Below are 274,353 nucleotides of genomic sequence, written 5' to 3'. Positions count from 1 at the left end.
GAGCTTCCTTTTATGTGGGTATTCCTGATTTTTGTGTGGCTGCTGGTGCTGGGCTGAGGTTTTTTTGTTTTACCCTTGTGGTATAATATTCACCCAGAGAGGGGAAACATCTTGCATGCAGGACGTTGTGTTTCATGGGTGTTGAGCGCAATGTGCTTTCACGTTTACCTTTGCTAATAAGCCTGGTAATGACTGCCCCTTAAGAACCTCTTTCCTCTGTCCACATTGCTCACATTGCTACTGCTTGTGAGCTTGAATTGCAAGAGCACTCAAAGGCCACAGTGACTTCCAATTCTGTTGAACTAATGTGCTGCTTGCACCTGTGATAAAACTGCAAAGGCTTTGCAGTCGGAATGGCAGGGTGAGCAACTTGTGACTGGGATGCAAAGTAGTAGTGCTGCATGCTTACTGAGGTGATGACAGCTGCCCAGTTATTATCCTTCAGGCTTGTCCCACTTAAAATGAAGGAGCACATGTAAAGGATAATGAGATTACACACCTTAAGGTTTGTAAACTGAGTCTTCTCTACATTTTCTCCTCTGTTGCTTAAAAAAAGGTAGGCTGTAGGCATGGGTTGGCTGACACCCTGAATAAGGGCAGGCAGAAGAGGTACTGCTGTCTGAGAGGAGAAAATTAGAAGGACCTGAAGAAGCCAGGGCTTGAATCGAGCACTTTTTCATGGCAGGGACAACAGGGAGAGATTTTCTGTTGCAAAGAAGAAAGGCCTAACATCTGGATGTGTTCTAGCACATGGTTTGAAGGAGGAGGTAAAGTCAAAGTTAAGAGTGAGTTTGGGCAGTGAGTAATCTCTCTTTATGAGAGACAATATGAGAGCTATTTGTGTAGTTGTGCTGAGATCCATCTGACACCTGAGCATATGTGCGGACATGTGAGGTCAAGTCGCTAGCTTAAAGAGGAATAAAACACAAACCGAAATACAGATTTGACAGTCATCAGAATAAAGTGTTTGTTAATGTTATCACACTGTAGTGCCTAAAATACCGGTTTCTTAATCAGATAGAGTGGAGAATAGCTATGCCAGTGAGTTTTGTGTTTCATTGGCAGACACTAACTTTTACTTTGTATGACCTGTATTCAGTTCTGAATTCTAGAAACATTGTAGAGCTTTCAGATATATTTCTCTCTTTCTAAGTAGTGATTTTACTAAATAGATCACTTTCTTTATTCCCCTTCTGCTTTTGTTTTCAGAGCAAGGCATTTCAGAGAGAGCATCAAATTTATCCATGAGTGCCGGCTCACAGGTGAAGGCTGCTTAGTTCATTGGTATGTACAAGCTTCCTACAAAAAATTTTAAGGGTTTCTCTACCTTGATTTGGATGCTCATAATTTTAATAAGTTAGTGAAATGCTCCCTTTATTCAAAGAGCCTCAGAAGATTTGCAAATGCTATTAAAACCTCATGCTAGGACTTTTGAGTCTCTGGAGTGGGCACCTGCCTAGAAAGAAAAGGAACCCAAGAAATTTTTTTTGACCTTCTCTTATCAAACATTTTTGTAGGATTAATTTGACTAGGAGTGTGTTGACTAGAGGCATATTATTTATTTTCCATCATTTTAATTGCTGTATTTCTAAATGTTATTTCCATAATCCTAATCATTTGATTAGTTTCTCTAACAGCTATTTTGGAAACTTCAGAATTGTTAAAAAAATTTCGTCTGAAGAGAAATTGAATTTTTTTCCTCTTTTTTTTTTTTTTTGTCTTTAAACTGCTGAAGCATTCAAATGTTGCATTTGTTAATAGCAAGTATCTGATTGGAGATATGCTCCCAGGACTGTAGAGAATAGAAAAGGAAATCCCACCCTGGTTTTTTTTTTTTACTCTCTGCTATTGGTTGTAGTCTTTGTGCTGTATGTCCAAGTGACATATCTGAGTCTATATCTGGAATCAGAGACATCTTGTGATTTGAACACTGGACTTATACACAGGCCTTGAGCATAAATCCTCACTTTACTATTAGCTTATGATAGGGCATGAGCCATTTGGTCAGTCTTGGTGTATGGGAAGTAGGAATAAGTAGTCTGAATTCTGATGGAGTTTTGAAAAACATATATTTAAAATTGTGAAGATTTCAGAAACATAAAATGTTTTTGAAATGCCAAGTGAAAGAGTCTGGTAACTCTTTTTACTCTGGTAAATGTAACATTTTTTATACTCACAGTAGTAAAAGTTCTGAGTTTGTCCAGTGCTGTCCAACCAAGCATAATGAACGATTCTTACTCTATCCCAGCATTTCATATGGAGAAACTGGAGTCCTGAGAGTTGAAGGTGCACAGTTGCAATGGATAGCAGAAAGAGGAACTCAAGCAACCAGACACATGTACTTTTTAACGGTTCAGTTAAAGTTCATTTTGGCCCCATGAAATTCAAGCCTTTATTCATGATGGAGAAGGAACAGTATTATTTCACTGCTCTGATCTGTATAAGCAGAAGAAAGAAAGTGGGTGACTTATTTCTGCCTTATTAGAAACCAAATCTAACTTAAAATGTGTGCACTGTCCCCTGCTTTTGTGAAGACTTTGTGTTTATTTCTTCCTTTTCAGTCTCTCATGAATTACCACTCAGAATCCACTTTCTCAATCATGTTGTAGATTCGTTCTGCTACATTTGAAAAAGCAGTGCCAAAACTATATAACTCAAACATTTAAATATTTCTTCCTTGTGGCAAGCAACACAGCACTCTGCTGTGATGTTTAGAAATGATGCTTTTAACTGTGACAGATGAAGTATAGTACTGCTTCAGTGTATTGCACCTCATTTTTCATGCAGCCTTGCAGGTGTCTCCAGGAGTGTAACACTGGTGGTTGCCTACATCATGACCATCACAGACTTTGGTTGGGAAGATGCACTGTCTGTTGTCCGTGCAGCGAGATCCTGTGCCAATCCAAACATGGGCTTCCAGAGACAGCTACAGGAGTTTGAAAAACATGATGTTGATCAGGTAAATGAACTACAAACAAGAGTTGTGAAACACAGCTCCAAGTCAGATCATGGGCTACTTTTCATTAGTTTGTGGTCTCTGTGGTTTATCTGACCCTGTTTTTGCTCTGAGGGAGTGGCTTCTTAGCCCAGCCTGCTCCACTGAGGAGGTACAGATAGAACTGAGGGTATCAAGGAATGCTAGATGGGAGAAGGGATGAAGCACAGCACCTAAACACCTCCTGCCTGACTGTGCTCTCAATCTAGTGATTGCTTCATATGTGCTAAGACACAGTACAAAACTGATGCCTTTAGAGGGGTAAAAACTAAAGAGTGAGTTGCTCAGAACACAGCAGGAAGACCAACCTATAAGTACCAGTTGCATAAAATAGCTGTTTTCCCCACAACACATTAATTTGGAATAGTAAGCAGGAAAGAAATCATAATCAGAAGTCTCTGCTATCCAGGAGTTAAACTAGGTTCTCATTATGACTTACATGTTGTGTCCCACTCATGTTCTGTTGCTAAGACAATAAATTTTCTGGTGTATAGGGCAGTCTTAAATCTGACCCTTTTTTTTCTTATTAGCCTTTGAAGGCTTTGTATGACTAGGAGAATTAAGGGAAGAGTAGGACTGCCAAGTGGTTTTCATAAGACAAAAATTAGTTTCTTACTCCGAAAAAGAACCGTCCCACGCAGAAGACCTGCTCCCTGTGGGTAATTGGTGACTTCCACTTATGTTAACAACCTAGTCTGGCTGCCCCCTTCATTTTCCATTGCTCAGCATGTTGCTGTTCTCTGGGCTTTTGTGCTTATGGTGCTTATTAAAAATCAACAACAACAACAGAGGCAAACCAAAATTGGAAAGCAAAATACATAAGGCAAAGGATGTAGTTTTTTTTATTCCATCCCTGTCATTCTACTGCAGAAAGCTCAGACTTTAGAAATTACCATTTGTTTTGTATGATGCAGTTTGCAACTGTAAATATTTGTGTTTTTTTAATATTTAACTGAATGTTTCCTGGATCGTTTGGAACTGGTGTAAATGGTAGAAGAACTGATTTTTAAGAGACAAAAGTCAGAGAGGGACTTTCCAGACTTGTCTCCTTCCTCCCTTACAGTCATTTCTACTCTAATTGGTTTGGTCTAACAGCAATGACAATTAGGGCTGTATGCAAATAGCCTGATAAAGACAGTAACGTCTCTCTTTTTTCATCCACCATGGACGTTGCATTCTGTCTTTTTTCACTGAGGGGGAGGCAGTAGGTTGCAAAAAGAAGTATCCACCTGTATTCACTGGCTAGGCTGGAGTTTCTTACTGTCTCTTAACAGCAACCACATCCTTAGCAGGTGTCTGTTTACACACCTGATTTCAGTGGAATAATGCCATCTGCCAAGGGTGTGAACTTTTTTCATATTTCAGCAGCATGGGTGTTTTGCTGTGGCACTACAGGGTGATGGTATCCTCTAGGCTCTCTGGAACGGTGTCCTTCAGATCTTGGTCTTACAGGGTGGGGTTTAGTCACTAGGGTCACAATGTGGTTTGTACCTGTTCCAAACCTCCGCTTGGTAGCCTGAGCCTTCAGATTTGACTCAGGACCTTACGATCTTTTACGAATGAGAGGGAGGAACTATGCTGAGGTCTTGTCTCCCAATGTCCTAGCAAATGGTCTTTATGGATCAAGCTGTTCATGAGCCCCAAACAGAACAAAGCTATGAAGGCTAAGGTTTGAAAAATTAATATTTTCCCCTTTGGGACACAACAGTTGGGGGCTGTGTTTACTAACTGCTTCTGCAGAGAAGTGCAACAAAATTGTCAGGGGTTGGACAGTTCCTCAATTGGAATTGTCCTCAGTTGGACTCAAATTCTCCAACTGGCAAAGATGTGACAGAGAAGGATGTAAATGTGATTAAGGTCTATAAAACTGAGTGGACAGAGAAAGTGAACATGTGAAACTTCCGCTCCTTCCTTTGAGATGGGATTATCAGTTGGCAGGTCCAAATCAAGGAAAAGGAGGGGGGGAGTGTTATACAATATGCACTTATGGAGCTTGTTGACATACAGATATCTTGTGAGAAAAAATTGTGGGTTTAAGAATGTGATCTCATGACAGAAAAATTAATTTGTTGTTATCAAACACAAAGATACTGCCTCAGACTCTGAAAGCACCTGAACTGAAAATTGCTGCGGGCTGAGGAAATAGCTAGGGAAAAGGTCCCAGCATTACTAGGACCTTTGCTTGATTCTTGCCTTGGCATTTACATCTGGCTGCTCTCATACCAGGATACAGGGCTGGATTGTCCTTCAGCTGGACCTGGTACTTCTGTTACCGTGTACCATATTCAGTCATTCATGTCAGTAACATATACGGTCCTATGCTATAGCTTGTAAAGCTCTTGAACTTTTTCTTCCTAGAAGATATCTTCTGGGATATCTGCAGTACATTTTTTACTACTGGTGTTTGTGAGCTTGGCATCTGTATGAGTAGCTAATTTCTGATCTGCAAGCTTCTTGCAGCCTGTTGTGACTTGGGCAAGTTGGCTGATCATATTAGCTTCCACACTAGTTCATCTTATTGTTTATGTATGCAGCAGGAACGGGGAGATTTTAAGTCCAGGATTTCCTTGCCCAGCAGGTGTTCCTTATTCCATATTACTCCAGTCAGCCATGCTGTTCCACAAATGTGTCATTTTAGGAGATGTAAGGGATCTCAGTGATTTCAAATATGTTTCCCTGTGCCTATGTATTCTGTGTTGCTATTGAAGGGCATGCAATATTTGGAGTGGTTTTTTGCTTACAATCTTAAAGACTCTGGAAATTCTCTAGGACAGGAAGAAGTATTACTTCTCCATCAGTCTTGTGTTATTGTTTCATCATAACTGCGTATCTATGTTCAATTTCTGCAGTTCAGGCAGTGGCTGAAAGAAGAATACGGGGAAAACTCTTCTCAGGATCTGCAAGAAGCCAAAAATCTTCTGAGCAAATATAAAGAGCAGGCAGAGTTGCATCAGACTACCGGAGGAAGACAGTGGAATAACAACTTCTCAACTGTGCCATCTCTCTCATACAGCAACTACACAACAGAGACCTAATCGTAGGAGGTCGATTTTCTTCTTGCTACCTTTGCAAAACATCTTGCCATGTTTTCCATCCCATCTTCAAGACTTTCAGCAGTAAACCATGCAAAGAGTTGATTTATAGAAAGCTTCTTGATGACATTATGTGTGTGTGTGTGTATGAGTGTATTGTGTGTTTCACACAGTTTTATAATTCTGGCAGGATCAAGCTCTGTTTATGCCCAGAGACAGGATCCAGTTACTGTGGCTGAGGCAGCTTGTCCGCCAGCTACAGCTGTTATCCCCTTATGGCCACGTTGCCTGGCATTTGCTGTGAGGTTAGCTCAACTCCTCTTGTTGTAGGCTAGCAAAGGGCTTGAAGAAATGAAGTCTGGTGATTCAAGCTGTGGCAGTTTGTTATCTCTGCACTATTAGTGTGGGAAAGATGTTATTGCACCTGAAAAAGGGAACTTAAGTCTGTGTCTCTGCTGCTCTTGTTCACAGTCCATTGGCAAGTAATTCTGTGGAGGTGGGTTTGAACTTGAATGCTAGGCTGCAAGCTGGAGCGGGTGAGATGTGAGTGTACGTACCTTTCTACAAGCACTAGCATGTAGGAGAGAAGTGGGACAGACAGCTCTGAGTAATAACACCTTCAACTGCCACAGTCGTACTTGCTTCAGTGCACGTGAGACGGGGCTGTCGGTAGAACTGCCACAGAGCAAGAGCACCGAGCCTGTTACCACAGCTCAGCTGATGTGCAGTGATTTAAGCCATGGTCCCTTGACTGTGCATCTGGTCTCCCAACATAAGCTTCTCTGGAGAACAGCTTATCAGGTCTCCAGTGCCACTGAACTTCATTCCCCATGGAGCACGTGCCTCTTCAACACACACCCCTGCGCACATGTCTCCAGAATGGGCTCAGTGTGAGTGCGAGCACCTGTTTCTTTGCTTGTGCTGTGGTTTGCTCTTTGACTTCAGCTACCTCAAAAACGCTGTTCTTGTCATTGTGGTTGTAAATGCAACCTTGATAATTGCCTTGTGTAATCTTAATCTGACACTGAGTGAAGTAAGTGGGTGCGTGAGTGTTAGTGTGCGTGCGCATGTATATTTCACAAATGTCTGTATTTGAGAAGTTTATTGTTTTCTTTTAAAATTGCCCATATTTCTCACTGGTTTAAAGATTAAGTTGTTGGAATTCAACTTTCTTGCCATTTAAACACCATTGTGTATTTTGCTGTGATCAAATTGGTAGGAACGCATTTGTAAAATATTTTAAACTAGGTTAAAACTAGGGGCCATACTCTGCTCTTGGTAATGTTGTGTGTTTCTGGAATGGAGCCATTACCTGACTCAAGTGGATTGTTAGAGTGTGACTTCAAACATGTCAGTAGGAATGCTGTGCAGCATATTGATTTCTGATGGCGTAATGGGGGGTGACACTGATGCCAAGATAATGATTTCTTGTCTTTGACTTGGAGGATGGAAGACCTGCTCTTCTTGAAGATTCCAGAAAATAAAAAATACCTCCCAAACAGCCAAGATAGAAAACCAAAAACAACCCCCTCATTTGTTCAAATGTGGTGTGTATATCATGCAAAAAGCTGAGCACTGGGTGAGAAGCATTAAGCATACTAGATAGACTGTTGTCTCTTTCAGTTTCTCCAATACTCTGACCTCCCATTCTTCACAAGATTCCTCTACATGTGATTTTCTGCTTGCTTTGGGTGGCAGTGAATTCTTTGGAGGAGAGCAAGTCTTTTGGGTCAAGTAAGCTCTGGCTGTTAAATATCTGTTGTTAAGTATCTTAAAAAAATATGTTATGGCTTGTGAAATACGGGTCGTGCATATCAATAATTGCTTAAAAGGAAAAAAGGGAATGGGGTGAAACTGGCCTGACCATTTCATCTGAGTTCAAGCCTGCATCAGGGTTCTCGTTGCACTAACTGCTTTAAGTGTACTCAGCATGATGAGAGCAGGATAATCATATCTGTGTTGCAGTAAGGGAAGTTGGAGTTAGGAAAAGTGCTGGAATTGACCTTGTTTTCAAGCTTGCAGCTAAACGAACCACTGCCAAAATATGGATATACTGTATATTTGGTATATCCAGCAATTGCCGCTCTATGTTTGTCTGGTAAGAGAGGTATTTAGCTGCCCTTGAATACGTTGATCTGCAAATAATTGGCTAAGAATTCCAGCCCAGCAGTGTCCACATTGGCAGTCCCTTCCATGCTCTGAGAGCAGATGTGGTAATTGGAAAATGTTTTCCTCGGTAACAGGGTCTGACACATGATCAGGATGTGGGTCCATTTGTTCAACCCTCTACTCACAATAGGATATGTAGGGCAACTTCTGCCCATCCCCAAAGGGCAGCTTTGTCAGAAGCATTCTGCCTGTGGTCTTGCAGCCAGTCTATCCTTTAGCTGGCTGACGACACTGTATCCCATAATGCTCCTGGCACTCTAGTCTTTGCAGTAGTAATCCTGTGAGTGCTGGTAAGTTGGCAGTTGTTTTTGCTGTTCTGGCAAATATAAGGCAGAATGGGAGAGATCTATTAATATTCTTGTGTCCAAGATTTAATCTGTACTGGGTTTTTTAAAATAGTTTGGTTATCCCCAAAGAGTCAGTCTCACAAACAGGATTTTTTTTAGAACTTAATTTGGCTTTAGGGCCACATAGCCACATCAACGTGCATTATGCTGCAGCTCGAAAGCAGATACAGGGTAAAGTTGAAGACAGAGGGAATGCCATATTGTCAGCAAGTGAAAATGCTTCTCTCTTTTTAAAAGACGGAAGAGGTGTTTTCTGTAGTCTCTTGCTTCAACATCTTGTTAAGTGGTCTGTATGAACTGTATACTGCATGTAGGAGCAGTATAAGAGCAACAGCAGTCCAAGAAAACTTGAATGTGGTTTGTCCATGTAGAGAGCAGAATGACAGTTTACTCCCTAATTACCACAGGTACAGGAAGAGAGAGTAACTACAGTTCTCACCTTTTAGAGAGGGAGAGGAGCTAACACAGACTGAGAACATGACATGATTTGTCTTCCAACAAGCCTTTCAGTGGCAATTTGTAGGACTTTTCAGCTATCTGGAACATGACTAGACCCAATCCACCTCTCAGCAGCTGGCCTTTGTAGTGTAGACGATGCATTCAGTTATTTTGTTTCTGTACTTCAAAACACTGTCCTCATTTTGATGTTCACTGGAAAATGTGTAAAGTTTATAACACCTTACTGGATATCCAGATTTGAAATGTATAATCGATTTTATTTTTTTTTTTTTTGCGGGGGGTTAAACTTAATATCCATGTGTGATTATAAGCAAATGTCTAGTGTTATAGAATGTAGGTAATGGGTAAATGCATTATTAGTATTTATTACTCTGGTTTTTTAACCTGGAAAAAGTTGCTTCCTTACATTTTGTGGTTGAGTGGGAAGATATGGCAAATCATATCTCTGTTTTTTAAAAAGGACAATAATAACATTGTTTGCTACTACTGGCCACCACTTGTAGAGATGTCAGTGAAAAATTATAGCAATTACTTCCACTAATTTAAAAACTCTAAATCTGATAAACTTCTTGATTCTGTCTTCCTCTTCATGGGCATCTTAGCGAAGCCTTGATTGCTTTTTCCAAATGTTTGTATTTAATACGTTCTACAATTTTTTTATAAATAAAATTAAATGTTAACACCTGATCTGCGTTTGTATTTCTTGAAATCAATAATAATGTCCAGAAGGCTTCTTCTCACTGTTTGTATCCCTGCAGGTACAATAAGAGTACAAGACTAACTCATTTTGGTATTTAGATTACTTTTTTCTTCTCCACACGGACTTCTTGAAACTTCCCCTCTCTTCACCAAGTTTTTCCAGGTGAGTTCAAGAATCTTCACAAGAATCTCTTGATAGTCTCTCAAGAGGATGTTGGATGTTGCTGTCTTACTTATTGTTGCCAGCTCATCTTTGCAACAGGGTATGTGGTGAATCCAGTTTTATTATTATTTTGAAATACCTTCTTTTGTATAGCACACTGATTTAGGGCTTGATCAACTGTAAAACTTACCTGGTTTTCAGACTGCCGGTGCTCAAGACTCTCAGGAGTGCTCTGTCAGAGGAAGCTGATGTAAGCAGCAGGTGATGATTCTCAGGGGAAAAATATTTAAAAACAGTTCAAGGGGGGAAATGCCCCATTGAAATTCCCACAGAAATTCCCACAGATAACACACTGAATTTCTGGTTTGACACTACCTCTGCTAAGAGGATAATTCTGACATTTGGGCAATCAAAAAAAAACGCCAAACAAACCAAAATGCCCACCAATCTGAAAGTATGATCAGTCATGCCTAAGTATCTCATGGCCAAATCTCATGTCCACTTTAGTCGTTGGTGAAGGCTGAATTGTTCTTGCAGTGGGACTCCCTCATCATGAAGGCAAAGTTAGATGCTCGGGCACAGTGAGTTTTGAGTCTTTTCTTTTTGCCCTTTCCTTCCTCTCCCAGCACTTGTTAGTTTATATACTGGGAATGTGTGGCTGGTGTTTCCTAAGGGATCTTGGGAACTGAACTAATTAGTTGTAACCTCCACTAGAATAAAGTAAATGTGTCTGTGGATAGCTTTGAAAGTGATGGATGCGCCTTGTTCATAATACATTTCAGTTCATCTTGAGTGTAAATGGGATTTTATTAATGTTTCAGTCCTCTTCCTGTCTTTCTGTGAAAAGGCTTTAAAATTCAATGCAACCTGCTATGTGACACTTGAATTAGTAGTGCAATTACCTCCTTTCTCCCACCTGTTTTCCATAGCAATGTTTTAGATACATATGCTATAGCAATGATGAGACAGAAAACATGCCTAAAGTATAATCCCTTGTGATCTAGGAAAACCTTGTAAGTTTTAGAGGAGGCTTTCCCTTACCCCTAAAGGAAAATAGCAGTTTCCAAATGAAAAATGCACTGCTGCTTTGTCTTTGTTTTAACCACTTAGTACTTTTCAAGGGTAATTTTTACCCAAATCACATGCAAAAATTGTCCTGCAGCCATGGTGCCATATTACTGTTCCCAACTCTGTGTCTAGTTCCCTCCAATGTTACACGTCACTGTTGTGAGTTCCGGAAAGTGGCAGTTCTGATCTGATTCCTGTAGTCCTGTCCCACCTTGCAGTCAACTGAGGGAACTAGAGGGCAAACCTGCATGTCCTTACATGTGCTCATAACCTGATGAAGAGTTATGGCTTTGCCAGCACATTATGAGAGTCCTTCCATCTCCTCGAAGATTTTATTGGCAGAGGGAAAATGGTGATGATCTTTAGAAAATATTAGACAGCATGAGGAAGATGATGTTGCACTGTGCACTGTTTCTGTAGATCCCCCTGGGGACACAAAGCATGCCACAGGAATGGCTATTTTCACACTTTGTTCTCAGCAGAGCTTTTAAACGTGGGTCTTGTTTTCCATGGGCCCCAACTCCTGTGCTTAACTAGTTCATTGCTGCTGTCCAGTATTATTATTCTGCCCTCAGCCAGGGCACAAATTTTTCATTATACATGTTTGAATGTGTGCTTTGCTCTAGTGAGTTACGCCAAGTGCAGTTTAACAAAAGTGAGTAGCTTGTGAGTGGCAAGGTGACTTCCTGTAGTCTCTGTGTAGTTTCTAGTGTAAATATTAGGAGTAGGCAGCTAATGAAGTGTGAGCAGAAGGTGCCTTTTTGCCACTGAGCAGCTGCATAGCTCAGTCCTTGTAGGAAACTCAGTTCTGCTTGTGTGAGCCAAACACATCTGCAGTAAACTGGGAGTAAAACTCATTTTCAAACCGTCTCAAAAAATGGGATTTTTCAGGCAGGCCTGGACCCAGTTTCCATTTAAGTTGAGACAATTATGAATGTGCAGGTTTGTGGCCCCCATTATTTATTGAACAATGAATGGAGAGATTAGAACCAAGACATCAAAGCTACTTGAAGTGCACAGTGTTTTTAGGTTGTTTGCTTGATGGGTTGTTATTCACACAGGCATTGGCAAAGCAGTGTTAGGGGTGGGCAATGGATTTACAGATAGGCCCTTTGAAAGTCTGAGTTCCAATTCTCCCTCTTCCCTTACTTCCCTTCTTTCTCTGAAAGCAAGTGAGTTTTTATTTAATTTTTTGGATACAGGGGATGAGATTTTTGTTACAATTTATTGAATTTCTTCCCTTCCTCCCATCCTTTTACTTTTTTTTTTCCTGTGTGTATGCAGGTTTTTTGTTTTGTTTTGTTTTAATAACTGGTATTTATCCCAGAACTCTTGAGTCAGGGTGAGTGCCACAGTGTGGCTTGCAAATGATTTGTTTTCTGTAAATGTGTATTTATATTTCAAACATGGTCATGTTGCTGATTTTATAATTGTGTTAATAACTATGCTTCTGGTGTTTGTGTATCTGTTCTGTTATGGTTGTGATGGTTGTTTGCCAAGCCTGACATGACTTCTCTTGGATGTTGTCATCTTCTATGGCAGTCTGGCTCCTGTACAACACTGCGTGCTTTGGATAAGTAACACTGATCCATGACAGTGTTGAACCTGACAGTAAAATAATTAGAAAGGGATATTTAACTTTTATTTGTGTGCCAAAAAGCCATGTTTCATTGGTGGACCAGCACCCTATGCAGGTTGCTGATTTCAAATATTTTTCTTCATTCTCTCAATTCCTTTTATTTTAAGGCAATATGGGACTTTGTGGAAAGTTTCTAAATAGGGAAAAACTCTGCCCTGTGCTTAGAGGAAATATGTTGAAGGTGTCAGAATTATGGCTGTGTGCATGCATGCTCACTGCATATTTTTCCAAGAGCTCCATTTTGGAAGTCTTTGCAAGTTAAGTCTGCAACATGTAGCTTTCCCAGAAAAAAAACACTTATGAAATCCTCAGTGTCTCAAAAGAAGAAAAGAGAAAAACAGACAAAAATTTGCATTTCTGCATATCTTGGAGGCTGTGCAATTATAACTCTGCTGTTTCTCAGCTGGGTAAGGCCATATTACTCTCAGGTTAACCATCCATAATGGCTTTAGGGGAGAAAAGGGAAAAAGTATACTTATGTATATTTATGTAATATAGTAATTCATTGCAAGTGCACTCTGGGCTTTGCTGTCACTGAAAGGAGCTTAAATATTCCTTCTCCTCCTTAACTGTATTTTCGTTTCTTGTAGATTTGACCTTAATTTCCCTGGGTTGGTCACCTTACATCAGTGTTTGCCTTGGTAGATCTCACATATTTCTAGGTTGCCTTTTCTCCCTTAGAATTATACCTCCCTGATAATGAACATAAATTTTAAAAATAGCATAGAAAGGGTTACAAGAACACCCCTGATGCAATAAGACAGGCTAGGAATTTCCATAGTCCTTTTTGAAGAAAAGAACTTGTGGTTTTGACTGGTCAAGAAGGCATACTGAGTCAGTCACCTTTGTCCAATCCATAAAATACTGGACTGAGAAGCATTTGGGATTCTGATACTAAATCTCCTGCAACTTGCTGTATGACTTAGCAAGTTGTTTCAGTCTGGTTTGCTTCGTTTTTCTAATAAAATCAGGAAGCAGTGTTATGACTTCTCCTGGTACAGCTCTGAGAAGCCCCTGATGAAAAGCACTGCATCAGTGTTGGTTGTGTATTGTTAAATGAAGTATCTGCCCTCTGTCTGAGAGATGTTAAAATATGTTTGTAACAGATTCTGAAGCAGGGCAAGAAGCTGTGATGGCTTCTTGCTTTTTGTCAATATCTTCATCCCACCTGCATATGAAGTTCTGTGCTGCACAGGATGGTAGTTGGATGTTGATGGGAGTAGGGAAAATTTGAGGTCTTATTCCCCCAGAACGGTAGGGATATGTAGTATGCCTGTGATTTCAAGAACGATGGGGAGGTGGTGGGCGGCAAGCAGAGGAGGAATAGCATATGGTAAAAAATTAAAGCATTGGAATACCTAAGGGTAACGTCGTTAAAGCTGCTGATGCATGTGCTAAGATACATTCTGTGCACTCCAGGAAAAAGTCTGCAGGAAAAAAAAAATGGGGCGGGGGGTAATTCTCCAATGTTTCCTATACTTTGGATATATGGTTAGGATGATAGGAAAAAAAAGTGTTTCCCTGATTTTGCTCTAGGCTTTTTCCAGAAAAAAAGTGCATATGGTGAATACTGTGATGAATACATCTAATAAAAGCTGTTATGGCAGATGAGAACTGGAGGACAAACAAAAATTAGTGCCTCCTTCGCCAAGCTGCTGCTGCTACTTTTGGACTTTTGTTTCATGGAAGACATGAATTTGATTCATTTCCAAAGACAGCTTGGAAACTCCAGGCAGCAGATCAAGGGACTCTCCCTTGACTTAGCTGTTTTTCTCTGAATGCATTGCACTTGTGTGAAATGCAGTCAGTGCTGCTTCTCAGGTCATTTCTGAGGGAAGGTCAGTGCATGGGGACTGACCCTCCAATCCTCAGTTTGAGTGATCTGGGAGTCTCGGTGCCTTGCAACATTGAACTCCATGCAGTGTTGGGGAACTTGCAGCACCTGCTGTGGGCACCGTGATTAAAAAGGAAAACCTCTAATTTCGAGCCAGAGTAGATGCAAATGGTGTATTGGAGAAGCCTCTGTGTTTCTACTGATGGCCAAAGTCTCCTTGATGTTGCCTCCAGTGCTAAGCTGGGTGATTAGGGTTCCTTTAATCCCTCCACGCTTTCCTCCCTCCCTTCAAGACTGAATGGAGACAGTTGCTGGACTCTGTGCTGATCATTTGTTCAACACAGTTGAACAGTTTAATCCATTTTTAATTTGAAGCATGTATATTAGGGTGGTTAGAAACCAATAGATTATTTACCTACTGGAAATAACTTGTGTGGGGACCAGGCTGGGGAAATAGTAGAGGTAAGAGTAGGGAGAGCATGGTTTGGTGAGTGCTCTGAGAGTGATTTGCCAGCTCTGATGGGAAGCAATAAAGGGGTGGAAGAGACAGTAATCAGTGAATCAATCCGCACGGCTCATTTTAAAATACCTCCTTTTTTGTGGCTTTGGTTACAAGAATGCTTTGTGGGCTGCAGAAGAAAGGCATTGGTAGCTGTTTTAAACAAGCCATATTCTAATATATTTCATGAAGTCCTGTGAACCTCTGAGCAAGAGAATTTCCACCTGTGTGCTTGTCGGGGGAAAGGGAGGGCAAATGGCCAGTGGATATTTTAAACAGGAGGTTGCAATTAAAGTAAGCAGGAGCCTTCTCTAATTAGTGTTAGGTTGCAGTTAAGGAGCACTCTTTTTGAGAAGGGATGGAATGAGACTCTAGAAATGCTATTTCAATACAAGACACCAAAGATGATGCCAGAAGGAAATCTTGAAATGGCCATATTCTCCTGGAAAATGGTAATAAATATGGTTGTGTCTCCATCACCTAGAGTAAAACCTGCACAGTGATGAGGATTGCCTGCCTTTGCATGCCAGCTGGCTCTATGCTTTGACATGGCATGCCCTGGCTTCCCAGAGATGAGCTTGGACACAGCCGTGTCTGAATGCACAGAGACAGGCTAGGCCTAAGGTAACAACCCTGCCCAGCTCAGGCTGCACTGAGTACAGACCCATGCCATGGTTTCCTGGCAAACTGGATGAGCTGTACCCCAGGCAACTGGGAGCTAACTGTGCATGGGTAATATTGAATTGGTTCTGTTTGGGAGAGGATTAGCCTGAAGACCTGGAGGGGAAGCTTTAAACATTGAGTGCAATTCTAAGATAAGCCTTTAATGCACATATTCAGAAGTCAACGATGCTTTTGGCAGTTTTGTTTTCTGGCCATCCTTCAAAGGAAGGTGATCAATATTCTTGGTCTGTTGAATGTTGTTGCAGCTTTATTAAACAGCAGCTTCACATTTCAGGGATGATTTTTGTCAGGCCCTGCAGATGCAAAGTTGGTCCTAGAGTAATAGCAGTCAGGAAAAGGAAGACCCCTGTTAGGGTATTCCTTCCCTTCCACCTGTAAATAATTAGATGTGAGAAGATTTTATTAAGATCCCCTCTATAGAGATGTAATTTTTTTATTTAAATAAGGCTACTGATGTAATATATCCCAATCTTAAGGTTTCAAAAGATCTTCCAGCAAGGTGGTGTGTTTAAAGTCCTGGCATCTGATTACAGGAACAAGAAAAATGGGAGTTGTTTGACTTATGCAGATATGTGCTGTGATTGTCTTTAAAAGTAACACATAACCTTTAATAGAAAAGAAAAGCTTGTAGTTATTGTATGATTTTGGCTTGTCATGAAATTTGTTTTTCCTGCAGTCTTCTGGAGCTTTGCATCAGTGACTCCCAGTTTCTAACACTGTTAGTGTGTTGGACAGCCATGGTGAATGCTTGTTAAATCCCTGGAGGTGAACAGTCATAACAGATAAGCTGATCTTAATGGGGTTTGTAGTGGTACAGCTCAGTGAAGAGAAAAGCATAATGATGTTTTTAGAGAAAAGCCAAGAAAGGCTTTGATTTTGTTCTGTTGGTTTACTGCTGCTTTATCACAAGGGAAAAGCTCTGTAAGCAAATAGCAGCACTTGTGGGAGTTGGAAGGAAAAGCTGGAGAAACTTTCAGGAACTGTGTAATTTTCCTGAGAAAGATACAGCGAGGTAAAATTTTTGTTCTGGATTTTCTGAAAGAGTGGAAAAGATGGCTATTATTATATGCAATCAGAAAGGTGAAAGGAAAAGGACACTTCTTTGAGAATTTCATTGACTGTTGTATCTCCATGCACCAAAAATATCCCCAAACCCAATAATGAAAACATGAAACTGATGGTTTTAGCCTACAGTGTATGCACAAACTGGCTGTCAGTAAACTGCACTTGAAAATACAACAGTTACAGCACTGTTCCAATATTTCTTGTGAGGAGTAGGAATATGAGGAGAGAGCATGAATGCATTGGTGAAGAATACTGGGCCCAACACTGTTCAATACCCTCATAAGTGCTCTGGATGATGGGATCAGGGATACCCTGATGAAATTTGCTGATGATACTAAATTGAGAGAGGAAGTGGACACTTGGAAGGGAGAGCCACCCTGCAGGAAGAGCTGGATAGACTGGAAGAGCAGGTGAACAAGGACCTATGAAGTTTAACAGGAACAAGTGTAAGGTCTTGCACCTGGGAAAACATAATCCAAGCATCTGTCATGGGCTGGGATCTACCTGGCTGGGAAAAGGACCTGGGGGTCTGGTGGACAAGAAGCTCAAGATGAGTGAGCAGTGTGCTGCTGTGGCAAAGAAAGCCAATGGGATGCTGGGCTGCATCAACAAGGGCATCACCATCAAAGATAGAGAAGTCATTATCCCACAGTAATCAGTGCTTGTCAGGCTGCACCTGGAATACCCTGCTTAGTTTTGGTCCCCACAGCTGTGGACAGTCTGTAAAGGGTCCAGAGAAGGGCCACAAAGATGATCAAAGGCCTGGGCAGCCTTACATATAAGGAAAGTTTGAGACAACTGGGTTTGTTCAGCCTTGAGGAAAAAAGGATTAGGGGAGACCATTGACCAACACTGAGATTTGCGCATTGTTGCGTGGTTGTGGGTTTGATCCCTGTATGAGCCATTCATTTAAGAGTTAGGCTTGATGATCCTTGTGGGTCCCTTCCAACTCAGGTATATATTCTGTGAACAACCAGTATGCCTCTCGTAGTGAGCCATTCTGTGAACAACCATGCCCCAGTATTTAAAGGGTGGCTTCAATGAAGATGGAGACTCCCTTTTAACAAGGAGTCACATGGCAAAGGTAAGGGGTAGTGTGTACAAGTTACTCCTAGGGAAACTCTAATTGGCACAAGAGGGAAATTTTTCACAATGAGAAGAATCAACCATTGGAATAATCTCCCCAGGGAAGCGGTGAATTCCCCAGTTGTTGGACACTTTAAAGATTCAGCTGAACAGGGTGCTGGGCCATCTTGTCTAAACTGTGTTTTTTCCAAGAAAGGTTGGACCAGATGAGACTTGAGGTCCCTTCCAACCTGGTATTCTGTGATTCCATGGTAAGATTTTGGACTTGCAGACTTGGCTACATGAGCCCATTCTGACTTCTGATGTTCTGCTGAGCAGTGGGAAGCTAGGCCCAGCTTCCACTCTTGGTATTGGCATTTCCTATTTCAAACTCCTGCCTATGTGGAGAAGTGAAAGGAACCAAAAAATGCAGCTGGAAGATGATGTTGCAGGTGGACAACCTCTGCTCCCTTAAGCTCTGAGGAGTTCCACTGAGATGAACAGTTTTTCTCAGTTTTGCAGATATAACATCAGATCCTTTGCTTTGTGCGGTTTAGGGGCACCAACAATTGTCCTCATCCCAAGGCACTGGGAGGCATCTACACTAGTTATCAATCCTCTGTGCTGTAGCTGCTTTGTGTATACATGAATTGAAGACGGAGGTGACTCTCTGCTTCTTCTGTGCCACTCTGGATCATTTTTCCATGTTGTAACATCTTGCTATGCCTTATGAACCTTCATTGGATGGCCTCTGTGCTCTGGAAACGTGAGTTAATATTTTAAAGTGTAAATTTATAGATTGAGAGTTGCAAAAAGGATCCATTTTGATCTCTGACAAGCATCAAAATCAAGGGGACCTTTGAGGCAAGAGGAAAGAATTGGTCCCAAGCAGAGCCCTTGTAGTATGGATTCCAAATGAGCCTTGGGCAGCAATAATGATGTTTTTGAGTACTCTGTCAGATACTTTTTTTTTTCCTAATGAGGACAGCCTGCTTCTCCAACAGTATATGATGTGTTCCTCATTTGCCTTATAAAAAATAAGCATCAGTCCTTGGAGGTCCCCCAGGCTCTATTTAAGAGGACTGCCTGATGTGGAAGCGCACACCTATCCCAGACATAGGACAACTGGGCTACCTAGGCACTGCTCTCTATCATACTGAGATATATCACACATTAAATGGTTATTGGTCTAGGTTTCAGGCTGGAGTTTAGATGGATAGGGAACATCACTGAAGCTGTGTCCTGGGACTGCTGTTAGTAATATGATGCTACCAGTGCTGTGGAGACTTGGAAGTAACTGTGCCAGTAAAGTCCTCACCCCAGAGATGCCTCAGAAGCCCAATACATATGCCATTTTATGTGGAACATTTACTATTACTCAAGAAGCACTGTGACAGCAGGGAATTTTGTTTGCATCCCCTTAAATGCTGCTGTCTGTCCTTTTCAGAAAGTCTTTCAAAAAGTCATTGCCTTGCAGCTGGGGAGGGAAACCTCATAATTCACAGCTGCTAGGGCAGTGTAGCAGCAGGCAGCCCCTTGCACTGGCAGGACTGGAACTGTCTGTCCCTGTGCAACAGGCAGCTCCTGGCCTGGACACTTTGTTCCCAGTGAAGCCAGTGGGGAAACTCCTCTCCAATTCATTGACAGCAGGATCTGGCATTCGATACTTTGAGTAGCAATTTAAGGCCACCAAATGGTCATTTCTTTCTTTCTTTCCACCCCCCACCCCCCCAGTCCAGTTGCAGCTCCAGCATGGGGGAAAGGCTAATGCAGCAACAGAGATGTAACAGGATTTTGCCTTACATAGAGATGCAATGGGATTTCATCTTACTTCTCATATCACACATAAGTTCTCCCATCTGCAAGGACCGTATGTCTGTGAAAGAAAACTTTAAAGCAACCTAGCACATTTGACAATATGCTCCTTACAGCAACCAGCGGCAGTGACTTGTGTCCTTTCTTGGCAATAAGAGCTGGGGAGCACTGCAAGGGGATTTCAAAGGCCTCTGTAAGTCCGGTAGGTCTGAATATCCAGAGGTGATAATGAAGGATAAACTGTCCCACGATGGGCCTGAGGTGCTGCAGTAAAACCAATGGCAAGTTATCCATGCCATCTTGCTCGGACCAGTAGCCCGTGGTGCCTTCCCGCTCAGTCACAGCCAGAATTACATTTGCTATGAAGAAACACAACAGACAGTTGTTGTTTGGTTATTTTTAAGGGTCATGTATTTATTGACCCAATCTGCAGCAAAAGGAAAAAAAATATGTAACAAAATGAGTAATGCTAAGTGGGTGAGGGAATTTCTTGGTGTTTTCTAGCATGCAGCACCTTCAGCAGAAGAGTATGTGGCTAAGCTTGCATCACTGACAATGTGAAAAAATTTATTTTGCTTCAAAAGGGAAGCATTCTCCCATGCTAGTCACCCTTCAGAGCATCCTTCCTGTTCATGCTAACCAGGGGTAGCCATGCATGCAGAGATCTCTTCTTTTTTTCACCATTAGAAAAGAGCAACCTGGTATAAAAGTTATTGGAAGAGGCCATCCAGGCTGCATCAGCTGCCAACAGTTGCTGCAACTGTTTACTCCTCAGAAGGCCCAGTGGGCCAGCATCAACTGTCAGGTGAAATCAAGAGAATATTCAGGATTTTCCTGAGATAAAGTGAAATAAGGCCATGTGGGCAACATGTCTAAAAAGGGGAGTATTTTCACTAGAAGGAAAGCAGCACTTCACTGCCATGGAAAATTTCCCCCTCTACCCTTTGAAATCTGCCTTTGGTGGTCCCAAATGCTACTCTCCTGATGAGACAGCTCTACACTTGCTGTGATCTGAAGTGGAGAAAAGTGAGAGGAGATGTAATAATGTATTGTTACTATAATTTCACATATTCATTGTTCAGGGAGAGATTTCCAAAAGCAGCCAAGTCTCTTCTTCTGAAGTGGCCACAACGTTACGATGTTGTGAAGTTTCCTCCAGTCTTCTGGCAGTGTTTCAGCTCTTGTGTATTATCCCTCACATTCCATAGTTTTATCCTCCATCACCCAGTGTTTACTTGCTCTTTGCAGACTTTGGTATGCTCTCAGCAACTTTGGAAATAAGGTTCTATGAGCACTGTGCTGATGGGCTCTCCAAGGAAGGAGAAGCATTCCTGAGCCTCCCTTTACCAGCCATGGGGGAGAAGCACACCAGGCAGCCAGCAGAGAAGCAGTGCAGCCATTGGTCCCAGCCACAGCCTGATGTTTGGGCAGCACCTGTGCCTCTACATTCCACCCCTTCCCTGGCAGGTTTCCATGCAGCCAGCTCCTGCATGGGGTGCAGTGCAAGGTGATGAGCCCTGAGGAGTTCTGCCACAACCTTCTTGTTCCACCTGACCCCATGCCTGGGAGAATCAAGCATCAGTGAGGAGGAGAAGCCTGATTATGCTGCTCCTTCCACTCTATTCCATGGTACAGAAAACACATGTTTAGCTGTCTTAGGCCAAGAGACACTGACATTCCAGGAGAGACAGGTTACTTTGAGCTTGTCAAGTGCTCTCCACACTCTCATTCCCTCTCATTTATAAAGGTACCTGGCAAGGAGGACTGTAACACAAATGTCCCAATTGTCACCGGACTGCAGAAGGATGAATTCTCCCTGCAAGATCTTGCACCAAACCCTCTGCCCAGGACACCTTACCTGTGTAGTGCTTTGTGGGGCCTCCTGATCCAAGAGCTGGAGCTGAAACCTCTGAGTAGTTCATCTAGTGCTGTGCTGATGTTTGGTTGCATTTGGTGTTACAGCTAATGAAGGTGTTACATGTTTTTTAAAACTTTTAGGAGGTATTCACCAGTTTATGTACATGCTAGACTGATCATTGATAGCAGGAGAAATTCTGACTGGATGTACTTGCTATCCCCCATTCTCACCCTCCACCGAAATTCTTGCTTCCAAAGACCTGTTTCCTTTTAGATCATTCTTCTGCACATCTAGTAGGGCTGACATGCTTTTTTTCAAAGTGAAATACCACTGTACATTCATTTAGGGCTCGCTCACTCCCTCCCTCTAGATTACAGCCAAACTCATGCTGTGCCCCTGTGAATGATGAGCCAGGTCTCTCCTCAACAGAAAAACACAAGCAGGTTATTTTTGTGCTGCCTAAGGAAGAGCAATTGATAAGGGAATTTTTCTTTAAATACTTTAGATTATAGCCTCCCTTGCTCACTAATTATTTTTCCTTTGGGGCTTTGAGTTCCTCTTTTGTCTATCAAAAAGAAGAAAGTAACACAAACTGCCAGACCATCACCACCTCCTTCTCACAGCTATCTGCATCTCCTCACCATCTGCTCAGGAAGTCCAGGTTGAGGATTTACCCCTCACTAATCAACATAGGATGAAAATGGATGTTTGAAATTCTACAGCTCCTTCCGAAGGGTTGTATGTGCCACAAGTGTGCCACTGGAGACCTTCCCAGTTTCTTTAAAGCAGAGAAATCTTAGTGGAAGCCACCTCTATGACTTTTGTGAAACTTCCCAAAGCTCCCTCCCACCTGAGTTCCTTTCCCTATCATTTAAATTCTTGCTTTGCATTGCTTTTCAGAAAGATGCTCCAATTTAAAGTGACAGAAGAGTCAGTATTATATTTAATAGAGAATTGTAGTAGGTAGTAGGAGCAGAATGGATGATACATATGCAGTATATCTCTTGTGGATTTTTTTAATGTTCAGTGTTTAGTTTTCAGTGATTTTTCTTGTACCACCCTAATCCCTTCCCTAAGTCATTTTCTGATTCAACTGAGCTCCTTGCAGCTCAGTTTCTTTGAAGTGGAACCTCAGCCTGAAGATATACAAAACCAAGTTGATCTTTTGAACCCAGGAAATTATGTGGGTTTGAACTTAGATACAAAGGAATCCAAGCACACTCCTTACATTTGCTGGTATGAAAGCTGGCAACTATTGGCCCGGGCATGGGCCTCTCACAACATGCTGGGGTGTCCAACACTTGGAGTGTCATTCAGCCACAGACTCTTGACAAACTCAAAATGTGCCAGGAATCAAACAATGTGCCAGCCAGTGCTCAGTGCTCTCCAAATCCCAGGAAAGTCACTTTTTCCTTGCTGGAAGAATGGACTCAAGAGAGTGATCCTGGAAGTGTCTTAGCCCAGGCACTCAAGTGGTAGTGCCCCTGTCACCAGCTGTATCTTTGTCCCATTTCGACAACAGTCCCCCTGGCCCTCTCCCTGTGTGTCCCACAGTTTGGAAATGGACTCCAAAAAGGGAGTGTTTCCAAGGGCATGAATTCAGCTGTTACCTTGTTCTTTGCTGTAATAAATCATGTTCAGATCAGGTACCCCCTCTGGAGCAGTCCCACTTCTCTTCTATGGTGAGAGCTTGGTTTAACTTCTTTGGTGATCAAGATGCAATAAGTGGTTTTTTGTCAGTGCTAGTCACATTTGGGATGTCTTTGAGTGCAGTTTGTAAACTACATTTTTGGTGAACACTCTGAGGACACAACATAGCTGGAGAAATTTGGTCAGGTGGGCTGACGGTCTGAAATCTAACCCCCCCTGTGCGCCCCATCATTTTATTGCAAATAAAGGAGGTTGGATATGGAAAAAAAAAATTAAAATTCCTATAATTTGGATTTACCTCATTCACTGGATGAAGGGTAACGCTTGTCATGTGGCAGTGAGCTGGACCTCTTACTCCAGAGAATAAGGGACACGTGGCCATGTGGTGCTTCACATCACTGGCAAAGGACCATGGTTCCCTTACCTTGTCCCGGGCCGTTCTTGATAGCTGCCATGCAGAGATGGAAGTCTGAAACTATTTAAGAGAAAGGCTGCTGTCAACATCCCTTGGCCAGCACCAGAGCTGGCTGATTTGTATACTGAAGGTCATTATAAACTAAATCTTTTTTGCACTTAAAAGCAAACCAACCAGAAAGCACAAAAATAAAGGTTGATAAAATATTCTGTCTATGATAAGCAAAAAAAAATGTAAATTTTAAAACCTTCAAAAGAGAGTTCTAACAGGGTTTTTTTTCTATTTTGTCAAATATCAAGTACATTAGGTTTTGAGTTTTCATATGAAAATGGAACAACTTTAAACCAAAGTTTTTCTAAAAGAGTTCTCTATTATTCTTTAAAAATAGCCTGGTAAAAGATTTTTTTTCCTGATCTGCTTCCATGATAGAGGTTTTATGTGTTGTAAATTTTAAATTCCTGCAGCAATACATCATGTTTAGCTTTAAAAGCTAAAACTTGCCCCAGACAGATCCTGGTCTTTTAAAAAACAGGGATTGTTATTGGTACTTACTATCATTTAGTACAACACATTTTAAAGAATGAAAATGGGGGCTGGTAAAAAATTGAGTTTTTAAAAAAATTGAGTGTTTCTCCTTTTAACAAAACTGGAAGCTTACAGTTTCTTCAATCAAATGCAAAGAAACAAGAAAAAGCAAAATAGATAAGAGCAAAGATTTCCTTTCAGCATCAAGTGAATGAGCATGACCCTTGTGATGCTTATCTCCCCAAGAAGATAGCTCCTTCCCTTGCCTGAACTCATTGGGTAGAACTGGGAGAGAGCTGAAGGTCACCGACATGTCAGCTGCTCAGGCAGAGACTGTGAATAATGACTATGTAATGACTACATGTAAATTAAATCGTTATTTCAAGACAAAACAAATATAGTCTTCATAAATACATTTTTATGTTCAGAAATTTTCAGAAATTCACTGTGTTAAATGATGGCAACTATGCTTTCCTTATTTCTTTATTTGAAATTGATTACAATTTTTTTCTTTTCCCATAATTTTTCTTTTTTCTTTAGATTTATGGCTGCTGCTTGCTGTTGAAAGTAGTTGGACTAGCGCAGATTAAACTGCTTTAATCTGTGGGGAGGTGGGGAGGCTGCTCAATCAGGAGGTTAGAAACCTCCTTTCCTGAGGAGTGGTAAGTCCATAAAAATTTGGCTGTTGGTTTGTGGATGTGAAGGTGTTAACCCAGGGTTTCCAAGTTCCTGGAGACATGGCATCAGGGAAGGGTGCTTTGCTGCTTGTGTGCCACATTGGTTGGATGTGCATGCCAACCTTTTCCCTTCAAAGGAAAGCCACACATTTTATGTGATGTTAATTTGCAGATGTTTCTAAAAAAATAGATTTTTCAGTTAATGTATTGTCTTATGTTGTGGTGGACTTGGCAGTGCTAGGTTTCCAGTTGCACTTGATGATTTTAAAGGTCTTTTCCAACCTAATTGAATCCATGATTCTATGATATCTCAAAGTTAGGACATGTGGTGAAGGGCTCTTTCAGTCCCGCACACAGGCTGATGTACGGAGGCACGAAAGCAACCTAATGAAAATTGGCTTGAAATATTCTTGGCTAGGAAGCAGAGGAAAATACAGGAAAAGAAAACATACACCAGATCCACCCAAAATAATTATCAACTGGGCTGTGAGATTTTCTGCTTAAAAGACATAGCTATGCTTGCCAGTTTAGTTTATTTCTAATAGCTTAAAATGTCTCTGCAATTAGTATTATGGAAAATATATGACAGACTAATACTGGCTTAGGGGTCACTATTTTAAATGGAGGAACTGTAAATACCCTTCCAAAATGGGAAGGGAGCTCTTATGACACCAGAAGTTGAAGTTACCACAGGAGAAGATGCTTAAAATTGCCTGTTGTGGCTCTTGTTAGACTGCTTATAGAGCAGGTGCTTTGCTGGAACAAATCAAAGTAATTGGGAATCTGCTCTGAATTTCCACAGTGTCTCTGAATTCATTCAATTACATCCACAGAGGTCTTTCTGATGTATAAATGACTTTTGAACTCAACCCTATGCCTCAGAGCTGTTGACTGAGCTGTGGTGCTGGGAGGCTTTACTAGTGTCCCTGTTTGGGGTCCAAGTTTGGTTGCTGCTTTGGGCAGCAGAGGACATAATTCCACAGGGACTTGCAACCAGGGATTGGCAAGGACTTCTGAGGGAAGAAGACCCCCTGGTAGAAACCTGTGCCAACAGCAAGGTGTTGAGTCCTTGAAATACCTCCATCTCAGGAAAGGGGTTTTGGGACAGCTAAAGATGTAGACACATAGCTGCGTGCTTTCCAAAACTGCTTTTAGGGGTTTAATTCACTTTCGAAAATGCATTTACCCATGTCATTGGTCAAGAGCTTCAGCACAAGCTTTGCTGAGTTCCTGAAGAGCCCTGGTCAGGGTCTTCACTCAAGAGGAGAGCTGAACCACTGGGGAAGGAGCTCACTTGCTGCTGTGGTCCTGCTCACTGGTGGATCTGCTCTGGGCTGCAACAGGAGTGCAGGAGGCCAGACTCACTGGGACCCGCTGCCACAAGCACACTCATACCAGAGCCACGGGCAGATGGATGGCCAGTGTAACCAGTGCAGCTCCCCTACTCCAGGGAGCAGCATGAGGGAGTGAGCACCCCTCACCCCACTCAGCAGGTTCCTCTTCCGCACCAAGGAACTCCCCCTGTGATGGTGCCCAAGGGGATTTCATGGTCTCTGGTGCAGACAGAGCTCCTCAATGAGCCACAGTCCTCAAAAAGCCTCCAATGCCAGACATATTGCCTTTGGCATATTTCTAACAGGTCCCCCTGGCTTAGAGTCTGCGTTAACCCAGTGGTATTTCAGGAAGGCAGAAGAGCCTTTGTACCCAGAGAGGAAGGGCAACCTTTCTGAAGGAAAGAAGGAGTAAACACATTCCTGGGTGCAAGAGCATTTAACATTTGTGCCCTTTGGCTCAGCACTGCCCCTTTCCGTAGGGACTCATTTCAGAGAGTCCCTGGCAGCTGCTCTGAGCTGACATCTCTCTTTGCTTTTCTGCCTTGGGTGCAATTCCCAGGTGAGTCAGCTGGGACTTCAGAGGGGTTTGGTGAAAGCAGAAGCCATCTTTCTATGTGCTGAGGGCTTGTGAGCGACAGTTGAGAAGAAACAGTCACTTTTCCTGGTATGCCTTTAGTCAGTGTGACCTTAAGAGTGTGAAAAACGGGGCCCAGTGGTGACTGCCGTGGTTAAACAGCAGCAAGAGCATTTTCACAAGGGGACTTCAATTCAGTCATTAACTAAGAAAACTTCCATGAAGGCAGCAGGGCTTTTGGATAAGGTTTGAAGAGTCAAGCACTGAGAATGTTGTGGAAAACACTAGAAAAGGATGAACAGGTGGTGAGGTATTAGCAAGGCCGGTTAGGGAGGAATTGTCTCAGTATATGCAAAAAGCACCCAACAGAAGTTTACTGGTGCATTGCTGCAGTGGAGATACTGCAGTTGTGTTAATGATCAGAGTTTTCTACTGGTAGTCCTACATACTTTTGCCATCTTAAATGGAAATGGTTGATGTCCAGAAACCCCAAATAACAAAGTCAGCAAAGCTAATGAGATTAGCATATCTTGTTCATGGGCAGACTAATTTGCAAAGGCCGAGTGTACATATAGGGGTCTGGCTTTAATCACCTTCTCTAACATTTAGGCAACTGGAGATAGTTTAGTAATAGAGTTCTTGCTGCACAAAGACAGCAACCAAACAGCCAGCCAGGTAATTTTCTACATATGTTCTCTCTGGAGTTTTTATGATTTAGAAAGAAATTCTTTACAGAGAGGGTTATCAGGCATTGGAACGGCCTACCCAGAGAGGTGGTGGATTCACCATCCCTGGAGGTTTTTAAAAAGAGATTGGACGTGGCCCTTAGTGCCATGATATAGTAATTGGAGTTGGATCAGGGGTTGGACTTGATGATCTTAGAGGTCTCTTCCAACCCTACCTATTCTATGATTCTATGATTCTATGACTTTATATTCTTTTAATGTGCAACTCATCTACTTTGCTATCTATGCATGGATTTCTTTGGACAAGAGCAACTATTTTTTTTAAATGTTCTCCTGCATTTAAGAAAGAAAGTTTTTATTTTTCTCATGAAGGGCTTGACCTAATGTGGATCCAATCTGCATGTTTCACACTGGCTCAGAATTTGTTAGTTTAAAAACTGCAAAATAGAAGACTTTAGAAGTGTTCCTTTTACAGTGATATATTTCAAGATGGTTTTATACTTAGTGAAATTACAGCTGGCGCCCTGAGTAATACCACACAATCTTACCCCTAGGAATTGAAATTGGATTTTTAGAAAGTCTTTCAGATGCCTTTTGGTAAAGCTGTGGTTGCTCATCTTGATTTATGGTGGCAGTCACCTCCAATCTCAAAGATGTATTTTAATGTTTCAAAGGTGCCTTAACTCAGGACTGAAAAGATTTCAGATGGGCACTGCCAATTCTTTTTTTTAGAGGATGTATGGTGTGGTTATAAACCCAATATCTAAAAATGCCTGCACTTCTCACTTCTCACTTCTCCCTCAAAACGTGGCGATAATTACATTTAAATTTCAGAAGATGGCGTTGAAGATTTGCAATTAATATCCTAAACTCTGCGTGTACCCTCCACTCCGGCAGCCTGCCAGCATAGCACACGATGACTGGTTTTTTGATCTGATACGTTACAGCAGAAAGGATGTGGATGTGTGTTGGAGACGTTAGAACAGAACAACAACAAGAAAGTGTCGTGGCATGAAACACGTGTTTGAAACCTGAAGGGCGGTAAGAGAGACTTTTATGCAAGCCCGGACCTCGCTCCTTCATCCCCCAGCTCCCACCACGTTAGGGCAGGGGGCTTTGAAGGCAGGCCAGCGAGTGGGTTTGGGTCCTGGTGCCTTGAGATGAGCTTTCCTGAGACACATGCCCTGGGCTCAGGAGGGCGGGAGCCGCCCCGGCTGCTGCACCCGCTCTGGCTTCTGCCGCCCCGTCGGGGTTCGCTGCCTGCGGGGCTCGGCGCCGCTGCTCTTGCCCACCTTGCCCCCCATTTCACACCTTAGGGAATGCAAAACACGGTATAGGCTGGACGGGGAGAGCCCGAGCCCCGGGGTAACGGGGAGCGGGTGCGTGCCTCATCCCCCTCCACGATCCCAGCTCTGTGGCCCAGGCAAAGTCGGCTCGGGTCGCAGAGGGTGCCGGCAGAGGGTAGCGACCCCGGGCACGGCCTTGGTGGGTGGGCGGATGCCCCCGCCGTCTCCTTGAGCATCCCGGGGGCCCGTCCGGCGCCGTCTAGGACGTTTCTGGTGGGTGTAGCGAGCTGGGTCTTTACAGTAAAAGCCGCCCGGCTCTCACAGGTAGGAGTTTCCCCGGACTATTTATGTATGTGTGTCTGTCTGTATAGATTTAAAAAACCCAACCCAGCGGGGACGCAGAGAGGGCGCCGGGCTATACGCCCTCCCGCCCGCAGCGCGTGTTTACCAGCAATGGGTATGTGTCACTGCCTCAGATGTTTTCCAGCTCGCCAAGTCCCCGCTCCCCTCTGCCGGCTCCACCTCCGGGCCCGGGCCCGCCTCCCCCAGTCCGGGCACGACGCCCTCCATCATATAAAGAAACTTCCCGGTGCCGCTGGCCCAGTCGCCGTGCGCCCCGTCTCAGCGGCCACCGCGGCAGCCGGCGGCCCCTGCCTGCTCCCAGTGCCGCGACAGAGGTAAGGGTGGCGGAGCCCCCCGGGCCCCCGAGTCCCCCGCCCGCCGCTAGGACACGGCGGACCCGCCGCGGGATCCGGCGGGACGGGGAGGGAGGTGGGGTGGGCGGTGCGGGCGCCTTGGCTTCCCCCCGTCGGGGCTGCTCATGTGGCTGTGGGCACCTGAGCGAGCCCTTCGGCCTTTTTTTCCGAGTTTTTTTTCCTTTTTTTTCCTTTTAATTTTTATTCTATTTTACCCTAATTTAAAACAAAAAACTAATGCTCGCCGTTATATGCTCCCGAGGTTAAGGCGCGCACCCGGTCCCCGGCCCTGCCTTCGGGAGGGTCGCGGGAACGTGTGGGAGGGATCCGCTTCATGCTCAGTCAAAGAGGGAAAAATTACTTTTTTGGACTCTTCACACGGGCTCCGGCGGGCCCCGCGCGGGGAAGCCGCGGCCCCGGACGCCCCCCCCCAGACGCACCATGTGCAAGGGAGATGCGGAGGGACCGAGTTTGGTGTCCGGGGGGATGCTGCCCCTGCCGAGGGGTGGAAGGGATGTGGCGCGGAGCTGCCCATCTGCCCACAGTGGTGTGCACCTGTCTAGCAAGGGGCTCCGAAAGGCTCCTCGTGTGTAGAGGCAAAGATTCCTGGGTGAGGAATCCCTTTTTTAGATGTAATAGGCGGGGGAAGGTGGGGGGGAGGACCCACAAAACTAAGCTCTTGGGCATTCAAGCACTTTTTCAGATCGATGGGACAAACTTGATGCCAGGTCCCCATCACTGGTGTCGATGTCCTGTCGTTAGCACCTTTCCAGCAGGTGCCTGTCACTGCAGAGCCGCACTGCTCCCTGTGCGTGTGTGCACCTCTGCGTCGTGGGCTGCAAGCTCCCACGTCGCTGGGGACAGTGCCCTTATGCCAGGCTCCGTGGGTTGCCATCTTTCCAATTTTAGGTATATGTGATGTATAGATTTGAATGTTGCTATGTATGAGTGCTGGGAGCAGTTGGAGGGGTAGATATGTATAGGACATCATGTGTTCAAATGTGTCTTGCTTAAGGGAGCTTGTGAAAACTACTTTGATGTTATAGATAGATGCCGTATAAATCATAACTGCATGTGGAGCCCCCCAAATTGTGTGCGTGTGTCTAATGTCACATATGTGCACTGTCATTTGCAAATAAATTTTTATGAAATATTTTCCTCTTTTGGTCGGAAAGTAACCCCCCAGTTGAACTGTGATCAGGACAAGGGGTTTGTGCCTTAAGTCCCTTGCAATGAAAATTTCAACAACCGATGTATATTCATGCAAAACAGTGTCGGGACAGGGGGAAGTCTGTAAAAGTCTGCGGCGGGAGCAGTGCCTGGGGAGAGCTGTGGGGGGCTGTGCCCAGTTTCCTGAGGCTCTGTACCGTGTTTCCCTGGCCCCCCAGGCCCCCCCTGCATGTCTCAGGGCCCGTCTGCATGCTGTAGCTGCTGTTTGGTGTGGTATGTGTGACATCAGGGACTAGGGACTCTGCTGGTGAGGACTTTGCACAGCACTTGACCTGTGGGATTTCCTCTCTCCCATCCTGCCCATTTCTTCCCTCTTCACAGCCCCCCAGAGAGCCAGTGCTTGGACATCTGTGGAGAGGTCAGCTTGGTGGGGCACCCCAAAAACTCCCACCCAACCTTGACACAAGTGGCATGAACTTGGAGCCGGGTGAGTGCGGGATGAACTCAGTGAGCTGTGGCAACGGGAAACTCCGCCAGTGGCTGATCGACCAGATAGACAGTGGCAAGTACCCTGGACTGGTGTGGGAGAACGATGAGAAGAGCATCTTCCGCATCCCCTGGAAGCATGCTGGCAAGCAGGACTACAACCGTGAGGAGGATGCTGCCCTCTTTAAGGTAAGGCTCAGCCTGGGGTTGGGACTGTGGAACATAGGCAGGGCAAGAGGGATGCCTGGAGGCTCTGTGATGCCCCTTACCATCCTGTCCTTGCCACGCGTTTCTGCAGGCTGGTTCTGCTGATTGGCTGCTGCTGCCAGCTGCCTGGCTGGTGGCCCTGGCTGTGCCCTGTGTTTGCGGGACAGATCCCCCTTTTGCACTTCTCTGTGTGGAGTTAAATGCTGGTGGGACTGCAGCACATCTGTTTCCACATTCATCTTGGATTGTTTTCTTCCCTTTCTTTTGCCTGCTAAATTGTTTTTCCTACCTTACCATGCTGGGGTTTTTTTAGCCTAAAGCTATAGGGAGTAAATTCACGCACATATAAGCACACACATATAGGCTGTTTCAAGAATTGTACTTTGTAGTTGATTTTCTTTTTTTTCTTTCTTTCTTTCTTTTTTTTTTTCTTTTTCTTGCTCTTTTGATTATCTGAAATGTTTCCAGGCTTGGGCTCTTTTTAAAGGAAAGTTCAGAGAGGGCATTGATAAACCAGATCCCCCTACCTGGAAGACAAGATTAAGGTGTGCTTTGAACAAGAGCAATGACTTTGAAGAATTGGTGGAGAGAAGCCAGCTGGACATCTCAGATCCCTATAAAGTGTACAGAATAGTGCCAGAAGGAGCTAAAAAAGGTAAAGCATCTCAAATTCCCTGTGTAACTGAGTGTGAATGTCTCATTGCAAGCATATGAGGACTGAAGTGTGCTTTTCTGGAATGACCCTGCAGTCTTTTTAAGTCTTTTAGGGAGCCAGAATGAGGGCTTAAGTGCAGCTTGTTCTGATGACTTTAGAACCTGTGTCTACGGGAGGAGTGCTGGCATTTGAGTCAGAGCACTGAAAGGGAGCCCTTGCAAGAAGATGCAGACAAGCGCCCTGCACATCACTGGAGGAATTGCTCTTTTAGCTGGAGCCTCCCTGCTGGTTCTGTGTACTGAGAGCCAAGCAGGCAGCTCAAGGGACAGGCAAAAAAAAAATAAAAATTGCATGTAGGATCTAGGTTCTGAATACAGGGAAGAGTGTTTTGAGGCAGACAGTCAGTAACTAGTGCAAGGAGAAGAGCTGGGAGAGAGGGATGCCCAGCCTGCAGCCTCCAGGGCAGAGGCAGGGGCACTGTCTTGGTGCCAAAGTCCTTGGTGCCAGGCAGGGCTTGTAGGATGCAAAGGCTTGGCATCATTGTGCACTAGGTATGGCTGGGCAGCACTGTTCCGTGGGGCACTGGAGAACCCAATGGGACAGACTGCCTGCAAGAGGGCGCTGGGAAGCTGGTCCCAGAGGCATTTTGGTCTTTTGTTTGTTCAATGGCAGGTTGTATGGATTTGTCTTCAATGTGCTGATTTCAGGTTTCTTCAGATGTGGTTGACATAATTTATTCTCATCCCTCTGGTGAACATAGGTGCAAAGCAGATCAGTATGGAGGAGCAGCCATTAATGATGAACCATCCCTTTCCGATAACGTCTCCTTACACTGCACTACCATCCCAGGTATGGCATTAGTTAAGTGTTTTGCTTGGTGCTTCTGCATTGAGCAACGTAATTTCTGTGCTATGTGCTATGTCTGTCCTTGCTGGTGGGGATCTCTAGTTCTCTCTGTGAAGAAACTTTATTATGGAAACTGAGAAATTGAGAAGAAACTTTTCTAATGTCAGATGAGGCCACAGGGCAATTGGTTTCCCTTGGTGTTGTTTATCCCAGAGTAATGGCTCTTTTCTGTTGGACGATAGATACTAGTGCACTGTCATTCTGCTGATGCCAGAATGTAAGCACCCAACGAAGCCTTGCTCTTTCAAGCAGACATTTACCAGCAGTGCTTTGACTGCCTTTTGTTATTCCACTCCGCTTATTATTTACACCAGTGGTGGGAAACTCATTTGAAAGCCTCATTGGTGGTGGTGGCGAAGTGCCATTCGTGTAGCCTGGGCAAAGCTTAGACCTCCATGAACTTTGGCAGAGAAAATCAAGGAGCTTAGATATGAAAGCTGATGCAAAGCACAGCATTAGTTTTGACAGCTGCCTACTAAAAAAAATATCTCGTTAAATTGAATAGGTACCGAACTACATGGTACCCCATGAACGGAACTGGAGGGAGTTTGCCCCGGAGCAGCCACATCCTGACATTCCCTACCAGTGCGCTAGCGTCCCTTTCCCAGCTCGCAGTCATCACTGGCAAGGGCCCGGCTGTGAAAATGGTAAGACACTCCTGTTTAGGGCTACTTGCTGAGGTTGGTCACCTAGAGGAACCTCAGTTTTCAGGTTTATTCCTTGTGGCTTTGATTGGAATTCACAGAAGCGGACAGAGAGGAGTGCTGGGTTCCCTTAAGAGAGCCACAGGTCCGTGGCAAGAGCCTTTGTCTGGGCTCTTGCATTTCCTGCCATCATATATGTAATGTGTGGGCTATGCAGTCCTCTGAATTGCTAGAAGTCAGCCCCCAAAGTCTGCTGTCTTAAAAGCCTTGAGCAATAAAGAAGGCAACCAACTCCCACAAAAGAACCCAAATGGGAACATATGTTCTTTTGGTTTTCTTTCTGATTTTGGACTTTTTGAGGCACATGTCACTGAGGTTTTCCCTCCAGCCTTGTTGGTTAGATTGGCATTATTCTACTGAGAAGAAAGCTGGAATTATTACTTTATTTTAATGCTGCAGCAGTGGGACAACTTGTCATAGATTGATACTCTCTTGGGGCTGGCACAGCAGAAGCAGAATAAAGGAACATTCACTTCCCTGAAGATCTCACAGTACCAGAGCCTAACATAATCATGGCTTTCCAAGCTCTGCATCCTTAAGAAAAAGCCTGAATTGTGAAAATTGACAATGCTGAAGCCTGCAGGGAATAAAACATAAGAGAAGGGGAACCATGTGCTGTAGACCCCTCTAGGATAACTCACCTGAGAATGTAGGCATTTGCTTTGTGAGGAGAAGCAGCTGGTTCAGAAGGGCAGGAAAGAATGGAAAGCAAAAAAGGACTTCTTAGAGTAGGTGCTACATTTTCAGAGGACAGCTCTCTAGAGGTTTTGGTGCAGAGAAAATTTTGGGTCTGCTAAAAAGTAAATTCTCAGTGCACTGCAACTTTTGCTGGCAGTATATTGGAATTATTAGGCAGAATCCTTTGCTTTTAGTTGAGCTCTTTGCTAATAAAGAAATCAATGTAGCAAGCAGAATGAACTCTGCCCTGAAGTACATCCTCTGCAGCAGTTAAACGTGTTTGGATGCTTTGCTGAATTTGGAGGCAGTTGGTAGTGGTTCGTATTGGGTTTCTCACTGGGCTCTAAAACATGTTAGGAGATGTGGGTGTTTCTTATCCACATCGCTTCAGCTCCTGATTGTGCCGGGTTCTGCCACTGGGAAAGGCAGCGGGCGCTTGTCTGCAATTCACTTGCATCATGCTCCAGAGACTTTTATTGACATAACAAAACAAGGAAAAACATCACTTGCCCATGTTATAATGCACTTACAGAAAGGCATCTATTGGAACATCTAATGGGAGTCCTGGTAGAAAAACCCCAATAATCTTCTGCTGCACATTTTTCTTTACCTACATTTAAACAGCGTTAATCCCAGCTTTATTGTTATACCTATCACTAGTAAAATTCCTTATACAAAATGGATTGTTTTATGCAGGTGACTTTTAAGAGCACTGTAGTCTAGTTAACAATATAAATTATTTCTCTAATAGAATGACATGTTAGGTAAGGAAAAGGACTAGAGGTAATACTGAAATGCTAAGGGAATATTTCGTGCAGACCCAAATACAAACACAGTCCAAGTAACATCTGGAGTGATTGGTAGAGTTGGCATACCTGGAAAAATTGGGAAATAGGACTTTTCTCAGAAGAAGGGGAAAGAGAGAGAGTTCCTATTGGGGCCCAGAAAAACTCACTTTTGCATTGCTGTGATCTCTGCCCTAGCTTTTCTTTTAGGATTTAGGCTGCTGTCACTGACTTTTGTTTGTGAAAACAGGTTGTCAGGTGACAGGAACCTTTTATGCTTGTGCTCCTCCTGAGTCCCAGACTCCTGGCATCCCGATTGAGCCAAGCATAAGGTCTGGTGAAGCCCTCGCCCTGTCAGGTAAGGTCTGTGACCCCCAGGCTTCCTGGGGAACCTAACAAGAGACTTTCAGCTTGACTTGTCTAGGAACCATCTCTCCTTTCTGATGAAAGGAAAAAAGAAGGAAAAAAAGGAAAAGAAACTTCTTTAATCAATGAATTTGGTGTATGGCATTAAGCCTGTTTTCCAGGATACTTTTTGGTGTACGGTGTTAAGCCTCTGTTTTCCAGGATACTTAAGCACCTCTAGCCCCAACTCCAAGGGGTGGAGGTTGTTAAAATTAATGGAAGCGCTTCACTGGCTCCCATTATTAATGCTGGGTTGCTTTGGTGAGACACCAAATCAGGCCTTCCCAGGGGTGTTTGGAAATTTTGAGGGGTCAGTGACTTAAGGCTCAGTTTTTCATCTGAGAGGAGCCCCCACAAAAATTGGTGTTACAAAAATGGGTGCTTGGTTGTGCTCCCGTGCTGTTGCCATCTGGCTTTGTTCTGCTTCATTATTGCAGGTGAAAAAAAATATATTCGAGAAATAAAAGGGAAGAATTTTAAGCCAGATTTGCAGATGTCCATATGCTGGGGAACTGGGATAATAACTGTGGGAAAAAGGTGTGGGAATAATGGATAAACCTGTAATGTGACACTTGGCAGGTTTCTTGAGCGGGATTGTTCACCTGAATAAGGGTCAGTATGTATGTATATATGTGTGTGTTTGTGTGTATATAAAAAATACATTGTACACACACACGTGTGTATGTATATATATATATATATATATATATATATATATTCAGTGCTATGTGAATTCTTAGGAGTCAGCCAAGTTGACCAAATGGCCATTTGAAAGTAAGGCTGGGGATTTTGGGTACAGCCCTGTTGGAGCTGGAGCCAGCAGTCTCTTCAGGCAGCTGAGTGCAAGTTTGCAGGTCCCCTATGCAGAAACCTCTTTTATGCAAAATCTGGGAGGAAATATAACTACTTCCTTATTAAATCTGAGGAAGTGTACTGAGCCGGTGGGTTTAATTGTGATGTGAACTTGGAAAATGTGACAAACATCAACTTTTTGTGTGCAGATTTTTCCTTTTAAACGGAAATGTGAAGTTTGTGGGATTTTAGTTCCTACCAAATTCCCACACATCAGTAGCCCTTTTAATACAATGAGAGAGCATTAATGCTACCATGCCCAACAAGTTTCAGTATTTATATTCTTTATTTTTTTTTTTTGTTAATGTGAACTTCTGGGTGGTGCTGACCACCATGCTCAGAAATCTCATGCGAACTTGTCTCTTGGCCTTAGTACAGATCTGAAACATAAAACATCCATCCTAATGTACCTTAGTGATTCTTGTTTGTTTGTTTGTTTGTTTGTTTGTTTCTCCTTGTAGACTGCCGACTCCACATCTGCTTATATTACCGTGAAATACTGGTAAAGGAGGTGACAACTTCTAGTCCTGAAGGTTGTAGGATATCCCATGGCCAAAGTTATGAGGTCAGCAGCCTGGACCAAGTTATCTTCCCTTATCCAGAGGATAATGGCCAGAGGAAGAACATAGAAAAACTACTGAACCACCTGGAACGAGGAGTAATACTGTGGATGGCACCTGATGGCCTCTATGCTAAGAGACTTTGCCAAAGCAGGATCTACTGGGACGGGCCTCTGGCACTCTGCAGTGACCGACCCAACAAGCTGGAGCGGGACCAAACATGCAAGCTCTTTGATACTCAGCAGTTTTTAGCAGGTAATTCCCACTATGGCTTTGATATTGTTTCTGGAGATGTCACCTGGTCGCCGTTCACATCAGCTTTACAGGAGTGCTCTTTTCATGCTACCTTATGAATTATCCCTTAATTCTTCTGGGCAAGTGCAGTTAAGGGGTGGTTGAATTCTGAATAGTCTTGTTAATTTCTGCACTGTGTGCACGTTCAATGCCCCTGCACAGACCAGCAGGAGTGAACTGATGCTCAGCTGGTGACACCCAATTCCCCACATTTCTATAAGAAGCATAAGGAGGAATCTAACAAAACAGTCTTTCCTCAGATTGAGTGACATAGACAAGTGGATACTGATCTTGGATCTGCTAGTCTAAGTCCTGGATAGGTCTGTAATCTGCGCTTGCACTGCTCTCAACTTGACCCAGAGCGAGGTCTTGCTCAGGGCATACAAATTTCAGTAGAAAGTATTCTTTTCAGTCTGTGCCAGTGTTTAAAGATATCTTGGAGGTAAAAAGAATTTCACAAGCTCTGAAATTTCAGGATTGCCTAATATGCTGAGCAAGGAGGTGCATTACCTTGCCAGAGCTCCGTGGAAATGTCTGGTTTTGCACAGGGCAGTACAGAGGGGGGAAGAGCATGCTTTAGGACAGTGCCTTTTTCTTCCCCTCCATGAAGGGAAGGGGCAAAGCCTCAACTCTGCTTCCCAGCACACCTGAGCAGTTAAAGAGGAGAGCAGTCCACCCAGAGAAACTGGTGGGAGATGGTAATTGTCCCAGAGGACAGCTTAGGCAGCAGAAATACACATTGGCCCTTTTTTGACATTTCTGGCATCACTTAGAGGGGAATTGTGTGCCCGTGATTTGGTGTGTTTTCTCACTAGAACAGAGCATCAGCACTGGCATGACACTCTAAGGGGAATAATGCCTTGCAAAATTAAAAAAAACCCCACAACAAACTAAACCTAAACCAGCAAATTTAGCATACTTTATATTCCAGAGTTGACGCACGGTCCTAGAAAAACCATCAAGAGAAAATGCATTTAAAGAGAGAAATCTTATATGAATGTGAGAATTGACAGTTAGAAAGGGGAATTTGAGGTCAGGGTATTGGCTTGGGCTTCAATCACATGCTAATTTAAAGATGTATAATTCTGCCCCGATGATGGTTTTGGAAATCCCTTTCCCTTTTCGTCAGGTGGTTTTTTAGATGTACTCTGGGTTCTTCCAAACGGTTGACAGGACATCTCTTTTTAGACACTTAACCCCAGAGAGAAGCTCAAACAATAGTTATTTTTCACCCCTCCTAAATTACTTATGCACCAGTGCCTGTGCAAACCCAAGTGTGTGGTTGAAGTTACAGTCTGTGGTGTGTGCAAAGTGAGTTTTTGCATGTGATGATGCTCGGATGGGTTTGTAAGTGACTTGCCATGGATGTATCACATCTGCATGTTAATTGAATGTGCTGAGGTCCCAGACTGCAAGCAAGCTTAGGGATTCCCCCACCTTAGGAAGCTGGATTTCCCTTGAGAAGAGAGGCAGGAGATCTCTGCCAGAAGAGAGAATCTTGAACAGCAGAGAAAGGGAAGATGCAGAACTGCTATGGACCACAGCTGTTAGGAAACCATTGAGGAGCTGAACCCTGCGATGCAAACTGCACTGGAGCTGGGTTGAGAAGCCTCTACTGCTGAGAAAGCTAAAATGACAATAAATGAGAAACCAGGGGAATGGTCTCTGGGGAGAGAGATAAATGTATCATAAATGCAGAAATTGGGCTGCTTGGAGAGTAGGAGGACAGAGAAAGAGAACTTGGAGTGTGAGGGTGGCAGCCAGAGAAGGGTTGGTTTGGCAGAAGGAGAGGCGGATGGAGCTGGAATATCAGGAGATGGGAAAGGTCTGGGGAGTCACATGTGGAGCCCTTTGGTGTTGGAGGATGCACTTGGGCCTGGAAAGGGAGACAGAGTGGAGAGTTTTAGAGAAGTGTAGGGCTGACTTCAAGCCGTGATTATCCTGGTGGTGGGAAAGAAAGGGCTTTCTTCTCCAGGTCCATGCTGTGGTCACTCCCACAGGTATTCAGGATTTGGAGAGTTGCTGAGGCCAAGTAAAACGGGAAAGAGGAAGGTGAAAGAAGTTCCCCATTAGCAGTGTGGTTGGACTGGCCTTGGGTGGATCTTCCTTCCCTGTCCTGTGGCAGCACAGGGGGAAGCAGGGTTCCAGGGAAAATAGCTCTTCTCTCTTGGCATACCCCCAGAAAGTTCATAGCACTTTTCAGGGATTTTGGGGAGACTTTGGGGAAAACTATGCTTTATGCTATGTTTCAAGTGAGCTGCCCATTGTTTTACTTGTATAACTGACCCTACTAATAACACCAGTAGTCCAAGCCAGGATTGGGGTGCTATTATGGTAGCCACTGAATTCACACCCTTGACCTGAAAAGCTCACAGTTAGAGTAGAAATGGCAGGGGTGTATTTTGGGAAAAGATGTGTTTGTCATGTTAAGTTCAAAGACTCTCCCTTCTCTCTGTAGCAGGGAGGGTGCTTCTTTATAATACATTGGGTTTAATATTAATTTCAACTTTTTCCATAAAGCATGATGAGGGTTATAAATTAAAATGAAATCTTTACCAGTCAGCTATCTAGAAGTACAGCACTTAACACAGAGTTTAGCAAGGACGTTGCTTTAGATGGAATTTTCTCTTTACTGGATGGAAATGCAGCGTCTAACACACAGTGTTTGATTCACAACATTGGTGATTTTCTTCTGAGTGCAAGTACCTTATAAAGGCATCCCCCACTGTCTTTCATAAGGGACACTGACTATTGGAATAATAATATAATTTGACCGTTTCGCTTTGCACAAGGTTATGAGTTAGTGAAGAGAGTGCAGGAGCACAGAAGACACAGACTCTTTTGCTGGCTTGGTACGTGGCTTAAATACAATTGTTACCTTTTGTTACCTCCATGTCCTCCAGTAGACACAGTGGTGGCAGTGGCTCCATGACTGTCTAACTGTGCCTGAATTTGATGCCTGGCAGTACTTTGAGTCTCTGGCTCTACTAAGCCATTGGTTTCAGTCATGCTGTTGAGTGTCTACTTGAATGGTTCCCAGCTACTGCTCCAGGGGTTCTGCTGTCGAGGTCCAATAGAAGTACTAATTGGAAGATGTCTCGGTTTGTGGATATGAAATTAATTGTGAGACAAAACAAACAGAAAAATTACAGTGTTGTAACTAGCTCCCCCTGATCTGTGGGAAAGTCTCCAAACTCAGTCTTCTTTTTACTTCTTGTTGTTTTCCTGAACTCTCTTGTCCTCCCCTGAAGTTACATTATCTTTTCCCATTGTGTTCCAAGGGTCATCCACAAAGCCTGTCTTACCAGCTTATACTGGTTTTGGGTGGAATAGAGTTAATTTTCTTTGTAGAGGTCCATGTGGTGCTATGGGTTGGATTTGTGACCAAAACAGTGCTGATAGCACAGGGATGTTGTAGCTAGTGTTGAACAGCGCAAGTGCAATGTCAAGGTTTTCTCTATTTCTCACTCTGCTCTCATAGCACGCAGTCTGGGGTGGACAAGAGTCTGGGAAGGGACACAGCGAGACAGCTGACCCAAGTTGAGGGATATTCCATACCATATGACCTTGTTTTCTGCAGTAAAACAGGGCATGGGGGAATTTGCCAGAGGTTGTTGTTGCTTGGGGAATGGCTGAGCATTGGTCTGCTGGTTGTGAGCAACTGCTTTTTCCATCACCCATTTTTCTTTGTTTTGTCTTTTTTTCTTATTCTTCTTTTTACCCATTAAACTGTCTTTATCTCAAGGCACAATTTTTTTTACTTTTGCCATTCTGTTTTTCTCCCCCATGCTAGGGGCAGGAGTGAACGAGCAGCTGAATGGTGCTTGCCTGCCTGCCATGATTATTCCACAACACAGTACTTTCTCTCTTTCCAGAGCTACAAGCCTTTGCTCACCATGGACGTCCACTGCCGAGATACCAGGTCGCTCTTTGCTTTGGGGAGGAATTTCCAGATCCACAGAGGCAGAGGAAACTAATTACAGCCCACGTAAGTAGGATTTCTGCCTTACCTAAAAGAAACACACTTCTTTGAAGATATGATTCTGCCAGTCAGGCTTTTGAACCTCATGTAGGTTTTGAGAGAGGTAATAAATTCTTGAAAATCTGGCACCATCCAGAGCAAGGTTTAATCCCCAGATCTGCCAAGGACTGACCAGTAGCCCTCAGTAGGGCAGAGCACCTGATTTTCCCTTTCTGTAGAGTGTGTCATTTGTGATCGGTTGAAAATCCCATCAATACCTAAAGCTGAAATGCACCCTGGAACTGATGGGCTGTGTTGTTATCACCAGACCAGTTGCGCAGCTCAGTGCACTGCCTGGCCAGTGCAGGACGTGGTGCTTTTTCATCCACTGCACCTGAAGGTGCTCCAGAATCCCAGCCTGCATCTCAGGGACCTGAGCCCTTAATGAGATGCAGGGACTGCCTGTGCAGCTTCAAGGTTCAGGTAGCTGGCAAGCTCATGGGCTGACTGACCACAGTTCACACACACTCAAAGCTAGTGTTTCGGGATGCTCTCTGAGAGAGGGTGATGACAGAGACTGAGAGCAGGTACTTTCTGAATTGGCTGTATCGGCCCATAAAACCACAAGAGAGGTGATAATGCACACAGTAGTGGCAAGGCTTAGCTTATTGCATCCTTGGGAAGAAAACTGGTGTCTCTCTTAATTTTTCGAAAGCCCTTTCAATAGCAGCAGAAGGGGGACAGTGTAGTAGCCCCTTCAGTAGTCAGGCTTTTATCATAAGCTGTGGCCTTCCCTTAGCTGCATAGTTTTCATGGTGCCACACTGCTGCCTAGCAATTCTCTGGGGTGGAAGTTGGGAAGCTCACAAATTCCATCCTGACCTGTGCAATGGCTGGTTAGAGATAGCTGCTCATCCCTGATTCTCCCTAAACTCTTTTCCATTCCTATTTTGGCTTTCCAGCTTTCCATCCCTCCTTCCTCTCACCAGCCCTCTTATCCATTTCCGGTCCTGGCATCTTCTCTATGAGCCTGTATCTCCTGCTCTTTCTAGAGATTTGCTTCCCCCTTACCAATTGCTCAGTCTGCTCAACCTCTTAGTCTGTCCTGGCCCATGGGCTCATGGGGCTTCACCATCCCAACAAACATGTCATGGGAGCTGTCTGGCTCACCTGCCCTGCTGACTTCCCATCTCACCTATGGCATAGTTTTCCTTCCAAATGGTGCGCATTCTTAATGTGGAAGGACTGGCTGACCAGCAGGAGAGGGTTGTGGAGAAGTGTCATCCAGCTTGTCTGCCCCCTGAGAGTAAGGAGAGCTTCAGGTGTTTGTTCTCAGTGTACAGCTTAAGTATTTGCAGTCAGAGCCCAAAGCCTTGAGGGGGAATGGTGGTTTCTGAAGAGACACAAGTGAAGGCAGTATTAAATCATACAAATCCCACTTGGTTGTTGAACAGATTCCTCATGAGAGCTTGAATGAAGAGAAACAAGAGAAATCTTGGTGTTAGGTTGAAGTCTAATTTCAAACACAGTCATTTGGCCATGTATCTCAGTCTACCTGAGGGCTCCAGCATTTCAAGTTAAGTCCTCAAAGTACTTTCCAATGCAGACAAGACTTTTGACATATTGCATATGTATTTAAACACCTCGGGGGGCCATGCACATGTGTGTCTTGTGGACACCACTCACACCCTGGGGCTGGCTAAGGGACTGCAATTTTTTATACATCATTTGTGTCACTGGTACATGCCCATCTAAATGAAGGCTGTGGAGGTAAGGAAGTGTGCGCAGGTAGTAAGGCACTTGGCAGCAGAGCTGGGCTAAGCTAGGCAAGACCTATCTTAAAATAGAGATTAGTGAGACCACTGAAATAGTTTTCCCATTCTGGTAAGCAGAACTGTTTTGTCCTGCCTTGTTTTCAACTTAAAACCACCATAAATAATCAAGATGAGGAGCATGGGTTTTGTCACATGTCTGATTAACATTTTGTCTGTTCTTAAGGTTGAACCAATGTTTGCCAGGCAGCTGTATTACTTTGCTCAACAAAACAGTGGACATCTGCTGAGAGGCTATGATTTACCAGAACTTGTGACTAGTCCAGAGGATTATCACAGATCTATTCGCCATTCCTCTATTCAAGAATAAGATCCTCAGAAAGAGTGTCTTTAAAGGCACTGTAAAGATTGTGCAGAGTGGAGGAGCAGATCTGGGTCACGATTTGGAGACCCACATCACAGCTGGATATGTTCAGGGGTTCCATGATAGGAAAGTGAACTAGGACAACTATATTGTACAATAAAAATGACGTGTCTTCGACATTTGGATGCTATGTCTCACATAGAGTTCCACTGTTGCTGAGAATAACTCAAAACTGACAAAATGATTGCTATGTTTACGTTTGTTTAATGTTCTTCTTGGGTTTTGTGGATTGATACTTACTGAAGATTTCAATCCAGAGTTTACACTGTTACCTTTGCAGGGCTATTTATTTTGGATTACTGATCTCAGGGAAAGTACATAAATTTGTGGTGTTCCCAGTTTGAAACTGTAGCTACTGTAGGTGGGTAGTAAACATAGATGTTTATTGAGAATAGCTAATACATGTTAGTGGTTATAAATTTAGATTCGTAAGTGTGATGCCTATATTCTTGTATAGAATATTTCAGTGTATTTTTTGAAAACAATGCAATTCTTCAGAGACATATTTTTTTAATGCCTGACTGACATTTGTCCTGACAATGAATTTTGTTGCTGCCATTTGTTTTCTTGGATTGACCTCCATGATAACAATTTCTGAGGTGATGCATTTATGGTACTGTGTTAAGAAAAGTGACTGTTTAACTCATATTACCTGTGAATTTAGTGGATTAACCACTAAAATTCTAGAGTCCCAAAGAGCAGGTTTAAGAAAAAATTACATTTTTCTTATAATTGAAAGCTACTATGCATTATACATATATATATTTATGTATATATGCATTAGAATGAAGTTGGCAGACTTTGCAAATAGCACAGAAATGGTCCAGCTACCCCTTTTTTGATGTCACATGCATGAGCCAGGTTAAAATAACCACTGCCTCTGACTTACACAGAGCCACCTCTGCTCTTTGTGTGCACTTGCAGCTTTTTTCCAGTGGTACTGAAATGACTGTGAAGGGAGAGCTCAAGGAGAGCAGCATTTGGCCTCCTGTATTAAGACAGTCAGGGAAACACTTACTTCAGCATTTGTAGAATTTGATGCAATTTTCAACTTTTATTGATAGGATGCCATTATAAAGACAAAGAGAAGAGATCTGTTGGGTATGTGTGTCAATGACATTTCCTCGTTGGCGAGCAGACCGTGTAATCTTTGCAGCTTTAATTCCAGAATATGATCCCCCTATACTTAACACACATACTTCACTTGACTTCCCAAATGAGGAGGAAAAAATGGTACTTGATCTGGCAGCAGACTTGTGTTCTAGGGACATTGTATTTATACATCTTAAAGATGCATACTCTTCTGGGATATATTATCCCCCTCCTTCTCCACAGTGCCAAGCAGAATCAACAGATCATTTCAACTTTGTTACTTGAAGGTTTTTTTCCTGGCTTAAGGATTTCCATAGGGGAGACCTCTTGATTAGACATCAAAAGCAATGCTCTAGGAGACCTTCAGAGCTTCACAAATGCTTTTGTCCTGTGCATACATTTTACAGAAAGGGACTTTTGTGTTCAAACTTAACTGGTACAATACAAATATTGATGTGTTTTTTTCAATTTTTTTCTAGTGGTCATTGCTTCATATGCTCATTGCTTCAGCTCATGTCTTAGAATAAAGTTCTATTTCCCCACCAACTCGATTCGTATGTGTTGTTTTCAGTAGTGGGACAGATATAACGTGCGTTCTTCTGCACTGTGAACCTGGGCAGTGCTGCTGGCTGTCTATGGGGAACTCTGTTCTAAGCCAAAAGTGCAGAGAAAGGTCAAAAGGTAAGTATTTTTGCTTACAGAAATGTCTGCGATATTAGCCACAGGTAGTAGAAAAGGGGGAAATAGGCAGGTTACCCTTCGGCTGTTGGTTTCTAGGCCCATGGACAATGCAGCAGAGCCCTCTAGCCAGGGATCTGGTGCTGCCACGTACCTGAATGTTCTACCCCTGCCCCTCCAGGACCTCTGGGGCTGGGGACCAAACTGGTGCCTCCCTGCCCAGCCCAGCATGTGGGGACCTCTGACTGCCATTTGCTTGGCTGGCAGCTGGAGGTGGTTGTTGCTGGTTGCTATAATTCCCGGAGCACTTTCAAGTGAGTAAAGCTAGGAAAGGGTGAAAAGGAGGATGATACAGTGAACTAAAATAGTAACGTTTTGAATAGGAGTGAATTCACCAGGAAGCCCCTCTTTACTGGAAATCAGGGTCCTGAGAGGGGTCCTTGGGTGCAGGAACTTACAGAGCAAGCAAGGTGTGAAATACAGTTACGAGATTTGTGAAGTGTGTGAAAATGGAGGGTTGGGGGCCATTTTCTCTTTTCGTGGAGACCCCTATTGACTATCAAGGTGCATTATTATTTTTTGCTTTGGAATGAGCTTTTAACTAATTTCCTTGAAGTAGCATAATTTAAAGCCAGTAGCTGTGAAGAGGAAAGGAAAAGAGCACCATCTAAGTTCTGGCCAAACACAACTTGCATAGTTTGAATGCAGAGAGATGCAGGTGAAAGGCTTATTTTAACTGAGCAAAGAGGTTGAGATATTTCTCTTGGAGGGATGGTGCAGAGAGAGGGAAGAGTGGAAGGAAAATCAAGCTGTTGATTTGTACCATAAATTATTTTGCACATGAGGACTTTAAAGCTGCATTTACTTTTGTGACCATTTCTTACTGTTCAAAATAACTACAGATACCTAAAGTGGGGAGGAAAGAAAAAGCAAACAAGAAGAAAACCTGGAAACATTTTCTCTGTTTAGTATCTTTTTTACAGTCACTATGTGAAAGCATTTGAAGTACTTCCTACCTCTGTTAAATTCTGTTTATAGTTTCTGAGGTCTACTTCCTTCCTGTTATGATTTCGGTGGCATTGTAAATGACATGTTTTACTCCTGTCAGCACCAAAGGCATAACAGTTTGGTTTTTTTTTTCAAACGATATTTGTGTCAGTATTGGTTTTTCTGATTTTAATACGGCCACAGTTACAACTGTTTGTTGAAAGGGTTTTGTATGCCAGAGAAGCACCTATATTCAAAATTTGGTTCTGCTGAGTAGTTCTTCCTACTGTTGTAGGCTGTATTAGCCTTGTGGGTTAATCAGAAACAAGGAGTTATATTTTAAGCTGAAATACAGCGTAATGGGGTTTGTGGAAAAAACACAGGATTCACGTGAAAAACCCTGTGGCCTTTTAGACAGGCATATGCACTGTGTTTACATCAGCGTTTGTCAGCAGCATGGAGGCGGGGAAACACCACCTTCAGCAGAGGGCTTTCAGGAAAAAGTAAAGCATTTTCTCTTGCAAACTCTTAGATCACTGTCTGCGTATACTTGTACAGAGGGGGTAAGGGGGAGGGGAGGGCAGAGAGAAAGAGGAATATAAGCCCAGTAGTTTGAAAAAATCATATCTCTTTTCCCAGGCTGAACTGTATCTTAAATTTAGATGAACCTGGATGGCAAGATGTTAAAGATTGCCACAGTGGTTTTTATCTGAACTCTGATTTGACTAGTAGGAGGCTAAGAGTTAGTTATTTGTAATTGAGTGCTTGTGAGTTTGGTTTGCTCTGAAGAGAAGTTGACAGGTCCCTGTGACTCAGGATAGTTAGGAGGTAGCTGGTGTGCAGCTCATTCAAGCACTTAACTTTCAAGTGTGTAGTCAGGTAAAAACATACTGTTTGCATCTCAGCAGAGTGGTTATATCCACTGCAACCCACAACCACTGCTGAGCCCCAGGAACCAACTGACCAAATGTCTGCAGGATGCTCAGTGCCTTGACCATGCTGAAATGACAGTCAAGGAGGAGCTAACTTAGGTGTCTCAGAATAAGGCTCTTTGAACTATAGACATTGAATAACTTATGAACGTGCTGATTGGATGGGTTGTCGTTGCTCTTTTGGCAATCGGCAAGAGGAAAAAGCATTCACCTGTGCTCAAGTGGAAACTGAAAAACAGGCCAAACGCCTTGGTTCTGTGCTTGGATTTGTTTTTCCGCTTGGCACTGGCAGACTGACTGGAAAGCTGATGTCTGAGTGGCTCTGCATAGGGTGATGTTCCACAAGAAGCCAATTGTCAAGAATGGGTAGAGCCTAGCCCAGGTTTTCAGCTCTTAGACAGGAGTAGTTTCATGCCCTGGTAAACAATGGCAATGAAACACAGGACTTCATTTTGCAAATGCATTTTTATTGTTTCCACACAGCATGGCTGCCATGCATGTCTCTACAGGCAGCTGGCAGCCTCTGCCACTCCAGTTTACAGTGCTGCCAGCTGAGGCCAGACCTGGGACTGTGTGCTGGACACTGCTCTCAAATCAGTCTCCCAGGCTTCAGCTATCATTTCCTGCTCCCCTCAAAAGGCAGATCATGAATTATGAAAAAAAATTGTCTTTTAAGCTAAGAGAACAGACAGATTCAGGTGACTTCGTAAACTACAGCTAATGTGTGCCCTCCATATTCCTGGGAAGTGTTTTAATCTTTGACCCTTGGGCTCACTCTGTTTTGGTTTGAAGACCAGCTTCTGAATTGTTGCTCTAGAAATGTCTGAAATCCAAAAACTTACAGACTCTGGTTGTCTTGTCTGCTCATCTCAGCTTTTAATCCCTTTCCTGGCCAAGCAGAAATGATGTCTGTGTAGTATTAACAAAACCACCAGAGGAAGTTTGGTGAATGTCCACATGAACCCAGTGAGGTTAGAGCAGATACTTGTATCTTCCAAGCTCTTTCAGCTATATCAGTGCTAGTGCAATGTGTACATCACCATGTGCATGAAGCATATTTCATTGCATCCTCATCGTGTTGTTCATCTTTCTCCTTCTCACTGTCTTTGTAAAGAGCCGATGTTTAAATCTGGATCATGCAGCTAGAGGAAAGCCCTGATTTCTTCAGTTCTGCAAGATCTAGGTTCTCTCTCTCAGCTGGGGATGGCCAGCACAGCACAGGCAGTGGTCAGACACTTTCAGGTTCAAGCACTTCTGCTGTTTGTCTTCAAAATACATTAGCCTGGCTCTGTTAATGGGTAAGTCCTACTTATATATCAGGGACTGTTTATCTCATATAGTCTTATGTCTTCTCCTCCTGAGATAATATAAGCACTGGCCTTGGCACATGGCCATGAAGAAATTTCCTTTTTTCCTGGTGGTTACACCTATCTAGTAATGTGCATTGCTAAATACCTTGTTGTTGGTCTAGCTACCTTTTGGCTCTCTCTTGGGTCCTCTCTCAGTTTTCCTCTACATTGACCACAAGATCTAAAGGCAGATAGTGCCTCTTTTTATTTACGCAGTGTCAAGCATGATGGGGCATGACCTTCAAAGGTCAGCCCCTAGACAACACCGCAATTCCTATAATTGTGAGTAGGATGTCCTTGTGTCTTGCCAGTTGTGATTCTCACCCTCAAAACCATGAACTTCCGAGCAAAATATAATCATGGCAATCATTTATGCTAGGCTTTCCCATAGGAAGCTGGTGTGCAGCTTCTCTCAGCCTGAGCCGCCACATACTTTTTCTCAAAGAGGTGATTGAATGAATTGTTTCTCACGCTCCTGTGTCACAAGCATTCATAATTCTCTCATAAAAACAAAGGCCGAGCATTTCCAGTTTCTAGCACAGAGCATCTAACCTCACATAAAATAGCTTTTCAAGCTAGATGTCCTACCTTTTCCTTTCAAACTTCTGGGTTTCATGACTTTATATCCTCGGAAACTGAAGTTATGGGTCAGGTCTTGTTTCATCTCCAATAGCTCATTTTCATTTCCTTTTTTCACACATGATCAAGAGGTTTAGCCCTCTTCATGACTGTCCCCTCCCACACTAAAAACCCATGCAAGGAGTAGTGAGAGAGAAAGACTTTGAAAACAGGGTGAATGACCTCATCATGTATCTACTGTAGAGACGTCAATCTCCAAGAAATAGGAAAGGTCAGAGCTGTTTAGAGCAAGGGGGTTTTCACAACACAGCTAAAAAACCCAGACTGGGTCTGAAGAGTTCTGGCTGTCCTCACCCTTTATCTCATCTTTTCCCAAACTGTTTGGTGACCCTTCATCCAGAGAAGTGGCTGCTATGTGGTTTTTAACATAGGTGACCATCCTATGTACCATTGCCAGACATGGACTTTCCAAAAGGAAATGGTGAAATAAATGACAGATGTTTGCACGGGAAGAGTGCAAATTATTTTTTTTTCTTTTTAAACCAAACACAATTTTTTCTTCCAGAGCTTCTCCCACCCTTGATATAACTGAATCCTGGAAGTTTTAATTGCGCCATCTTAAAAATTTTATTATTTAAGCTAATTAGTCTGCATGGTTGCTGAGCTTTGTGCAGCTGCTGGGAGAGAGGCAGACAAGCCTTTTTGGTGGTGGTGATGGCAGAAAGGTGGAAGAGCTGGGAGCTGTTGGTGTCCCAGGGACCGTGGGCTGGGGAGTGAGTTTGCCTGTTGTCACTGGGTGTGGATGCAGGTCACCCGTACCTGCAGACAGCCCCAGACTGAGGGGTGACTCTGAAGTCTCACTTTCCTTTAAAACCATCACTTTACAAATAAAATGGCTTACCTACAATCCCCACACAGTTACAGACACTGTCTAAATATAGCAAGCATCGATGTCTATCTGTAATTTACAAGGAAATGAATAAATCGAGGCGACATAAACCACAAAAAGGAAGTTTGAGATCGGCCTGGAGCTGTGATAGGTTGGCGTCTGCTGAGAGACCCTGCCGAACCTCCACCATCCACTACAGAGGTAAACAGCTGCCAAACACGACCAGCCTGTCCTGGCTCCCCAGCACGCATATCCGTGTGCTGCCGTTCTCCAGGGATCTGACCTGTGTCTAGTGGTCTAGACCTGTGCCATGGGGGCACCTGTGCCCACAGAAAAGCCAAAGGCACCCCTGGCATCTGGGGTCCCTGCCACAGGGAGGGGACAGTGTGGCGTTTTCTAGAAATGAGTGAGTTCATTTCTGGAAGGCAGTAGTGGGGGGTGCTTCAGCACTCAGGGGCATACAGAGAAGATTAATGCAGGAAGTTGAAGCGTGATTTCTATGCTGCTTACCATCCTGCAGCCTGCTAGGTGCAGATATTTGGCAAGGTTATTTGACCTGGCTTCATTTTTTGTATTATGAAGGTTGATTACTTTTTTCTTTGAAAAATTTGTAACAAAGCCAGAACCATTAAGTAATGTGTGAAGGTTTTGCATACAGAGTGTGTGTGTGCAGCTAGCAAGCCACCCTCACCTCTCTTTAATGATGTTTTACACAATTGTCAAGGTCCATTCCCATGTAAGTGAGATGCTAATGATTCACTAGAAGTTTAATGAAAATACTGGTTGGGGGAGAGGAGATGCAGAAAGATCAAGTGCAAATCTGCATCTGCTGCAGGCTCTCAACACATATTAGGCACTTAATTTTTTAGACTCCTCCTGGGCAGGAGTGTCTATCGATGTCTTGTATCTAATTAAACCCCAGGCACTGCATTGTAGGACATGGCCAGCTAATTCTGCTGCTCCAAAACTCCATCTTACCTGCAAGGTCTTATGGAAAACAAGCCACACACTCCAAGGGCTCAATAAGCCTTTCACATGCTTAGTGTTCCCAGGATGAAGTCTGTAGCTCTCTCTTCCCAACCATTCCAGCCAAACTGTGTCTTCCCCTGGAAAACTCTCCATCTTTGGAGGGAAGAGGTAGAGGAGGATGGCTGCAGGCACGGATCCCAGTGGATGCAAGGAGCAGGTGTGGAGGAGGACAGTAGGTTGAGGACAGTTCAATTGCCAGGTATAGCTGATGATCATTAGGGCCATTTAGTACGTGCTACTAAGGTGAATTAGCTTTGCCTTTCACAAGGGAAGGGTTAGGGTCTGGGGTGGAGAAGTGGGTTTTGGCCAGGAGGAGAAGTCAGCTATTTCTCAGAAATAAGGCAGCACGTGCAGACCTGGGGAGCAGGAAAGGCATGAAAAAAATTAAAAAAAATAATGCATAAAGGCAGCTCTCCCCCCCACCCTAAAAAAAAAAAAAGGAAGAGAAGTTAAAATTGACTGGAAAAAGAGGTGGACAGGTATGAGCTGATGCTTGTGGCTGCACAGGGAAAGTCAGTTATGGGGTTGGGGGAATGGGAGCTGTGATAGGGTCTGGAAGAGCTCTGTGAGGGTTGAGAGAGGGATACCACAAAGGAGTGGGCCAGGAGCACACCTGGCGACCATCCCAGGGGAGGGTGGGGGAGGGAACAGGGAGTGAGAGGCGGTGAAAGAGCTCCCCAAGGGACAGTGGTGGAGCCTTGGCCATGAGGGAAGGTGATAGTGGGGCTGCTAAGTGGAGGGCAAGGAAGGGTTTGAGGAATACAGCGTAGGGAGTTGTGCTTGGAATAGGGGAGAAAGCTTGAGGAAGAGCTTGGAGGGAGAAAAGGAGCAGAAGGCACAGCAAGAGAGATGTTGTAGCCACTGGTTCTCTGGCAAGCAGGAGTAAAGGAGGTCAGGAAAGAGGAAGAGAATGGAGGGTGGTGATGGTCAGAAGTAAGGACCTAGTTGTGTTTAGAGGAATCAATGTTACGTGTGTGTCTGGGTCTAGAGAAGCTGGAGGAAAGGGTTATTGGAGGGCCTTGCCAGGAGGTTTTCATCCATACTTAGAGAATGGGAAAAAGCATTTCATGAGATGGAATAGAGCGAGCCAGAATGAACCCAGTGCTAGAGAGAAAATCAGGAGACTCAAAGCTGTTGGAGTGGTCCTGAAGGAACTTTGTGCAGAGGGACAAGGGGAGGCTGAAAAAAAGCAGCAAAGCCACAGCTGAGGTCACGGCAAGGCCAGGTGGAGAGACAAGAAGATGATGCTGGGGGAGAGACGAAGGTGACCATAGAGAAGGAACTGAGAGGCCAGAGATCAGATAAGGAGCAGAGCATAGCCTGAAGAATGTTTTTCAGAGGAGTGAAAGTTAACAAGTCCTGATGCGGTGAAGCCTTAGTGAAAGTGGGATGTTGAATATTTCCTCAGTTCCTCAATAAAGTCAAGCGAAGCTTCCTTGGCTTCAGGTAAGCATCTCCCCACAGACACCCACACGCTCCTGCTTTGGCCCAGCCATCTCCAGCTTCATGTTTGGAAGTAGAAAGTGAAGAGTATTGCTTTTGGAACAAAGACAGCAATTCCTGCACAGTCCACCAGGGAATCTTGTCATGACTGCCAAAGGTTTAACGGACCAAGAAGGCTGATTTTAAGTAGTGAATAATTCAATTAATCATTAATTTTATTGCCAATGATGCAAAAGTACCAGCTGCCATTGCTAGTCAACACTTCTTTTCTGCAAAGTCCAGTCCTTGGACTGGCAATGCCATGACCATGCTCCAAGCAGAAGGCATTGCTGTGAGCTGCATGGGTGCAGGGAAGCACGGCTGCCCAGAATGCATGGGATTGCTCTGGACCAGACAGTCCAGCAGAAATGGCCCTTCCCTTTCCAGGAGCATGCAGCCAACCCTGCACATCCAGTGTCTCCATCTTCCTGTGAGCCCCTTGTAGTCATTCTGGAGCTGGTCTGGGGGAACCACTGCTCCTCTCCTCTATCCCATGGGTGGAGGGGAGAGATTAATTGCACCAGGCAAAAGTCATCTACCTGATGAGAAGGATTCACGCTGATGGCAATGCCTGTAAAACCTCTTCAAGCTCACAGCCTCTGTGTTTTGGGTCTTGTACGAACATGGGGCAAGGTCTTCTGCCTGGCAAGTGGGGAAGTTAACCTACCCCGAGTGCGTGTGGGAAACATGTGGTGAGGTTTGATAAGGAGCAGATAAAGGTCTAAGGTAGGTCCAGAGTAAAGGCTACCCAAGGCCATCCATCCACCCCTGAAATAATCCTGTGCTTATTTGTGAGAAGTCATTTAGATTTGCTTTTAAATGTACTGGAAACAGGTGAGTTTTAAGATAAGTACACAAAGCAAACGTGCCATTTATTACTTCTTATGCTGATGATTAAAGCAAAGGTTTTCTTTTCTCTCTAAGGAATATTGTGAGCCGTGTTCAATTGTGTTAATGACAGCAGTTACAACAACAGAATAAGTATTATTTGAGTGGAAACTGAGGTGTTGGTGAAACACAGCCTAACAAGCTGGAGTAGGGCAGGGCTGAGATAGAGGTCCAAAATCGATTCCACTGACTTCGTGGGCTGAGATGTCACTCTAAACAGTAAAGTCTGTTTTTTTAAAAACCAGAGATGACTTCAGTAATTTGGGAGTGGTTCTGTGATGTTACCTAACTGCTGAGGACATCTGCCTGTGTTTTGATGGCCAATTCAGAACTGAAGTAACTGATGCGGTGGAAATAATTATCTCACCGTCTGATTTAGTCACTCTGGCAAGGTGTTTGCAGAACATGGCTGCTTTGTATAGGATAACAAAAAAGCAATGGGCTGCCTAATTCAATTAAAAGCAAATAGCTACAGTCTAGGCACTGACAGCATGTGGGAGGAAGTGGTGTTGTTTCCATTGTGACTGGCAGTGAGTGACTAGCAAAAACAAGGTGGTTTGAGGAAGGCTTGCGTGTTAATGGCATTTCCCTATTCTGTTTGTCAAGCAAAGGTGGGAATATAGAGTCAGAATTTACTTGAATTCGTTCCTTTACAAGAATAGATGAGGGGCCTCCATGGGAACGATTTCAAATTGCCGCGACACACAGGCAGCACCCTGAGCTTGCCTGCAAAGCGCTCGTTTTTGTGAGTGGCAGGTACTCAAAGTCACTGTGGGTGAAACAGAAAAAAAAATCACTTTGCATCAAGCAGGCTGGAGATGGTGGTTTGTCTGCTGGGAGTGCTGAGCTGCTTTCGCTCTCTCTCTCTCTGTGGCAGTCGGACTCCCACCGCCTGCTGTCAGCTGGAGTCTTGTACCTAGAAAAAGTCTGCCCATGGCGTGGCTGATTCACTTCATACTTGCACCAGTTGTAGGCCCACGTTGTGGCCATGGGCTCAGCAGTCTGGCTGCGGTGTTGGACCAGAGTTGTTTCCAGAAGTGACTCAGGCTCTGTCTGATGGCTGTAGTAGGCATGGTAAGCCAAAAGTGTCTAATAGCACCTTCCTCTGTCTCTGCCTGTGTCCATCTTTCCCTTTCCAGCTGAGCCTGGGAAGGGCAGCTCCTGCTGCTCAGTAACGGGGATTGCATGAGCTGGGCACTGCTGGGAGGGACCAGGTTGCTTCACCTCTAGATAAAACCCTTATAGCTGTTGTTAGCCAGCCATAGAGAGACAGCATTTACTTGACCACATTTACTTACACAAAAGGGCAGCTTCCTTTGTTCTGAGGTTGGCATCAGGAACTTCACACTAGTGATTTTTTTAATTTGTTGTTTTCTCTTACCCATTTTGAATGGGGTTACCTCACTGCTTCTGCCGCCTTCTAATTCAGCAGCACTGGCTGAGGAGGCAGGCAAGGTGGCTTCCTAGTGTTCATTTTTTTCAGCAGCTACATTGTCACCGCCTGCGCTGGTTGGCTTTGACAAATAGCAAAACAAGCTCTCTGGGGTTTGCATGGCCCTACCCCATGTTAAACCCCTCCCTGGCCCAACAGAATGTGGAAAACCCTTGTCCTGCGTGATGCGAAAGTCCCTGGCCCCACATCCACCTCACGGCTCTGCAGCCCAAGCTATGCTCATAGCAGCAGCACCTTGGGAATTGAGCTGCATCCCAACTGGGAATGTTTGTGTTTTTTCATTCTTGTTTGCTTTTTTCTTTCCCTACTGCCGTCACAGGTCTGTCTGCTTTGCCTCCGCCTGTCAATAAGTTGGGGCTGCTGGACAATAAAAATTCTGTTTTGCAGAAGAAGCAGTGGGTTTTGTGACATTTGGGGTTTGGGCTTTTGTTTGTTTGGGCTTTTTTCTTTTTTTTTAATTCAGTGAAGGATGGGAGGAAAGCAAAATTTCATTAAGATTTTTCTTAGGGAAAATAGCCTCCAACAAACAAGAAAAAATAAAATAAAATGAAATAAAATTGAAGAGACGCCATTCAAAAGTACTTCACACCAGTAAAGAAATTTGAAATCAGGAGGGGGGGTCCTGGCCCAGTCCAGTCTCCCCAGTCACCTGCCTGCTCTGGTGTGGACACCTGTGCCAAGCACAGGTGCAGTTGAGTCAGCAGAGAGGTTGTGATGCCCAGACACCTCTGTCCCTGGAGGTGACAGCTGGGCTTTAACTCAATGGAGAAGAGGCTTACTGGTGCAGAGGACACCCCTTTACCCCTGCCAAGAGCAGAGATTTTGAGGCTTGGCTCTTGGTCCACTGGCAGTATCCCTGCTGCCCGGTTCTCCAGGGCTGTGCCTTGTAGGTGTCCAGAGGGAAGCCCAGCAGAGGGGATGCCTCCCCAGGAGCAAAGGTTGGTCCTGCATGATTAAGCTGCAGTGTGTTTCTGGGTGATGAGGCAGGGGCTGGAGGAAAACTTGTGCCTTGCAAGCTGGGGCTCCTATCAGCCCTGCAGCAGGGCCAGGGTTGGCCTGCACAGTGGGGCTGAGTTGGCTCAGAGGCTGTGTGTGCGATGCTTGGCTTCTTCTAAAAACAGAAAACTTACTCAGAAGCAGAATTGAGGTGCCACTTGCCTTTACTCCAGCTCTTTTATATATAGTACCCATTTCTCCTGATTTTACTTTAGCAGTTACTGTATGAATCGCAGCTCAGAAGTGTGTGTGGGGGGGAGTGCAGGGACAACTGAGTGCTGCTGGCCAAGCTGGAGCTGCTGTTTTGCTGTTGGATGTGGGAGTTCCCTTTGCAGTGGTTGTATCAGGGAGCAGAATTCATCCACCAGATAGCTGTTAGGGGCTGTGTGGGGCTAATGTCACCTTAAATGAAACTGGGGCTCTTCTTTTTCCCCAGGGATAGACCAAGAGCATTTTCTTTAGTGTTTTCCTTCCTGTTGCTGTTTTTCTTCTTTCTTTTATTTTTTCCCCATTCTTTTAAAGAAACATAGCCAAGCTGCAAAACTAAGGGGTTTGTTTCCCTGCAATGCAGGACGGTGCAGAACACTTGTATTATTCCTCCAGTCTTTTGAAGGGAAGTGCCCAATGCCACCTCCAAGAAGCATGTCACCTCAAAACCTATGCTCAAAGGGAAAGAAAGAGAGCAATAGTGGTTTGACCTTACCTTCAGGCACCTTGATGCTGGAGGCGGCAATAGGCTGCTTTCAGTTTGTCTGAAACTCAGAAGATCCCCTGATCCATCAACCTAATGTCTTGAGGAGCCGCAGCATTCCTGTTGCCCTTTCCCAGCATATGCCATGATGATGTTAAGCTGGTCCTGCTTTTACTTCAAGGATTCCCAAACTGATGAATCAAGGCCTCTGTTTATGATAGCAATTCAGAAAACACATAAATGGGGGGGCCGTTTTCTTTCTCTCTTGGTATTTTTACAAAGCTATGGCAAAATAAGCAGAGATTCATAACAGCAGAAGAGAGATCACTGAAGCAGTCTGAGGTATTTTCCTAGAAAAGATTCACATAGACATGTCTTTGGCTCACATGGTTATAAGCAGAGACAAACAGAAATGTCTCTTTTTAAACACTGAGGCTGCCCTACTCAGAATTAGGGAATTTAAAAGCAAGGGACCTCTTTTCATACTGGTCACTTTAAACAATAGACCTGATTTTTCTTTTTTCCAGCAGTAACAGAGCAACTTCTGAAAAAGCAGTACATCCTGTCTGAAGTTTCCTACTTTGATTAATAGAAGCAGGGCACACATATGCAGACAGACACACACAAATCAGGTCATCTTCATGTTGGAATCAAAAACAAAACAGGCCCAAAAAAACCCAAACCCAACACAAAAAACTGATTTTTGTTTGAAAAACTGATTGCAGCTTCTGTGACCATCAAACAAGAACTTTCAGGCATTTGGGTGCTCAATTTTTACTGATGCTCTCCTCTGCTTTACTGTCTAGAAACCAAACCAAAATGAGGTTGTCAGCTGCAGTAGCACCTAATAAGGGACATTACTTGTCCTCAGAAGCTTCCTGTCTAAATCAATGGGGCAAGTGGCAGGAGAATGGAAGCATTACTAACTAGATCCCTCCTCTACCACAGCCTTTGAAAAAAATTATACAATGAAAGGGTTGATAATAAAAATAATAGGGTTTTGATAAGTTAAAAAAAAAAACTTAGCACATGGACAGCATTTTTTTAATGGATTCATATGCCTAGGAGACCTGGAAACCACACCGTGGACCCCTTTGCAGTCTTAAGCACCAGACATGCATCTTCCCAGGTACTTAGGGTTGCTGTAATCAGCCCTCCAGGTGCCCAGCCCCAGGAAGGCCCCATAACTCCCCATTGTGAACACACAGTCTCAGATATTGTCCTGGCCGGGGTAGTGCTGTCCTAGCTGGTGGTGAAGGGAACATTTCCAGGAACTGGCCTTAATGCTGCTCCTTGACTGTCCACACTCACAAGCATCCGAAAAATGAAGGATCAGGCACACAAATAGCTGCAGGCGGGTCCAGCAGGATGCTTTTCCAGCTCTGCATTGACAGTTGAGGTCTCAACACAGAGATGTGTTGGTGGGGAGCTTGTGGCGTCAATTTACCTGTGACTTTCCCATGGACTCCAAGGTGCTGGCTGGAACGATGCAGGGATGGTGCCTGGTGGTTGTGTGGCAGCAGTGAGAGGCAGGTGTAGGCTGATGGTTACCTCAAAAGCTGCTTTTGAATGGACTTGCTAAGGATCATGAGGGAAAATGGGCAGCTAAGCTGGGAATTGATGTAAGCTCCCTTGTGCCGCGGTCCGCGGGGGGAAGGGAAATGGGACCGGGCACTGCAATAAGGGTTCTAACACAGTTGAAGTCTCGTGTAGCAATGCCGTTTATTTGGGGAAAACAAGGGTTTAAATAACGTAGGTTTGAGGGGTGGATTCTAACCTGGGGAGGCGCAAGAGATTGACAACTCAGGGAAGAGTGTGATAGGGGGATAGGGGAAAGGTGGGCGGAACTCTCGGGTCTCTGAGGAAATGAGCCAATGGTAGCTCTCCCTGCATGGTGGCAGGTTGTGACCAATGAGCAGCAGAGGAGCGGGAAAACTGGGGAGACAGGGTAACAAACAACTTTTGGAGGGAAAATCTGAGGGAGAAAGGGAGACAATATGGAGGTAGGACAGAATTCATAACATTTAACAATAAACTGAGGTGCATAAGAATTCATAAACACACAACAATAGACTGGAGAAAAACTGTCAGTCTGGTGGGTAAATTATCAAGTAACAGGTCCCTTTAGATCCCATTTATGCTTTTCCAGGCAACATATCTTTCCCAGTTTGTCTTCTTATCCAGCACACCCTTGCATCCCTTCAGCACCTTAAGAGGGAGGTTTCTCCACCATGCCTTTGAGAGATGAGCCCAGCCCACAGAGAAGACCAGGTGATGAAAACAGACCTATCAAAAGTAAAATCAACCAACCCCAAACCCCAACAACCTATTTTCATGAGCAATTGCATCCATTATCCTAATTAGGAAGAAAAATGCCAGAATTCTGGACAGGAGTGATTACTCATCATCTCATCTCACTGAGGTAGGTACCTCTGTGGGTGCGAAAGGAGGCTAAAGGAGTTGAAGAATGAAAGTGTTTCTCTAGCAAGCTTGGAAAAAAGAGTAGAGATAAGGGATGGTTTTGGCACAAGTCTCAGAATTTAGAGAGGCCTCTTGGCCTGTGATTCAGAGATGCTGGTCCCCACTGTGGTTCTGTCTAAAGTGGTAGGTGTTTGGCTTGTCAGGAAGTCAACACTTTATTTACAAAACCACTCATCATTTACAAGCCCAGTTATTTACAAAGCCTGTTGATGAAAGTGCCTTGCCTTGAACTCTCATAGGAAGTCTCTTTATCACAGAAGTTTCAGATTGCTTATTTGCTTCGGGTTGGTTTTTCTTTTATTCTTATTTTGCAGTTCACTTACAGTACTACTGACACAGAGGAGAAAATTATGAAGGCCACATGGGCAAAAGTTAAAGAATATCAGCATTTGACTGTCTGTGCAGTGTTTGTGTGCCTGAGTATGTAGTTCCCTTAGCTTAAGGAGACAGAAATGGAAGGGAGAGCAAACTTATGCAACAAGACGGGGTTCCATTTTATTGGATCCTTTTTGGCTGCAGCCTGCTGCTACGGCTCCTAGAGGTACTCCAAGTTGCCATACTTCTGATTAGTCCTCATTCAGTCCTGACGTGCTCCAGGCCCTTGCTCCTTCACTGCTTCCCTTTCCCATCACAACCAGCTCTAAGGCAAAATTTCTCCCTCCATCCTTCATCCCTCATCTCACTCCAAGCCATGTCTGCCCTCTCCTCCAGCTCCTTCTGCTCTGGCAGCAGCAGCTCAGGCTGATGCTGCCAGCACTGTCCAGGCTTGCAGTGGTGGGACCTTCCTCCTGGATGAGAATCCAAGACCCATCCTCCCCAGAGCTGCAACACTAAGTTTCGTGCAGGGGAGCTCAGGTGCAGACCTGAGTCTGGAATAAAAGCTAGGGAGGACTTTTTTTAGATGTCCAGCTTCAATGAGCGCTTGTGAGCAAGATGATTTATCTCTTCAGAGGCTTATAACTTGGCAAAATTTGGATGGAGGTTTTTCACAGGCAAGTGGCACATTCCTGACACACCAGCCAAAATCCTGCCACATTTCAAGTTGTTTTTCCAAAGCCTGAGGACATGAGGAAAAGGTCACCAAGCTTCTTGAAGCATGGAAGTGGGGGGAAAGAGCATATTTTCTTCCATCTAAATGATCAGCCACCACTTAAAATTTCCAGGCAGAGAAAACATACTGCAGCAGACTCCAACCTGGGATATTTTAGCCTAACATTACAAGCAACCATAATTAGGAAGCATGAGGCAACCGCTGGATTTTCTTGTGCCCCATTTTTACATTTTTCAAAGACTGAAAGCTGCTGTGCAGGTGTAATTGCTATGGTTGGGAAGAAGCAGCACTCTGCTTTTCTTCTCCCCCCACCTCCTTTTTTCTGAATGAAAGTGTTTTACAAATGAAAAATGAGGTTTCCTGAAATTAAGGGCTGCCTTTTATTCTGAGTTGGCTTCCATGAAATGTGTTTGTGAGCCTTTCATCCTTATTTCTGAACTTGCTGTGGGGTGACAAGCAACCATACTGTCCTGGTCATCTTGGCCAGGCAGAGCCCAGTGGGGCAACTGAGGAGATTCTGGGTAGCCCCACAAAAAGGCTTGTCACTCTCTTTGTTGCCTGCCTTCACATTCAGAATTAAACCCCATGTACCTTTGCTTCTCCTTGGGGCCTGTGGGACACCTGGGGAGGCACAGGCTGCAGGAGGGTTGCCTCTGTGTCATACCACAGGGATATAATCCCAGCCAGTGCACCCTTTTGATGACATCCCAGGGAAAGACGGCTGCCTGGACAGCATCACCCACCCCACTTGGGCACCAAAGCATCCTGTTTCCCAAAAGTGGCGGGGAAAAGGTGTCCCTGGACTGCTAACCAGGTATGACCTGCACAAGCAGTGAGGGCAGCTGGCTAACTCATTCTTCCTTATGCTTTCTGACTCATCTCTGTGACTTTCCTCCAGGTCTTTACGCTCTCTCTTTCTCTTTAATGACTTTGTTCACTAGTCCCTCTTTTCCCCTTAATTGCTGCTGCCTGGACTGCCACTGGGAAGGGTGAGAAACAGTAAGGAGTCCCATTCCCTGGAATGCAAAAGCTCAAGTGTCTCCAGAAATGCAGCCTGACCAGCACAGCCCCCACGGGCAAGTGACAGCATGAGGAGACATCGAGCATGTACTGGAGACTGTGGGCCAAGGCCGCTGTGACCGTACCTAGGAACAGCCAATACTTATGAGGGAAGGTTCTAACATGGGAATGGCAGCACCTCAGTGTGCTTAGAGGTCCTCAATAATAACAGTGAGCAAGCAATGCAACTGTATATGATAAACTGTTGCATGCAGTCCTTTGCATAGGTTAGGATAATAGTCTAAATGGCACGCAAGCACAGGAGGAAAAGCTTGTAGCTCTTCACTCTCTCTAATGTTAATCTGTGGACTCACTGCCACAAAGCATTGCTGAAGCAATAGCTCAGAAAAATTAAAAGCCTGGTAAGTTAACCCCTTACCCCTCGTCTATAAGGCTGATGGGAAAAGCACTGCAGTAGAGCTGAGGAAAAACCATCTTGATGCAATGTTGGGCAGGTTGTAGGAGCTGCAGGGAGGCTAAAGTGGAATCTTTCACCAGCTAGGCAGAAAGGACAGACGATGTCCATAAAGCTGGAGCACTTACTCCTCCTCACTCTCAGGCAGGCATCATGCTTTTTTAGAGCAGTTCTAGCTTGAGTTTTCATCCTGTGGGACAAACATAAAAGCAAAAGGACCTGTGTTTGTGTCTGTGAGCAGGGGTAGATCTACTAAGGGACAGGTCTGAAGGAGACTGAGTCTTTGTTCACCCCTATCTATCTCCTGCTAGTGTTGCACTCACCACACATCCTCTCCTTTCCCAGGGTCAAAATGGCACACTTTCAAATGACATATAACACATTGTGTAAAACAGATTCCGTTTTTCCAGACAGAAAACCTTTCTTACACGGAAGCTAAGACTGAAATAATGCATTGGTGAAAAGTGAAAATTAAAAAAAAAAAAATTGTCATTGCAAAATTCTCCTCAAGTAATGCCCCCCTCCAATAAATCAAATACATAAAAAGCCCCTTCCTAATAAAAGAGCAAGTAAAACACATGAAGCACAAACCCCAAAAGGACGAACCAGTCCCAAAAGTCTGACAAAACGACAGCAACTGGGTTTCAGTGGAACATGGTGAACTGAGTAGATAAAAACCCAAACAAAATGCAGACATGGGAAGTGGGAAAAAAACCACCAAAAAAAGCAAGATGAAGAATAGAAAGAAATAAACTTGGGGCATTATTCCAGAAAGCTCAACATTTTGTGGTGTGGCAAGTCACTTCAGGTGATGCTCCACCAGCCCAGTGTGTCTTTGTTTTCCTCCCTGCTCTCTGCAGCATGATAAAAGCACAGGAAGGATGCTCAGTGGCAAATTGGCCATCGGCCACTTTCAAAGGGGAGTCATTTAGTGAGATTCACTCATATTTGTATAAGTTGAAAGAAAAAAAAAAGAATAACATTGGTAAAGCAACCAGACTGATCTTGCAAATACACTTCATCCTGGACCCGTCTGATGGGAAAAGCACTCTGTTAAAGAGAATGTGACATTATGAATACTGATAACACCTCCCAGCAAGCCTCATCTATTTCTAGATGAGTGTTTACCACCATGTGGTCAGTCATGGTGACCATACCATGTACAAGTCTGATTATTACAGCCTTAGTGTTGTATTAGTTTTGCTTTTCTTAAATATAGGCATATATGGGGGGCAGGGTGTGTGTGTTTGACTAGCCCCTCATTTCTGTAGCACAATGGAGCTGTCAAGCTTAGACCAAAATCTCTGAGTTGTTCAACCTGAAGTGGTCAACCTGATAAAAAGTCTCCCCAGAAAGGCAGAACCCTTTTTGTCTGTGAGTGTTTATCAGTCGCTATCATTGGTAAAAGCTAGCTAATCAAACTTAAGGTCATAAGAAATAGAGGAAACCCACAGTATTTCTTCAGTTATTTAAGTGACATGCCGCTCCTCAAAAGGCTGAGAAAGCTTTTGCAGACTGGGTAGTTTTTCATTCATGAGTACTGGGTTGGTTTTTTTTGGTTTGTTTGTTTGTTTGCTTGCTTGTTTTTGGGGGCTTTTTTTTTCTTTCTTTCTTTTTTTCCTTTGAAACCCGCCTGCAGATAAAACTTGACACAATTCACCGCAGGCAGGAAACCTTGGAGGGTGCGGTCTGCTGGGTAGAGCAGAGGCCCAGGGCTTTGAGTATCTCACTTCCAACCCTGCCACGGGCACTGACTCACTGGCTGCTGGGGGTGAGCCACCTCCTTGCTCTGTATCTCCTGGGGAGATTGTGGCATACCTGATGGACAACTCTGCTATTAAAGATAGCTAATGCCAGGCATATGATTTTGGGACTGTCAAAGCTGATGTGCGGTATCTGTTGGTTTTCACAAGTTCTAGTGCTCGTTCCTGCAAAATGCATTAGGAATCAGAGGTCAAAGGCTCAGAGTGCTACTAGAAGCTATGCTTGATTTGTAAATTGAGTTTTCAGTATGTTCATGGATTGCATGTGAGCGTGGCAGTTGAGTGAGAGCAATGCTGCCTTCACTGTAATATCAAGCATGGCTTGCCACGTATAAGCCAACCAGATGTACCATGACTTTGCTCAAGAAAGACTTTCAGGTTCATGTCTCTGCTCTTGCATCAATGCATATGATCATAAGGGAGGCACCAAGGCTGATCTCATGTCAGGAGAGGAGCCTTGGGCACTTTGTCCCACCTCAAGCAGGGCTCCTCTTGACCCATCCAGCTCTAGACCACATGTTCCTTGCCCTTACCCTCTTCCTTGTGCCAGCTCTTGTGTTTCACGATCATTTGCTCAGTGATCTGATGCAACTGATGATCAATTTGAGGCAAAGGTGGAAGGCTGGGCCAGGGCGGTGATACAGCAGTCTCACACTACTCAGAGCCATGAGTTAAAGTGTTGTTTCCAGCTTTGCAATGCCTCAGTCCTGCAGCAGAATCTATTCTGAATATCGTAAGAAAAGCACCTTAGCAAGGTGTCTCAAAAGCATATAAGCTGCATGAAGAGGCATCTACACGAGTTGTTAGGAGAAGTCACAAGCTTGTCTTTAAACAGTCCTTAGCCACAACACTTCATCAGTCTTCAAAACTGAAATGTCAGTCTTTACCTGTCCTCAGTTCTCACTTTAGGCAATGAAACACCACTCTGCTCCTTTATTCTGACCAAAGAAATCTTGAATTCATAGACTCAATCATAAAATCATAGAATGGTTTGGGCTGGAAGGGACCTTAAAGATCAGTGAGTTCCAACCCCCATGCTATGGGCAGGGGCACCTTCCACTAGACCAGGTTGGTCAAAGCCCCATCCAACCTGGCCTTGAACACTTGCAGGAATGAAACATCTAAAACCTTTCTGAGCGACCTGTTTCAATGCCTCACCACCCTCACAGTAAAGAATTTCTTCCCAATATCTCATCTGAACCTACCTTCTTTTAGTTTAGAGCCATTTCCCCTTGTCCTGTCAATACATGCCCTTGGTAAAAAGTCCCTCTCCAGCTCTCTTGCAGGCCCCCTTTAGGTACTGCAGGGTGCTATAGGATCTTCCTGGGGTCTTTTCTTCTCCAGGCTGAACAACCCCAACTCTCTCACCCTGTCTTCAAAGGAGAGGTGCTCTCAGAGGAGCCCTCTGATCAACTTTGTGGTCTTCCTCTGAATTTGCTCCAACAGGTCCATGTCTTTCTTATGTTGTGGACTCCAGAGCTGGACACAGTACTCCAGGTGGGGTCACATGAGAGCACAGCAGAAAGGTAGAATCACCTCCCTCAACCTGCTGGCCATGCTGCTTTCAATGCAGCTCAAGATGCAGTTGGCTTTCTGGTCTGCAAGTGCACATTGCTGGAGCTTCTTGCCCACCAATTCCTTCCTGCACAGCTTAAACCATGGGAATTGGGACTCCCTCCATAGCACAACCTACACCAGAGAAGCTATGATACAGCTGCAAAAGGCAAACACAAAACTAGGTCTTCTTCCTGCATGTATACTCTACCTAGAGTTTTGTCTTGAAGACCCACACTGTGGCATCTGTGTGGAGACCCTGGCTTGTAGGAGGGCACCGGAGTTGTTCAGCTCTAGGGCTGCAGTTATGTTTCAGGCAGGAGCCTGTAGCTCATCATCAGCACTCAACTATGGGTAGCATCAGGAAGGCACAGCCCCACCTCTCCCTGCCAACACTATGGGAACCAGGCACGTGCCCACCATGTTGAGGAACTGCAGGCACAGCAAGGAGATGCCATGTGGCACAGCTGCTCTTTAACTACTGCTTTTTGCCTACATCCCATCTTAAATGTAAAAATCTGCTTGAGAAGCTGGGTGTATAAAATGATGGGATTCGTACTGGAAAAGTAAATACACAAGTTCTGATGCGCTATGAAATGGGTCCCCAATTACATTCAGAAAGCTGGACCAAAGTATGGATTAACAGAATTCGTATGCATCTGTGTAATGAGTACTCTCAGGCGGAGAAAACCACATACACAGAAAATGCATTGTGTTGGCACACAGGGTTCCAAGGGAGCAGAGTTTATCAAGGTGTATAAAGTGATTCAACATTCACATATAAGGGACCATAAGAAAAACTGTATATTTTGCTCATGAGCTAATCCATGAACCACCTGGGTTTCTAAAGTTGTCACTGACTACAGGAGCTAGAAATCAGTTTTCCCATTTGACTCAACACTTAAATAATAGTCCACAAAGGTCAACCTGGGCAATGCTGCAGCACAAAGGTAAGACGTGCCTGTGAGAGATGTCTTCCTCAGAGATGGTACCAGAACTAGCCCAGTTGTGCTGCTGATTTTAGAAATTTCAAAATGTAGAATAGATTTTATCCTTGTGAGACAGAAAATTTTGCTGGGGTTTGTTTTATTCAGCTTTGTAGCATTTTTAATTATTACAAGGAATCATCTCACCTTCTGCACCAAAGTATCACCTTCTGCTCCCCAGCATGGGTGGATGGAGATGTCTGAGGAGACAGTGATGGAGATTCCCTTTCCCGCACATGCTGTACTAAAGAGAGTTACAACAGGTGTCTACCAACATTTTTAACCTCAATGGTTCTGAGCTCTCTAGTCTCTCTTCACTTATTTTTAAACCTATGTCTACCCATATTTATGTCAGGTTCTAAAAATAAGCAGCACTGTTAACATTTTGAATTTTAATTATCTACTGAATATCTAAAAAGATAAGCTGGAACGGGAAGCCCCTCTGTGAGCAGAAGTACAATCTAGTTAAATGAGTGAAATTTATCAGAAAAAATGAGTAATGAGCAGTGAGAAAGACTGTCTCATTTTGCTAATTTTACTTTATAAATTATCTGATTGACATTCTGTGCTAAAAAATCTGCTTATGAACCAAGAAAAGTGAGGCATGTGCTCCACTTGGTTGAAGCAGAATCTGTGGCCACAAAAATTTTGCTGCATTAGTACTGCAGCATGAAACCCCCTGCCAACAAAATGAAGACTCTTGTGGTTGTTTCTATATCAACATATATTTAGAAATAACTAGGTGTACTGGGCTTCAGGTTTAGACTACAGCCCCTTGGTTATCTGCAGTCACACCAAAACTGCAGTAATTTCACCACACAGATGTTATCAAGGCCCAGAAGCATAAAGCAAAGTTCTCCTTTCCTCTACCTGCAGCCCCAAGCCCATTTCAGGAATGAAGGAAAAGATAATTCTGAATTCTTACCTCGTATTTAATGCATTTTTCATGAGCTATATTGAGACTATCAGCCCATTTTATTTGTGTGCTTTTGCTTGGGACTGGTAATGAACTTTTACTATTAAAGTTATTTCAGAAGAAAGAGGCAAAAGGGTGCCAGAATAGGCTTATAAAACTAAGCATGTGTTAATAGCATCTGTTACAAATAAGGCTGGATTCAACTTTCCATTGTCTTACTCCTTTTCCCTCAAGTTGTTTAAACGTTCCAATTCAAAAGGAATTTGGCTGAAAGCTTCCTTTACTTGGTCTTGGTCTCAAGGAGGTTGCTTGCAGGAGTTGAACAAAACCTACCACAAACTTTTAAATAGTGAGGGTACGAGAGAAAAGGACCACAGATGTCTTCTTGGATGTTCAGACTAGAAGTAATTAGGTGCAATACAGAAGCCCCCCCAGCCCTGCCATTTGATCCCCCCAAATTCCCACAGCAGATCTGTTAGTGCTGCTACTCCGAAAGCAGCACTTCCTTTGCTGTTCCATGCAGCGATAAATGTTCCAAACTCTGTCATTTAAGTTACTCGTCAAGACACATTATTTTGAAGGACTTCAAGATTGCATTGATGACTCTCCAAAGGAAAGCCCCCTTAGGTTGTCCAGTAATACTGAAAGGAGTATATAATTTACATGATAAACACCTTGTTCTGAAATAAATAAACCATTTTGAACGTGCTCTCTTAATACCTTTATTAAAGACAAGCTTTTAGAGCTCTGTAGCTCAAACAGCACAAGAGAAATAGTTGTATTGCCCAAATCTCCTTTTGAACTCTTGTCAGCATTATATAAAAACAGAACTTTAAAAAGGTGAAGACAGAAATGGCTGTTGTGTTCCCTTATGAAACTGTGTTCCCTGTTACTCCCAGTTTTCCCTTTCATTTCATGCCAAAAAAACTCTAGTAAGTGATGCAAAGTCAGAAAACAGGCTGTCAACCACATGAAGTCAAATACCCTTAACACGTAACACAGCTTGGGCAAAATTAATTTTGCCTATAATTAACCATCCAGCTTTTTTCATGGTTTTAAGAATGCTGAAAGAAATAGTGACCTGTGTTAACACTGCAGAAGCAGTCCTAACTACAACCAACCTAACGTGTGCACACTTTATACTAACATTTGACACAGAAGAATAGAAGAACTGCTAAAGAGGACATAGCAGGTAAATTGAACCATCGCTTTATCACTATATAGACAGGCTGGAATATAACTAAGGATAAAGATCAAGCAGGATTTTTTGTTATTTATTTTTTCATCCTTGAACTGTAAACACACCAGATTCTCTCCTAAAAATCTTTTAAATGCATTTACAAGTTACAATTATTTTTATTTTCAGACGAGGGTAGTCACGCAGAACTCCTACAGTTAGAAGGCTAGACCAGAAATGCCAAAAGGCCAAAGTTCTATTTGAAGTCTATCATCGAATTTAATGAATTCCCAAATATTTCAACCTACTGGAAGCTAACTAATTCAAATTGTATTTGTGTCTTACTAGTTAAACAATGCATATGCTGTTGCCTGTTTTGACAGTACTTAGACTCTATAAGTAACTCCTGACTGATGCTAAAATTTTAAGTGCCATGCAATTCCTAACAACTAGAAACAAATTGCAGATGCTATATACCCTCAGGGGTCCCTCTTTCTGTCCCTGGGTAAGATGCACCTGATCAATCTGATCCAGAGAGCCAAAGCTGGACAGTGTTAAAGATCCAGATGTGAATTCTGAATCTCTGGCTTCAGCAGTAGCACTGCATTCAATTTTCAGTTTCAATGTGTTCTGATAAGGTTAAGGATCTTTTCCTTCTAACTTTTATAGATATTATTGAATGAAAAAAGCAAAATAGCAGTTACGTTTGTAGTGTGTAAAACATGCAAACCTCCTCATTGCTAGTGAGTCCAGACACCCGCTTGGACACAAAGATCAGTATTTGCATCCACTGGTACAATCAATATAGTACTATTTAATATCCTCAGGAAAAACACAGTGTTTCAAGAGTATTTTAGCTGGACTCGTCCAACAATGTTGGCTGGAGTTGATTTAAATACGATCTGGCAGCAGGTTTGAAAGCATAAATCCCCTGTGTAGCACTGTCTCTAAAGATTGTGTGTAACCATGGCAAAAGATTCTTGATGTTTCCTTCTTCACAAGGCCAAAATTGTATCTAGGAAACTGCTATCTTTTACCTTCTCTTGGATTAGAAACAGAAAATGTCTTATCAGTACATTCAATGTTAAGAAGGAGTTGAATTTCGGTACATTCAATTTTAAAAAATGTGTGAATAACTTTATGATACATTTTCTAGGGCTTTGCACAGTTAAGTGTTAGGCTTTTGCAAGTAAGGGACTTCCTGCACGTCTTTTAGTAGGCTCAGCAGTCAAAGAGCTCCATGAAATTCTTCTGTTGTGATTTTTTTAAACATTATTTGCCATTACACCTTCCTTTGTATCAACAATCAATTCTTATTCTTGGTTTCTTTGTTTTTTCTGAACATATATAAGAATATTTTTAACTAAAATAGAATCAGAATAAGCTATAATTATGTTTACCTTTTTTTTCCAGCCTCATGCTATGTACAGTATTACAGCTCATTTTTAGGGTCCTATTCTATCTGCATCTCACTGCTTACCAATAGACCAGGGAAACATGTTATTACTTCAGAAGTGTTTCCTTAATTCTGGATAGCAAAAATCTGTCTGGGTAGAAAACAAAAAAAAATAAATCTCACCTTCGCAATAAAATATTCCCTTCAGGGAGATGCAATAGCTTTGGCAAATGTTGAGAGACTGGACCTATGGCACCAGTCACACATTATCATGCAGCCAAAAGTCCCCCTGCAAAGCAAAACTCTGCAGCATGGATTTCTTATTTTCCTCTCTGTTGCCATACAGTGAAACTAAACCGGTCAGAGTCCTGGTTCTCTTCATGCAACTAGAGGAAGATGCAAGGGGATTAGCACGCAGAATACAACTTGCTTGATCCTCAAGTCATCTCATGTCTGTTCTTACCCTTGAAATTCAGCACAGGTATGAAACATAGTTTAATAATATAAAAAGAACCATAGTCCTGGTAAGTGGCTTTTAAAAAGCTATAGGAAGGTGTTTAACTTTGACAATGACACACTGAGCACATTTCATACACATTTTCTAAAGAACATCAATTGAAGAAACATTTTGTGAGTGAGAAGGAGCAGGATTTCTTCATGCTTCATTGTTTCATGTTACTTATTTGATATATTTCATTAACACACAGATAAAAAATGATTTTTCCCCATCTTTTCCTGTCACTTTCCTGGGGGATTTAAATTTTTTTTTAGTGTTGTTCCCCAATTACATTGATGCAGCATTTGGTTTTTATTTCCTCTTTGCCCACCTCTTGAACTACTCATGACTACTCAAAATAAATGTCAAAATACAGTAGTAGGAGAATGTCTCAACATCTCCAGTGGCTGAATATCTGAACACAGCACATTATTGTTAAATTTTCATATAAGTCTTTACCTGCTTTTAGTAAGATATGTTTCACAGCCTTACTACTTCCTTAATTCTTCTCTTATATGAGAAATAAAGCTCTAGGTTTTTATTTTAATGACAATATTTTTTCCAATTTGTATTGATTTTAGATTTTTCTAGAGGTTCAAAGGTCATGTAATAATTAATTTTCTCTTGTACTGTTTTCAGCATTTACCTTGCTTTAAATGTCATAGCCTTTCACTTCTGTTACTTTGATTTCCTTGCTGCCTCTCTTCTCTACAAGCTGTAACTGACTATATTTTCATGTGGTCTCCCCATCTTTTTCCACTTTCGATAACATTTTTTTAACCTAATTGTACCTTTTAACAGGCTTTTTTTTTTTTTTGCAAAACCCACACTGACCACTTCTTGATTTTTGTTATCTTCTTTTCAGAGGAACTGCAGCCTGCTGGTTATGAAGTCTCAGCAGTCCCAACTCTCCTTCCACACAAAGGGATTCCAATCCATCCTGTTGCAGCATGATGCTCATTGACTTCCTTAATCCACCAAGTGAATTTATTGAAACACAGTGCTCTGACTTGACTGTGAACATTTATTTCATATCGGGTGGAATTCAAGGAATATTTTGATCGCTTATACATTATTCTTGTTTGCTGTCAATGAGATGTTCTGAAGAATAAGTTATTTCAGAGAGGCAATGGAACAAAAGTTTGATTTCAGGTTTTAAAGACAAGAACAAGCTGTTGTCATAACAGATGAGTAAGAGAATGATATTACAATAAAGAGATGCCTGAATATGTTAGTTCAGTACAGATGACAGAATATGTTTTCAATACTTAGAACATGTCTGATATGAATGTAGAAATTGTAGACTGGCAAAATTCAAAGACATCACATGTCTTGGAAAGTGAGGAATTCAAGAAGAGCTTATGACTGTATTTCTTAATATTTTATTATTCTGAAGTGAAATCTTTTACAGAATGAGCTAACTCGATGACTATTTCAGTTAATACCAGCAACTGAGTCTATAACCAGCTTAGAATGGACATTTAACAAAACAACATTGCTCCAGGTGTTAAATGATAATGACATATAATGAAGCTTCAAACTCCCATTCAACATGTTCTTACACAGGTTTTTTAAAGAGTAACTACATGTACATCAAACTTTCTCCAATATCTCATATTACAGGAACTGTATGCTGTATTTCTAAAGCATGTAATTGAAGTGGCAACAATTGAACTGGCAAAAGAAAACAGCTGACATTAAAAAATCGTTTGAAAACTATGCACTGTTTCTGAAACATCTTACTCAAAATGACTGTAAATACTGAAAGAATATATTATTACTGCATTATTTACTTCCAAGCCATGATTTCAGTTATAAAATTAAGCACACTTGTTACCCCCCAAAACAATGGCAAAAAAATTCTTTTCTCCTGAATCCCTATTTTCCTCCATACAAATTTGGTAACTGGTGGTAAAAGAAGAAAAGAGGAATGACTAACAGGAGAGAGACAGTGGTAGTAAGCCTGTAAGAACAAGAAAAAACAAGAAGAGTAAGAAGGAAGAAGCAAAACAAATGACATCTTATGATCCTCCTTACTATGTGAAAGGCTATCAACTATTCTACTCCTTAATATGAAAGAATATATTACTTGAACATTTTTTCTACTAACCATATAGACTCGGAGTGCTTTTCTGTTAATTGCCAAGGAAAGTAGAGCTTACTTCAAATGTGAAGGTTATCATCAATATTTCAATAGAAGAGAGAAACATGAGAGGCAGTGACATGTTTAACTAGCAAAGAAGCAAGAAAATAGAAGTCCCCCAAGAAATCAGACTTACAGACACTAAAACCATAGATGATAACAGAAAAACAAAAAAGTGAACCCTTTTAAATGCAAAAGAAGCAGTGTACTTAATATGGTATCCGGACAGTTTTTAGTCAGCTCTACGGGGCAACGCTTATTAAATACTTCTCAACACTTTACACAAGTTGAGCATTCCAGTCACTTCAGTATCAGTCTACACCTAGAAATTAACAGATTGATACACTGAACAACATGAGTAATACTCAAATTTAAGGTGGCATTTGCTAAAAATACATTTCAAGGTATTTTTAACAAATGAAACTGAGACTGCAGAACACCAATGAATATTTCTTCATGAACAAATATATGTAAACAAAACCAACTTAATTCCCTCCACAGAATGAAATACAGTAGACAGAAAACCATTTAAGTACAAATGAACAAAAGTTTCACTCAGCAGGACACCCCATACCATTACTGAAAGAGTTGTATCTCAATTCATTTTTCAGTGAAACTGGTTTTGTTTTCTTCGGAGTCTTCAAAGGAATTGAAGTAGTGCAGAAAAAAATGAGTGACGTTCAAGCATATTTGTCTGCACTGTGTTGTCTATGTTTTCATCATGGCTGACGCGGAAGCTTGAAAACAGGTCAGCTGCAAGTGCATGCTGCTTTTGAACTTGTTTAGTAACTCTTCTAGTAATCTATAAAAGGAAAATAATTACAGTTTTGGGAGATTCTGTAAAGAGAACAATTACCAAAAGTTTTGGCTATTCTCTCTGTGATTTCAAATACATTGTCTGCTTAAATAAAAGGCTTAAAATTCGATCTGTTAAAATATTTGAAGAGTATAGATATTTAGAAGTATACCAAGTGTGTCAGGGTCATCTGTGTCCAGAGGAGGACTTAGACACAGAGATTTTATCAAGATGATAAAATTGCCCTTTATATGGCTTTCCTTCCAGATAAAGATCATCATCTTCAGAGAAACATATTTCTAAAACACACTGGCAAAAGGACTATTAGAGAGTGTCATAAGATATTTTTGTAAGGACAATCCAGAAACTGCCAGGCTATTTACCATCCAATATCCCTTAACAAGGCTCTGGCTTCTTGTGTACCTGAATTCTGAATTTCAGTTCTAAACCTTGTCTTTAGAAGGTATTTCGTAGATTTCTCTCAAGAATCATGGCTGAAAGATCAGAGATGGTAGGATGGATGTTCTAGAGGAAATATTGATTCACCGGCAACCACATGTTTTTGTCCCTTACTGATAAACTATGTACAAGTTCATTTTGGAGAATAACAATGGTTTATTTACATCTACAGAGCTGTCAAGAAGTTACTTGATGCAGTAGATAATATTTATTATAATCCACAAACTAGAGGTGTAGGAGCAATGCTATTGTTGGGCCTGTTGTAGAAAATATTTACTGTAACAATGGAGATGCATTAAGATGTTTTACAGTCCTGGCTGTGTGTTTTATTTTCTCTGTATTCTAGGGAATAATGTGATCTCTGAACTTTCTGCCCTATTTCAAAAACAAGCTATATAGGGCAAACATGTATCACCTGAACTTTTCAGCAAGCTGTGATTATTGAACAGTCAGTAACAGAAAAAAATTACACTGTGTGTTAAAAAAGCCCAAGCTAGCCCAGGAACAACAACTTAAACCATAAAACCAGTATCTCCTTCCTCAGCAGGTCCTCTGGAAGATGACAATGTCCACGTTCATCATTTAGCATCATAATAATGATTGTGAGTGAACAGACGTGAACAGCTCTCAATCAGTGCACAAATGTGTTATTTTACACAAATACATGTAGATTACAATGAGCCGCCTAGAACAATGACAATTGTCATGTAATAACCTGGGAAACAGAACAAGTTTTGCACTGTCTAGGGCTCAGAACTCTGAGGCAGATGTAAAGATGGTGCAGTTCTTGATTCTCATTTGTCTCATGAAGCTCAGATGCTTGTGACTAAGTGAAGAAAATAATTCTACAGGTGTTTTGGAAAGTCTGGGTTGAAAGAACTCTCCCTACTCAAAACTGATTTCTAACTTCAACACAGCACAAGAGCTAAGTAAGACAGAGAGATATCTTGAGACTTGTTGTGGCTAGCAAAGAGTAGGTTTGAATAAACAGACAGAGGACATCTGGAAGAAGGCACAGCCCACAGACCATGGGCTGCACAAACTGTCTCTTTATATGTCTACAAAATATTCTAAATTCTGACTGTTAAGTGAAAACTGATTTGGTGCAGGAAGGTACAACAAAACCAACCTCAAATTCAAACCATCTATACTTACACTACTACACTCATTACAAATATGTCCTAGTTTTACCATACTACTCTTTATTAAGCTATGCATGGAAAACAGACTACCAAATACTAGGTTGGATGCAGCAAAGCAGCTTGGTTGTCAGAGATGGTTATGGTGGTGAAGGAAGAACCCAAAACTCCTCCTCCTGATGTTAAGAATGAATCACAGGCCCTTATTTGTTTTTAAAATGAAACAGGCTAGTTTTGAGAGTTCCCCATGTATCAGCTGGCAAAGGCCTGGACTTTGTTCTTGGCCATTTTTTTTATTGCTGCTAAATTCAGTAAGACAATACAATGGACCTCACAGAAACTATAAGATTAACAAGAAAGGCTAAAATAGACTGAAATTACAAGATGAATACAAAGCTACATTGAACTGATAAGACTAGGATGGGCAAGCAGGATATGCCACAAAGCCATTGGCTCTTCTGTGTAATTTAATAGGCCACAAACAAGGACTTAGCTTATTCTTAACTCTGTCCAAAGAGGTTTCTGCTCTGTAATTCAGAAGGGTCAAATACAGTGAAAGTTAAACCTCTTATGACAAAGTTCTCTTATAAGAGTAAAGAGCAACGGCTCCAGAGACCAAAAAGGAGACAAGAAGGTGTGATTGTACTCACTTTCTGTCAGTCCCACTTGAGAGCTGAGGCAAGGCTTCCAAAGCTTGCTTAAAGCTTGATCTGCAAGGAAAACAAAAATACTCAGATTCCACCGGTACAAGTTACAGCATTCACAGTTTCTCTCTATAAATCCTATGAAGAGATGATGTATTTCACCTTTTCTTTTTTTTCAATAAATTGACAAAATATTTACCTGAGACCTAATATGCATGTGCAAACTGAACATAAAGTAGCATGCATTCAAGCAGGTCTCTTCACATTCCTAATGTGATGTACACCATACATCAACAGGAAATGTTAAACCAGTAGCTGGTTTAAGACTGTGCTTCACATCCTGGACTCTCAAAGAATTAACAGATAGTTGCCAGCCTGCCCTCTGCCTCAAACTAAGTGGCCATCAAGTGCATGAAGAACAGATAAAACATTGATTTTGGCTTTCTGTGCTCAGTAGAGAGGTCATGGCATTCTCCCTTACAGAAGGGTGCCCACAAAGAGAATTACAGTAGATTTGCATTGAGGTAATGTAGATTATAGAATAATTTAGGTTGGAAGGAATGAACATCTGGAGATCTTCAGGTCCAACCCTGCTCCTAAAGTAGGGCCAATTTCAAGGTTAGAGTAGGTTTCTGTGGGGCATTTTCCAGTCAAATTTTGAGTAACTCCAAAGATGGGGTTCCCACCTCCTTCTGGGAAACAGATGTGGAATAGTAGTGCAGGGAATGATGCAGGACCTGCACACAGGTACAATCTTGTCAGCAAAGATTACTATGGTGACTTGTGGCAACTACTACTAGTGAGAAGTCCAGGAATATAAAAGTCTCAATGAAGCTCCAGCTTTCATGGTTCACTGTGCTTTGCCCCATGATAATTAGAGACAACATAATTTTCATTTTATCCAATCTGAGCCAGTGCCAAGCAGTTTTCTTCCAGAGGCCTTCACCACTACCAGACACTCAGGATAAGGAAGTATTTTGAAATGGAATGCAGTGACACCATAGGACACTATCTGTGACACTATGAAGACACCTTAGGCCCTCAAGCCCTGTAATGTCTCCTACAAACTGTTGATTAGGTAAGATGACCAAATTTCCATCTGCAGAGACATATAATGTTAATCCTAAAAGAAGTGTAGGTAAATAAAATAACGAATGAACCTCTTCATATCCAATCCCCAACATAACCACTCAGAAATTTCGATCAATCAAAACTTCTGACAGCTATCATAGCCTGTTTTTACATGCCTTGACTGCATCAGTCTCACTGATGCTGCTCATGCTTTTCATTCTCCCTTTATATTAATGTCCCACACTATTCACCTTTGGTCTTGCACCTCAATGAGATATGATAAATAAGTTGAAAGCCTTTTGAAGGCTTTGATTCTAAGAGAGAGTGTGAAGTTGAATTTCCTTTCCCTGATTAGGTGTGTGGAGAAGGAGTAGGGTATTATATAAGCCCATGGAGAGCCCTAATTCTCCATATCCCTATAAGGGGACCCTGCCAGTGTCTGGTTCTGTAACCTCTCTGATGTATCTAGCAGGTTATTTGTTGTATGGTTTATGAGATTGCTGTGAAATAATGGATAAAACTCAGCGACATCTGCTTCTGTCTTGCTTTAGCATAATTATCTTCAGCAGCTGTACTGTTGTTAAGAAGTTTTACTTTTTCTTTTTTGGTTGGCAAATACTGTCTAAAAATTCAGTAAAAAACAACAAAAATCTAATATTTTCTTTAAACTGATAAAACCTTGCTAGTCATCTGTTTTTCATATATTTACCTAGATCACATATTCTATTTGAAGCAAAATTCTTAATTAATGTGTTTTTGCATGTTTACCAAGGATTCAATTACGTCGGAAAAAAAGACATTACAGCACATCTTACTTGCTTTCAGGTGTTAGGTATATGGCCACGGTATCTCTCAATGCACAGATTTCAAGTTTCGCCTAAAGAGAGAAATACAAATATTCAAAAGATGACATAATGTCCTTTCATCAAGTGTACACCAGTATTCCACCTTTTGAGAGGTAAATACTATTGCATGCTGGAGTTGCAAGCAGCCTTGGCTTTTAACAGTTTATTTCCTGTATTTTTCGTTGCCACACTGCTATGCAGGAGACTGCTAAAAAGAAACAATGTCATACTTTTGGTTCAAGTCAAACTGTTTGCACGGTCACTACGTAGCAGTCTAAAAACACTGATTTGTCTCCCAGTAACAGTAATAAATCCTCAGTTCTGTTCCATCTTTTCTGTACTGTGACAGAAAGATAGAAGGATGCAACCTTAATTTTTTTTTTTTAGTGGTAATTAAATACAGCAAGCTTAACTTCTCACAGCACTGCTTGGCCAGGGAGGAAGGAAACACAAGAGTACAAAAACCTGTCAATACACATTTTATTCTTGGTTCTTCTGTTGAATTTATTTTTTTCCACCAGATGAGGAAGTAGAATGATTGTACTCTGTTTCTCGTCCGTCACCTGGTGTGCACAAAAGCTTGAGGATTTTACCCCTGCACTGTTACTGTGTCTAGGTATTGATTTTCACATAGGCAAACTATGGTGGAGAATGAACTCCAATATTAAACAAATTTCATATATCCTTTAGTCTTTGAAAAGCAATCATTATCATCACAACTTTTAAATGAAATAGAAACATTCTGCAAATGATCATTAAGTAATTTCATTAAAAATATAAAGTGAACTTCATCAAAATTCACATTCTGTTCTTGTTCATAAAGTTTAATCCAGTTAGGCATTACAGTAACTGATCTACACTTAGACACAACTAACATGACATTAATCTCCAAAACAAAACTTTCAAAAATGCAACACAGACATCTAATTCCAGTTCTCATGAAAGGCTTTGACTTTTAGGTATTTCCCTCATCTCTCCCCTAAGTAGGAAGCCAGCTAAGATTTATGCTTTTTTAGAGCTAGAACAAAATACGACATAGCCACCCACCAATTTTATACTCATAAGAAGTGCTTTTCTCACCACAGAATATTTCACCTCTTTTTGTATACTGCTCCAAGCTCAAGATTTTTGGGCTTTTTGAAGTCCTACACATAAGATTTTGAAGTCTTTTCTACATTTTAGGAGATAGCAGTACCACAGGGAAGTGCCACATTCTCAAGTACCACAGCCTAAATAAAACTGTGGAAGGGCGAACCCTGCAAAACTCGTGGCCAGGGGATGGGGGAATACAGAGTGAGACCTGAATAAGTATTTTTTCATTAGCCTGATGAGGCTCAGATCACTCTCACACTGCTGCTGCCTGTCAGATAGGATTTTCTATGTTTAGAGGAACAGAAAACGACCATGAGTGACAAATTTACAGTAAGGAGAGAAAATCCTTTCAATTATGGGTTTAGGCAGCAAGTCTATACAGTGGGTTGTTTAGTCAAACAAAAGGGATATATGGGTATCTTTGTTGCTACTCACTGGTTTGGTTTTAAATAGACAGTCAATCTTATTTGGCTGCGATCTTACTACATTAATTCTCTGTCCAGTGCCATTACTACCAGCAATTGGAAAATAAGGCCTGCAACTAGATAATTATTTTCCCATCATAATGCAAGAATGCTGCCATGTGCAATGAAAACAGGGAGATTGCTCTTCTTCTGTTACAGTCATAGCAATCATTGACTCAAAGAGACTTTTCTAAAAGAGTTTTTTTTCTTAGGGTTCTTTAAAACCTATCCAATAGCAAGTACATCTACCAATCCAGCTGTAAATGAAGAAAGCAGAGTAAGAGAATCAGTTCTACCCATGCTACCACTAATATAGAAACAGTGTAACAGACAAGTGACTAGTTCTGCAAAGACGCACAAGATCCTACTACATATTTTCAAGATTTTTAAACCTCAAAATATCACAAAATTATTTTTTCTTTTAAAGTAATTTTTTTATGTCAGGCCAAAGACAGTATTTAATGACATTTCAAACAGATATCATTATGATGCTTTTTATCTCATAGGATACAGGTAAGCCTTTTGTCCTGTCTAACACAGAGACAACACTGAATTAAATTAAACCCAAGAACCAGTATCCCAAAGGGTATTTATCCATAAATCTAAAAGAGGTTGTATACTAATCCTTTTTATCTCCTTGCTTTCACTGTTACAATAAATCAAACAAATACACAGATTATACCTCTGTCTGTTATTCTCAGTTTTCTAGATTCAGATGTTTGACAGTACAAAGTATTCAGGTACCTGTAAAGCTCCATTTTTGCTGAAGGATGAAACACACTGCATCAGTCGGCTCAGTTCCTCAGACACTGCTTCTACAACCCTTGACATTACTCGAGGAACTAAGTCTTTGGAAATGGTAAACACCTAATTTTTAAGAAAGAAGAATTGTAAGCACAATAGCTACATTAACAGAAATATTTTCTATAGTAACATTTCAACAATAAGCATTAAACACTTTGACTGAAAGGACACTTCCATTTTTATCAATGGACAAAAAAAATTCAAAAGCAACTAGAATATGAAGGATGTCGTCTGATTCTTGCCCTGCACTTTGACTAATCCCCTCTGTTAATAGCAAAGTTAGCTCTGTGATATGTGATAACAACAACCTTCTTGCAACACCAAAAAGCGGCTAGACTTCAAAATATGTGCTTTTGGCTGATGGATGCAGGTAGTCAGGGTGGTTGTACATAGGCTGCTGTCTTGTAAATAGCATCTTTAATTCAGGGCTGTGTGACTGGATGACACAATTACACATTCAGCCACTTTTACCCATATATTTTGCTCTTTCTCCAAGACTCCTTTATTTTTGACAATGTCTCTCAAATGTCTTCATGCTCTGCTTTTGAAAGGCTTTAACAGTATGGTGGTGTCAATGGATTTTCATTTAGATGTTGTCGCTGCCACCATTTATTGGATCCCTGGCAAAAATATTATACCTTACTGGTTTTCCCACGGATCAAGACCATCTTTTTAACTGCTTACTTGTACAACTTTTTTAAGTGGTACTTGGAGCCTCCATTTAAGGTTCAGACTAGCAACTGCAACACAGAAGTAAATATTAAATCTATGCATGATGGAAAGCATGAAGAAACCATTCTTTCTTTAGGGGAACTTTAAGGAAGCGAGAAATTGTTGGTGAATGAAAAAAAACAGGTATGATTCTTCTGCAAAGAATTGGGGAAAATGCAGGCCAAGAGGCTGGAATATAGGAAGAAGTGAGATTATAAGTTAGACACACCAAACTTCTGTCAAAACTTAAAGGTGATGACAAAACTGCACTAAAACTTCACAGGGTTGGGAGAAGAGATGACACTAGGAGTTGAAGATGAGTGCAAGAAGGAAAATGAACTGCATGAAGTTTTGAAACACTTTCCTGATTTTTGCTTTAAAATGGTCAAAAGAATTAAGTAGTGGAATGATTTTTTTACTAAAATACCTTTGCTTTACGCAAAGTTTAGATCTCATGTCTGACAAGGAAATGTAATTGACAGAAGATATTAATACAGGTGTGTAAAAATAAATTAAGGGGGAAAAAAAAAAGCAAGATTCCTACACAATTTTCAGGGATTAAATAATGTATCAGGAATCAGATCCCATAAGGCTGTCTGTTCCAAAAGGCAGGTCTGTACCATAGGCCAAGTACAAAGACCAAATATATGTCATCTATCAGCTGTTACCAGTGCTAATTCCAACACATAGGCTGTTTTCACTTTTCTGGATCAAAACAGTTACATAAGTGACATACTTAGCTGTACAGTAAAAAAAAAAACCAACCAGTAATGATCTGGAAGGGGGTCATCTTATTCAGCACCAAATATTGCTGAGCAATTCAACACAAACTTACCAGGAATGTGCCCAAAGATCTTCTACTGACAAGAGAATATTTGTGTCTGCAACGAGCACTCTTGAAGTTACTTTACAGAATCCAGGAAAAATAATTCTCAGCACGGGTGAATCATCACAAATTTGCACTAAGAAGCCCTTATTTTGATTTCAGCTAAATTTAAATTCAAAAGTAGAGAAACAATTTTCTTTCCACTTCAGTCCATCCGCACTGTTCATCTGATGGTTAATTTTTGCTGTTTCAAACTACAGAAACTTGTAGCCTTGCTAACTAAACTTAAACCTGACCCAGCTTGCAGATTTTCACCAGTGGAAATGGGAGTTTCATCTTGACACATGTTTTCGTATTTCTGTACTATTTCACATCTAGAAATCTATGAAGCAATTCTATTTGGGCCAGAATCAGTATCAGTCTCAATGAAGAGAGCAAGGCAGTGCACTTTTCTGCTGCAGCATTTTAACAAGTATGCATGTTTACAAGATTAGCTCAATAAATCACTAATGCCTTTGAATTTTTTTAAACAAAACCTCTAATTTTCATTTTAATTAATTTCCACTACATTGAAAAACAACATCAAAAATGAGTATCATGTTGCGATATGTTTTTGGTGTTGCTTATTCCTTCATTTGGAAGCATTTTGTAAAAGCAGAGATACTTCTGTGAAAGTGCTTCTGCTATATTTAACACTGAAATTGTATAAAAAATACTGCAAGTCATATTTGAAGTTCCTGAAAATACCTTAATTTATTTGAATCCTTGTAATTTAAGAAGAAATAAAATAAGCAAAAGCCTCAAGTGAATCTCATCAGATTTTAATCACACAGAAAAGGTAGAGCAGCTATACCTTTTAAAAGGGAAGAGTGATATTACTAACAATGCTTTTACCAGGAGCAACAGTAATCTGGTAACACTCCTGATGATTAGAAGTAAGGAGTATGTAAAACACAGGCTCTAATTTAAAGGACCATAGAAAATACCTGCATATTATCACAAAAGGCTAAATAACTGCAGCTCCTCCAAGCTTATTATTTTTAACATAATATTTTAATATGCACTCCCTATCCTAAGCCGTTACCTACCTAAGTATTTCAAACACTATTTGTGCTGTACAGACACTATAAAACTTTCTGGTTTTAGGTTTCTTATTTTCATCATATGTACAAGACTGAGATATATTGGCTTTTCACTCTGAGTGGCACGTGTTGAACGTTTCTTTCAAGGTGAAATATAAGTTCATTCACATATGTTGTGGAAAATAAAGTTAATCAGAGAAAGTGAGCATCATAACTATCTATATATCTATATATTATCTGCATGAAAAGGGAAGAATTAGCTCTAGAAATTGGCTTTCCTCTTTATCAGGTAATGGAAACAAAAAGCTGTAATGGAGTGTTAGTGAGGATAAACAGGAACTGCTCATCTCCTCCTGCTCGTAAAAAAGTTACCAGTTGCATTGTTTAGCTAAACCTAATCCAAAACAGTTATACCTATAATGAAGACACTTCAGTAGAAGGGTGAAAAACCCTGGTGAAAGCCTACACTTACCATGAAAAGTATGCTGAAATCAAATGAATGTAAGCATGAAACAATCTGAAGTTTTTCCTCACCTCTGCATGCACAGCAATGATATTCACTAATGCTTCTTTCAAATAGTTTCTGACACCTGAAATAAAACAAACAAAAGAATTGATTACTTTCATTCTGTTGTCTCAACAACACCATAACATTCTACTGTTCAATACTGTACTTCTTATTTTCATTTTTTTTACTACCACTTTTGCAATCAGAGGCAGAAAGAGAAAGTTCCATAGCCACACCACCAGTCTATTTCCTTTTTCATATCAAATGGAGAAAGGCACATTTCCTTACAGCAAAAGGTTAAAAAAACCCAGTAGGTTCCTGTTTCAGTATTCTTCTCCAGCAACCTAAGTTCACCAAAACTGCAATTTAATAAAAACCTAGCATTATTAAAAATTATGGGGTTTTGTTTGTTTGTTTGTTTTGTTTTTATTTGTTTTATGTGTTGCTAGAATATACATACCATGGCACAGATTAGTAAATTCTAAAGAACAGAGAAGACAAGAGATTTTGTTTGTATAACAGTCTTCAGTAAGATCTCACTACTTTATCACCTTCTCTATCTGTAAATTATGATTATAGACAGAAATAGCAAGGACTCTTGTTTCTCTGAAAGTGGTTCAGAAGATATTACTCATGGCAGTTTATAGGATATGTCATGCCTTAGTAGAAATTTCCTTTTGGGGAGTGTGGAGAAGTCAAATAAGCATTTTATTTGCCAAGCATACGAAATGCTTGTCAATTTGTACTGAAAAATAAATTCCAAATAGAACAACATCTAGCAGTGCGCTTTAGTTAGGACAGGCTCTTAATCCCTCTATGCTGCTGTAATTCTGGAGTAAGTTTCCAGACCTGTACTCCAGTTGTCTAAGTTCTAGAGTAGGTGAAAGTCTGAAGTTGCCTCATTTGTTTTTCTGGCTACTTCACTTTGTAGGTAAAGGAAAATTAGAAAGTATTAGACTTGTTAAAGTACGTATAAATGCTGGAAGTGCAAACAAAGCAATGAGAAAGGAACAGCGATCCACATGACCTCAACTTCTGATTTGGATTACTCTAGCATGAATCAGAGAAAGTACAATGACTCCATCACTCCCTTCAACATATTCAATCGGCAGTAAAATATCAGAATCACGGACATAGACTGTTGAGACCACACAGCTCAGAGATCACTGTGTGATTGAGCCTGCTGGTATAAAAATTACAAAGTGAACTTTAATCAGTTCATCTTACTTGCTCCACCTTTCCTCAGATAACACTGATGCAGCAACTTAATCCTGCTATGAAAAACAGCTTAAAAGGAGTTACCAGAGATTGTCTAAATGAGTTATTCTGTGGGAGAACAGAGTATTGTCTCACAACTGCCACCTCCGTTATGCTCATTTTTTTAACCATTGGTCCCACAACTTGCCTCAAGATCTAAAAAGGTGACTTTTTTCTTTCTTACTTAGACAATTATGGACAAACATTTTATAAGAGTAGGACACAAGGACAACAGGACCCTCTTGCATGAGGTACAAACACTTTCATTACTTGTATCTCTGACATACAATGTGATGCAGCCTGGGAGCTAGGTTGGATGGTGCTTCCTGGAGGGCATTATGGATCTGGAAGCAACGGTGCTTTGGGGGAAGTGGAGGGAGAAATTTTGAACAGCGGCTCTTGTTTCAACGTGCAGCCAGGGCGTAGCTGAGCTCTGCACCCAGGCCTGTGTATCAAAGCAGTGTCTGTTTCAAAAGTTCATAGTGAAGAGGCAAACGTCAAAGACAACTTTACTGCTCTCACTAAAAGCAGTTTGGTCTCTGAACACACAAAAGAATTAAGACCTGTTTAGAATAAATGTTCTACTTTCACTCTGGAAGAGCTGCAAATAAACAAAAAAGGTAAAGAAAAATACAGGCCTTTCCTCACCCATTCCAAAACATCTCTAGTGCCTTTTCTCGCTATTTTTATTCCTTTCCTTGAAAAATCTCAATCATTTTTTTTCCATTTAAATTAACACAACAACAAGTATACTAGGTTGAAAACTTAAAGTTTCTTTTTATCTTTTTCCTGCAAGAAAATGAGGGAGGAATAAAGCAATACCAGAATTTTTATGAAACGGACTTTTTTCCTCTGCCCTGTAACCTTGCAAAACAAAGCAAGAATGTTACACACCAATACTTGAACCACACCAAAAGATCACAGGTATATGTGGAAATGCAACACTCCCTTTTTCCTCTTCTACTGTTATCCTTATTTTACTTTACTCTGCCCCAGTTTAAATCCTCTGTAGGCTTCATGTCACAGAGGGCAAAATTTGTATTACATTCCAGAAGCAAATACAACTTGACCAGACACCGAATGGTGGTATGCAAATCACATCAAGAGGTAAAGGGTGAATTTGGGAGCTGGTTTTCAGTTAACCTCAGGGTGAAAAGTGTTGCTTTTGGTCTGCAAACCTATGCGGTATTCAGCTTTTGGCTGCCAACCAGCCTCATTTTGTGACAGTAGGATCTTTCATGTGGAAACAGTGATTTTACTTTTGCACAAATGCCACACAAGATTAAGATTTTGATGGTGTCCCTTCTCTATGAATCCCTGAGCACTGCCATGGCATGTTCCTTAGTCAATCACAATTTCATTCGTGAACTAAGCAGCATCTCTTTGTCCCAACCTACTGTTTCCCAATAAAGCATCTCACTCAAACCCTGCTATGCTGGGGAGCCATAAGGGAAATACAGAGAGGGGCCTGCTATGTCAGAGAGGGTACACGTTGTCTCCTGCAGAGAGGCAGCCAGCAGACTGAGCTGGGAAGAAGTGTTATCAAGGAGGTGAGCGAAAAGCTGGAATGGAAAAAGACCGAAGTGGGTGGGTTGTGTAAGAGGGTGATGTGTCCGAGGAAGAATGCTCATTTCCCACCCATCCCACCTAAACTCCTAAGGTAGTGTGCCTCTTCTCATGCATTCATGCAACTTGGCTCAGGATAGGAGCTGCTAATTCTGTCTGCTGCTGTGAGAACCTAAATTAAACAACTTTTGACTGTGTTAAAAGTTGCCTGTCAACTATGTCTGGGGAAACCTTTCACAACATACTTCTTAAAGAGTTAGTCATTGAGTTGCCGTAACCAAGTACCGTCAACTTCTGAAAGCATGAAATACTAATGTCAGCAACATTAGCTCCAGTGGTTGAACACCATTGCCTGGTGGTGTACAGCTAAGATGAAATGGTTACTTATGTTTTCTAACTGAAGAGCTCAGAATGAATGAGCTCAGACTAAATGGAATTGAGATAGAACCTATGGTGAAAACGAAGTGAGAGCAGGTTAGTATTGCATATTGCTAGCCTATCCCAGCTGTATGATAAAATTGTTAACTTAAACCTCAGTGAAAGGGCATAAGCAGACATATTTTATCTTCGATCCTTGTACTGCACATAAGGACAAATGGGTGAACTGAGACCTTAAAGGAGATTATTTCTTGCAATCCCAGTAGTACTAATTAGGTGTTCCTGACCTTTCATAGCAGATTCAGTCACACCATGACTGTACGATCAGGGGGCTCAGCACCAGCATGCATATTTCCTCAGTTTCTTAAACAGGTTTTGTGATTTAAGAGCAGATAATTCAGCACAAATTGTGCAAAGCTAAGCAGCTTAGAGACAGTATATCTGTATGAAGCTGTAGCTGCCTTAGCTGCAGCGTGTACTAACCTGAAAGACCTTGTCTTGGAAAGCTAAACAAACCAAAGATGGAAAGAAGATGGAAGTGCACTCCAAAAATGCCAGTTAATGGAACCAGACAGGAAAAGAAGGGAGCACTGTCTAAGCTGAAGAACAATACAGCACAAGAAAGAATGGAAGGTATAAATGAACTGATCATCAGTAAATTTAGACTGAAAATTGTAGGTCACTGTGTAACAGGTTTGTTCTAACTATGCTATGAAATATGTGGTTTTGTGACAACTATTGCTGCAGGGAGTCAGTTTTCTACCATGAATAGAACATGAAAAAGGGTATTTCACTCCAGCCCTTCTTTTTGTCTTATCTGTGAAGGATTTTAATTTTTGGATGTGGAAACAAAGCCAAACATATCTGAGTGTCAGGACCTGCAGGCAGAGTTAATAACGGTACTATATTTTGAAAAATTACAATTAAAAAATATCCAATTTCTGATTTATATCACTGCACTGTTTGTCGCAGGCTTTGTTGAAGCAAAGTATTACTTTTCTGGAGTATAATTCACTGGAAATACAAGCAGTGGCATCCAACTGTGAATCTGTTGTGAAATTCATTTCAAAATGAAAAAATTCTGTCTAGAATAGAATTTTTGTGCTTCTTTCTCTACAACTGTTCAGCAGCCCACGCAACTACAGTTTTTGGGACTCCATGCTGCCAGTCCTATTATATGGCACTGAAAGCTAATGCACCATATAACTGTAGGTTGCAACTATTAGGCTAATCAAGTGAAACATAACATTCTTAAGTCTAAAATACCTCTTATTTAGCATATTGAAGCACAAATACAATGCCTTTCCATAGCTTCTGACAGAAATGTGTTACAGAAAGTCTCAACAAGCCCATGCAATTTCTCTGAGGAAAATGTTGTTATTCTGTTACAGCATAAATGTGTTCCACTCCCACTCTATTCTGCATACCAAAGACTGACTTGCTGGAATTCTAGCTGCCACTAACAAAGCCCCAGTATTGCTCTAAAGAAAAATGGATGGGAAGACTTAAGACATAAAAATGAAGGACAATTTCAGCCATCAGCTATCACAAAGGCTGACAGACGCTTTAAAATAGCATCTTCCAATTTTGGACCCTCCACTGTACTTTTTACTGGAGAAACACCTAACTAAATTGTCCAATAATTTCCAGTTTACATCACCTATTAATTTTATTCTTTTTTTTTTACAACTGAAATGTGTCAGATAGTCTACATTTACATGCAATTTTAGCAACAGCGTAAAGCTGTAGCAGGGATGACTGTTGTGAACTATGGGAAAAGCAGAAGGGAAAAAAGACTTGTGGTTCCGAGGAGTAACAGAAACCAAGCTTTTAGCTTGCCAATACAGGAGTCATTCAGGAGATCTTCAGATAGTGTAGTACTACCAGTTGTCCCACTTGTAGTTCTCAGAGATATGTTTCCCCCAAGTACTTATATGACAGTGTTATACTATGAAACTTCCAAAGTGACTGAATAAGCATGCAAGAGCAGGAACTCCAATCCCACATGTGTAATTCTAAAACACAGACAGGTTACAAAAAGTTGCATGCACAAATAGAGCAAAGGCTGCACACACAGTAAAACTGAACTCATCGGGCTGCTTTTTCTGTGCCATTAGCTAACACAGGTCTTTGAATGTTCCCAGTCCTTCTACAGTAACTTGATAGAGAGATGATATGAAATTCAAACATTTTTAAGCCTTCTGCAGACATAAGAGTTCAAAGAATGAGCTGAAGTTCAGCTAGGACAACTAAAACACACAGGAAATTTCAACCCAGGCAGCCCCGGCTTGATGCACTTGAACTCTTGTGAGACTGGAACCTCATTTGAGACATACAACCAGGAAGGTAACCCTGCTGTTGTCTCTCACTGAACAAGTCCTTCAGCTTACATGCTGTGCAAAAGGGAGGAGGGGAAGAATAATGCACATAACTGTTTAGAAAAAGCAGGTGATGTCAGCAGGTACCTCTGCTTACCGGTAGTAAACCAGAAATGAGGATGAGAGGCTATGAAGGGTCAAAAGAAAAGCAAAAAGTTCTTAGGCAAATTCAGTCAAATAAAAATCAGATAGGAATATTAAAAGCTACTGCTCTTGTCTGGAGGAGTTAGAAAAGCCTTCCACAAGAAGTCTTACAGTTTGACAGCCGTCACTCAATTTTTTTTTTTTAATAAAGCAAAGAAGACTGAATGGTTCTTAATATATTGACCAAGCTACCAGTCCTGTTTCAAGACTCAGTTGACTGACTTATTATAAACCTAACCTCTGAGGGACTGAAACAGAAATGAATGTTGAGTAGGCACAGAGCCACCAATTTAGGCAACAACAGAGAGCATTCTGGCCTCTGTAGGAGGTCAGTGCTTAACTGGGCAAGCAACTGCTGCTGGTGGTAGCAATGCTCCTTAGACGTTCTGAAAACAGAGTACTAAATTTGTTGGCCTTGAGGCTTGAACATGACTTGGTAGAACTAGGAAAACTGATGCCTGGGAGTCTGAAATTTTGAATTTTAAACCACATCCAATTGCATGAGATATTTTTTACAATTTATTGTTCTGTTTGGTGGGTTATGCCAGTAACAGTCAACCAGTCTGAAACATCTTTTTTTCCTGATTATTTTTTAATACAAACTTCCCTGAAAAAACAATAACAAACAGGACTTGGTGATCCAAAGATACTAGTATTTTTCATATCTAGCTGCAGAATACTGATACTTGCCTGCTCCTGGACATTTCATTTGCTACTTTGATAGTAAATTTAGAGGAGGACAAATGGAAAAAAAGTATTTCATCTGCTCTTTTCTAAGGAAGGCACTGTTTTTTAAAATTTTTTGATATATATTCTTTACAGTTACATTACACTCTATTGTAAGATTTAACTGAATCAATACTGGAAATACTAATCTCCAAGCTTCAGATATATCATACCAAACATTACAGCAAGTCACATACAAAGTGTTTTGAACTGTGTCAGTTAAGTTCCTGCAGCTCTTCTGTAAGTTTTTAATCTGCTATATGAAACTGCTGGAAAAAAAAAGCTGCACCTAACTACTGCAAGTCGTTAATCAGTGCTGTGTAGTGCACATTAAAAAAGAAACTAATGAATGGTATCCACAAAGCCATGTAACTCCCTTTAAACAGTCTGATTCTAACTGTTAAGTTTCCTCTAGGTTCTGGCTGCACTGCAGCTGCAATAGCAGTATTTAATACCTGATTTAACTACAAGTATCCCAGCACAATTTCCAGTGTGGTCAAAACATTTTTTTCCTCCTTATGGTCACAATATGTTTTTCCTCCTTGCAACTCTAGTTACCAAAGCAGTACTACAGGCTTGCAGGATACCTTGTGGGATGGCAGATGATTATTTGTATGTTTGCAGCTCTTGAAAAGGCAGACTGTGCTCTACAACACACCAAGTGAGCACTGTCCTGCCCTGTGCAGTCTACTCAGGAATTTCAAGCTTAGATGGACGCCTTCTGACAAACCAAGCCGCTCAACACACACCACAGAATTTCACTTTTCAATCTTACCTAAACGATAACTTCAGTCTAAAATCAAGTAATCTCTTTCTGAAAACTAAAAATATAAACAGGTAAAGGCAGAATGGGTAGGAGGGAGAAGAGGTACTACAGAGTAAAACACTGTCTGAGGTCACATCAGGTCATCAGAGCAGTCAGCACTGTCTCCATGCAGAAGCTGCTAGAAGAATTGAAAAAAAACGTTATCTGTACAGACATGTCTCGGTACAAAAATTTTAATTTAAGAAATCTACAGAATAGCTCTAGGCTTCCTGTACTTATGGGTGACTGCCTGACACCTCCAATGCATGGCCAAGCTCTACCAACTACCTTATTCCAAGAAATGAACTAGAGGCAGCACAGACTAAAAGTGAAAATTCAAATGAACACCATAATATTTTTATTTTTAGGATACAGCATTCCAAATAAACACGACATATAATGTTCCTCACATACAAAACATTTCAGAGACTTGGCTACCTAACTGTGAACTATGTATAGCAAAAACCAGTTTTAATTATGTTGATATTGTGAAGCTATTTTAAATAAACTTATTACTTGATTTTTTCAAAGCACTTAACTTGTATTTGAAAAAAAATATACAAGCAATTTGGATTTAGAATTAGGCATCCAGGATGACATGAAAAAGGGTGATGCCTGCTAACCACGAGGACCAACAGCATGCCTGAGGCTACATTAAATGTATTTGAATAAAGGTGTTGGCCCCCAAAACTATTCAGAAATTTAACATATATAATCAGGGAAAGTTTAATGTGACTGACAGTCTGTTTAATTTTGTATGTTTCCAGAACAACAAACAGTATTTGCCTCATTAGAAAATGCCCTAAATAATTTAATGTTTCTGGAAAATTATTTTAAAAGCTAGCTACTATTTGCAATTTCTATAGTAAAAACAATACGTAATTTAGAAAAGTAGTCTTTTGATTGCCAAGAAGCCTATACCTTTCAAGATAGTCCTCTAACTGTGGAATAGACAGAAACCTAACTTGTTTGCAGACATGAGCCTTTCATGAACTACAGCACTAGTACATGGGTATGTCATGCTATTTTACTGAAGCGTCCCCACCCACACAGTGATATCATCTAACATGACACCCCGTAGATGTTAAAAAAAAATATATATAAAAAGGAGAGATGTGATTTGGAATTTCCCCATGGACATAACAAAGCAGCTCACCTCTACTCTTTACAACAGCACACAGGTTTCTCCCTTCAAAGACAGTTGATAGGAAATCAGCTTCAGATAACAGTACTACCAGTGGCCTGTTTTCTAAATTAAGGTAGCTAGACAAGCCTGTTTGTTTCTTCCTAATTACTAAAAATGTATTTGTTGTCATGCTTTGTTGTCTGCCCTGGATAAAAACATTTTTAGAAAACTGTTTGTAGGATGCTAAAAGTAGAACCCTTATATCTGGCAGTAGCTCTAAAAATAGAGGAGCTCCACCAGGTCAGAACCTTTACCGCCACTTAAGTGACTTTATTTATTTATTATATTCCCTCCTCATTTTGACTTACAAATAATTTTGAAACAGATTTTAAAAAAGCTAATAACGAGTAGCTGTCAAAAAGCAAATAATGAGAAGTGCAAATAATGGCTTTCATTTACTTATTGATTCTGTTTTACTTAAGGAAATATAGACACCACCTTTGAGAAAATTAAATGGCCATTATCATGTTCAGCAAATTCCTTCCTTCAAAGTAAGATTTATGCAATCTGATTAATAACACTATTTTTACAACATTCATACATGATTATATTACATATTTTTAAAAATATGTGCATGGTATATTAACAAATAAATACAGTCCCATGTGCAAGAAAAGGGAAAGTTGGAGGAAAGTAATTATTTAAAACCAGTCTAGAACAAAAGACACAATTACAGCATTCACAGATTTTTATGGATCCATGAGATACACCTGAGCAAGCTTAAATGTCATACAACTGCTCCATTGTTATTAAAGTGGAAAAACCCACTTAAAAATAGGGACTCCAGAACCTCATTTGAATTTAACCAAGAATGTAAAATTTCTCACTAGGCCACTTCCTGCTATTGCTGGAAACATTCCTCCTTTAAACGGAGATGGATTTCAAGGTACTGTACTTAATGTTGTTTTGAAAGTACATTAAGAAGAAAATGTGAACGTGTAGGCAAACTGGAAACTCTCTGGAGAGATTACCCACTTATTTAACCACATTTCCTGTTTTTTAACCCATTTGTCCTAAGTCAGTCCTTAGACTATAGATAAAAATAGATATAAGTGTGCTATAAATAGTTCATTAGCCGGTCTTTCTCGGTAAAACTGAAAATGTTTTGATAAATCTATTGTTCTTACCAGCTCCATACTAATTACACTGTGAATCAGATTAATGTTTTCTTGAAATTCTTATCTGCATAGCTCACAGTAATTATAAATATACAGTGCCTTAGGAATCTGAGAAGTCATCCCAGGAACTAATAGTAACCTAAAAAATACCTATCAATAATTGAAATTTAATGAACTTACTGGCAATCAGTGTGGGAAAGTGCTTTTACAAAGCACAGTTCTGAAACAAGGCAGGATAGAGGCTGATTGTTGAGAATCAGAACCTTCCTAAATATTTTGAGATCTGAAGGTCAGAGCACTACATCTTTGAATTAGCTGCCTTGCATTTATTTTCAGCCATGACACTATGTTGATCTAACACACTGAATGTCATTTGAAGAACCTGACATTAGTAGCCTCAAAACTACCTTCTAAAAATATCAAAAATGAAGGCTTTCGAGCCTTAAGTTTTTGAGCTATTTTAATTCAAGCAATAGAAATTATGTCATGACGTTCAAAGAACCTGAAAGTTCCTGTATTTCAGCTGCCTTGGAGAAGCAACAACTCTAAGGACTGCCAATACTGTGATTAATACCTTTGGTCTACGCATGAACTTCAATATGGAAGAGGAAAATAACAAGAGAATAATACTGGTTCTGTGCCTTTTTGCACAGGCCAAACTCAGACATCTTTAAAATAGAAGCTGCTGAGGCTGTTCTGAACTTTCTGCTACTCCATTCAAACCACAGAATGATCTGATGGACAGTTGAAGAGGTCTATGCAATATTGCTGCTTTCTGTTCCTTAACACACACATTAAACCCCACTGCTTCCTGGACAGAATACAATTTGCTCTATTATTAAGAAGAAAAAGAGCAAAATCTGTAATGGCAAAAGACTACAACAGGAAATGTGAAGCCCAACAGTGCTTCACTTGGGAAGGAGAGATGTTTGCTAGCATCAAATACCTAAAAGAGGTGCAGGTAGCTGAAGGTCAGTCTGATATGTACACATGTTCTTGGTTTGGGGGGTTGTTAAGAGATGGATTTACTTTCATTTCTTCCATCAAACACAATAACAAAGCAAAAGGGCATTTTACCAATCCGGACCTGAAGGTCATGAGCAAAGGATGCTGCATACCATCCTTAGAATTGAACCATAAAGACTCTCAAATTACTCATATTATTGCAGAATCAGCCAAATTTCAACCCATTAATTTGGTAACAAGAAAGGTAAATGATGAAAGAAAAACAAACAGAAGAACCTGAAAACCATTTAACCCAAAATCCCTAATACATTAACATAAAAAAAAGTACATACTTCAGAAATTACAGCCACTTCATCTAAGCATGCAGAGTTATCAGCTCACCCAAATCATCACTTGTAAACAAATGCATCAATGACCCTTAACTGAGCCCAGTATTTGAGATACATGACCCACAGAAACTTATCTTTTTATTGTTGTCATTTAAGTACTAACAACATTGTCTGGCAGAGTTACAGCCATTACACAGGATTCTACATGCAGTTGGCCCACCGATGTGTGCTTGTAACTCATAAACTCAGCCTTGTGACAGAACAAGAACACAAACACTTCACAGCCAACAGTGTACTGCCCTACAGATTCAGTATCACTTAAAAGTATCCTATCATTTCTAGTTCAGCTTTAACAGTGTTAGGGCTATTGAGACTTTTTTTTTTTGGTTGAATTAAAGTGGCTATAAGTTTGTCTCAAGGGGAAACCCAAGTGTATAAATTAATTACAACTATCAGATACTGAAGTAGGTGGTTTGAGATAGATGAAAAAAAATTGCATAAGAAAAGCCATTTAACCCAACATAACATCCAAACCAAACCCATTTTTCTTCCTGAGTGGAAAAAAATAGGTTCTGAAGAAAGAAATTTATGCGTGAGACTCTTCGATGTAACAAACCCTCCTTCCTGACATGAAAATTAATATATCTAAGGATGACTCAGTATTACCCAAACTTTTTCTACCAGCAATCCATTAGCTGTAGGATGCTGCTTCGTTTTCCACAAGAAAAATTTTTAACAAATTCCCTCCCTCTGTCTCCTTAATTTTCAGCACATAATAGTCACAGCATCATGTACCTAAGTTCTATTATCATTAGATTTCCACTACAAGAATAATTTTAATGCTGAAGGATTTTCTTTTGAAAAAGCAGAAACTGCTAATAGTCAACATGTAAGGTGATGAAAACAGGGCTCACATCTCTCGTATGACCAGGTTCTCACCAATTTTAGCAGTTTGTAATACAATACTGTGATCCTTCGGTATGTATCCAGGAAATGTGGCAGAGTGGGAACTTAACAGCTCTTTTCTGGGTACAGAACATTCTTAAGTTCCAATTTCTGCGAGCAAGAGAAACACGAAGACAAGACACAATATTGCATGTAAGAGGGAACAGACTACTTAGTGTAATATACTTACTTTATATAAATATTTGATGTATATTGGACATATTTTCAAAAAGCCACATGCATCAACAGTTTTCTCATTAAATAGAGACCATGCTAACCAAGAAACTACTCTGCTGTTTCAAAGCTCTCAATTTTTTTTTTTAAATTTTTTGAGAAAAATTGAGAAACTGTGCAACAGACCAGCTGGTGGGTGGTGGACAACTGAAGAGCGTCATCATCATCTTATAAAACTAGTACCTACATTCTTCTGAAGCCTGGTACTCATCTTGTTTCCAGTACTGTAACCTATTTGTTATTTATTTCCAAATTCTTCACCAGTGAGCCTCTTATGAAAAAAGAAACCAGTTGTAACCCTTGACAACTTTGACATAGGCTTTCAAAAGCTTGAGTGTGATAACCCATCATATTTGGTTGTCCTTGCCACTCCCAGACAGCTCTCTCATTTTACAGAAGTGTGGTCACACATCCAGTGGTGTCAGTGGGGATCAAAGTCAGCAACATAGACTAACTGTCAGATTCCCCCCAGATATCCCCATACAAGAGGATTTATGTAATGGCAAGAAATGTCAGTTTAAAAAGGTGTGTTTCACAGATAAAAGAGCGTAGCTATATGCACCATACAGGATGACCAATTCAATGGGAAAAGCAAGTAACTTTTTTAATTGTAAGGTATACTAAAAATCAACATCTCTATCAAAACTGAGAACAGTTGAATCCAAAAATCTCAAGAAGTATTTCCTTTCATTAACACAAACCAAGCATGGTCTGCAAGAATATTAATTTATTTCTTTCAAAAACATCATTTTTAAGGCACCCTGAAGGTGTCCTTTCAGGATTTTATAAAACCTAAAATTATTAAAACCTTTCAAAACACAGACTCACTCAGGAAACTGTATGTTCTTCTCATAATTCCTGAAGTCACTGGTACTGTAATAATAGCCTGTCAAATGCAAAATGACAGCAATTTCATACACAAAGAATGGGCTTAGAGATATACTATGTTTATGAATTTACTTTGGTTGTCACTCAAATATTATTATTATAAGAAAAGAGAAAACTGAAGTCAACCGATCCAAAAGAGACTAATTTCACAAATAATGTACTTGGAACAACACAGACACTAATAATTTTAGTGTCCAGTTTTGGTCTGTGTCTCTCTAACCTTCAAGCTACGGGAAAAATCTCAGTCACCAATGAAACACATCATGTGCTTATTACAGTGACTTAAGACAGATATACTTGGGTAAGTAAAAAGTAAACATGACAAGAGGAAGTAGAGTACAGACCTTTTAATTTTTTTTTTTTAAGTAACAAAATTCAAAAGTAGTGCTTTGAGCAAAAAGATTACGAGAAGCATTAAGATACACAATTTTCATGGTTTTTACAGCATAGTTTTGTTAGTAGCATTAATGGTCTAAAGTTGCTATTTCTACTGGCTTATATGAATATAGAATGACAACGAGTTTGCAGCACATGCATAATATAAAAAGCCCAATACTTTTGGAACCTGATTCTGCAAAGATCTGTGAATGTTTCTAACTTGAAAAAATGCAAGCAGTCACCACACTGAAAGAAACAACAGAACTGGTTCTTAATATTTTTACACGTTTTCTTCCAAATTGCTTTGTGTACCATTTGTGTACCATTTGTGTATATGGGATTTTTATTTGTCCTTAGTAATTAAATTCAGCAAATTGGCACCCAAATCAAAGCCAGGGTATTAAGTTACAAGCAAATGCTAACAGGTAGCAGTATTTTGTAGGTACAGTGGAACTATCGAGTCATGGGAAGAAGCTGACTAAAGAAAGGGACCTTGGTTACAGATCCAGTGGATTCTTTGGAAGACATAGTAGGAGGTTGTGCTCTGCTTCATTTCACCAAATTCTCAAATTTGAATTATACAGTAAAATCTAGTTATTGTTTATATTTTTCTTCTGTAGACTTGGCAACTTGGAATGACCTTGAAGAGGCAGTCATCATTTTGACTTTCAGACAGTCCTTATTTCTACCAATGTACATATTTAAAACTGCAACACGTACTGCAGTCAAATACATGTAGATCAGCATTTCAAGAGCATACCTTAAATTTATGGAAAAAAATGCCATAAATTCAATTTCATGTATAATTTTATTTATCTGTTTAAATACCCAGTGAGTTGGAACCAGGTAACAGCACCTTTTAGAGATGTTACTGCAGTACAAAAGAAAACAACCCAAAAATCCAATATAAAAACCACCCAACCAAAACCCAACAACCAAAGCACAACAACCCCCCCCTTACTGTCTTTTACTCTGCTAGAAAAAAAATGAGAGAAAATTTTTGCAAGACACATACAGTATTCAGTGAGACCACATATTAATTCTATTTATTAGGGTGAAGGTGAGAACTTGCACTGACTTCAGTGTTACTATTTCATCATTTTTCACTTCCAAGCTTCACTCAATCCCTACAGCATTTTGAAAAGGGCATGGATTTAAAATCAAGAACGTCTTTGCATGACCTGAACAATAGATCCTTAAAAACTGTTTAGCCCAAAATCAACATTTGGAAGCTATCTTGACTCAACTCAGGAGTGACCCACAATAACTGGAAAGCTTAAGATTTTTCACAGTTCAAAGTAAAGGCTTTTAATAATTTTTAATTACTTCAACTGCCGAACAAGTCCAACACTATAATTTCATCCACACATCAATAAAGTTTAAGTGTTTCATTAAATTTAAATTGCTATTCATTGTGTAAAGAAATTTTAAGCTAATGAAGTGCTTTTTATTACAATGGATCTGCTGTACTGTTAGAAATTGATTGTATTTTCCCACTTGAAAAGTAAGAGTTCAAGGACTTGATAACTTGGCTACGGAGAAAATACGCTCCAGGCTGAATTTGGTATAGAAAGCTGCGGCATTTTGTTACACTAAAATTTTTAACTTAAACACCCCCCCCCCCGGGGTCTGTCCAGTGTTAATGAAGTACTAAGGAGACAGCTACTTTCCCACTCAGCTAGCAGGATTCTGCTAGTCGGTCCTATGGCAAGGTACATCTTGGAGACTGCATTTTCATTGGTGTTTTTAAAATGTTAAAAAACGACAGCATCCTTAACTACAACATACATTCAGGGTTTAGAAAATAATAGTTTTTACTACTCCTCTTTCATCTTGAAATCAGTACTGTTTTATGCTCGACCATAAACCTCTTACGCAACACTTCAAACCACAATCAAGAATGTGAACTGACCAGTGGGTTCAATAAGGGTATCAAGGCTTTTGGACCTCCCTTGCTGAGTTGTCTGGGGCAAATTCCAGCTGTTTTAAGATGATTCTTTGCATCTGCACAGGAGGTACTATAATGCTGTATTTTGTATGGCCCTTGAAGTATCTCCACCACAAGACATTAAGAGCCTTTTTAAGGTGAGAACACTCACTGTTATGGATTGTTTCCAACCAGTACCTACGTGCTCAAGGTTAATAAGACAAAACCATTCTCTAAGCACAACAGTGTGAATTATAGGAACCATACAGGCAGCTCCATACACAGAAAAGTCTGGTAATTTTGATAGAGGTGAGTTTATTCAGACTAATAGCATAATTTTAATTTGGGACTGTCCATCTAAATATCACACACAAATCTCTGACCCTTTATAATTTGAGCTAGAGGATTATGATTTAGCTACATTAAACAGCAGCAGACAAACCTCTACTACAGATCAACCTTAAAGGAGAGCCACTTTCACCTATGAATATGTAACAACAACACAATAAAGTTTCCCAAATATTAGTTATGACCTGTAAATGCTTCTTGACCTCACAGTGCTCCCATGCACAACTGTCTTCAGAAACTGTAATGATGATCCCAGTATGAGCTAATAAACTCTTGTCCAGTATAAAGTTTCATGGTTTCTACAGCATATCAGTTTGCTTTGAAATCAACTTTTAAAATGGATGCCTTGCTTTCCATGGGATCTCGTTTGCAGCACTGACAACCTCAAAACAGGAAATGCAATTGTATGCATTAGCCAAAACAATACTAAAAAATGCAACTGTTCCAGGACAGCATATGCATTCAAATATAAAATAAAAAAAAGAGATAACCCTGAAAACACACTTAATCTGTCAGCAGACAAATGCTGCATAGTAAAAAATTAGTTCCATCAATACAGAAAGCCAAGATCCATACACTTATTGACAGCCACTCAACAGCAGTGCAAGCAGAATGCCTGTGGAAACTGGCTAAAGATTGCCAAAGGGACTTTAAAACACTTCTGAGCACAAGAATAGAGCAGTCTCAAGATCTGTTAGCAGATACCACTACCAACTCGATATTCTGAGAAATAGCAAAGCATCTACAATTAGCACACCTGTGAAAACAAATCTTTCTAAGAGGAGAATAAATGCAAGCAAAAAGGCCTAAGGACTTCAGAACAGACCTGATACCACAAGTTTGGGACTACAGGTAATTTTACTTTTCATATGACTTACTTTCCCTACTCCACTTGTTTCATTGCACCTCAGTTTGTTAAAGATTGTCGCAGAAACTACCTTGAGCATTATCAAGATAGTAAAAATCTTGTTTCTAAGGGTAACAATTGAAGGAGCAGTCTGAAACTAAGCCTACTCAAACACCTCATTCACAACCAAGGTTTTAATTTCTTTTGGCTTATAATACAATTAGTAATCAAATAAAAACAAATAGTAGTAATAGTGACTATTGACTCAGCGTTTCAAGCTTTTGTGCCCTATGATGTTACCACTGGTCTTCAGTTCTGGCTTTCAAACTCATCTGAACCAATCCCACTGAGTTCTTCTTCTCCTGCACTTCCATCCATTCATTTCTACTCCCTTACCCAAGCCGCAAACCCAACAGGTTAGTGATCCCAAACTCTTTCCTGCATCATTCCATAACATTGGGGCACCCAAAATAATGAGTAAACCACACAGGAAACATTAAGATGCCATTTGTGCCTATCAAATGCAAAGTAAACATGAAAGCATTCACTATGCCAACAAGCACTGGGTATTTGATGACACAACTACATGTGTTTAATTGAAGGGGTTTTAGGCAGTACAAAATTTGTGTGTATATACCCTCATTCATGCTTGTAATAAGGGGTGCTGTAAGAGGGGAAAAAACAATGCTTACCCTTTCTCCTCTATGCATTATCACTGACTCCAATCCCCAATTAATTTTCTGCTTTGAGTAATGCAGAAATCAGATCCTATTATCAAAGGCAGTCATAAAAATACTAAATAATATTAAAAGATCTTAAGTGTTTCTCAAAGAGTGTGCTTGAGGAGTTAAAAAAAATTCAGGTCTCTCTGTAAAAAAACCAAAACCAAACCAAAAAAAAGGTTGTTGACATGAACACCGTGAACTAACACTGCATGAACTAGAAAATGCTGAACTGATGACAAGTATCCCAGGTAAAGAACAAACTGGCCTTTGAAATGCCAAACTGGAGACAATATGACACAACTTCCTACAACTGGCTAGACAACAGAAGAGACTTCTCAGTTGTCAGACATTGCTGATAAGTAAATCCTCTGAAGTTGCAATAATTATCATCTCCTTTAGGTATTAGAGAGACTCGTAATACCATCAGTTAAAAAAGGTACATGAGTAGACAATTCTCAAGCTACAACAAGACTAGGATGCAGTCCGACCAATGAAACACAGCAAGACTTCTTTTTAGAGATACAAGGCTTTTGTACTCATATTGTTTCCATCCCTGGAGCAATATAAATGAAGTCTGTTTTAGGTCTTGTAACTTTTCAGATTAGAGAGACTCTTTTACCAATCCCATTATTTCCCTTTTTAAAATACACACTGCTTTAACAGGTAATTTTCAAATTTGCTGACCACTTAATTTTGTAGTTTGAGAAGGATGCAGGTTTTCCAACTTTAAATGAAAAAATACTGAAGATAAAATGTTTCTGAAGCTTAATTCATGGAGCTTAATAGTCTTTAGCAAAGCACAGACAGAAATGCCACAAGCTATCACAGGAAGAAGTTTGACAGGTAAAGCCAAAGAGAAGCTGGGAGAGAGATGGATGGCAGTCTAGTAAACAACTACTGGTAGGCTTAATAGCAGTAAATGCTATAAAACAGAATTGTGGGTGAAGGTAGACATGTGCAAAGCAAGAGGAAGCATAAGCAATAAAAAAGTTAAGTTGCAGATGAACTTCTACTGCATGCTTGCACATCTGAAGTCTAGAGTCCTCTGAGATCAGCCAACAAAAACTAGAATCAAAATTAGCAGCAGAAAATCTTGCATGCAAGTAGTGTGGAGAAGCTCAAGAAGATATCTAATAAAGTCTACATTCAAGTGCAACTCAATATGTGGCAGGTAGGAACTGGAAAATGCAATGTCTTTCTGGGACGGTTTCTACTGGGATTTCTTTAATAGTCAGAAATTACGGATAATCTGGTGGCAGAAACTACAGGAAGCTGGAGGGCCAGTTCCTTCTCCTGTTCACATCTGTTGCAACTTTTTCCAAGGACAGAGAGGGTATAATGTCCATTCCATTTCACCAACTAGAATAAACCTTAAAACTTATAATTAAGACACCAATATACAACAACTCAATGTTTTCAGAAGTGAGAGATGTAATAAAACCTGAATGTCTGAAAGTGAAATTGAAGAAAAATCTGAGGTTAAAATGAAATTACACAAATGAAGGTATTTTGAAACATGCAGTGAAATTTTTGCTTCTATTTCAAGCAGTAAACTAAATTTTTTACAAAATTAACTGAAAGGCTACTATATGATGCCCCCTCATTTTGAAATTTTTGTATGATTCTACTGTGTGAAGTAAACCAAATGCAAGAACTGCAGTCATGTAACACATAGATTTTTACTTGCTGATTGAACAGGTCATTTAAGGATGTTGAATTCAGTTCATCCTAACAAAAATATTATTGTTATATAGTTAATATTTCCTTACTAGAATGACAAATTATCAATTTACTAATGTATGTTGCAATTGTAGTTAGCTTGAATGAAAAACAGCATATTTTAACTGGAGTATTTAAAGAGTACTGTGTATAAGAACACTTCTGGCATTTTGTAATAAAAACCTCACACTGACAAGTCCTTTACCAAATTCATTTGCCAGTGCAGAATACTGTTTTTCCTATAACATTATATGGAATATATCATTGTTTTCTTCCTGTTCACATACATGCACATTATTTTCCTGCACCAAAATACCAGAATTTGGAATAAAAAGACAGACAATTCCTAAACACAGTACATCAATAGTTGAGGGACTGAGTTTCAAATCATCTACCTCTAGTAAGATCATTTGAAGCCATCCATTTGAACTGTTAGCAGAAATCTAAAGGGTTACAGAGATTTCAAACAAAACTATTTTGCACATTTCACTCAAAAAGTATTTGCCTGTTTCTAAAAAAAAAAAAAAGGAATAAAATGAAAGAGATTTGTACTATATCCAAACGTTTTTAAGATGTAAATGTACTTGTCATCTTTCATGTAAGCAGGGTGCTGGTGCCCCAAATTAAACAAAAGAAGAAAAGTTAGGGTTGACAAGTATGTCGTTGCATAACTACAAATTAAATATGCCTTTTAATATTTCATTTTTAACTGCTGAGTACCTTTTCATAAGGCTATTGCCATTAGAAGTTTTTTACTACATTTTTAAATTAGACAAATAACAGATAAGAGATGTGACAAGTGTAACAAACCTGATTTAGCAGATCTTACGCACTTAATCCTTTACGGTAGTAGCAGCATTTGATATATTTGAAATGTTTCAAACAATGCTCCCATAACATGCCAAAGAAGAAGAAATTCAAATTTAACTCTACTACATTCAATTTATGCCAAGTATGGAATGAATATCGAAAAACCACAAACAATCAACTTTCAGTTGAAAGTGTGAAATGACCTAAAACTTTCAAAGAAATGTGAAATTTTAAGTACTACAACCCCCCCATATCTGCCAACACTAGTGAAACACAAAACATACATATTTAAAAAAGATTGTTAGAATAGCATCTGGAACTCCGTATGCTGTGAATGCTGGTTAGACTGAACAGCAGCCAGCATTTAAAAGTAAGTTATGAAGAGAGATCAACATACCTGAATTCCTCAGAAAAATAAATGAACATCAACTTTTTGTGTGGTAAACAAATCCACACTTACTACAGTCTCAATTTTATGTACTAAATATAATAAAACTTGCCCCCTTAAGAAGAGTAATTTGACATTTGCATGCAAAAGCTCACATCAATAATCTGTATATATATAACATATATAAGACTGAATGCTCACATGCAACTACTTCTGCTTGTATAGCACAAACTTCAATACACAGAAATCTTTTCTATCCATTTTCAGAGTAACACAACCACCTCATTCACTGTCCAAAAGACTGTAGGCTTGTAATTCAGAAAAGATCACGAAGCCTAATTTTGTCATGAGACTAAGATGTAACACAGGCATTTTAAAATAGAATTAAAAAACCCACAACAAAACACAACTTACTACCAAAAAAGAGGAGAATGAACAGGAACAAAAAACCCCAACTTGTACACTGAACTATCAGATTGACCAGTATACACAAAAAATAATCTAAAATCATACGTGGCAACTGATTAACACTATTGTTTCCTATTGTTCCTTTCATCTCTTTTAATTTTGTTAATACTGTAGAATAAATTAGAACAATGATTCAAACAAGAAAAAAGAACTAAACTACATTTCATTGTTGCTGTATGTTAAAACTGAAGTCTTTATTGTAACGACTCTGAAGTCTACACTGAAATTAAAATGAAAATTTAAATGAGTTATTTATTAACAATAAATCCAATGAAGTTAATAAAACTGCCTTCTAACTCCAGCAGTCACACCTCAGATCAAAATAAAGGGTCAAATGTAAAATTACTTTGTGCATAAGTTCTTTCTGATATTCAGAACTTTCATATTGAAAAGAACATGCGTGTTGAAAAATTAAACAATAAAAGTTTTAGCACATAGGTTAAATGAAACTTTGCCCCATGCAAACCATTTATCCTTTTTTATGTTTAAAACTGTAACAAAAAGCACATGGATAAGGAAATCACTGATAATTACAGGACAATTGCCTACGTGAGCAAGGCATAAACAAGCTGACATGGTATGAGACTTGAATATCATGTATTTTTCAAAGCTTGTTCGAAAGGAATGCTTCTTAATTCTAAATTCTCCTTCTGAACTGTTTGTTTATGAATTTTATGAAGCAAGGAAGTGTTGTTTTCAGTACTTACAGACAGATGCCTGTAAAGATGCCCGTAATAAATAGAGTGTCAAGATTTTTCTGAATATTCTATACCTTACAAGACTTTAGCTAGTCAAATTAACCCTGAATGTTCAAACTGACAGGAGTCAAAGAAAGCATTTTAAAGATAAAGACAAAAATGCTTAAGAGAGGTATTAACATGACATATCAAACACTGTGGACAGAAACCTGCCTCCACCTTTTTTCCCCTCCTAGATTATACTTCATTCACTTCTCAAATTTTGTAAAAGCTAAAGGGTAGATTTTTGCCTGTACCAGTCCTACTTAATACAAAACCCAGTCGTATCTCCGAAAGAGCTGACATTTCATTAAGCAAGTCAAATGTACTCATGTGAGAAAAAAATATTATTAAAAGATTGAATTATACATGATTGTCTTTGTGTAGTTTTTCTTTGTACATAATTTTTTACTGATATGGAAAAGCAAGCAAGATAACAACGAGAATGGAAACCAGAAAATTCTCTTACTGCAGGGGTCTACTCGGCTCAAGAACAGAACTGGTAATAAATACAGGTAATTTCTGTATCGTAAATTTATATGGATTTGATTAATTTGGCTGATGATGTAGACCTTGACTCTTATAGCCCTGATTCTAAAAAAAGAAACAATGTTGATAGCACTGGCAAGGCAAGTGGACTTGCCTATATAAAGCTTGTAGCATTACCTATAGTGTTACTTTAGGTATATAGTAATGCATACGTAACTTCCGTAAACTGTGCAAAGAAAGTGATCAGTAGTATTAATAGGCTGTTATCCTTAGCAGACAAAAGGGCAAATTGGGGGAATTTTTCAATTACACAGCAGCTTCTAGTAAGCTCACTTACCTAGTATCAGACCTCTCTGTCCTTTTATTTGCAATTCAAGCCTGTCTGTTGTTTGAATAATACCTTGCAATCCATTTACATTTCTGAATAAAAATGGATTAATTCTACGTAATTTTATTTCTAAATCCTACCCCAAGTTATGTTTTTACCTTGCTCATCCAGTCCTGTTTCTTTGATATCAGACCTCATCACAAGCATTTTCTTCCAGTCTGCTCCCCCTCTTGCAGTTACTTTATTTCCTACATCAGTATTAGTATCCTCCCCATGAACAATTCCATCTACCTAAAAGCATTATCTTCCTAATAGTCCAGATCAGGTGTTCTCTGCAGAGAACTCTTCAGAAATAGCTGTAGTCTTGAAGTTCTGGACTGGACTAGCAACATGGGAAACTCAGCATCAGAAAATTCTTAATGTTATTCCTAACCAATTCACAAGTATTTTCATACTCATATTTTCAAAAATGTCCTTTGCAAAAGATAAATCATGGCATCAACATGCTCCTACTCTGGATAAAGTCTCACTTGCCAGATGGAATGCTTGAAAGTTTCAGACTGCATCAGGGAAATTATTTGCCTTTTACCTAACCTTTTAAATACGGGCAAATTGATGTCTTTGACCTTTTCTTTCCCTTCAAAAAAAGAGAACTGTTTTTGTCAAAATTTGCCTTTTTACTATCATTAGTACTATCTGAAAGCTAATACAGAAACAGCACATAAGAACTTCATGCCAAACTACTATGTCCTGGCAATCATCCAGTAAGAAACATGGAGTAACTTCAGTTATGCAACACTATACATCACTGATAGCACCACTCAGAACACAAGTGATGAGGCCTAAATAGTTTGCCTTGCCAATGCCATCAACATTTTTGACTTTTTTAAAATTAAAGCTACAGAAATCAAGATCTAAACCGGGCAAATTAATAAAATAAAATCTTTAAATTTTGCAGTCATAAAGATTACCAAAAAAGAGACAATAACTTCTAATACACAAATATTTTTTTTCTCAAAAAAAATCAGTGTGTCAATCTTTAACAAATCCTTGAGTGAACGGTGTGTTTGACTCAGTGTGATCCACTCCCAGTCATATGTATGCTATTTCAGTTTTAAAAAGTAGGCCTTTTTCATGTTGTATTGAGATCAACTGTAATTTGTTTGCTTGGGGCTTTTCCAAGAGGAAAATAAAAAGATAGCATGTCTACTGCAGTACTAACTGCATCATTCAGATTATGTACAGGCATATTTTATCAACTAAAATCTTATTGTACAATTTAAAATTGTTTGTGAATACTAGTTTATTGGAAAAAAAAAATCTATTATATGCCTGCTGGGTGATCTTTTTCTTTTTTTGATTGAATATGGAAAAAAGTCAGATTCTCATATGCTCTACAGAGAGATTTTTTTTTTCCCCCAGTCCTTTTCAATAATGAAGTTCCTCTACCTCATCCAAGAGGTTACTTACTAATCACTTAGTATATTTATCTTCAGAGTATCAAATATTTCCAGGATCAATGAACAGACAAATGAAGGTACTCAAAGTTACTGTTTGCCCTGGTTTTGGCTGGGGGAGAGTTAATTTTCTTCCTAGTAGCTCGTATATTGCTATATTTAGTATGAGAAAGATGTTGATAACACACCGCTTACACTAAGTCAAGGATTTTTCAGCTTCTCGTGCTGCCCTGCCAATGAGTGGGCTGGGGCTTCACAAGAATCTGGGAAGGATTACAGCTGGGCAGCTGCCCCTGACTGGCCAAAGGGATATTCCAACTATATGATGCCATATGATGTCATGCTCAGTATATAAACTAGGGGGAAAGCTGGCCCAGGGCTGCTGCTTGGAACAGGCTGCATGTTGGTCAAATGGTGGTGAGTGACTGTTTTTCATTTGCATCACTTGTTTTTTTGCTTGGTTTTTTTTTTCCCCTTGGGGTTTATTTATCTTTTTGTTATATTCCTTATCATTAAAATTTATTATTATTATTTTATTGCAGTTATTAAACTCTTTTTATCTCAACACACAAGTTTTTTTACTTTTACTCCTCTGATTTTCTCTCCCATCCCCCAGGGCAGGGGAGGAGTGAGCAAGCAGTTGTGTGGTTCTTAGTTGCTGGATGATGTTAAACCATGACACTTTTTTATACCAATAGTCAACAGGGTACACCTGTCAGAAGTTATTAATAAGAAAGGTAGTTCATCAAGATGGCAAAGCACAGAAGTGACTATAATGTTCCTTTTTAATGTGTCTAGCTTGGGGACTAACGAAAAAAAACCCAGACAACTTTTCTACTACTTCAAATTGGCCAACACTGTGATATGCAATCCTGAAGGAGTCTCTGATATACATCGTCTTCACTTTGATTTTTGCCAAAAAGTTGGAGAGGAAGTACGTAAAAACAACAATAAATTGGACCACAAGCAGGCTAAGATCCACCTCTATTAGAAATTTACTATTACCTTTAAAGAAAAAAATACTACAGAATAATCTTAAAGGCAACGTGAGCCTAATAAGTAGATCACAATGTGCTAGATCAAGAAATGAGCGTATAAAAAGCTGACACGACTTTTTTTGTCTTGGTTAGCTGGTGGGAATCCAAACATGCCAAGCGAAAACATACTTTAAGTATGATGAGAAGTTATGTATTATTCAGATACAAATTTGAATGTGCAAGATGAATATCTCAGTTATTTCTGCTATATCTTGTATTACAGCACATATTCTGAGCATAAAAGTAGTAATGAGATAGAAGAGACACTTTTCTGTAAAGTAATAAACCCTAGGATCCTTGTGCTTTTAAGCAAGCAAGTACTGCAGCTCTTGATTCACAGGTTACCAGTGTGCTTCTTATAATTACCTGAGTATCCAACTTTTAAGTACCACGAAATTTCTACTAAGCCTGTCACATATAACTCTATAAAAAAATCAAAACAAGAAAGTGCAAATTGATTAAGAGAAGTTCACCTTCAAAATGCCATGTTCTATGTCGTTGCAACTAATATCTACTTGCTATTAACCACGCATTCATGTGATAAGTGATTTAGATACGACAAATTACATATTAAAAGGACCTAAGTGTGCACAGTATGCACTACTGTAAAAAAAAGACTCATTTATATTATGCTTCCTTAAAACAGAAGCTCTTAAAGCACCTAGATAATGACTAACATCTCAGTATTTTTAAATACAGTGCCTGCCCTTCGATGGTTTAACATTCTTTGCTGAACTACTATTGCAATATGCATTTTCTCATAACTTCTTTTAATTTCAGAACTGTAATCACATCTATTACCAAAGTAGTCAGATTCTCTTGGAAAAAAATCCCAAACTACCTCAATGAATCTTATAAGAAAATAGCAAAGATGGCTTTTATAATTTTTTCTATTATATATAAGCAATGAAGCAAAATAATCACAAAAAACAAGTATTAAAGAGATTATCAATAATGAAAGCAGCTTTGATAATTTGCGGGTATTTGAAAAATGCTTTAAGAATTAAGTCAAGTCTGTGAGAAAGAACTTATAATGAAAACTTGTCAAAAGTTAAAAACATAGATTAGAAAAAAGTTTTTAATTGTATAGTATATTTTAGCTCCTATCAATCACTGTTAAAATAATTTCATAGTTTAATAAGCAGATATTTACCTGTTGGAACAAGACAATCTTTCCAATCAAAATATCCTGCATAAATGCCAGGTTCTAATGACCCTACTATTGGATCTGCCTTGAATTCAATGTACATTTCAAACAGTCTTTGATCCAGCTCTTTCAAGGACTCCATGCTAACCTAAAAATGAAAAAAAAAAAAGATAAAAAAGAAAGAGGAAGAACATAATAAATAGTCATTAACTAGAAGAAATAAATCACATGCCCAAAAAATTTCCTCATGGCTTCTCTAATTTTCAGTAAAAAGTAGCAATTACTGACATTTCAATTCATAATTACATATATAAAAGCCTAAGAACTTCTATATTATCTGTCCATCCTACCTAGATTAATTTTTTTTTTCTGATTGTACTCAGCAACAGACATTTTTGTGAAAAGTCTAAGGAAGCAGGCAGATCATTTGCTAATTGTCTACTGGCATGATTTCTCCCCCCTGCATGTCAGGAGGTCTTTATCTTGCAAAGTAAACAACTGAATTTTGTCTGTGCTTTAAAATATGCCCATAATAATCTCCATCATGACACATGAAGACTTTTGTATGATACTTTATATCTATCAATTGTAATTTTACAATTTCTCACTATTCACTCTGTATTCAAAAAATATCTGATTTATTTAGGAGCCTCTGCCTTCTAAAACTGAACATATGGACTTTCCCTCTCTACTTGAATGCATCTCTGGAGCAGAAGCATAAGCTGCAGCTCACCAACATCTGCAGAATTTTTCTCTTTAACAGCTCTCCACGCTTTTTTTTAGTGATTCACACAACTTAGCCACACTGAAAGCTAAAGGAATATGCATAGCTTGTTCCTGAACAACTCTAAATATTATACAAGACTTCATATTAAACATAGGTACCTTCTGTAATTATAGCTTCTACAGCAATTCTATGGATGTTAAATGAAAATAAAATGAAATGAAAATTAAGATGAAAATATCATGTGACTTCGACTTAAAGAGCTTAAGCAATATCAAAGTAAAGCTTTTACACTAGTTTTGTTTTTCCTCAACAATTAGTGGAAAAAGCACACACAAACAAATAAAATACATATAAATTATAATTTCCAGAAGTAAAAGGGTTTAAAAGCAAGGACGAAGGCAGGTCTCTAGATCAGATTGGGAATTCAGACAAGAGAAGAGGAATACCAATACCTTATCATTCCTTTCTAATTGACTAAACTGATGATAAAGAGTTAAAGAATCCCCACAGAAAAGTACTTACAAGAGTTATGTAGAAATAAAATATAATTACAGGTGAATACCATAAGTATGTGCCAAGATAGCACGTGCTAAAGCACAGTGTAAAGTTTGGCTGTTTTATATAACTTTGTATTTGGAACACTAAATAAAAAATGGAAATAACCATGCAGAATGTAAGGAAATGTTCTTAGCTACCATTTTATAACTTCTGTATTTTCCGAATATTAGATAGTAATGATTTCCCTACTAACAAAGGCAACTTTAAAAAATGCCCAACCAAAGAACAGATAGTCTTATACCAAAACACACTACAAAATTCACTTTAAAATTCAATTTATAAAGCTGACAGAATTTAAAAGAATAGTTTTATTTCAGTCTTCTCAGATAAAAACTAATTCTATTTAAAAAAAAATTGCCAATTCTTTATTACATTTCTTTTTATCTAACATTTAAATAAATGTAAAAACTTACAGAAGTTTAGGTGACAGAACAAAAAACTGAAACAATCAACTCACTCCTCTAAACATCTGTGAGCTTCTATCCTCTTAAAATTAATGAAGGGCTCAAAAATTTCCCTGTTATGATGACTATCTAATTATCCAAATCCTCCCAGCTAGCATTACCAATTGATGTGTCTCATATATGCAGTATTGCACTAGTCAGCGCTTTCAAAGGGTTAATGCAGATTTGAAATCAATCTGCCACTTTAACATTCGAATTTGGTAATTTATAAACCTACCAAACTTTTAGTGGCATTACTTTGATGTGGCTGTACAAGGCAGGGTGTTGAATACATACATGACAGATGTCTTAGCTGCTTATAAAGACAAGACTAACTGTACTTAGCTCAATTCCAGGTAGCAAAAAATGGCAATATCCAGAGTAATTTTCTATATTGTACTAACCATACAAATCTTAGCAATCCCATTTAAATGCTATTCAAAATTACTTCAGCCATAGAAATTCAAACAACATTCAGACATTATGGGACTAAGGATGTACTACATAGTAGAACAATCGGTTTGAGTGAAATATTGTACTCTGTACTGGAAAAGATAACATTTTACTTCCAATCAACAAATATTTCTGGAAATAAACTAGCTTTATAGTCCTAAGGATTAAGTCACAACATTTCTCATAAGAAATGATTAATCTTTACAAAAAGGCAGGAAAATGAGACAGCTACTGCCACCCACTTTGACATTTTCGTTCTTTGAAAAAGAAAAAACAACAACCCCCCCAACACAACAAAAAACCCGTGAACTAGTTTATGAACAACAGCTATCAGTAACGCATATTGCCAGATGAAATAATTTATCAAGAGTATTTCTGAGATAACAATCGTTTACTCTCTGCATTGAGAGAACACAGTGACATTAAACAGCTCTACTAAGAAATCTGATAAGCTTTGCCATTGAACACACAAGTCCTGAGGAAGAGGTCACATTTTCTATACCAGCTATTTAAGCCTTGTATGAACACATACAGCCATATGCTTGTTGTGTCCAACTGATGCTCGGAGTCCTCCTCATTTGTGGAAGGCTCACCTAAGAGTCTTTTTGGCTATTTGATACTTGCATCTACTTTGCACAGAAAGTAAACCAAACAGAAATCTGGTGATTATTCCAGTGCTCTCACTTACTTGAGTTATTTTATCAACACCTTGAAAGCCATGTTTCTCAAAATGTTCAGCTATATTAAGGAAGGTATGACGTTCCAGGTAACGGCAGTTACTGAGTGCAATTAAAAGTCTCTGTTCCTAAAAATTTGTTTTAAGAGAAGAAAAAGTATAATAATTAGAAAAAAGAAATATCAGTATAAGCAATACTGCAAACATATAGAGAGTATTTTATTGGCTCTCTGTGCATGATAAATATGCTCATAAATAAGGTGGCGTTTACAAATACTTTTGTCAATAAACCACTGAGAACTGAGTGAGTATCAGGTATGATGACTGAACATTCATGCTTTTTCTTATAGGATCTGGAGCATTCATTGGAATAGTTGTGACTAATAGAGAATCGCAGTTAAGACTTTACGAAAACTGGGTTTGGACAGCCTTCCAGGAAGCTGTTTCTGGATTTTACTATGTTTCAAGAAATATGGTAACAATTATGACCATCATGAAATCAACTGAATATCATCTTCACTTTTACACGGAGCTGGCTAAAGCAAGGGAAGCAAAACAGGTACTGAACGCACACCCACTCTAAAATACTAGAAGGTTCAGAAGAATAAAATACAATTTCAGCCCTTTGAAAAAATTCTAGGTGGTTATAACTTCTCTCTGTTCTTTAACGATTTTTTTTTATTACAAGGGAAACAAATACATTCTGGACTTGCCTTTCTCTGACCTTGATGTAACAAGGTGTAGTTTCCAAAGAACCAAACAAGATAGAACCACTATTTAAACAGATTGGGTATTCCCTCTTCCCTTCTCCTTCTTCCATTGGCAAAACATTTTTCTACCTCAGATGGAAGTTAAAAGTCAACCAAGAAAATATTTTGAAAACAAAATTATTTGACAAGGAAGTCATAATAACAGCACTGAGATGATTAAAAATGGTATTTGTTTTCAGACCCAGAACTCCTGACAGTTCTGTATTTTGGTAATATGATGACTAGTTTTGAGATGTGCAGTTGCCCACTACTTTAAGTTATAATCGGTTAGTATACAGACTGTTAAAAAATGAGAATTAAAAAAATGCAGTGACCAATCTTACTCTGATCACTCACTTTCTCTGTTTTCATTCCAGAAAAACAAAATGTTCTGTGATTTATACAAAAAAAAATAATGATATCATGGAAGCCAAACATTGTCTGAAATTGTTGATTTATTCTTTTTTATTTAAATGTTCATACCTATGACATATGCCAGGAAGTCCCAGTCCCAAAAAGTTAGACATTTACATTAATTGTTGACAAAGTTAAGTGTTGCAATAATGATATAAAGAATATCTAAACATTTTTAATAATTTCTAGGTATTCTAATTTGTAATAATTATTAACATCTGTAATACAGAAACTTGCCCCAATTTGGCAATCTGTGATTCTTTTATTGTAGCAGAAATTCTTACTGCTCTTGTAAATGAGGCAAAGCTGGGCTTCTGACAACATTTAAAACCTGTACTAAGGAATATTAACTTCCCAAGAGGTTCTCACTACCTCAAGTAGTAGTTTTTGCAGGTAAAGCAGTAGTATTTGCAGGTAAAAAACTACAATTTTTTTTATAAGCTGCTGAACTAGAAGAAAGTACATTGACCAAAGTGTCAAGAATATCAAAAACCTTTTTTCCAATTTCCTAAAAAATCAAAACCAAACAAGTCAAACAAATAATCAATACTTTAAGTAAATTTTCTGGGGAAAACTACATTACTGATTTTCTGTATCTTCATGGGTTTTAAAAAGTAACTAATAATCAGACTGGTTCTAATTTAAAACAAGGTCAAAAAAAATCAAATGTCAAATCTTCAGCTGACATAACACCAGTGCTTTTTTCACTGATTTCTGTGATGCCATTTTAGTTTCTGAGGAGGACCTGCTTTCAGAAATCATCTTCATTAGTTACCTTAAGACAGTATACTAAGATACCACAAAAAACAGTGCTTTTAATAAAAGCCTTATATTTAAGCCCTTATATATTCTTATATTTTCTCATGCTTATGTATCTAGGAAATGCCTCTAGAATACAAAATTGTTCTCTATAAAAAAGGAAAACAATATAAACAATTTTTACAATATTGCAATGATAAAAAAGAACCATATTCCTGTAACTTTGAAAAAATATTTTCATATCAGCTTTTAGAAACAGAAGCCAAACTTACCGAAGAAAGACTTGAGTCTTCATGAATGCTTCCAAACAAATCTGGAGATGAAACATCAACTGAAAGACTAGAATAATGTTTAAAAAGTGAGTAGTATAGTGCTTTTGACTATTTGATACATGGTGGATTTAAATGAACATGAACAAAATGGAATCTTGTTTCAAAGCCCCTCACACAGATAACAAAGCAGCCCATGTTGTTCAGTTTTTCCAAGATGCCCACAAAGCCTTGCAGGAGCTTGGTGGACTGACAGTGCTATTCTAGCTACAGATGTTTCCTTCTCAAAGCATTTTACTTTTATTTCTATAATTTCTGTTTTGCCACAGATTCTGTTTTGCTTTTACACCTATCCATCCAACAATCATTCATATAGGAAGAAAAAATAAATTGCATTAAAAATAGAGTTAATTTGCCTTTTCCTAATGCATATTGCAATATTTGCCAAGTCTCTGGCTTTTCACAAACGAAAGCTTTTAGCTCTTGGAAACTCAGGCTACTCTGACTAGTTTTGGTCTCAGCACACAATTCATGTCACTGAATAACATTGTATAGGTAATATCATATTAATTTTCTTGTACAATATTTACTACATGATGTCACGCAACTGTTTAGCATAAAAAGTATCTGCTCTTATTTCAAAGCATTATTATTCAGAGGCAAAAGTATTCACAAGAAATATGAAATACAGAATGGATAAAGCCACACCCCCACTGAAATGTAAGACTTGCACCCACAATTTTAGAATACTACACCTAAATCTTATTTCTGTTTACTTACTGTGATGTATCTATGTCGCCATCAGGTTTGGTGCTCAGTTGTTCCAAACAGTCTATAAAGACCTAGGAAACAATAAAGCAAGATCTACATTTTCTGCCAGAACTGAAAAAAAAAAAAAATCTTAAATTCACTTTTACTACAGTCAATAGAAGCAGAACAATCATCATCACCTTTCTTTGTCTTAAATCTTACACAAACAGTAAAATTTCAGTTATAACTTTTGAATGCATATTTTCTACTTTGTAGGTATCATAGTTTACTTGTAGGAAAACACAGGAATTTTTAATACTGATAAGTAATTTTCATCATGCATGTCTAAAATGATACAGTGATAATCTGCTGATTTGCAAAGGAAGCATTGGTAATAGTTGTCATGTGTTCAATCTGAACACTGGATCCCAAGGAAAAATTGCAGAAGCCTCACTAAAATCCATTTTTTGCTTTGGCTTATGATTTCTCATTTGAGGAGACTATACAAATCCAAAGAATGCCATTTAAATAGCTTTTAAAAAATCAGATTTTGTTACAAAGAATATTGGTTTCTAATACAAAAATTAAAAGCTAGATCTTCAGCTGATGAAAATCAGCATTGCTCTTTTTACTGCAGTATACAGATGTTAGATGGCATCAGCTCAGTAAGTGTCAATTGTCAGTAAAATCTTGAACAATCACAATCAGCAAAATACTTGAATATGTCTCATCCTCCGAGGATTTGGCTTCATCAGATTTAGCTAGTAAGCTCTACATACTTTTAAAGTCAATATTTCTCAGTATCACAGAGTGTACCAGAGGAATAATAGAGTCATCAACTCAAGCTAGCTTCTGGGAGGTAGGCAAGGCACAAAGCACACATTTTGGATGGTGACTTGTGTTCACTATTTCATACTTCAAAGTGCTCCATTTACCTGCATGATCCCAATGCTTAGCTGGCACACATCCTCCTGTGTCTTCTGCTGCTGGAAAACCTGAGGATGCAAGCATATTATTTCAGCAGAACAGCTTCCTTATTCTCAAGGAAGGCCTGAGTAACCCATCCCTAAAGAGATGACATAATTAGAGGAATGGCTGCTGGGACACAGTGTTTCCCCATCCTAAAAATGGGAGAGAAAATATAAGTCCCAATAAATAAGCATGAGGAGATAACACACCAAAAGGAAGGAAGTCCTAGTGCACGCGATATGTATCCTTGTTGGCTAATGGAGCAAAAAGCTCCAGGATGGAGCAAAAACTCCCAGGATATTCAAAAGATCTTTGCATCCTAATAAAGAAGGATTCATCATGCAAGTGAATTCACTGCAGATCCTTTTGAAAAATCTTCATTAAGAAATTAGACAAGCTAGTCATAAAATAATGGAAGAGAGAGAAACCATATCTATACAGAGGGGCCCAAGGGAGTTTGGAAAAGTGTTAAACTTCCTTAGAATGCTGAAACCTGAAAGAAAACATCAGTATCACAATAAACCAGGGCCTCAAAGTACTGAGTGGATGGGGACAGAAAGCTAAGTTCTGCAAATACTTTGGATGCAACACTGAGTGAAGAGTAACTCATAGGAATGGCCTCTCCCTTCCTTTTTTTTTTTCCAGATGTAAGTCACGTCTACTGCTATCTGAAACTTACATGAGTACCATTTGTTTTTCAAAAGAACAACTTTAAAGATTTAAATATAGGTTCAACCTGCCCGTACACAAATTAGCTCTAACTAAGGAAGCACAAGCAGAATTCTAAAATCTAGCAGAAGTGAAGACGGTGTACATGGAAAAAAATAAAGAGGAAAGTTTTACCCCAGATCATTCTCTGAAAGTTCTTTTTATGTAAATTATTTGGTTTCAGAACAAGAACAAAATAAAAGCATAAATCAAAACTTACACTGGCCTCTCCAGGTTTGCAGTCCAGCACAGTTTTAAGAGATTGCAAGGAATGAATAATGCACTGTTCAAACTGGGATGGCTGAAAGTCAAATGAGTTGTTAGCTTTAGATAAGCATCTTAAGTATATACCACACAAATATATAAAAACTTCCAAGGTATACAGTAAGCTTTTTATTTCCAAGTTATCCCAAATAAGGGGGGAGGAGGGGGAATCACAATTTGTAAATTGCCAGAGGATCCTTTTGTACTAATGCACTTTTGTACATAAGTTATCTACAGAATTATTACCATAGATGAATGTACATTTTTTTATCTGAATGAGAGACTTTTACACCAAACAGCCTCTTACAAAAGGGTCATGAAAGATTTTCACAGCTGTTTGTGGCAGCATTACAGATACCTGTGACACACATCCTCCTGTCCTCCTTGATACAAGTTGGGATAGAATTTCACCTAGGATATCAGATATTTCTGCACTCTATTTCAGCAAAAGGTTTCTAAGAAAATCGGACTGAAATTGCTTTCACATGAAAGACAAAACCCCCACTGGTTTGGGGGGCTTCTTTTACCTTCAGGTTTCCAAGCCTCAAGTGTAAGTATCTTGATACATATATCAATACCATTCTGAAAGTGCAAACAAGTTCACAGGAGAGTCATTAGTCATTTTTTCCTTGTCTTTCTCTCTTCCCTGATAAGTCACACTTTATTTTTTTAAAGCTGCTAGTATTGGGCAGGAGGCTCTTGTGCAAGGCAACATGAAGCAGAAACTGCTTCAGAAAAGAAAGACATCATCCTAGTGGATTTGGGTAAAAGTGAACAAAAAAGTTTTTAAGCCATGTAAACTTGCTTTTCATTCAGTAGATAGTTTATGGCATGTCACCAACCGGCTAAGGGGTAACTTTTATTTCTGTAAATGGTGGAGGTGGATTGTGAAACTGATGCCTGCATGGTAAAATTACAATCATGAAAAAAAGCCAGTAAGAAAATCTATATTTATTATTTTTTGATTCCTTAAAAGAAAAAGGCCAGCAGTAAAGTGCTGCTTTTGGGTTTTTGCTTCCACAAAATAAAACATCACACCTCAGCAGAGGAAAGCTTTTCAGATACTTGCTACTTTGGATATTATGAAGCTGAGAAAGGCTAGTTCTGTGTTTCACTGTATCTTTTATCTGGAATATAAATGTTAAAGTGGTTATCAACCCGTATTTCCTGCAAACTTAAAACACAATTTCACTCTCCAGGCTAAGATGTTCCTGAAGAGACTGCCTGGCCCATAATGCTTAATTTTTGCTAGTTTTTTGCTATAATATTACCACAATGAACTCTAGTAGATAAATAACCTTTCTATGAAAAAACACAGTCAACTTCCACCACTAAAATCTGGCATGTCTCAGCCAAGACCTCAAAAGGTATCTAGGTAAGTGCAGTATACAAGGAATTAATAGGCGATTTCTAAACACAAAAAAGACTTTAGCAGTTTCTTAATAAAGATAAGTTAGGATACAGCACGAGCATAAGGAAACAATACTTTTGTGGAAGACCCTTTCCCCTGCCTCCATTTTACAGATGAATAAAGTGAAAAACAGAAAAGTTAAGGGACTTGCCCAAGTCCACGGCAACTGAAATTGAGATCAGAAGCTGTAAATCTGGTTATAGTACTACAATTGCCCAACAACACTCCTTCCTACAATATTGTGACTGCTTACTGCCCTCCTACTCAACTTCAAACACATATTTATAGAAGCAAATAAGAAGAACTAAAAAAGTCTGTGGAGCATTCTCTTAGATAATATACACAAAGCAACTCTCCCTCCCACAGGCCTTTTCTGCTTTCGCAGATTGTTTTTAAGTCACACCTACAATGTGCTTGCTGTGTTTTAGGCATTACTCATTACTGTTTATTTCCAGAAAGTATCTCACTAATTTATCTGAATCTGGTTTCAAGTCATTGGTTGTTTGCATGTAGGCAATCTCCTAAATTAGTTGCTTTTTAGTTCAATTTCTCATTATAACATATAAGTGACCTATTTATTTAGCTACAGACCAATTCCATGGTAGTGTGCCTACTAAGTCATGAAGCATTTTGATGTGAACTGAACTTGTGACCTCAAATATGATTTTTTACTTCAATAAACCATCCCTAAAATAAGATGCTTAACAATGGAAGTTATTATTGTTTATCTCAGCAAAAGCATGCTAGAGGTCAGCAGTAATTACACTGACACATTTAAATAACCCTATTTAAGGCAGAAAGCCATGGTACGTATCTGGATGCCAAATTCTTATTTATATTTTTCTCTTAAAATACAGCACAAATTTGCAAAACTTCTATTTATGATGGGGTTTTTTTGTTTTGCACCTTCAAAATTAGTGCCGTCTAGTAGATCTATTATCACTTAAAGTTACTTCACATAAAAAGTTGCTACACATAAAAAGTATAAACAGAAAGTTTGGAAAAAAGAGCAACAAATAAATTTGTGTTTGTGATGACTACTGTTAAGATTGCTGTAAAGACATTGCAACCATTCATACAATTTTTAAAAATTATCTTGTTATATTTTCATATTTTTATAAAACTATAGACACCAGTATGCACACATACAGAAAAAGTCCAAAGTTACTTGATTTTTGGACAATATACAAACCAGTTTTGTTACACATTAAAAAAAAAATCCACCAAAGTGCCTATCAGACACCAAGTATACCCACCAACGATGTCAAACCTTCATTGTCAACAACCCAGTCTTCCTTTTCAGCTAATCTCTTTATATCTGTAAGACAGAGTAAGAGGGGAAAGGGGGGATGGGGGTGTGGGGAGAGAAGGTATTCATTTTTATTATTAAAAACTCCTTGAACTTGAAAAGATAAACCACAGACATTGGGACTGCAATGACTAGGCATACGAGCAAATAGCACCAAAAGCTTCAAAGCTTTCAACACTCTCAAATGACTCAGAATGGAACTCATACATGGTATGCTGGTGACACCACACAGAGAAACACATCTATGATACATGGCAAGAGTTGCATGCAGCACATTGTTTACTGGAAAGCTTAAAATTAAAGGAATATTGTGAAGGCTCTGGGTTTGTTTTTATTTTGTAAATTTTTAATCATAACATAAAATACTCCATTTAAGAACCCAAGTCTCTAGTCCATTATATTCCAACTCTTAATTAAAAATGAAAGAACAACTGCCTAGCATTTTAGCAAAGATGGAAAGGACAGCATATAATTCATATTCAGAACTATAAAAGAGGCACAAGGTCCCCACTCAGGGTCAAGGATCCATGAGACAAGACTTTCTTAAAAAATACATGAAGGTGTATGCAAAAAGCACTCTTCCACTACTCAGAAGCTGTCAACTTCTATTGACTTACTAAAGCTAACAGGAGCTAAGTTGGGATGTGAATCCAAAGCTCATGGGCTATAAACATAACTGTTATATGGACATGTGCATTATGCATTGTAAACAGAACAAAGATAAACTGTGTGCAGTTTGTGGGGCTTTGACATACAGTTTTCCCACACACAAATTGCTCATCAGAACTGTCTGTACATCATGAAACTCCCTTTCAAATGAGCAAAAATTTCAGTGAATTACCATCTCTCTTCAAAATCCAAGAAAAGAGGATAACTAATTCACGCTGAAAGGTATCTTCACTAGCTTGGTGGTTTAATCAGCTAACTTAAGAAGCTTGGTCATAGTGTCATACTCTGCAATTCTGTATCTCATAGAATTATAGGCTCAGTAAGGATAAAAAGCATTAAGGGGTTGCACAGAATAATTACTCCGTTCATTTTGCTACTTAGTAAACCTCTTAATTCAACTGATATTCTTGTAAGGGTTTAGATTGTACTGGTCAGCCTTTACATGTTTCTTTGGCTGCTCACTTTTGCATTCTCTTCTTAGCTAATACAAATATAACCCCCTCTCAATTTCTTTCTCATATTTCACTGCTCACCAAATTCCAGTCAAATACATTCATGTAAACCCCATGTCTACTCTGGCATTCACATAATTTGTCTTTCATGACCTTTATGACCAGTGATCACATATGGGAGGGAAAGAACACAGACTGCCTCTCAGGGCCAGCATGAGTACATGGTGTTTATCCTAAGACAAGAAAACCCTGTGCGTGGTCTGAAGTGCTCTATTGAATATTTTAACTACATCTGAAAATTATAACTACATCTGAATGCCTTTACCAAATTACAACATGCAGAGAGAGATGAGATTGATCATGATATCAGCACCTTATGCATCTCAAGTTTTGGACATATTAGAGAGGCAAAATTCAAGTCCAGTAGGAGCTTTTTTGACTTATGTATTACAGATATAGCTACACCTGAGATACATTTACACAGTTCCATGAGAACACTGAAAATACCCATTACTTGTTCTTTGACTCATTCCCTAATAATGACAGTTTCTCCAAGGGCCAAATTAACCTGGTTGCATGCAGAAAAAAGCCTCCATTATCTAAATACATTTAGCAGTTAAAATTTTGCTTTAGTTGGCAAAGAACAAAAAAAAAGGGTGCACAGACAAGGCGTGCAGTGCAGCAGTATAGAATGAGAGTCATAATACATGCAGGCATCTTTTCTCCTGTTTGATGCTATAGCCAATACATAAAACTGCTTTACTGATAGGGGATGGAAGCTGCAGAAGCTCTGCATCCAAACAAAGAGCTGGGCTACTGCCATGATGCAACAAGTAGGCAAAACTAGTAAGACAGCAGACTTTTTCCATCATTTATCACATATTGGAACTCTCTGGACTGTGCTGGAGAAGCTACATAGATAGCTCAGAGACTTGGTAAGCTGAGAACTGTCAGCAAATCAGTTCATAGCTAGATACTTCCTTCCTTTGAAACAGCAGGACATCTGAGGAATCACACTCAATTCACAGACAGTGGAATAAGACCATCCTCATGTCACAATTAAAAAAAAAAATCTTTTTCACCCACTATCACGAAAAAACAAACAAGTGACCTCAATTGTGTTGATAAAAAAATAGGCAAAACAGACTTTCTCATAGCTTAAGTGAAATCTGAAATAGTGGTAATACTTTTCAAACAGGGTTTTAAGGAGGTAAGACAACGCATGTACTTGTTTGGATAGCTAGCTTAATATTACTAGAGAAAAATAATGTTAATAGTGAAATAGGGTTTAACAAGACAATTAAGAGCCAAGAATACAATTCATATCAATACTATATCAAATAAACTACAGAGGCCTAATGATTTCTTGCCACCACAAGTTTAAAAATTTGCTTAATATAGCCACCTATGCTTGGCACATTTAAGCCTTGAGTAAAAATCTTTGCATCATGTCAGCCTACAAAATCATCATATGTTAAGGATTAAGAAGTGATTAAATTGTAAGATTAAAAAAGCCCTAAATTTTTTAGCATTGAGAGTAATTAGTCTTTTGGAAAAAAAAACAACAAAACCCTGCTAAGTGAATCAGTAGATCAATCTGCCCTGATTTTGAGACATTTATTTATTTAATAAATAAAGATTTATTTAATCCAAATTTAAGTTTCAGAGTTGAATACAAGATGGCAAGATGAATGGTCTCTGATGGCATAGAGTCATATGAGATTTAGAGAATGTGTTACTGGCCTTCACTATCCAGACATTTATGGCAAAAGTTGTGTACACAGCAGGAAGCCCTGGGGACTACAATGTTAGTAAAAAGCGTTGGAAAACACACAACTAAAATACTTCATAAAGGGTTGTGGATTGTTTTTTTTTTGTCCTTGAGAGTGGGTCACTGCTCATTTAATTCTCACGTTATAGAAAAACTGAAAAAAGAAAATAAATTATATTTCCAATATGGAAAAACTGCATCATGAGATAAATCACTTGCACTGTAGAACTGTCTCAACCCAAAGGAAACAAGTCTAACCTACTCTATTCATCAGACCAAGAGAGGAAAAGATTTCTATTTCTGGCAGAAAAATGAAATATTTGAGTAACTCTAGTGAGATATTACAGAACTCAGAGGAGTCCACTGCCACTACAATATCTGTAACAAACACAGTTATTTTTCAGAACATGATTTGGCCTAATCAAAGGCAAAAAAGAATGACAGTAAACAAAGAGATTTGCAGCCTTCTATTACCTTCCGCTGTGTGTTGTAAGGTCACTATAATGCAACGTACACGAAGGTCCAAAATAAGATCTTGGATGATCTGAAGCATATCATTGGGTATCTCGAGTGCAGTAAGACTCTCAGAACTAAGCCTGAAAGCAAATAAAAACAGACAGAAGTATAAATCTGCAGGGTTTTTAAAGCTGATATAACTACATTAAATTTTTTAGAGATTTTCTGTGTATGTAAATATAATAGCTCCATCCTCAGTGTATCTTCGCAAACCAATTACACCATTCTGAGAAGAACAATTTTTACTTAATTCAAGACTGCAAATGAAGATTTAATTTTCTCTAGCATTACAATAATGTCATCACAGCAACAGGCCAACTTCTTCTACTCTCTTCTTGTTTCACCACCTGCCTTTCTGCATCCATCTCTTGTCCTACGATCCAAGAATAATCCTTTTGGAGCAGAAGTAGCTTTTTTTTGCTGTTTTTAGGTTAATGCCTAGATCAAACACAAGATCCACAATATGGTTTTTGAGATATTTTTTACGTGCATGGCAAAAGTAAAAGTGATTAAGCTGTCATAAATGGTGATGTGGCTATGCATCAGATCGGTAAGAGTATAGACATTTAAGGAGCCAAAATATAGCTATTACATTATGTGCAGAGTGAATTCATTCACTGTTTTGCTTCCAGCTCTGACCAGGCACAAATCATCTGCTACTATAGGTGAGAACAGAGACATTATTTTCTGTTTTTTCCTTTTAGAAATAGCAACATAGCAGCTGCTTGCAAGAAATAGCATTTCAGCTTTCTAATAAAAGGCTGAAGTTGTGCTCAGACTTAGCTAGGAGCACAAAGTGAGGTTCAGCACTTTTATCCAACTCCTGGATATTTGAGCAAGGCCAATTCAAAGGCAGACATTGCTGTTTGCCCTACTGCTAACACTGAGCAAAGCACAGGTAATAGAAAGTGCCAAAGAGGAGGAATACGAAGGCACAAGCAAACAAGTGGAACATTTCCAACCACCCACCTGTAGGCTCCAGTTCCATACTCCTGGTGTTGGGCATAAACCATCAAAACCCCAATATTAATCAGACTGCTCACCACTCAGCACAACTACTGAATTAGTAGATTAAAACAATCTGTACTATCTCAGCCAGCCAGGATACACAGAATGTAAATATCTATCTGTGAGAAATTCAAGCTACTTTAGACTGAACAGAAGTCCTGTACTTTAGAGTTGATTCCATTTCTTAAGAAGCACACAGCTGTCATATCCTTAAGATCATCTTTTTCCTCATATAATTCACCCTAACACACACATACCTTTTATATTTTTATATAAGTAAGGCAAAAGTGTTGCTAACAATGGCTCACTTGATCACATAGTTCATGTGATCTGGAACCTGTTTATACTGGGTTAAGACAGAATAGGGTACAAGAGACAGACTGTGCTACCACCCCACTTTAAGCTGTGTGATACATACATATGACCAGAAAAATAAAGATAACACAAATATAATGACAACTCCTTGTTATATAACATTGTGAGTTTTATCATTTTTAAATACAAGCAGAAAACAGTAAATTATTTGTGAGATGACAGAAAAGAGTAAAATTCTATTATGTGCTTCATCATGACTTTAAGTTACAAAACTATGAAAATAAGACAAGCTATTACACAACTTTGCAACAAACAGAGGTTTTATGCAATGTGTAGATTTTTCTTGGGAACAGCCCACCTTCATCATTGGTGTGAGTCACAAGAATTTATCAGATTGTCAAAGCGTGGGGGCTTGAAAATAAAAGTACTTGCAACACTTGCATAAACTTCTGACCTGGTCATCACTGGTCAGCACCCTATAATGGTATATTCAATTTCTCTTCTCCAGGCTGCCCCCTTTTCTTCTCTACTTTTGATTGCTTTGCAGTAAAGTCTAGTTCACTTTACTAAAGTGCCATCACAGGCATTGGTAAGAACATGAGGTGGGGAAAAGAGTGGGAGGGAGAGAGGATTTCCCCAGCTCTCAGTTCAGTTGTTAATTACCAGGGCAGTGCCCGGAAAGCAAAAGGAGATTCTCTGAAAAAGAGCCTTCATATACCCTATAACCTCAGCCTGGATCTTATCTCAGATGGCAGAAGTACAACTAACCTTTAGAGAATCTGTTGGTTACATTTCCAAGCCAATATTAGAGATGTGCAAGTGCTAAATTCTAGAATTTTATAATTTGAGTGAAACTGGATTTCTTCTCATAAAGGGGAAACACTGCCCTTTATATCTTTTCATCAAATATCAAGTCAGTTCCTTGTTAAATCAGAAGCTTTCCATAAAATTTAGCCAGAATAACAAACTTCACATAGAATTTTTTTTTCTAAAGGGGTACAGTACAGATAATGTGACAACAGACTTTGAGAAAGTGTTAAACAGACTTAACAAGTATATATCACTACTAGCTCCATCTGCACTAAGTATATCTATAAGTGGTTATACCCCTATCTTCATCTGTGCTTTGCTTGTTACCTGCTTTGAAAACTCTAGATAAAAAGTACAGTATCACAGGCAGATATTACTCAAGTTTACAAAAGATATTGACAGTTCTTTTAGCCCCCTTAGACAAATGGAAGCAAATTCCGCATATTAGTGAGATATTTCTAATTAATGAAATGCACATTACTAATTTTATAAACAAATATAATGATAAGCAGAATGACATTATAAGCAGGAATATCACCTTCCATCAAACAACTGTAACAGTAAATTATGATCTAAGAATGATACAGTAGTCAGAAGCATGATATTTTCACCCATTTTTGCAAAGATGGGAAGATGTAGCAAATGAAGCAAATAATTGCTTTCTACCCTAAAGAATCAAATCCTGTTTCATTCATTGAGTGTCTATGCTGTGCCAAGCAAATATTTTACTCCAACTTTTTCACCAGATGCTAAGGGGAAAAAATGAATATACTGTTATGTAATAAGGCTATATCATAGAAGATGTCACAGATTATTCTGAGTTGGAACGGACTCACGAAGATCATTCAGTCCAACTCTTAAGTGAATGGCCCGTACATGGATCGAACCCACAACCTTGGTATGATCATGAGACATCAGTAATTACACTTGTACACAGAATCCTAAATTTGCCATAAGAAATTTTTTTGCAATCCTATTTTTGAAAACGTTAACATTCTCACAACTCAGGGTATTTAACGCAACGAACAAAACATTTTGTCTCAAAACACACCTATTCTAGGAATAGCATGTTTTTTTAAGTCCACAGATTCATTTACCTTACAGTTTGGATGACATGTGTTAGCCACTGGCCAGAAAGTTCAGATTTCATCTCCCAGCCACCATACTGTCTTAATTCTCCTTCTCTGAGGCTGAATGGAAGCAAGGCTCCACGGATAAGTTTTACCAGAGAGTGCATCACTTCCTGAATCATTTTCTGCATCAGAAGATGGGAAAGAAAAAATCAAGGAAAAAGCTCTACCAATATGCTTAAGCAGCTATGTACTTGCTATACATAAGAGCTATGAATGCATGATTTACAGGTGGTTACACATGGTAGAGAGTAAAGGAGAAGGAGGCATAAAGGCATACAAATGATTAAAGAAATCTGATTTTCAAGGTGGTGACACTAAAGTACCTTGCTATGAAGGACAACTGAAAGAAAGTAGGGCTCTCCCTGCCACATCTCCCCCAACTACTTACCTTGAAATCATTTTGTCTTTGCCTAGCGTTTTTCTTTGATCTTTCCATTTGGCCAGATTTTTCAGCAGTCTTGTGAAAATGAGAAAATTGAAAAGTGTAAGTCTCTTATAACCACTGTTAAAATAATTCTGAAAAAGGGGGGTTCGAAGTGAAGAAGTGAAAACTGATGAGTTTATGATGCAATTATAAAAACTAACTCATGGCATTTCAATAAGCAAAGACTATATATATCTCAATAAACTCTACTTATTGTAGGTCAGAAAGCTAATGTTTAACTCTGAGGAACAATGTGTACTTAAGACAAAGTCAGAGACAAGCATAAGAATAGCTGAAGCAATAGAAACTTCTTGAGGTCAAAATTTTTTCACCACAGTGCTAGTGAGAGCTAACATGTATAGTCCAATTGTGCATTAGGTTTATATGAGAAAAACTCTGTTTTTCAGCATGGAAGCTGACCAGAGAAAGACATCAATGTCAAGTGCAAGATAATTTTTGGAATGAGGGCAATTTGGAATTGCAATATGTGAGGGGGAGGGTTGAGGGGGGGTTTGTTTGGTTTTAGGAACAGTATTTTGTGGAAAATGCTCTTTAAATAATTCAATTAATTGTAAAAGAGTCTCTGTAAAATAAGCGACATCTTCACTGTCAGTCCTTTGAAAACAGAAGAATCTGAGTACACTTTGCATGAAACAGTTACACTTGAAACAAAACATGCTTTGACTAGTAGTCTTCCTGTTTGTAGTTCTAGCCTTCTGTGGAATCTACTGAGCACACAGTAAATTACACTGAAAAAGTTATTTCAAATACCAGGTTAAGTGCAGATACTGTAGAATTTTAGTTAGAAAATCTCCTGGTTTATGCTTGTACAGCAACATCTACTGGACAAGAAGTGCAACAACATGACAAGAGTGTTCTCAAAGAGAATCAGTTTACTTTCAAGTAATTAATTTGAAATGCTGTATTTTTCAAAATCCCTCTTTATTAAAGTACTTAAGATTTTTAAGGTAAAATAAATAATTTGAAGTGAACAAAAATTAGATAAAAATAAAACTATTTAACAGTTTTGGAAAATACATAGCTATGAAAATATTGTACTTTTGAGCTCTGAATTATATGGTTTCAGACAAGGAGAACAACATTCAGTTATTGCTGCATATCATTCCCAATTCTTTCATCTAAATCTTTAAAAAGAAAATAAGCTGTATTCCTTGAAAACTCAGATAGCAACTTAAAATTCACAGTCTTTTACAGCTGGATTTAACAGAACAATTCATAGATCTTTGATATCTTTTTTTTTCCTTAGTGGTTTTGCTGAAGACCAATCTTAAACCTTTCCTGCACAGACAGACCAAAACTATCTTGTGGTAAGATCAACGGTTACTACTCACATATGTGATTTCACCTAAGACTGATTCAAAGAACTCAACTTTTCAAACTGTTGAAATACCACATAAATTTTTAACTGATAATATTTTAAGTCATTTTTAACCTTTCAAAACTAAAAAGAACAACCCCCCCTCCAAAACCCTACAAACTGAACAAGAGAAGATACATCTTGAAATGGATATATGGAGATTTTTCCTGTATTTTTAAAATGTCTTGAAGACTTGAGTAAGCTAACTGAAATAACCCTCTGCCATTTTTCACAGTATGCTTCTTAAAAAAAATGTAGCAATCACCTCGTTTCCTGAATAAATAGCAAGCAATGTAGTAAAAGAAATTTCTTCATGGACAATTAAAATCTTTACTATTTCTGATAGAAAAACATATAAACTTTCAGTCTTGAATGAAAGGTGATCACAGATAGTATTAAGTGTTCTAGAAGCCTCCTAGCTTATGCCACCCCCTTGTCTCACTCATCCTCAATTGACCGTGGCATGCAGAACACAAAGGAGGAATGAAGAATACGATCCCTTCTCTCTCCTCAAGAACTTGTGGGGCTTCTGTAAGGACCACAGGAGCAGAAGAAATCAAATTTATGGGGATTCATTTCTCAGCAGCTCAGAATTTGGCCCAAAGAACAGGAAAACTACCTCTCTTGGTTTTTTTAGTACATTGAAACAATGTTTTGTTCAGGCATGACATAAGATCACTACATTTTCCACTTGTAGTCATTTTCATAAGCAGAATTTCTCAACCTTGTTTACAGTTCAAGTCTGTTTTTCTAGAAATTGCTTTATTTTTCACTGTACACAGAAAAAAAAAATCACAGTAACTTAACAGGTGAATTTGTAAAGTTTGGTTTTCAATTGTCTGTCAAATATAAAGGTTGTCATTTCCCTTACGAAATTATTTTTGTGAAAGTCAACAGTACTAAGGTTTATTCTTGATTCTACTTCCTTCACTGAACATCAGGTGTAAATGCTGTATCTTTCTTTGAGGATCACAAATAGAATCTATTTCACTGGAGCTATAATGCACTGTAAAATGTGTTCAACATATAAAGGGCTATAAATAGTAGCATTAAATAGAACAAATGCTTGATACGTTAATTCTTTAGTTAAAGAAATGGAAAATGAGAACATAAGCTTCCAAATGTCCTTTTTCCAAGGCTTTTTTTTTATTTTCTACTAAAGCTGCAAAGAAAAGTAGATATTATGGCTGCAGTTCTGTTTGTAGTAGAATACCGTATGCACAATGATTTAAGAACTGAAATAGTGTGTATATAAAAACGGCACGTGTCATGAATCGTTACTTTTGTTTTTCCTCTGCTTCTTGGATTATCAAGATTATATTTACGTGATTTAGAACAACCAGATAACCGGAGCAAGAAGGACTAGAAGCACAGGTGATTGCAGCTGACTGCATTTCCAAACTGGACTCTCTACAGTGTGTCTGTGAATACTACTCCGGGTCTCGGTCATTTTGCAACCCTGGTCTCCAACCTACCCTCACTTCCAAACACTTAAAACTCAAGAAATGAGTACTCCTTTTCCAAAGAAAGGAAACAAAATTTTTCTGTATGACTCTGTCTTTTACGAATCGCTATCTTTCATGCAATGTGCTATTTCTTCAGATCACCAATGAAGGGCCAGCTATGAGTAAGAGGTGAAAGTACAGAGATATAGAGTCCAGCAACTAGAACACAGACAAACACAAAGACACACACATACAATCCCCACCATCAGAATTTGTAGTAATTCCACTGTATGCCTACATTCTTTTAAAAATAAAAAGAAAAACCTCTTATTAAAATGTCTTTTTTGAGTGAAATATAATACTTCATACATAATTATTACAGACCTTTGTTACTTAAAACTCATTTATATAGAAGAATCCATACCTCACTGAATAAACTCCCATTCACGTAAGAAATCCAGAGCTTCCAGAAGTTGGGCAACTGACTTACAACAAGTTTTGTCAACTTCTCAACAAATATAACTTGCTGAGGAGCTTTGTATCGCCAAGCTAAAAATGGGAGAGGAGATGTAAAAAGCAACATTAAAAATTTTACAAATAATAACAATGTGTTTTTAGCTTGCTGCTGCTTTGTATTACGACTATAGAGTATACATAAAACTTTTCAGATAGAAAGGAAAAAATTTAAAACCCAGTGCATATATGTGTACAAAATTTGTATACATACAAGCTCTTTCGTCTCTTCTCACATGCTTACAATGTTTTAGCACTATGACTATATATAGAATGGGTTCCTTTGCAGGGGTGTCTAAGGCAATCGACCTAACATTCAGTCTTTTGCCTTCAAACCATTCTAAAAAGTAAGGTTACATGAAAGCAATCAAGATATTAGAAAAGTTTCAAATGAAATGTTGGCAACAAGTAACTTTTCCCACTTTCTTTTCCAATGGGGCAAATGGAGATTGTGGGGGGAAAGAGGGTAAAGAGAAAGCTGAACAGGGGCAGAAGAAAAGCACTAATATACACATATATAAAAAAATAAAGCAAACTTTGTGAAATATTCTTCTATAACCATCTGTGATTACAATTGTTTAACAAAACAGGCTATCAGCACAACAGTGATAAGAGACTTGTATTTCACCTCAAGAATTAGAATCCACTTTAGAACACTTGGATAAAGAAATCACACATTTTTGAAAAAGCCCAAAACAAACAGCCCAAACCCCCACAAAACAAAATAAAAACACTTTAAAATGCCATGTTTGTTGGTGTGAGGGGTTTTTTTGTGTATAAATTCAGGTTTTCTACAAATGACAAATTTAAAAATATGGTATTATCCTACATAACTCCATGGAAGTGCAGAAAAATGTTGCATGAAATAGCACTTTTTGTATTTACTTTGCTGGAGAATACTGCCTACAGAGAACAGGAATTCACCAGTTAGGCAAAATAGCTCCACATTACGTAACTAGTAGGCTTCACCAGAGCCTCACTATTTTATTGTGTTGGTAGACAGTCTTGAAGCTCCTTTAAGTACATCATGCCTTCAGCAGCATCCATTTGTCAAGATGCAGGTCAAACACTGGTCCATTTTTTTAGTGGAGAAATAAATGTCTGCACTACCCAAAATATTACTTTTTCTCATAGTCAAAAAATTAAGGCAATCTGGATTAGCATTTGAAAATAATATCACAATGGAAGCCCAAAATTTGGAAAGAGGCTCTGACATAACTCAAGTGCAACTGTGCTGATTGAGATGCATCTGTTTAGGAAGCATGAACACTTCAAAGCTCAACTAGAAGAGCTCGTATGTGGGCACAGATAAGATACTTTCGCCAGCTTGGTTTATGGCTGTCAGAGAACTAGTCCAGACCCAGTGCAAGAAATACTCTTATTAACATAAGCTGTGACTATGTCAGGAAGCTATGCCAACACTCCTATAGCAGCAGAGGCTCTGTAATGTCTACAAATCCCAAGTTCTAACCAAAAAATTTCTATTCCTTCAAGAAACCATTTCACCTTTGCCAAAAGCTAACCCAAGGAACAAGGGATGTCTATTGTAACTGGAAACATAGTGGCAAGATTTATTTCATCTTTGAAATTCTTTTCTCCTCCAGGAAGCACACTTTAGGCTTAGTCCCAAGCCTACAGAAAGCAGGTACTTCCTAGGATAAGCTACTGTACATCATATCAAAAGGTTCTGGTCAGAAATTCAGGACTTTTTACTTTGCTGCTAGAGAAAGCTCCAATCTACATTAAAGCAAAAATTTACTTTTATTCCATTTATTCTATTATAATCTCTGCTATAACAACCTAAAGATGAAACTAGAGCTATTGTCTGTTGTTTACAAATTCTCATGAACATATGCTCAAGCAAGAGCTGAATGTTACATCCATGCTGCAGTTTTGAATTCATAGTAATTTCTTCTAACAATCTCTTGGACAATCACTGTCAAACACATTGGACAAAAAAACCCAAACACACCAAAACAACCCAGAGATGCCATTCCTCAAATCTACTAAAAAAAAAAAAAAAAGATCCACAAGTGACCCAAAAACAGAGCACATCATGGCACATTTGGAATGGCAGCTCCTCCATAGGTATTGGTTGGTTTTCTTTGTCTCTGCACTCAGAGAAGAGCAAAGATGCCAGAGCTTCCAACTGTTCCTTTGCATGCATCAGTCATGTGCACCTAAGCACCAAGGAACTCAACTTTGGAAGTAACTCATTCTAACTGTAGGGTCTTTGGGGTGAATTATTATAGTGCTCCAATCCTTACAGTTTTCCGTTGAATCTTGGTTTAAACTGGTGGCTACAGAATACGCAAAACTTGCTGAAAACTTACCTTTACCAGTTTGTAAGAGATAACAGATCCATAATACTCTAAAAACAAAGGTAACTGATTGAAGTGGAATTTCCTGCCATACAAGTCTCTGCTCTTGCAAGAGAATTCAAACAAGTTAAAAATAAACTGGATTTTGGGTTTGCTTGCTACATTAAGTGGGGAATGCATATTGTTAATGACGGTACTCAAAAACAACCAATAATTTACTGGTTTGCTTTGTAACACTTGTTAATCAACTTCATTTGAGGCTTTGGGATGAGAAATGACAAGGGTAACAGTAAGACAGTAGTGTAACTACTCAGTATACAAGTATCTTTTCATTGAAGAGTCTGTGTAATTCATTTTTTGAAAGACAATCATTCAACCACAAACTGTGACAATATAATTGTCTTGTATGTGCATGGTAGCACAAGAATGTACAATTCTCATTATTCTTCATTCTATGTTCTTGAAAGATTCCTTTCCCTTCATTCCTCTTTTTGGAAGGAACTCCCACAACCATATTTATAGATGTTTTTTCAAGGAAGTTGACAGAACGGGGAGAGGAGTAACATCAAAGCAGACCAAACCCAGAAATTTCTTCATAAAAGTTTGCTTTCTGTAAAACAGTACTTCAGTAAGAAATTATCTATTCTGTGAAAAACATGTTTTCTGTCTCCTGTGATGTCACCATTGAAAGACTCCTGAGATGAAGTTGTTTGGAAAGGGTGTTGAGGACACTTAAGACACATAAGGGCTCAGCTGGTTGTGGACAGACAGATTGCTCGAGCTCAGTCACACACTTTGTTTCCCTTTCTGGGTCTGGAGAATTGGAGAGCCAGATATGTGAAGTCACATAAGGTGCAAATGCAAGGAGAACCATCTTAGCAAACATGCAAAAGGTATAAAACCAGCAAAAGGTAGTAGGCAATAGGTGGCTATGCATACAAAAAAAATAATTCTGGTTTTTAGAAGAAAGACTTTTATTATTTTAACTACATTTTAAGAAGCAAATTTTGACTATGAATTGCTCTTCGCTTGCAAAAAACACAGAGGACTCCTTTAGTAAGCAACAGTAACATACCTGAAGAAAGACCTGTATTTGGTAACAAACTAAAACAAACACGCAGGGTGTGGGCTTCTGGGTTTTTTTGTGGTTGTTTTGGCTACACCATACACTGGACACTGGGGGTTGCAACTTTGATTTTTCAAATAAAACAGATGCCTACCATCATCACGGCCAGACTGAAAGCTGCTGCCCCTTTTCAGTGAAGCAGTTTGACTGAGATGGCCAATTGGTGATGGACGCACATCACTTTCCAGGTCTAACATGGGGCTGTGGAGCAATGAATTGCCTAGAGATAGGGGAAAAAAAACCCAGAAGTTAGAATAATTTTGCATATTAGTTGACATGAAATTGCATGCTGCATGTGGAATTCTAATTTAATTTACTGATGCAAAAGTTATCTTACAAAAACATTCTTAATCTTGGATTATTTAGACTGTTCACATAAATTAACGCCGTTCAATAATACCACTGCTGATTCCTGTAGCAAAGCCAAAACCAAAAGTACCATGTGGAAAATACCATTCTTTGGTCTGTATGTTTCTCTGTTTTTAATTACTGTCTTACAATTAGCCGATGAAAGTTATGGATAAATATGTATTTATGCATTTAGTGACATAGCCCATGCTTTTTTTCTGGTGCATGTTCTAAATACACTTTTCAACAGCAAAAGTTTCTTGTGTGTCCAGCTGAAGCAATTAAAGGCAGAGTGTTCAACTCTTATTTAGTTGTTTGACCTCTACGGAGTTCAAGTATAAAGAATCCATCCATCACGAAGCAGACGAACTAATGGCACTCTATGTTTGCATGTGTCTGTAAAGCACCCCTTACTTATCTACAAACCCATAAAATATTTTCCAGTGTATCAAACAATTTTTTTTTTCTTTGGGTGCCTCTCCACATGTAGGTCACTACTAGCAAGTCCTAAGCAATGATTTAATCTGATGGAGGTGGATACTTGGAGTCTAACATGCATTCTGAAAAACAACCACATAAGAATAATGCTGCTTTATGCATTTCTCACAATAGATACATTTCCGAAATTAACCATCAAAACTTATTTCAGCATTGCCCGAGTTGTAACAACTAAATTTAAATTGATCACAATTCACAGAATTATACAACAGTCCAGGCTGTAAATGATCTCAGAAGATCATCTGGTCTAACCTTTCATGGGAAAGGGAGCCAAGGTGAGATTACCTAGCATCCTGTGCAATTTGATCTTGAAAACCTCCAGTGATGGGAACTCTAAAATGTCCCTGAGGAGGTTACTTCAGTGATTGATTGTTCTCATGGCAAAAAAATCCTCTCTTATATTGAGATGAAACCACTCTGGTAATTCACACTAAATTTTGTAGTGAGAATCTTAGCTTGAGTTTATATTGTTGGTCTTTTCCATCGATACCTACATTCATTTAAAATAATAGGAAGGCCACAGAGGAAGAGCACCAGCTGTAACACTGCAATACTCATATTCAAGAGTAACTAAAAGCACATTTATTTTAAATTTATGCTGGTGTCAGACTAGCATGGTAGAAAAGATATACCTACTCATTTTACTTCAACAGCTGGGTCTTAAAGAGCAACACTAAGTATTGTGAAACTTATCACAAACTTCCAATAGGTGACAGTATTGGGTTTTAGTTCATTTTGAAAGAAGTTCTTCCTCCTACAAAGGCTTTTAAAGAAATGTCCTGTGGCCTTTCTCCATGGCATTGTTATTACCAAGATAACTGTCGGTTCCTTCATTCATTTTATTACAGTTCATACTATAAGACACCTAAGTAAATAGATCCAATTTGCTACATTGTTCACAATTGTGATTGACACAACTAACTGACTTGGTGAACCCATCCTTTTTATCTTTAGGCTGTGTTATGATTCTGATGACTAACTGCTGCACAACTTATTAAACACAACTCATATTTATGACATCTTTAAAACTGATGAGTTTTCAGAACACAGAATCCACTGCAGTGATTCAAGTGTATTTTCCACTGTCACCACAGATGATATCTACAGTGAGTTTTAACAAGAATTTGTGGAAAGACTTTTCCTTTTAAAAGAATTAAAAATACAAAATAATGAGAAAGCAAAAAACTAAAGTTCTGCAGTAATTGACATCCATGAAAACAATCCAGCAACCTTACAGAATGAAGTGAAACCAAACCAACTTGATTCCTTTCCAGAGTAAAAAACCCACACATTCAATATCTTATAGAAATTCTACACAGAATAAAAAGAAAATTGTAGAAGACCCTCAGAAATTCAGTGTCTCTCATAGTTCATGGGCTTCCAAGAGCATTTGACTGATTCAACATATCTGCATTTTATTTGGGGGGTAGGGGGAGAAAGTATGCCAAGAAGACCAAGTCAGAATTGTCACAGGCATTGCTATTTAAAACATACATTATAAAAACCCCCAAACAAACAACAACAAAAACAAATAAAGAGTATAGCAATGTTATTTTCACAGAAATTACAACAAAAAAAATCCCCCCTTAATCTCTCTGCACAGAATTTAAGTTCTCAGCTTTCAGACATCTTCTTAATATGAGGAATGTCTTGTAAACAGATGGTCTCTAAAAATGACAGTGACAATTAAACCTCACAATTAAGAAAAACAGACACACTTACCAAAACATCTTAATATGAATTAGTTCAATTAAAACCATTTGTTCAAGGTATGTGAAAACTTGAAAATTCTGTATTGCTGCTGATACACTAACCCCATGCAGCCCAAATGGTTTATGTATTCACCAGTAACAGAAAACACGTAAAGAACACTTTCTTGTTCCACCAGAAAAACCACATCATCAGTTTGCAGGCGTACCAGGAAAAGAAAGTTTAACATGAACTAATTTCTTAATTGGTTGTCTAGCATTACAAGCAAGTACAACACAGCAGCAGGGAACTACAACAGCTCTTATACCCTCAGGACTAATAAACATCTGGACTACATTAGCGAAGTTGATCCTGCTTTCACCCTACCAGAAGATAGCGCTTAAAGACTGCACACCAATGCATAAATCTTGTAAAAACAGTGAGAGTTAACTTACAAACAATTTTTCTTCTATCCCAACTTGTTCCCTCTCTGGAGCCAGCGGCTTAAATTTAGCAGCATAATGTAATACAATGAATTAACAGTAGCGGGGACTGTAGACAATAATATTTATAAACCTAAATAAACTAACCAAATAGTAATTTACTGCCCATTCACTATTTGATTTGTGTGCTATTTTTATATTCCTAGATCCTGAATATAGGACAGTAACAATCTACAGTTTCAAGGAATTAACTTTTTACTGTGCTAAAAGGTTTTAAGAAGTATAAACAGCATCAACAATGTATTCCTGGTAGATCTCTACTTTTAAAAAATACACTGCGTCTTTGAAGATACAAAAGTAATTTTTTCCAAAATACAGCATCTACATGGAGTGTATATGTCAATGACTCCAGTGCCAAGTATATATTTAACCAAGGAAACACAGGAAAAATAAATGTACTATATTTTCTTCTTCTACCAAACAGTCATCACAAACCATAAGTATAATTAACACCTTATTACATTTAAAACTGTACATTCACAAGAAGATCAAATACGAAGTTTTAAGGAGCTTAATATTGCATTAATTTTTAATTTTTTTTGAAAAAAGGACTTTACTGGTTTTCAACTTTTTGTAAAGGTATTTTGAAAGTGCACATTCAGACACTGCATGAAATAAAAATATTTCAGCAGTTTTGTTCACATCTCTCCTGTTCTAGTGCAGTAAGATCTCACCAAAATAAGGATCTAGAGAACAAAAAAAAAAATCACAATTCTTTTTGATGTTATTTAACTAATTTGTGTTTTCGTCTTCTATAAATCGAAAGTCACCTGTGCTGACTCCTAACTGCAGGCTTATCAGTACTGGAGTTACTAGAGGGTTCTACTGTTCCTACAGTATCTATAGCTCACGTACAAACCTCGATACCATTTTCTGGAATGTTACCTGCATGCTCTTTGCATGCAGCTGTTACAACCTCCATTAAAAAGATGACTAACATGAAATTTGCCTAAAATAAATTTTTCCATGATACGCAAACCAGTCAATGATATAAACTTTTAAAAGCTGCTTTATTTTCATATTGCTTAACTATCACTAAACTGAGAATAAAAATTGCTCTGCAATATCTGACGCTTTACAACTCTGCCTGTTTTTTTTCCCCTTGCAGGTTGGCAGGTGGAGGTTTTTCTCATGGGAGTCACACACCTCTTGAATCCCTTCTGTAACCCACCTCAGCCACTCTGCAATTCTGCCACTCCAGTGCATAATTATGTGACATTCAGTAAAGCTTTTTACAAATGCTGCTGATGATCAGGGGATAATATAGTGCCAGTACTTTCTGTAGTGACAAAGAAAATGTGTTAACAAGTGACCAACCTTAGGCTAAATAATTTTTCAATGAGATTTTCCATGGTAAGTCAAACATTTGTCATTACACAGACTTGCTCACATACAGCATATATATATGAGCAATATCATTTTTAAAAAAAAAGACCCTACAGATGTGCAACCAGGTGAATACAGTTACTGTATTTTCTCATCCATTATGTATCTTACAGTGAATTTTCTCACAGGCTACCACAGGCTACAATAGTGAGGGAAGGCTGATCTATAGCCTCCGGACTCTCTGAAGGGCGGCAGACTTCCTTACCAGCCTTAAACACCTTTGAACATTTTTTCCTGTGCACAGCGGGCCCTTGTCCTGTGCTACAGCCTGACCACCCACTGTTGCTTGCTGACCAAACACACAGTGCCTGGAGCCTGCACCGACACAACCAGGATAAGATTCCTTTCAAGGACACCGCATTGAGAATTTCAATTTGTCTAGGCAAGAAATTAGGCAAGCAGGAGAAATGACTGAAAAATTAACCTGCTCAACAGATGAATGACTGCATTTTATTCTTTTTCTTGAGTACTTTTTCTTTCTAACATTACATTTTATAGGGATTTGACACTTTTAAGAGATCAAAAAGAAAATGGGTTGTTTTTCCAAAAAAAAAAAGACATGAGTGCAGAAGATTAAAATTGATGCACACAAAATATGTTTTAGAATACACTTAAAAATTAATGCCTTTTTTAAATCTTAAGGCTAGTCTTCATTATAGAAAACATATTTACAATGAAACTGTTTTTCAGTTTACCACAAAAAGGATAATTGGGCATATCCATTCTAGTGGTGTTCTAAATATTTAACAGCCTAAGGATAAGTCTTATTGTCTGTCCTTCAGGTCAAAAAATACTGAAGCACACTTCAAGTTCAGCACATAAATAAAAATGATGTCATTTTACTAGCACTAGCTCCAGTGGACATTAAAATCATCAGCACCTTTGAAAACAACTCACTTCAACTTAATTGCCCAAATAAGGACTTAAAAGCCTAGAGTGGACATAAAAGTAAAATTCTGGCCACTGAAGAGCTTCACTTTACCTTCAGAAGATAAGAAGAGTTTCAGTTTATGTTCAGTAATACTAATCTTTTAAATTTTGATTGTAAGCTACCTGTGCTGCTTTTTAACCACAGTATTTACTGTCTCTATAATACTTTAGTATTATTTAAAATAATATATAAAACAAGAATGCGCCCTGCACTTCTGAACAAGCCAGATTCTACTAAAATTTCTAAATAGCACCAAAGTTACAAATATGGGTGGTAAAAAAGGAAAATGATTCCACTATCAATTTTTGCATTGATCAATTTTTATTCTCTCTCTTTTTTTTTTTTTAATTAATAACCCATTAAGGGTTTGCTTGACATCTGCTGTCAAAAGGGTATTTCTGCTATGGACAGGGGATGTGGTTTAGACATGAAATGGCTCCCAGCTGCAAGAATTCTTCTTCCAGATGTACAGTAAGCAAAGGCAATGGAAGAGAACCAGCTGCTAGGATAACAAATTGAAAAGGCCCTTTTGACACAAGCCTTGCTGGCCTGTCTGATCTAACAAAGATGGATCATTCATTGCAAGGTGAATAGAATCTCAGTGTGGTACAGAAGAAAGAGCAACATGGTTTAAGCATACATTTATCTCCCTCACACTACGTACAGCTGCTGCTACTCTGGCACAGAAAAACCCTGCATAGTTTTTTACAATATCTGGAGAGCTGTGCATCATACACAGCTCTGCAAAAATAATACTTTTTTCCAGCAATAAGAACTAAAAAGAAAATAAAAATCACAGTGACTGAACTAGCATACTCCTGTTTGGAAAGCTGGCTTCATGTTGGGAACTTTAATAGGTTGAATATTTTGCAACCCAAAAGGCAGCAGAAAGATCACACCACAACCATATCAGTCTTTTCATTTACAGTTTTAGTTTCTAACGGGTATTAACAAGTAGCTTATTTGCAATACCATTACATGGTACCTTAGAAAGACCTGTGTCACAGATGTAGGTCACTGAAAGAATTACCATCAAAGGTATTGGCAAAAGTCGTTTTAATATGAATTTGTAAAAGTGTGACCTAAAGTTTGCAACAACCTGTTCGGAAATGAAGGCTTTCTCAGCCAGTTTGATGAGAACTGGATGGGAGTCCTCAACCATTTTAGTTCAAAGGATCATGAAACCTACTAAGCCACTATTAAAGTCTAAGCAAACAACCACTGGCCACACAGAAAACAGGCTTAACTTCCATAGCTTGTATCCCTGATACTCACATTAAGAATTCCATTGCTTAACTCATTTTGGCTATCTGCCCAGTACCCCAGGCAAATTTTAAACTAAACCTCATTTATTTACATTTATTTTCATGTCATTTTACGTCATTATATTCTCCATGTTTCCTGCACTCAAACAAGTCAGTCTGGGAAGCATAAACCATAGTGAAAAACTACAATTATGCCCTAATGACAGAGGAATTGCAAAATAAGGTAAAAATTATGAATATGTAAAATCTTAATTGAAGGAAGCCATTTAGTATCCAGGTACCTGACTTTAAAGTCCCTAGACTCCCACAAATCATAAGTTTAAAGTTCAGAAGCAGCAATTCAGACTTTAGCCAATACAAGGCATAAAATACTAGCACAGAATTCAGTTTATAATTCAAATATCTCTTATTAGAGATTTAATAAGTACTGTTTTGAGTGAACATATGCTCTTCTCCGTTAACTTAATATTCATGGCCTGAAAAAATGCTCTTTTTTCCAGTCTATTCAGTCTCAAGCATCTCCTTCTCTCTAACATATCTACATACTAAGTAACTGCAGCAATCTCTATTTACCTACTTCAGGTCCTTCCAGGGGACAAAACCAGCAGGATGTGACTGGATTCATAAAAGGAATTCATCTATGCTTCAGGAAATAACTTCATAAAACACAATAAAAGAGCACAACTGCCTATTCAATGAGTAAGGCAGATTAACTTTTTAAGTTTTTTATTTAATGTAACAAACCTACATATTTACATCAGCAGACCTGGAGCTCCAGCTAGTTGCACATGGGTCCCATATCTACAGCTGCACCTTTAATGGAAGAATCTGACCACCAGAGAAGCAGGAGAGTGGCTTAATACAAGGAGAGGAGTACGGGAGCTTCATGATTTGGGTATACCTTGTACTGCCTCATGCTTTCACTGACTTTGACTATGCTATTTGGTCTCTTTGTCCTGGCTACTCACGCTTCAGAGCAGGAGAAATTTTGATCTGCTGTCATATCTGCATTTTCACTCACTCCTTAAAACCTGTGGGCTTGGATTCAAACAGTTTCACATAATATGAACATCATCTGCCTGTACTTTTTTACCTCATAAATGAGGAAGGTCTGCTTTGGCTACAGGGAGCAAGAAATAGGCTAAATGCAACAATGGGTGAGTAACAACAGCCACATCTTAGCACATAACAAAATGTTAACCTACATAATGCAAGACTAATCAGCAAACCAACAGGGTTGTTTAGACTGAGGGGAAACAGTATGTTCACATGCATACAGAGCTATTCCTCAAGAGAAATAAGAGACTCCAAAGCACTGCTGTAAAGTACATCACACACAGGACTTGAGAGAATTCCCCATCCTACTTGTAGCCACAGAAATAAATGCAGCCAATTAACTAATGATCAGGTTACTGCATCTATTATGATTAATAAATGTCTATTAAAATCAAAGGAAAGATCCAATTGAACAATTTGCTGTTGGTAGTTGTCAGCTTTTTAAGTCACACTGCCAAATTATTTGACAAAGCTTGGCACAGCTTGGTATACCCTTTCAGTTTTTGGAAATAGTATTAACACAAGTGGGATTAACTGAAAACAGACAGTACTTGAAACATGCAAGACTTCTGCTAATCCCTGAAAAAAATTTTGAATGAGAACTCCAGGATCATGACAGCTCTGTGAACTTGCCACAGTTTCTTCTTTCAGGTTCCATCAGAGATTGTACTATGTTATGGTACTATGAAACTTTGTACTTTGAGGACATCATTACAACTGCTGAGTATTTATACAAAATGGAATTAATCTCTAGTAATATTCAAGCACAGAGGTTTGTTTTTTTAAAAAACTTTTCATGTTATAGTACTACTGAGACCAAAGGATTCACACACTCAGATGAAAAATAGATATAAACCCAAACCAAACATTTATTTAAATACATCTCTAATACACAATTTTCTGATAGCTCCTTCCAACAGCATCTAAATTAGCTCACTCTTCTCCTTCAACTAGGACACCCTTGAAAGTGCAGCTATTAATAAGAGGACAATTATCAGATGAAGATCCCACAGAGGATATAGAAAACTAGATTTAATTCTTGTCACTATTGGGGATTTTTCCTGACTGCCATGACTATTGGCCTGGATGAGATGATATGTCACCAAATCTCTTACAGAAGATAGGAGAAGATGCTATTTCTATATAAGAAAATGAAATTATCTCAATTGTGATGACTAATGAATGAGTCAGCCTTCTAGTTATGCAGAGACAACTGGAACAATTTTGTCCCACAGAATACACTGTTGGCTTATCATGTTACTGACCAAATTTGGAGTACGTTCTCCTTAGAATTCACTTAGGATTGTTTTTTAGCTTGTTTAGCAAATAATCGCAAACTTAACCTCTCCTTCCTGAACACATCATGGTCAGCAAATAAATTCTTTAGAGAATATTTACTATTTGACAATCAGCTACAAAGATCCTGTCCAGAATGCCTAATGGTTTTCAAAAAATAAAAAAACCCAAACCCACAACTTATCAAGGTAAGAAAAAGCAAGAAACTCTTATCTAATTCCAAATGCACTTCAAGTAGTAAAATTCATGTGTAGTGACTCAAAGCACAGCTCTGTTTGAAACCTAATAAAATAGCAGCAAAATGCTTTGGCACAAGCTCAGTTGAAAGCTGAAAAATTGTGCACAAATGCAAAAAGGGATACAATCTGCTACTGAGGTTTAAGTTTACTACACTGAAAAGTTTTGATTTAGGAAATTTGAATGCACAGATTCAGTTGGCAGAAGAACTAAGGTAAGAATAGCCAGAAATAATTGGTATGCTCAAGGTGGAACTATAATCACTGCCTGCTTATTCCAGCATATGCAATATGAATATTGCTAGAAACCATTTCCATTACCCCTGTCGAAAAGGGAAACCTAGAAAAAAATTTAATGCTCTTCTAATTGGAAAATCAGCTTTATGACCCACCTCTTCCTCCAAATGCTTGATATACAAAAAAAACCAAACTTTTTAGGAAGTCTGTGTTAAGTGGAGGAATTAAATGTTTGAAAATTAATTAATATTTTCTCTTAAAAAGAGCCTATGAATTTATGAACATATAAATAACATTTGTGACTTGTTGAAATTGATTATATGCCCCAAAGTCTTGCATAACCAAATTGATATCCATGAATAAAACTCCACACTTTTCCTGTTTGAGAAGTATACATCTGTTAAAGTAGATTAAAATACATTCCATGTCTCTGATCACAATCAGCATTGTTCTACTTGGCAGTCAAAACCAATCTGAGTTTTCTTTTTTCCGTCTCCCATCTGGTCTATGCCAAAATTAAAGATCTATGGAAAGGAAAAATCAAGCTTAGCAACTTTCCTTTGTCCTACTAGATACTAAGTGAGAAGTTAAATCAACTAGGATTGATTCTTGAGAATTTTAAAATCTGTACAAAAACCTACAATCAATAAGGACCACATAGAAGGCTGGAAGAAAACTACTGAAAGTTGATGAACTTTTTAATAAAAGTGATATTAGCATTTCTTTCATACATGCATAAAATATTAACTATCGATACATGCATTCACTGGGCATTCAAGTTTTTTAAATTCCCTCTTTTGTGAGCCAAACAAAGCTGCTAACATAATAGCCCCTTTGAAAGTAAGGCTGAGGTAAGCAGATTTGTTGCAAGAAAAATACCAAAAAGGCTGAGATTTTTCAAGATAAATCTAGGAATTTACACATGTTTTCCATTCATTCACTGGAGCCTGCATATCAAAATTATATAGACTACTAAAACAAAAGTCTCGAGCACTAAGTATCTTCATGTCCCTACTTTTCTAGCTAAGAAGCTGAGAGATGCCTATACAATAATTTCCAAGCAAGAGGAGAAAACTTAGAATTATTAAACATGGCTGTTTTTTTTGCTCCTGATAACTGTATCCTGTGAGGCTGGTGGTGGTGTCTCAGCGTTTTGACGAGAAGAGAAGATAGGGAGGTTCTGCAAATGTTCTGAATTTTGACTGAGAGGCCAGGAAAACAATTTGGTATTCCAGCTGGTTCCACTGCACTTCACACCATGTAATGGAACAAAGATGGCCTGTGCACACTTTTAACCTAAAACTTACTGACGTTGCTGTCATATGCGATGCACCCTGTGAACTCTATACCTAATGTCACAACCTCTTTGACAGAGTTCAAGCCTCCTGCAGCAATTTTACAGCACATTTCTGCAGCAGCTCCAAATCAGTAAAATTTTTGTGGTTTCTGAGAATAACACACCTTATTTGGTTTGGGATATGCATGCACTAACACTATATGTGGGAGTTACCTATAAGCCAAGGGATGCCAGATTCCAATATGCGTATTCATTTCAGAACTAGCAGCAAACTCTGTAAGACTTCTTGAGAAACAAGGCACTGTTTCTAATTTTCTAACTTGAAAATCCAGTTTTCAGATTTTACTACAGAAATGTCAGGCCAACAGCCTTACACCTATTCTCTTTTGTATATATGCTAATGTTAACTTGTAGCTAAGTTGCTGCCATACCTGAAAGCAATACCTACTTTGAGGAGCAACGTTGGCAAAGACATGACAATGTACTCATATGGTCTTAACATAACATTGTCTAAATATCCCATTTGTCCCGCTCACAGATCTGTGCCTGAACACTGTAACCTGAATTTTGAAACTGCACACAAAGAACAAGAGAACAGCTTATTATCATTCCCAGCATATCAAGAAATGACACATTATTCCACTGTGCCCCAGTTTCCTGTGTATCTATTTACTAACAGCATGTCTTGTGACAAAGAAATCTAACTGGCAGATTCAGAGAACAATCCAAACTTCATGTGACCTCAAAGAAATATTTCAAGAGAACAGTAAACTACAGATAAATGATTGAAATTTAATGTTTTTCCCATGTAAAAAGCTTAGAAGTTATAAGGCAAACAAAAAGAAAACTCCAACTGCTGTTTTGTTTTTATAATAGAATAAAGAAAAAATACAAGTCAGCATTCAACTTTGTAGAAAGCTATCAAAATTGATGGGAAAAAACCCAAATATCATCTGTACATGTCAAATAAAAGGCAATGCCAAAGTCCTAAATGTCAAATAGATATATATTTTTAAAATAAAAATGTGTCCTTGCCTTTTTGTTCTTTAACATAGCTCTCCTTACAGTTGTGCATGAGCTGCAGAATCCACTGATGTTGAGCACCAATGCACTGCCAAGCCGGGTCCCCAGGCGCATGAAGATCAGAAAGATATCTGTAAAACCCAGTCCAAAAATCACAGCTCTGACTTAACACACTGAAGGCCTCATTAAAATAGACCTAAGACGTACTAAGAAACATTTTTTTTCTACATAATTTTAAAAATTCAAGAACAGGTGTTAAGATGTGCTCATACCCACTGCATTCTCCCTTCCTCATTTAGTGAGGCAAAATTCCACCAAAAAACCCTTAAAGAAATAAACAAACCCATATATTGTTAATATCATATTAATATGCATTTTCAATTGTGACTCTAGTAAAGTATGTGGGAAACCAAACTATTTATCTGCAAGGTTGCAGTTTAGTGTTTCATATTTCACTTGGAACCAGTGATGACATCTCAAGCACATAAAATATGGTATTTTTCTTCCTACTGTATATGTTCTGATTGTATCATCATGCAATCTTAACAAGTAATTACAGAAAGAATTAATTTCTGGCAGGTCATTAATTTTAGCACATGCATGCAACAAACAAATGTAAACCAAGCTCCTGGGTTGGTTTTTTTTGTTTGTTTTGGTCTGGTGTTTTTATGTATGCACATGGTCTGAAAAAAAGAGGAGGGGGCAGAGATAACAAAAAGGATTGGAGCTTCTAATTTGCAGAAGCAAAACACCATCTGTCTTTAGGGAGAGAGGAGTATTGGAAGCCAGCTGCAGTAATTTCGAAGAGAACACCGAAGGAATATACTCTAATGTATAGCATTCAAGACTATCTAACAACAGTACTTTCAAAAGAATACTTTCAAAAACAGAGGTAGCTGCTCTACTATCTAAGGCATTCCATTATATTCTGCATTAATGAGATGCAGGACAGATTAAAAAAATTCAAGAACGCTTAAGGTGAGGTATACTGATTTATTACCTCAAGCAGTGCCAGGAATGTTTTACTCCCTCACAAAAGCTGTATTACTACAATAATACCTAATGTTAATTATGACTGTGTTGCAAAATTCTGTCTTTGACAACTGTCTGCAGTGCTTGAACAAAAAATAAACTGTCAAAGTAGGATTGGTTGGATGGATGAGAAAATTACACAACTAAGCATTCTGACAGGGTGACATACATCGATTATGAGCTCAAGTCCTTCGTCAATGTTAAGAGGGACTTCGGTCTTCTCTTAGGCATCAAATAAAATAAAAAAATTATCACTGGTCTTGAAAGAAATATACCTACTTGGCTGTAAGTGCTATGGTAAACTATTCCTGGACCATATAAAGTAATTAACAATGTAAATACCATAAGACAATGAGAGGAAAACATGAACTGAAGCTTAATTATAAACATTGAATATCTGAGGGAGAAAAATCACAGTATTTCAGGTCTTGCTCAGCCTTAGACTTCAGAGACATACAAAACAAATGTATCAAGGAAGAAAAAACATCATAAAAATAGCAGGGTTTATCCAAACAATTTTAAAATTAGGATTTTGTTAATTTCCTTTTAGCTGAAGTGCTCTCAAGAGAACTTATTTCACACCCTGTCTCCAGAAAATTTACACTAGTATAGCCACCTTAGCATATCTAGAGTAGTGAAACTAATTTAATCATTTTGTAGGCTGGGATTCTGTCAATTTATTAGAACTAAATTATTCCACATTAGTTCACTCTCTGCTCTCCCTCATTATATTGTTCTACATGGGGAATACATTTCGTAGTTACATTAACACAGTCTATTTTAATGTAGACTGGGATGCTTTTAAAGATTCAATACTTCAAGGTAAGGGGCTAGCAAAAAACTAAAAAGCAACTAACCCAAAAACTAAATGCACCACAAACCCAATCAAGAAACAAAAAAACCTCCAACCAACCAAAAAAAACCAACAAACCCAAAAATCCAACTAGAATCAGCCACATGTACAACTACGATTCTTTCAAAGAATCCTTAGAAAAGGTAAAAATGGCTTAGATAAAGCAGTTGCTCTTTATAGTTTTCAAGACTGACAGAGAAAGGAAATAGCAGTGACTTCTTCACAGACAGAAAATGCTTAACTATTCATCTCAAAACACAATTCCAATAAATAGGCATTATTTATAAAGTATGCAAAAGCATGAGAAGATGAGAAGCACTCTACATAAATGCACACAGGTCATTGTACTCAAACTCACACAACATAAAGGGACCTAAGATACCAACACCGCACTTGGTCCTATGTGACTGGGACTGGTGTGCACACAAAACATTGAAGACCTCATGCAAGTGTCAGAATTTTACAAATCCTTCCCACAAAGCACATTTAGTCCACATCTTTTAAGGTAACTGAAAAAAGCAGTGAAGTTGTCAAGACACACTAGGAGCCCTAGTAGCATCCATGCCTCAAAAGCTTTCTAAATAAAGCCATCAGATGTTCCAGAGCACTCTAAAGTTTGGCACCAAGCACCATAAGATTCACGTCTACCAGCAGAAGGTCCGTCCAACTTGTCTCAGTATCCCTACAAGACACTTTGATATTAGCTTTGTGAAAAACAGAAAATCTAGAAATGTTAATGAAAACTGGGGAACCAGTTTATGTTCATGAAATATTAAGTAACTTCATTATTTAGCCTGAGCAGTAAAAGAGCCAAATTCGAATGACAGTCTGGATTAAAATCTCCCTGTTATCTGACTCAGGATGATTCCACTTCAACACCAGCCAAGCTGAAGTGTAAGAAAAATAAATAAGGAATCTATTTTGAGGCATGCAAACTGCAAGTAATCATTTCAAACATAGCTTGCAATATGACGCTTTAGAGAAAGCAACAGAATCTAAACATGCCTTCAAGATTTAAAAAAAATTAAATTCAAAACTCAATTATGCTTCATTATTCTCATTCAAGAACTGTTTTTCAGTCATTCAATAAAAAAGTAACATTCCATTGCCATTATTTATATAATCATAAAATCTCAAAATACTCTACTTACAGCTTTAAAATCAGTATTTAAACCACAGTAAAACTACTCACTAACATATTTAGGAAACATTTAAATACACATCTAACACCATGTCTCATGAAGGCACCAGTCAAATGATTACCTTATATAGCGTTTCTGATCATGCAATGTTGATGGAGTTTCAAGCAGCTTATCCAACAAAAGTTCTCGTAAAGCTTCAATTCTGGTTTCAACTTCTGCATAATCTAGGAGTGGGGAGCGGAAACAAAACCAATGTGCCCTTCAGCAGGGCTATGAACTGAAAATTACATATTTTCCTAGGATATCAGACACTTCTGGAGTTAATGTGGAAATCAATATAACACATTTTATAATAACAAGCCACATCTGAAAATTTTGTACATGACAGTCCTACAAAACCCAGAAAATTAGACTTCCAAGTCTTTCAACAATATGCCAGTGAGAGATACCCAAAGTCACATTTTAATTACTGTAACATTTTTTATGTCCAGTAATATCAAGCCTGAATAAATAAATTAAATTGGCTGTGATTTCATGTTGTGGGGTATACAACTCACTCAGAATACTTGCCAGAAATACTGCATAAATGGTTCCTATAAATCCATAATTTGTATGGATAGAAATCCATATCAAATCCACATAAAGCTCTTTAGTCTACTATGTGCTTTTTAGCCTATAAGTTAAAAAAAACCCACCAAACCCATTAAGTAACAGAGCACATATCTTACATTTTTTGAATACTTGAACCTCTGTCTTTCCAAAGAGGGACTTGGCTTTTTCATAGTCATTAATAACCACATCATAATCGCCCTTAAAAACAAAACCAAGAATTTATATTTGTCAAGAAAAAGACTAAATTCAACAGACTCCTTTCAGCAAATAGAAAATTATTTTTAAAGGATTATACCTTCTGGATATTTCTTTCAATATTTAAGGGAAGATTGAAAAGAAATTTAAAACGTTGAAGAACATTAAGTGCGTTTCTCGTTGAATCAGCTTTGTCCTTGCGACCCAGGACTTCTTGAAACAAGGTATCTGCTGTGTTACTGGCTCCTATTTCAAAAAGGATGACAATAAGAGAAAGTAGAGTAAGTAATCAGTCGAAATCATGAACAGATTTTCTTCATTTTAATGAGTTATTCAAGTTTTTTTAGAGCAAATGAGTAATTAATGCTGATTTTCATACTTTTTTGTTTAACTGTGTTAACATTTCACAACTGCTGAAATACTATTTCAAAGGGAACCACTTAGCATTTTAATGTGGTAAGACCCCTGTGCAATTAAAAACAATCACTCTTTCCTATTGCAAATGCTTCGCTTTTGCTGCAGATATTTTATAGTTTGCTTTGGCTCCAGATGTACATTTTACAACCAAATTATGAATCTCAGGATATGGAAAAAGCATTAGAAAGTTTTATTTTTTTAAAAAATATAATTCAATTATGATATTAACTATCATAGCTTTAAAAGCTATGACCAGGTTTTGCAAATAATTTTTCTGTGTTTTCAAATCAAGTCTTAAAAAATATTAGCAATATTTGATATTTAAGTGAGTCACTAAAAAGTACCAATGATTAAGATAAGCACAGTGTCACGGCTGAAAAAAGTCTAAGTAGTTGGTCACTGTAAGAGAATTGCCTTCACATCGCATTAAAAGTCTTACTGGCTTCATTACACACAGGATCAAGCCTTGCTCAACAATTTCATGCATTTAAGTCTCTATACTATCTGCAAATACTCTTCAATAAATACATTAAATATAGCCCTAAAACCTTTTCTATCCAAACTAAAAAGCATTCTATTTTCTAATGGAGATTATTTTCTAACACAGAATAACAAAATTACATTTATGGTAGAGAAGATTTTCATCGCATGTGAATATTTGCGTTTTTCAACTTGTGACTTACTTTTAATTAACCAAAAAAACCCAAAAAACAAAAGTGGAACTGTTTTAGCCTTTTTGATCGTTGCATGTAGAAGTTTCTACATTATCTGGTCTAGTGACTATACTTTAAGCAAAGATGAAAAAAATTACATCAGTCTCACTGGGTGGCTTGCATGCCATTTTCTCTAGTCAACACTGTGGGTGGCCCGCTCATGTTAAAAGTAGTCTTTGTAAAATAATTGTTATATCTAAATAATGTTTAAACTTTGTTGAAATTTTGAAGCCTTGATGTAAAAAAAGATTTGTCAGGACAGCTATTTCTACTGCATACTATTCAGCATAGAATACTTTAATCCATTAAGGAGAAATGCACAATGAAAACAGCTAGCTGGACATTTAAATACAGACCACTGGTAAAGTATGATTTTTCCCAAGGTTATAAAAAATGCTTGTTTTGTAAATCCTTCCAGTAAGTTAACATTTGCTTTGTCTGAATTCATATGTTTCTTGTGCTTTCTTTTAACAACCCAGAAGCAATGTACTGTATCTGAGAAATGAAGTTATATTCAAAAAGTTGTTGGTTTGATTTTTTTCTAAAAATTCAATGCAAACCTTTTTAAAAGGTAATTGACAACTGCAGGAAAAGCACAGTGATTTCTATCTTCATCTCTTTATGAATTACTTTGCTGTATAAATCCTTAATTCAGGTAAATGATTTTACTTTTTTTTTTCCTAATGGTACTTTTTCTGTTTTACAAAGAAATCGAAATATATCAAATTACCTACTAATGTCTTAATGAAATTCAATACTTCATGCAAGTCTATCTTTTTAGAATTAAAATATTGTAAAATTTCTTCCCTCCCCATCCCTCCAAATCCTTTCAACATTAACAATCTTTATCTCTTGATTACTGATGAAAAATCTAAACCTAAACAACCCATGGACAAAGTTCCAGGTCTTATATTGACTAACTATGTTTTCAAAACAAATGATTCATCTACAGTGCATGAATTTTTTACTTCAAAATAAATCTCCAGTTATCCAACAGTGTCTGTCACAGAGCCTGACAAAAACATCACATAATGAAATTTGATTGACCTCCTTTAATGTGCAATTCTTCATTAAATTCATTAAAGGACACCATATGTTTTAAATAACATGTATTTAACAGCTTGTTTAGCAATTAAATTTTGCAAAAACTCCAAACATTTATAATTCCACCTATAACACCAAACTGTGCTTCTACTACTCCATGCCATTTCAGTTCAATAATTTGGCACCCTCTTAACATACATTCAGATGCTGTGGAAAACATACTTATTTTTAGGAGTTTGTAACCAAGCTCACACAACACCAAGTGTCTCCCCAAACATGTACCTATAGTCCATAAAATGTAAAATTTGACTAAAGAATTGAAGTCATGTTTGAAAGCAGGCCCTGTTACTCATGGATTATGGAAGCTTTTCAATGGTCAGACAAGAAACAAAGCTTTGATCCCAAACTACTTTGCATAATGTTATTTACTCTTTTTAAATCCTTGTATTCCTACTTCCCTGCCTCCCACCCATCATGACTTGCAAAGTATCATGAGGAAAAGCAGCCAATTCTTTTCATAGTAGAGCCAAACTTAAAAACACTCTGAAGTGTCTGGCACAAGTTCCTCTACAGATCCAGTTTGAAAAAGACAGTCTGCATTGTCTACATACAGAGTTCAGCCACCATTTATCAAATGAAACAGTAATTATACATTATAGGTAAATTTATATTAGTGTATACAGGAAAAGATCACAAACCAACATTTTTGCTTTTTTATTTAAAATCTTTCACACAATTTTGTACGAGGGAAAGTGCTCTCCAAGGAATCTGTGCTTGGTGCATGACATGGCATAAATACAGAGCACTGAGAATTGCACTGGCAAATTTCAGCACATGCTTCTTACTTCTACCGTAGATGTACCAAATATCTTGCACACACACAGACACACGCTACAGTCTTTATATAGTGGTGTGACATTTTCTTGTGATTTTTTTGGACATTTTTTAATTTTTTGGTGGGTTTGTTTTTTTTATTCCAGAAAACAAGATGAGGCAATAACAATGTTCAAACTACACCTTTATTGTGAGCATTAATGAATCTCTACTGAAACAAGCTAGAGCTGTTCACAAAACCCTCTGCTTTCTTTGTGCTCCCCACACAGACACACATACAGTCACTGCTTTCTTCACACAAGACAAGAAAAACAGTGAACTTCCATGTCACTTTCTTGATTTCATAAAACACACTCAGACTTTCCAACACTGAGTCAGCTATCTGCATGTCATTCCTGCTTATTGATACAGCACTAAGGGAAACATCCCTTCCTCTGTGAAAAAAATCACAATGAAACAAAGTAAAATTATCTTGGCAGAAGTCCCAGAATGAAAAAAAAAAAAAGTAGCTTTTTTGATCTGATGAAACACATACCGAACTGCAGCAAATTCAAGCCATTTCTCTCAATGCAACCTTAGAGCTAACACAAAAAAACAGAAAAGAAAGTACTGACAGCTTTTCAAGGTTTCTAGAAAGAATGCTCATGCCAAATAGTCTAAATGCCAACACATTAAGTGGAAATGATCCTGTTAATAGACCTTGTTATTGCAAACAGCTTATATTTGGGTTTTTTTCTGCTTTTACTCGAACTTCTTACAATCCTGGTATTTAGCTCTGCTCATCCTTCTACAGTTCTGTCTATCCACATAGTTCCTCTGTTTTCTTTGTCCACTCAAAATTGAGATACCACCAAAATTAAATGATTTAGCACGTCTTTACTTTGACATTTATTCTGTTATTACAAACACTGACAAAAGTCATGGGAAGAGCTGCTACTTATTTCAGAAGGTGTATTATCACACCATAAAACCACTAGCATCAAACAGGGAAGGGCACAAGAGGCTGTACTGTTTTCTACTTTCTACCATATCCCTAGGAATATATTAAAGCTTGTTAGAAAGTCCAAAATCCATAAATAGTTGCTGCTGGAAGGAGAAAACTTACTGTTCAGTACATTCTCCAGTTTTTGCGTCATGGATCCTTCTACTTTTTCCGTTCCATCTGCTTCCAGTTTTTGATGGATTGCTGGAATAAAGCGTCTAGTTAAAATGCAGAACATTTTAATAGGTGGGAATACATTACATCAAAGTGACAATTCTAAACATTTTTAAAATTAAAAATAAAGTGTTATTTTTCTTTTTAGACACGCAAAAATACAAACATGCTTCATAGCAGCAGAGACTAGTGGAGAACAGGGCTTAGAGCCAGACACTGCAGAATTTTAACCATTACTTTGACATAGACTTCCTGTATCATCTTGAACAAGACAGTAATGCTTAAGGAAAACAAACCCATGTGGACAGAATAATCTACTAGCTATTATAATCTAAATTAGCTATCTTGTAGTACTAATAAAAATTAGTATTTTGAAAAGTAGGTATCATTTAAGCAGAAAATACTTTGCTTTCTAAATCGCTGATCTTACCAAAAGGAAATGACCAACAATTAAAAGGGTAGAAAGCCAGTCATGGGGAATTTGTATGATCCCAAAATGATCTGCTAGAACATGCTCACTTCACTTGTTTTCATCTATAAAAAGGCATTCTCAAAACACACAATTTAAGAGTTTCTTGGAGCATTAACCATTACACAGAAACACTGATACTCTTGCTCAAAACAACATGAAAAAAGAAGGGAAGTTGCTGTATTTTAAGATGCTATTTTTCTCCTGTCCTAAAATGATAAAATCCCCAATTATTACTTCTTTGTGGTATTACTAATGGATGTGAAAATGCATAGTATCAGCATTAATTTGTTCTTTTATTATAATTTCTTTTTCAGGAGGGGGGAAATTTATCAGCACAATCTGATGATACTATATTACTCTGAAAATATGAACAGTGAATTTAGTGTAGGTAGTCCTTTCTTCTACTTCCCCTCTTTTACAGCCTTCCTCCCCTCTTCTTCTCTGTTCTATACAACTGGCCCAAACCAGTATCTGGGGGTTTTTTTATGTAGTATCCCTGTATATACGGAGCATATATAAAACAATTATTTAAAATTATGATTTTCCTTTAAAATTTTTAATTTGTTAACATTTGTAAAATTTGCTCTATCAAACAGCCATCAGCTCCTATTGCTTTAGATAAGTTTGAGGCTTAAAAATCTCCTACTGCTTTCTGCTGGTTTTCAGTAGGACGGAGTGAAGCTAAGCTACCTTTGAAAAGAGCAATATCCAGTGCTTTGAAGAAAGCAAATAATGATATATTTTAGTTTGAAACACAAATACACTTTTGAAACCAGTCTCCCAATTGCTCCAGCTTATCTTGCTCTGGTTTGCATTGCTGAGCAGCCTGAGCCCCTCAACTGGCTTCTTTTAAGATGAAACAACACTAGAAGATGAACTCCATGACTATAGCTAATGTGCTGTAAGAGATACCTGGAATTCAATCCACCAGGTGATACTTGAACTACTCTCAAATATCACCCTAAACTTCACATAAAAAGCTTAGAGACACCACTGCCAACTGATTTCTCCTACAGTGCCATCCCTACATGCCCTTGCCATGTAGATGCAAATTAAGAACAAGTGAACAAGGACAGAAACCACCTTTAGTAAAGGCAGTCCTACTGCAAGTAGCTATTCTGAAACATGATGGCCCTTGATATTCTCCAGCTTCTATCAAAGGCGGAATTTTCACTGGGGGGGATGGGAAAAATAGGTGAGGAATGGGAGTATGTGATTAAAAAGAAAAAAGAGAAAATTACATTTTTCTCAAACATCTCAATTTGACTCTTAAATCACTTGATCCTAAACAAAAAATTCCAGGAAGCCTTGCTTTCTCAAAAATGCAAGAGCAACTCATTATTTTTGTTCTCAAAGTCATCAGAGGGGAAAAAAGTAACTTTAATTTAGGACAAATGGTAAAGGTCTAGATCTACCTAAGTTACTCTGTCTACACACAATAAATTTTTTATATTTCCTTCTACATGTTAATGTGCTACTTTGTGTACTGAAGCTATTTTTACTCATAATAAACAGATTTAGCAATAGTGCATTCATTGCATTCCAAAGCTGAGTTATAAAAAAGTCTTAAATTTTCAGAGCAAAAAATGTTATGTTTTATCAGAAAGTCTACAATTACTTTGTACGCATCAAATGATTTTTAAAAAGCTACATGTATGTTCCTTCTATGGGGACCAGACAAAAAAGTCTTTGAGTTAGAAGCTTAGACAAGCAAAACTGTTTGGAGTCAAGAAAAATATCTGTAGACCTAATCTGATTGGAAAGAATCTAGAGATATTTAAGTTATTTTTTCCTCTTAGAGTACTAAAACCATCTAACAGCAGAATGATATGTTTGGGACAACCCCTGTACTCCTGCACCCACATGCTTCCTTTTGCTCGATCTAGCAATCACACAGCTGCAGGGCAGCTGTAGTGAGATGATTTGGTGGAAAACTAACTCACTAAGGAAGAAACGTTTCTTTACTGATCAGTAAGCTTGTCTAAAGCTTGCCCCAATTGCAGCACTGCAGTATAAAGAAAGAGGAAAAAAAGCACATGGCCAAGGGCAAGTGGAAAGCCAGCCTAATTCTTCTCACGGTATCCAGTAGTCATGATTACCTTCAAATGCAGCTTCATACCCTCCACTCATCACTGGCTGCAGTAAGAAAAGCAAGGAGAAAATTTTAGGTCTTTGAAGCCTTGAAGTAAAGGATGGATGGGATTTTTTCTTGCATTGCCAGTTACCCTGGATTTACCTGACACAAACTATAAAAGTTGGAAGAGCAGTTGGAAACCTAGGAGAATCTGTTCCTCGTTTTTGAGGAGCATTACTGTAAGAAGCATACAATAAATACAATTAAGGAAAGGCTAGGTCTAGATGCCTCAGCTAGAGCCAGAAAATTAACTGCATTTTGTATCATCTTTGTCAATACATGTTCAAGTTTCCCAATATTTAAAGGCTTTCAAACTTCACAGCTGCTGTGAGGTACTAACTAATAACAGTAAAGAGACTAAGTTCAGAGCTCACAATCTCTAAGCTGTGACTAAATACACCAGAATATGGCAAATAAGCCATAACACAGGCACTGCAGTAAAAATAACTGTAATTAATTCATTGCTACTTGTGTTGAAAACAATTTTATTTAATTTAAGGAAGGATATGAGGGTTTTTTTAGATTTATGGCAACCATAAATCTAACAAATTAAACCATACTCGCCAGGTTCATCCAGCTTTTGACTTGCAAATTTCGTTCTTGATTTACTCATTAGACATTTTTAAAACATATTTTGAGATAGGCCCCAAGAGTACTGGTATTCTCCAAACTTTCTCAGCCTAACTCAGCTCAAAGCAACAGAGATGCAAGTTTTCTATCATTTTCTGATTAAAAGATGGCATTTGATATATCTGAAAAGCTTATCCATTTCCAAAGAAATGTCGTTAAAGAAAAAAGTACCTGAAATAAATCACATCCTTTTAGTCAGATGCAGAAAACAGGAGGGAAAAAAAATACAAAAAGTGAAAGACCGACTCAGCAAAGTATTTCTGAAGATCTGATATAGTAATTGTCAAGAACTTGGCACCAAAGCACAGTAATGGAGGAACGAAGAACACATGTTAACATGCTGCCAGGATTCATGCCCAATGCCTTTGGAACAAAAATGCCTTTGTTTTCCTTTATTAAAAGATCAGTGATTTTTCTGTAACTTGAACAAGATGTAAGAAAGTTATTGATGAGGACAGTACCCTCCTATGTAGAGTAAAAACTCTGAATGGATTCAACAGGAATGCATAGCAATATATAAAGACAGCATGCCATGAACAGAGTTCTTAATACATTACACTATCAAAACCTAAAAAAAAAAAATGTTTTCCCATGGCCCCTAGTCAGTAGTGCTAAGTTTAGTTTGGTTTGGTCATCCCTCCAGTTTTCTGAGATTTCTAGATATTTTTGCATTGGCTTGGCAAACTTGCTTTTGTTTTGGTAAATATTATTAATCCAAGCAAAAATTACAAAAAACTGAAGTAAATGTAGTCTTTAATTGCCTTTATGTGTTTTGTTTGTCTAGCATTTACTTCTTCAAGCTTGCTTACTCAACACAGTGGCAAAAATCAAAGAAAATGGACAGACTTATGATGATAATTTAAGGCAATTAAAGCACAGTGCTAGGAGGGGAGGTTTCATGAAAATAAGAGACCAAAACTTTCAGTCTAACAACACTGCGAGGCCTGATAACTTGTTCTCACATGGGCTTATGTTTAGGCAAGTCTGATATTTCTAGGCAAATGTCTCAGAAATAGACAGAAAAACATGGTTTATTATTCTGCCTATGGATCTACTAAAAATTCTGGGACTGGACCCATGCCTTTACCAGAACACTTCAAAATTATATTCTCTCTTTACTGACACAGTGCTAACTTCCTGGATCTGTGAAAGCTAATGGAAGAAATAAAAGCAGCTTTTAAATGTTGCATGCATTTAAAAAGTGATATGGAAATCAAAATGGAACAATGTATCATGCAATTAAGCTGGTGTTATGGCTTGCAGGTTAAGTCTGGCTCAAATATAATTATAGGTAACTTTTTGCACATTTGCAATCAATTGCAGCACTAGCTATTTGAAAATTTCAAAACATATCTTCCTTCTTTTTGATGCTTTACTATTTTTCGAATGCAAACAAAAAAGTTAACTCACCTGAAAAACAAAATTTCATAAAATATGACAACTACATAGTAGCTATAAGCTGCCATAACTGCCCCCATTTTGATAAATTCCTCTAGTAATTAGCTCTCATCTCTAAAACAATTACTGATTTCAAAGAAGATATATGAGCAGTCAGCATAAAAGCAGGTACAAGCCTGGGCACAAAATTTTCACTATGGACTGTGACAACTGCAACTGTTTCACATGTTTTCAAGTCAGATCATCTCTTGCTTGAGACAAAAAACACTCCATAGACAATGCCATGCTAGAACCTGCATGAAAGGCTAGTTTGAGCCTTTTATCAACCAAGATCACATAACTTTGGCTCTTATAGAGTTGCATTAAAATAAAAATTGGTTTCCTACAGAAATCGATCATAGGCCTTGCATGAAAAGGAAGCACTCACCAAAGACTAAACTACCTACCACCACTTACATACTTCACTGGCACTCCTTTGGCAGGTCATCTGTCTCTCAGAATACATTCCTAATTTCAATGCCCCCCCTTGTTATCTAGTGCTGCAAGATCAGAATATAAGTTTTCATCAAACAAACTTAATTTAATTTAGCATGCCTATTTTTTCATTGTGCATACAAGAGTAGGCCTATAAATGTAAGGACAAAATATGAAGCAATGATAGTGCTTATCCTTCTCAGTCAGCACAAAGTGTAAGGGTTGCACAAAGCTAACTCAAGTCTTCAGACAGGAACATACTCTCAGAAAGCTAGATAGTGAGTTGAGAGCACATCAGATACTGGTTCAAGACTACTTGGAGGCATGATCTTAATTCTGAATCTGAAATAATCTAACTTGCACATACTGCGGGGCACATACATGCATTGGAACTGCTATTCTGAAGTGACTGATACGCTCTTAGATACATGGCTGACACATGCAGCATCTTAGTTTACCCTTGCAAGCTTGTTTCCATGGCCCTGTTCTTTCTTAACCTCTATGAATGATTATATTTAAATTTACTAGCTATAATAGCTAGACTGTTCTTACCCTGTAAAGACAATATTCTGTCACTTGAAGTGGGATGAGAAAGACAACATTAATAGATGCACACCACACAGAGGACAGAGAGCTATTCTAGATATTTCAAGTCAGCTGTGTAACATTTAGGTAGTAATCATATCTTAAAATTTGATTTACCCAAATCCATATGTTTAACAAAAAATTCTTACTATGTGGGAAAATATATATGAGACTGAAGTAAAGAAAAAGCGTGAATTAGATTTGTTACAAAACAGCTACGTGACAACAGCAAAACCTGGTATACCATACCCATGCTGTGCTACCAAGCACAACCGGTCATGGACTAGCATTTAATTGGACAAAAGGAAACCACTTCAAAACTAGTCATCAGTCTAGTTTGCAAACAGAATCACTAATGAAAAATTGGCTCTATATACTCCCTTTAAATTCAAACATGACAAATCTCCTCAAAAGTCAAAAGCAAAGGGACACATATGACAGACAAGCCTCAGTTTTTAGCTTCTCAACTTCCCACTCTGACTCAGAATTCAATAGAGCTCAGGTGATATCTTTTGTTTTAGTTTCAGAGGAAATTAATTTAACAGGCATAATGGCAACAGCATAGGCTAATTCAGACTGAATCTGATCCTAGATCATTAACGTGCTCATCTTAGAATGAGCCTTAGGGGATGAAGTGAAAATACTCTACAGGAAGAAAAAAAACACCCCAAATCAAAAACCCAGGCATCGACCAGATATAGGATCATTTCAGCTAAACATTATCCTAGCTCATGTATTAAGTAAGGTAGTAGACAAAAGGCCAAGTATAGTCCAAGTTGCCCATCATACAGGTATTCCCATAGGTCACACATCTGAACAGGACTGGGAAAAGGAAAAAAGGAACAGCGCTGTAATAGCCAGTAGTGCTCCTTTCCTACAGATTTCTTCCTGAAAATTGTGTAAAATGTGTTTGCAGTTGTAATTGCACAAGAACTGTTGCCATGGCAAACTAGAGAGTCAAATCTAAACCTCAAACTTGTTCAAGATATCCATGTTTCAAAGACAACTTTACTTGCCAATACAACTGTCATACTTGCACGTTTTTGCCTAAGTGAACGACTGCAGTAGTCATTTCCCAACTTTTTTCCTTTCACTTAAATGAGAAGAAACCACGGCCTAAGAGCAAAGAGCATTTCTGAAAAGGTATATTCAAAGAAAATTAATTTGCCAACTTTCCAAAAACCTCTGTGTGGGATATGACTTGCTCATGACAATAAATTACGTCTTAACTACAAACATATAAACAGTCAACCTTTTAGGAATGCCACTTTCTAGGTTGCAATTAGAATTACAGGAAATAATTCAGCTGAACTCCACGACGCTGACAAGTGGGTCAAGTTGAGGTGAGCCCTGTTCCCCTCAGTTTACAGCTCCCTTCAGCTGATGAAACGAACTTCCTGTTGAACATCTCCTCTGCAGCAGAGTCACTGTCAAACTGTCAGCCAAGCTAACAGGCAGAGAGACATGAGGATCTGATAAGACAATTCTATTTTCCCAGAAATTAAACCAAACAAGCAAGGGTTCTGGCCTATTTGAGCTCCTATTTTCTTAGTAAACACTTTCTAAATCACAAAATACAATAAACATCTTAGGACTTATTTTTATGGTTTCCATTGCTTATTTGTGAAAATATTAATACTCATTTAAATGTGTAATACAGTCTGATAGCAAGCTTAAGATCAAACTGACCTGACTGGGTCCCAACTAAAAGCTGCACAATAATCAGTAATTCAGGGTTTCCTAGATCAAGGTAATATATTTGAAAATAACCTTTGTAAATGTGTATGAGTTAAAAAAAGCATGTATAAAAGCTGTGCAAATAGATGAATATGAAGTACTCGGTAAAGCAAGTGTTATACCTCCTGAAGTGATCCTCCTACAAAAAGTAACATCCTGTACTAATTTAGGGAAACCTACAAGAAATAACTGCCTACAGATAGCTCCATTCTGTAACAACAATGGAACAGATCTGCAGCTTATAAAGCATAACCATCGGGGTTAGAAGATGTGTTCCAAGATATGTGAAGAGGAAAATTGAGTCTCAAGAAAAACATATCTTTAGAAAATAAATTAGATATTAGAAATCTTCCCAAAGGAAGCAAGTTAAAAAAAAAATCCAAACCAAAATGAACTCAGAAAATTTAAACATAGTGGAAGGCAGAATAAATACATTTAATAATGATATTCCTTTGATTCCCTTTTCATCTGTGACAGTTGTATGCTCTGCCTCAAATAATAATTTTGCAGAACGATGGCTACATCCCTAAGAGTTTGTGCTGAAACAATCTTTCAAATATCAACTATTCCTCATATAGTTTCGTCAAAATGCATTTCAAAAATATTGTATTGTATGCATCTTTTTAAAGGAGAAAATAAGACATACAAATTCACCCTTACATGTAAGGGCAGGAAAGTGCCATTATGTGCACAAACACTGTCTAGCCACAGTATAACTGGATTTTTAATTTAATGTTCTTCTGTTAAAAAGCTTGAATTTATAACTGCATGCTGAAGAATTTGTTTTGTTTGTTTGGTTTTTTTTAGTTTGGTGGTTTTGTTGTTGTTGAGGTTTTTTTAAAATTTGCATCTGAGCTGTTTCTCTAGAACAATGCTAATAATGCTTATGCTTAATTCTTGTCCTCTTTCATTTGAGAAAACTGCAGTGATCAAATGTTCTGGAGAAAGCTTTGACATGTGGCAGAAGGGCTGGATGACGGCATCAAAGGCACTCGTTTTCCTTGCTACTACTGGAAGCCTCTCCACATCCAACTTAACAGTTAACTGTATCTACCACAAGTTCAAGTCTTTAAGAAGTTATGCAATTTTTCCAGCTACATTCTCTCAAAAATATCCTGCATATGGAAGAAGAAAGGGTAAATAAGTAGTTCTGCATTCCAAGCTGAAATTCATATGCAATAAGGGTGGTTTTTTTGACTGAAAAGAAGCAAAACCACTTTGGCATATGCATTTAGTATGAAATTTCAACAGGGAAATGTGCATTAAAATGTTACAGAAGACAGTTAAGACCTGTACTCCATGCTCATTAAGAATTTGGTTTCAGAATTTAAAAACTAAGTAGTGTATTGATAAGTCCCTTGCACTCCAGTGTTACAGTTTTGAATTTTTAAGAGATTAAGGCTTTAAGTCCCTAATTTTCTTTTACAACAGCATCAAGACCAGTCATTTGTTGTACCAATTTAATTCCCTGTATAACAGCACAAGCTACAAGTCTGCTTCCTTTTGAGCACTTAAGGGGGAATCACTGAAGGGAAGACAAAACCAAGCCATTTTGGTTAGACAAAAAGTGCCACCAAGAACCACTTGAGTCATCCCAAATTTTAAGTTCATAATTTAGCTAAAGGACTGCACTGATAAACTCCAATTTCAGGTAAAACTAACACTGATAAAGATAAAAGATGCAAAACAATATACAGCTATTATAATTTTTTAAAATTGATAATATAGTAGTTAATGAAATAAATAAATTTGCTTTCCCTACCTTTATTTTATTAATATTTTTTAAGTTTCTACTTGCTCTCGGACCTCTTCACTTATCAGAACATCAGCCTTCAAAGGCAAAAAGTCTACACTTTAACAGTTGGAACAAGAGAAAAATGGCTCAGTTGTGTTCAGTCTTTTTGAAACCTCACATTTAAGGTTTGCCTTAGCTTTCTGTAAATCCTACTGAGTATTTGCTGATCCAAAAAATAAACTTATAAGGTAACACAGATGTCTGTCAGCACTACTTTTTCTCCAAAGCAGTGTTCCTAAAGCCAACCGAAGTGCTAGCTTGGCTGAGGCTATGCCTAGATATAAGCTTTCCTACTCCGTGATACCTGTAACACAGGATCAGTGACCTGGAGAGATAATCAGCATAGTGGCAAATGACAAACCTATTAGGGATGGTTTACTGGACACTGTTGCTTTCTTATCCAGCCTAACTAGATTGGACTACAGAAGCCCACAATGAGCTCTTACTGGAGAGACATTTTATGCTTTAAAAGTGTGCATGCATGTGTATAAAACAAATATAAATATAAATATAAATATAAATATTGAAATGGCGACTAAGATAACCTCATTTTCCCAATGGCAAGTAGAATATAAAGGCTATCTGATTCCCCAAAGTAAGAGTGAACTTAATATTCATATAAATATTACCATCTGACCATTGGATAAGGCATCATAAAATCAAGTTTTTCTGTTGCTACAGTTTGCAAGTCATCTTAATGTTATCTCCAGTTTAACATTTCTTCTATTTCCTGCATTTGTGGTCTAAGCAGTTTCATCAAATGCCTCCAATTCCTGTAAGATACATTTGATGCCATCTTTTGCAAATATACCACAACAATCAGCTAGCCAGTTCCAGTAACGCAACACAGATTTTGGGCTCATTAACACTTTTAGTATAGAGTGTGAAAGAAAACTATATTCTTCATATGAAATGCAACCCTACATGCACATAGTCTTTCCTTTAATACTGTATTTAGTAAGTGCAAAGCATCTTTACCTGACAGCGCATCTTGTGCTTCAAAAAATGTGCTGAGACCTCCTTTCACATAAGCTAGACTCCCCTCATTTTTCTTATTGGCTTGTTTCTTCAAATTCACAACAGCCGTTTTGAGCTGATCAAAACTGAAAACAAACAAGAAAACCTCCATGACATTCAAACAACAAATAAGGTCAGCTAATGAATAAACAGAACAAACTACTTGGAAAATAAAACCAGTAACTTTCAGAACAACTATTACGGACCAAGTAATTGCTAACGAGTGTGCTTTTAAATAATGGCAGTTTATTCTTAGTCCACAAATCTTGTTTTTTTAGTTTCAATCCTAAATGGAGGGTTCCTATCACTTGTGATGGAAGAGATCTCTTTATAATATGAATTAGTCAATTAAGTTTCTTCTACACATGCAATATTGCTCTTAGTTAACTGTCTGTACTGTATTAAATAGGTGACTATAATTCACTAAACTTAGTACACTAGATTATCTACTGAGATGCTAGAAGCCTCTTTAATTATGACATCTGTTTAACTCTGCAGCTTATTGCACAACCCTTTTTCACTTTTGGTTCATTCAATATTTTTACGTTGGTTTGAACATACAGTTCAGAATTGAGTGCAACATTAGTGCAGAAATAAAGAAAAGCTAAACCCATTCCCACGTTAATAAAGTATGGTTTTTACATGTGGTCCACTGAAATATTTTTGAAGGACACTTCATAGGGGAATATTAATTGCAACTCGTCATCACTGTTTGTATGGTGGCTTTCTTTTCATCTTAGTTTCCTAATATTTCTCGATTATTACCACTTTACATTTCATTTCACATTTTCATTTTTTCCAAGTAGCTGCAATTAATTGAGAAGTCTTATGTTGTGAAGAAAATTTCATTATTTGCATATAATTTTTTTTGGTTTTGATGATGAATGTGCTCTCAATACTTATACTACTGGATTTACTATAAAAACACCATCACGAATAAGCTCAAAAATACAAATGTAGCACATGATTTTCATCCCCAAGGTCTTTCCACCTACCTGCAGGTCAAACTCCTCTCTCTAATACAAAAGAATCAAACAAAAAACTACACTATACCTCAGTGAGGAGAGGGAAACAATGAAGTAAGAAATTACAACAAAAGACAATTCCACCAATACTGTGCCCATTTTAAAAAGAGTTGGTAGAAAAAATCATTAAGAGAACAAACCAAAGTTTAGCCCAAGCAGCAAGAAGCCTATCACCACCTGCTGGGAGACAGAGCACACTGGTGCACCTAGAAGCACTTTTCTTTTTATACTGGTGATGTCACAATATTATGCCTTATTTCCTGTTTCCATCTGCTGGACAGAAATCACATTACTCAATAGCTGGATTGGTCTACTTGAGCTTACAAAAAGTACTTACCAGCAGCACTTTCAAACTAACAAAAATATGTACAGTTCTCCTCTTAAGCACTGTTCCATGTTATCTGATGATCTAACAGTATGTCTAAATAGTTCATTTATATTTGTCAGGATATTGCCAGGAGTAAAAAAAAAAACATAATAAAAAAGATGTTATATTGATTTCTCAAAAAGAATGTTCTTCAAGGAAAAAACAGACATAAGCTAACCAAAACATCAGTGCACCACACATTTAGCACTCCCAATACCTGAGGTTATCCAGAGGACAAGAACTAAACCATTGCTGTGTTTCCAGAAAAACAGCACAAATTATATAGGACAGATATTTATACAACTCCAGAATATTTTTAAGATTACACATTTTGAAGTGGGAAGAGAAAAACATTTTTGCTGCTTCTTTATTTCAAAATATACTTATAATTAGATTCAAAATATGACTAGACCCACTGTACCCTTTGAGCATTTATTCCAGGCGAGTTTCACACACCTTTTGCACCTTCAACACTAAGACTTGGATTTTATAAATCAATATAAAATGAATTAATATGCAAAAAAACCATTTGCTTCATTTAAGAGCAAAAATTAACACTTTCTATTCCACTGGACTGATGGGACCATGACTTGAAACTGTTGACATGCAAAGACACAAATCGATGAAATTTTTTTCAGCGAGAAAGATTAAATACTTAAGCTGATACTAGACAAAGTGTTAGATTTTTCTTTTCTTTTCTAAAAGCACCTAACTCATTCAAGCTGTATAGCCACTAACATTTATATACTCCTGGGTCTGTGGCTCAGCTCATATCTTTCTTAAAGCAGTGGCCATAGCTGAGCAGACCACTTCAACTGCAGTTTTAAGAATGCCAAACAGAATAATTATTCCCATATCTTACCTAACACATTCTTGCTGATACACCCCAGAAGATGATTTGCATTAGACAGTCAACTGGTATTTAATGGCATGTTACAAGCACTGGATTTTATTTTGTATGGCTGTTGTCCAATCCCAGGTGTGTACTCTGGTGTTGCCTTCCTCACACCTCTTTGAGTCTTGTAGTCCACTATCTCACAACTGCTACAGCCAAGGCTGTCACTGGTTATCACATCCCCTGCCTTGCCTTCAAGAATCAGATTTAGGAAAGTAGCACCCCTGACTGCCCATTTAACAGCTAAGTTAGAAGTCATTCCCAGAACTCTCCACAAGCCTCTCGGATTGCTTCCCCTCTTATAAATATGAGGGACCTTAAAGTCTTCTACAAAAAATAGAGTCTGCTCTCTAGAAACTTCCTCAAGTTGCTTAAGGAAAATTTTTGTTCATTTCCTCATCCCACTGTAATTTCATCCCTTCCACCCTCCCGAACAAGCTCTGAACCATCCTGCTCCATAAGAGGGACTATATATTTATTGAAGCTGTTCCTTCACATGAAGGTCAAGTCCCTATCCTCTTTCCTGGGTATCTCTCTCAGGTGGCCTCTTCCCATCCACCATAGAATACCAGGTACATGAGCTATCCCACTTTATTCCAGTGATATGTTTGTCTAATCCCACCTGTGGAGCTCCGTCTCCTCATACTTGTTTCCCGGGCAGCATGTGAGTGTGTAAAGACACTTGAGGTTAGATGCTTTCAATTGGTTTTGTAACTACCAACAGCACTCTCAGTGCCATCACTGAACCACACAGGTAGCACTCTGCCCCTTTCATTTAACTGCAAGCAGTTATCAGCATCCCCTGATATTCTGAATTTGAAGTCTTTGCCACCAAAGTGCAAACCCACTGGCAAAGATGCTCCTGCCCCACTTTTTCAAATGAACCCCATTTCTCACTAGCAGGCTTTGCTCTTTAGTCATGGATCTGGCTACAGAAGTAAAAAAAGGCTGTCTTTGAAACCAGTGGTACAGCCATCTGTGAATCTACAGGATGTATCCCCTGTTACCTGAAGCTTTCCCCTTCAACAGCTCATGTGCTCTTCACTTTTGTCCCCAGGGCTCTGCAACCACTCTTGATCTGTTCTACATCTCTCCTGGCAGTGTCCCTTGTGCCCACATGAATGAGCAACAAAATGGCAACAGTCCAAGTGCCAAACGTAAAGAATTTTTTCAAGAACAACTACATCAAATGCGTTCTCACTCTCAGTTCTTTCTCACTTTATTATCCCCTCGGCTTTTTTAAAAACTTGGTGATCCCTGAAGTTATCAGATTCTGACAGATAGAATAAATTGTTAATCACTCCTCTTAGTTACTTGATTTCAAAAGATGCTGTCACTACATGCATACTAGGTAATAATGTTCTCTAGCTGTTGTTCTAGCCCTTCAATGTGCCATCATTTTGAGAGGAAATTCAATTATTTCCCAAGTAGACTAATGGTTATTTCTGGAACTCCTGAAGCCAAACATCTCCTCCATCCCAGATAGATAATGATCTATCCACCATTAGATAGAAAAAAAAGTATGTTAAATAAATTTGAATTTCCTTTTAAAATGCTAATCAGAATACCCAGCTAAAAAGGCAAAAACTCACAAAAAAGGCTCATCCTCTCTATTAAAAATGTCTTCCAGTATTATCCAAACACCAGCAGATCAAAGTTTCCAAACTCGGTAAGACATGCAAAAATATTTTTATGTAATGCATTCATGTAAGTACATCTTATGAACTATATTTAAAAATTAGAATTTAATGGTCAAGATTTTAAGGGATTTACTTCAAAGTTCCTACTCACTCGTCCAACACTCATTACTATAGTGGTTTCCACAAGTGTTACCTTTTAACCAAACACTAATTGATACTAGTAACAATTTTAGTCACCTGTTCAAGTGCCCTTACCCGGTGCCTCTAGTCATGACTTAACACCCGGAGTTTCCACTCTAGGCTAGATGCCTAACTTCTTGATTCATAAAGGGCTTTAGTCTGAAGAAAGATAGCTTCCATCTGACATGGGGGGCTGGTGGGGGGGAAAAAAAATCCTACCATAAATTAGGTGTTGTTCAAAATGAAGTTTTTTTCAGAAGCACATTGAACAATTTGGTTGATTCAAGTTTGTAGTCGAGCAGACACAGTAGTGACTACAGGTCTATTACTGTAAATGCAAACCACCAATGACACAACGCTGTATAATGAAATACCATCAACTGACTTGCATTTAAAGCAATTACTTATATGATAGCAACAAACCTTGTGGTTGAGTGATTCTCAATCAGGTACCAGGCAGCAGAAAAGTTTTCACTTGTGAAATCAGCACTCATCCCAGGAAACAGTGACTCCAAATCTTTTTGAGGAAATCTGCCCCTGAAAAATGAATATTCATTTCCTCACTGAGACATAGTCTTGTGAACAGTTTACAATTAAAAGTCACATAAAAAAACCCAACAAAAACATAAAACCCAAATCATTTTCCTGTAAGATGGAAATATAAACTTGTATCTCACCATGAAATTAAATCTGCTATTACAGACACACGTAGCGTGACCAGGAAAGACTGAAATCTAATCTAAGTAAAACTAATTTTACCATTTTGATTTTACCATTACACATATGACAGAAATGTGTTCTGTACAAAATGCTTCTATTTTAACTTTAAAATGGCAGGACATCAACAGGTTAACAGCTTGTAAGTGATCTCACACCATCATTGTCTTACTGATCCCTTTACAGGAGAAGTCAGAGAAACATGAAGGGAGACAGAACATATCTCCACTATACACAAACACTGAAAGAAATCCTGAGTTAAAATAATTATCTTGCAAAACTGAATACACTGATCTGTCTGTTCATAGTACACAAAACACAAGAAAAACAGGCATATCCCAAGTGACAGCCAGCATGTTTTGTTAGTTTTTATTGCCTTACAAATGCATAACGAAAGCATGTGAGCCAATTCCTTGCGAAAACAGATTCTCTACAACAGCATTTTTAAAACTACCAAGAGTTTCTACGATACTCATATGGAAAATGTATTCCAGTTATTTTAAGACTGCGTAATAAAAATATTTAAAGCACTTTTTGATGAGAACATGACAATCTTCATCCCTCAGTCCAGACACACACTCAGCACTTGACCATATTCATTCCACCATGCATTGGCAATACATCACCAGGTGCACTTCTCCCTTTATTCTTTACCACCAGCTGCACCCCATCTTCAGAAACTAATTGTGGCGAACAAGTTTACTTTTGGTCAGCCCTGAACTGGTCAGTCAGTTGGACTAGATGGACTTATGTCCCTTCCAACTGAAATATTCTTATCTATTCTAAAAATTCACTGTGTCATTTTTGGATCACAACATTTAACCCAAAAATCAATAAAATCCCTCTCTGATGCTCACAAGTTAGGTGAACTTTGCTATGCAAAATATACTGTATGCAAAGGTGAATCTGTCACACTTTGCATTTGAGAGAAAACTTGGTGGCAGCAGGAACTCAGAGTCAGTTATTAGAATTACATTTAACACGTATGAAAAGCTATTTATATGGACACCAAAGCAGCAATTTATTAGTTTAAGTTTTTCTGTAATCTAAGCATGTTTCAAGATAGTTAAAATCGTTTCTATTACAAAAAGCAAACAGCAGATTAAGTGAAACAAATCTAAAGACAGGCGCAATAAAAAGTGCAATTATATAGAGGAAGAGCTGTTTTCTGGAAGTTTCTTTTCATAATGAAATGGCCATTAGCACAAGCAGGTACAAAGGAGTTACGTACATAATGACATGGCACAGAAGTCTTTCATCAGTAGCACCTGATTACAGCAGGGGTATGAAACAACACTTTTTAAAAAACAGAAAAAAAAAATCTAATGAGATGCAAGGAAAAGTGATGACAGATATGAAAAGTAGAGATACAGGGGAAATAGTGTGATAAACAAATGTAGCAACTAAAAATGAGGGTCTCAACATTTCTCTGTGTTCAATGAAAAAGTGATAATGTTAAAACAAAACTTAAAATCTTAAGTAACATGACTATTTCCAATGACCTTAAATTTCATGAATGACAGTAAGCAGAAAATGCTGATTTATGTAAGAAGGAGAAGAAAGTTTCAATTTATTCTTCATTTGAAGAAAATTTAAGATATCTTATTTTTCACTCAAATTAGTCAAAAGTGCCCAGCAGGCACATGAACTTCAAGGATAGTACTTCATATGTAATACAAGGTACAGCTGTACATAAAAGTATTTATATTAGATCCACACATGGTAGCATCTTTTTGGACAACTACATTTTTTAATGCTAAAAAAACAAAAGCAGGAAAATAAATCTGAATTATCTGAGAAGAGACTCAGACATTCTGTGCAAGCTCTACTTAAAGTGGATGCACACAATACAGAAGCAGAATTTTGCTCATGTTTTTCAGAACTTCCATGTATGTTCCCAGAAACCAAAAGAAACTGATATAAGACAAAAAGCACACACATTCAAATATACCATTACCAAATGCTACTTATTATTGTAAGTTTATAAGATGTGAACTATACAATTCCTAGGGGAAAAAACTCCCTATTTATAAATATATATATATATATATTTATATATATATTTATCTTGAGAAAGACCAAGCTAGACACATAGTCAATTCCTGCAAATGAATCTTGACCAAAGGCAATGGTATATTAACGAAGGGACTTTTGCAATTTGATGTTTGACTGTCTTGAAAAGTTATTAGGAGCTTTCTTCCAGCAGATGCATTTGTGTAGAACCATAAGTTAACAACGCTTTTATCTGTGCGGACATATTTCAGACATAGTCACAACAGAGTAGAAACATGAATGTGAATGTGTGAGGTATGTTAACAATATGTTATACTCCATGGTATAGTATCCTTATTTTTATCATAAATTTTACCAGTAGTTTTTCCACTAACAGATATGGGGAGCTTGGAATGACTTGCTACAGCTGTCTTCACAACAAACTGCTCGCTAAAATGCTCAAACTGAAAGCAACTGTATTTCTAGAATGTCTGGCCAGATGCATCTAAAAAGAGACTGGCTGACTCCACATACAAGTTTGTTTCATTAACTTCCAGTAGTAAATTAAATAAGTCAGTTTTTGGAAGTTGTTTTCATGAAAACTTGCTTACTGTTTACTTATAAACAAGCCCAATGTGACTTGAGAAAGTATTTCTATTTTACTCTTTTCAGAATTACAGGGTGAAGATGAACTAGTAACAAAAGCTTAGACCATCCTGACATGCAATTAAACTATTGATCATTTTTCTATTGATTTGCTCATTATGCAAGAATCCCTTCAGGAAGCAACTCTGAATACTTCATCATTATTAAAAAGTAATCATGTAAAAGAAACTGGGAGCCAAAAATTGAATCCATAAAACCTCCAAAAAAGAGTGAAGTTTGCGATCCTTGACAACTCTAAGTACTTTGCTACCTTTACAATTTCAGCAAAGGTACACATATTGGATTTATATAGTAGTACTTTCTGCTAGGCACACTATTTTATCTAAAACAGAATCAGATCTCGTATTAGACCTATAGTTAACATTTTAAAATAGTCTTATTCATCCCTCAGACCATAATTCAAGAGACCATCTCTTGCTTTATGGTGAACTTGCCACCGGCTGCCACAAGAGAGGAGCCCCAAAGAAAAGATACAGGACTCCCTGAAACAACATCTCAGCCTTGGCCATACTGATCATCATAACTGGTCTACTCTGGCCTCCAATCGGGAGGCCTGGAGACACACCATCTGTAACACAGCTGTCTCCTTTGAGAACGCAAGCAGGATCACTCTTGAGGAGAAAAGACAACGCAGAAAGAACTGTGTCTTGCGGAATATACCATCTAAGGAGTCTTTCTGCTGTGCCTTTTGCAATCAGATATGTCTATCTCGTATTGGCCTCATTAGCCACCAGAGTGCCTGTAATAAATGTGGATAGAGCCTTCCTTAATCTTCGTTCGCGAAGCCTAGCCATGATTCATCCCTCAGCAACAATTTTAAATATGAAAGAAAATGAGGTTTTGCATACTGGTGATATTAATGAGAAGTATAATAAAACTACATTTGGTTTCAAGCCACTATACACTTCCACTTCCCTCAAACCAATTTTGTGTACATCTAATGCAGTCATATAGCATTAATGTAGTGGTCCTTGCTTCCATGTAAAGGTCACGCACATCTACTTTGGATTCAAAACACATAGCATACAAACAATTCACTTGTGCTGCATGAGCCCATTCTTCCACTACCCCAAACTTCACGTTCTGTATAGCTTGACAGTCAATAAACCTACTAAACACAGCATATATTGGCTTTTACAGAACTTGTGCACATAGAGATCGTTTATATTCTCCAGAGATTTAAGATTAGTTGAAATCTCCATGGGTAAATCACAGCCTCCAAGCAGTCACAGTCAAGTAAGAGCAAGAGGATGCAATGGATACTAATGAACAGAGCCTGACTAAGAACACAGTTTAGCAAGTTGTAATTTTTCTGTACAAATTATTTCACTCCCAGAATTTCAGAATCTCATAGTGTGCTTTTTAGCATACGTGACAATATTTGCAGATTAAAGGTAGGTCCCAAAACAGAATACGGCCACCAAAAGGTAACTTGAACCTCAATTCCACAGGAGTTGAAAGGTCAAAAGGAATAACTAACTTTAAATAAACAGATTCTGAATGGCAACCAGCATAAACAAGCTCCAGATAGAGCTGCTGTACACTCCCCCCTCTGTCTGGTACCAGTCAGACTCCTTGAAGCTGGCTTTGTATCAGCTGTACTGTGTTAATAATGCGTGCAAGAGGACCAGCATAAGGGATGCTGTTGTAGACTAAACACAACAAATCAGAAGGTGTTAACACAGGTCTCTCCAACAGCAACAAGACAAGGATATGCTCTGGCAATTCCTACCTAGTAGCAATAGGTTCATTAGAAATATAAAAAGAAAGTGGCAATCATATTTGACAACTGACAGAATGTGGTAAGAGAAGTTTACTAAGAAATTTTAGGCTGGTGGCTGCAAGTGATGCATCAGCTTAACAAGCAGTTAAGTGCTACTTTATTTTTTAATGTCATAAAGCTAGGAATATATACTGCAACTCTCTTCTACAGCTTTCACAATTTTTCTGCATGCATCGCTCTGATCAAGTTTCCACAAGCCCATCACATTCAATGATGAACTTTATAGCACTTCCATACAAGCCCTTTAAAAATAAATAAATATCTCAGTCTCCAGAAAGTCTTTTCCTATGTCATGGTAGCAAGCTGATGTTTACCATTAGGTGGCAGCGTAAGATCATCTGTTTCCTTCTCCCAGATGAACTGTTTTGGAAACTGGCGTGGGAAGAGGGAAGCATCTGTATTGAGTGGGTGGATACAGATGTGGAATGTACTTAGCATGTCAGCATTTGCTTTCATGTACGAGATGGATCCACCATAGTGACCTCTACTACATGCAAAACAACAAACACTATTTAAAAATTTTCTAACCACCACTAGATCTGACTGCTGTTACAGCTTCGCAGAGAATGGATTTTCTTAGTCTGACAGAGTAGTTAGAAGAGTCAGGGAACCTTTGATTAAACAAGGACTTGTTGTGCAAGAGGGGAAAGTATGCAGTACATTGGAACAAGCAATTAATCCATAAATGTTATGTAGATCTAAATTTTCCACCACCAGATTTCAACCATTATCTTTAGGACACAGGCATCACATATTCTCTCCCAGAATTGTTGAAAATTCTGAACGATCCTATGTTGGTAAGACATAACCTACCAACAGCTCTAAACTACTAAAACCAACCCATGTACTGCCACATCACTGTTTAGGTCTGCATTTTCATACCAAGTTCCACATTTCTCAGGCTGAGATGATGACTCTGTGCACTGTTTTTCTTCCTTCCTTATTTAAGACCTCTCCTGGAAAAGCTAGCAGCCCTCAACTTGGATATGTGCAGTCTTCATTGAATTAAAAACTGGCTGGCTGGGCCCAGAGAGAGGTGGTAAATGGAGTTACCTCCAGTTATCAGATGGTCATTAGTGGGGTTCCCCAAGGCTCAGTATTGGAGCCAGTCCTGTTTAATATCCTTATCAATTATCTGGATAAGGGGATCGAGTGAACCCTCAGTAAGTTTGCAGATGACACCAAGCTGGGTGGGAGTGTTGATCTGCTGGAGGGTAGAAAGGCTCTACAGTAGGATCTGGACAGGCTGAATCGATGGACCAAGGCCAATAGTATGAGGTTCAACAAGGCCAAGTGCCAAGTCCTGCACTTGAGTCACAACTATCCCATGCAATGCTACAGACTTGGGGAAGACCGGGTGGAAAGCTGCCTGGCAGAGAAGGACTTAGGGATGTTGGTCGACAGCTGCTGAACATGGGCCAGCAGAGCGCCCAGGTGGCCAAGGCCAATGGCATCATGGCCTGTATCAGAAACTGTGGCCAGCAGGACTAGGGAAGTGATTGTCCCTCTGTACTCGGCACTGGTGAGGCCACGCCTCAAGTACTGTGTTCAGTTTTGGGCCCCTAACTACAAGAAAGACATTGAGATGTGTTTTAAAAGATGCATGTCCAGAGAAGAGCAATGAAGCTGGTGAAGGGTCTGGAGAGCAAGTCATAGGAAAAGCAGACAAAGGAGTTGGGGTTGTTCAGCTGGAGGAAAGACTCAGGGGAGACCTTATCACTCTCTACAACTACCTGAAAGGAGGTTGTACTGAGGCAGAGGTCGGCCTCTTCTCCCGGGAAACTAGTGATAGGACAAGAGGAAATGGCGTCAAGCTGCACCAGGGGAGGTTCAGGTTGGACATCAGGAAAAATTTCTTCACTGAAAGGGTGATCAGGCATTGGAATGGACTGCTTAGGAAGGTGGTGGAAGTCTTGAACACTGGAAGTGTTCAAAAAACAATTGGACATGGAACTTAGTGAAATGGTTCAGTTGACGAGATAGTGATCAATCAAAGGTTGGACTCTATGACATTGGAGATTTTTCCAACTGTGATTCTATGGTTGTTTAAGGATTCCTGGCAACATCTGTGTAACACTACAGCCAGGAAGAGAAAGGTGGCACAGCCCTGCATTGCACTTAAAGTGAGCGTAAAGATGGGGATAGAACATTACAGTTTTGTATGTCTTCTCCCCCATTCTGCAAATAAAAAAAACAGAACTCAAAGATTAAATATTTTAAATACCTATCTTTTGGTGGGAAATAAATACCTCATAGCACACACACAACAGGCACTAAGTTACAGCAATGCCAAAAATCCCTTATCTGATTGGATCAGTTCTGTGTTTTAAAAGATGAATGAACAACTGCTAGGAAGGCAGGAGAACAAATGCTTGTGAACACTGTTTTACAAATACATTTGTGACTTTAATAATCAGCAAGTTCACATTGCATTATGATTTAAATTATTTTTTTATTTAGCAACTGAGATTCTTAGTTGCATGACACAAGAACTGCAATTAAGTTTTGGAAAATATGAAGAAATTATCAGCCAGAAATTATGTATACTTACAACTTGTCAAACCTGCAGGCTGAAAGATGATGGCCTGCACATTGTGTGTACATATAATGTTTAAAATATCTTGACTATGTAAAAAAAAGTCAGGAGGATGAGTCTATATCCATAGTTCTTTCTTTGCATTCTTGCAACATTTGAATACAAAAAGAGAATTCCAGTGCATATTTTGAGCATACATGTTACTCCTACAATATATCTAAAGGCAGTTTTGTAATTATTAATAAAACTTGTTAGATCCCCTATTATCTATTTCCCTTAATTCACAGTTCAACCCTTTTGTACACTTAAATCCCAGTCACTCCCAATTAAAAGAACAAGTTATCTTGACTTAAATCCCAGATAAAATATTGAAAAATATGTTGTTTGAGGAGTATAGGATTAAAGTAGAGAAAAATAGTCTTAATGTCAGCCAGTCACAATTGCTTCTGACAATGTTTGAGAACATATTATATGAGTTTTGAGATTAAGTGCTTCATTGAAAAAGTAACCAGACAAAATTAATATATCATCATTTTAAAGGAGACTTGCTACCATAAGATAGATTAAAACTTACTTACATACAATAGAATACATCAGATGGATTAAGGAACTAACTACAAAAAAACCCTCAAAAACTAAACAAATCCATGGAGAAGCAAATCTGAGGACATTTGTAGGTAAAGTTTCACTAAGGCCCATATCACCTTTTTAACAGGATTTAACAGATTTATCACCAATAATTTTTTATAAATAGTTGGTAAAAACATTAGGAAGAAAGACTGTCATCTGGACTGAGAAGACAGACTTGTCAAGGAAGCAACAAACACAAGAATATGGTCAAATGCAAGAAGATAAAGCTAGAATAAAGGATTCCAGAGAGTTGTTACAGAACAATGAGCAACCATACCAGCAGCAAAAGCAGCAACTCAAGAGGATCACCTAACAAACTACTCACTGTTTATTGCCAGTGCAGCATTGTGGTAAAAAAAGCATTATTATGGGGTTTTTAATTTACAGACAAGGCAAGGAGAGTTAAGGAGTGACAGGAAATCTTCTAGTAAGATGTCGGAATATTGTCCACAGTCCTAAGGTCCATATTTTATCAGAGTTTGGAAAACTGAAGAACATGAAACAAGTACCTGTCATAAGTTATATCAGAGGCTAGAGAAAAATAGTAACAAAGAGACAAAATCTTCGGCTTGTTGAAAAAAAAGTGGGTTAGTAGTTTGAAAAGAAAGAAAAATACATATTCAAACTAGGAGAGAAATGCATAGCCAGAGGTTGGAAGGTAAAGATGGGTCCACTGGAAATCACATTGAGATTTTGGCAAAGTGCAACTTTCCCACCAGAACAAGGTAACAATGGACAGTGCAGATTTTCTTCAACACACTACCCCCCACAAACAGAGTATTCTGCAGTAATAGTTTACTTTTAAATAACCTGTGGTTTTGGTAGAGCTGGTATCTTAATCAAAAGAAATATTATTCCTAATGCTATTTCTAGGAGTCAGACAGATTTGGAGCCCTAAGAGTGTCCCATTTAAACCCCCCTAATTCCATTTATCATTCAATATAAAGTTTCTATTTTAGAATACAAATGACATAAATTCCACCATACTTAAGAACAAAAGTAAAGAAGACTGTGGGTTGGAAAACAGTATTAATATTACAGTAAAATAAACTAGCTGATGTAGCATAATAAATCACATTTTACAATTTTAGCAACAGATAGCAATCTAAACATCCTTAAAAGCCCCGTGAAACTCAAATGCAACAGTAGGTATTCCATAGCTACAATGTATAAATCTGAGGCCTCGGGTTATTTACCAATCCTTAAAATCTAAACATCACTGGGGTTCAGTATATCAGTCTTTTAGATTATCTACAGCTCTAATTGATGATTCAAAATAGAGGATTATGAAGCAGGATACTGTGTGCACTAACAACTCCTTTCAGTTCAAAATAGCATACCAACAGCTAATAGATGTATGCATTTTTAAAACTTTCCCTGCCCTGTAAAGCATTAAACTTTTCTGGAATTCACAAAGGCACATATAGAGAAAACCACTAAAAAAGTGGATTAAAGGTATTTGGTACTCACTTGTCTATCTCAATACCAAGAGGATTAGCTGGACGTAGGGACAAGGGGGGAATCCCTTTGTTCCTGTCAGTGCGCATGTCATAATAGTTCATTTCATCCACCCAGACAGCAGACTGATCCAAGATACCTAGAGAAAACAAAGTGCAGATCCTTAAAACAACAAGGGCGGTCCAGCACCATCAACCTCTAACATACTGAATTAATTTCAAAAATCCTGATAAATATAAAATGCATGCCTAGGTAATATATTGGAAGATACATGGCAAAACAACCTGGATGCAATTATGCTAAATTATTTTATTACAGCTGCTGAAAATGTATTCATGGCTGAGCATCAAACATTATCCTCTTGCAGACTGCACAGGAACATTTTCCTGATCACAGAGTATTAGTATTTTCATTCCTGCAGGTCTTTTGGTGTCTGTTCAAACCTTGTCATTTACTACTTTCATCCCTTACCTGGAAGTCTTCTTATTTGCATATTTTAGGGGTTTGGTGCCATGCATTATCCAAAAGGTGAGTACGCAAGTGAACTTTGGCCACAGGTCAAGATAGATGACTCAAAGGACGCAGAACTGACTTTGTTTCCAAAGCCTTAGCACAGACAAAGCAAAAAGGTGAGGCACAGGAGGTCTTGGACCTCAGCTGAAAATGAAGCCAGCCATACTCTTGGCCTTGCCCTCCTTTAATATACCCATCATATACTCAACACCAGAAATTACTCAATCCCTACACTTACCTGTTTTTTAAAATATAAATTCTCCTCTCCCATCACCAAAAGCTTCACTGTGTAACATTTGCACTTGATTCACCTTTCTATTATTAAGATCTTAGCGCAGCTTGGGAGAAATTAAGTGTTATATGTCACTAAACTACTGAGAACAAAAGCCTAAATTAATTCTTGTGGGAACTCCTGCCTTAGAAAAGATAACTATCCAACTTCATCAATGAGGGGTCCTGAAAGAGACATTTCAAATCCAGAGGGTATTTAGACTGGATTCTAGATTAAGTAGAGGTCCTAGACTGCTTGGCAACACCATTTCAGTGGTTAAGCATCTCAGGAAAAATACTTAAGACTTTCCGTCTTGCAGGATGGTTTGAATTACAAATAAGAAACAGCACTGATGACTCAACTTTCTTTAAATGATTAACTGTCAGCTCAGGATTTAGGTGTAAAGTTCATGAGTTGGTTTGTATTTTGAATTTATCCAGTACACTACTTAAGAGTAATTACTGGATCTGTCATTACATTTTTTAACATTTAGAAGTTTAGTGCTACTCCTTGCAGAAAAATGAAGGGCTACTTTTCATTAGTCATTGAGGGTTTTATCAGGATTTTGAGAAAGGATTAATTTACATATACCATGACTTTATCTCTACATATATGTGGACATTTTATTGATATACTCTGTTTTCTAGACAACAGAAAATCATCCTGAGGCGGATTCATTGCAAACACACATTTTATATAAAGAGACAGTCATATATTTGTTTAGCAAAGAAAATAGATGTGGATTTGAACAAGAAATATACCTATTTTCTCAGGTCTAAGTAGTTTGAAGGAAACAGTTGAAGTTCCTTTGCCACCAGACTTTGTAGTAACAATAATGTCTCCCTTGTCATTTTTATTCTGTCCAACTCGACACACAATTTTACTGGCAGACATCCATTCAGCAGTTAGCAGACAGTTGTGTCCACAGATTGTTAAACCTAGGAAAAAGAAAAAAAAAATAAATACTCTACTGTGAATAGAAGTATCTTTTGAAATTCTGTAATGCAAATACATTTATGGTGCTTCATGTATTTATAGAAATATATGACTCTTCACCAGCCCCCTACAGTCAATTACAGTCAAGGTGTCACAAATAAATTTTTCAGATGTTCCCTAGGTGACTTCAGGTCTTTTGTCCCAGTGACACTTCATGTGTCACATGCAGCACTCCTTGGAATTTATTTCAATCTCTTCTATCAGTTGTGGGTTACTGTGACTTTTACTTCATATAGTACAATAGATTTTTCTGTTTGCAAGACACTAGAGAACTGCGGTTCAGTACTGTGTTTCTGTGAAACTTCCATCAGAACTGCTTGCAACAAATGTTTCTTAAGTTCAGTCTACATGACTTTGCAAAAAAAAAAAAAAAAGACACTGCAACATATTCACAATGAACAATGTTTCTTCAGCCTTACTTATTTAGTAGTACTTTTGTGGACACAGAATGGTTCTTTGGTCAAAGTAGTATTGACAAATATTCTGCCCCAATCTCTTCTGTACAAAATCCACGATGCAAGACTGATTCTGATGAATAAACTGCCCTGGTTATATGAAAGAATAATTGGGTAGTGTTCATCTATTCCCTCTTCTATACTCTCTCACAACAGAACCAAAAATGACAAACTATGAAATATGTGGAAGTCTTTTCTCATAGGTAGAGACTGTGGTATACTAAAACTTGTCAAGTTTTAGTGTTTAAAAACACCTCTTAAACACTTAAAAGTCAAGGTACACCTTAATAAAAGATCCAAGGCTTCCTGAGATTTTATGTCAAATCAGTTTGGTCAATTCAACCAATCAATCTGACTGGTTCTGGTCAGATCAGGACTCTGTTTGCTGGAATAGATTGATCATTTTCTCAGATCTAGAACAACAATTTCCATATTCCTAACTGGAGTTTTGCTGTCCTGAAAAACTGGCAAGATTCTAATTTCTATAGTACTGATTTGGAGAACACCTTCATTAAGTTCATCTTAAATAACACCCCTACCTAGGAACATTTTGCCTTATGTCCAAAAGCACAAGGCTGTACTAGAGTGTTGGCTGTACTGGAGTACATATTAGTCAAGCACAGCAGTTCCTCCCTGTTGGCTTGGGTTTTGTTTTTAATTTCTAGAAAGCTCTGACCAATTTAAAAAATACTTACAGACAGAAAAGGGTCAGCATATGTGGCTCAGTACCAAAGCTTCACACTTACTTTTTCTCACAATTTAAGCCTCCGACATGACACAGCAGACAAATTTGGCAGTTTTCATGGTTGTCAGACATAAAAATGTCTTATTCACTGCCAAAAACTATTTTGAAAGTGAAATCCAAAAAATAAAAACCAGACAGGCATCGAAACTTATTACAACTGAAATTAATTTTACTTGAGCAAGGGCAGCAGATTTGTTACTTAAAAGATGCCTGAATAAAGTGGGGGGAGAGGTGCAAAATTGGATACAGATACACAAAAAGAAGCCTTAACATGAAAAAATATTTTGGTTGTTTATTTGCAAAATTTTAACCAGTCAGGTTTTAGTTTTCACAGGGGAAGGAAAAAAAAACCATATATTTATGATGCATGGGTTTGAACCTTGTGTTATATTACTAAATCTTTTCTGGTTTTATGCTAGCATCTTCTCTAAAGGCAAAAAGATTGTGGTAGGGACCAAGACTAACTAGAAGACTTTGCCCAAACCATTCATAAAGAGGTTTTCACCCTAGAATTTCAAAGGTTTGAAGTCATGCTTAAATTAAGTAAATCAAGAACTAAGCTATAGCAAATTTTTGATCAGCTGCTTTGAAGATCCTTGAATCAATTATTTTCTACTCATTGGAAGTTCCAAAAGCTCTCAAGAGAATAAGACCACAAGATCCAACACTTCTGAAATGGCAGGAAAGAGACTTGGCCTGTATCTAAAAAATGCAACAGAAAGTTAAGTCTCTATTAACATTTTATATACCACACTAAATATAGTAATGGCACAATTTCTAGAGCAAATAAAGAGATATTGGGGGAGAAGTTTTGATAGTACAGGTATGACATTTCTTTCTCCAAAAAGAAAAAACTTCCCTTTAAATAAAACTTAATTTGAACCTGTCGCATGGTACAAACGCCTTTGAGAACATCATACTTGGGTTCTAGCTTTCACGTGCCTTTCAATAAACGGGCATAAGTAATTCTCTTATTGACACTTTCCAATTTTGGTTAAGCTTATATATGGACAATTTTACAAATATATTTACAAACTGCAAATGTCTTAAAAGACAAACTAAACCTTGAAAACACAAATGTTACAGCAATCTCTTGGATTTTATTTTTTGTACCATGACCTATAGAGTTACAAATAAAAAGTTTATTTGGTTTCAAAGATACAAAGAGATTACTAGAAGGCATTCTCTTAAATGAAACAAAAAGCATGTTCTTCTAATATGAGATACTCTGTTTATATATAGAAAAAAAGTTTCTTGCTTTTCATTTTACTCTAATGCACCTCAAACTTTATAAACTTTATAAAAATCTCACTCAAACTCTCTTAACTCTCATGCCTACAAAGTCTCACTTTTGCAAGTATTTCCACTCAAGTTACAGGGAATATTCACATCCCTAATTTAACCATTAAAAGAAATCTATACGTGTCTTGGACCTTAGGCACTTACTGGGGAAAGCTGACAATTGAGCTAATGAAAAAAATAAGGCAATCCATTACTTATTTTTACCTCAAAGCATAAAATTATTAGCAACTATGTGTTCCTATTGTTACTCTGAAGGAAATACAGGAAATATAAGAAGTTGATCAGCTGTAATACTGTTCAGGAGACGTCCTCCTTCCAAGAACCTAGCACTGATAATTTCTAGAGGATCATATCAATGAACTAATGAGGTTGCTGAATACACAAGAAATACACAAATATACAAGAAATATACTCACCTCAAACATCATCAGTTATTTGAAGATTTCTCAATAAAGATTCATTAGTGTACCACAACTTCATCTAGCAGCTCAGGAAAATACTACTTCCCTTTTTGAGAGACAGCAAACTGAAGTGAAGTGGAAAACTGTAGTAGCTTATGCTTGGCCATAAAGCTCATTGTGGTGGCCATGAATGGAATTTGTGAATCTCCATTTACAGTCATGAAACGAAATATTTTTTCTAGCAAAGCCAAACAAAATTCCAATGGACTTCAGAGGAGTCATGATTCCACAACAAATTAGACAAATTGTCTCTAACATGACTACTAAAGTACACATATGCATAACTTACAAAAGAAATAGGGGAAATTCCTGTAGTTATAGTTAATTTCGATTTCAGGAAGATTTTACAAAGCCCTTCTTGAAAGGCTTATGAAAATTAAGCAGCTATAGGATATGAACTTTGAATGGGTAAACAGCTCATTAACACAGACACAGGGTTACGGTAAAGGGTGTGTTTTGACTGAGGAAAGTTTCCACAGGATATATGCTGGGATCACTTATGTTCACTATATTCATAAATTACAAGATAAAAAGGTTATAAAGTTTGCTGATGATATTACCAAAAAAAAACGTGGAATAGAACTTACAAGACTGAGTGGATGCACTATAATGTAGATGCTATACAACAGCTAAAATTCAATAAACAAAGACATGATGCACACAGGCAAAACCTTAAATTCACAGATGACAGGCTCAAATTGACTTCTAACCCTCAAGCATTACATCATGGAACTATAGTAGGCAGAACAACAAAAAACATTAGTTTGATACTTAGTGGAAGTTATATGGAAAACAGAAACCTATGGAAGAAATACAAAACAAAAGTGAAAGTACAATATTATGCCACAGTGCCTTCATATCCTGAACACTGCATGTACTCAAGATGATGGTATCGAAACCAAGAGAGATTCACCGAAGAGCAACAAGAAGGGCCAAAGATACATGCAGAAAATTTAAATAAGCCAACATGTTTCAGCTGGAAATGAGGCAACAGAGCAGTAATGAACAAACTCTGTACAGTCAGGAGAATTAGAGAAAACATCTTGCTCCCTCTTGCAATAATGAAGTTAACATGTTAAAATCAAAACAGCATGGAAAGAAGAACCATGGAAATGGTTCTTCAAATAATGTGTAGCTGAATCACTGAACCCGCTTTGTCCTAACTGTTGCAGATGCACAAACCGACTTCACACTAATTCAAGGAATAGCAACCCTATAGTGACTTTCTCAATACATTGAAAACACTTCTGGTAGGAAAGTTTCCATGCAGAGATTCTCAATGTCTGGGAAAGTAACAAAGGTCCATCATATTACATCCACCCTCTTCTAGTACACTCCAATAAGCATTCACTCTTAGTGTTCATGCTCAGAACAGGATGTTGAGTCAAGTTAAAGGTTCATCTAGCAAGTCTGATTAGTTACACACTGGGCAGCACCCTTGAATTTCTGGATTCAGGCACGTATTTGTGTAAAGGACATTTCTCCTACCATCCAACACAGATTCTACCATGCAAAAAAGATTATCTCTACTCATATCCAAAATGTTACATTCTTCAGTATCAAGAGGTTTCTTTTCAACTCACCTATGAGGTCTGTAGGCCCAGTCCCCAAATTTTCTCCTCTTATTGTCACTTTTGTCCATGAGATGCCTTCATTGGGAGAGATGCCAGTTACAAGTGGGGGCTGCCGTGCTCGAGACATGACGTCTATTTAGTTTCTGAAATCTGAGCTGATTTTATCTGTTCAGCAAGAAATAATAAATTAAAAATCCAATAGTTATATTACGTAAAAAAAGTTATTAAAAACCTTTCAATCTCTTCTTCTAAAATGGTAGGGAAACATAAATGTGAATATGGAACACCACTCTCAAAGCCTTTTTCTGCCACATAGTTATAAAACAATAAAAATAACTACACCCTCTTTGCATTTCCTTTTTTATAAATTAAATATAGCTCTAGTTCTGAACTACAAAGAAAAAGTATATTCAGAAAAATATGAAACATTTCAAAATTCTTAATGAAACTCTATACACACTCCAAATTACTTATGTCAGAATTCAAATGAATCTATTCAAATCTCTATTTGAAAGTATTATATTCCTTAAAAAGATTAGAATTGCTAAGCTAAGCTAAGTAATAGACTATTTGGATAACTTCTCCATCAAAATTAGACATACTGGCCTAGACAGTTCCATGTGAAGAAGTCCCCAGCACTTATTTGTATAAAATGTCAACATTTACATAAATTGAGAAAATTAAAACATGACTTACAGACATTACACTAGCACAGATCACCAACAAAACAAGTAATATCCTAACAGGTCAACAAAAATGTACATAAAATCACTGAAAAACCATTTCCAGAAGACTATTCCTTTGCACCTGAAATTAGGAGTCAACTCAAACCAGTTTAATTGGCTCTGTCATACAAACACCAATATGGAACACGTTATTCTGCCTACATTTAGTTTACTATGCAATTCATCACAAATTCCTACAGCTTATTAGCAGCTTCCTTTGTGCAGCTCTGCAGCTATAAAGCAGCTGTAAGAAGCTGATGAGTATAATCTGAAGCATGTTAGCTTCCACTAACTTCTCCATTTTTACAATACTTACTAAATATCATCAGTATTCCAAAACCCCAGTTACACATATAGAACACTTTAGTGTAAACAATTTTTAAAGTTCAGGTTGGTAAAAAAGCCAAGCCTCAAAAGGCTTCTCTTATCGTTATTTTGAATTGAGATGTATTTTCTATTTTTACTTGCAAACGGTCAATTCCATGAAACCTAGAAACTCTGTAAATCATCCCTAACAATAAACTGCAGTACAGTTGCAGTTTCCAAGCATCCACAGTCAGGAAATACTAGAATTGAGTAAGACATATTTGTTTCAGCTGCTTCTGCATATAAAAAATAAATTCATTGTACCAACGTACACCATGCTTCTACACAACCTCCTCAAATTTTTCAGCGTTACTAGCTAGATTTGACATGTGAATCAAAGAAGCTCCCACAGACTGGTTTCTTTCTGCACATTCCAAAGTTGGAATGCACACTGAAAATGAAGATGGAAATTGAAAAGGCAGGAATCAGCAGGAAGATCTCATGGTGAAAGTAATCAAGTAATGCCACCAGAACAGTATCCTGTCTCTGTCTGTCTATACCATGGGTGCATCACAGGTCACTTAAAACAAAACTGCACAATTTTATTGACACAACTTCAGAGTCCACAGCCACACCTGAAGTCAGTGTGAAATGCACTCTGAATACAGGGAATACTGCACAATGATCTGAAATACTGAGGTCCTAAATAACGACCTCAATTCTATAATTACATCTGATCTGAAATGTGTTTTTCAGTTTCACAGACTTACAATAAGAATGCTATCATGCTCAAACCTATTTTTGAAGACAAATTCATCAATATAGAAAAGGTATCTAGATATTCTGAACATAACAGAACTATTAATACCTTCAGAGAACTTTTAAGACTACCTTTGAAGTGTGCAATTAATAAGATACGCAAATTCATGTGAAACAAGCAAGAACATAACAAGTTGCAGTATGTCAGCCAGGTCCAGTACATGAAGGAAGTCTGGTAAGAGCTCATGATAACATACATGATGTAGGTCTGGTTTGGTTTTCTATTTTTAAGCAGCAAACCTCATATTTCTTGACTGGTTGCCTTCATAACATTACAAACTACATTATGTGTTTAATAAAGCATTAGTTTCTCTGTTTTTTTGCAAACAACAAATGGATGAAAAAGGAATTAAGTTATACAGTATTGTATAACTTATTGTCTTATATGTAGAATACTGGAAATTCATTTTACATGAATCCAACATGAGACTAGAGAAACCAGCAGTCAACACGCAGTTTATAACATTGTAGGTAGAATAGCACTGAAGGAGAGGACTGTATCAGCAGATTACAAAGAAATCAGCTGACAGTCTTATCCAGCTACAGAAGAGAAAGCTGTGCTCCGTGCTTGTGCCCTACTCCTGTTTCTTTCCCAGCACTGGCTTTTTGCCCTCCTTGCACAGAGACAGTCTCCGTCTCACTTCAAAACTGAGGCCAGGTTCTAGTCTTGCAGACAAACTGCTTCCTGCCTCTATCCTGTTGATTCTCCCTCTGACTTTTTATCTGTAAGTTAAAGCAGGGAGGGAGAGGGGTGGTACTATTCCATTCTCCTTTCAAATCCAGACACCTTGGTAATTCGTCTTCTTTACCTCCCCGTTTCCTATTCCAAGCTGCCTTATCAAAGTAGCCCATCTACACTACTATTGATCCACTTCCTTGCCACAGGTGAAAATTCAAGACCCCATCTTCTGTCAACATTCCTAATCCTGGCATCATAAGGCTTGCCCAGCTTTCATCTGTGCTGCATTCAAAACTACATTACCGCAGCATCACTGGACAAAACAATGGGCAGCACAATAGAAATAAGCTTCCCAGTTCTCATTGCTAAACCTAATACCACCCAGAGGAATCAGAACACAAAATTGCAAGGGAAGTCTTGTTTATTCCTATACAAGATGCGTATGCACAGAAGCTCAGACCTTTCTGCATTTTCCAGTTTCCAGTTTCCTTTGGAGTCCTGTGCAAAGGGGATGTCAGAGAAGAATCAAATGTCTAATTTTATCAAGAGGGAGGAGAACAAACTCCATCTATTCCTCATAATCTTACCTATGTAGTTTTCTGAGCTTTTCTCACAGATTCTCAGCAGTCCTTGAAGATATACAACAGCAGTAAAGGAACAGTGGTGCTGTGTCCTCACATGCACATCTAATCACCTTCTGCAGGAAGCAGCATCTGTCTAGATACCAGTAGATCAACATAAAGCACCCATTTTACTTTTGAGCAATTTTTTGGTAAAGATTTATGTAGAATAATAATCAGTAATAGAGATGTAAAAAGGCCATCTTCAGGAACTTCAGGTAATATGCAGAGGAAGAAACCTCGAGGGAAACAAGTAAAATAGGAGTTACTGTGGTATTATTTGGTTGACTCCTCTCCCCCCAAAACATTATATAGATCCCTTGTATTGCATCTATTGTCTCTTTCAAAATACCTAAGCACACAGGTAATTGGCTTGTTTCAATACCAAAACTCAAAAGTAATATTACAACATATTGTTCCAGACTTCAGAAATTGGCACTAGATCCCCCTTCATGATGAGCTAAATAAATGTAATAAAAATGCTGAGCCTCCTGAGATCTAATATTTCTTCCAAAGTATTTCCATGCTTACTGCAGAATTGCTTTAAAATACCTCACTGGAATGAGAATACTACAGTAAATCTCAACACATTACAAAAGCACTATAGCACTGACATGTTCTATTATTATTATTATTTTCAAACAGCAATTGCTTTCATTTATTTCAAAAAGTAAGTAAAGGAAATCTTTGGAATATGTCATTATTATAAATATCAAACAAATGCATGGAGCCTTCAATTAATTTAGAATATTTCTTCTCCTTATGACAAACATGTCAATAGTCAAAATGACTGAACTGCCTATTGGGAAGCCTCGCCAGTGTACTACTACTGTGTCCCAAAAGCAAGTTTCGAAATTTGTTTAAAAATATTTAAAGCAAAGATAAAAAAAAAAACAACCACCAATTACTTTTTCATTTCGTAAAACAACACAACCACCTAATTACAAGCTTTTGTTGCAATTCTATATGTTGCCCTAAAACATAAAATCTATTTTTACAAATATATATTACGCATAAAATAATATTAGAAAAAAGCAGCCCTCTTCCTGAAAGACTGCTTCTCATACAGACTAGGGGAGATTGCATAGACAGTTTTCTCTACAAGATATTTCCTCTGAGGAGTCAGGCTCACTGAAGAAGTGTCAACAAGACATTTTTTTGCAATGGACAATCTTCTTCTACGCTAACCAAGGTCTCTTTCCCTCTTTTTTCCTCCCCATTTTTTAGACTTCATTTCCTCACAGTATCTCCCCAACAGTTTAACATGGATGGCATCTGTTTGACTGCTTCCATGATCTTGTCCCTACTGTTATTCTGTCATAATTCTTGCTATGAATGTGCAAAGAGTTAGAAAGCCTCCGCAAAGACCACCTACTACAAGGCCATCCTGAAAAATGCCTTTCATAAACATAATTTTTGTCTTTACATGAGCTTCTTAAATAAACTGTCCTCTCACAAAGGTTTGGTAAAAAAACCCAACAATATCCAGACAATTGTAAGCATTACAAGTTTGCTAAAGAGAGGACACCTTCCCTCTTTATCCTAAGAGAAGCCCCTTTAAAAACAAATAATGAAGCAATGAAACATGGTCCAATATAAGTGAAAGCACAAGTCTAGTTCTTTTTTTGACTTTTGTAAGCCTTCAGTTTAAAGTTGGTTTAAAATAAGAGTTCTGAAATTTCCACATTCAACTTTCAATGGTGAACAGAGAAGAAACACAAAGTAAAATGCCAATAGCTACCATATCTGTTCTGTAAAGCAAAGTACTGCTTACCATTCTGGAAGTATCACCAGAATACTAAATAAATGAAAAACAAAAATTCAGGATTGAAGCATTGGCTGGTAAGTTCAAATCCCAAAGGAAAACTACAAACATCATGAAGGCATGGAACTTTGGAAGGTGAGTAACAATCTGGTGCCACCTTACAAATTTCACCAGGGAAATTTTAGGGAAAATTAGCAGTTGAATTGTTTTAAAATGGAGTTTCTGACTTCTAAAACAAGGATAGTTCCAGTGACTGGAAATTCAGCTAAGTTTTCAGTAGTACTCTGTCACAGACACTGAACCTAAAGGATTCTCTCAGAGGAAGGCAGACTCAAGGACAATGCAAGCGCCACAGTCATCTAGCAAAGGGAATCAAAGCTGTCAAGAAGGGATGGAAGTAGAAGCCAATTTCTCATCATTGAGGAAGTCTAAGCTACAAGCAAGCATGCAAGTCTTCACATAGCAACTATTTGTTCTCAGTCACAGGTATGTAACTATACAATATAAAAAAATTTTGAGGCAGGAACAGCAAAGCATCACCCAAGTGCAAATCACAGTATGCCTCAGGTGTTGCTGTTTACTTTTAAAAGAAAACCAATCTGAAACCAATAGGTGAGTTACTCTTAGCACACTAACATCACAGCATTAAATAATTTCCAAACTAAAAGATCTGTGAAATGCCTTTTTAAACAAGCAATAAATACTCAGATTCCAGAACATAGGTGATGGATTTTTCACCTTAAACTACACAAACTTGTGCTTCTAATAAGTAAATTGAATAATTTGTTCTCACTAGAAAACCTGCAGAGTCCCCTGAGAACATTATGACAGAATCAGTGACGGGACATGGCAAATGACCCCAAGAAGGATGACAACGCAAAATGTTTCCTATATGTTTGTACTCAAAACCATTACAAACTGAAGAAAAACACTATTGCAACCTTTTCTGTGCTTTATCTTCCCAACAACATAAATTCAGACAGACAATCTACATAAACCAAGAATTAAAAGCATCCAAAAAGCAGCACTGTGAAAATAACTGACATTTATTAACCCCTCTGGAGATCTTCAGTGCCCTAGAATTTCCACAGCCTTCAACACTGCATTAATAATATAAAGTCCATTCCTGCAAGCCTGCCAGAAAAGACTGGGAAGTGAATAAGCTAAACAATGCTGAAATTCCAAGTGATATTAAGAATCTATGCATGTTTATTTAAATAATAAAAGACTTGTCAATTTAAACAAGAAGTGCTCACGAATCTTACATTTAGGGGGAAAGAAACTCTTCAAAACACCACTAAGCTACTTATAATGAAAAGATGAACAAACATAAAAAAGTGGGTAATTTCACTGTCACACAGAAAAAACAAAGGCTCATTTGTCTTGCCCTGTCATATCCGGTGTGTTGATTCAAGCCAATATTAACACTGACAAACATGTTAACTTACAGGACAACGCTACATGCCAAAAATCCGTCTCAGTTTGGGAGGATGTGCGAGTTTTGCGACAGAAAGGGCAAATGATGAAAAAAAAAAATCCTTGCAGTATTAAATGACATAATATGACACCCTTTGCTTTTTGAAAGGGCTCCTGAATTTTCCTACCAGCCACAAAGTGTGTACTAGAGATTCTAGTTTTAGGGTAGCCAAGCAATGAGCACAGCAGTTTTGCTTTCACATTAGCCATACTGATATATTCCCTCGGTATCTCAGAGGTCCTGCTTTCCATAACCCAGCCAGGTACATCTTCATGGTGATGTATCTTGACAAAGTGAAAGCAAAATAATCACAGCACTCAGCGATGCCATTAACATTTCTGAGTCACAAGGGATTAAAAGGCTTGGACTTGAGGCAGATGCTTCGAGAGCCCTGGCAGAGGAGTTCAGCCTGGGCTGCAGCTGCGAGGGATTGACACCGCTCACGGTGGAACCCGGCTCAGGAGAAACTCCGGGCACAGTTCCGGCATCCGAAATAAATTAAAGTAAACAGTGTTGCTCTCTCTCATCCACCCTGTTAGCAGCCTCTCGGTTGAGCTGGAGACCACACACCCAGACCACACAGCACCAGCTGAACTCACTCGCACGCAACATCTAGAAGCTGTCACTCTGCTGAGGTACGAGGAGGAAAAGAGGGGGGCCGGAGTGCGAGAGTGTGTGTGTGTTTAGAAAAGCTGCTTGCTCTCTCCTCCTACCATTACAGCTGGTTATGTTTTGTGTGGTTGGGAAGGAGGGAAAGAAGGGAGGGATAAAAAAGGACCTATAAACCTCACTAAGAAAACATACTAGTCTTGGCCTTTTGTAGTAATGATTTGCACTCCTCCTGTACTAGTTTAGTAGCTGATGAAGGGCTAACAAAGCATCCATTTAACATCAATTAACCTTCTATCTATCACATGTCAAAAAAAAAAAAAATCTAGACTAGCATAAATCCATTTCCTTGTACATATTAAATGACAGCACCCTGTCAGTTACAATGTACAACATACCTATATATTGATCTATGTTTACATCAGGAGTTTTGAGATATTTATTTATTTGGAGCGGGAGAGATTCCCCACAAAGAACAATCAACCACACAAATGCCCCTATGACATCAAAACGTTGATTTTTTTCCACAAACATTCCATTGTAAAATGAAATTTTGTTCATTAGTATCATACACTGTAAACAACCTGAAGGAAGTTAATGAGCCAACATAGAACACTGAGTTTGTAACTCATCAGCAAGAAGTAAAAATAGCAAACCACTAAAAATAGATTAAAAGGAACAATAACCTATAATACATATGAACAAAGACTTTTAAAATGGGGGGGTTTCTTTTAGTTCAGAAGATCATTTCATCTGCCAATTATATCACCTGTTCAAACAGAAAAAGCTGAATAAGTTTGAAGACTTATAAAATCTATTTTAGTTAGTCTACTTTAAAAAAAGATTTCCTTCCCCCTGCTCTGCTACCATGAACACACATACCTCCTCCATCAAACTCACCAGCACACAAATTTAATTTAATATATACACAGTCTGGGCAGCCCAGAACCACAATCACATTTTCACTTCAGTTCAAAATCTTTTTACCTAAGTGACAATGACAATCTCCAAGTGCCACTATTAAACAAAACCATCAATACTACAATAACCCAAACAGCCCTATAAACTTGGATTAAGATGTTTTCGTTTGGGAAAGCTTCAAGAAAAAATTCAAAAAAAATATTTCACCTTATCAAATACATTATCAAAAAAGTTCGCTTTAAAGTTCTGTAACTTCACAGTGAAAATAAATTATTCCCCCAATTTATTAATTATGTCAACATGCTGGTTTATACCAGTTCTTGAATGAACACTTTTGCTGGTATATTCAATGTTACAGCACCTATTCATTACCAACACTCAAGTCAAACCAATTTAAGTTTTCTGAACATCTGTTTGGTCATACTGAATTGGCTAGAAAAAGGCAATAGCATAGAAGAAAATATAATTAAAGGAAGCCTGAACACAGATGTTTCTCCCCAAAATTTCCTCTACTTCCATTGTAAATTATATTACAAATCCCCAGAAATTAATTCATCTCCTTGGGTAAAAGCTTCTGTATTTATTACGTGACACATCACTATAATCCAGCAACGTTTTGAAGAAAAGCCCTAAACACGTATATATAAACATATATGTAAAAAAAAGTCAACTCAGTTTTATACAAAACCATATCACAGATGGTCATAAATCTCCCATTCATTTCTAAATTCTCACAATGCACATGTCTTCCTACATCTGCTTCTACCTCCAACATTCAGCAAAGTTTGCTTCATCCAGAAGTCATTATCCTTACTGTCCTCCAGTTAAGCCATTAATTCCTCTTTTGTTCTAAAGTTATTCATAATTTTCTGTACATCATTACAGTTAATAGGAAAATGGTAAAGAATCTTAATACCCTCATCATCCCTCAATCTTCTGTTATTCACAGGCAGAAATTTGAAAACAATACTTCAAGCATCAAAACCTTTCAAATATGTTTATTCAAATGCATTCTGAAATATCCAGAAGTTCAGAAAAATAAACTAAATAAATCCCGAAGGGATGAAAATTTTTTTTTCTAGAGAAAAGAAACAAGACACCACAGATTTTTTTCTAAGCCCTATAACTACACACAATATTCTTTATAAAAACCACTGTAATTACACAGTTCATATGGTTGAAGTTTTAACTTGGGTGCTTATAGGTAGGACTGCAACACTAAATTTAACATCTGCCATGGGATTTTTTTGGCAGTTCCTTTTTTTTCAAAAGTATTTAAAAGATGAGATGTGCACTTGTGTTACTGAGATTCCTGTATTATTCATTTTCTCTCCTAAACACCTCTTTCTGGCCTCTGCTGAGAGAAGTACTCAAACAATATGCTATAGAATGCTTCTCAATTCACATGATCAAACACACACTCAAGTCTTGCCCTGACAGACTCTGTGCACAGGTATTTTTCTAACAAAAGCCTGCTGTTGCCTTACATACTCTAAGTCTTCATTTCCACTCATGCACCTAAAATCCCTTCTCCTGTATGGAGCTATCATGCTTTTAGAGCAGTGAAGCTGTCTTTTGAGAAACAGAAGCTCCCATGCCTTCTCTTCTAATGAAAAGGAAACATAAGAGAACTCATTGGCTATATACACAGTTTCTTAACTTTTTTCCAAATATCCAATGTGCAGTTGCAAAAAGCAGGGTACACCTGTTAAAACCATAGTGAGATTCGAAATGTCACAAGACTCACAGAATTCTTACATATAAAACTGAAAGTAATTGCTTTTTTAATTGAGACATTTTATGGGTATCTCAAAAAAAATCAATTTAGTTTGTCCTCAATACAAAAGCAGGCATTTAAAAAGGAATTTTTGCTCAGCATAAACCTAAATCTTTAATTAATACAGGCTTTTTTACGAACGTCAAAATACAGGCTACATTACTTTTGAGTTATCCACAAAGTCAAAGAAAAAAAATACAAGTCCAAATATACCTAAACCCCCCTGATTTATATTGTAATCTGATCCACAGACACTTTTACACTGCCAGAGACCCCACTGGTTCCTGCACAATATAGCCTAAGGTCTGCCTTTGAGAATTAAACTAGAAATCTGGGAATCTGCAGTTCCCTTAAGGTCAAGTGAAAACCAGACCCATTAAGGACTTGGTGTCTCAGAAATTTTGTTTTCCTTAAAAACAAACCAAACAAAATTAAAAAGGAAAGACAGGCTTTCACACTCATCACCAGATGCAATCACAGTATCTTCTAATGAAAATGCTGAACATACTGTCTGCAGAATAACAACCTCTGTTGATAAAAAAAGGCTACACAGCCCAATTTATTTTGGGAGAAAAAGCACTAAATGCTTCCATAACAATACACAAAGTACCATTCCAAAGAATTTCTCCATAGGAGGGAGGAGAAGTGTTTGGTTTGGTGCTGTTTAAAATACTAAATACGTAGTTTACCTTTCCTTATGCAAAGCCCATAACATGGCGATCACAATGAATAGTTATTGTCAGGCTTGTCTCTCATTACTCAGTTTCTGGGAAAACTGCATGCTTCAGGTTTGTTGTTTTTTTTCCCCCCTCCAGGAGATCACAAAAACGAGTTCTCCCTCCTGCCTTTCCCTTCTCCTCTAACTTTTGACAGAGAGAAAAATCCAACCGCTTTGGAACTGAAATGCTGAGTGAAATTCCAGAAAATAATTTCCAGGGTAAGCTACAAAAATTTTAATCAGCTAGATTTTTGAACTCATACTTTGCAAGCTGTACACACAGACCTTTGCTTTTATGTTCAGCACAGAAGATGAAACATCAATCTGACATGACCGCTATACATGTGCTGTCTAATCATCCCTCATCCTCCAAGCACCTTTACAAACAAGATTCCCTCCATTATCAAACACCATATTTCTCCCCTGGGAAAAGTAATTTGAAAGACAATGTTGCACAGCCCAGATTTACAGAATGTAGGTGGTCCAAGACAGAAGGTCAAAGTTAAGCTGAAGAGCTAACATCTGACTTCTGCTAAAAGATAGTAATTTAGCTGTTTTCATATTTTGAACCTTCAGCTTACTTTTAAGCAGAGCAGTAGATTTCACTGTCTGAAAAACTCACATAGAAAATAAAGTCACTGTAACACGTACAGTCTTCTGAGTACTATTTTTCAGTCCATGCTTGTAAAATGAAGTACTACTTATTTCTCCTGCGCAACGTTTTCTTTGCCTGTTTGCTTAAGTAAATAGTGATCTATGGGTATTTAAAGTACATGCAGGTAGTCTTCGTCTGTGCTTCACAGGCTTTTGTCCTGCAGTACAAAGCTCTAACTGTAGATTATTTCACTGAGACTTTCCACAGCTGTCAAAATTCGTGTTTTTAAGAACATCGTTTATATTCAGTCTTCTGTCACTATCCTATTGAGATAACTACTTCTTTCTTTTCATATTCTTTTTCGGTTTTGGCTGGTTTGTTTTTTTTTTTAAATTAAGTAGGAAAGCCGAAAAGCACAGAATAAACAGAATTAAAATAACTCAAAACTGATGTTTAAAGTACAGTGCTTAAGACTTACTGAATTTACAGCTAAATGTACATTGAAAGAAATTGATTAAGTACAGTTTAACATAATGTATCTAGAAGTTTTCATCACTAAAAGAGGTCACTGCCACTGCCTCTGTCTCTTTAGTCAACCTACTTATTTCGCTTTAGTCCAGCTTCTCTGGGAAGAGCAGCATAATAAAGAAAGGACTGTATCAGTGGATAGAGTTTCTTTCTAATAAGACCTCAGGAAAACAATTGGTGGATTACATATTTTAATGCCTGTTTTTCCCTCAAATCTTCTCAATAACTAGCAAAAAACCCTCGCTCATACTCACAAGAAATCCTACAATTAAAAAGAAAATCTGAATACTGCAGATTCAAAACCACTTAGTGAACAATACCTTTTGTACTTAAGACGAAACAGTTTCTTCATATAACAATATCCACTGCTCCAAGGGTAAGGTGATAAATAATTTACTTTAAAGACTTATTTTTTTATTTTTTTTTTTTAATGTTCATGACTCAGAACTTTACATGGTTGGGTTTTTTCAGAATTCATTTGAAATATTCATTACCTTAGACTGCTATTCAGCTCCAAAATACGATAAAGCAATTATAGGATTAAAAAACCCCACAACTATCAAGTCTGTAAAAATATTGTAATTTATTGAACAAAGGCCATAAAAACACAAGACAACTTTAGATTTTGTTTGAAAAAAATCCAGCATAAGTTCGATGGATAACATGCTTTTAATTGAACAGTTTCACCTCTGACACATCCTAAAAAAGTTATGTTTTCCATAGAGAAAACATTCTTACCATTACAACTTAAAATAAGTTACACTCAGTTAAGTCATACCAGTATAATGAAAATAACTGCATCTGTTTTAAGTGATGTTTCAGACAACAGAAATCTCATCTAAGTAAAAACATTGTTGTCCAAGGAGTGGGCATAAATCACAAAAACTGTAAACTAAGCTATCCATGGGAAAGAAATCAGCAGCAGGACGTGCCTTTTGCTGCTTCTTGCTGGGTTAGTGCAAGCTGTGATAAGATGCTATCAAAATAGGGAAGCAAGAATTACAGAGCTTTCCTTCTTCAGCTGAGCAAAGGTAAAGGAAGAAAACAGACCTGTTTTCCTAAGCTATAAGTTTGTTTATTCGCAAACCTTTAACTGTTTCAATAACTTCAGCAAAAGCAAAAACAAACCAAAGTTTATAGTAATGAAATGCGCAGAAATCACTAAAGGAGAAAAGAGACTGTTTACTTGTTTTAAGAATGCTCGAAAAGCCTGGAAAGTTGAAATAAGATTACAATATTAAACTAAACTTTAAATAATGAATATTTGGAGTTTACATTTAATCTAATGTTCTGTCATATCTAGAATGGCTTAATATTTCACTGGCTTTTGATTCAAAACTTTTGAGCCTATGGCTAGAAGCTGTTAACCCACAACAAGCAAGCAAATTGCAGAAAATAAACAAAAAGAGGAGAAAAAAAAGTGAGGAAAAGCTGACAGTGTAAGAAGGATGACTATGTTGAAAATGAAAAAATCCCTTTTGGAAACAAGATCATCCCAAATTTCAGCTCTCTACCCCTTGCTAAGAGATCATTTTCAAGTTCCTAATTAGGATATAGAAGGAGCAAGGAGGAAAGACATTTGGCCATCCAGCTCATGGACCCTTCTGGACCGCAAGGCAAATGAGGGAAAAATATAGAACTGGGCAGGAAGGAAAAAAAAAATTAAGTCACAGAAAAGTGTAATACTTCCAGGTAGACCTGAATGAAAACAACCATCTCTCAACATGTATATGTTATTTCGATTCCTTCCATATTTCTTACCCTGGTACTTTCCTACTGCACTCGCCTAAGTACCCCCTGGTTTTTGGGGAGTTGTGTCTGAAACTTGACGGTACCACTAAATGCGAAAAAAAAAAAAAATTAAAACCCAATCAGTCCTGCAAATAACCAGTTTTTCAGACCTCACTTCTCCCTGCCCCCCGTTTCCCCTACTCCCTCATCCAGCACACCCACGGTTCACTGGTGTGAACTCGACCATCTCGGAGAGGTTGGCCTCGATGATCCCTGAGGTCTTTTCCAACCTAATGGATTCTGTGACTTCAGACAGCCCCAGACCAGCCCCGTGTCCCGGAGCAGCGGGCGGGCCCAGAAGCTCCCACCAGGCCCTGGCAGCCATGAGGAACAGAGGCAAAGCCCATGGAGCTGCTGCTGCCGGGACCGACCGCTGGCAGCCGCCGTCCCCCAGCGGGGCATCGTGTGCCCCCCGCGGGGGTCGCAGGTGACGGGAATCCCCCCGCCCTGTACTGTCCCCGGCCTCCTGCCAGGGCGTTGAGGAAGGACGGGAAAGCTGCTGCAGCCGGGAAGCCACCAGGGTACGGCTGGAGACCAGCGACGCCTCCCGCACCCCAACAGCCACCGCCGACAGCTCTGTCCCCCCCGGAGCCGGGGCGGGGACGCGGCGCTCGACCCCGCCCGGGGAGCGGAAGGCAGGGGGAGGCCAAAGGGAGGGAGAAAAAGGGAGGCCTCCGCCCGGGGAAGTGGTGGTGGGGGGTAAGGATCTGGAGGTGCCCCGCGGCGCGGGGCGGGGGAAGCGGGGCGGGGGAAGCGGGGCGGGGGCCGGGGCCGGGGCCGGTCACTCACCGCCCGCCGCCGCCGCGATCGCGTCCGGCACCTGCGCCCGGCACCGACAGGCGCCGCCAGCCGCCGCCAGAGCACATCGATGGAGCGCGGAGCGATGGAGGCGGGGGAAGCCGCTCCCGCCCCCTTGGAAGCCTCCAAAATCCCGCCCCCTGGAGGCCCCATCTCCTCAAAAATCCCGCTCCCCCCCCCTCGGTCGCTCGTGCTCTACCTCCGTTTTTCTTTCGTGCCCTCGAGCGGGGTGTCCTAGAGGCGTCGGCCGTTCTGGGGTTGGTCCCCTCGTGGATGAGGAGAAACAGGAAAAAATTAAAACATGATAATAACAGCGTTGACAACAGCTAGGGAAAACGACAACAGGACCCCGGGGGAATGGCCTGAAGTTGTGTCAGGGGAGGTTTAGGTTGGATATTAGAAAATGGTTCTTCATTCCAGAAGGTGATTGGGCGCTGGAACAGGTTCCCCGGGGAAGTGGTCACAGCACCAACCTGCCAGAGCTCAAGAAGCATTTGGACAACACTCTTAAGCACATGGTGTTATTCTTGGTAATGTACTGAGCAGGGTGAAGAGATGGACTTCAATGATCCTTGTGGATGGGTCCCTTCCAACTCAGGATGTTCTGTAATTCTGCGAACAACGACAATAAATGATAATAAAACCACCCCCTAGCACTGTCCCTGCGGGCAGAAACTCACCCAGAAGCAGCGTGGGCACCCCAGTGCTGGGGCTGCCCAGGGAGGTCATGGAGTCTCCCTCTCCGGAGACATTCCAAACCCACCTGGATACGTTCCTGTGTCACCTGCTCTAGGTGACCTTGCCTTGGCAGGGGGTTGGACTAGGTGATTTCCAGAGGTCCCTTCCAACCCTAAATGTTCTGTGATTCTGTGAGGGGAGGGCCTGGGGGTGCTACTGCTGTGGGTGGCAGAAGGAAGGGTGGCAGAGAAAGGCGCAGGCACAAGCAAGCGGGCAGTGCTACCAGTGCCCAGTAATGCAAATCCTTCCTCCTTTTCCTGTGAAATAGTAAAAATGTTTCTTAACAAACCTGCTGTCTGTCTGGGAGGCCTCTGAACACATGTTCTTTTCCTTATATAAAGGGTCAAGAGATCTGCTTTTTCACTTTTTGCTAGCATTGATTGATATTCAGTTGCAAAAGCCAAGTTCAGATAAAATCTTACTGGGAAGGAGAGGAAAAGCAATGAGAAGGAAAAAACACTGAAGAATCCATTCCTCAGTTTTGCCAAATCCAACCCAAACCAAAACAGTAGGGGGAAAACAAATTACCTTTCATAAAACCATCATGGCTAGGCTTCGCGAACGAAGATTTGGGAAGGGCTCTACCCACGTTTGTTGCAAGCGCATTGGTGGCTAAAAAGGCCAATACGAGATAGACATGTCCAGTTGCAAAAGACACAGCAGAAAGACTCCTTAGGTGGTATATTCTGCAAGGCTTGATTCTTTCTGCATTGCCTTTTCTCTACAAGGGTGATCCTCCGTGCTTTCTCAAAAGCATCAGCAGCGTTATAGATGGTGTGTCTCCAGGCCTCCCGATTGGAGGCCAGAGTAGACCAGTTACGGTTGTCAATGTGGCCAAGGCTGAGATGTTGTTTCAGGGAGTCCTTGTATTTTTTCTTCGGGGCTCCTCTCTTGCGGCAGCCGGTGGCAAGTTCACCATAAAGCAGGATCTTAGGGAGGCGGTGGTCCTTCATCCTGGAGATGTGCCCTGCCCAACACAGCTGTGTTCTCAGTAAGATGGCCTCAATACTTGTGACTGCTGCTTGTTCAAGAACAGATGTATTAGTCACATAATCTGACCAGTGGATGTTTAGGATTGTACGGAGGCAGCCTTGATGGAAGCGTTCTAGGAGACGCAGGTGGTGGCGGTAGATGACCCATGATTCAGATCCGTATAAGAGAGTAGACAGCACTATGGCTCTGTAAACACTGATCTTTGTACTTTTCTTCAGGTGTTTATTTCACCAAACTCTTTTATGAAGCTTTCCGAAAGCACTATATGCCTTTGCTAACCTGTTGTCTATCTCCCCGTCAATCTTACCATCCGAGGAGATGAGGCTGCCTAGGTAATTAAACTACTGGACTGATTTGAGTTCTGATTGGCCAGTGGTGATGTGGGGATGATGGGGGACTTCTGAGGTGCAGGTTGATGAAGAACTTCTGTCTTCTTTAAACTGACTTCCAGCCCAAAGAGCTCAGCAGCATCTGCAAAGCATGATGTTAAACGCTGCAGGGCTGCTTCTGTGTGGGCAACAAGGGCGGCGTCATCAGCGTAAAGCAGCTCCCGGACAAGATGGTTTAAGGTCTTGGTGTGGGCCTTCAGTCGCCTTAGGTTGAATAGGCTTCCATCAGTACAGTATCAAATGTAGATACCGTCCTGATCACCGAGGTCTGCCGTGGCCCTTTGGAGCATCATGCTGAAAAAGACTGTGAATAGGGTAGGAGCGAGAACGCAGCCTTGTTTCACGCCATTCTTTATCAGAAAGGGCTCAGAAAGTGTGTTGCCACATCTGACTTGGCCGTGCTGATCCTCGTGGAGTGAGATGATCATTTTAAGGAACTTGGGGGAACAACCTAAACGTTCCAAAATCTGCCACAGACCTTTTCCGCTCACAGTATCGAAGGCCTTGGTGAGGTTGACAAAGATTACATAAAGACCTCTGTTCTGTTCCCTACACTTCTCTTGCAGTTGTCTGAGAACAAATACCATGTCTGTGGTACTCCTGTTGGCTCTGAAACCACACTGACTTTCAGGTAGAATTTCTTCTGCTATAGTGGGTATTAGTCTGTTCAAGAGTATTCTTGCCAGGATTTTGCCAGCAATGGAGAGCAGAGTAATACCATGGTAATTTGAGCAATCTGATTTAATTCCTTTCTTCTTATACAAAGTGATGATGACTGCATCACGAAGGTCTGATGGTAGTTGACCTAGTTCCCAACAGCGCACCACAAACTCGTGAAATTTGGTATGGAGTGGTATGGTGGAATTCCATCAACCCCAGCTGCCTTGCCGATTTTCACCTGCTGTATGGCCTTGAGGGTTTCTCCTAAAGTGGGGGCAGTATCCAATTCATACTTTACCAGTTGTTGTGTGATGGACTGAATTACTGAGTCTTGGACTACACGGTTGGTACTGAAAAGAGTCTGAAAGTGTTCAGACCATCGATTCAGAATGGAGGTTTTATCTGTTAGAAGCGTTTTTCCATCAGCGCTGAGTAGAGGGCTTTGTACCTGGTATGTAGGCCCGTATGCTGTTTTCAGGGCCTCATAGAATCCTTTGTAATCACCTGTATCTGTGCATAGTTGAGTTTTTACAGCTAGATCGATCCCCCACTTGTTCTGAATGTCACGGAGTTTCTGTTGGAGCTTGCTGCATGCAAGACGAAAGGCTATTTTTCTTGCGTGACAGGATGGCAGTGCAAGGTGTGCTTGGTGGGCGGTTCTCTTCTTCCTCAACAAGTCCAGGATTTTGTGATTGTTTTCATCAAACAGTAAAGAACTTAAACACTATAAAAAGCATTAAGGCCAAGAAACACAATTTTTCTCACTTTTTTTTCATATGCTATACCCACCCAGGTTAAATTAGTAGTCTGTAATATTTCATCACATGAATAAACAACACTTTTCTGACTCTTTCCTCTAGGCTCTCTAAAACATTACACAGCATCTTTCTAAGGAAAAACAAATCAACCGGTACCTATCTTTTCTCTAATTATCTCCACAGTTGTAATCAGTGACTCTGCAGTTTTCTTCTAATATCCAGTGCAGAAAATGAGCTCCTCAGTTCTCCAAGAAAAGTTAGCATCACATTAAAAACACAGTGTAACTATTTGCCACCCATTTCGAAATTATGCTTTTTCTCCATGACAGCTTGTTTGAATTTTCTCATTAAAAGCCTGTCATTGGATGCACCAAATAAAACCACTCTTGGAAAGGTTTGATTGCTGCAGAAGGGCCCACATAGTGCAGCACATATGTGGGTCTCAGCCATGCCCAATGCGCTCTGAATATCTGAGAGTAGATAACTGTGCCCATAAAGTCCATTCACTGCAGTGGGAGTCCACAAAGGGAACTGTCTAACCACAAGGTTTTGTAATAAACAACCGTGAATTTAGATTCGGTTCAAGTGACAAACTTCAGTGCCAGACTGAAGTTTGGTTGTGGATTTGACTGCATATTCATCTCTGTCGTAAGTGCAAAGACCCTAAAGAGGTGAATGATTAAGAAGAGGGAGCCTGAACTTGAGAAGAGACAACTCCAGGCGAGGAAAAGCTGCGAGGCCTTTTGCTTCTGCAAATGTCACCTAGTCTCCCCTTTTAGAAGTTTTAAACTGCTGTTTCTAAAAGGCTGCTCAGCAGCCTTTTATCCAGATTGTGGCCCTGTGGAATCTATCAGAACAGCACAGCCAGGCTAAACTCTGCAACAGCAGAAGCCTTATAAATGCCATATGTAGTTTCATCACAGACATCCACGCAGGCAAATCCTCCTATTTCCAAGACCAGCATCCTGGAATCTTATGATGTGCAGGGCCCTGCATAATACTGTCAACGAAGAACTTCCTGTGTGGTGCACTTTGTTGAATCTGCTATGGGTGGTTTTACCAGCTGATGTATAGTGACCATCACCTACCCCTTCAGTGACTCCAGAACAAAGCTGACAGTGACTGGCTGCAGATGTGCCCCACTGGAGAAAAGAAACACCACCCCACATATCTGTTTAGAACAAAAGGAGGAAAACTAGTGTGGTTAAAATATATATATATATGTCTGTATAATATATATATATATGTCGCATATATATAACTTATGATGTATATACCATAATATATAGTATATATTTGCTGTCATATCTAATGCTGCTAATATAAATACATTACTCCATGGAAATCCAGGTGCTGTTGAAGAGATTAATCTATGCAGTTAAAACTGAGGAAAGAAGTGACAATTTGTAATATAATGACCTGGTAAATAGTAAGAGTTATACCTCATAGAGGTCACAAGAGTAATTGCTCATTCATGCCTTTTTCTAATCCATTTATGCAGATTTGACAGTGATCTGTAAACATTACATCTCTCTACAAAGTTGAGTAAACAGATTTAAAAGCCAGAGAGATTATTATGATCATCCTGTCTAACCTGAATATTGAAAGCTGTAGAATTTCCTCCAGCCATTCCCACACCTAGGTCTTTCTATAGTTGTTTCTTAGAAAGACATCTTCATTTTACTTTAAAGAGTTGGAGAAATGGCAAATCCATCATTGCACTTTTGAAGATTTCTCAGTGGTTACCCTAACATGTACCACACTACCTTAACGTGTAAAAAATAACTGATAGAAATGTAAATGTTGTTTGAAAAGGTAAATTCATCTAGCTGCAGCATCTGTCCATTGCAAGCCTGCTTCTTGTTAACAGAAATATCTTCCTTTTGAAGATGTTTGTAAAATGCAGCAGATTTGCTCCTTCACCTTCTCTTGACAAACTGTATGGATTCATTTTGATTCTGCGCTGTATAACTGCCTTTCCAGAACTGTTCTCTTTTGTGAATGCCTTCAAGCTTACAGCTATTGCCTAATTTTTTTTTTACATTTGGACATCCAAACCAGAACTCTCCCTACTTCTGTTTGAATTTGTGAGGAGAATATTATAACCAGGGAAATCTAAGGAACAGAAGAAAAGCATAAGGTTGAAAATGACCTTAAGAAATCACCCTTTCTAGTACTTTCCCTTGCCCTAAGACAGGATCAACTACTCTTTTGTTGTAACATAATTGTTTTTTCAATCTTGTTCTTACAGGCTTCCCGGTATGGTGCTTTTGCCATCTCCTCAGGCAATCTTTCCCAGTGTTTCTCTACCCTTATCACTAAAGGCCTTTTTTTCTAATGTATACTTTGAACATAACCTCTACTGCAATTTCAGTCCATTAGTGAAAGGTCTGTCTTTGCTGACCCAGAGAACAGACTCCTTGCTTCCTCCATATTGCAGTCTTTGCGATATTTAAAGGCCCTGTATCTTCTTTTCTTCATTATTCCAAACAGTCCTATTACTATCCTGATATTTAATGTTTTCTGGACTGGTAATCAAGCTTGATCTCCACTGCACTCTTCTGCAGACACCTAATGTCATTTTGGAAGTGCAGTTCCCCAAGCCAAGCATGATCCAGGTGAAAAACATTTGAAAAAAAGCACTAAAATTGAAGCAGTACCATGGGTTAGCAGAGCAAAATAATTGCTTTTCCTATATTGCAGACTGTTTTCCTGTTTCTACCCCACTCGTATGGCATTTTCCTTTTTACAACAGCTTAACAGCGATGACTTGTGCTTAGCCTGTGATTGACTCTACATTTTTTCTATGCAACTGTAATCCTGTTTACTTTTCCCCTTCCTGTATCAGAGGAACTGATAATGCTATGTCTATTGCACCTGTTGAATACCATCTTTTGTGTTTTTCTTTAAAAAAACCCATCACCAACTTGACAAATTCCCTCTGAATTCTTATTCTGTTCTCTAACACTCTTTTATTTCCTCTCTTCTTCATGTCCTCTGTAAATGTAACTAGCTTAGTCTCTATTCTGTTCTTGGGATGTTTTATAAAAAGTAACAGAAACAGGATAGACCCTTGAGAAACCTCTTTCAATACATCTCTCCATTTAATAGTGGCCCCATTTTGCTAACTGTTCCTCAGCCTTGCCTTTTCTGACACCATGGGATTTTCAATCTGGATCATATTGTCTTTGCTTCTTTGTAAGAAACATTGCCAAAAGCTTTACTAAAATGAAGATACATGACTTTTTAACTGGAGATCAGTAGCCTGCCAAGGCAGCCAAACCAAGAGCAGAGCCAAGAAGCCCAACCCTTCCTTGTCTGCTCTAACAAATCTATAATCACTGCACAACTTTTCTTCACCTCGTTGGTTCCACTTCCTCTTATTTTCTTGATCCATCAATGGAACATTCCTGTAGATGTTGGCTTCTAGCAGTTGCCATAGATTTTATGAAAAATTCATACAAATATTTCAATTGCCAAGCAGATTTCCTGTGTTGTATTTTGCTCCCAAGACCAGCTGCTTTCTGCATCCTCCTAAATTGGCAATCACCTGGATCTGTGTTGTCAAACCAACATCCAGGAACTGATCTACATAAATCATACAGTTCTATTTCTTTTTTTAATAGATCGGTACAGAAATAAGTTGTTTGACCTTGGCAGCATTTTGACCATTATCCAGGAGTTTAAGCCAGAAACTTTCATTAGGAAGTGAAATATATTTATCTTCACTGACAGGCGAGAGAGAAAGAAACAACTTACTGATCAGTGTTTTCCCCCAGATGATTTCTGGTATGATTCAAGAGAAACAACATCAATTAATTCACATAGTATTTTGAGTTTTCTTCCAGAACTCGTACAGTCACTTTTTCCACATCAAACAAAAAATATAGTCTTTGCACTTTAAACCATTTCCAACAGTACACAAAATTCTCTCACTCCTTTGCTTTCTTGGCTAACACCACCCTAATGCTTCCCTTTCAAGGCCTATCCAAGGAATCTGTGCACTACTGACCCAGAGGCATTGTTTCTCTAAACAGCACCAATGAAAAAAATTACTAAATTACTTTGTGCAGCTAAAAATACTGAATGTTGTATACCACAGCTCTGTCAACGGTGTCACTAGTAAGTTGCCACAGTTTAAATACTTCTGGGGACCAACCTTTATCCATTGTGTGTATTTTAAAACAATAGATGGGGTGAAGTTGAAATCTAAACCAACATAAAATTTTTCCACATTTCTTTCTCAAAGGAAAAAAAAATACCCCATTTCAAACATTATTTTGACAGGTTTTGTCCCTCAAATTCTGCGTGAGATTCTGTTCCGCTTTTCCACAAGAACAAGCTCTGGCACAACTGCTTTAATTTCAATAATTTAGGGAATAAGGAGGGAAAAGCTTTTCATCAGATATTTTTTCAGACTCCTGAAATCATGTTGAGTGAGGGCAGAGATCAGATCTCCTGTTCTGAATTGAACTGTACCTGTGGAAGAGTTTGTTGCTGCCTGAGCACCCACAGTTCCCCTCCACTGGAAGTGACCATATCTCTGCTCTGGTAGCAGCCAGCACTTCCCAGTGTGTCCTAGTGAAAATCAACTAGAGTAACAAAGAACTATTATTCAGTTATCAGTTGGGCCCATTTTGATGGAACCAAGTTGTTTTCCTCACTTGCCCAATTTGGTGTCTCTGCAAAACCATATTTATTTTAAAGGAAATTATATAGGAATTTTTGTGTTTAATATTACAAATAAAGATTCCATCTATTACTAAATCCCTTCTTGTTTGTTTTTTTTCCTGTCTTCATAGGATTCCCTGTCTGTCTCTTTCTTCTTTCCTCTCTTCTTCCTCCCAACCTCCTGATCTCTAATTCTCCTATGGTGAAAAAGAAAGGAAAAATTACAAAGTAGGGCTGGGGAAAAGAGAATGAGAATGGCAAAAATCAGTTAGATAAACTATGCAGCCTGGCCCAAGTATAATTGTTCTTTCAAAACTTGATGTTTTAGATAATTTACATTCAAATTAGTATCACAGCTGTATGCTGTTAGCAAGAGGTTGCATTTTACATCAATTAGATATAATTATGAAGCTCCTTTTAAAGATAAAAATTATTTTAATATATCAGACAAGCAGTTAACATTAAAATGTGAATCTCAATCTATGCCTTAAATGTACAGTCAGAGGTACCAGATCATACAGCTTAATCTGAAACCTGTCAAACACATGACAATATTTGATTTTAATGAACTACAGTCCTAGTCTTTAATGCTTCTTAGTGACATTTATTCTTAGACGCAGAATTCTAAGAGGTGTTTGGCCTTGACTTCAGAACTACAGCAATTTCCACAGAAATTTCTAAGAAGCATGTTGGTCAGTGTTTTAAAACATAGGGGCCTAAATTTAGACTGTTAAATCTGTATTTAGCCCTGCAATGTGCTGAGCTCCTGGGCTGTGTTCCAAGAAAGCACTTATGAGTTCCCATTAACTTGAAAACACTTTCAGGTCTATTATTCACTTTACCAGAAATACTGAACTCAAATACTTAAAATTAGGCATGCACATTAAGTAGCCTGTTGGACTCAGCCTTATACAGTCCCCAGTCCTGTTCTGCTCATAGCTGAGACCCTGACTCACTTTATTTGCGTGACTTGGCCTATTGCAGTAGCATGACCGGCAATAACAGTAAAATTACTCAAACACATTACAGATCTCAGGGCTGTTTTTTCAAAAGAACCAAATGACCATCAGACACACTTGCAGAATCTACTTTGAGACACATTCAGCCTGGCCTTGAACACTTCCAGATATGGGGCATCCACAACTTCCTTGGAAACCTGTTCCAGTGCCTCACCACCCTCACAATAAAAAATTTTTTCCTGATATCTAATCTACACCTAATCTCTTTCAATTTGAACCCATTTCTTCTTGTCCTGTCAGTACATGCTCTTGTAAATAGTCTTGCCCCTGTAAGTTCCCTTCAGGTAGTGGAAGACTGAAATTAGGTCACCCTGAACTGTTTTCTTTTCCAGGCTGAACAATCCCAATTCTCTCAGCCCTTCACTTCAGGGAATGTATAATATCCTGAACCAGAATTCGCTGTTAATTTTAACAAGGCACAATATGCACATGTCAGATACTTTGATCAATCACTACCCTTAGCATGGGGCACTTTTTAACTTCTCACTGGGAAATGTGAAGCTTCTCACTAGGATATGGAACAGGCTGGAGAGGTCCAGTTAAAATCTGAACTTCCCCAGTGGAGAGATCTAGACTTTGCAAAGAAGGAAATGGAAATATGGAGGAATGCTGGGGCTGACATTTTCATTTGAGAATGTCTCTGTTAAAAAAAAAACCCAAAACAACAACAAAACCAAACAAGAACCCCAAAACCCTCAAACAACAAAAAATGCCAAACAACAAAAAAACCCACAATAAAACTCCATAACAAACCAACCAAACAAAAACCCACACACTGCTTATTTTGTTACTTTACTCAATTACAAGAAATGTTTGGTGCTCCAATAAAAAGTCTTCAAATATCAGAGTTATAGATAAAACCCCAAAATGGCATCCTGAAAACTCAGAAATAGGAGCAGACATTTTCTTTTTTTTAAAACTTCTTTTCCTTTCAGCATCCAGTTTTATCTCCATTCCGAAACATCTATAAATTCAAACAGTTGTGAAATCCTAAAGGTGTGTACCTGTATGCAAAAAAGAATCTATCTTCAGTTCACTCTTCCTCCAAATAATTTCTGAGATACAGATCAGCATCATAATTGTGTATTTATTGCTAAACACTTCCTTATGCCTTCATTCTGGGGAACAAAACATGATTCCCAAAAGACTTCAATAGTTGCACTTACTGAATTAGATAAAAAGTAAACAGGTTTTTGCCAACCTTTAATTTTTGCACGCACAATAAAAAATTGCTATAAACCAAAATAATTAGGCAAGAAGAGAAAAAAATTATGTAAGTTTGAAATTTTGTCAAGGAATTGGTGAAATATTTTAATCAAAACTTGAAATCTACCACAGATACTCATGCCCAAGCACGTGCACCTCCAAGCACGGAGCTAACGGTGACATACTAACCCCGTCTGCTGTGGAATTACATTCCTGCAGAAATCCAGGGAGGCAAAGCATGACGCTAGTGCCAATGGCACATCCAGACATAGTTGGAATTTTCCTAGAGAGTGATTGAGGGACTGCTTCTCTCTTCCTTCCACACACATTATGTAGCTATTAAACTCTGTAAGTCTTGCAAAGAATACACTTTATATTATCTTTTCATTTCCATGGCATCTGTGCATTTAAAGTTTCATGCTTCATTGTGTCTGCATGTGATCATCTTGTACATGTATTTAAATAGCTTCTCTTGCCTCTGATCTTCAGAGACAAAAGCAACACTGAATTCTTTTTCCATTATATATTTTCACAAAAGAACTACTGTAAAAATTAATCAAAGATATGCTGCTTTTTATTGTTATTTTTTTAATTTTGGGGGGTACTGTTCCTCATATTGCAGTGGTTTTGAAATTGAAACGTTGCACTGCTGAGAAAGTGCCATGAAAATATAACCCACTACATTCCAGGAAAATAAATAAGCAAGGCCACCCAAATTTTCAATTAGTGCTAGTGCAGTATGCAGGAAATGGCTGGAGAACCGTCAAAGGCAGCCTTAGGCTGGGTCGTGGATACGGAACAGTGACAGGAAGGTTTGAAGCAGGAATACAGGCTCAGTGTGAAGATGGCTCTTCTCCAAGGAAAACTGCATACTAATAGGTTAATACTGATTTCCTGAAACATACAGCCTGGGTATTACATGCTGGAATTTACATTCTGACAAAGGCAATTGCTGAGCCTCAAGACTTTGCTTTTTTGGTGATGAAATAACACTTGAAAGTTCAAACTGCATTATATATTTCATGTTTTAAGCTTATTAAACATTAAAAGTACAAACTGTGCACATATTTTTAAGCCACCTGAAATAGCAACAGCCTCACTAGTTTGGGAAACTAGTATGAGAAACATTACATTTCAACAGGTCAAGCTTGTTCGGAGTAATCCTAGCAAAAGATACCGACCAAGGTGAAGTGATGCCACTTTCAGAGTAAATCTGCCCGGAATACAGAAATATTGCCCAATCAAGCAGATACATACAGTATCAGGAATGAAACACTTTTTCTTTAGCACAGGGAAGCCTTTGTAGACAAAGTGGTATTTGGAAGATATCTGAAGACTTAGTTGGACAAAGCACTTCAGAAAATAAAAAACTAAAAATCACAAGGGGGCTCCATTGATGACAGAAGGTGCTGTGCCAGACCTTCATCCTTGCCTAAAACAAGAACAAAATTAATAAAGGAAAGAAACTTAGTGAGAAAGACCAGCCAACCTTTCCCTACAAATGTCCTCCTATTCTGTTCTATCCAACTGATGTTGCAAGTGTCTGCTGAGGGTGGCACTGCAGCATTGCTGAAGACCCTCATCCCCTAAGCCAGACTCATGTACTAACTCGGCTGTCTTTATAGAGGGTAGCTGGGAGAGGAGCACAAAAAGCATGTGCATACACGAGTGGAAGTGGGGTAGAGATGATGGGTTTTCCACCAGCATCTGCAGGGCCTTGATTTTTCTGTTTATCCATCTTAATATCAGCAGGAATTGCTTTTTCAATCACGTTTTCATGATATTTTCCATCCTGTTTTTAGAATATTACTAGAGTGAGCATGATCACATGTCACAGCAAGCAGCCAGTGGTGCCTAGCTGCCCTAACCCCAGGCACCGATTTAAACCACAGGCTGTGCGTGTACTGGTCAATCATATTTATTTATGAGGTACACACCATTTTCATTGTCTCTCACTGTTCGGAGAACTGGAAGCCATCCTGCAAGTCTTTTTAATACTCCTAATTGCACTAAAGTCACTGGGAATTCTGCCCAGATAGAGCCTGGAAAAACTGGGCCACAAAAAGAGACCCTAATTATTTGCAGTAGGAGGCAGAAACAATCCCCTTTCAGTTCCAGCCTCTCCCTAGGAAAGGTTCTGTGGGATTGAATTTGCTGAAAACTACTTGGGGTCCATTGAGTGATACACTTTCCACTTGTTTTCAGGGAAGCTGTTTTAAATAAGCTGTGTAAAAAATTTAATCAGCACAGAGTATTTTAAGTTTTGAGTACCCATACCTCCCCTGGAACCTTTTTAGTTTAAAGTCAATAATTGTGTCACTTGCCTATAAAAGAGAAATTAACAGAGCAAGGAAGTGAAGGGAATTTGGGGAGTTTAAATTTGTGTTCACACATAATGGTACATTTTTTGGTCATATGTGATAATTATTTAATCAAATGGAATTTTCCCAGTGGTGTTTCACATGACACCACTGCCAATCACCCCAAAGCAAACAAATCTTTCAGGTGGTGAAGGAAGCATTTACTCATCTGTCTTCTGGAGAGCTGCATGCTGTGAATGCTGAATGGCATATGTAATATTGCTGAAGTGATCCATGGGCAGCTAACTGGAATGGCACCAACTCACGGCAGCACTTAGGCATTTTGGGGAGTGTAGACAACCTTTACAGAAACGGGCATGTTTGTAAGGCTGGGTATATACTCAATTATTGTCCTGGATCAAGGTGCTCTGCTGAACTGAGGCCACAGCTTTTATGAAAAGGTACTTCTTCCCTATAGGAAGAAAGTGCCTCGTTTCTTTTCCATGTGAACACTTGATCCATGATAAATGTTTATAAAGTTCCCCTTCACCAAGTTTCTTAACTGCTGAAGAATAAATATTTAAAGAATCACAAATGCTATAATCAAAACCACGTAAGATGCTGCAAGAGTGTTCCCCTTTGTACAAAATAACAAAGGAGCTCAAGCTTGCAGAAAGCTTCATTTTCCTGGTTTGAAAACTGATCTACTGTACCATATAGCATGTATTATCTTTGTGCAGTATTTTTAAAACAATACCTTAAATGCCATTGGTTTAATTCTTACCATATTACTATAACAAAACTATGGAAGCTCTGCAGAAGACCAATGAAGAGGAGGTTTGGGGGTCACATCTGCAGGGTACTGAGGTCTTTAGCTTCTATTTGGTGAAGTCCTGGGGATTAGACCCGTGTTTAAGATTAAGGACATGCTCAAGTGCCTTGCTGGATGGGAAACAGAGTGTTGAGCACCTTGCAGGAATGAGTCTTTTGCTGGCACTCAGGACAGCAAATTTCTTTAATAATAGTTGTTATTAATAAAAGTGGAATAAAAAGGGAATAAAAGTTGTTATTAATAAAAAAAAAAAAATCCCCCACGTTTCCTAATTGTAATAGGTAAATAAGACCTGTAACACCTTCAGAAGCAGTGGTTACCTGATGAAATCTACCAGCTGATTTCAGAAATATAATTAATTATATTGTGGTGGTTTGAAACTCCCAAGGATCCAATTTTTAAGTTCAAGCCCCCCCCCCTCCCACAGTCTGCCCCTGTGAGAGGGTTTAGTGATGGTATGGACTTGATATCTTTTTCACTTCATGTTTTCAGACAAAACACAACCATTCGTTATTGGGGTAAGGGAAAAATATTTGCAAGATTTATTTACTCACACCTATATATATATATATCTACATTGAATTAAATTCCTCTTTTCCTTCAATAAAAGTCCAAGAAGGAAAGAGAAAAGTCTTTCTGTCACTGCACAGGCCACAGTTCTTTCGTTTCAGTTTTTTGTGGCACTGGTTAGTGTCCTTCATTTTCCTAAGGCAGCAGATTTAAGTATGGCAGTCAGGATCTTGGTTCTTACTTTGTGGAAATTCCAACCCCGAGCCCGAGCCTTTGGGGGATTTCCTTGTAGATCTTTACTCCTCTTGGGGTAGAATATTGAAGGCAGCTTTCAGTTCAGTCTTACCAAAGCTCTTTTGTCTCAGCTTCCCAGCATGATAGAAGCCATAGCAGCAGTAGCAGAGGGCACGACCACCTCCCCCGTGTTCCATCCTGGCTCAACTCTCAGGGTGACTCTGGGTTTCTCGGCTCCTCTGTCTCACTCTAGCTGCTGCTGCATTTTGGGACTCCCTAAGGGTTTGGAAGTCCACCCCTCCTCTTCAACAGGTCTCTGAGTTTTGGGAAAGTAATACAGTCTTACCCCAAACCAGCTCTGTTGAGTTTTCCTCTGTTTCGTTGCCAGCTTTCCCTCCTACAGGAACATCTCTGCGTCTTTCAGCCGGCTTCATGTTATCTTGTTGCTACTGGCTATCTTTTTGGCTTTTAGCCATCACTGTTTCTGTTCAGGACTGCTCCGCTGCCGCTTTCAATGTTTTCTGCTGCTGCTGACAGTAAGGAAATTTTCCCACCTCTTGATTACAGGACCCGGTCCAGCTTTGACACTACACCGGGTCTCTCATAGCCTCAGCTGGGGCTGGGGGCTCTTGGCCCCCAGAGGGGGCTCACTGGCCCCCTGCTTCCTCGTGGTTCAGATCATGGCTACCAACTAACTAAAAAACTACCTCACCACCTTCTCTTCCGTTGCTGTGGGTATGTAATTTCCATAGGGCGCATATGAACCTTTGATTGGTCTAGTATTATCAGTGGGGCAAACCATTACTGCCCCAGAGAAAAGGTTTTTCAAACCACCACAAATATATATACATAAAGTTGAACAAGACTTTAAGTCATTTGGGTAAAAATCTTGGTTCCATGGAACCAAATGGGACCATTGTCATTTTTGACATCGGACCAGGATTTTTCTCATCCCTTTTACATGATACAGGCTGATTTGGAGCCTTCTTCTGACTCAGAATTTGACTCTAATATTAACTTAAATGGCAATTTCCTATGGCCAGTGACCAAATTATCCAATAATGTCTGCTTAATACAATCAAAATAAAAAAGGTGGAAGTCATGTTATTTTAATGCAAATGATTTTTTTCCTGAATTTTAATCAAAAGGGACAGAAGGATCAAGTTAATCAACCAAAAATTTACAGTAATTCAGAGGTAAACAACACCTTTGCCCAGGTAAAACTGCTTCTCAATTCTAATTCTTCTTCCCTTCTTTCCTTCCCTACAAGCACTGGGGAAAAAAAAGAGGAAAGAAAAGCTTTTCTACTTAGGAAGGCAGGAAAAACTATAGGAAGTTTAACCACAATGCCTCTGGACTCCTGGAGATCAAAGGTAGTTTCCTTCTTTCCCCTCCAGACCATCATACGATTGCTCTGGGAGAAAAAAATGGAAAATGTACATAGTAAAAGGTAAGGGGACTGTCCCAGAGACATTCCTGGGCTCTGACAGTCACCTGGCTGCCCAAGTGCTCCTGCAGCAGTCACGCAGCAGATTCACAACCAGCAGCCAAGCATCCCAGCTTCAGAATTTGGGCTTCAGTCCCCATGCATACATCTGCACTGAAATTCTAGCCCATTGCCAGATTGCCTGCAAACCAGTGCTGACTTCAGCAGAAGCAGAACATGATCAGAAGCAGTTTTCACCTTGTATGTTCTGTATGTTTGTAATTAGCTGTGAATTAATTTGGAACATTCCTATACAAGTTTGCTTTTCACCAGCAAAAGGCATATCCATGTATATGAGCCTGGGGAGAATGAGAAACCTGTTGTTGAGGTCAATGTTTTATTTTTTTTGTTTCACTTTCAGCCTCCAGGCATAAACACTACATTGAGAAAATGACTGTTTAAGAGTGGGCTCTGACTCTCCATTTATGTTATCCCTAATTCTCACAGTAGCTACAAGGAATAAAATAATTTAACAATATTTTCCCACTGTAAATAGCTATGGATTAATTTCAAATCCAATGTAGGAGCTGAAAAACTAGTAGAAGAAGGAGGTGAAAAACTAACAGACACATGCAGGTCTTGTTCATGAAACTGTTAATGAAAGCAAAACCCCTTAGCAGAATACCCTACCTTGTTGCTCTCTGACATATCACTATGTGTTTCTCCTCTCTCCAGATACATCACCACAGTAAAAGACTTCTATAAAAAAACTAGTTCAGCTTAAAAATAAGAGTGGTAACAGACGGAGGAGGAATTAGGCATGAAGCCTTCTGCAAACGATAAATTCTTATGCACAAAACTATCATGGTTTTGATTTATGTTCTGTTCAAGTATTCTGGTTTTTCAAAACCACCAGAGGGAGCCCAAAACCTCTCATAAATATAAGAAAAGGCATGTTGGGGTCACCAATGAAGAAAATGGAGTAAGAATTAGTCTGTCTTTGTGTTTCAAAGAAGTACACTAATTGCTCATTCACCAAGATCCACAGATGCAAAAGTTCTGGACAGTGATGCTTGAATCACATAGAATTATGTTGGAAGAGTCTTTTGAATTTGGTCTTGACAATTATTAATACAACTTATAATAGTTTGAGCATGCCAAAATATACACATTAGTGGTGAGGATGAAATGATGTAGATAGCCATAGAGCATACATTACCTTATCATTTAGGAAAATACTTTTGAGCTCTGCTTCTGAATCAGCATAACACTGTTGGGTGCACAAACCATAAGTGAAGTTATTTACAACATGGCCTAAGGGGCTGCTTCACATGATTACCAGTGTTTACTCCTTTATGAGTGCTGATGGCTAAGGTAATCACTGGGGAAAAGCTGATTCTTTGGATAAAAGAGTGAGGAGCACAGTGTCATGAAGCACTGATTGCGTGACTATCACAGAGAGGCATTCCAAAATCTGGACTGATATACTGCATGACTTGGTACTAATTTGGCTCTCCATCAGCTAGTCACTGATTGATCTAACTGTTACCTTGGCTAGAAAACAAAATAAATAAGGAACTATGTGGATGGTCCAAATGGACTTACCAGACCACTTTTACCAGAGAAGGCTAAAAATGTCAAGTGTAAGTCACGATTTCTTATTACAATTACCTTATATGAAGGTTCTTCAAAAAGGTTCAGTAGGGTCTAACTAAAACAAAAGTAGATCCTAGAAAAAGCCCAAGAAGTCTGGCATGATGATACAGCAAATGGCATATAATTTGTTTGCCCTTTCCAGATCAATATCTTCAGAATGCAAGTCCTAGTTTAATAGCTATGGGAAAAAAATTAAAAGCTCAAAGTGTGGAGAAAAGCCTAAGAGGAAGATGGACAAAAGATAAGTTCCAATAGCAGGACCTGACACACGAAAACAGTGTTTGGTGTTTCTTTGAACAACCAAGTAAAATTAATGAAGATTGGATGAGCTCTGTTTGCTCATCTGCACAAGAACTGATTCTTAACGTTTATTACTCTCAGGAAAGATTCTACAACAGACTCCTTTTTTTCTGGGCATAGAAGAAAAAACAGTTTTGAGCAACCTGATTTACTGGAAAGTATCCCTGTCCATGGAAGCAATGTTGAGACTAGATCTGTGAGGTCCCTTCCAAATCAAACCATTCTATGATTCTTTGATACTGTATACATATTTTCCTTTATGAATTGTCACAGGTCTTAATTGCAACATTTTTCAAACCAAGCTTCATCTCTGGTTCTGGAGGTGCACACAGAACGTAATTACCTACACCTTTTTAACATATAATTGTAGAGCACTATTTTCAGCTTTTACAGCAAACTCTTGCCATTTGTTTTGATTCCACTCCTGTGACCAGGGACCCCTGGTGGCCTAGTGGTTAGCATGAGGGACTCTCACCGCTGTGACCCAGGTTCAATTCCCAGTCCCTCCCAGGCAGATGGAACCCGTTAGCCCTGTGAGGCCATCCATCTATGAGATGGTCACTCTAAACAAACCTATGTCCTGAGGACCTCACTGCCATTGTCCAAGCTTGCTTGGCCCCGGCAGATGAACCTTAGGATTAAAGGGTGGGCTCAGTTCAGCCCAGGCTGTGTCTCACCTAAAAAATCCATTGCGCAGGCTGGAAAGGTACAAGACCTTTCCCCAAATCTTCGTTCGCGAAGATGGGCCATTAACTAACTAACATTAATTAACTAACTCCTGTGACCTCAGCAATGGAAGAAATAGTTATTTTCCAGTTTTAGCTCTGTAGTGTTCTGGGGAAGAAGATGCTTTACATGATGTGCTTGACTAATATGCAGTTCTCTTTACACACACATTACAAATATACCAGTCAATGCCAAAAAGTAAAAGCCAGTAAAACTTTGACTGGTAATATTCCTGCAGTGCACATCTCGACTACAGCTATGAGTTCTGTAACACTACTGATCTCAATAAAAAAATGGTGTAATTCAACAGTCAAAATGAGCACTCTATCTGATCTACCTTATTTGGTCCATAGGATAATTCATTAAAGATACTTAAATAATAAATAAATAAAAGGAACAAAAGGTAACATCATGTTATCTCTGGCTCACTTCCTTTCTAGGAGACACAGCACAGAATTGCAGCCAGTTTATTATTTGACTACTCTGCACATGAGGGATCAAGTAGACATCACTTAATTAAAAAAGAGAGGATATTATTAGAACACCATCATTAAGGGGGGGGAATAGTTTGAAAGCCAGGAAATTCCTCGTTTAGTGTTCATAAAGTCCTGACTGTTAGAGTTTCCTCATTAGGGGGGAAAACTCATTCTACCAGAGCTTGAACAGATTACAAGGTGCAGAAGAGGGTGCAGGAAAAGTGCTCATGCCTCCATCAGGTAAAAAAGTGCATCCCATTACTGGATACAAGTCCACCCTGACAAAGTTCTGCAAGGGACCAGAGCAAAACCACCAAACATCACTCTTGTGTCACAACTCTCATGAAACCACATAAAACCCCATCCATGTCTTCTCTTACTGCTTTAAAGTCACAAAAGATAGTTATTTGCAAAATGTAAAATGGGGGCAAAAATCTCTTGTTCTTCACTCAAATTGCAGATGCCCTTCCTCCCCTTGGACCACCCTTGGAAGGGCTGCAACCAGGTCTCGAGTGCTGCAGTGGGTCATGGTGTGCTCATGCAGATAAGGAAAGCAGGGTGGCCATGCCAGGGGGTTGCACTATCTGCACGGTGGCTGGCATCCCATGGGGCCTGCCAGGGTTCTGCTGTCTGGGACAGCATCTGGATTCACCTTTCACCTCCAAACTACACGCACAGTCAGCCAGGCACTCCAGTAAGCCTGGGAGCAGGCTGTGGTGGGATGCATTAAAAATCCTATGCCCAGGAGGCAAGCGTAGGTCTGTAGCTGTTCCTGAAACTCATCTTCCCCAGCCTTAGGCTCCTTCCTTGCCCCCATTCCCACGACTCAGCACAGTTGGGGATCACTTCTGGTGCCTTGGCCAGCTGTCACTCCCTGCCCATCTCTCTTTGAGCCCATGAGTCACTTCCTCTCCTCAGATCTCACCTTTCAAAACTTCCTTTTTCCTTTTTGGGGGTACGTCTGAAAGCCTCTTTTGAAAGCAGGTATTGGGGTTACTTACCCACGGACAAAAGTGCCTCTGGGAAGCAGCATGTTCTTATGTCTGAAGACACACAGCTGAGACCTTACAGCCACATTCATATGGTCCCCATCATACTGGTGTGCACACCTTCACAATGACCTCTTCCAGTCCTCTGCTCTGACACCCTGCATGTGGTGGCAGAGGGCTTCTTGCTCTGTACCTTGCCTCCAGGTATGGGATACACAGAGAAAAAAGGAGAGAAAAGAGAGGCCCAATTCACTCCAGTTTCCCTTGCTGGCCCAAACTGCTACCTCTTGCTCAGAGAGCAGCAGCCCTGGGGTTCAGTTGCAGCTGGAGAGAAAGCAAGAAAGTAAAATCAAAGGATCGATCTTTGACTTAAAAAATGGAGTTCCTTTCCTTTATCCTTTGTTTTCTGAGCTGTTGGGAATTCAGATTTAACATTTTCTCTACAGTCATGAGGGTTAGAGATCTGTTTCTTGGAAAGTAATAGTGAACCCTTCTGAAATCACTGGCAGTTGTCAGGAGCTCCTCTAGCATGCCACTAGTGCCATCCCCTGGGAAGCTCCCAGCTCTTTGTGATACTCCCTCATATATGATGGAGAGTTCATGTATCCCTGCCCCTCACAGGCAATGAGCACCAGGAAAGTCAAAGGGGGAGGAGAGTGTGGATGTGAGGGGAGAGGTATGTTGGGGGAACTTGTCAGGGTTTGAGAGGTGGCTCAGGCACAACTTGTTCCCTGGGAGATTTCTGTGTTATCAGCAAGATAATCATATTAGCTAACAACTTAATCTGCAAGTACAGAGGCCAAATCTGTCTGCACTCAGCAATTCAGAATGAAGCTGTTAGCTAACTATCTTATTTGTCACTGTAGTTTCAGGATTATGCTGTTGGATGAGTGTGCTTTGAACTGTTTGTAAGGCTGTTTGTTCTGCTCCAGGACCTCTGAGACCTGATGTTTTGCCTATATGTAAGGCTGTTATCACTTCTTTACTGTGCAGCACTATTAGGAGAGGAAAATTAAGGTTATTTGGGCAAGATTCTGAGTTGGTGCAAAGCCACATCTGGAATGAGGGGCTATGCAGGTTCACACTGGCTGAGAATTTAGGCTACATTATAATGGGCTTGCGGAAGAGATCATATTTTTTAGTTGTTTTACAACAGGGACTTGCAATTTTCATGCTAATTTCATACCATGCTAATTAAGTCACTGGGCAAACAACTGCAGTATTTAAATTAATCATGCAAATAGATGTGGTGTTGAAAGATACTGTTTCATTAGTATCTTCCATTCTCAAACATTATGATGCTTTTCATGGCCAAATACACCCACAAAACTGAGGGAGAACATGGAGAAAATAAACTGTGTATATAGATTCCCATGTGCTGCCATACTGCTGTTACAGAGCTGCATCACTTTTGGTCAGTGGGTTTTGGTCCTGGCCAGTCTGCCATGTCTTTGCTGCCCCAGTTTGATACTGTAACAAAAGTCCTGCTGACACCATGTGTCATCATGACACCGTCACTTGCTCTGTGATCTGGGAATACAGATCAAAAGTCATTGGTTAAAGAAAATCATCTATATCCTCTCTAAAGTATGAGAGTTGTTAAAACTATAGAGGTGATGCAAATCTGTTTTAAAATTTGTTTTATTCGCTTTCCACAGCAAGTGTCAGAAGCAGACTGTGCCCCATAGTTCCTTGTTTCTTAAAGCCCACCCAAATTGCTGTGGTGCTTAGGCAGTATAAATATAGACAGCTCTGAAATATACAACACGGTGTAGTCATTGAGAGTATGTCCTCCACCACTGCTAAATGGAACCCCATGGCAATCAGATGTAGTCCCTGCTCTGAGTTATCCCCAGAGGAAAAGGAGCCTAGCAGCCAAACTACTCAAAGGCAATGAATTAGTAACACAGTATTCCCACTGAAACCTTGTATGTCTTATCCCCTAAAATTTAGTTTTGTCACAACACAGAACCCTTCTGCCCATAAAACACATTTCCCTGGACCCTGATGTAGGACAAGCTGGTAATTATTTTTTTCCATCTGAAAATAATAGAAAAGCCCCAAATTGCTGAATTTTGAGTAATTAACTGTTGGCAATAATACATTCTTGCCTTGCTGGAAACTTAGCACCATGCATTTGGATCACTATATGCAATTTTCTAAGGTAGTAAATTAATCTGTCAGGCATTAGAGGACTCTGTGGGCCTTCCTAGGCAGGAATAAAAAGTAGGAAGAACCAGTGCTTGCCAGTAACATTGGGTGAGCAATACTAATACAGATAGGAACATAATTTTCCAGGGGAAGAAGTGCCAATTTTACATTAAAAGATTAATAAATGACCATAAAATCAAAATGGGAACACACTCACTCCCCCTACATTTTCAATGTTTTTATATTCACAAGGTTTTATATAAATGACAAACCCCACAAAACTCATCTTACTACTAAATCTGAAGAAGAATTTATTTTTCAGATGCAATTTTTTCCCAACACCTCATTGCTGTAAATTCCTTATCATGAAGTAACAAAGAAATGGATTTCTCTTTTCAGAACAAGAGAGCAGCTTTGGGAATTCCTGTATTCATTCAGCTTTTCATTACAAACATCATCCATCATGCCTTACATCCCTTACACTGGACTGCAGAAAACATACCAGAAATTCTACTTGGAACAGCAATGCATCTTGAACAAAACTCAAACTTAAGTTTTCAACAACTACATGTTAAAAAGAAAATCAATGAAAGAAAAACAGCGAGCTCTACTGAACAAACATCCCGCAGTTAAAAAAAGATATGTTTTGATTGATGAAGGAAAAAGCCATGACATTTTAGGTGCCTGAAAAGAAATTTCAAGGATCACATTAAAAAGAAAGTTGGCATTGTATTAAAATATAGTTATCCCAAGAGATAACTGTAATATACTATGAAACAAGGACATAGACTGGCTTTTCCCATTTCTCAAAGCAGTTCATTAAATCTTTTTTCTTCATCTCATGTCCCCAAGTGAGGGAGTTTACCTTCAGGATCATCAACTTTCCTGGTTGTGAAGCAGCTCTAATCCACTTACTTGATCCTCCTGCAATCAATTAATGCTATGATAATCCTGTCCTGGCCAGGCACAATGTGGAAAACCTAACGTATCGCATTATCTACAAGAAAAGTATGTAGGAATCTAGTTCTGAATCCAAGACACTTTTACCTCTACATAAAGGTCAGGACGAAACACTCAGTAAGATTTATGATATCTACAAAAAGAGCAAGTTAAGCTCTGAGGAGAAGCAATATCGTTCATCAGATCAACTGATACTGCTGGAAAAAGCAGACAGCCTTTCAGGCACAGAGACCCAGTGTAGGTATGGGTGACATCTGAAGTTTAGTTCGGATTAGCCCTGCAGTGAAAACAAGTCTTTTGGCATTGGACATTTACATAAATGACTCTTTTGAAGGTAATTCTTTTATCCTCTTTATGGAAAACATTTTCATGGTGTAATGAGAAATAAATTTCTAGCTTTTATTTTTATGACAGCAAAGCCCCAGATATTTCCATAGGATCTTGTATGCTAGAACTAATAATGCAAAGGCATTTGTCAAAATTAGTTATACTTTTAGTATTGGAAGCCTCCATCCAGTTTCACAGATTATTAAACTGAGTACACCGATTCCAGGGAATTGATGGTTCTTTTCTGACTGCTTAATTTCTATCCTTATAGACAGCATGAATCACGTACTTTCATGAGAAAGGGTAGATCAATGGAAAATTGCAAAATGCAACTTCCTCTTGAGTGAACTGGTCAAGTGAATATCTTCACTTATAGTACTTTGGATGCTACTCTGAATGTCATCTTTGCAAAGCAGTACTGCTTTGGGAGAAGTAACATGCTGCTATTCTTGTATGTGCCTAGGCTTGTTTATCTACTTCCAATCAGTTACGGAGGCAACAAGATGGCACTGGTGTCCCCACAGGCATATGACATTTTTGTATGTCATCTTTGTGTGGCCAAAACTGATCTGAGAACAGAATTGCCTGAATTTTGTCCTGAATTTCCATTACTGATGTGCATTATCAGTGGGATTCTTGAATATTTATGCAATCTCAGTTAGGTATAGCTGGGCTATACCATGGCAAGTTCCTTCTCTGTGTATAGGAGCTTCCATTGCTATATCCTATTTTATTTCTCTTTCAGATATAGAAAGAGGAGTGCAATGGAAAATCGTGGAAACAAAAACAAAAGAAAAAGCCAGTATGAAAAAACTGAGCAGCTCACAGTGGTATTGTTTTGTTCACAGGCAGCCTTGCCAGCACAAAGGAAATTAGGTGTACTCACAATGAAAAGAAACAGGCCCCTTCTGCGTGGCCAGGGCCCCTGAGCTTCTACTGGTGAGGCTGCTGGTGCTCATGGCTTGGGCTCTGGAAGAAAACTGCTGGGACCTTCTTGCCTTACCACTCTCCTGGGCAAGTGCAGCTTCCAGCTCTCTGGGTGGTCTTTCCAGCAATGGAGGTCTTGTCCTTCTGCTCCTGGTGTGACCCAGGAGTGAACTGAGCTCATTAAATGCCTTTCCTTTGGAAAAAAAAAAAGGAAAAAAAGTGGAAATAGATATAGTCAAGAAATGATACTAATTTATATTAAAAAAAAAAGACAGTGTACTTGTTTGTAGAAATCAAAAGCATTTCACCCATGTGATGCTTCTTTCTTGAGAGACCAGAGCAATTGTCAGATCAAGTATTTCAAGGCACATCATTTCCAGAAGAGAGGAGTTAGACACACTCTTGATCATGTGCTTCTGTTTATTCTGCATAAGGGATCTAGGACACCTGTGTTAGTTTTAAAGCTACTACATGTACAGCACTTGACTGCTATATTTTGGCAAGTCCCAGCTGTTATTTCACATGTGTGAACTAAGAAAATACCCAAGGTAAATATAGACTTAGAAGAAGTACCAAAAACATTTACAATAAAGTGCAAGTATAGCCCTGTATGTTAACTTGCTAATATATACAGTGTGTTGGCCCTGATCTATTTCCCTTTAGAGAGGCAAAGAAAAAGAGATGTAACAAAGCCTGTATGAAACACCACAACTGGTTACCAGTTATTTCTCCTAAAGAAGCAGCAACAATATGAATTGTTTTTCTCATATATTTCTTCACTTACAGTTGTTACCAGCCAAGCTTATGCAAATGTGGGCAATGCAGAATAGAAACAATTTTTTTTCTATTCATTTGTGCATCTGACAGCATTTAATTTAAAAATCAGTTTAAATCCAGATTACTTAAATGTGTGCACATGCTCATGCTCCCCCTCTACACACACAATGTTAAAAGGACATTACTGATGATCATTTATTTTTCTCTGCTCTTGCTGCATTTCATAACATCCCTTCTCTCTTGAAATACTGCCAGAGAAGATTGTCTTTAATAGACTTCAGTGGTGTCAAAAGAATCTCAGGAAATGAGGACTGAGTTGCACCTAAGGTCCACTGTATGCCACCAGTAATCTGATTATACATATTTCTTTGTACAGGAGGTAAAGATCTGCACCCCCTATGTCTTGCCTTCAAAAACCAATATTCTATCCACTTTCCATCTCCTCTAATTAAAGCCAACTACTTTGACCTGCTTGGTTTCTCCTCCAGAAATGATGTTCTGTTTTAACCTCTTCTTGACCACACTCAGCTTTGAGTTATGCCTCAGAAACTCTTAGATTTCACTAGAAATGAGTTTTACTAGAAAAACAGGGTTACTTTATCTCCATGATTTCCTGTATATGGGTCACATCCTTTTAAGTACAATCACCAGCTCTGTAAATAGTATCCTTAGAGGTAAGCTTTCCAGCTGCCTCCTGACATAGCCTGACATAACACCCTGTAGTCTGGGAGCCATATATTCTATGGGGCAAACAAATAAAAAAACGAGCTATCGATTCAAATTAAAGGAGTCAGATAAGGAATTTCCAGGCAGCAACCTGATCCCAGAGTAATGTTTCCTGAGGTATTTCAGACAGGAGCCTAGCAGATATGAGAAGATGAAATAAAAAATGTTACTTAGTGACAAGACTAAAATTTTGTAATGGGATGGTAGCACTTTGTGTATCCAGGGTCAGCTCAAGCTCCAAAGGAACGTTTCCCAATGTTTTAGCTCTCACTTTCTTAATTCAGTCCTGATGTACACGAGACCTGTTCTGCTGAAGTTGCGCAATGGGTGAGTTAGCTTGCTGTGTAAGAACCACACACCATTTTGTAATTAACTAATTTCTTGCTCAAAAGCTTTCAGGACTAAAAGACAAGTATTGTATTTGTCCCATGTTTGACATGGCAATGTTCAATTGAAATATCATGTCCCTCTAATTATAGGTGCTTCATACTCCGTAATGTTTTGCTTACATCAGTCACTGATCATTCACTACTTCCATTGATCATAATCCTGGATTGCTGTAGTTCACTCAGCGGTAATTCTAGCTGGCTTTCATCATTCCATGGAAAACACATATGAGCAATTAAATCTCTCAGCAGAAAGAATCAACTTCATTTGCAGATTTATAAAAGCATTGCAGAAAAAAGACCATGTAAATATTTATGTGAGCAATAGCAATGAGTAATTATGTTAATATCTGATAACAATACAGCTCATTTTGTCAATGGTGAATTACTAATTTGATTTGATTCTTGAGAGCTTCCTGGATAACCTGAATAGAAGAAGGGAGGGGGTAGGAAGACAAGGAAAAGGCATGTGCAGTTATCTACAGAAGTTTATAGAAAGCCCCCTACACAGTGCAATCTAGAAAACATTCATTTACTATAGTGATATAACTATGAAATAGTTAAAAATAATATTTAGAAGCAAGAAAGTATATCCCAATACTTTAAGGCAAAAAGAGTATGTAGCCCAGGCAGGGAAAATTTTGCCTCACTCAGTTGTGACCTTGCAGGTTTGTGCCTACTGAACTCTAATCAACTCTTTCCACTGTACAGCTCCACCTGCTCTGATGACTTGTTTCAAGTCCTGCAGAAAATCTGTCTGAGGGTGGGGAATGAAGAAAGGTCTTCTTGCCCCATGCTGTAACCATGAGACCACTCTCCCATGTAAGAGCCTGAAGGCATCACGATATCAGGTTAAAGGCACTCTATAGCTTTCCATATATTTTAGTGAAAATAGCTTTGCAATACTAGAAAATAAGCAGTAAGCATAATGGTTTGAAGGCTGATAGCTCTGTCATGAAATATTTATATCAGGCTAACACTGGTTTAATATTGTCTTTACAAGCTCCCATTGTGATGACTTATATGTCCTTCCAAGCCTTAAAAGAAAGAAATGAGGCTTAGCATTAGCTTTCTAATGACTATAAAGACTTCTATAAAGAAGGAACATAACTGGTGAAGAGCTGACTATGTGTAGATAATGTTAGTAATAAAGAATTGTAAGGGATACTCATTTTGTGTATGCATATACAATACATAGTAAAAGGAACAAGAGAAAAAAAAGGAGATGCAAAGCTGCAGAAAGAAATTGGCTTGGTTGCAAGACTTAAAAAAAACCACTCTGCAATAGGGAGCATGCACAACAAAACAGCAAAATAAGTTTTGATTAAACCAGTCCACAGGCCACCATCTTATAGACTGCTGAATAAAAGCAATCCCTCATGATTTAGATATCCCTCATGATGGAAATTTTTATAACTCACCAGCAAAAGACACTTTGGTGTAAAAAGATCATATTTAGAATCACAGAATGATTTAAACCTTCAGGGGCAGGGCTAATGTTAGGTCAGATTTAGTGTTCATGCCTGAAGTTCCTAAACCAAGAAAGACAGGTTTTTTTTTAAAATTCTATCCTTACGTTATTTGTCAGTACTTCAATTGTAGGAGCAGTTGGATGGACAACACCAGCCACCTGGATGATAAAAGAAGAAGAAGAAAATACTAAAGCAAAAATATTGTGGTCCTGAGCTAGCCAGAGCTAAGATTAGTGTGTGTGAAAATAATCACAAGATCAAGCTGGAAAGCCACTTGAAGCATGGCTGTTCTCTGTGGCTGGAAGCAGTCACATGGGGTTGTGTGGTATGTGGGGAGATAAAGAAACATCTGCCTGGCTGGAGAGCTCAGACCCAGGGTTGGTAGAGAGTCTGTATATAGGTATGGAGTAATAAAGTTACAAGAGAGTTCTTCCTGGACAAAAGTCTGTCCTGCTTGAATTCATTTGCTGCAAATTGTGCAGAGTGAGGGATTTTTCCCGCATTCAATTACAGTATAAACCTAGCCCAAGCAAGAGACATCTCATTTACTCTTGTAAGTTTCGTTTACACCTGCTGCATCCAAATCAGAGACAGTTTCAGAGATCAGTTTCTCTACTGACCTTATTTCAATACCTTCAAAAAATTTCTTGTCTTCCAGCTTTCATGGAAGCTCTCACGTTCCTCAGAGAAACATCCTAAAGCTCTACCAACTTCTGGTTACTTCCACCATGGACCAGAAACACTGAATTGCTTTTGCCTTTCCAGCAAATGTTACAGTGCTGGAGAGAGCTACCCTTATTCCAAACATCTTACGTGTGGACTTTTAGCAGGACATTCTTCCATGACTAGCTTTGGTAGCTGGAAGAATTGTTTCCATGCACATTTTGTCATTACATGACTGTTTATATTTATTCTGTGTACTGCATTTCATTTCAGATGCAAACTTGCCTCTGTCCCAGTGCCTATGAAACAACTGAAAATGGATAAATATTGGACTTCCAGTGGTCCTTCTGTTGACTTCAAGGACTATGTATCATTTGCTCCTTCTAAGACTACAATGTTAACACAGTTAATAATATATCATGCATGCCTTGAGCCTTCCAGCTCACAGACATAATGGCTGAGAGTGCTAAGAGGAGGAATTGGTTTTGACTGCACAACATGAAAAAAAGTCTCTTCCTAAAACAAACAGGTACTAAGAGAACGCTGTTTGGGAGATACAAAGCCTTATAAGGGCTTCTTCAAGGAGTTACACCCATGCAGATCTATCAGTGCAATGAGAGATCAGTACTGAGTAGAGCAGAGTGGAGATTATGAGTTAGGAAAAGAAAGTGACTGCAGCGTCTTAAAAGAAACAGTCTATCTTTATTGCCTTTTAAATCAATTAGGGATCAGACCACCAGCATTTCTACATCCTGCTTTTGCTCATGGTACTCATAGATTATAAAAATGTTGACATTTCACTTACACTTGATAATTTTTTTTTTTAAAGGACATGTTATTTTTAGATGCATTATTTTTTATAAGTAATGTTTTAGCTATGATGGCCTAAGGGTATAACCAAGGCCAGATGTGTAGAGAGAAGTATTGTCTTTCATTGGAACTAAAATAGTTGAAAAAATAGACAAGATTTAGAACACCCAATCACTCTTCAGGTAAAAAGAATGAAACATCCTCAATTGCATCAAGCTAAACTGTGAAAAGAGCTGAACTACAAAGTTACAATCCTTGCACAAGCTTACTGGGAAAGAGGCATGAAACCTGTCTGTCATCTGCACTGTCCAAGAGGAGTCCCAATTTATGATTCCTGATTCTGAAGAAATTTGGGGATTGCTGTCCCCAGAGACTGTAGGGAACAGGACTCTTTTTTTTCTCTTCTCTGAATGTCATGCATGACAGGTTTCTATTGACAGGACGCCAGCAATGGGTAGTTAGGAGGCAGACAGACGTCTTGGTGGTCAGTGCACATTTGTATGGCACGTTGTATCTGTGTAATGCATTTATTGACAAAGGATGGCAAACGGGTTTTTCACTGCAACCTCACTGCTTTCCTCCTTGACTGGTAAGTAGCACTGTTTAAATCAATGAGACCAAACTCAAAAGTGTATCATTCAGGGTGGATTTAAGTGTTTGAAGAGACGAGACCTGAAAGAACAAAATCACTGTCTTTATAAAGCCTGCAGATGGCATTGCTCAAGCAAGCATGTTTGAATTCTTCATGAAAAGAAAAACATATCTGAATAAAAACTATCCAAGCACAAAAAGCTCCTAACAGTTGGATCTTTCTACTTTCTAGTATATTTTCCCTTGGATTCAGCTGCACTTAGTAACTGTATATAAAACAAAGCTTTGTGTCCTCAAGCCAGACTTTGTATCCTTGCTCTGTAGAAGTAAATAAATAAATAGCAACACTAATAAAATGTTGTTAGAATTTGGATGAGGAGGCAGAGATTTAATAAATGCTGCTAAAGTACAGTCTTTTAAAAATAAATGCACACCTTTTGGAAACTATTCTGGTCCCATTATAGTGTGATTAACAGAGATGTGATCACAAGTATTTCACAAGGACACTAATCCAGGCAGGCAATAGAAACAGTGCTCTCAATGGGCCACCAACGAGTGAAAAAGAAGGTAGTAGCAAATGCTATGCATTAGAAATCACTGCATGAATATATAAAGTTCTGCAAAATGACATGCCAACCTGGAAATACATGGACAAAAAAGGGCTAAAACTACAGAGAACTTAATAATATCAAAATTTTCTCATAGATTAATATAGTGCTAATTTTCTGGAATGCCTACCTTCAGAAAAGATGACATTTTACAGATTATGAAAATATTCATTATATCAATATCTTTTAACATTTTTTAGCATTTGTCACAATTACAGACAGTTGCAGAGTATCCAGCTTCAGGACAGGAGACAGGAACAGACACTCCCTTCTGGTTCTGGGGCCCATCCCATGAGAAGCAAACAGATGCATTGAAATGGAAATATATGCCTGTGGTTTTCCATACAGTGGCTGGGAAAGAGTGAACAGCCCTTGGGAAGGGCTCCTTTAGGAGCTCTGGAAGGCTGTTGGTCAGATTTGTTTCACGTCCTGGCAAATGTCTTAATTCTTAGGCTCATAGGATAGCCGGTCAGCAACAAATTAACCTGGTTAGAAAGTTCTTGAGAATTTTTTTAAAAGTTCACACTATATCATCTCCACAAAAAACTGGACATCTACATTTGCTCCAGGGAGTTGAAAATGCTCAGAAACAACAAACAACAATTTTTTTTCTCACTTAGGCAATTAACCTCTTTTTTTCCTTTTTTTTTCTTTAAACCTTTTTAGATAGATAATATTAGCAAGAGTTTTCTGCTTGTCTTTCTGTAAAATCTATAGTGTGCACATATGTGTGCATCTATGAATATAATTATAACTTATAAGATATAAATGCAATTATAATACAGTAGTTGTTATAATGTTTAATAATGATAATATTATAATACAATTATAATACAACTTATATGAAGATAATTTACATGGGATCTTTCCATCAAGATAAAAATCCATCAAGAAATTATGGATTTGTTTAAGTTATACCTAACACATATGTGCTTGCCATATGCCACAGAAATTAGAGCAGTATTTTCAGTGATACATCCTAAAGAAATGAAACTTCTGGGATGAACTATCTGTCTGGTCAGACCTCCTTCCCTCTTTCCCAATAACTCCCAGGCCAGTTTCATTCCAATTCAACATTTCACAGACAGTGGTGTTCCTATCTGTTATATGAAATGCAGACGATAGAAACCTAAGGCAACAATGTTTTGTGGTGTGCTTCACAGCTTACCAACTGACATATCACTGCTGAGCATCCAGTCAGCATGGTTGTTCTTCAGACCTGCCCCTTCACACCTCTCTTTTGCCCAACTGAAGGCATGAGATGAAAGTCTCTAGGAACTTAGTAGTCCAATTCCCTGGTGAATAAACCACAAAGGTTTGCAGTAGCTCAGAAGTTATTTTTATTATGAAGATGATTCAATCCTAGGTGCCTGTCAAACCCTCCCAAGTAAGTCCCCAACATTACAGATTTCAGTTTACAAACTACATTTTACATTCCACTATCAACCCAGGAAAAACATTGTGCGGCATCAGTGCTGATGGACACTTACCTGCAGAGAAAGGCATGGCATCTTTCCAAGACATTTACCTTCCCATACCCTGTTTACAGTTATGGAAACACAGTACACAGTGGTAAATTATACTCAGCATTTAATTTTCCCTTAAGAGAGAAAAAAAATCTGCAACCAACCAACATGTCAGGCCTGTTGCTATTCGTGGTACCTCAAGACAAATTTTACTATTTCTGAGGCTGATGCCTTTTCCAGAAGCCAGCAGGAGACTCACACTGAGCCTGCCAGGGCATCTGATAACTGCTGGGAAAGCTCATCTGCTCCATTCACTTCTCTACCACAGGAGCCCACAGCCTCAGATGAAAACATACAACCCCGAAAGGGGATTTGGAGCAACACAGTCAGCGATTGAGACAAACTTCAGTCTTCACTGGATGCTATCTTTTCTCTGGAATCCTTTTCTCTGGGTCATTTATGCTAGCTTTAAGTGGTGACAGTTTGTAGAAATCACAACTAGATTTATTTTGTAGAATAAATGACAACTCTTTGGCATCTGGAACTTAAGGACCAGGCTTAAATCTTCACCCATCCACATACCTGAAATTAATGTGGGCATTTGGTTGCCTGCAATGCAAGTTTTGTCTTCAATTTGAGTTGCAAGAAACCATTGCAGTGAAAATACATGTGCAAGCTAGATCATGGTGTTGTTCTGGGGGAAATGGAGAATCTGAAAACAAAAATACCTTTTGCAAGCTAGGAATTATTTCATTGATATGTAAAATTATCTTAGTGCTGATTTGTTTTTCTGTGAGCTGTTTGTGCGTATGTGGACATGATATCTTGATGTAATATTTACTGAGTCCAAATACATTTTTATCATTTGCTTAGCTGCTGAAGTGATTTATTTTCTGGATGTCATGGTGCCATTAGCAGGTTAGTGCTAGGGGTGCCATAAAAGGGCTCATGATGTGCTCGCCTAATTAATTGCCTCCTTCTCAGAACCTTCTCAAGTCTGGCAAAGTCACAGGATTGCAGGGAGAAAGGTATATCCAGTGAAGGAAGGGAATATATCCAGCCCCAGGCCAAAAGTGTGCACATACATCCTGTATCACATGAGTCTGGGAGGAAATGGTGCCAGACCCTCAAGTCATTCTGCAGTACAACAGGCAGATTACTCTAATACAAAAAATGTAAACCATGATAAATCGGAGCAGATTTTAGCTATGATAGTCCATGTAGCCTTCAATGCATGAATTAATTCTTCGATGGAAGTCTGAGCTATTTTCATTGTTGACAGATACATTTCTGTTCACATGGGTGGTGTTATAAAAAGTGATGATATAAATAAAAAAGTATAGTTTAAAAAGATTGTCTTTTTTCTCTCATCCATATTCCTCTAGATAAAATGTGTCGTTTTAACAGGTCAAAATATCGCATTCTGCTTCAAAAATGTTTCTACATTCAGTTCCAGCTGAAAAAAGTAGCTCACATCTGAGATGTTTAAAATATATGAGTTTTATTCTATTTACTTATTTTTTAAGGAGACATATAGCAAAAAAACCCTCAAATATCCTAAGTCAGAAAATCCAAAAACCTAGCCAAAAGAAATGTAGTGAATTAATGCACTGTCCAAAGAGCATGTGCTTTGTACATACATAGGCCTTTCTTGCCGTGGTTCCAGCTGTGCAGTGTAGGACCACCTGGAATAACAATGGAGCCACCAGAGTTACTTTTTATGCATATACAACAGCCAGGACAGGGTCCTATCTACATACAAGGAAACTTTTGCTTTTGAGGATGTTCCCAGCCAGCAACACCTTTATGAATAGCACAAGTTTCAATTTAAATACTTGAGTTGTGTCTCACATCTGTTCAGCCCAAGCATACTGTAACTTACTGGTTCTCTTGATTAAATCTACTGCATTACAGGGGAACCCTATGAAAGAAAGTCTGTCTTTAACATTCCCATTAGATGGTAGAATTTTATACGTATTTCTTACTCTAGCCTCGAGTAGAAATCACATTCTTTGAGTTATGGATAGGTCCCAAGGCCAAAGGGAGCCAAATTTCTGTCTTCCATTACCCAGTAGGAAATGGGAAAAATAAAATGTACACTGAGTATTAGAGTTAGCCAACATCACAGTTGAACCCTTCCCAGTAATTTGACAGAAGTAGTTAGAGGAGGGAATGAATAGGGAAAATACTATGATAGAAAGCATTTTGCAAGAGTTTTACAAGAGCATAGTCCTCTAAATTATGATAAGAAACTTGATTGGCAACTGGTAGGAATATTAAGTGCATCTATTTTAATACCTGTATACTTCTAAAATATTCCAAACTCTACTCCCAATTTTTTTCCCTTACGCTCCTTATAGTGACAAAGCCACCTTTTTTATATATAAAAAAAAAGGACTTTAAAAAGGTCTGTTTCATGCATTCCAGTACAGGGTTTTTTCTACTTTTTAATATGATTAATAACTCTAACAGGTATTCTCAAAGCCAAACAGCTGGGTTATTGCTCAAGAAACAGCTGTTTCACTGCTAAATATATCCTTATTTCACCAGCCATCAACTTGCTGAAGCTTTGCTGGTTACTTGCCTTTAAACATTTGCTGATAGTGAGAAAGTCCTGGTACTTAATCATAGCTGGTGTTACAAAAGCCGGAGCTACTTTGAAAAAATAATACACAGAGAAAAACATTGGCAGAATGCTTTTTTCTTTGAGAATGGGGAGGTTTTTTTTTGTTTCAATGCCACACATTAGGTTGCAACCAGATGTTCATGTTATAGATCCTGCCTGGATTAAAAAAAGACCAAAAAACACGCACACAAAAAAAAACCCCCTCTTATTCAAAAATGTCAATATCGTTTAACAGCAAATGTAATATAATTAGAGTATTCAATAAACATTTAACAAGACACAGACATTTTCTGCAAGAAAATATTACCAGAGTGAGCCTTTTAGCAGTTTAGCAGTTAAATTAGTAATTTCTTTTTTAACATCTGGTGAGCAGTCTCTAATTTCTGAAGTTTTGGAACAAAGAGACATAGGGGAAATTTTGAGTTATGAGTAATTTGCCAGTTGTTTACCTTCATGCCAATCTAATTCTCCACTGCATAGATGCAATTGAATACATTACAAATGTGTTTTCCATAAAAATACATAAAATGCAGGAGGGGGAAGGTAAAGAACGAGTTCAAGTGACTCTGGCCCTTCACAGGCATTGCCACGCCTGTCACTGTCCTCCTTACCTCTCTTGACACACATACGGAGGCTCAGGACCCCACTCTGAACTCCCGAAACTCAAGAGTGCCTCCGTGCAATGACTCAAACCAAAGCAGTTGGCCTGAGTAGGAATCTTTCCATAAACTGTGTGGATATGGGATCAAGTCCAACAAAAAGTCCTCATGGCAAGAAGAGTCTCTCTCAGGAAGTTGGAGAGCATCAAGGGACCATCTGGGTGGAGGAGGAAAGCCCCAGACACCTGCTAATGTGCTTCTGGCCAGCCTGGGGACATGGCCCATGGAGTAGGAAGGCTCCTTCCACAAGGAGATGTTGCCAAACCACTAACCCCTTTCCTGTGCTGAGAGTTTTCCCTGGGTACAGTTGCTGCCTAGTATCCCAATACTTCTTGCTCTGTGTTTTTCCTTGGCTGAAGATCTCAGATGTGTTTGCAGCGATTACCTTTCCCTTTTGCAGTTCAAGCACTTGCCTGCACTGCAATCAGGGCTGCAGCGGTTGCAATGATAACCTCCTCTGCAGGAGTTAGGTCAGCCCACCACATCTACTGTACCCCCTTCTATCTACCATTAGATCCATCCTGCATTACAGCCACTACAATCCTGTGTGTTGGGAGAAGACTGCCAGCACGTAATTGATGTACATCCAGTGCTTTACAAACCACATGTTGAAAACGGTGTGATAAATCTTTCTAGAAGTTGCTGATTTCCAGAACACAGTTAATGTACTGCCCCTTATCTTGAATGGGTGATAATATTAAAGTTAATAAAAATTACTCTTTGTTGTCATGTCATCCATCAAAGATACAAGATTTTTGTATAGTTTAGATGAAAGGCTTAATTATTAGCCTATTTCTAAATGCTTATTTCTTTAATCCTAAAAATTAAAGCTGCAAGATTTTTAACATATTCCTAACAGTATATGTTCCATACATGCTCATAAAACTTCTCAAAAGACATCATGAACTGTCCATAAAAATGTACTTTCAAAATATGCCTCCTGTTTTTCAAAGTATCAATGTTGAAAGTCCTACTTAATACCTAGTAAGGAACACTTGACTAAAAATCATGATGGGCTCATCACACAGAAGAAAATCTCTTCTTTTGGGTGCTTTTGCTGTACACCATGGTGAAGCATGGCCAGATCTCATCTGCTGTGTGTTCTCCATTCAATGAAACCAGCTGACACTGGTGTAAATATAGGCCAGAATGTTATCTGATATAAAGTACAATAGTGATTTTTTAACCCATCAGATCCCTTCCTTTCTCTGACTGCTTTTCTTTTTTTGCCAAAAAGTTCAGAGGAGGCACAAATAAAGCACACATAATTGTGGAGGTTTTGTGTCTTGCTAGATCAGCTAGTGCACTTCCAGTTGCCCTGCAGGTCATGCAAACATAAACAGTCTTAAAAGAGGAAAGCGAGAGAAAAGAAGAAACAGAAGCTTAAGTTAAGTTTTGTTTTCCTCCCAATACCTCACTTCCACATGTGGGAAGTGAGTAAGCTAGATAATTTTGTTTATAGCCTGCAATTCCAATACTATCTACATAGCAGAAAGAAATAACATGTTGCCAAACAAGCAGCATAAGAAATTAGAGGCAGTAGAAAATGTCTTCTCTTCAGGGAACAAAAGCACTTTGGATCAGTAGGGAAGGGCACCCAGAATCCAAAATCTGCTAAGGCACAGTGGGACTGAAGGGCAATTTATGCCTTCGATGGTAAAGGATCAGTTATTTGCAATTATAAAAGTGCAGTCTGTCCACATTCTGTGCTGCCTTCACTATGGATGGTTCTTGCTCTAATGACTGTGAACAGCCCTTGTGACCACTACAGGTAGTAGGACTCAGCCTTCTCATGCCTGTAGGAGCGTACCTCATTTCCACCTGCTAGGCAGGTTAAGAAATAGGAATGTATATGGAAAGAGTATAGGATAAGTACTTCAGTGAGATGAGAGACATTTTGATGGAGGAGATGATTTTTTTTGGGGAGTGAGGGTTGTGTAAGGTTCTTTCCCCCCCCCCCTTCATTATTTGGCATTTCTCTGCTGCAGAGCAGCAGAGCATATCTGGGATGTGACATTCTGTGGTAAGTGCTTCATCCAGCTGCAATATAAACAGAACTTTTCATGGCACGTTCTAAAGCTGTAACATCAAGGAGAATAATGAACGATACCTTTTGATATCTTTGTGTAAACGAAGAATTTTATTACAGTGAAATTACCATGTTAATTTATGAAAAGTAAACAAAACCAAGTGCAAAACTGATTCAATGTATAACCTAACTTTCCTGGTGCCTAATGAGGTGACAGTGATGGAATCAAAACAAATATCTTTATGTTTCATAAATGTAGGGAAAAATACTTCTGTGTTTAATCACTGCCTGACTCACTGACAATGCTGGCACACCAACACCACAGGTTTTAAAGTAAATAAAAGTCACTTTGTCTAGTGGCTGAGGATACAGGCAAACTCACTGTGGACCACCATGTGCTGTAGGATAACAAGGATGCAGGGAAACAGCAGATAAGGTTCAGAAGCAGTCGGACCATTCTACACTTAAGTAATATACTTTCTCCCTGCCATGGTTCCCCCATTCATCTATAAACTATTGCAGAAGCAAAACTGTGCAAAACACTTCATACAGAGCATCTCCCTTGGGCCAAAAAATTCCTTTAGCTTCCTTATTGTGGAAGAAGACATTGAAACCTCTGCCCATGGAAGACAAAGTGCTATCACTACCCCAACATATTATCCCTCTCGAGTTGGCAAGTTTCTTCCTGTGATGGTATGAACTAGGTGCACGTCCCCCTGATATGCCAGTTCTCCAGAAAACTGTGATCATGGGAAAATTTGTAGGCCAGGGTGAATCTTCAATCAGAATATTGTCCAGACCTCTCTGGAACAATTTGGATGGATCTTTTTGCTCTTTACATGTATTCTCTCAGGTGCTCAAGAAGTGTATAGATATTTGCTGTTTACAGACATTTGGGGAGTGTAATTGACAAGTCATTTTGTGCTGATGTATTCCCCGCTAAGAGTGTCTGAAGATAAGGCTCCACGACAGCTGCACATTGAAGAGCGTTTCGGTGCTCAGATAGGACCTGGCAAACTTGGTTCTCCACAACCAGTTCCAGTCCAAGTCACACTGATAAGAGTCATGCAATATAATACGAAAATAATACCATATGAACCGATAAACTATATCTGGCTAAATTTATTATGGGTCTGAGAGATGTGATATAAAACTAATTTTACTGTTATGTCTGTGGATTGGATCTTTATGTTCTTAAAAACTGTCTGTAGAGCAGCCCTTTGTGTCCCCTGCATCTTAGAAGCTCTTCCTGGGATAAAAGACAGAAGGCATGGCCTCCCTTAGAAACGTTCCTTTTTCTTCTCTTGTTTCACAATAGAAATATTTGCAGTGAAAGTAACTTTTTTTGTATGGAAGATTGGGGATCCCTGCCAGAGTTGGGTATGGCAATTCCAATTGCTCTCTACACAGCCAAAAATTAATTTCATACCAAAACCTGTCAGTTGGCAGCAACGACAAAAATAAAGCTGGAAAAGGGTCCACTTGTCACTGTCCATATGTTTTTTAGCCTGATTAGGGGAACCCATGGTGTTGGCGAGACACTAACAAACAGTCAGGTCCTTGGACTCAGCCTCTTCTGGTGCTGCCAAGACATTATCATTCTAACATCCTGGACAGCCTAACCTTGCCTCCTTTTTAATAAGCTCCTATACAGGAAACCATTTATAGATAAAATAAAGGAAAATTATTGTGCTCACTTCATATTCCTGAAGAAGGAAAAAGAAGCAAAGTAAATTAAGTCCAATTTGCATGGACTTTTGAACACGCACAGTTTTGGATATAAGCTGTGGAGCAGACATAGAATGTTGTAGCCTTTATAGTCAATATTTTATTAAATTTTTCCTTGTAAATTTTGCTCTGTCTTTATTGCATTCATTCAATAATGGAAAAACTTCCCTTTTTCCCTAATTCTATGCCTTGAAATTTCCCTTCTTGTTAACCTGTGACTGCAGTCTAATGCATAGAGTGTCTGCCATACAATACAATAAGGGTAGATTCAGGTACCAAGGTGACTGTATTTTTTATTAAAATGCCATTTTATATGTTCAGTTCCAAACTGATGACTGCATTTGCAATACCTAATTGCCACCAGTATCTACAAATACTTTGCATTTAATGAAAACATCCAACTAAGGTTCTTCATTTCACTTGAAGCAGCAGGTTGTATTACACAGTGTAAAATATCATTTTATGAAATTTCATAGGAATACAGATATAACTTTGCACTCTCTATTCTTATTTGAACTTTATACTCTTTTACAGTGCAGGGCTTTATTAATTTTTTCATGGTAAGTCTCAAAATATTTCTGTTGCATCAGGATACTAGGCAGCAGTGGCTAATTTAACACCTGTAAATTGTCATGGCTACCAATCTTTATAAGGTAAGTATCTATTTCATATTTTAAAATAGTGGTGGATTTGGATCCAGTGGTTGCATCTTTTATTAAAAATTCTATTAACTTTATTCATCAACACACCATCAGGGATCACTAGCAGCGCACAAATTTAAGGCCAGGAGGTAATCAGTCAGCCAAGGCTGACCTTCTTCATACTCTACCACATGGATCCTCACCTAATAATGGCTGAATTAGATTTTTTAAAAAGATCCAAAACACTTTTGCTGCTTACAAGAGCAAAGAAGAAAAAACAGTTGAGCTATTTGAAGACTTGGTTAAAACAAAGAGCAGAGAGAACTGTGTCATCTTTTGTTCTGTCCATCACTCCATAGCTTCATCAGATCTGATTTTTGGTAAAATCTAACAAGGATCTGAAAGTCATCTTACTCGTGTGCAGCCACATCCTCTACCACTCAACTATACTGCTAATGCAGCTTTGAACTTGTTTAAGGTAAAGAACCTCATCTGCATCAGATGTGAAATGGCAGGGTATTTACAGCCATATCATTCAGTCTACAGCCTAATGACAGGCAGTACTCATAGATTTTAGCTCACCTTATAAAGAAAAATCAATTCATAGCAACACAAATCAAGATCATAATTCTTCAAAATTCAAAAGACAGGAAGAGGCCATAAAACTAGAATTTTTAGTGCCCAAAGATATTCTTTATATCTCTTCAATGTGAGTGTGATGTTCCACAAGTGATGTCTGAAATAAGAGCCTACCCAGTTTACAGGGACCAAGCTGAAACCCACCATCTTGGAGATCTGGCAGAGGTAAACCCAAAGGGTCTCAGTTTCCTTATTCAGCATGAATTATATCACAAGAAGACAATGAAGATCCACAACTTGCAGGGACAGAAAGTCTGCCTCCATCTCTTAAGCAAATAGTAAAAAAAATAACAGTATAACAGCCAATATAAAGGCTTTCCTAATTTAGTAATTTAAATAGTTTTGGGCCAAATTCTGGATTACATCTAGGTAACACTTCAGGTTGACTTTGTTACTGCAGAGGCATGTGGTATGAAGACAGCTGGTGAGAGGGCACAAAGAATGACTGAAAAGGCAAAACAACTGCATCAAAACCCCTAACTCTGCTTTGTCCTTTGGCTGCTTTTTTTGGACAGTTTTAGAGCTCTGTGGGTATATATGCACAGTCCAGATTCTCCTCCTTTCAAAGGCTGGTAGTCTCACTCTAAAGTCAACTATCCTGCTGTACCTGACATTGGTACTTGCAGGGTGTAGACAAAGAGCATCTTGGCCAGGGAATGGGAGAGCACGCAAGAACAGGAACATATGCCATATACTTTAAGCTTTCCAGGGGCATCAATAAAGGGGTGGAAACTTGACTTGGGCTTACATGGGCAGGGAAAGCATGGCTCTGGATCACTCCTCAGCCCATTGCTGCTTTGCTGTAATGGCTTCTCTGTCAGACAAGCAACTGTAGCAATGTGGAAATAGCATGGATATTGGGTAACTTTGGCACTGTAGTTTTAACATAGCCGGAAGTTTCATATGAAAAATGCAAAAATTTTGCAAATGGCCCACTAGGAGAAGGCTGTAACATAGCCAGATATGTTCACCCTTCTGATTTAGTGGGAATTGGTCAGAAAGGTCTCATGAAAAATATACAACACTTTCAGACGGAAAGAAAAAAGGGAAAAGAGCTTGGAATACACTGAAAGGAGAAATGAGAATGTGAGAACACAACTGCACTGGTCTTTGATCATGAATCCAGTAGGAATATTACTTATCTTTATATTTGTGACAAGATTGTGGGATTTCCTTTTTACCAAGTCCCTTCAAAAGTAGGAGACTGCAACATAACAAATTGGTGCTGCTAATTTGAATGAGAAAGGCTTCCTTACATGTACCATATGTATCTTCACAATCCTGAATGGAAATTAAAAAAAAAAAAAATGGGGAGATGCTTTTTGCAGGACACATAAATGCAAGTCCACCATTATTCCACTGGCTTCATTTTAGTTCTACAGATTTTCTGTATTAAAATCAAAACCAAATGAAAGACCTAATTTTTCTTTCATTTATACATACATCATGTAAGTCAGATGGCAAATCCACTGAAGTTAGTGTATGTGAGACTAAAACAAAGTGTTATACATACATAAGATGTGTTCAAGTCTCATGTACCAAAGCATGACTGGATCTGGAAGCACTTGTATAATATCAGCTCTATATAACACCCAGAGTAATGCCATTCATTCCTGACTCACTCATGAGAAAAAAAACCACCCAAACTCCCCTCATTCACCCCCAAAAAAGACAGAATAAGATCCTTTCTTTAGGATTGCTAAGAATACATCCATAGTATAAATCTTGGTATCAAGGTGTTTTAATAATCTCACTTCTTTCAACATTTCCGCTCTTCTTTCCTTATTTCTTCTTCCTTGCTTTAACTGCTGCTCTGCCTCCTCCTTTTTCTGGGCACTAAGTGTCTGTCTGATTCAAGGAACTTGCAGCAATTTCAAATTCTCAAAAATCAGTTTCCTTTGAAAAATTTACAGTGACAGAGTTTCTTTTGTGTTCTTACAAAAATAAACTCAATACCTGTTGGAAATCCGAAAAGCTTTTGTTTTGGATAGTCAAAAAGGTTTGGTGTGCTGAAAGGCAAAAAATATGCGTATTTGCTCTATTTTTTCACAGAAAATCTGAAAGAAGGTGATGATAGAGTTTATGGAAAAAGAATTCTTAAGAGCAGACCTGTCATTATGTTGCTACCTTCTCTGCAGCAGTTTGGAGACACTAGTTTCTTTTAAATTGTAAATATTTTTTCTTTGCATATATAGAAACTTCTTGTAAAGTATAACACCCCTCCTTCCCAAAAAAAAAAAAAAATCCATCAAGACAACAAAAAGCTTCGCAAGGATTCTGTCGGCTTTTGTGAAGGGGGAGCCTGAGATCTAATATTGCTTCAGAGGATGGAGCGGGAAAGTGGAAATCGATCCCCGGAGCAGATGCAGGGAGAGAGTGGAGGGCAGGAGGGGCGGGGGGCGGCCCGGCAGCCACCAGGGGTCAGCCGAGACCTCCCCATATTGTAGCAGCGGCGGCTGGGCGCGGGGTGAGGGGCGCCGTGCGGCTGCCTCGCTCAGGAGTGGCTGGGATAAACTATCCGTCAGACCTGAAAATCTGGTAAACGTTTCCGACAGGTTATCTCTCAGGCTGTTACGTGCACGGAGCATTGACGCGTCCTTTTTATTCCCTCCGTGTTTATGCAGCAGTTAATGAGCTGAGTGTATCCAGTTTGTGCTCAACGTGACTGCAACCTGATACGGAGAGCACGGCAAGGTTTACTTTTTAATCTCCATACTCCCACGGGAGAGGTATTTCAGGCTGCTCCTTTGGGCAAAATAATCCCACCAGCCAGCAAATTGATTGTACGGGTAATGTGACTCTATTTCCAAAAATTTATCCAGAAACTATGGATATAGTGGGTCAAAAAAGTTATCCAGAAATTATGGATATAGTGGTACCAGGTGCCAAATTTGCACTTTTTAAAAATTCAGTTCACATATAGCTCACTTTGTTTCAGATCAAATGCTTTACTGAACTAAAACTAAAAAAGAAACACAGCTAGCCAAACACCCCAAGATCACAACCCTACAATAACAACCCAGGACACACACAATAGAAAAGAAAAGCTTCTGCAGCAGCAAGGAAACAGACTTCAGTCTCAAGCTTCCAGGGGGGTTAAAACAACAGTGAGTTAAACGTGCAGCTTTGCATAATAGGAAAATATCTCGGTCTTTTATTCCGTGAGTGAGGAGTTGCAGAATCAGAATACCGGAATTGTGTATGGTAACTGAAACTGCATTAAAACCTTGGGTTTCTTTGCATATCGAGACAAGAGCTTGCCAACATTAATTCAAGGAGAGGACTTAAAATTGGGAAGAGTGCTTATGAATGTACACTAGAACCTAGGAAAATCCCTGAGACTGAAAAACATAAACCAGCATGTATTTAAACACTTTCCTGAACCAGGACCAGTGTCTGTCATAATAATTAGTGCATCTTAATAATCAGACTATTTTAATTAATATTCAGCTATTTTCATTTTTCATGGAAAAACAACATAAACTATTAAACGTACCCCCACATATACTTTTTTGCCTTAAGTAAATAATTTTTTTTGAGGAGGGATTCCTTTCCTAACAATTTTTTATGAGAAGAAGTAATAAAATGATACAAATAATGCCTGTTATAATCAAGCAAATTGAAAAAATAAATCAAATGCAATGAAAAAAATATTTTTTTTCTGATTTTCTGACCGGCTCTAGAATTGCTTGCATTTGGAAAAAAACAATTCACTTCCTCATTTTACCATAATTTAGAACATTTATATATTCCCTCCTGCTGTGATACAAACTGTTCTTCTTTTTAAATACAACAGTGCTGTAAATATTATAAGACATTTGCAATACAGTGAACTTTTCCATATTCAACTTTTTTTCCTGTTCTCAGTTATAATGACTACTTCTTCTGAATAGAACATTGCTCCACTATACAGCTTGTTTGTACAGGATGAAGTAATATCATATCTATCTAAAATACAGTTATAGCTTTATCCTGTCTCAACTAGAAAAACAGTCATATAGATGTAGAGCTATTTACTTCACTGTTGGAGACAATAAAAGGTGACCTCCAGACTATTAAGTTCTGTCTTTGTAAGTGCTCATAAAATGGCTGTACTTTAGAAAGGTTTCTGCCTCTTCCCTAGGAGCAATGCTTGTGATCTAAGCTTAAGTCACACCATGCCATATCCAGAATTTCTCAACATGCAGAAGATTGGAAAAAAATCACAGCCATAATTCTATCAATGTAGCAATTGCCAAAGTAAAGATAGGGTTAGATGGATCAGGCACTGACCTGCCAAGACTGGGCATAAATATAAAGCTAACAACACTAAGTAGATTAAAGAGTGGGGTGACATCACTTGTAAAAGTTACATTCAGTTCACTGTAATATTTGCAAATTCAGACTTTTTCCAACAGCCATTCACCATTTGGCATATACATATGTGTGTGGATGTTTATGTGCTACACATGTATTGAAGTAAAGGCAGTGAATTCTTTCTTCCAAATTTCCAGAAGGTTCTTGACCCCTCCATGTTTCTTGACTCCTGCAGAACATGTGGGCATCTCACGTTCTAGCAGGCAAGACTTTTAACACTACTCAACTTTTCTAATATCCTTGGAGCATTGCTATAAATCTTTGATTCTAGTAGCAATGCTGAGGAACCAAGTTCTAGGTTGTATTTTCCTAGAAGAGGCTAAGACAGTTCAATGGAGTTGTGCCGATTAATACCAGAAAGTGGGTTGACTCAAATATGTTCTCAATCAGACTGCTATTTTTTATACAGACATAGCCTATTTCCATCAAAGGCAAGGGACATGACCAGAATACTTTTAGAAGGATATGTTCCATGGGAAGTTTCAAGACTTTATTGGGAATCGTTGTTTGCATAAGAAATTGCTTGAAATTGAGGAACTTTTTAAATAAAATTAAGCAGACTTTGTATTTCAAAGGACTGGAGCCAGAGTAGAAACTTGTGTCAGAGCAAGATTTCAACAAGGCTGCTGTGCACAGGGTTTGTAAGAGGGTTCAGAGGCAGCTGAACGGTTGAAGAAGAAAGTTTGTTTTTCTTATTTTAACTGCTTGGTCACAGCAGTACTGTGAGGGTAGAGCACGTCCTATCTGCTGCTTGGTATGTGCCTCTATTCCCAAACACAGTACAAGACACGTCAGTTGTTACGGGCAAAAATTATGAGATTTTTCTTCTACTGGAGAACTCCGTTGGCTCTTCTCCACATTGTTGTGCTTCCAACTCCCTTACACCTTCCCTCTCAGATCTCAGCTCTGTTAACTCTTTCTTCTACATCCAGAACTGCTCCTGTTCCTTGTACTATTCCCCTCTCATTACAGCTTATTGCAAACAGGAGGTGGTGAGGAAAGAGAAGCTGCTGTCATCTGAAGCTTTCAAACATAAAAAAATCCAGTCGAGGTCTGAAGTGGAAAATTTCAGCCAATTCTACTTTCTTTTTTGCTCAAGGCAACAGCTCAGCTGACCCAAAGCTTTCAGGAGGCCAGAGAAGTGCACAGTTAGATGATAGCAATGCATGCATACACAAATATAAAGATACATACATGTGTGTATGTATATTTTCAAAAAAAGCTGCTGCTTTACTTCCCTCCCTTCCTTTGCTGCTGTCAGCGCTCCTAGCTGTGTTCTGGGACAAGCCCTGTTTCAGACTGACCTCTGCTTCCCATCATCCCAACAAAGAGACCCTGCCTCTGTGGCTACCCAGGCTTGGGGTAAGGAGTTGTGCCTCTGTCTAGACAATCTGGATGTTAGGAAAGGAATTTGGCAGTGTTTAAAGACACCATCAGTAGGGCCGATGCAAGGGTCTCTAACAGAGGAGACACTCCAGCATATATGTAGGTACTGGCATGTTTCTTGCATTATGATTGCTGCCCAAGATTCCCAACAAGAGATCTGTAGTTCTACAGCCAACCAGAAAATGACGAAAAGCTAAACTATGAGGATCAAAGGTATGTAGCATCCATGTGAGCATGGTCGTTCAGCCAGACAGCAAAGCCACGCTGCTACTGGAGCATGAAGCAACTCCAAGGGACTTAACAGCTGTCAGTGCAACAGGTTGGGAGGCTCTGCCAGGCAGCCAGATGTTGTTGTTGGGGAAATATACCCAGTACAGCTCAACATCTGGGGCCCATGATTGCCACTGAAATGCTGGAAAGCACTGGGATATGGGGGACAAAAGGCTTTTGGGACTGTACCCCACCCTTCTTTTCAATTAATTGAGAAACATTCTTGGAAAGTTAGGGTGCTAGAAAGGACAAGTCTTACAACACAACTAAAGAATAACTTAAGCATGTTATTTATATATTTACAAAACATATGTCTCTTATTATGATTTTTTATTATGAGACCACTGTTTGAGGGCTGGGAAACATATACTGAAATTAAACCACTCAATAATATTTATATTGTACTTAGTGTGATGTATATGTGCAGGGGGGATTTCTCCTATAGCTGATAAGTCTGTGTCTGAACCCACTTTCAGTTACATCAAGGCAAAACTCCCATTAACATCACTAGGAGGAGAATCTGACCTGGTGAGAGTCAGTAAGACTTTCCCTGAGCTCAGCAGGCCCTAAGTCCAAAGGATGACTCAGCTCATGGAAGCTCCTTCAAATTCACTTTTCCTGAATATGGTGATAAGTCACTTGCTCTCCTAGGTCAGCTTCAAGGAAATTTGTATGCTCTCATGCTTTTTTGTGACTGACTGAAATGAGAGATACTGCGTTGTTACGCTAGGAGTGGAGTTTGCTAGATTTCTTATTCTCAGTTTCTGTTTTATACATTAAAGACAGAAGCTTCCATAAATACCAACTCTTTTTTGCTGTTTTCTTGAAAAGGTCTGATTTTTAAAGCATTCTGTGTTTGCTGCTCTTATTGAATTTTTCTGCAAGGAGTGCTCAGCAGCTCTAAAAGTCTCTCAGGCTCCAACTGAACAGACAAAGTATATAGAAAACAACAACTTTTAAAAAAAGTCCATAACCCCATCTAAAATCTTAATATTCCTTCCCTGTTCACCCAAGTGCCTCACCACATGCTGAAGTGCTTTGCTGGGAATTGGATGTATCTAATGCCAAGTGCATTTCACAGTGCTTTAGTGGTGGATGCCCAAGTTGAGCTCCCAGAAGGTGGAGCCCACGTCTCCAAGGTGGGCACGGTACCATATGTAGTGCCCCAGTCTCAGTTCCTGAATGATGTTGCAAAGACCACTGGAACCATATGAACCCAGACAAACTTAAACAATAGCAAAATGCCCTCTTCTCCTCTGATTTTGCTCTTTGAATAGCTATCTGCAACACTGCTAAATAGATGAGTAGCAGTATTAACAGCAACAGGAGAGAACTATGCTGTGGTGGCATTTCCGATGCTTTTTTACATGTGGGACATTACGGCACAGCATGCAACTGCTTATATCAACAACTGACAAGCACAGATTTGCTGTGGAGAAGGGAAGAGGCAGAAGAAAAGAGCCTCTGCCCTGTTCAGGTGTAGTCAGCCAAAGCAAAGTTCACACCATACAATGTAGTTTTCTGCCCAGCTGCTGTTAAAATGGAAAACCCGAGCTTGCATGTGCCACTGCAGGGAGTTCTGCAGCACAAGAATGGGGCAGCAAGTTGTCTGCCCTGCAACAATTTGATTTTGTATTAACTTAAACAAAATAGGGGTCTATGTAAAAGTAAATAAATAAACAAATAAAGACTGTGTGATGGTAGGAAAAAAAAGTCAGGTTTTAATTTAAACTTTACCCAAGACAGTTTGTGTTAATTCAAGTAGCCTCGGTCTTTATTATTTGAGAGCTGAAATTAAAACAAGCATAATCCTAACAATGATTCCAGAGGGTTAGTACCTTAAACAGGAAACAGATAAATAGCACTAGAGTATTGACGAAGATATTTGCCGTGAATTTTTAGACAGTCAGTAGCTGTCTTAAAGCAGATGTCTTAAATGCTAAAGTTAGACTACAGACTGCCATATAGGATGCATATAGCACCTGCACAGCCCTGGACCTGGTAGAGACCTTCAGTGCATCCTTGTTGGTAACTGCAACTAGAGAGACATATGCTCTAAAAAAATTAAAAATAGTTATTGTTTAAAAACCAGTAATAGTTTCCATTCATTATTTCAACATTTTTATCAAACTGGCACATTGAAAATTTCTGTTTCATGTCTTATTTAAGCTAGCAACGTTTTATGTGGCCATTCTTCCAGATCTTATGATTACATTTCCAGACTCTTTAGAATTACTCTTCTGACTCATAAGTTTCAAGGAAAGCTTGAGCAGCAAGAAAAAGAAATTTAAAATAGTCCCCTTCAGAGACATTCAAATATATTAGAATTGTAAAAAAAAGGGTAGCAAGTTTTCCAAGTTGTGACTCTAGACCTTGATGCATTTCAGCCCCTCAGATTGTTTCTACACAATGTTTATCAAGTTTTCAAATCCCTCAAACTCAAACAACTAGAAGTAATAAAACCAACTGAGATTTATGCACAGATTCAGGTCAGTCAGGTTTGTCTCAAACGTAATTGACTTCCCATGATTTCAAATGAATTTGAAGACTGAATTCTGTGGAATTGGAATCTTTGGTGGTATGAACAAGACTTTCACTTACTTCCTTATAAATTGCTACAGTTGATTAAAGTATATTTTAGGCTTCCCAAACATCTCCAATTTCTTTCCAGTTTCTTTCTTTTCATGAAACATCCTTTATGAGAATGCCAAACCTCAAAGTATACCCCGAATCACCTGGTTCAGGCAGCTTTTAACATTTCTTTGGGTCTAGGTCTATGAAGTCCTCAGCATTTATCTGAAGTTCACTCTAAAGCTTCATTAACCACATGTTGGTGGCACAAAAAAGATGGAATATTCAAACCTGTGGCAGTGGAGTGGAAGACACAGTTTAATCCTCAATAACAAACTTGCAGAAAAGAATCTCAATTACATTCAGATACACGAGTAACTCATTGGTTCCAATAAGTACCAAGCCTGTGCATGTGCTTTTCAGTATTTATGAATATACTACCAAAGATGCCGGTAGATTTACATGCTGGATGCAATTCTGCTTTTTGGTAGAAGGTGAAGATGAACATCTCTGCTCTTGGAAACAGCAGCTATTCCATAAGCACAGAAACAGTTTTTCTCAAGATGCATTCTGAGTAATAGGAGAAAACCTCATATCTGCAACACTCCTAGTTTTCTGTAAGATGACACGCATTCATTGGAACCTATAAATCAATGGCATGACAGCTTTGCTTTACCTGAATGGTGAAAGAAGATTGATATTCCTAAATTACATGTTAACAGAGTAAAATTGTTATAGGCTTTCCTGAGGTATGAATATATTTTTGAACTGATATCTTAAAGACATTTTGGCAATCCTAGAAAAAAAAGAGAGAAAAATTTAAAAATACTTTGAATATTTTATCATCCCAGTTCAGAAGACATTAAATTTGACTGTTATTACTTCAATATTTGAAAAATATTAAATATTTAATATTGAATAAAGTATTGTAATAACTTAATAATGAAACTGACAAAAATTATATTGCATGGTTGAAAAGAAAGGGAAGTTAATTGTTGTTTTACATTAACTCTGGTTCATTTTCCCCCAGATTTCTACAAAGATCTGCTGGCATGATGCAGAGGGATTTTAAAAGTCTTAAAGAAAACCAGATAAGGACTGGCAAACAGTAAATTAACAGTAAAACTTTAGAGTAGGAAAAATTTATTTGTTCTGGATTCTAGTGCTATGTAAAGACTGCTAAATAAATCAAGTCCAGGGAGTATTCCTGGCCTGGAGGCCAGTCTGGCTACGTCTACAGTAGCCTTGGTCCTTTCTACCACCCCACATTCATCCTTTACACTGTGCAATGGTGGCCCGAAGACATAGGTACAATTTTAGTGTGGATTTTTTCAGTCGAGTATTCCTTAAATAAAGTGCAAGCCGACCAGAATGGTATTTTCATCATGTGAGTCTGATGCAATGTTTTATGAGGACACACATGTTGGAGGGTGCAAAGTCTACTGAACCTCAAAGGTCTGTCTTGGCAAGAGGCATCTGAATTTGTTCCAGTACTATCTATATTCCATATTGAAACTGATTTCTGCTCCCTGCTTTCCCTGTGCCAGGACTAAGTCGTACCTTAGAGAGCACCACTCAGCACAGGTCAAAACAACCAGGCAATGTACTCAAAGTTAGGCAGAACAGATGCTCAAACGCACTCCCTGGACCAGTTTTGTTTAGCAACATAAAAAAAGGTCAAATGATTAAAGGAGTTTTACCACACCCACAAGAACTGTGGGTTGTGATAAAGGTCAAGAAACCATTTATAGAATGTAAACTTGGCTTTTTCAGCTATCTTTTTACAATTACAGCCCATCTCTAAGGAAGACACAACCAGTTGTGTAAAAAGGAGGCCATGTGCTCTGGGGTGAGGAGGAGGAAAGGGGCTGCCCAGCTAGGACACTTTCCTGGCATTGTCCTGCCCTGCTCTGGCATGGCTTCTGTCATAATTTCTCCACCTGTAAATGCAGGTGATAATCCTTTCTACAGAGGTTGGAGAAGGGGATGGGACTGTTTCATGAGGTAAAGAATAATATGATAAAAAAGGAAGTGCTAGCAGTTTCAACATTAAAATGGTATTTGTTATCAGGGATAAAATTTAAACAGATTGTAATTTGCTTTCCACAAATGCTATAATTAGGATTCTCTCAGCTTTTATGTTCATATATGGAGCAGCCTTTTATCTGTTGAGGAAGGGGGAGAGAAGGTGCACTTTCTGTTGATCCTATTTTTATATGTATATATCTCTATCTTGTTATATTCCGACTTTATTTCTTTTTTGAATACCAGGTGAGCCGGTAGTGCCTCACAAAAAAAAGCCATTTGCTTTGTTGTTATACCTCATTAGCATGAAAATGCCTGCATAGTCACCAATTAATATTTAAACTTTAGGCGGAAAGTTTGAGAGCTCGGGTGGGGAGAGACCAAAATGGGGAAATGACCCAGGGCCATCCTCAGAGTTAATTTTAACTATATAACTTAAAGCATATCACACTGGTTCACAGTTTTGAAAGGTATTTAAACTCATAGCTCCAATCAAAAGCAGTGGGTTCAAAATAAATTCTTAAAATAAAAAAAAGTTAGGATTTTCACCCAACTAAACTTAGATGCTAAATCCAGATATGAGTTCTAAAATAAGTCTTGATTTTTTCCACATTAACTGAGGTTAGTAGGAGTTATGCCACTGTAAACAAAGGAAGAATTTCACAAAAAAATTTCTGTATGTTGTGGTTAAATACACAGTTATTCCCTAAAATTAGGGGTAATTCCTTACAATGAATAACACCTGTAAGGAAATAGAAAGGCAGAAGCTTCTTAAAATAAGTCGGAGGTGAATTAAACTTAGTGCTGTTAAAATATAATGGTAGTAGTCCTTTGTTCATAATATATCTTTTCAGCTTAAAAATGAATAAGAACTATTATATTGAAAAAATATAACCTTTAAAACAGATGTGATACGCTTCATTGTGGTTTGCAAATAAATTTGCTAAAAGTATGTATTTGGCTACTATTATAGCTTTTATATTAGTTCAGAAATATCTTTTATTCTAGTCATTTATAAATAAGTTTGTTCTGTCTGTTTTTTTTTTGTTTTGGGGTTTTTTTTGAGAAGTCTAAGGTATCATTCAGCAGTTTTATCCCCCCTAAACTGAAGGGAGGTGAAAAGAGGCACAACATAATTTCCTCCTGAATGGGGACTAGGTAGCACCTCCTGCCTACCTTCCTTCTTGTCTGTCTGGAATGGCTTGACCTTCAAATTTCCTGGGACTCCAAATTCTGGACTCCCTGAGCTCCTCCTATGGAAAAAGTAAAGTCATAAATGTTGCAAAATACACCTTCTGGGAAATTCCATCACAATACATCCTGTTAGGGGTATGCAGACACACCTCTTCAATTCTGATTGCTGAGTGGGAAGAAAGAGGATCTGAAGACTTATGAAGTCAGAACAAGCTGCTGCAGGCAGAACTGTTCCCTCTTTCTACCTCAATGATCTGTAATTTCTTAGAGAAACTTCCTAACAGCCTGCAACCTGGAGCATGAGCCAGACTGGCCTCTTTGGGCAGTCTCAGTGCCATGTTTGGTGAGGGTTTCTGGAACCATGAACGCTTGTATTACCCCTTGGTGCAGTTTGGGCATATCCTGCCAAGTTACAAGCTGGTGGAGGCATAAAGACACAGCAACTAGTGGGATATGTTGTCCTTTAGCCCCTTTCCCATCCCAGACTGCCCCAGTTGATGAGGGGCTGTTGAGGTGAGCCTCACACATCCCCTTCTCCCCAGTTCTACCTACTGGTGGAACAGCCCCTCCCTCCAGCACGTTTATCCATAATGATCAAGTGGCTTTCTTCAAAGACGTTGTTGCCAAAGCCCTTTTCCAACATCGAAGCAGCTCAACAAATAATGTCTGACTCATAACTTACCCAACCCATTTATTTTGCTTTTAAGTGGTGTGACCAGCTCTAAGCGCATACTAAGTGCTCTGTCTCACAGTTCAATGGTAAGATTATCTATTAGGGTTGTATTTTCAAAATATAATTTCTGTATTTTATTTATAAGAACAATGCAAAGTCTTCTAGCAGTTCAAACTTCTTGCCTTTCTCTCCTGTGAATTGTTCTTTAATCCTCCTGTTATGAATGACCAAACAGGAGCACTAGATTTAAATTCTTTCTAACTCTTGTTATTTTATAAACCTATAACTGCTCCCTTTTAAAATTTGAGAGACAATTTTTTCACTGTCCCTTCCCATGTGGAAGATAATGCAGGTCTCAGAACATTTTGGCGTGATCAGGGGTTACCCACATACAAAGTCCATCAAGAGAGAAGTGTCAGAACATATTCTGACAATACAGTAGGAAACTTTTGAAACTGTCTTGAGCTAAACCAGAAAAAAACCCACTCTCGTTTCACCACTGTGTGTCACAGGATAGCTGTTCCAAAATCTGTTGCCCTTTAGCATCTTATTTTGTTCTGGGATAACATTCACACCTCATTAACTCCTATTTCTCATTTGCATCATCATCACAATACATCACAAAATATTCCTTTGTTGACAGGCATCTTATTTATGGCATTATGAGACTGATGCTGTGGCACATTTATTTAATACTTAGACAAAAGGTAATATTTAAAACATATATTGTACTATTATTGAGTCTTCCCACTTTGGAAGACTGAAAATTACCAGAGAATTCACATTTACATGTCTGACTTTCTATGGTCATATTTTAAACAACAACATTGGTTCCATTTATTTCTACATAAATTTCTGCATGTTTCCCTGTGTAACTAAAATTCTGATCAGAAGAACGAAACTTTTAATACGGGCATTCACTGACATTCTTTAGCAGCCACGGCTACCATTTTAGACACTTTTAAAAATAATGTATTTCAGGCAATTATGAAAAATTACATGTAGATGAATGTGCTGGTTTTAATATTTCCTTAATTTCAGAGTTTTAGTGAGGTTCCTCGTTCTGCATATTACTAAATTTACAATAGTGATAATAATAAAATCTTTTAAAACTCCCTAGATACATTCAGATGTTTACTAGTTTAAAAAGTTTCCTCTGAGTGAGGTGTAAGCTTTTTTTAAGAAAGTAGTTCAAAAGAAAAAAAATGTTGTTGCTGGCATTTGTTATCCAGATAGCGAAGAAACTAATTCATTGTTTGGACAGGCCATTGAGTAAAAAGTAACTGAATTTTTTGGGAGAAGATCGAGTCCTTAATACAACACATGATTTGTATCAGCTTTGATTTGTATCAGCTTTAATTTGTAAGAAACATGTAGTGAATCCAAAATAATTTCAAAGTAAATATATTAGAAAGCTTATGGAGATTGTCAAAAGAGGTTTTTTTAAAAAAGACTGCATGGCTACTGTTGCTTCCAAATATCACATGAAATATTTTGTTACTTCAAGAACACAAAACATTGAAAGTGAAAACATTCTTTATGGAATAAAGCACCATAAAATTCTGTAAATACCTAGAGACTGTGCCATTTAGGGAAAAACAGTACAGAGGTTGCAGTTTTATTGTTAGTTTGCATAGAACTGTATTTTACTTAAGACAAAGTTCAACTATGTAGTGAGGGTGAAATAAACAAAGGCAGCCCATATAATGTGCACACTTTCATACAGGAGAAGAGGAAAGAAAGAGGGCTAGAGCAAAGAACACTGGTGCTGGGTAGCAAGGTGCATGGCACTTAGGGAGACAGCACTGTACCTGGGGAGAAAAAGCTCTGCCAGCTTTTTCTTCAAAGAATTGGCTAGGACTGACCTCTGCTAGGAACCAGAGTGACCCTCACATACGCCCTCAGAAACCTTCCCTCACCCTTATGGGTGGGGCAGGTGCCTCGCAAACTCTTTGTGTTTGCCTTCCCTACCTGTGGAAGAAGTGGATGTGGTGGTGCCTCTATTCCTCAGCTCAGGGTTAGGTGGAGGTCCAAGCCATGTCTCTGGGCTGAAATCAGGATCTTTACCTTCTCTTGGGCTTCAAGGTGTTCTGGGTGGAGGCTCAGCATCCTCAGACAGTGCACAGCCTGCCCTGGAAGCCCCACCAGGACTCATGGGGGCAGGGAGATGTGGGAAGATAACCTGTCTTGGGAGGCTAGTGACCAAGCTAGGAGCAGTAAGGAATATATATTTTGGGAGTCATAACTGGTTATCTTCCAAATAAACAGTATTGCTTATAATTTCCAAAGCAAAGAAACTACATGCAGATCAACAGCAAATCAGTAATCAATTGTACCAAGATAACTATCGAACATGGTTCCCCAAAGCAACATTTTTATCATGAAACCAACAAATTGACAAGTTCAAATCCACATTCTGTATCCACCTACAGGAAGTCACTGAGAAATTCAAAGGTGTATAAGACCTTTATTCAGTCCCTGTCAGAATTTAGGAAGGCTGGTGGAACTGGGGCTGATGCCTTGTGTCATAATTGGAAGAAAAATGTTGCCAAACAACAGTATCTACCAGAGAGTGTGGAACTCCCTGAGCAGAATTACTACCAACCAGATTAGCCAACCTGTGCTGCAGACAGAAATTCGACACAGCTTTCCAGGATCTAAGTTTATAGAGGTACTGGGAAATCGCCTCAATTGACATATCGCAAAGTTGAAGCTCTAACTTCAAAAAAAAGTACCGAACAACTCAGGAAGCACTGAGGAAACTAACAGCAAAAAGCTAGTGCACAAAGCATAAATGCAGTAATTTCAAATAGAAAACAATAACAAATATGAGTTAGTACAGTTAGATTCGCCACCAGTAGTCAATATTGATATCACAGCTCTTTCCACATGACAGCATTTTGTATTTGACTAAAACTATAATAGTTCTCATATGAGGAAACCCAAAGTGAGGATGAGTAAGATTATGAAATCTGCAGTATGCTTTCAACAGATGCCAAACAGATCAATGTCATAAGAAGAGATTGATTTAGACAATTAACATCCAGAACTGTGAAGCACTATATCTCATATCCAAATAAAGAAATGAAAGATTTAGTAAAACAAATAGATGTTACTGACCAAGTCAATGTATACAGGCAAAGATAATTGATATGAGCAAAGTTTTATATTAAGTTTAATTTACCAATTAAAGAAATGCAGCACAGACCCATTGTCTAGGATGCCTTCTCTTGTTGCTTGTTTGGCTTTGCCATCAATGTCACTATGAAGACAAAGTGCACATGAATGCAACACAAGTATTTCATGATTTGACATTACACCAGGAGACTCACAGAAATAGTGAGTGTAATAAAATATAGCTCATGTGCTCGACAGCTGGATGTACATGCAAGTACACACAAAGATTTTGGCCAGGGTTGCAAAAAAGAATCAAACATATATTTGGAAAAGAAATGATCTGCTATAAATTCCACACACCTCACCCCAAAAGGAGAATCCTCACAAATTTCAACTCCAGCCCATCTAAGAAGTTGAAATGGATGAATCTTGAAATATGGAAAGGATCTCAAAATATGAAAGGAATTTTAGTGTCCCAATGGGCAAAAATGCATTTACCACAGTAAGCTGGATTTGTTGAAAAGCCTGTATCTTAAGAACTAAACTACAGATTTTCAACTTCATTAGCATTTCCATGTTGATACATGGATGTGAAGACTGGAAAAGCATGAGAGATAAAAACAGGCATCTGTATACTTCTGAAAGCAAATAGACATATAAGGGACCAAGACCCTGGCAAATGTCAGAATGAATCTGTTAGCTTCACAACCAAAAGTTATCCAGAAAGGTAGGAGGAAATTTCTAGGATATATGTTAAGAATGAATATAGATAATCTGCTAGGAGAGGGATATGCAGAGGAACAGGGCCAAACAAACACTACTCAGAACAAGAAAAATTCATGGGGCTTCATAACACAAAGGACAGAGAGCAGCCAGAAACAGACTAGAATGGCAGGAGTCATGCTCATGCCTGTAGCACATTTAAAAGGAATGGTTCACCTGTGATGTAGGGTCAGCTGAACTCTAGCAATAGAAAACTGCTTGCTGGCACATTTGGTTCTAAATGAAAGGAGGGGGTAAAAGGGGTATGATAGGGTGGTGGTTGTAATTATGGCCCTTATAACTTTACTGACCAGTGTTGTGAATTCCTTCCTCTATGTTAACTCCTAACCAGGAGTAACTCTGGGTACTAACATATCCATTCACCAAGAACTGCAGCTCTCCCCTTGGTCCAGCCCTTTATTTCTATCTCTCCCATGCTGTTGCCACCTGGGCTTCGCATACTCACAACCACAAGTGGGCAGTGGGAAAGCTCATTTGCGCTCCCTTCCTCAGAGGGAATGGGAAGGCTTGTGAGTGAGTAATAAGCCAAACAACTGTATCACTCATTAACTGTTCGATAGCAAGAGCCCCTCCCAGTGCACCAGCTTACTTGCATGAAATTGAGACTAGTTAATGAGAGGACTTTTCAAGTAAAACTGATTTATGTAATCTGACCATCCTTGAAGCTGTTCTTGCAGAACTTGTATTATGAACTATAGGAAGGAAGAGGATGTTCATTTAAACCTCTTTGGAAAAGCAGCTTCGTTTCTACTTCTTCAGAGGGTGATGGAAGGAACAGACTGTCCCTGCCTCATGGAAAAAGTTCCCAGGTTGTGCTTCATGCACTGGCCACTGATGCCCAGGAGTGTCCTATGTTTGTGACTCTTGACATCAGCTTCATTCTAACTTTATAATAATATAGTGGTGTGATTCCATAAAACACATTCTGGAGTTCCCCAAGGCAACACAAATGACAAACCTTCTCTATTCTTTCCATTTGGAAGAGTGTGATTGCATCAGATCAAGCAATTTGATATTCTAACTAATCTCTAAAATTATGCCTAGAGGTTGGATTTTTGTTTGAGTGACGACTACCTCATTTACACGAAAATTCAGGACAACTAGAAGAAAATGAGGTTGTAAAACATGCTAACTGTTTAGCTCATTGCTACCAGAGAAACTTGCCAGTATGACTGCAAAAGAATAACCTGACATTTGTCTTTCTAGGATATACAGCCTTGTCATGGTCTGAAAACTAAGACAACTGAGACAAAACTAAGGCATAGATTGTGAGTTTGAAGGATTCCCCCTTTAATGCAACAGAGGAAAAAGTCTCTCTGTGGGTATGTTGCAGAGATTCCTGCCCGTGTTCTTCACATACTAATCTGGGATTATCACTTCTACACTTATATGCTGAGGGACCAAGTAAATCCCTCTACTATCTTATTTTTACTGGGACTGACCTCCAAACAGAACAGGAAATCTCTTTGTAAGCAAATTCCCATAGCCAGTCCCCTTGCTGTTTAGTCTGCATTGGATTAAGCAATGACTTGCTAGCTTCTTTGATTGGCAACTATAGTACTATAAAAACAAATGTACAGAGCAAATCTCACCAGAAAAGCCTCCCAATCTGCAGACCCTTTCAGCTTTATTTGGACTGAAACTTGATGATAGCTCCACTAGACAGGAAGCACTCACTCCTCCTTTCTAATATGGCACTACCAGGAGAACACATTTTCTCACAGACCAAGTAGCGGAACTGAGAGCGGGGGAGAAAGCAGGAACACCAGAGACCTCCTCTAATACATGTCTCAAATTCAAACTGTTGTAAGATACAGAAGCTGATGACACTATTTATTTACCCTGCAGTTAATTCTTTGATTGAGAAAAAACATGGCTTATGCCATGCTTGAAATTGGGTGAGATATGGAGAAAGAAAAGAAAAAGCATCCCATGCATTTTAAGTCCACCATATGGTAGAAGCTGGAAGGAGCAGCAAAACATTTTCCTTGTTTTCTCACTGGACATAGCACACTGCTTATTAATGACACTTTGCAATTCTGTATCACCAGGAAGAACTCCTCAGGTATTTAGGACTGTCTTTGAAGTTGTAAGAACTCACAGATACATAGAAGAGGCTGTACAGCACCCAACACTGTCAGAAAATCTTAAGGTAAGCATACATGAGGCAGAAAAGGAGTTGGATGCATTATTCTTCTATTCTGTAGCAGATCTATTAAGACACATGATACTTATGTGAAGTGACCACAGATTGAAAAGTCAGAGAAATTAAATATTTATTTTTGAGGCCAAATCAGACGCATCACATAGTTGAGCTAGCATTAAACAAATGAACCACCAGCAGGTGTGAAGTGCAAATCCTGTCCTTCTTAAACTTGCATCATGTGCATTTGGCACTACTCTCTAACTTAGACCTTATCAGCCATGCCAGCCAATTGCCCCAGCTGCTTAGAATCATAGAATATCCTGAGTTGGAAGGGACCCACAAGGATCATGGAAGTCCAACTCCTGGCCCTGCAAAGCACACCCCAAAATCACACCATGTGCCTGAGAGCATTGTCCAAATGCTTCTTGAACTCTGGCAGGCTTGGTTCTGTGACCATTTCCCTTGGGAGCTTGTTCTGGCGATCAACCACCCTCTGGTCCAGACATAGCCCAGTATCAAGTATGTAGCAGAGGTTATCGGTTGGAAAGATGTGGATTCAACCATAGTCACGGAATACATCTGAGAACTGGAAACTATACAGGCAGGTATGTGTGTGTACACAATTCGTCCACATCTGGATGGCCACAGAAGATATTTCTCCTGCTGTTTTTTCACCAGAATAAAAGATGGATCAGTAACAGGTTTGAAATTATGCAGCCACCTACCTGTGCACAACAAATTGCCTCCAAAGAGTCCTGGTAATTAGAGAAAGGTAAATCACTGCTCCATGCCTAAGTCAGCAAAGCATTTGCACTCCATCTGGGAATGTTAAGTGCTGGTGCCCAGCTATACCTGACCAGGCTAGCTAAGGTCCAGACTAAGCTCTCCTACCTAAAAGCCCAATAGGAAGGACACAAATAAAACTTCTGTGAGATTCTCTAGCTTTTTTTAACTAAAGAAGTGGAGGTGGCCACTTACCATGAAGCAGCAGGGTACTAAATCCAGGAAGCACCAGGAGGGCCATAGATTCTTGCTTCTCCCTCCCAGCCCCAGCTATGTCCTGACTTGTTACCTACCTTTCTTTCTCTTACCCTTCTCTGGGTCTCTTACCTGCTACATTTGGCATTCACTATGTTCTTGATCTTCAAGGTTTCATTTGACAGAGTGAAAAACAGGAATGGGTAAATGCCACCATCCCATTCACACGATTCATATTACTCTGAAGCACATTTCCACACTTGCTTTCATATGATTCACCTGAAGACACTTAAAGAGACACTAGAAAAAATATTCTTACAGGCAAGAAAGTAGCTGCTTCATGTTGGCCTGCACCTTCCTTTGGTGTAGGGTACCTACATTAGCCACTTCTTGTGACCATCATCTCCTGTGCAAGATGGCCAAAGGCTGATTTTGCAGAAGAGCCACTGAACTTCTGTGAAAAAGAAAGAAAAAGAGTTAGGCTTCCTAGTTAGTTTTCTGGGATGCGTGAAGAAAGTCTTTGCTGGAGCTGGTAACAGCTCATCACCACCAGCAGGGCTGCTCACAATGCTTTTTCCCAGACAACTCTGGGGGTGTCTGGATCCCTTCATGTGATGACATAATTCACTAAACCTGCAAAAAGCCATACTTGCCAAGGGTGTGTGTGTGTGTGTGTGGGGGGGAATCTTTCTGGCATTTTAGGAAGTTGAACTGCCTCAGCAGAGGGCAGTGATGCCAGAACTGCCATCAGAGAGGGAGGGGCTTGTGACCATGGGGTGAGGGAGAAGGGCCTCCACATTTGGCAGCAGGGAAGGATCACGCTGTTTTGGCTGTCCATGGAAGCACAGTCTGAGTGTCCTGCCAAATGACTGGATCACCAGGCCAGAGGCAAGCAAAGCTGCAGTGCTCCCAGGTCCTCCCTGCTGAAGCTGGCACTGTGCCTGGCACTCCAGGGTGTTAACTGGGGCAGGGAAACAGCACAGCTGGCTGGACAGCAGGGCAAAGGGACACTTGCCAGCTGGGGCAGAGCTCCAGGGATGTCCCTCACACAGCTAGGAGAGACAGGTCTATGTCCTTCAAAAGAACATAGGCCTTATCGGGGGAAACCCTCATGATGTCCTAGACTAGATAACCATCCTTGCCTTCTGCTTGGAGTACAGCAATAAGGGGGTATGTCCCCTATCTGGCAGAGGAAGGACCTGACACTGGGTATCCTGCCACCACAGAGGGGTTAGACTGAAGTTAAATCTCTATTTCCACCAGCTGCACTACTTTCTTGGTTTTTTGGTTTTGGTTTTTTGTGGTCGGGGGACGACTGGGGCTTCTCAAAGGACATTTATCAAAGCTCTCATTTGTGGATGCCATCAGGGCTTAAGCATGAGCTGGGTATCTACTTACTGAGCTCAGGAAGGGAAGGGGAAAAAAAAAAAGAAAGACAAAACAGAGGCAGTCCCAGGCATGCCCAGGAGCAGACCTTTGGGCACCTCAGGAATTTTACTGGCAGGAACATAGGCACTTGCAGACTTCAGACGCCTCCAGGGTTAGGCAGTAGCTGAACAGGGGTTTTGAGGATCTAAATATTGGCCGCAAATGCCTATGAGGCAGCTTACATGCCTAAACCTTTTTTTGTGGCTCTAGCCCTAAACTAATATTATGGAAAATACCAACAATTATTAGGGACTTCTTATCAGATTGGATACATATTTCCTTTACATAACTTTACCATGGCCTCATTTATGTGGTGCTTAGAAAGGATGAATACCTGTTCTGCATGAGTAATTATGCCAAAGGCTCGTGTGAGGGAGGTAGTTTATGACCGCTGAATAAGGCCAGCTATGTTTACCTATACAGCTTCATCACTTAAACTAAAAATTGGTCTTACCACTAAATCTCCCTCATTGCTTCGTTTGCCTGATTGCAAACAGATCCCAGAATATGCAGTTGCACTAAGATGATTGATGCCAAAATGCTGCACTGAAAAGGAAGAATTCAAGTGTTATCATGACCATGAGCATAAGCAAAGCCATGTCACGTGACAAAATGTAAATAGAGCATTTCTTAGAAAAGCCATTTATTTGCCTCCATGATTTATTATTCAGTGACATGTAGGGTACTTTTTCTTTGTTACTGGCACTCATGTTCATAATAACAAGGTACTTGACTTGAAGGTATTTGGCCAACCTTTCCAAAGTGCTATGTAAGCAGTAATCAGAGAGAGCTAGGCTTGTGAGTCAACAAATTGCTCTCCCATGCTGATCAAACAGTCTTGGCATCTCTATAAAAAAAAACAACCCAAAACCAGATTTTGGACTGGCTTATCCAATTTTCTCTCTAAAATTTTTTATTGTATTTGCATTTGGCAGAGTCCAGGCTCAAAATAACCAAAGGTGACAGTTGTTTTATTAATAATATTTTACATGTGATTTTCATTTACATTTAGAAGGATATATGAGATAGCCAGTTAGCCTCCAAAGTTCTTGTTGCCATAAACTGGGTTTCATTTGCTCAACCTAGAGGCAAATGCTTCTCTCATTTTACACCGTACCTCCACAGCCTGCAGTAGAAAACTTGGGTCAAAGTAAGTCAGCTCAGTAGAGTTGAGGTTTATTGTGAAAAGCTTTCATTCCAAACTACTCCAAGTTATTACTATTAAAGCAAGTAGCAATCAGATATACTGCACAAGCTGCTGGCATTATCGGAGGGGAGAACTCAAATCTAAGTGGGATTTATACTCAGTTTCCATCATCTATGCCCATCATATGTGCCTACAAACCCAGGTCCTGAATACAAAATATACACCCATGCTTAATCTTGCTACTTCACTGTGTAAATTAATGGCTTAAAATGAAATATCTGTAGTTGTGTATCATTTCACTGCTTCTGTGTGCAAAGTGAGTAGGGCTGCATGAATAATTGCATTTATTTTCACCGTGACTGCTGAATTCAAAATCTTTTGGAAGCTTGAGTTAAACTGGTGGAACTCTCCTCTCTTCCCTCCTCTTAATTTTTTTTTTCCATGAAATGAAAAAAGAGGAAACCTTATGTGCATTGAAAAGCTCCTTCTGACCCCCAAAATGAAATACTTCATTTTTGGACACATATAGTAAAAGCAAAGGAAATTAAAAGGTTAGATTTCCTAAAGCAAGAAGTGGTGCTCTCTCCCTTTTTATTCAGTAGCCAGTAGGCAAGAGAGAAATTTTTTGGTTTCCTGAGGTCTTTGAAACTGCTATGTCCCTTCCCTGGAGATGCCACTCACCATCCCTCAGCTTAAGGGGACAACAAGGCTGTGACTTTCCATGCAGCTTGCCTCCTGTGCAGCTTTCCTCCTGTTTGCCTGTTTTGTGCTGCCCCAGGCATGGGAGCAACTCACAGGAAAACGAGGTGAGGTGTCACTGCCTGAACCAGATGCCTCCAAAGTAGCAGGTTATCCTGCTGCAGACAAGGTGCTCCCCTAAGGTACAGCCTGCAGGTGAAAGCTCTTCCAAACACCCTCCTTTTGGTCCTGTTTTGGTTTGTCTGTATAGTAAGCTGTTCCTTAAACCCAGGGGCTGCTTATTCTCAGCGAGGGAGCCCTTCCCATCAGGCTACACAGTTATGCTGCCTTTTAACCAAAGGGTTATTTCAGCATTTGGTTTCTACCAAAGTGCTGTTAAAATAGTTTCACTTATTGCAGGACCACAAACATCTGTTAATTATGGGTCTGGGGTTTATTTATTTATTTATTTTAATAGCTAGGTCTTATTGACCTTCACTTAAGCACTTTTGAATATTTTACCTCATATAAAGACTGCTTTGTTGAAAAGTGCTAACAATTACCATCATGGGAGTCTTGGATTCAAAGACAGTTTGCAGACCTCATTAGGCCAATGAGCTTGCCAAGTCCACTCTTTTCAGTTCAATGGAAGCAACACTTAAGTCCCTTCATATAGCAAACCAGCTGCTAGCAATGTAGGCTGCCTGACATGAGCAGGGAAAGCTAAGCTCACCCAGGGAGACTTGTCTGTTTTAGTAGCAGAAGACAGTGACTCACAAAGGGAGCTGTGAGAAGAACCCTAAAAACCAGCAGGATGATAGGGGTTTTTCAACATAGGGTTGATCAGTGAAGCAGTCAAGATCTCTGAGCTAGACACAAGTCTCCTGGTTATCTTGTGTCACAGGACACACTATTTCTGTATAGTATCTGTCAAGAAACATAGTTAAAGTGATAAATCTTGACTAATGCAGATCAAGACTGGCAAGGTTTTCCTAGCCCAGGGATGGACTAGCATGCTGCATCATGCCATTAAAAATTCTTGTCTTGCATGCAGAAGAAAAGCAGATTTTTGAGAAGTTTCGAGAAAGTAAGATAAGCAAAACCAACTCTTCAAAGAGAGGTAAGATGCTCTAGGCATTCAACAGATCGAAAAGCCAGACTACATACTTGCATACTAAATATGGAGGTAGGAGAATGCCTCAGGCTAGACAACAGTGTTTCTATACTTTTTAGCTGTGTATGGGTACAGGCACCCATATACATCAGTTTGGGTGAAGCAGATCAATCTAACATTATCACAGTAATATGCACAGGGCAAGAGTAGTTTAGAAGCTTTCAGTCTAAAAGAAGTGAGAAGCATAGTAGCATTGGTATTCTATCAGGGAACTCAGAAATAAGAAGGGAATGCACAGATGCACAAAAGAGTTTAGACTACTGAATTCAGTGCTATTTAGGCACTTTTTATCTGTGAGGGAAAGAAAAAGCTGTGAAAATACATGACAGGTTTTTATTATCTGATTATTGAGAGATGTCTCTGCCTGAATTAAGATGCAGATGAGATCATATGCTGAAGTAAATAGTATGAATTTTATTTAAAACTCCATCCTTTCCCTTGGTTGTGTCATCCTCAGCTCAGGATGTTTTCAAATGAGTATTTTCAAAGGGCAAGTCCCCTTTCCACTCGACTTGCACTGAAGTTATGAAGATGAAGCCTCACATTAACTCAGCACAATCCCTCAAGATTTGTTTGGCCAAAACCACTCTGTTATACTTAGGACTCTCTCTAAATTTGTATCCTACAATATATCCTTGCAAGCGCTAATCCAGTATAAAAACCAGAAGCTGCCCAAACATAATTCCCAGGGGGGATGTAAGTGAATACCTCACTGTGGTATGGCCATTAACAAGTTTTACAGAAAGAAGAAAATAATACAAGATTTGCTCTAGAACAAAAGTACATGATAAAATTCCCTAGTGAACATTTTTGAGACATTGTGTCCATATTTAATTTACAGTTTCCTAGTGTTTATCTCTTCAGGTGGAATTTTACATATTAACCATTGGTAGAACACACCCCATTTTGTAATTCCCTTATCTTACTTAAATAGGAGACAGATAGCAACTTCTATATGTGCTCACACCTTGGTAATAGAAAACAGTGATATATTGAAAATTTCCTTGTCGCCTTCAGTTTCCACACAGGTGTTCTTGGTGATAAACTACTGAATGATATAAACAGTGATTTTAGGTAAAAAGTAACCACTGGTCAAGAGGAAAGGAAAAAAAAACCCTACCAAAAATTGAACCAGATTTCCCAAGTAGGATTTGGAACTGAAAATTATCAAATACAAAAGCATAGGTATGAATTTTTTCCACTGTGTCTGTGAAGCACAGAATCCCTTGGATTTCCCTTTAGTAATGCTTCCTCTCACTTCTCACAACTTCTCTTCTATTCTGAGATAATCTTGATGGACAATTCACAGATATGATAAGGAACTGTATGATATTCCCTTAGTTTTATCCAATGATAATATTCATCTGTCCACTGGTAGGTTTATCTCCAAGGAGTGTTATCACAGGACAGCTGTTCTACTGTTATTCCTGAACAACAGTGGTAGCAGAGTAATTCTGGAAGAAGAATTACTGAGCTAGCTCTATTGATTTTCAGCCAAACTGTTAGTATTCCTGTGATTGTTCTTTAAGATGCAATAGAGATCATTTAAATGTATTTAAACTCGCTAAACTGTGTTGCTGCCATTGTGCAATGAGTATATTGAATCACCTCAGATCCACAGAATATTGTAAAAGTTTATGTTCTACATTGCCTTTGATTATTTTCATTTTTGTATTCTGAAGAAAACTTGTATTCTCTAACCATTACTAAGTTCTTCCAAATGGACCGCTAGTGGCCTAAAAAAGAAGCAAATGCACACTTCTTGTTGTAAAAGTGCATGGCCAAGTCTTCACACCTGTGAAGGCCACAGCTTTCTGGACATGGTCATCAGGGACAAAACTGGACACCCCAGTATGTGATGACGTTTTTGAAAATCCAGCCTCTCACAGTTTTCCACCATCTGCATTAATTATCCAATAACAGGATCAACTAAGATTAGTAATACATAAGCCCCTTCATGAAATGCAGAGGAATAGAGTATCAGTTTAACAGAAGCAGGAATGCAAACATACATTTAATTTCACAAGAAACATTCCAAGATTGTCTCTCAGGCTTTCTCCAGAGAAACACAGACTGTGCTCCCTGTCAGAACAGGACTCCGGCTTTGTATTTATTATTGATGTGCCACTAACAGACTTCAGTGACTGCACACAGCCAGGCAGACATCACCATCACCGAAACAAGAGCACCAGACTCCTTAGTCTAAAGGATAGCACTGCTCTTCTCTTATCAATTCCCTTTAAAGCTTCTGCCACCTTACCGGGAATAAAAGGTACTTTCAAAAAATGGTCCTTTTGCTTGAGGGGAAAAAGTATTTTTTTTTTATTTTCTCAGTGGCTAATAGATAATTTCTCTAGGACTAATTGAGTCCTGTTGAGTAAGGAAATCTATCTTTCTTAGATTTTGGAGGTATCTTTTTGTGTTTAATGTGAAACATTAACAATGTCAGACCTATCAAATTTCTCTCTTATTTCTGCCTCATATGCTTTCAGTAATGGTTTTATGCCCCAATTATGTCTTCCATGTCTTGGTGTCTACCGAACTTCTGAAACTTGGAGTGGGACACCTGGTTGACAAGTTTGGTTTGGGGGTTTTGCCTTCCTTTTATCAAAGCCTTGCCAACAGTTTAAAAAAAGTAATTGTGAATATTTTCCATAGGGTCAAGTGTTGTCTGAATAGGTTTCTTTTGGCATCTACAAGAGTTACCAAGTTAAAGGCAGAGATTTCAAAGCCCAGAATATGTGAATCAGTAATGGCAGGATTCAGCAGATCTCAGGTTTCCAAAGCTTCCAGTTTCTCAATAAGAGATGCAGAGTCCTAGTACATAGGCACAGCATACCACCACACAGCTGGACAGCATCCTTACCATATCTACTTAGCACATATTCCTTTCTCAAACCCTCTTATAGAGGGTTCTTCACTCAAGGTGGATAGCAGTAGGAGTTTAAACCAAAAGCACCACTGGCAGAGCAGTTTTCCAAGGGCAACTGTACAGAATATTCAGTATATCTTGATTATTCCTAAGCATTCTTGGTAAGTGTCAGATATGCTTAACACTTCTAATAAATCTTTTCATAGGAACAAGACCCCACAGGTATAATTTAACATGCATTAACCAAAATGGAGTAAAGCTCTTGAAGTGTCTTTGCATTCTTGAGATCTGTTGCCTTATTTTTATTTGGAGTACCACAAGCAATCACATAGGTATTTTTTGTTCTTGTTGCAGTTCTTGTAACATGAGTGTTCGCTGTGAATGATGCCTCAGACTCCATCACCACCAGTACTGTCTCATATCATTGACTTTTCCTTACTTTGCTCAGTCAGGGTCCAGTTGGATGCCACCATGTGTCAGAGTCCACAAGGAGGCATGGGATCTGAGAGTGGATTCTCATGAGAAAGACAGCAATGTGAACAGGAAATGTCCCATCAGGAATCCTTTCTTGGGACAGGCTCCTGTGGAAAAGAACAAACCCTTATTGTCACTATTGCAGCTTTAACTTTATATTCTTGTGCTCATCCTTTGATTCATTCTCTCTCCCCCCACTCTATTCCCATCCGACGGCTGGGAAACAGGATATTTTGTGAAATTCTTTCCTTCCTGTGTGGCCTACATGGCATCTTTAATTAGCAACTCTCTGCAATGGAAGTGAACAATTAAAAAGCACAACTGTCCTGCTGAGGAGATCATAATACAGTTGCTTTTTGAACAGGTATTTAAGGCATCACTTTCTGTCATTTACAAAGATCATTGATGTTATTATTTAAAAATATCACACACCAAAAAAAAATTTAAAACACTTCCTTACATAATGAGTGGTGAGGAAGAGCTTTACAAATGTTGTCTGTCCTTGTGTCCCACTGGAGAAACTGTGATGCAAAAGAGTGACGGGAAGGAGACCTCTGCCTGCTTCCATGGACAGAGCTCCAGCCTGCTGGAACATGCCATTTCACCTGGAATGAGAAGGAACACTTGTTTCATTAATAACTTGACCCAGAAGCTGATCAGAGTGATCTTTCCTTCCACAGACACCCACTGTGGTTGAAAAGATTTTTCTGACGGTGGGATTTGACACTATGGAGGTACAGACAGCAGTGCTGCTTTGGAAGGAGATCAAAATAGAGACGAGCCTGACACACTCAGAGGACCTGAAACTGATCCTTCCTTACCTAGTTCCATAGATTGGTAGTTGTAAAATGCTATTAAGTCTTATCTGGCATGACTGTCCTTAAACACCAGTAGTCCAAGTAATAGCACTCAATTTCTGGATGTCCTATAGGGTTGACCTATCCCTCTCTCCCAGACCCACCATGCTGAAATTTTCTTTTCCCACTGGTATGACTGTACAGCCCCAGGGGACACTAAGATGATCCTTCTGTCTGATTTTCTTTCTTTTTTATCTTTGTTTTTTTTTTTTATTAGTTTGAATATCTGATATTTTACCTGGCATCTGGGAGAACTCATTTAGAACACTACAGAGCAGCATACACTCATTTTGTGAAAACAAACAGTAAACACACAAGAAGCTAGATCAGGGGAAAACCAGGATCTCTGAGCCATTACGGCATTCCAAAATTTGGGGCTATGAACTAAGAAAACTGCAGAACAAAGTACAGGGTTGTGCTATTACTAAAATATCTGTCATATCCCAAAAGTGTCTGAAGGTTGGCGTGCAGACATGTGTAGGATCTCACCAGGCTGTACATCAGATCTGAGAAGAGTCTCATAGATAGAAATAAGAAGATTTTTTTTCATGCTGAGCCTGGGCTTAAATCTCCCAACCACTCTCTCATGTTGTCACAGCAACAGGTTTGTCCACAGCCACCTCACAATATAAAGCAACTGGAGGCATTGCCTCCTAATTTTCATACAGATCTAATCAGGAAACAAGAATGTGCTTGGTCATATTCATACTGGGACTGCGCGTCCTAAGCGAAGTTTGTACACCACGATAAATTGGCTTGCAGTTGAAAATAGAAACTGCTATGAGTAATGATTGAACCTGTAACTCTGAGCAAAGATTAGTGTGTGAATATTGCTAATGGCATGAAGTGTCTTTATCACATCTTGTAAAGTGTTATCAATCAAACTACAGGTGTTAAGCAGGTAAAAGCTCTAGTTTGAGGCAATAGATAAGAACTTTTCCCTTGAATCTTAAGCACTGTTTCCTACTAGAGCTTTCTGGAGAGAAAGTGTCAGGATATCAAAGGGAAAAGGAAAGATTTTTTTTTTTTAGGCCTGGGGGCAGAAGAGGGAGGGGATTTTGTAGGCAGTTTTAGGAGAAGCATTATTGACCTATCACAATGATTTCAAATACCAATCTCTTCCAAAATCACCATCAGATGTTTATTATATTTACAATAGAATCTGCCTTTTTTTTTAATGAATAACAATTTGCTAATAATATTAACAGCTATGCCTTGTCAACTTGTGAAGTATATGTGGAAAGAGAAATAAGCATATTTGAGCCATGTAGCTTTACCATATACCATAGGCATCCAAAAAAAATGGGTGGCAACATTACACTGGACCTTGTTTGATGTACTGGGATCTAATACACATCATTTGGCTTGCTCCCAGCAAGTGTTATGCATATTTAATACACAGAAGGTAAAGAAATCAATTTCAAGGCTATAACTGAAAGCCACTATAAAATTGCACTATTACTGCTATGCTGTAAATTACATGTTATTGATTTATCCAACCTCTTTTACAAGTAAGGTGACTTGGTGGATTGGGGCCTCAGCCCTTCATCTGCATTCAGACTCCACCTGAGGAATCTGGTGGTCTTACTTTGAGCCTCCAATTGGGTACATGATAAACCCACCAGCCTGCTCAGGGCTCCTGCAAAAGCAGGCTCTGCAGAAAGGTCTGATGTACCTACACAGAGCCACACAAAGAAACTCTCAGAGCTGGACCCACATTCTCTTTTAAAATGCATATATAATCCTCCCTGCAAGATCAGAAACAGCTGCATTTGTAGGAAGGAAAAAGAAGATACCTATACCTGGTTTTAGGCTTAACCACGAGTTCGCATTTTTGAGAGCTGAAAATCCGTAACTCAGAGTGACCAAATTTTTTTTCTGAAATGAACATTTTTTTCTGAAACAACTTTATACTTTCTTCCTAATCCAAGAAAGAGAGGGAATAACCAAAAGAAAGATGTACGTAAGAGTTACATGTCCTAAACAACTTAACACCAGGGGGAGAAGTAAAAGCCCTTTTCACTTCTGTAGTTAGTCAGAGGCTTCAACTCATATTTTAAGACAGACAAGCACTTTGATAGTCATTTTAAAACCTGGGAAGAGAGGCAGGGATGTACCCAGGGACATTACTTGGGGCAGGCACCAGAAAGCAGAGGCCAGAAACTTGGCTCCACAGTTCCAGTTTTGAGTTCCAGTTGCCCAACCAGAACTCTAAACCATGGAAACTGCAAGCCAAAGCCAATCATGAAAACAAACAAACCCCAAAACATTAAAAAATGTGCTAGGTTAAAGCTCTTTAAAATTCTGTGCATATAAACTGATATCAAACTATCTACCTCCTAACACAAACCACTGCAGATGAAACAAAGCCAATCTCCTCATACACATTTTTAAATGAGGTGATTTTGTCAGGATTTCAGACAGAACTTGAGTGTACTGTAGGTTCAGTTAAAACTTTTTTAATAGTTATCTCATATTGCAGTGATCATCCCCTATTGCCCCTCAGCTATCACAGAGAGCGTTATGGTATTTTTCTATCTAATGGTATAAGTCTATTCAGAAATGCAATGCCCCTGGAAAGCTGAGAATTTTTTTTGTGTCCAAACTGACAGTGGGTCAAAACTCAAACCCTGACTCTGAGCCCTTTGGATGTTGGAGACAATAGCCCTAGACTTGTCAACCCAGTCCACAGCTGTACCATGATGTGGTCCAGATATGGACCAGATGCCCAGCTACAGCATTAAGAAATACATGCCAGTTAATTTACTCCATTTAGTACCCGAACCTAACAGTAGTAGTTCAGGCCCTGAACTGAATAGTGCAATCTCACTTACCAAGATTGACTGATTGGGGTAATTGAAGTGATCTTACTTAACATTTGCCTTAAATGATCTGGCAGTCTGATTCAGATAAGATTTCAAACAGTCTCTGTGCTTTTGATCTCAAATTACCTTCAGGATTAACTCAAGCTTGGTTCAGACACAGTAAAAAAAAATCTCAATTATATCTTACACCGTAACCATGCTCAAGCTCTCTTCCTGATTCCACCAGCTTAATTAAGTCTCCTCTCAACCCAATTGTGCTAGGGATGGTCTGAACTGTAGGACAGTGCTGGGAAGCTGAGGGGGAGAAGCAAGACAGCACCTACAGCAACTCCTGTAGCTGAAGAGTGGTGGCAGGAGGGAGTCCTTTCTGCCTCTTTTTTTAAATGCTGTGATTTGATGGATGCTTTCTTGTCTCTCTGGTACACAAAGAAAAGTGTATGTGAGCAATAAGATCAAGAGACAATATGTCTTTTCAGCACAAGTGACATTAAATAATTTATACAAGACACTGGTCGAAACCAGTTTCTACCACTGGAAGCTCAAAGCGAGACTGAGCCTTTAAGGAGCTTTTCTTCTGCTTTCTGTTCACTTCACAGGACTGCTTCAGACAGAAATGCTTCTAACATTTTGAAGGCACACTACATAAGTACAATTGCTTTTAACATAAAAAGACCCATTTTGTTATAAGTATTTGCTTTTAGCAGCTCTGTTCCTTTGTGCATTCCTTTCCCAGGTAGAGTACAGGTGCTTCAGGGCAACTCTAAAGACAATTTTCAACAGTGGCTTAGGAACCTAACTACTGGTTTTCTAAACAACATGCCAGCTAAGGAGACACACAGAGGCCTGTTAGAATCAAGTTACTTCTGTAACTAATCTCATACAATCAACTCTCCCAGGCAGCTTATTTACAACCTGAGGGAAAAATACACCTTTGAAAATTGTTTTCTAAAGGTACTCTGGCTCACATTTCTCTGTTCATGCTTTAGCTTTGTGGTACTAATTCTCCTTTTTAAAAATGAGGGAGGTATCTAAGCTCAGGTTTCTAAAAGTACATAGGTGTGAATAGCTGCAGACGTGTGCACTGGTACCTCAGGCTTGCTGAAATCTGTACCTATGATTTGCAGCTCTCTATTTATCATTTACCCTTTGCTACTGTTGAAAGGAGTAATGCATAAAGACTTTGACAAAGCTGTTCCTAAGGAGCAAGATTACTTTAGAAGGTGATTTGAGGTTCTTAATTCCCTTAGAAATGCTCCACATTTTATACCTCAGGTCTACAGAAGTGTTTGTGTATCACCTCAAACCACAAAGCCTGATTTTGATTAGGCTGTGGGTACCACTGCTAGGTTATTGTTTTAAGATAGCATCATGGAAAAACTTCAGTTATAACTTAATTAATTCAAACACTATCATTACTTTTGAATGGAAACATTTTATCCAAGCAAAGGATCACCCCTGACTGACTGTATTTGTACTGCAGAACCACCACGGCTCTAGGGTTCAGCTAAGGTCTGCAGTCAAAGTTATTGCATTAACACTTATGTTATACTGCTGCCTACAGGTCCATATTTAAAATTAGGGTGTTATGCTAACTTATGTTTAAACAAGGCTCCTGTTCCAAAGCTTAGAAAACAAGCAAGATAAGAAAGGTATCAGAGAAGTTGAACCCATTTTAACTTTTCTTGGTTATCTTTGTGTATGTAATTGAATGCATTTCTTCCACTGCCCTGAAGCCACGACAGAGGGGCTGGTTTTGCAGTAGAGCTGTGTATGGGAAAGCAATCTAAAAGGAAGAAAGGGATTATGGCATTGTGTGTATCAGGGGTGCTGTGGAGGAAAGCACAGTGATACCTAGAATGGCAGCCCTTCACATAACAGACAGGTAGGGATCTGATGATTTTTCCTATGGTGTTTGTTGCAAAGTGTGATTTCCACTTGTGAAAACTGCACATTTTCTAAAGCAAATGTATATATATTTTGAGGTTGGGTACTGTCTTTTGCTAATTTGCAGTTTAAAGATCCTATGAATCTCAAGAGCTGGTCATGTTGCCTCTCACTATTATATTGAAAAAAACCAGTGACATGTGCCACACATTTTATCAAAACCAGAAAAATCATTCTTCCAGAGGCTGAAATGGAGAGTGGTAGTTTTCCTCTCCAGTTCACGTACATAGTTTTTTTTTGATAACTAACTTTAATTGCTACATACATATTTTGAATTTTAAAATATTTTCTGAATACAGGAAGACGACATTTCAACTTAGTGCCTGCAGAGGAGCCAGGCATTTCTGTAAGCACTTCCTCTTCTCCTTACGGAACTGATTGATCTTGGCAACTCAGGATGCTGCTGATTTCAGCTGAAGTAACGGCAGCTGAAATGATTCTTCCATGTGCTATTTTTGCAAAAGGAAATTCCTTTATTTGAACAATTAGCAAACTGACATTTCCTAAGATCATGTAAATTCATAGAAATGTTAGCATTTAGGACTCAACATCCTCTGCACCCTGGAGGCTGGATAAGGTTAGTCATCCCTAATTAAAGTTGTCTTGTGCCAGGCAGTCCCCAGTGACTGCCACAATACCGATTCCTATGTAATCGTTGGTCAATTTGTTGCAATATATCATCAGGATTACTGAATTATTGGTTATAATTACAGCTTCAGTGTCAATAGCAGTGTCACAGCAAGGGTAAATAAACACTACAAAATTAGGAGAGATGGAAATACCTTTGTAGCAGCTACTTCATATTAGTAGTACAGAGACCACCCACTGTAACAGTTAGGCACAATGATAAATTCCTACTTGGAGAAGGTGGAGTTGGATGTTTTCCTCTTAATGTACTGCATTCATCTCAGTGACATCCCCTATAAGCTCCTCTTTGATTCCTGCCCACCAGCTGTGGAGCATGCGTGTTAGGTAGTTTAAACTAGCTAAATCACATACAGTTTGCCAAACTCAGTTTTACAGCTAACACTGTCAAACTGTTTGCACAAACCATCCCCAAGGATGCACCTTCCAAAGGTCTATGAAAGGAACCTCCCAAATTCTGCAGCTCATTTTCCTATGGTTCTTCAGTCACTCTAAGTCCCATTTTCACAAATGGTCTGAGGGATCAGGAGCCCACATCCCACAGCCTGTCAGACAGGCACCAATGCTTCATTCTCCAAAAGCCACCTCCTCAAGCAGTATTTACATTTGATTCCTGATATGACTGGCAGGTTATGACCTCTTGAAGAATTCACCCCTTGTGTATTTTTGAGAATGGCGACACAAGGTCCTCTGTGGAAGAAAAGTTTGATAGAAGTGTCTACGGCTTTTCAAAAAAGAACACAGCATTTGCTGGTACTATTTTGACTAACAGGAGAGACACTTTTCAAAACTATTCACGATTTCAAAGGATGCCTTAATATGGGGGGAAAAAAAGAAAAAATAAGTATTTTTCTGCAGGTCAAATCCAGGACCTCTAGGGAATCCAAAGAAAAAATATTTCTGATAAGATATTTCAGGTTTTACTCTAAAGTCAAGGTATGTTGGGAAATGGTCTGAGAGTTCAGTGTGTGGAAACATGACCTGTAAAGTTCAGCATATACTGCAAGAACCAAAATATAATTAGGGAAGTTGGTCAGGCTTTTAACTTACCTACCTAATCTCTAACCACGGACTCAAAGACTGAAGATGTAGCTCCATCTTTTAAATCAAGAAACAGGTCATTAAAATTCACACTGTACAACTAACATTGCACTCATTTAACAAAACAAGAGTTCAAAACATAAAAAGTTTAACTCCACATCAGAGACATTTCTACAAACCACAGACTTAATGAACTATCTTCCCTCCATAGGTTTCAAAAGAAACAGGCACAGAGGCTTTCTTTGGTACAGCCTAACCTTGTTCAACCAGATGTGGGTTTCAATTAAGTTACCCTTGTGCAGGAATTTGAAGTCAAAGATTTATAAACTGTTTGTTTGTTTTTTAAAAAATATGCCCGCAGTGGCCACACTGCTGAAACCAACAAGGACGGCTGGACCAGCAACCCCGAGCCAAGCAGCCAAGTCACAGCTCTGCGTGTGTGCTTGTAGTCTGCTCTGACAGCCCGTAGTCTGCTCTGACAGCCCATAGCCTGACTCAATGGAAAAAATAAAAGTCTGTGGAAGCTCAAGCTACAGTGAAATGACAGGTGACTTCTGAGGAAAAAAACTACAGCTGTAGACCTACGCCCTTTTCTGGAAATCTGTCTCAGCCATTTGTGGGAGAGAAGGTGTCGAGCAGAGCTGGCTGGTGACAGTGGAATAAGTCCATTCCAAAACTGTGCAGGTTTTCCAATTTTTTCATACGGTCCTGAAATGAAAACAAAAACTTTTCAAATGGAAGGGTGTGGAATTGTGTTGAAACATCTATTTCTGAATTAGAGAGATCAAGTTTTCAACCAGGCTTTCAGAACATACATAACCAGAGACCTCAACCTGGGATACAGAAAACTCCTCATTCATCAACACCAGCACCTCTGCAAAATGTTTTGGCGACCAAGAGGCAGCATATTTTAGTTAAAATATATTTCATCAAACATGTTCTGACCAATTCGAATCTTGAGATGACATTGTGTCACCACTTTGTGGAAAGATCAGTATTTTTAAAAAACCTCGTAAAAATAAAGGACTGGAAAAGAAGCTGAAGAACAGCCAGTCACTCAAAAGACATTTGTCAGCAAAATTAAATATAAGTTCAGGCATATTCTATTTCATCACATACTGTTCCTTTTACGGGTGAGGCATTTAAGTAATTTCTCTATTTTGGAATGAGACTGCAAGACAAACAGTTTATCTTCAGCTTGGCAAAAGAAAGTTACATTAATGTCTATCAAGATGAAAGTGGTGCAAACCAGAATATTTTACAGCCTAAATAGTGACTCTGTTCTTCAGCTATGTATAAACTATTCTTCTCACATGATGCAATCAAATGTCAGTGTCTTGATATGAGTTCCCAGTAATCTCAAAAATACAAACTCAGGTACTTTATACATGTATGTGTATATACACATATATCTAGTATATAGTACATATATATATGTGTGTATATATATATGTATGTTTGCATGTACACACATACGCAGACACAACCCACATCTGGAGTTCCACTAAAATATTTCTCCTACCTCCTTAATAACCACAGTTACAGTAATCCCTAGACGGAACAGAGCAGGGCTAAGGTCAGCAGTCTCTGATCACCAGCATTTGTACAAAGTGATTTTATGTTTCATTTGTACTAGAGATGTATATCAAGTTAGAATTTTTGCTCATAAGAATTTTTAAGGAAGAAAAAAATAGAAGGTTGAAAGATTTTCCCAAAGGAAGGTTCAGGGAATAAATGAGAGCTTATTTATCTTTTTCATTATTTTTGCAAGTTGTAAAATAGGAAGAAAATTATTAACGTTGCTCCTTACACCACTGTATTATCAGGGACACAAGAGAGTCTGTATTATATTCTTTCTGCTGAAGTTAAAAAAAGAGGGCAAACATACTGCATAAAATTCAATCCACTCTTTAGTGAAAATATTATCACTGTTTCATTTTATGAATGTTATCACCTTTTAATCAAGATGATTTCAAACATGATGTACATTTTCCATCAACTTGGAAACAATATTTTAGAAACACCTTTGTTTCCATGAGAATTCATAGATTGGTTTTTTATTTTTTTTTTCACAAAATATTTTTATTGTAACAAATTTCAGCCTATTCTAGTTTGCATTCTGGATTCTCTCAAAATTCAAATTCAAAACTTCAAAGCAAGCCATCTCCACAACCATTACTTTTGTAGGATTTTGATCAAAGCCATGGAAATTCCTGGTTCCACCCCACAATAATGAACCAGCCCAGGTTTCATTTGAAATCCAGCTCTGAGGAGCTGACTTACCTATCTGGTTTGCAAGAATCCCTCTGTCTTCACCTGACCCAAGAGCATCTCCTCATAGCAATGTTCTCGTCCAACTGGAACACATCCACACTACACAGTCCCCATTCCCTCTATGTGGGGGGGGCACCAACGTTTGGCTGTCAACCTCCTGTTTACCAACCTTCTCCAAGTTCAGAAAGCTCCTCCTTTCTGCATCCTGAAGATCAAGGTTTTTTTTAACAATTCACTAGATAGCTGTGTTTGCCTAAAGAGACCCTCCCACTGCTCTTTTATCCTCTGAAGGCAGGCCAATTTTCAACTACAGCCTGATGGTTGCCTGGGTTAACCTCTGCCTTGTTTCATGAGGCTTAGAAACCCCAATACACCTTTCAAATGGCATGTCTGATCACACTACTCTGGGAGATAAGCAGAAAATTAGAATGAGCTTCTCCAGGTAAGCACCAGCATGAAGGTACCATCATTTTCCAGGGGGAATGCCTGGCAGGTTAGGAGATCAGTTATGATGGGGAGATAGAAAAGGCAGCTGTGTAATAGCACAGTAACAACACCGTTTCAATGCTTTTGCAAGGCAAGGCTTGTGGTGTTGCATAATCACAATGTTTTCTTCTATAGGGAATTTGGGACAAATATCTTGACAGCACTTTTAACACTTAAATATTGTATGGAAGACAATGAAGATGACATCACCCCTACCTTGTTCTACTCAGCTTATATTCAAATATTCTAGATTTGAATTTTCATGTTTCAGTTCACATCCTTTGTCCTGTAAGCTTTCCTATTATTTGTAGGACTTCCATCATGCCAGTAGCCTCTTCCTCCTCTCTACCAACTGTAACTGCATGCCGAAGCCCTGTGCAATAACAAAGGCAAAACCCGTGAGTTACTTCAACTTGTTTCCTTCATGTTTGTTCACGTCCAAATGCAAACTTCACTGCACAGAAAAATTCAGGTCTTGTAGTTGGTCCAGGTTGCTGTCACCAACTAAATTGTCCTTTGAGT

The 274,353-nt window shown here is 38.9% G+C and overlaps 3 protein-coding genes across 9 annotated transcripts in view; 2 read left to right on the top strand and 1 right to left on the bottom strand.

The window, feature by feature from the left end:
- Window positions 1-9,689, top strand: part of DUSP22 (dual specificity phosphatase 22) — a 54,309-nt gene extending 44,620 nt beyond the window's left edge. For all 3 annotated transcript variants that reach the window (XM_027682761.1, XM_027682781.1, XM_027682770.1), the window contains 3 exons: window positions 1,210-1,284; window positions 2,788-2,959; window positions 5,845-9,689. In XM_027682761.1, the coding sequence (XP_027538562.1) occupies window positions 1,210-1,284; window positions 2,788-2,959; window positions 5,845-6,030 (433 nt within the window). In that variant the 3' untranslated portion in view covers window positions 6,031-9,689. The remainder of the gene's footprint in view (window positions 1-1,209; window positions 1,285-2,787; window positions 2,960-5,844) is intronic.
- A 21,155-nt stretch (window positions 9,690-30,844) lies between these two features.
- IRF4 (interferon regulatory factor 4) lies at window positions 30,845-70,788 on the top strand. Of its 2 annotated transcripts, none has more exons than XM_027682740.1 (8): window positions 30,845-31,078; window positions 31,565-31,751; window positions 32,512-32,600; window positions 33,163-33,304; window positions 35,075-35,182; window positions 36,543-36,896; window positions 40,811-40,923; window positions 70,296-70,788. In XM_027682740.1, the coding sequence occupies exons 1-8, from the start codon at window positions 30,875-30,877 to the stop codon at window positions 70,392-70,394; spliced, it is 1,296 nt and encodes a 431-aa protein (XP_027538541.1). In that variant the 5' UTR covers window positions 30,845-30,874; the 3' UTR covers window positions 70,395-70,788. The 2 variants fall into 2 exon arrangements, with proteins under 2 accessions (XP_027538541.1, XP_027538550.1); XM_027682749.1 differs by lacking the exon at window positions 70,296-70,788 and adding an exon at window positions 42,894-44,575.
- A 1-nt stretch (window position 70,789) lies between these two features.
- Window positions 70,790-196,523, bottom strand: EXOC2 (exocyst complex component 2). Of its 4 annotated transcripts, XM_027682707.1 has the most exons (29): window positions 196,410-196,434; window positions 185,407-185,536; window positions 182,300-182,455; window positions 177,519-177,695; window positions 175,986-176,112; window positions 166,615-166,728; window positions 162,046-162,170; window positions 151,792-151,872; window positions 147,779-147,924; window positions 147,600-147,681; window positions 146,993-147,095; window positions 143,857-143,975; window positions 132,174-132,299; window positions 128,544-128,668; window positions 125,261-125,329; window positions 124,837-124,994; window positions 121,565-121,686; window positions 118,146-118,207; window positions 115,435-115,515; window positions 114,473-114,532; window positions 113,568-113,629; window positions 112,791-112,857; window positions 110,609-110,725; window positions 107,746-107,887; window positions 82,041-82,096; window positions 78,828-78,950; window positions 76,498-76,559; window positions 74,618-74,677; window positions 70,790-72,375 (listed from the first exon to the last, which is right to left on the bottom strand). In XM_027682707.1, the coding sequence occupies exons 3-29, from the start codon at window positions 182,415-182,417 to the stop codon at window positions 72,282-72,284; spliced, it is 2,778 nt and encodes a 925-aa protein (XP_027538508.1). In that variant the 5' UTR covers window positions 182,418-182,455; window positions 185,407-185,536; window positions 196,410-196,434; the 3' UTR covers window positions 70,790-72,281. The 4 variants fall into 4 exon arrangements, with proteins under 4 accessions (XP_027538508.1, XP_027538499.1, XP_027538527.1 ...); XM_027682698.1 differs by lacking the exon at window positions 185,407-185,536 and having other exon boundaries at window positions 196,410-196,523; XM_027682726.1 differs by lacking the exon at window positions 185,407-185,536 and having other exon boundaries at window positions 70,790-71,393; window positions 196,410-196,523.
- Between the last annotated feature and the right edge of the window lie 77,830 nt (window positions 196,524-274,353).

The sequence above is a fragment of the Neopelma chrysocephalum genome, unplaced genomic scaffold, assembly GCF_003984885.1.
Source record: "Neopelma chrysocephalum unplaced genomic scaffold, ASM398488v2 Primary Assembly neopelma1_22b, whole genome shotgun sequence".
NCBI classification, from domain to species: Eukaryota; Metazoa; Chordata; class Aves; order Passeriformes; family Pipridae; genus Neopelma; species Neopelma chrysocephalum.
Note: the sequence above shows the minus strand (reverse complement) of the source record. Positions and strands in the feature narration are given on the sequence as shown.

What these genes read in the sequence shown, in the direction of transcription:
- IRF4 (XM_027682749.1), top strand. Translation starts at nt 30,875, where the DNA reads ATGAACTTGGAGCCGGGTGAGTGCGGGATGAACTCAGTGAGCTGTGGC. An exon ending in AGGATGCTGCCCTCTTTAAG is followed by an intron (nt 31,079 to 31,564) that starts GTAAGGCTCAGC and finishes AAATGTTTCCAG; the next exon opens with GCTTGGGCTCTTTTTAAAGG. An exon ending in GCCAGAAGGAGCTAAAAAAG is followed by an intron (nt 31,752 to 32,511) that starts GTAAAGCATCTC and finishes TGGTGAACATAG; the next exon opens with GTGCAAAGCAGATCAGTATG.
- EXOC2 (XM_027682698.1), bottom strand. Translation starts at nt 182,417, where the DNA reads ATGTCTCGAGCACGGCAGCCCCCACTTGTAACTGGCATCTCTCCCAAT. An exon ending in TGGGCCTACAGACCTCATAG is followed by an intron (nt 177,696 to 182,299) that starts GTGAGTTGAAAA and finishes TCTTTTTCCTAG; the next exon opens with GTTTAACAATCTGTGGACAC. An exon ending in CTTGGTATTGAGATAGACAA is followed by an intron (nt 166,729 to 175,985) that starts GTGAGTACCAAA and finishes TTCATTTTTCAG; the next exon opens with GGGCAGATTTCCTCAAAAAG.